The sequence below is a fragment of the Miniopterus schreibersii genome (genome assembly GCF_964146895.1).
Source record: "Miniopterus schreibersii genome assembly, chromosome: 12".
In the NCBI taxonomy this organism is placed as follows: Eukaryota; Metazoa; Chordata; class Mammalia; order Chiroptera; family Miniopteridae; genus Miniopterus; species Miniopterus schreibersii.
In genome coordinates, this window is record NC_138112.1 from 17,018,298 (window position 1) to 17,306,655 (window position 288,358).

The following is a 288,358-nucleotide window of genomic DNA, read 5'->3' on the forward strand; positions in this document are numbered from 1 at the left end:
GTTTTACCATTTATGTCTCCTTTCCTTTCCAGGATCCAATCCAGGGGTCTACATTGCACTTAGGTGTCTGGTCTCCCAAGTCTCCCCTGATCTATGACAGCTCCTTAGTGTTTCCTTATTTTTCATGACCTTGACAGTCTTGAGAAGTACTGGCCTAGTATCTGTCCTGTAGAATGTCCCCCATCAGGGTATGTCTGATGTTCTTACGATTAGGCTGGAGTTATGAGTTTTGGGAAAGAATACCACAGAGGTGATATGCTCTTCTATCACTATCACGTCATATAATGGATTACAAGATAACCAAAAGATACTGCTAATGTTAATTTTTACCATTGGTTAAAAGTGTCTGCCAGTCTTCTCCTCTGCAAACTTATAATAGTTTTCCACACTCTATTTTTTGAAGTTAGTCGCTAAGTCTAGTCCATCCTCAAATGGAGATGGTGAAACTCTACCCCCTAAGGGGAAGAGTAATGCAATTCCAATTATTATTTGAAATTCTTCTCTAAAGAATATATTTGTCCCTTCTCTCCTATTGTACATTTATATAAACAAAATTTATCATTTATATCAGTGTAGATTCATGGTTATTTTATACTTTGGGTTATAATCCAGTTACCCACTACTACATTGTATTTTTTTTTGCTCAAATCATTCCAGCTTTGGCTATTGGGAGTTAGTTTTTATTTCTAAAACATCATTTTTAAGAGTTTCACCTAGGCAAATTCCTTCTAACTCAACATTCTCAAACAGTATGCTCCATGAAAATCTCTAATACCTATCCTAAATGTCATTTCCCACTTAATGATACTGGAAATTATTCACAGTAATCTTTTTATTTCAACAGGTTTGGTGTCATAATTTTTACTTTATTTTTTATTACTTTTTTAACCCTCACCCCAGGATACGTTTATTGATTTTCAGAGAGAGAGGAAGGGAGAATGGGAGAAAAAGAAAAACATCAATGTGAGAGAGAAACATTAATTGGTTGCCTCCCATATACACCCTGACCAGGAATCAACCATGCAGCTTTTTGGTATATAGGCTGACACTCCAACCAATTGAGCCATCTATCCAAGGCTATTTTTTACTTTAAATATTTTTTTACTTTTCAATTGCAGTTGACATACAATATAAAATTAGTTTTAGGTGTACAACCCAGTGATTGGACATTACATAACTTACTAAGTGATCACCCCAATATTTCCAGTATGCATCTGACACCATAGTTATTACAGTATTATTGACTAAATTCCCTATGCTATCCTTTACATCCCCATGACTATTCTGTAACTATCAGTTTGCACTTCTTCATCTCTTCTTTTTCACCCAATCCCCCAACCCCCTCCCATCTGGCAACCATGAAAGTGTTCTCTGTATCTATGAGTCCGTTTCTGTTTTGCTTGTTTATTTTGTTTTTCAGATCTATTTTGTCTAGTGTAAGTATTGCTACCTCAGCTTTTGTTTGTTTTCATTTTCATGAAATATCTTTTTCTGTTCTTTTACTTTCAGTCTGTGTCTTTTGATCTGAGGTGGTCTCTTATAGACAGCATATGGAAGGGTATTGTTTTGTTATCCATTCAGCCTTCATATGTCCTTTGATTGGAGCATTTAATTCATTTGTACTTAGATTGCTGACAGATATGTGTTTATTGTCATTTTATTATTCATATTTTTTATCTTTTTCTTCTTCTTAAAGAACACCCTTTAACATTTATTGATACTGGTTTGGTGGTGATGAACTCCTTTAGCTTTTTCTTGTCCGGGAAGCTCTTTATCTTTCCTTTGATTCTAAATGATAGCTTTGCTGGCTAGAGTAATCTTGGTTGTAGGTTCTTGCTTTTATTACCTTAAATATTTCTTGGCAGATCCATCTGGCATGCAAAGTTTTTATTGAGAAATCAGCTGACAGTCTTATGGGCACTTCCTTGTAGATAACCAATTTTCTCTTGCTGCTACTGAGATTCTGTCTTCAACCTTTGGCATTTTAATTATATGTCTTAGTTTGGGCCACTTTGAGTTCATCTTGTTTAAGACTGTGCTTTCTGGGCTTGCATGTCTATTCCTTCACCAGGTTAAGGAAGTTTTCCATCATTATTTTTTCACGTAGGTTTTCAATTCCTTGCTCTCTTCTCTTTCTGGCACCCCATGATGCAAATGTTGACACACTTGAAGTTGTCCCAGAGATTCCTTATACTACCTCATTTTTTCGGATTCTTTCTTTTTTGATGTTCTATTGGGAGTTTTCAACTCTTATCTTCTAAATCTCTGATTTAACCCTCTGCTTCATCTGCTCCTCTGTTGACTCCCTCTAACGTATTCTCCATTTTATTTAATGTATTCTTCATTTCTAATTCTTGTTTTCTATCTCCATTTTTATGGTTATCTCTTTATTGAAGTTCTCACTAAGTTCATCTACTCTTTCCCTAAATTCACTGAGCATCCTTATAACCAGTGTTTTTAAATTCTGTATCTAGGAGATTGTCTACATTTTTTTAGTTCTTTTTCTGGAGTTTTGTTCTGCTCCTTTGAGACATGTTTCTGTCTCCTCATTTTGGCAGCTGCCTGGATTTGTTTCTATGTATTAGGTAGAGCTGCTATGTCTCCTGGGCTTGGTGAAATGGCCTTATTAGTGGGTGTCATGTAGGGTCCAGTGGAACAGCCTCCTCAATCACCCAAGTTGGGCATTCCAGGCGCATCCCTATCGTGGGCAGTGTAAACCCTCCTGCTGTAGTCGAGCCTTGATTGCTGTTGGTACCTCAATGGGAAGGATTTACCCCCAGGCCGACTGGCTGTGAGGACTGGCTACGACCACCAGTGGGGATCAACTGTGCAAGGGCGAACCACACAGAGCAACCTTACTGGTACCTGCTGAGTCCACTCCTTGAGTGAGTCTCTTGTGGAGGTAGGGTGGTGCTTTGGTATGTTCTGAAGCTGTCCACCTGGTCGACTGGCTCTGGGGCCTCCTGAGAGGGGCAAATCAAGGTCAGCTGACACTTATGTCCTGCCCAGGCCATCCAGCTTGAGCTACAGAGTGATCTGCAAATGGCTGCTATTTGTGCTGGTCTTGGAGGTGCCCAGGAGAGGCCAAGCTGCAAACCAAGGTCAGCTGCTGCTAGTGTCAGGCCTGGGGCCCCTTAGTGAGAGGTACAAGGCACACCAAGGCCAGATGCTGCTTGTTTGAGAAATTTTAGGAAAGTCCAAAGCAGGAGCTGTTTCCATAAAGACAGCCTGCTTGTATGGAAAAGTCATGGGAATCTGCTCAGTGGGCCCACAAGTTGGGTGGGGTCTCAGGGAATCACCAGGGTGGGGCAAGCAGTGTTAGCCAGGTTGATGGAGACTCACTTGCTCTGTGAGGGGAGGGACCAGAAAAGGAACAGTGACCTCTGTCAGCACTTCTATCTGGGAGAAAGCTGTTCCTCCAGCTTTTGCCCTGGTGCCAGACAACTCAATTCCTCCCCATATGTCCCTGGTGCCCCAGCACTGGAACTCAGAGCAAGTAAGTTCATGCTTGGGCTCTTTAACAGGAAGGCCTGGAGCTCCAGCAGCCCTCTGTCTCACTCTGCCTCAATCCCCACTGGTTTTTAGAGCCAGAAGTTATGGGGACTTCTTATTGCACTGGAACCCTGGGTTAGGGGGCTTTGGCTGAGGGACCTCTGTATCTAAGATATCCCTCCAGATTTTTATCTGCCACATGTGGATGTAGGACCAGCCTGTCTCTCTGCCCTCCTAGCAGTCTTAATGTGGCTTCTTCTTTATATCTTTAGTTGTAGGACTTCTGTTTGGCTATTTCAGACAGTTCTGAATGATAGTTGTTCTGAAGTTTAGTTTTAATTTTGATGTGGTTGTGGGAGGATTCAAGTACCACATTTACCTACGCTACCATCTTGATGAGAACACATCCTTGTGTCATGATTTTATTTCTCCTCTGATAATAAAATCTACAATTCATTTGAGAAAATCAGGTTGTATGCCCAAAAGCCCTGTTACTAACTTGTCAGGCTTAGTTTTTGCTAGGTGATTTGCTGCACTCTTAGCAATCAATTTAGCAACATAAAATACATGTCCCCTTTTTTTTACACAGAAAAGCAAAATTTAGCTAGAAGTAAAATAGTGACCAAGAGTGTCATAAAATTAGTAAAAATCTAACGGGGTATTTGTATGACGATACTTCTTCAATAATACACTTGTAAACTTTTACAAACATATTTTCAGGTCAGCCTGCATATCTATTATACTTGATACTTTGTTTACGGCCTATATACCTCTTTCTCCTGTAGACACCTGCATTATCAATAGGTACCAACATTAACGTCTTCCTGATCTTTCATAATGCCAACTTCTCAGGAAACAGTTCAACTGTCAAGAAAAAGTTATGATTTTCCACTCAGCCACACCCAAAATGACCATTCACAGTACCTGAAACTTTTTTCTCCATATGCATCCAAGACAGCCGCCCTCCAACACAGTAGGTCTTCAAGTACAAAGACTAAGTTTTTAAAATGTGCTTACATCATTTATTTTTAAAGTAATTTAAAATACAGTGTAAACATACATCAAAAATATTGTGGCAATTTAGATTAGGAATAACATAAGGTTATTTACATGTTTATGTATGTATGTGTGTATATATATATACACAAAGTGCAGATAAATACAGAAACACTACAAAATAAACAAAAAATTCAATATGATAATTTACTGTCATTTTCATATTTATTATTTTATTTGTCATGTTAATGGCTGCAAAGAAATTCCTAGTACTGAAATATAATATCTAAATATTCAACTTTTATATAAACTATAGTACCTCTAATTTTAACAGAATATAAATAGAATTCTGAATTTTAAAAAAACAGTCGTCTTCCCTGACAAACTCCCTATTTATTTGTAAAGGTTTCAGCTCAGAGTTCAAGAAGAATCTTGAAATCACAGCTCTCAATATGTGGTGATACCTCTGAATTTAAGCATAAATCACGTGTAGGCAGTGTGCTCTGTAAAAGAGAGGTGACTGAAGATACAGAGGCAGACATAAAACCTCTAACAATGCTGCCATATACAGAAAAATGCACATTTTAATCTAAGAGACTGAGCGGATTCAAGGCAAAGCTGGGTGCTCTCAACCCTGGAAGGGTGAAGACCATGGGAAACACTGCTGAGAAGAAGCAGATAATACGAGAGGAGAAAATGGTCTTCTAATTAAGGTGGTCTTGGCACCTTCAGCCCCCACCCACCTCCGATACTTAAGTTCCTCACGTAGCCTTGTACACAAACATCTATGATGATAGAGGCTATGTCTGTAATAATTTTAAATGGCTCCTGCCTTTTGGGACTCTTCAGTAAGCACACAGACTCCATCTCTCCCTCTAGCACCGAGAAATACTCAGCTCTGAACTCGGCATCTCTCTCATGGGTGCCAGGCGGAGAAGTGAGGACCTATTGGACTCTGTACCTCATACAACTGCTTCTAAACACTGGCCTAGAATAGGTAGATCGGTTTTCTGCCTGGCTTGCTGTGAATGTGGTCAACATTCTATTTGAGATTCCTTATTTAAAACAGTAGGTGCAGCTGCCCTAAAAAAAAAATCCTATTTATTGATCTGATCCTCTAAGAGTCCATGTCACTCATAAGCCTGGGTTTGTATAAGGTTACTCCCAAGGGAACTGGCACATCTGAGCAGGAAGATACTGGTGACAATGGGTGGATTCAAGGAATGTGTTCAAGAGATGTGAGACTAGTTGATAAACAACTGATATTAAGTCTGTGGATCAACAGGAGACAGCCGGGATATATTCTACTCAGAAAGGTTAAATTAACCTCATTTGTAAAATGTGCTTTGATTCTGGAAGGTAACCAAAAAGGGTAGGAGGCAAAATTAAACAGCAATTTCCAGTCTAAGTGAAAAACTTGTAGTCAAGAGCAAAATAACTTCTGGACAACTGTAAAGTCTCTGGTTTTGTTTGTTTTTTTTTTCCTTTACCAGGAGATATGTTTTGTGGGTCCCACCCAGTGTTTTTAGGTCAGAGTAACAGCTGCAACTTATATTTTAAAACCAAAGAACAAAATCTGTTCCTAAATTGCTCTGCCTCTAACTTCAGTCAATAAAGTGTAAATCAAATTGGGGTTTTAGGTGCTAATTCAGGGGGTTCGCTACAAAGTGAAGTTGTTGAAGACAGGCTCTATGGGACTCCTCTGCGCCAGCATCAGTGTGGATGGTACTCTTTCTCACATCAGACACAGCCTGAAGAATGAGACTGGGAGGAGCTCAGCAAGTGTTCCCGTCACGGGATTAAGGTGCCAGGTTTATTTTCCTTACAACGCAGTGGAATTTTAGAAAGCATGCCACAAGATTTAAACCAAATATCCAGAATAGGAATGAAATAAAAGTCATTATGTATCTTTATTTTTCCTAGTTGGGAACCTGGATCGTTCAGGATTGGAAGGTACTCTGTTTTCCTGCACCATCCCTGAAAGACGCAGCAGTCAAGCCACTGCTGAGAAACCTGGTTACTCTCATTCGTGCTGCAAAGCACAGTTAGGAGACCACTCGCATCACTCAGGGAGAAATGGTACTTCCTCACACTTCGTGGACTTCACAGGAATACAAACATTATTTTACTGTTCAGACATACATATTCACAGAACAGAAAGAGCCTTCAATTGACAGACTAGTTTCTTTAAACTTGGTAGAGTTACGGCACAAGAGTCACCTGTTAAATACATAAATGTTTTGCACTTGGGGCTGCTTTCACGTAACGCACACGATGACTTAGGCTCATCCATCTCATCTTCATATTGCAACCAGTGCTTAGGGTGTCCGCATTGTGTGCTTGGAGCTGTGGATGTAGCAATTCTAACTAAACTTCACATGGTCTCTGAAAAGTTAAGGTTTCATTGTTGAAATGCTGTTACAATTTTGAATGTGATCTTCCAATGACTGGCATTATCTTCTTGTGCGATTAATATTGTGATTTAGAGCACAGGTTTTCACTTTCTCTATGCTCATAAATATCTTATCTGCAGGAAATGTACTTCTTGAGAAAAGCAGCTGTAGTCTATCTCCAACGTATGGCCATGACTTGCTTATACATGTAATTGGTATGAAGAAAAAAGAACCATCCTCACAAATCTGTAAGATTAAAACTTCAAACAAAAACACAATTTGAGGAAGCACTTTTGTGCTTCCACAGCAAGTACTGCCACAAGACAGGCCTCACCAGGAGGAGGAGAGCTTCACGCCCACATCCTAGACAGCAAAAGCTTAATTTCTGACCGAGCATCGGACGAATTAGCTCACAGACAACTCAGAGGCAGGAACACTCTGGTCTGTGTTAAAATAAAATGAAGGGTGAGCTTTCCTTATGCAGCAGTAAGTGAAGTAGAATTCTGAATCTCTTTTTGGAGTCAAGTTGGTCTTTGAAAGAAAATCAATTTGCTTTAAGAGGTTCTAATTTGGTAGGCTGCCAGATGATGGCAAGGTACTTACACTGCGAGTGTTGTAAGGACTAAGGGACTGGTGGGTACACTGGAAAGAAGACCTTCTGTTCCAGCAGAGGGCAGTCAAGGGTGTCAGCAATGCTATTATTACTAGTAAGGGCCACCCAGGATCCAGAGATCAAGAAGCTCCAGCAACACTCAATTACTGTGTCCAAAAAATGAACAGCAAAGGAAAGATAAACCCCATTTATCAGATTTTTTCATTATATTACTAATTTTTATAACGTTAAATATTTTTTATTCCAATGCACTGATATTTACTTCTGGTTGTGACTCCACCTACTGTTATTCTCTTTACTTTTAAATTCTACTCTATGTTTCCATTTTTATTTGAAAAGCATAAATGCTCCAAGGCATAGTTGTGTAAGTGTGTGTGAGCGTATACTCTATTAACTCTAGAAACATTAATTTAAAGTAGAAGAGATTGAGATTACAGATTATAATATCACATAAAGAGAGTTTTATACAGTCAATACCTGAGCATCTACAGTGGAGAACTCTGAAGTAAGAAGGAAAATAGAGCCTAATGGGCCAGCACGGTGACGGTTAAATGGCAGGTAACCAGCTTTTTGAAACCTTGAGAAGAAAGGCTCTTTGCCACATGCAAATATTTGTAGAAATAATATGCCAGAATTACTGAAATAGAATTGTTGAAATAATAGAAATGTGTGGCCAGATGTTGATGGTATATATAAATGGGTAGTTAATTTCTATACTCTATAAATTCAGTGCAATTCCTAATGAAGACTGTAAATTGAATGGCATTTAAGAAAAATCATGTACACATTTTATTCCTGCTAAAAATGATAAAACCATTTTAAAATTTTGTGGTCCGAAAATCAGTCAAGAATCCTGTACCTTTAAGTTTAAATTCTGTTTTAACTAAGCACAGACTTTTGAAGGCAAAGCTTCTCTACTAGTGTCTTAAAAATTTCTTTATCATGTGTAGAGAATTTCTCATTAGCCAAAATTAGGTATCAGCAAAATTCTTTGACACTTGAGTGTTACAAGTAGAACTTAAGTTGTAAGCCTACACTTTCACATTGTTTTCCTCTTATGGAAATTATACTTTTGTGATGCCGTTATGATTCTTCTACTAGCAGAGTATATGTGCATATGATTTATCAGTATTTATATCTTAATGTGGTAACACTGCATAGAAATCCCTAAGTTATAAAGGTAGTTTTATGCATCCTCTAAATCAGGACTCAGCAAACCATGATCCATGAGTCACGTTTGACCTGCTGCCTATTTTTGTTTGACCCAGCAGCTGAAAACGGCTTTTGCATTTTAAAGTGGATTTTTAAAAGTCAAAGAGGACTATTCCATGTCTTGTGATAATATGTGATCTTCAAGTCTCAGGGTCTGTATATAAAGCTGTGCTGGCACACAGCCATGCTCATCTATTTATTGTCTATGGCTGCTTTCTGCTAATGGCAGAGTTAAATATTGTGATGGAGACTATGGGCTTGCAAAGGACAAAGTATTTACTGTCAGGCCTTTATAGAAATAGTTTGCTGATCCCTGCTCAAAGCCTTCGGAAGGTGTCCAGAATGCTGCATGGAGTGTTTACAGTGGACTCAGTGTATGACTTAATTTGGCTTCATTTACAGACATCATATACATCATTGCTTTTTAGTATTATCACCTTACTTGGTAAACAAAAATAAAGTTACATTAAAAAAAACCTTATTTTCTTGAAATGTTTAGGACCAGCAAAACAATAATATATAAAAGCAGTATATTTTTAAGAAAAAATAATAAATGAACAATTTAAATTACATTTTTAAGTAATGATTTCAAGGTTCCTAAGAGAATGCGAGACAGTTAAGGGCAGATCCCAAAATCCTTATATCAGATTTCTAGTTTTCAGATTTCTGGGATATAGTAATTACACAGTATTTGAGATTCTCAATGGCTATGGAGGAGACATTGTGGAGACTTAAAGAAAGATATTTTTAAATAAGAAACTAGCCAAATAATAAAAAGAATGACAAACAATTTAAACTTTTTTTTCTTTTCCATTAATAGGGAGCTACGTAGTCTGCTGGTACAGGACTTGATAGAAATTGTCTGTTTTCATTTAGTGGGCTGATCCCCATATCTGTGTCAGATAAAATCATAGCACTTATTATTTGTTACCATGGATACCATGAAGATACTGCCATCCGCTAAATAGTATTAGAGGAAGACAACATAATTTTCTGGAACTAGTCCTGTTTTGCCTTCATAAGTTGCCTTCAACCATCCTGGTTCCACTGATGGGTACACTGGCAAAAAAGTAAAAAGTTAACGTCACTCAATCAACATTAGCTTCAAATAATTATATACGCAAATGGGCAAGAATCCACATGACTGCATGCATACACTAGTCAAAACAATGTCATAGCTCCTTTAAAGCGAGAAATGTCCTTTGCATTCATGTAATCAATCAACCAGCCAATTTCTCCCACTCTCCCTGCACCCTCGATCCCCTCCTGCCCCGTCCCCACCACACACACTCGAGCACACACAGGGGAGGCAACTGGGATCCCGAGGCACTTGATGTGTTCATTGGTGCAGGTCATGAGAGGCAGGGCCTGGACTAGATTCTGAGTCCCTGGCTTCTACTTTAGACTCTTATCTCTACACTATTCCTCAAGGGGAGGTAATGGGCACACTTACCGTTAGAAAATATTGCCCCCTGTGGGAAGGAGAGCTCGTGGCTGTGTTCTGCTTTACAGGAGTACATGGCTTTGGCTTGGCTGAAAGGACAAAAGACGATTTGTAAAAACCACAACACTCAAAATAAATACATTTAAACTTCAAATTATTCTTAAAAATGATAATATTTTTAGTTGTGATTGGAGGAATATATATACAAAGTGCACATGGAAGTGTGCAAAGTGCCTTTTTCACAAACTGAACCCTCATGTGTAATCAGAAAACACTGAGAGCAAACCCAAAGCCCTTATGTTTGCAGGCAATGCGTCCAAGGGTTACCACCTGGCTTATAACAAACAGCCTACGGTTGTTTTGAAAAATATTATTATTCAATTATTGGTAAATAAGCTGTTTTTGCAGCTATACAGAGGGTCACAGGTACCCTAAAGCTTTTTTTTGCCACTTTTATTTCAGCTTACCAGAGGTGAGATCCCCAAATTAAAAGGTCTACAAAGTGTAGTAAAAGAGTTAGGTAGGCATGGTGGATAAGTTCTTCATAAATGGCCACCAAGAGTAGCCTCACTGCCAGGGCACTGATGGGGACAGACAGGGAGTATGCCCATCTCTTAGAAAGGGAAGCCAGCACTCAGCTCCCAATATCTGTACCACGTGGGAATTCAGGTTCCATATAACCAGACACTCTGCTTTTCTCAGAGAAGTCAGAATTTCAGAGTTTTATAGGAGTTCCACTTAAAAACATTTGAGCCAACACTAAAAGACCGTCATCTGAGGCCACTAATCAAGTCATCAGTCGAGTCACGTTGACTCTGCAACGTCCCTTTACCTTGGGAAGACGTGGAACTCCTCCTGACTCCACCTACCTCTCACCCTCTCTACCGTCACTAGAGTCCAAGCCCAAATCATGTCTGGTGTGACCTACTGCTGGCTTCCCACCACCCTGGATCCTCTCGGCTTCCCATTCCGTCGCCTTGCGATCCATTCTCTACAGAGCAGCCGGACGGCCGTTTGGAGAAGGTTCCGAGGGCTGTGCTGCGTCCCTGACATCAGCCCTGCAGCAGGTGTCCACCGCCGGCCGCATGCCGCACACAGGCAGGCGCCCGTCAGCTCTCCGCCTCCGCTCCCGCGCTCGCCTTCCTCACCCTCAGGCAGGCCAAACCCACCCCCGCCTCGGGCGGCTGGGCCCGGGCGCCGCCAGGGCCTCCTCCTGCCCCTGCGTGCTATGTATGCGCCTTACACTCCCTGAGCTCGGCTGAAGGTCGTGTCTCCCCTGACCACACTCTAAGGTAGCTGCCTGGGCCAGAACCACCCCCTCCTAAGTCCGCACGGCAGGGCAGCCGTTACTCTGCTGCTCTTGTTGATATTCTGCTATCCTGTCTCCTCACCGGACTGCAGCCTCCATGAACAATGCCTGCTGCCCAGTAGTAACTCAGGAAATATTTCCCGAATAAATGAGAAGGGGAGGGAGGGGGAGGAAAACTGTTCTGGGCTCTTTTTCTATGTGATGAGCCCTTTTAAACATTCAAGGGGCCTTGTCTTTCCTCCCTTTGGTCCCAGCACTGAATCAGCAAACACGCATCGCTGCATTGGCCACGCAGATCTCTCAAAGCACCTGGGGCACGCTGTTTCACTTCCCTGTTGGAGCGAGGTCAGGGATCCACCTCTGCACTCCCAGAGGAAGCCAGGTCACTGAGACCGGGTTCGCAGGTGGCTATCTGAAGGCTGGAAAGCTTATGGAGGGAAACCCTGGCCCTGCCCCCCGAGTCGGCTTCACAGGAGGTGAGTCTCAGGTTGTACCTTCAGGCAGTTTGCTAGGGGAGCCTGCAGCAGTCAGGTTTGGGGACGACCACCAGCCCCCATTCCAAGGAAACATGGTTTAAGAACTGAGGAAACAGAGGCACCCAGAGAAAGACAGGGCCTTACAGTCAAGGGCTGCATGTGTGTGTGCGTGGGCCCACGCGTTCACATGGGTGTGCTGGTTGACATGGATGGGAGGTTGGGAGAGGAGCTACCAAGTTCTGAAGACTTCTAAGAATCAGACAACAGTAATCTTAAGTAGAAAAAAATATTAGTTTTTTTCCTTATAAATCTTCTAGTCAAATATAATCACTTGATCCAATATCTGATATAACTGAGGGTTACAGAGTCATTTCTTTAAAAATATGTAAATATTTTTCAAGAATTCAAATTTCCTAACAGCAATAATTTCTTTTAATAAACATTAAGTCTTAGTGCTTTGCATCCTTAAAATAAATTAAGAGATGCATAATTTCCAGTTACAGAAATGATTAAGATACAATAATCCTTACAATGATATAATTTTTGAAATTGCACTTTAAGAGGCAACTAAACTATTATTAATTTTGCAGACATGAAAGTTCTCTTTTTAGCATTTTATAATGGCAGGAGGAGGCAAGCAGAAGAATTATATCACTAAATAAATGGATATTGTTAAATGTGTCAAAAATACACAGCAAAAAAAAAAATCTGTCATGACTTTTCAATTATCTGTGCATGTGTCTAGACAGGTGTAATTTTCTTCTGCTGAGCTCCGTAACTACAGGTGTTAACTCGGCAGAGGGCTTGGTGATTTAATGCAGACTTCTGTGACAGTGAAGTTTTCTCTCCAGGTGCTAATGCTTCCTCTTTGACTGCCTTGGTGTATTGAAGATGTGAAAATAACACTGTCACCTACTCACTCTCCAGAAGATTCTAATATCCTTTGAAAAGGATTTTGAAAATCCTGCTTCTTATTGCATGGGAGAGTAAGGTAATAACATTTCCTGTCCTGAAAGCCACTTCTTCCCTTATCCTATGGAAGGCGATCTGATCACAAGCCCCATTCCAATGCTAAATGCTTCCCAATGCTGATGAGCAGATTTACAAAGGTTTGATACGGTCAGTGGGCAAAATTTGCAATGCGTACTTAATCATAAGGAAAATAAAAAAATCCACCAAATCAAAATTGATACCGTGTTTTCTGGAGAGCCGCTTAACAATGATAAGCACACACATATACTCTCTCACACTTTCTGGGTGCTGAGAGTTTCACTGCTGAAGGGAGTAGACATGTGCACAGATAATATTTTTTTAAATCCTAAAGAAACAACATATGTCTCAGATGTTAAAAACCAGCGTCCTCCTCTAACGGTCTCCTTGACTTTTTTGCAGCTTCTACCATGTTGATGAAGCTGCTCCTTCTGTTCATTCCTTCACATTGTTCTTGGCTGGACCCTTAAGTGAAACCATTCCCCAAAGAGCAATCGATGCTTAACTATTTTTCCTTTTCACTCAATAAGCCCCACCTTCATCTACACAGAGTAACTGCCGTGTAGAAGTTCCTCAAACGACAAACTCCGCGCTGTCTCCTGGTCCCAGCTGCACATTTCTAACTGCCTCTCAATGCTCAGGCTCCTCAAACATTATGGCCAAAAGTTTCCTTTCCCCCATGTACTCACGAGCTGAGATCAGAAACCGAATGGCTATTCTTTCTGACACTCTGCCTCAAACTCTTGGAATCTTCTTCACCTGCCTTTCGCTCCCAGTATCAAAGCAGTTGCCCAATCCTGATCCTATCCATAAAGTCCTCCTTATTGCTTCCCATGCTTATGTTACTGCCCTAATTAAGGCCTTTAAATTTCACCACTTCCATCGTAAACGGTTGACTGTACTCTCTTCACAATTCCCTAGAAAAGCCACTTAAAATGATCTACACCCATCCCTGATTAGATCCCCCTTTGCTCAATGGCTCCCAAAGCCTGCAGTGATTCCCAGAGATGTTCCTTTTCTGTGGCTCAAAGCCACCCGCTAGAATCTCCTAACTGGTCTCTTTCACAAACATAGCTAGTCTCCCTTCTAGGCACTACTGGTTCTAGCATTCTTCAAGGTCCAGTTCAAGGGTGACCCTCAGTTCCACAGAAAGAACACGAAATAAACACTGTAGAGATTAGTAAGGAAAATGCTTTCAACTTCTTTCTATTGTTCCACTGTACTGAATGATAAGAAAAAGTATCAGATGACTGTTAAGAGTTAATGTTTAAATATTATTAATGTATTAATTAGAAGCTTGAATACCTTAAGAAAGTAGTTTTAATAAAAATTATCATAACAATAATAGTTGTGACTGTAAAGACCATCTGTGGAGAACTTACCAAATAGATTGCTGTGTATTTGAAATTTACAACAATTAGGCAAAAACAGAATTATGACTTTCATTTTATAGAGAAAACAGATTTCTTAAATATGTAATTCCAAGGTTATCCACATAGGAAGTGGTGGACCAAGAATTCGAATATGAGGTCCGCTGTGTTCCTCGGTCCCTGTCTCTTGGTGAAAAGTTACAACATGGTCCACAGTGCTGTGCACTAGTTGACAAAGCCTGTAATTTTCAATGTTCCATTGAGTGAGCTCTAGGTTTATGCTGACAGCCATTAGAAGTTGATTTAGAGTAGTATGTAGAATGTAAAAGCATATTAAAAATGCAGAGACTGACTGTTGAACATCTGAGTATATCTTTATGATGTGACGGCATCCTGACTGACTTCAATAGCTTGCCTTTTTAAAGCTCTGTGGGAACAACTCTGATTACAGTACTTGAGATCTTAATAGATTGTTTGGAGCTTCCTAATAAGAGGGCTCCATCTAGTGGAGCAACTCAGCCATATGGCTGGACAGACAAGTAGCAAGGCCTGAAAATGATGTTTCAGAGGTAAATGGTGTTGGCTTTGACATGCACGGTGCCTAGTTTTCACTAAGTCTTGGTAAAGTAGGAAAAAGGTAAAAATGCCACAGCAAAGGTAAGATCCACGTAGGTTCTCTAGAATCGACTATATGAACGCAATGCACCGACCAACGTCCTAGAAAGATGCCAACTCTGTGAACTTAAAAACACTAACACCACATGAGGGCCCTCCTAGGCTTTGGGGGGAAAACACACACACACACACACACACACAAAACCCCAAAAACAAAAACCCAGCTTCTTCCAGAAAAAGTTCTATAGGTTTCAAAGTCAAGATTATACTTTTGAAAAATTTTCACAAACTGTTATCAAAGGAGTCTGGTATGCAAAGGGTTATGGCAACGTGTGTCTTCTAGAAAACCAGTTTGTTTAGAACCCTTCCTTTGTGAAGATGTTGGCAGGTGCAGCATCACCCTAACAGTCTAAGACACTAAGTACTTTTTACGGACATGACCTGTTCCCCACGAAGAGAGAGTGAATGTGGATTTGACCACCTGCAGAATGCGGGCAGAGCTGTCAAAGATGACCCACCCTGACAACACAAGGCAACAACGTCACCCTGGTTTTATTTATGTTTTACTTTGTTTTGAAAACTTACCGCCCAGAAGAAACTGGCTTCACTGAACCAACACTTTCAAACAGTTGGGCTTTTGCTGCCACACTGAAAAATAATTTTACAATGCAAGTTTCATTAAAGAAATTTGTGGATTCAAATCCTGTTTCAAATCATGGGGGGGGGGGGGGAACAGTCTGTAAACAGGTGATAAAATGAGGTAGAGAGTAAAAAGAATGAAAACAAGACACCCTCTAGAATTAGAAAAGTTTCTCTACTTACTAGAAGAGCTATCTCATTCCTTGATATTCTAAACTAGATTTTTAAAATCTATTTTCTCTCTTTGACCAACTTCTCCCAGAACTAAACCATCTGATGATCTCAAGGACCCTTGACGCCTGACTCAGAACATGTGCTCTCTCATTAACTTCTTTTACTATCAGTACAATCACAAAACAGAAGCTCTTCTCTTTCCCTCGTGAAGGACGGCGCTTATATTCTCCCATCTCCCTTGACATATTGGCTTAAAATTTAATTTCCTTAGTGGCTGAGTAGACAGGTTTACAAATCTATTTCTCTATATTATGGTAGCTGAATTTCTGACCAAAAGAGATAATGTATGTTAAACACACTCTGAAACCAAAAGGTTTGTATCAGAGAAAGGGAGGAATGGATGAATTTAAGATGCTCTGTATGGAACTAAGCTTAGTAAAATATCTTACTGGGCTTTTGAGGAAAAAATTAAATGTCAGGAATACCATGATATTAAAAATAGGCGTAGTATGCATAAGTGTAATAGTTGTTCCTGTAACTCTGAACAGTTTAACTATTTATTGTATTGTATTGTTTTGTATTACATTATATTGTAGTGAGCCCTGAAGGCAGAGGATACGAAGAGACAAATGAAGCATCTTAGTGGGAAATAAACAAACAAATAAAACAAATGATGTTTTAAATATAAAAAAAATAAAAATAAAAATGGGCATAGTATAATAGAGCACAGAGTCAAGCTAGGAACCCTGGGTTAGAATCCCAGCTCTACCATTAACTAGTTGAGGGTCTGTGGACTGGTGCCTTAAACTCCCTTTTTAAATTTTATTATTACTTTTAATTGATTTAATTTGACATACAACATTGTGTAACCCTTAAATTTTCTGAGTATCAATTCCCATCATCTCTAAACTGAGGTTTATATGACCTGCTGCACAAGGAGGTAACCCATGTAAGGCTGCCCGGTGACAGCCAACGCAGCATTTGGAACCGCTCAGCAGAAGTCAGTAATATAAACGGAGCGGAGCGGAGCTTTTCCTCTTTGGATTTCGCTTAGTTGTCTACGCAGGCTCCCATTTCCTCTTCGACCCCCCTTCTGTTCAAGCCTATGCCCCTTCCTCATCAGCCTCTACACTTCTGGTCGTTTCTCCTGATGAGAAGGACTGACTCCCTTTTGCCTATCACACCCCTTGTTCTCTGTGAGCTTGTTTAAACCAGCGAGTTCTCAGATGGGGAGACACAGGACGATGCGAGGAAGCCAAGCTTCGCAGCTAGGGAGCAGCGGGACTCTGAGAGGGGTGGGTGGTGGGGGCAGCTGGGATCTGGGCCTCGCACAGCGGTCCCCTCAGCTCAGAAGCTGATGTGTAGCTTTTATAGGAAGGTTTCTAGCTACAAAGCCCATAACTACTGTATTATTCATCTATTTTCATGTCCTTAAATTAGGCCATAGTTCTCCTTGTAGGGAAAGTGCCTGACGTGCCTGCCCGCTGGATTGTTTATATATATCCTAAGCCTGCTGTAGCTCCCACATCACTTTAGAAGACAAAAGGGTCCTACAGAACTTGACTATATCCACTCTCCCGATGAGGCATTCAGCTGCGAAGTCCCAAGGGCTCCTTTGGACTTCTCGGACCCCATGCGTCCCTGGCAGACACAGCAAATTCAAACTCTCACTCACATGGAGCCAGGCCGCTGGTAGCCATTGCTCGAGGCAGTGTCTGGCCTTAACCTCCTGCACATTTTTGGAGGCAGGTCTGGGTTTGGTGGGGCTTTAGGCGTCTCTTTGGAACCTATGGAAGTTAAGCTTTGAGTGGAGCCACTGTAGCTCTTGTTTCCTAAAAAAAGAAAGCCCAAGAAAACAGGCAAGGCGTTATTAGACAAAATAATAGCAATAACACAGTACACATGCATAACAAAAGCAAGCATTCTTCTCTGAGCCCAAATGAGAAGATACAGAATGTTCTTTTAGCAAGGCAGCCCATCACTCAGGGAGACCAGAATCGACAGCAATTACAGACATCACCTCACAGAGGCAGAGCCAGGAAGAAAGTCACAGCCCAGAGTCTGAAAAATCCTAGCTCAGGGACAAACTAGATCAGCAGCGTCAGTCCCTTCACCATTACCGTTTCCCTTGATTCACAGTGCGGGATAATCGGCGAGTGACATCTTGCATGAGCTCCCCTCGGGCTTACCTTCAGCTGTAGAGATGGATCTGAGAAAGGTAGCCGAGGCTCTTTTCTGTCCTGAAGTCCCGTGAGGCCCTTTCTTGGCCAGGTCAATGGCAGGGGAAAAGTCGCCTGGGCTAGTGACGGAGGCGACGCTCTGGCAATCTGATTCTGCATCCGTTTTGGTTGCATCTTCTCTAGAACTGGATTCAGGACTAGTTGTCCAGAGACCAAGACTTTTCTGTCCATTGGAAGGTGAAGGGGATGCAATCCAAGGGATGCCCCCCGATTTCTCCCTGGGCTGGCAGGAAGCAGACTTTGTCGTGTGGTTTTGTTCAGAGGAGTGAGAGGACAGGGACTCGATGCTCCCCATGGGTGTGCTGGCTGGGCTGCTGCTATAGGAGTCGCCTGAGCAGGAGGGGGAGAGAGAAGAACAGTGGCTCTCTGCTGAGAACTGCGCCACCAAAACCCCTTCCCCTTTCTATTCACACAGGTTTTGTGGCCACCTGATCCCAATGAAGTGGTGGGCCTTTACCTGGCAGGGAGAACTGTACTTAGTACGGGAGAAAGGCTTTAAAAATATGCATTTGAACTTGGTGAATGCATTTTTCAATACCATTCAAGGCAGATTTTATATGTGCCCTGCCCTATGAAATAATGTTACTTCTTGAAGCATGAGTGGGCTGACTTGAATTCAGACAAAATTCTGGAACAGGAATCACAAGGAAGAGAAACGATTCCATGATGATATTACCAAAAACCCCCCACAAAAACCAACCAAACAGAAGAAAAAAATCAATGAAACAGATATCGAAGATTTATTCCTGCCCCCCCCTTTATTACTTGTCTGATCTTAGGTGATTCTGACTTACAGTGCATCTGATTCTCCTCCGTGCAAAGGCACCATTAAATGTCAGCCGCAAGTTACAAGCTGCCCTCTATTTTTAAAGAAAGGAACTTTTCCTTTTCCTGCTAAGAATATAGCAACGTAAGAAAGTGGCTGTTTAACTGGGTGTGTTTTTTAATGTTTCTATAAGTAAGGTATAAGAAAAAAAAAAATCAGAGAAACTGCAATCGAGTGTTTAAATACGTATAAGTTAAAAAAACAGTGTTTTTTTATTAAATATTGATTGTGAAAAAATCGGGGGGGGACTTCGTGACATGAAATAAAACGAAAACAGCCACAGTTTAACACATGCTATGGGCTCAAGCTGCTACTCATCTCATCGTGGGGCCCGGCTCAGGGCAGTAAGATAGTGATAATGCGCAGTGTAGCTTCTCTGATTTCTTTTCTTAATCTCGTTGAGATACTTTGATACCCAAGAGATGATGCTTTAAGAACATAATGTGAGAGGAAGAAAGAAAACGGCTGCTTCAGCCAGACTTTCTCCTGCTTTCTTTTCTACCACTTTGACAATAGGACAAAACCTTCTACGAAGTAGCACCTCATGTACTCAATCACAGTTGCAGGGAGAAAAGGGGGGGGGAGGCTTGAGCAAACTAATTATTTCCTTTGTAGCAGTAATGAATTTGCGTGCCCAAGGTACCTTGCAACTATGCTGACAGAGAACATATAAAACGTTAGGGGTGGGGGAGGGACTGGCGTGATAGCATCAGTGAAAACAACTTCTATTTCTACCTAATGAGAGGTAGAAAGGCTGAATTAAAGAATGAAGAAAGCCTCTCCCTAAGGCCGGCACTTACTATCGGGCTCTGCCAAGCACGGAGTGTACCTGCCTCTGGGCTTCCGGGAGCCTGTCGAGAGGCAGATGGCTCGAGTCCTCCGGGATCCAGACCGAGACTGAGGCTGGGGAAGAGGGATGCTGGGGTCCGGGGCAGTATGAAAGATCTGCACGGGACAGCGGACCACAGTCAACAAAGGGGTGAAAATGCCATTTTCATCACAGAAGCAGCTTTGAGAGTTATTAAGTAATCTTAGAATTATATGCTACTTAATGAGTTGTATGCAAGAGATGCTTGATACCAAAAATAAACAAACAAATAAAATCAAATCCCAGAATGATTACAACTTTCTTTTCCATTTACACTGAGTAATGTTTCTTCTCTGGTTTTTCCTTTTTACGCTCCCTCATTCCCCAACAGTGACATTCAGATTTCCCACTGCTTTTAAGACACCTTTCAAATAGGAACAAATGTTGGTGCTGAGACACACTGATCCTTTATATGGTGATATTCTTTCTCCCTTCATGCTGAACACAGCCTCTGGGAAGAGGTTCATCCTGTATCATTTCCCCAGCAGAATGGGCCCCTTGTTTCTTAGGAGAAGGTGCTGCTGTGCTGTTGGTTCTGAACTGTCAAGAAATGTGAGGAGCTGCAGGGCGAGGTCTGAGCACGGCTACAGGATGCAGCCCCGTGCTCTTCGGGCGCGAGGAAGCTTTCGCCTTGGTGGGCATTAGGACATTCCTCCACAGGCGCAGGGAGGGGACCCAGGAAGAAGACAGGCGCAGTCACCCTCTCACCAGGACTAGATCAGATGAAAAGGCATCACAGAATGTTTAGACCTGCAGTGGTCGACCTGGGTAATAAGCCAATCAATCTGGCTTTCCCAACTTCCAATTTCCATAGTTATTCTAAGAGCTCACTCTTATAAAGTAACCTCCTGAGGGACTGGATATAGAGAGTACTTCAAGACTCTGTTCCTGAATTTTTGCTTTTGATTTTATTTAGAATATCGCCTCTGCTGTATAATTAAGAGTCTGATTCCAGAGAGATTAAAAGATTAAAATAGACTTAACCACAAAGTCATTCTAAAGTATTCTCTGAATGTGAGCAAAAAACTGATTATAATAAATGCTACAAAAGAAAATCTTGAAAGGTAAATGATGGAGAAGGAAAGGAAACCATCTGCCCAGAGGGTTTTTGGGGAGGATTTGGAAACTGAACAAGAAAAAAGAAAATCAAAGTCCTCACAAGAACTGATTTATATAAAATTTATAAGACTGCCCCTCTAGGAATCTGAGATCACAGTGTGAAGTTCACAGATGGTACAAATGGAAAATCAAGATGATACGAATGCAAGATACAAAATCTGACACTTCCACATGAAAAGTCAGCCTACCTTTTCATAGTGCTCTATCAGGATCTCGACCACAATATTCTGAAACTTAATATTCATCATAGCAGCCACAGTTTCTTCCTGTGCTCTCATAAGAGTCGGGCCAAATATGACACCAAGGTTTGAGACAGTCATGAGATTTTGTTGGCTATGTAGTGATACTCTGCAAATAAGACCAACAAAAATATCTTAAGTTAAATGTTCAGTAATTATAAAATGTTCTCATCTACCAAATTTCTGACATAAGTAAAATGTAAAACATTCCATTAGAGGCTAATTTTTCCAAATAATCAGGTTCAGTCACTCCAGATTGGCATTAATGAGTATAGCCTAAAATGATATAAAAAGTTAACAGCAAAAGTAAAACATAATTACAAAGGTTCATATATTGAAGAAAAATGAAATCCTAATTTCCTAAAATGAGTGCAATCACCCTAGAGAGACAGATTATGTATCAGTTCTTCGGTATTTTCTACAATACCATACTTCTTCTAGAACAGATGGTTTAGAGTAGACTGGTTGTAATTTTCTTTCGATTCAGCAAACATATTATTGAAAACCTACTGCAAGGCACTTTGAGTTATTATTGCATTTAATCCTTGGAGGAATTCAATTTTCCTATTTACAGGTGAAAAAAACCAAGGCTCCTAAAGTAAAAATGATGTGCTCCAGGTCACAGCAAATTAGGGACAGAGATGCTATTTCAACTCAGGTCTCCTGAATGCAAGTCAAAGGTTTCTTTGAGCTCCCCACATAAGACAACTGGCCAATGCATCTCCCTCCCTCCCTCCCTCCCTCCCTCCCTCCCTCCCTCCCTCCCTCCCTCCCTCCCTCCCTCCCTCCTTCCTTCCCTCCCTCCCGAAGCTTCTCTGAGTGCTTCCCTAGTGCTGGGCCCCGTGCTAAGCAGAGTAAGAAGAGAAAATGGGAAAGCATCCATGCTGGCTTGAAAATGGAAATGAAACAGAAAACCTGACATTATTGACCTTATCAAAGTAATCTCGGTAACTATGAAAAAATGACTATGACCAATTAACTAATTTGAAAACTGGATATATTCTTAAGAGGAAACCTCACCCATTTGACCAATCTCCTAGGTTAACCACTACCTTTTCTTTGTTACTCCCAGCCAGGTTTTTAGGAGGTAAAGTTCTAGGAAGGAGCACAACACAAGATTATGTTTATATCTGAGTATGCATCACTAACTACATCCTAAAACCAAATGTAAAATTTTATGAGGAATGTAAGATGTTGGGTTACCCATGCAATTCCCAGCACAGTAACTGTCCCATTGACTGAAATTTCCCCAGGACCCAAGAGAGCACTATTTAAGTAGACTCTTGGTTAGAGTAAGAAGAGTTCATTCCAAGCTTCCTTCTTAATATAACTAAATATTATCTATTGGTTGTTTAATGTATTAGAGAATATACTAAGAGAGTAGGTATGGAAAGGCAGAGTGTCTGTCTGGAATGAAAGCTTGGATCCATCCAACTTGTTAGTGGGTGTAGTTAGCCAAGTTATTTAATGCCTTTAGGCTTCAGTTTCCTCATCTACTAAGTATAACAACCCTTATAGGGTTGGGGAAATTAAATAATGAGTTAAATTAAGTAAAATATAATCTCAAAATAATATTCTTCCTGTAATTGAATTGGTTTTAGGCACTATTGCTAAAATGTAAAAGTTGATGGTAGTGTAAGTAAACTGGACAATGATTAATATTAAATTAACTGGGAATAAATTTAGAAACCCTAAAAAATGGCTCTATTTTGAAAAGGAGAGTTGGTGACTTTATTGCTCAAGAGATGGAATATTCTGATGACCAATTTACTCTTCACTGAATTTTCCTTCTACTGGCAAACAGTAAGACGAGGAAATGGGAAAGCATCCGTGCTGGCCTACAGTGAGTTAATAGAGGCCATTATCACCTACATTTCACCCATTTCTGCCCCTCATTCTCTCAACTCCTGTAAGTAACAGACATCATTTTGTACTTTTGAATATTTAAAAGTCAAAGAAGAGACCACAGATGACCTTGTTTTAAGACAAAGAAAAGGATTCTCAGAAAGGAAGCAATGATTTGTACTATGTCTCAGAGCTAATTAATGGAGATTTGGCATTAGTCAATAAGTTGTTTCTTTAGGCCAGTGACTAACCCAGGTCACAGGTCTTAAATTCTCTCTTTTTTTTAGCTACATAAGGTTGCCAGGGACCAAGAGTGTTATTAGTTGTTTACAGTTTACTTAAGTCATTATTGTTATTAGTTGCTTTTAGTGTACCTAAGTCATTAGGGCACATATTCCACCATGCAAAAAAAAACACTAACTGGAAAAGATACATGCACTCCTATATTCATTGTACACTACCTACAATAGCCAAGACATGAAAACAACCTGTGTCCATTGATGGATGAATGAAAAAAGAAACTGTGATATGTATAAACAATGGAATACTATTGAGACATAAAAGAAGAATGAAATTTTGCCATCTGTGACAATATGGAGGGGCCTCAAGGACATTATGCTAAAAAATGAAACAAGTCAGACAGAGAAAGACAAATGCCATATGATCTCCCTCATCTGTGTGATCTTAAAGAACGAATGAAAAAAAAGATCACAGATATAGAGAACAGACTGGTGGTTGTAAGAGGATTCGGGGTCATGGGTGGGGAAAATGGGTTGACTGTTGTTGATTTTTAATAGAATAAATTTAAAAAAAAAATAAAGACTTTACAAAAGTAGTTTCAAAAAGTCGGTAAACAAACAACAGAGAAAAAAAAAAGAGCCAGGAATGGTGGTGATGGATGAGCAAGAGAATTTTAAGCACCCTTCCATGGCCAGCTCTGCCCTGCTAGTCCCTGTATCAAAACAACACACATTCAAATTAAGGGTGAAGCTTGTGTTCATCTAATATTCCGGATAATTAAGCAAGAACATTTTTATGGAACATTCATGTCACTTTTAAAAGCACATTTAATAAGTCTTTACTACAAAAATAGCCTGACTACAACAAGAGAATGCTCAATAAATGCAGTGTGGTTAAATTTCATAAGGCAGTTACACACAATTCAAAAACATAATTCAAGACTAATTCAGACCAAGGATGGGTCCTTGTTCATTAGCTAAAAAAGGTATTGCCACGGGTAGTAGTTAACGAACTTGAAATGAGGCCATTTGGAGTGGATTCCTATGGGGGAAATTCATATTATCTCAAAGCCTGCATGTTGAGAGTTATTAATATGTTATGTAATGTTATTTCAAATGTGCATGGCTAAAATGAGCATAAATTGGGTTACTACTTCAGCAAACAAGGAAAGGATTAATCATCTGATTGTGAATCATGGTATTTATTAACATAGAAAATGTCTATTTAAAAGAAACGGTCTCTGCAGCAACATGGAGAACATTATACTAAGTGAAATAAGCCAGTCAGAGAAAGACAAGTACCATATGATTTCACTCATATGTGGAATCTAATGAACAAACTGAACTGAAAAGAAAAAGAGAGACAGACTCATAGAGAGCATGTAGACAGATCTGGTGGGGGGCGGGTAAGGAGACTGAGCAAAAAAAAAGAGAAAGAACTCATGGGCACAGACTACAGTGTGGTGACTGTGGTGGCGGGGGCAGGAGGTGGGAGAGGGTATATTGGGGACAAATGGTGGTGGGGGAAAAATAATAAAAATAAATAAGAAAATGAAATAAAATAAAATAAACAGTAAGGGAATTCTGAAGTAAGTTTAAAATCTGAATTTAGACTTCTGTTTCCAGCAGCATGGCAAATAAGCTTCTGGCTTAAGAGAGTGTGTGTGTGTCTCAATTTCTAGATAGATATGTCATGGTTAATTTGTTAATTTTACGGTCAAATTTTTTGCTACACCACAGTACCCACATATTTGGTCAAATATAATTCTGGATGTTTCTGTGGAGGCTTTTTTTTTTTTTTAATATAAGATTAACATTTAAATCAGCAGATTTTGAATAAAGCAGATTACCTTCCATAATTTGGGTGGGCCTCATCTAATCAGTTGAAGGTCTTAAGAGAAAAAGACTAGCGTCCCCTGAGAAAGAGGAAATTCTGTCTCTGGGCTGCCTTCGATTCCAGCTGCAACATCCACTCTTCCCCGAGTCTCCAGCCTGCAAGCCCACCCTGCAGATTTCAGGATTACCAGCCTCCCAATCATGTAAGCCAATTCCTTGCATTCGATCAATTACTCTCATATACATATATGCATATACATACATGTATATATGTGTATATGTATATGGCATATACATACACCAAATATCCTATTCATTCTGTTTCTCTGGAGAACCTTGACTACTATAACATCTATCTATGGAGACTTTTAAATACATCAATGAACTAACAACAGAGTCAGGAAAATCTTCAGAGACCAAGAGATACTATGAATCCAAAGAAGAAACTAATATTAAAATGGGAGTTTGACTTGGCAGAACCTGTTGACCCTGGTAATATGGAGAACTAGTCTTCAAACTTAGGGCTTACAATGTATCTAAAAGAATTGCGGGGGGGGGGGGGGAACTATATACTTCTACATATATTTCTAAGTTGATATTTAAGTTTTCCATCATTAGCTTCACAGTTGCAAAGGATATAATTATTTTCACATTGTAAATATACACAGATACATATACATGTACCTATAGCTATATCTTAAAAATAAATTGGCACTCATTTTTAAAGCACACCCTGTGGACTCTCATTACAGCACCATCATACACTTTAAGAAGAACAAGGTTAACTTTAACAGTTGAATAGTAGTTAAGTGAACAATATTAAGTCAGAGAATTACTTGACCAGGTGCTTTATTAAGATGTCCAGCATCTCTCTGTTTTTCTCCGGCAATTTGTGCACCAATGCGTGTACAGCCTCCACCCGGTAGTTTTGGTCATCAGATTCTGTAACGTAAAAAAGGTTGCAGATCTCAAGTTTTAATTACATTCAAGTGTGTACATAAAAGTTATTAGCTCTGGCTGGTGTTTCTCAGTGGTTAGAGCATCGGCTCACATACCAAAGGGTCATGAGTTCAATTCCCAGTCAAGGGCACATACCTGGGTTGCAGGTTTGATCTCTGGCCCCCATCGGGGGGAGTGTGGGAGGCAACCAATCCATGTGTCTCTCTAATGTCCATGTTTCTCCCTCTTTCTCTCCCCCCTCCACTCTCTCTAAAAATCAATGGAAAAAATATTCTCGCATGAGGATCAATAACAAAAAATCATCATCATAACCACACCCACCCCTTCATGTCTTAAAAGCAATGCTCCACATGGTATTATCACCTATCATTCCCTAAGGCTGAGACAGGCTCAGCAACTTGTCCATGGCCATGAAGTTAGCGAGGAAAGAAGTTAATCAACCCAGGTCTCTCTAATCCAGGCCTGTGCTCTTAGCCACAAACTGTACACAACCATATGACTGGAACTCATCACTTGCTTTGGTTTTGCTACACAAGGACAGAATCAAACCTTTAGTGATGTTAGTGATCACAGCGATTGTTACAGACTGCCTAACGTGTCAGGCACTATGACACACTATCAATCTGAGACCTCCAGTGACTCCATCAGACAGAGGAAGCAAGCATCCCTTTCCAAATTTTACAGATTCAAAAATAACCAGTTCTTTTTCTGAGGGGTCAGAATTATTGTGCAAACAGAGCCCTAGTCCATTTTGAGCCCACGCTAACAATAGTAAATCTGAAAAGTGAAAAATCATCCACAGCAAATCTTGTCTGCCAGGCCAAAGCAACGATGAAAACCTGTCTGCTAGAAAAACGCTTAACCCTTCAGAATAAGGAATCTATTTAACATTCGTTTACAGCAATAAACAAATTCGGGGGTGACTGCCTACCCTACCAAGCCCTTTCTCTGGAAAGTGCCCAACCAATAGGGCTTCTAGGATAGGACCACTGTTTCTTCCAGGGACACATATTTGGAGTGAGAAAAGGCTGGGCCAAACACGAGCTCTCTCCCAGGAGTTGAAATGAAGTCACCAAAGCTGATCTGACTGCTGGATATGTGGAAAGGCAGGCCATGTAAAACCAGGGCTGCCATGAACAAATGTGCTCTCGCCCAAGAAAATCTGACTGACAAGGGAGACAGGAATGAGGCAGGTCTGCAGCCAAGAACAGAGATGAGCAACCTTCCAAATAGGGTGGGAGAGAAACGTCAATTCCCAACGCTGTGATTCCTGACTGCAGACCCACGGAAGGCCTGACCCCTCGTCTGCTAAGGAATTCTGTGAGACACCTCTTCTTTCTAAATAGCGTCCCCTTTTTTCTGAGCTGGATTTCTGTGGCTTGAAACCAAAGAACACCTAATTTTATTAGCTTAACATCTAGAAAATAGGATTATCCTTGACCCAGACAAAAGATGAAGTCTTACTGATAAGAGCGCATATTAATGATCACGGTAGTGAGTAATATGATCATTATTTGTCAGAGAAGAAGTGTAGAAAAAAAGTCTTGCAATGAGATGTTTGTATCAAGATCACCAGCTCATTGAATCATTTTAGCTAAGTGGTTCAAATGCCATTTGTTATAAAACAAAATTTTTATAAGAAAAAGTTTGGGATTAAGAGTGTAACAAACTGGCTTGTAACCCTGGTATTGCCATGACTTTACTAGTGTCCTTAGACAATGCCTTTTTGCCCAGTCTGGATCCTGACTTCTTAATCAATAAAATGAGAGTTCGTATTCTGTATTTGCTAAGATCTTATATATCCTGCAAAGACAGATTTTTATGATGACAGTGTTGAGTAGAGAGTTTTCAGGAGAAAGCTCGGGAGCACATTAGTATCTATCTATTCAGAAGGTCATGTGGTCAGTCAGGTAGGCTGGACTAAAAACCAAGGTTACTCAACTTTATCTGACACTTTTATCAGCAGACGTTTCCTGTAGCATTACAATGTGTGGCAATAAAATAATGCAGCTGATTTCTTTCTTGGATTGTGAAAAATAACTGTTACAGTCACACCTCATACGTTTTAACAATGAAATGCCAACTCCTAATTGTTATAGCGTGTTGTGATGGGCTCAGATGGCGCCCTGGCACTCAGATCCCAGTGTTTTCAAAGTACATCTTTCTAACTTCTCAGGTTACGTGCTTCTCACAGACACCCCCACTCCCTACCTCCTCTCAAATTCTGGATTAATCCTATGTATTCACATCACATTTTAACACTCACAGATCTAAAGATATGTGATCATCAATGCTGTAAATATAATATGGGGGAAAGGGTTAATGGAAATGACTGTTACCTACCAAAAATATCTGACTTTTTTCTCCAGATTCAGAAATCCAGTCTGTGAGCATGTGTATGGTAGTGACATAACTGACTGTACATATTTGTAGTCTTACCTATTTAACCACAAAGTTACTCTTGTAACGAACTGACACCCATCCATCAAGTAAAATATAATTGGAATAATTCCTCACAGCTCTTTCTAATCACACCAGAATGTCACCCCAATGGGGTCTTCTATTAAATGACAGAATATTTTAGTTCGTCCTGCAATTTATTTGTTAATAAACCATGTTGTAAGCTATTAAGTATCACATTGACAATTTCTTAAGCCATATGTAGGGACATCTTAACTAGCTGGTTTAAACTTATCCCTCTAAGTAATAGAGCATAAAACTGCATCAGTGGAAGCATACTTACTAACAGCAACAATAAAATCTTTGTGTAACTTGTAAGTCATCAGTGGTTCTGCAAGGCACCTACAAGAGAAGCAAGCATGCTTTAGAATGGCAGAACCTTTTCATGTCCCTGAACTTTCGGTGCTTCTTAAGAACTGGGTGCTGAGGCTGCATGATCAAGTCCTAGTCGGGAGGGCTCCAGGCGGTGCTAAAATGCAGACCTCAGGGACCCCAATGCCCCTTAGCACTTCTTGCCACAATTAATTCAAAAGGGAGGCCGCGAGACAATTTTTTCCCTTTGTGAGCAAAACTCCGCTCAGACAAGGGGATAACAGTTTAAGAAGAATCACTTTCAATTTCAACTTATTTTTTTAAAAATACATGTGAACCCCATTTGAAATTATTATCAGCCCAGCCGGCATGGCTCAGCAGTTGAGCATCAACCTAGGACCCATGAGATCGAGGCTCGATTTTTTGGTCAGAGCACATGCTGGAGTTGTGGGCTCAACCCCCAGCGAGGGGCGTGCAGGGGGTGGCCGATCAATGACACTCTCTCATCATTGATGTTTCTCTCTCTCCCTCTCCCTTCCTCTCTGAAATCAATACAGAAATATATACATATTTTTAAAAAGGTCAAATTGAACATGAAACAGAAATCAGTATTCATAAAATACTGCAGCCTGTTAAATCTATATTTGAGAAATCAAGGATAAGTTCCCGAACAGTAAATACACACATTCCCCCTGCGCTCTCACCTTCAGCGAAGGGCCGAGCTGGGGAGTGGGGCTCACACGCGGGGCCCCAGGGAGACACCAGGTGACTTTTTGCCAGAACAGCGAGAGGTGACGGGCACAGTGCCCGGGCTCAAAGCCCACTCACCTGAGGTAGTTTTTCAGTCCGCTTGTGATTGTTTTATTATCCCACAGTTCAATATCGATATCCATATCAGGAGGGGACTTGGGAGCTAAAAAGAATAAAAATAAAAGGCTTCAATCGTTCAATCCAAAATACCACTCGCACCACTAAGAGAACAGGTACTAAAGTGAGTAGGTCAAAGAAAGAGTCACTAAACCTCAAAGGCTTCTTGTGGAATCAGTTTCCCAAAGCAAATTACCGCTCACTGCTCACATCACAGAGCCTGCGCCGCGGGCTGGCCATGCTTCTAAGCATTTCACATGGATGGAAATGTCCAGTCCTCGCAATGCTTAGTGAAGCAGGCACTGCTATCATCCGCATTTTATAAGCCAGGGGGCTGAGGCACCGCAAGGTTAAGCAGATCACCCAAGATCACAAAGCTTTTAAGTGGAGGAGCTAGGATTCCACGCAGGCAATCTGAACCCAGCGTCCATACTCTCACTGTGCCTCCAGCTGATCAAAGGACACTGGAGAAAAGGTCCAGCGCTACTAAAAGGTCCCCTCTCAAATTCTGATTGTTCATCTATTATAAATGAACACCGAAAACTAAATACAAATATTAATTTTAAATATGACATGAAAATACTCAAGGATAAGCAATAGGCTACACCTCAAACAAACAACAACAAGAAAAACCACACAAGCCCATGGTTTGGATTATCTACAAGAATACAAAAATTAATTAAGTAACCGCTTCATCCAAAACTTACAAAATGTGGTGTTCATGAGCTTCTGAACTTTGGAGTTCACTCCTCCGATTCGGTAGAGGCCTAAAATTGTGATGCCTGACGGGAAGGAAAAAAAATTACAAGAAAACAGCTTGAGACACAGCTTCCCAAGTACAGGATGTTAAAAGCTCAGGGACATGCCTGCACGGAATTTGAAAGCTACTTATCCAATTGTGTAGCCTCACTTTAGCCAGCCTACCCTGGAAATGCCCACCAGACATCTATTTCTCAGAGCAGACACTGAACAGCGATTTGACTGTCTCTGAAGATCTTCACAGCAGCAAAGCACACCCACCTATTCATATCTGAATATGACTATGCAGTCGCATTGCTCATCTATTTCTTCAGTCATGGACTTTTCTGCATGTAGAACAGGTTTGTGCCATTTAAATCTTCTCTTTTATGGAGAGGAAACAGATTCGGAGAATTTAAGAAACCTACTTAACTTCTCAAAACTTCTAAGTGGCAGCACCAAAATTTGAATCTAAGTTCAGAGAACTCCAAAGCTTAATACGAGTTTTGCTTTAGACAAGTTTTCCTGGAAGTGTGATTGTGTAACGGACCACTAGAAGGAGACCTCAGGACAGAGGTCACGGCTAGAGTGAGGAAAGGGGGTGAAATCGAGACAGTGACAACTCACTGAAGGAAGTCATGTAGGGCAGGAAGGGCTGAAGACAAGCTACTTAGGAATCTTTCTGACCTCCAGGGTCCACCAAGAAGAAATGGAGGCTATTTTGGGAAATGTCACTAAGAGCAAGCATGTTTGGTAAACCAGAGTTCAAAGTATAACTATTTATGTATGCATGTAATTTATATACTCATATAGCTCTTAAAATTAATCCCATGCTAACGGTTACATATATTCTCCTTTTCCAAGCATTTTTATGTAAGAATGGACCACACTACATTAGCCATACAGTCGTCAGGTGCACTGACCTCTTGTTTCCACAGCTTGAATGCATTTTCTCACAAAGTTGAACCCTGCTTCATTTAAGTACACTGAAAATAAAAGAAAATCATATTAAGTGTTCATGCTGAACTTACATCCCCCCTTCATTGGGCTCTGTTGTTTTATGATTTAATGGTAGTTCTGATGGAATCTGAATTTTTATATGTGGTAGAAGTTGAGGAGGGTGGTTCACACTCACCAATGTTATTACAGGAACTTGATTCATTAGAAACACATATCCTTCCAGAAAGTAAATATGTTACATGGATCCCTTCCATTTTTCCTAAGATTAGCAATATCCTTTGCTACGTTTTTATAGTTGATAAAAGCAAATGCAATAAGAATAAACTTTTATTGCGTATTAATAACTATATTACAAAGCTAGTCACATACGCTTTCCCATGGGATTCCCAAACAACATTATGAGGTAGAGAGAAAGCTTTAATCTTAAAATGATTCCTTGGGTTGCTGGTAACTTCATTTTCTTTGTTCTAAGCTCTAGAGCCAGGATTCTAACTTAAGTCTCTTGATTCCAAGTCCCATGATCTTTCTATTGCATTTTGTAGCATATTCAAAATAACTCAAAATAACCTCAGTCCACTAAAAATCTCCCAAAGATGATTATTACATTGTGAAATAGCAATTTATTTTCATTGCTTTATGCCAGATTTTCTTTAAATTAGTTTATTTTTTTTAAAGGTTTTGGGGCCTGATCAAATTAGATTACTTGTTTAAACAGAAATAATTTAATAATACTAAGTAACAGAAGGAAAACTCAAAATTTTTTGTACTACAATGAAAATTTTCATCATATGTGGCAGAGATAGGGTATTTCTTAGTGTTACCAAATAACATATGAAAGCAAGTCGAACTAATAAAAAATTAAAACTGGCTTCTACTTAAAGATGACAGATTAAACACATTCATGTAATTCAACACGGATCCAAAACAACAAAAGTATATGTTAAAAAATTATGCTAAAAAAAATCAAGAAGGGGTGCCAGCTATAGACAAAAAACTTGAAGAAATCCGACACACAATCCAACACTTTGAAAACCACTGAAACCGAATTAACTGAAAGGTTTGAGAAAAGCGTGGCCCCCAAAAAACCAGAGGTACTGACCCAAAAGGATGTTTCCTATGTGTTGTTAGGTGAAAAAAGTAATCTACAGGATGATATGACCTAATTTCTGTTTTAGTTTTCTACTTTTTATTTATTTTTTATTTTTTTCCCCATCACAATTTATCACTCCTATACCCTGTCCCACCTCCACACTACCCCCTGCAATCACCAGGCTGTAGTCTGTGTCTGGAAATTCTTTTTTTTCCCCTTTTTTGCTCAATCCTTCCACACCCTCCTCACCCCCACCCCCACCCCCACCCCCCAGAGCTGTCTGCCTGAACTCTGTCTATGAGCCTGTCTCTATTTTGCTTGTTAGCTCAGTTTGTTACCCTTTGTGACAGCATGAGTGGATCGGAGAACATTATGCTAAGTGAAATAAGCCAGTCAGAGAAAGACAAGTACCATATGATTTGACCCAATTTCTTAAAATGTAGTAATTCGAGGGTATTTTTTTTCCCTAGGAAAGAGCTCTTAACTTTGTTACATGCAAACTGCAAGTAAAAGGGGACAATGATAAAAATGATGATTTTTATTCAGTGGGCTTTGGAACTATCTAATACTTTTAAAAATAAAGTTACTTCTTTCAAAATTAAAAAAAAAAAAAATCAACAATTAAAAAAATGTAAAAATGCCAAAACTAAAATACGTGTTGTCACCAACAGGAATCGGCTCATTTATTTGTGCCCTCAGTGCCCACAGGGGTCAAGTGAACAGAGCTCAGTGAATGCTTCGGGTGAATGCAACACACAAGAATGAATGGCTGTGAAACGAGCATCTTGTCAGAGTTGACGACCTACATGAGTGTGGAGCTCCTTTGGACATCAAGAAGTGATTGCTTCTTTCCAACCCAAAATGCTCAGCATTTTATATATTCAAAAAAATTTTAAGTAGTTATTGGACACAGGAAAACAAGTGAATGGAGAGGTGAGGAGCCAATATAAAATGAATAAAGAAATGAGGGCTCAATTATTAATTCTCATTTTTAACAATAAACGCTTAGCCCAAAAATATAATCTTAGGTAAAAACAATACACTAGCATTTTTGTATCAATTAAAACTTCAAGTTCCTGACATTTATATTTTTGGTTCTTGAGGTCACATTTTTCAACTTTTCAATAAAATAAGTTTAAAAGAGAAAAAAAATTTTTTTAAAAAATTTCAATGAAACGTGCCCATGGCACAATGAGTGAAGATAACTGTGATATATAAAAATAGAATCTGAATATCCATTTTGAGAAAAATAAGCAATAACAAGGCTGTATCTTGAAGGTACACTGGGCTTTTCAGCAGTAGTCCCCCCGGCGTGGTCTAACATACAAATATGACAGGCTTATTATGAAGAACACAATCTTACATTCGGTCTGGCTGCCAGGTCGTTCCATGGGTGCTGCCATCCTGATGTGTCCCATGGGTTTTGTGCTTAAGCTCTACTCACTTGAGTCAAGGAAACGCTACTCATCAACTTAGAGACGTGGAAGAATATCATATGTTGGCCAAAATAACCATGCATTTCTTTTTTGTTTCTTTCGAATGACTTTTGCTATTGCCTGGGAGAGTATAGGGAGGTTCTATGATATAGAGATAGGACCCCGCTTTTTCTGTTTGGAAACCAGCAAACCTGGTTTACTGGTTTAGTGTACGAATGGGAGTGTGCCTACTAACTTTTATGGACTCTAGCTCTTTCCTTCATAAAATTAGGGAAATAATAAGATACGTTAAATGTTTGTAGTAAGATAAAGATAAAACCACATGAAGCACCTTCAGCGCTACTACCAATGGAACTAATCTAAGTAAACGCTAGTCTCCTTCTCCATGTTCACCTGTCCACACATCAGGGCTGTATGAATGAAAACAGAAGAAATGATGAAAGATGTCAGTCATTAGTTCTAACCAGATGAAAGAGACAGTAGCTACTCTCCCACTTAGTTGTGTTAGTAGGCATAGTTCTAATTTCTGTGCCTCAGTTTCCTCTTCTATACAGTAAGGATAACAGCAGTATCTTCTTCAGAGGACAATTCACAAATGAAATACATTAACATCTGCACAACTCCTAGAGCAGTGCTTGGAATACAGTAAATGCTATAAAAGTATTGGCTATGGGAGAATAGAAACACCTACATATGTAAATTACATGAGCAAGGTATTTTCTGGGCACAGCTGCAGTCACTGGGGCTTGGGGACCTGTCTGCGAGGAGTGTTATTTTTCAAAGAGGCATATATATTACTTATTTTAAAAATATTTGGGGCTAGAGCAAATGAGTTTGTTTTTTTTTAAATGTCTTTATTGACTTCAAAGAAAGGAAGGGAGAGGGAGGGAGAGAGATAGAAACATCAATGATGAGAGAGTCATTGATCAGCTGCCTCCTGCACACCCCCGACTGGGGATCAAGCCCACAACCCGGGCATGTGCCCTGACCAGGAATCCAACCCAATCTCCTGGATCCTAAGTTGATGCTCAACTGTTGAGCCATGCTAGCCAGGTGCAATGATCTGTTTCTTCAAACAAACACAGGTCAGGCATAACCCATTTGGGCCCTGTGAATCTAGCTGGCCACTGACAAAGTAAGTTGTATGTTAAGAAATGTCCCTATACTCCGATTTTACTTCAACAAATCACAATGAACAAACACATCCTCTCACTGAAACTAAACCCACTGAAGTTGTAATTACTGTCCACCCATATATGTTGTCCCTTCCTACAGGAGGATTACATTTTTCAGCTCCCTCAAAGACAGCTTGCCTATGTGCTATGCACTAGCCAACAAAATATGAATGGAAGTGACAAACATCATTATCCAGCAGACACTAAGAAGCAGTATGCAGCTTGCCAGGTTCTCTTTCCCTCTGGCACAAGATCAACCATGATACACAGAGAGGCCATGAGCTTGGGTTCCAGAGTGAACACCACGTGTAAAATCTGGAGCCACTGCTGACCTGAATGGACATTCATCACGGCGAGGAAATGAACCTTCCCTGTGGTAAGTGTCTGAGATTTGAGGATCATCTGTTACCAGAGCATAGGCTGTCCTGTTCCGATTTAATAATGTAATAACATAGTTTTCTGGGACAAAAAGGACTGAATTAAATAAAGGCAATGCCACACAATTAACTTTTCCTTGCTTAACTGGAATGCATTCACTTTTTTCAGCTACTGACTTATCAATTCATATAAAAAGGCAGCAAAGGGCAGTAGTGGCCCTGCCCATTCATGGTTGCCTTGCAAACTACCATCCACCAGCAGCGCCTTCACTCTCACTCACTCACCCAGAACTTTCTGCGAAGGTCTGAGAAGAGGGCAACAGGGCTTAAGCAGGCTATTGCACATTCCATCGCCCAGTGACAGACATAAGGACAGTCACACAGGGTGGTGTTCCTGAGGGATGCCAGGGGCAAATGCAAGTTGATCAAGGAAAACGAGCAACCTTCCAAAGCCACAAAGGGGTTACCAGACTCACCATCAGTGCTAATGAGAATTTAATGCAAATACATTCTCTAGAGCCTAAAAAAGAAAAACTAGCCCTGGCCGGGCTGGCTCAGTGGTTACAGCGCAGGCCTTCCGACCGAAGGGTCTTGGGTTTGATTCTCAGCCCCGGGAGGGGCGCATGCGGGAGGCAGCCAACTGATGTGTCTCTCTCACATCCATGTTTCTCTCTCTCTCTCTTCCCCCACCCCCAATCCCTCCCCTCCATTCTCTCTAGAAGAAAAATCAATGGGAAAAATGTCCTCCAGTGAGGATTAAAAAAACAACTAGGAACTCCTTAGTGTTCAGATGAAATGTCAATGGAAAGTGTTCTTAATAAATCAAATCACACCTCACACAATTAAAGAGTTACAATTGACCACAATTCTCATTTAGTGGAAGGCAAGGCACTCCAGCTGCAACAGCAGAGGAAGGAGAAGTGCGGGCTGCTGACTCAGGGCTCAATGCCCGGCCGGAGCACACAGCCAAAAATGCTTGGTAGCTGCTGGTTTGCACCTGGCTTGCTCAAGGACCCTCTCCGATGGCTTCCATGAGGGTTAGAGCTGATCAGCTAACAGGAGCTACTTTAATCAACTCCTTACCAGGGCCTCTGCCCCAGCCCTGGATGTCCCCGTTACAGAGAGGACCAGAGGGATACGCAGAATACAACTACCACCAAATCCCCAGGAACTATAATCCTATGACAGTAACGATACTTGGCCTTCAGGGGTAGAAGCAGAAGGCAGGCTAAGTGTAAACATTGCGTGTGTCCCCCCCTCTTCCCCCGGAAACTGTTCAGGGCTAAAGCTTTTATTGAAACCAAATAAAGTTTCTATAGGCAGCTTGGCAGCACAAAAGCTATTAATTTCAACAGAATTCAAACAGCCATGAGGAAGAAAAAAAAAAGAAAAAAAAAAGAATGGTCTTCCATACAACTAACAAAGCAAATGTCCTTGTACCTTCCCCAGTAATTAAAACCCCAGCATGTCCTTCCAGATATAATCTCCTTGGCCTTACAGTACATTCTCAGGGCTCACAAAACAAAGCAACACTTGTCTTTAATTTCTACTTCACTTTTGTAATCTGCCACTTCAGATTAAAAGGCCCTCGTCACAGACAACCAGACCACAATGTGGCTCAAAAGAAACAGGAGAGAGAAGTGAGTGCATTTACTAGAGTCTGTGATAACCACAGGACCCCTTCTCTTCTGCCTGACGGACGAGCAGGGACCTCTCCCCGGCCCTCGCCCAGGCTGCTCCCCCTTCCTGGCTCTGCTCCTGAAGAGCCCCTGTGCTCTGACCCCCTTCCCGGGTCTCTGGTGATGTATGTGACCAGGGGCCTGGGGGAGAACCAACGGACGTCTGAGAACTTCCAGAACTAAACTATCCAATCAGCAGTATGAAGCTCTAAAGCATTCCTGAGGGACGTCCATTGCCTAGGGCATGAAGAACACGCTGAATCTTTCTGTTTTTTTGCTGGGGGGATACACTCCCTAGGCGCACACGGACAGTCACCCAAACACACAGTGACAGACGTTTAGAGCTGTTGGGAAATTCTCAAAGTGTCTTCTGGTCCAATCCCTTCGATTTTGTACATGAGGGCTGAATGTTAGGTGACTGTCATTACACTTTTATTATGACTTTTATTGGCAGACACTCCATTTGAAAGGACTTCTTTTTTTCCTATTTGCAATACCATGAAAAAAATAGGCACACAATGGAATATTGTTGAACTGACTTGCTGAGACAATGAGAACCTTTTCTTTCACAATTCTCACTTTCTCCAAACCTAGCGTAGAAAGACCAGCCAAAAAGCCAACACATTGAACTTATGTTCGAGGGGGGACAAGGCTCAGGGCACCCTCCAACGCAGAAAGCCAAGGAGAGAAAGACTACAAAAAAATGACAACTGCTCCAGTCCCTGTTAACAATTAGTCCCAAGATGGAAGTATTGGGACAGAAAGGTGTGTCAACAATGCTTATTTGTTTTTTTGAAAGAATAATCTCAAATACAGAATAATGAACTATTAGTAAGCTGTCCTTTAACACAATATCCCCAATGGCATGGACTGAGGAACAGTTTAGCTCTCACCGTAATCGAGTATCATCTGTTTAATATTGATGACAGGCATTACTATTCTCAAAATGAATCAATCCTCAAAGTCTTACAATTCCAAGACAAGGACACGGTGACATATTTTACAACCAGAAGTGTCTGTGGATTCGATATCCTATAACTGACCAATATTCATTTTTGTTACTTCATGCATTTTTCATTAAGATGAGTCCAACTTTCCTTCTCTATTAAATTACACACGTTTTTTATGGCATCTTTACTCTGAAAACAGTAAATTAAGAGTAACCACAAAGTAGAGAGGTTTTTCCATGTTAGGCCTGTAAAGAGAGACTCATTCCTCTAGGGTCACAGCATAGTTTTATTCTTCATTTCATGGTATATGTTCTCTGGATAATCACAGTATGGCCCTATTTCAGGACACTAGACAGTTCTTACTCTGTTGCTTTTAGGGTTTTCAGCACAGACATTTGGCAACTTTTAATGGCTGACACGCAAAACAAATTTTTACCTGAGTTTTATATTTTACCATTTTAAGCTTCATTATTGTCTCCAGCAGTTCAAAACATACATTCCATGCCAAACTGAGTCTCCAAAGGAAAAACAAGATTATTTTAAGATGAACAGAATCCATCTGAATGACAAGGCTACAGAAAAGCACTTCTCAAGGTGGCAAATGAATCAAAGCCGGTCTGGTTATAAATATCAATTGCAAGAGAAGTTACATACTGAACTTGACATGATGCCACTTCTGAGGGGAGTCAAAGGTGAAAAAGGGAAAGGGAGATCTCAATAAGCAGGATGAGTGTGTGCGAAATGGTGTGTGGAAGGGGCGGGCAGAAAGATATAAGCTGCTCTGAACTCACGGCATGATGACCTTGCATGATTTATTCAAGACTTAAGAAAGAGGTCTGAGAACCTCACCATCACCAGAATATAATTTTGAACTGAAACAAATACAATTCTGGACATGTTGCTAGGAAGAAAACATGATGCTGCTCTTAATTTAACAGGACCATGTGCTTGAATCTGGGATATTGCCGAGTGTTCAGATATATCCTATGAGTCATTACAACCCTAGAAAAATAGTAACCATGGTAAGACACACGATAAAAGAGAAAAGGAGTGAAATTGCAGTCTGAGCAAGAGGTTCACAGCGCCAGTAATAACTGTTAGGCCTTCATGTAGCAGACTGTTCACAATTACCTGCAAAAGCAATTAAATTCTTAGGACCTGGAAAGCCCTTTAAGCAGTCTGAGAGGCAGGTCATCTTAGGGAAAGGTTCTTCATTGCTTGCTGGATTGAGAAATGCTTAGAAAGCCTTGCTCATAAAAGCTGGCAATCCCCGAAAGTCCATTCCAGCTACAGGAACTTGGCTCTAGAAGGCACATTCAATCCTGTGCCTCCATTAGTCTGAGTGTCTTTAATTGGTGGCATATGCCATAGTCCTGACTTTTCAAATGAGTGCTGGTGATTTTGTCTGGGTGAGGAAATTTGAATCTCTAAAAATGTGTAAGAACAACTAAAAACAAGTGCAATTTTGAATAAGTTGGCTTTCTGTCATGTAGTAAAACATTTTAAAATCACTACATAATTCTGTGTGTGATTTACTTAGAGTGTTTAAAAGAATATTAATCTCTGCATTTATCAACCAATTTACTAGATTACAAAAGTTGCCAGGTGTTTAGGAAGATTAACCAGAATCACAAATTTGTCTTATTAGTCTTGCATTCAGAGAATGAAATTTACTTGTTTTGTAATTATAGCTTGAGCTAAAGAAACTTGGTTGACCACATTTGAATTCTATTAAATTTTTTAAAAAATAAACTAAAAATGACTTATTTTTTAAAGCTAGTATGTTTAAAAATAAACTAAGATCTGTATGTTGATTAAAAACAGGCTTAAAGAAAAAATATAGCTTAAGATAAAATAATAAAAATAAAGCTTATGATTAGGGTTAAGATTTATAACTTTGAGCTGTACATATTAATAAAGCAAAGGGAACTGTAATATTCCTTTCTATAATCAAAATCTCCGCTTGGCAGTAAAAGTCTACTGGCACCAAGAGGAAGAATAACAGCAATTATGTGCTGAGCACACATCCCACTGATGGCCTATATTGAGTACACTAAGGAGAAGAGGGTTCTGCCACAATAAGCTCAGAGCACTGGGTAGGAAACTAATACATCATACCAAAAGCCAGAATGTAGGAAATAATACAACACATGGACTCCAGGACACACAGTTTTATAATTACAAATGCTGGCATAGTGATGTTTCAGGTGGCTGAGACTACAGAAAAGCTGATTTCCAGAAGGGAAAGCTTTCATGGCATGAAGAGGTACCTTCTCCCTCCATAAGAGCATGAATATGTTTAATAATTTTGGGGGGGGGGTTAATCCTCACTGGAGGATATCTTTTCCATTGATTTTTAGAGAGACTGAAAAGGAGGGAGGAGAGGGGAGAGAGACAGAGAGAAACATCAATGTGAGAGAGACACATCAATTGGTTGCCTCCTGCATGCATCCAACCTGGCCTCAGCTGGGCATGGAACCTGCAACCCAGGTATGTGCCCTTGACCTTAACCCTATGCTCTAACCACTAAGCCATACCAGCAGGGCTGATAACTTTCTTATTTAAATTTCCTAGTTATGATAGAAACCCTAGTTCCAGAGCTGCCTTAAGCATCAAATACTGTCCATGTCCCATTCCAAGGCCTTATTCAATACCATATATAGGTTCAGTTGTTTTCTAAGGATTCATCCTTGAGTAGGTCAACTGAATTTGAAAGGACTGTCTTTATAATGAATATGCAATGAAAGGGATGTCAGAAAACACATTTCAAACTCCACTAAAATGCCAAGTATAACAAGAGATTACTTTTTAGGTAATTGTTTAGAATTAACATTCAGTACTTACAAAACTCTTAATCCACTGGTTAATGTTTCTGTGATCAGATACAAATGGGTCATGAAAGATTCTATACTAATCACTTTCCTTGATTAGCAATAAAGAAAGAAATGTAAGAATATACACTGGAAGTATTTTTTTAAATCTTTAATATTAAAGGTATTTTAAACCATGTACTTTCTTTTGATAAATTTTTTTTGAAATTGATTAGTAGCAAGAATTTCATTCAGTTAAAATGATATGCTTTTTCATACACTCAATATTTATGACTTCCAAATGAATGCTTTCCCTGTTTTGATCTATACTCCACTCTAACTTGAATTTTAACAGCAATTTCAAGTCAAGGTTATTAAGTCTGTTTTAAAAATAAATTTAGACATACTGAGAGAAAGTCAATTGAATTAAATAAAACTTGAAATTGCTTTAAAATATATAAGCACAACCTTAGAAATAAATATACAAACTAGTTTTAAATGTCAAATAATCTAATGACATAAACTACATATGAAAATATACTAAAACAACCAAGGGTAAAGGGTAGCAAGAGGTGGAATATAATAAAAGAATAGTTAGAATGTAATAAAAAACACATACAATGTATTTATTAAGAATGGTCTGATGCTAAGGATTCAGTAATAATACAGTGATAACATGTGTTCCTACATATCCCATGTGTTATGACAATGTCCTTACATTTCCCATTCTTGGGCACAACCTCCTAAAACCAGCGCAAAGTATTCAAGTCATCAGTCTTGTAAATTGGAGCAAGGAAAATAAGATAAAGAAGCCCTCTACTGCCATTTAAAAACAACAAAAATAAACAAACTAAATATCAACTGCCTCAAACCTCTTTCAGGGATAAAGTAAGGTATATACCTATAAGTAAACACCAAAGAAAGAAAACTTAATTTTGTTCACTCTATATAACATCAGTAATTAGTGGTTTTAACATGAGACACTTCTTTGAATAAAAATTTCACATTTTATGCACTATCCGGTCAATGGTGTGTTATCATTTTCCTAGAGTTAACTCTTAATATCACGTAATAGCCTGGTGATTAAAAATAACTGTGTGATACAATTTTAAATACTTATTAAAACAACTTACTTTCTTCTTTCTTGCTCATAATGGCAGGCAGGGTATAAATCTAAAAAACAAGGGAAGTCAATCAGTTAGCAGTGAATGACCCAGTACAGACGATTAGCAGGGTGATACTGGTACAATGATACACAGAGGGAGTTTCTTGATTTCAAGGTCCTACAACTGCTGCATCCACAGCGCCCTCTCCCCACCCTGTGACCCTGTTCCTTTCCATCCCTGGCTGTCCTGCCCTGGGTAGAATTCTACCTCTTTCCATCTGATTTATGCATAATAGCCCTTCTTGAAAAAGCATCTCACAATGGATTTCACCTGATTGCTCCTGACTCAAATGACCTGCTTAGTGTATTCTCAGCGTGTACAATCTTAACTTGCACTTGCTGAGATACCACACTGTCTTCTAAATCTACTCTTGGTCAGGCCTTACCTCTCAATTAGTGGTGAAAAGTCCAGTTCTTTTGTTTAATTTTCAGTCTGTCATTGACAGCTACTTTTGTAAATTACAATAAAATTAAAATATCATAAACGTAATAAAGAATACATGCAAAATCCAAGTTTTGTAGTAAGTTGAACAAATATAAAATGACTTCTTCAAATTGCTACAAAATTTTCCAGATGCTTAATCATAATTTCTTCACTCCTCTTATCGTGGACCAGAAACCATATGAGGGATGGTCTCGAAGTCTGCAGACCGCACTTTGTAGCTCAGTTGTTACACAGGTGACTGGCACAAGGTTGTTCCCAGGTTCTTTGCCATCTACAGGACAGTTCTCAAGGGACAGAATGTGGCCTCATATTTGCTGTGTGCTCATCCCCCTAACCATCTAATGCCATGTTCTTCATAAAAAAGATTAATAATTTATTCCCTTTTACATACGCTTCCCTAATAATTGTAAGTTATCAGGCCAACATCAAAATAACTATTAGAAAATTAAGGATATGAATGAGAGGAAAATGTCAACTCACAGGCAGTTTTATCAAATAAGAATTAGATCTTACCCTGATCCTTGTCTGTCACACTGATTACAAACCTAGCACGTGTCTTGCAAAGACTGGGCATTCAATAAGTATTAACTGAGCAGAATAATCCAATCAGTGCAGCCAAATTAATGTGATTGTAAGTAATTAAAAAATAATTTTAGGGTTTTAAATTAGTCCCAAAAGTCCTCCTGACAAACAAGTTACGAAGTAGGTGTTATGTGTCAGCGATAGAGACAACAAGGGAAATATTAAGTTTCTACTCCTCTGATTTGCTATTTAAATATTTGCAAATACACTACAGATAATTAAAAATTCAGATGTACTTTTTTTTTCTCCCAGATATACTTTTTGTAATTACTAGAACAATAAAATCTAAATAAAATGTATTATATTCTTACTGGTTCTTTGCCATCCATGGCTTCAAGCCAGAGTTTCCGATTAGCTTCTGAGAAGGCCTGCAATGTGATGATCCCATGCCTAATAAAAACAAACAGTATATATATCCAATTTACTCCTGTTACACATTTACACATTTTTAATTTTTAAAATTCTCATTTAGCTATAAAGGTAAAATTTTAAGAAAAACAGGGAAAGAGAAAAAAAGAAACAGAAAAGAGAGAAAAGAAAAAGATAGGAAAGAGAAGAAAAAAACAAAAAAAAAAAAAAGAAAAAATATTGACCTACAGGTATCTTTCAGAAAAATCACTGTAGATGCCAACACCCAACACACACACAACTCTTTTTAATTCTGATGATCACAGGTAGTGAAATCACTTAGTGTTCTAGGTACAAGACTGACTGAAGGAGGTAGTTTCAAATTATTTCCCCCAAAATGACCAAAAAGGATGCTAGCTACATTCACCCAATCACAACATTAAAATTATTCCATTTAAAAATGATGATCCCCCACGCACTCATTCTGAAAAAGTTACTCGAGGATGTACTTCAAGAGAGAAAGAGCAAGCAAAGGGGGGGGAACCAACATAACAGAGAAAAGGGTATGAAATCCAAACAAGAGTGGAATTAACCTAGCTAACAGTGCAGGCTGTTCAGAAAATAAATTCAAACGGGAAATTAGAGGGCTCTGTGAGGAGGTACATGAAGAAGGAAATTTCATTTAAATATTGTGTTTATGAACCTGGAATGACTTAAAACTGTGAAAAAGGCATGCATCTCTTCTATAGAAAGGAAAACAGATCCTTACACAGATAGGAAAAGGAAATACACATATAAAAATCAAGGTAATTTTATCTTTGAGCCAGTGTAACAACAAAACCCCAATAATAAAGTAACAACAATCAATATTTGCTGCCTGTTTGTTATGTGCCAGGCACTGTGCTGTTTCCTTTGAGGTGGGTACTTACTATCCTTATTTGACAAACAAGACCACTAAAGAATAGTTTGACAAATGAGACCACTAAATAAAAAGCTTCTGCACAGCAAAATAAACTATCAACAGAACAAAAAGGGAGCCCACTGTATGGGAGAACATATTTGCCAACGACACATCGGATAAAGGATTAATATCCAAAATATATAAGGAACTCATACAACTCAACAAGAGGAAGACAAACAATCCAATTAAAAAATAGACAAAGGACCTAAATAGACACTTGTCCAAACAGGACATACGGATGGCCAAGAGACATATGAAAAAATGCTCAACGTCGCTAATCATCAGAGAGATGCAAATTAAAACCACAATGAGGTGTCACTTCACACCTGTCAGAATGGCACCATCAACAAGTCAACAAACAACACGTGCTGGCGAGGGTGTGGAGAAAGGGGACCCTAGTGCACTGCTGGTGGGAATGCAGACTGGGGCAGCCACTACGGAAAGCAGTATAGAGGTTCCTCAAACAATTAAAAATGAATCTGCCTTATGACCCAGTGATCCCACTTCTAGGAATATAACCTAAGAAACCTGAAACACCAGTCACAAAGAACTTATGCCCCCCTATGTTCACAGCAGCACAATTTACAACAGCTAAGATCTGGAAACAGCCCAAGTGCCCATCAGTAGATGAGTGGATGAAAAAGCTGTGGCACATTTACACCATGGAGTACTATGCAGCTGTAAAGATGAAGGATCTTTTATCCTTTGGCACAGCATGGAGGGAACTAGAGAGTATTATGCTAAGTGAAATAAGCCAGTCGGAGAAAGACAATACCACATGATCTCACTCATATGTGGAATCTAATAAACAAAATAAAGTGATGAACAAAATGGATCCAGAGACATAGAAGCATGGAACAGGCTGAGGGATCTCAGAGGGAAGGTGAGGAGGGGGAGTGGGGCCGGGAGAGATTAATCAAAGAACTTATATGTTTATAAGCATAACCCATGGACACAGACACTGGTCTGGGGAAAGCCTGGGGGTGGGGTGGATACAGGGTGGAGGGGATCAATGGGGATAAAAAGAGGACATCTGGAATATTTTCAACAATAAAGACAAAGAAACTTAAAAAAAAATGTATACAGGAGGAAAAACACAATATTAAAAATATATATGGTTATTAAAAAAAAAAGAATAGTTTAGCAATGTGTCCCAAGGTCATATAACTAGAAAAGGCAGAAATAAAAATAAATGAATGAAAGAGAAATCACTAACATGTTGGTGCTTGTCTACATTGGAAATCAAGAAATTCCGACCACAAAACTATTAAAACCAATAAGAAGTTCAACAACTGTGCTGGATGTGTGTGCGCGTGCGTGCGTGTGTGTGTGTGTGTGTGTGTGTGTGTAAATAATAGCCTTTCTATATAGTAGTCTCAACCATTTAGAAAAAAAGTTTCTACTAATGAAAAGAATTCTATTCAAAACTGTAATAAAAAAAATACCCAAGAATAAATCTTAAAAAAAAAAAGATATGTACTCTTCAAGGGGAATTCAATTATCCATCAGTTATTTAATAAATTTAATTCCAGTCAAAATTCTCAAGGGATTTTTTTAAGAGGAAGAGAAACTTAATAAGCAGATCCATAACATATAAGGATACAGGGCCAAAATAGGTAACACAATCTTAAAGAAGCATAAGAATGGGGGCCTTCCCCTATTAGATAGTTAAAAGCCATAGTATATATATAGAGCCCCCACACAAAGCTAGAGTACTGAGAAAATATGGTAGTAATGGGGGGGGGAGAAAAATAGATTATGGAATAGACAAAAAATCAAGAAGCACACGCCTTCTCATTTTGTTTCTGCTCTGCTTATATTGATATGAGGAGCAGAGCTAAGTATCCCCACTAGATCATAAACTTAGATGCACAACATTTATGTCTCTCCCAATAAATATCCTGTGGCTAAGAATGTCCAAGGCAGTGCTTTGCACAGGGTACACACTGCATTTCACTGGTTGAAGGAGCTTAGGAATTCCCAGCTGTGTCTTACTATTCCTTGGAAGCAAGGTCCCCAGGCTTCACAGAAGTCCACAAACGGGCTGACCCAGGAGCCACGAGCAAGCTGTCAGGCCCCTTCACTGTGATGTGGACCCCAAGTCCACAGCATGCACTTTCCCTAATGCTGTCACTTATACTGATTTTCCAGATTCTTCTTTGAGTGATGTCACCTTTTGCTAGCATTCTGTGCCTGATTTATTTTTTTAAAGCATCATGCAATATGTACTTGTCGAATGAATATGTAAAAGAATGAACTAAACAAGCACACAATTTTCAAAAAGAGATTGTAAAACAAGCACTTGGGTGCTGCTTCATATTTATATTTAAACACAGAAACAACTAAATATAAAATAAAAAGAAAAGCGCACACCTTTCGACGACTTCTATGTCAAAGCAGAATCGCTTGTCAATTGAATCTGTCTTTCTTCGGATACAAGATTTTAATTTAAACATTTCTGGTGAGCTGGTGACAAGGCCGTTCTGAAACAAGAAGGGGATGACATGTTGACATGATGACAAGGTGAACTGGAAAAAACCAAATCTTCCATCGGAAAGTGCGGCACTGGAAGTATAAACTTAAGAGTACAGGTTACGTATCAAGGTCATAGTCACACCCTGTCCCATAAACAACACTTTTTGCCCAATGTTAATTGCCCAATTATAATATACCAAAATGTTCATTAATAAATTCATTGCGTGTATGTGTTTCATTCAAAGGATTCTGTGACATGCCTTTCTACTCCACGTCAACATGTTTATTTATAATGTCAGCTTATACTCTAATATATATGCCTTAGGACTTCAGATTTAGCAAAGGTATGAAATAAGAGTTATAGTAATGTCCCAGCTAGATATCCAGAATGTTTGTCAGGATACCACACTGTTGCTCTGAATCAAAATTTTCTAGATTGCTAAGATATTAGTAGTGTGTGTGTGTGTGTGTGTGTTTGTATCAGAGCCTTCCAGTATTAAATGAAAGCTGTCTGAAGCCTCAAAAGAGCTACCAAAATAAAAAAGTTCTAATATACAGTTGCTATGATGCTACTGCTATCATACATTGATTGGTAACCAACTCTTTGGACAGGATCCAACATAGGCTCAATAAATAAGAATTTTCTTCTGTATCTGAAGGGAATGTTTGCCTAATGTTTGATTAATTCTTTTGTCTATTGAAAATATCATAGATTTATTAGCAGAACTTTGGCTGGGTCTGTCTGATATCAGCTCACTGACTGTCACATAAGCTGACTTTCTGGCAATATATTTTCTTATGAAACCTTCCAAGTAGAAACTAGGCGTGATTATAGCATTTAATGCCTTCTCACGATGGTAGCAATCTTAGGTTTCTTTTTCTCTGGTATGCTGTCTTTTAGTTTATGTCACTCCATTTGAATTATTAGACTCTAATGAATGCCCAAGCACAATAAGTTTCAACTGATGTATTTGAGTATGTGTCAAGGATCAATATTTACCTGCTGTGATCTATACCACAAATTAACTGGGTGAGTCACTTACTTTCTACCATTTGGATTTTCTAATCTGTTAAAATAAGGCGAGACTAAACAATCTTTAAAGTACACTATGTTCCATAATGTTCACTAGCCATGCGAGACATTCAGTGGCCAATTTACTTTGGGGGAGAAATGAGCATTGATCAACTTCTTCTGAGAAACTGTGTTGGCCAGCATTTCCATAAACAGCATACAGCGCAGAAGATGAAAGGCTTGTGGGGGCAAAGGGCAGCTCCCCCAGAGATCACCTGGGGGAAAGATGCAAAATCCCTGGGCCTGGGCCAGCCATGCACAGTCCCTCCTGGGCTACTGGCCAAGCTACAGCACTGTAACAAATCTGATCCCAAGGTTATGAGATGACACCTCAGGGTCCCTATCTTTAATTCAACTGCTTATAAACACACATGGCCACAGTAAAAGAAAATCCGGGCCGCTCTTTTTAAGTCATCGAGGCCACGAAAGTGAGAGAAACTTTTTTGGCTTTTCAATTTTTAAAACTTGTGTACAACACACTTATTAGAAAAGCAACTGATATTTTCGTTTTGTTTTGTTTTACTTCCATTTCTTAAATAACCTCAGTTAAAAATAAAAATAAAAATAAAACTCACCATTTTCCCACTGGATTTCATTTCTGAAACACTCATTGTGAATGTTTTACTTCCCTTATCATATGTACAATAATGTTTAATCCATGTAAAACCAAGTGGTCCTAATGGAAGGAAACAAACAGTACAGATTATTAATAAATGACTGGTATCTGAGTTTGCACAGTGTTTGATGTTATGATACACAACTGAATATTTCCACAGACTATATAAATGTGAAACATTTACTGAATGAGAGTGCGAAGGGCAAGTATGGAGGGAGAGTGGTACAGGGTGGAGTCTCGGAATCGAACAGCATGGCTTTACTTGCAGGTCTGACACTGTAAACTGAAGAGTTACCTTAGATCTGAGCTTCAGTAATCTCAGCTGTAAAAGTGGTACTTATATTCCATAGAAGTAGGAAGGAGAAATAACAGTCTAAATTGCTCTCACTGATCTCCTTCTTGCCCTTTGCTCTTGAAACTGCCAGAAATACCTGCTAAAAGTGTAGCCAGGTCATTTCACCCTTGTGTGCAAAACCCTCCAGTGGTTTCCTGTATCATCCAGATAAACAGCAAAGAGCCTGTGACTATCCACAAGGCCCCCCCACGATGGCTCTCACCTCACGTCTTACTACCTTTTGCTTCATACATTTCGCCGGCCCCCTTGCTGATCCTTGAACACAGCGAAGGCATTTCTACCCCAGGGCGTTTAAACTTGCCGTTCCTCCAGCCTGCACTACTTTTCCTTCAAATACCTTCATGAGGTGAACTGTCACTCCTTCAGGTCTTTTCCTAAACATCACCTTCCCAATACTGCCTTTCCTGTAGAGATAGCTTACCTATCAGCACCCTCACCTGATATTTCTTGCTTTACTTTCTTGCTCTATTTTCTTCTTAGCAGTTATCACTGTCTAAAATATGATAAACTTTACTAGTTTATCCTATTTATTGTCTCTGCCACTAGACTAATTCTCTAAGAGCAAGAAAGCATGATGTTCAGTTGACTGGTACATTCCTAATCCTTAGAACAGGGCCAGATATATAGCTGTCACTCAATAAATATCTGACAAATAAATGAAGGAATGAATTGTTCATCTTTCTCTAAGACTATTGACTTTGGAGTTATTTCCTTTTACCACTAATCTGAAAAAAAAAAGTGAATTCAGCCCGGCCAGCGTGGCTCAGCGGTTCAGCATCAACCTAGGATCCAGGAGGCTGTGGCTCGATTCCCGGTCAGGGCACATGCCCGGGGTGCGGGCTCGATCCCCAGTCGGGGGCATGCAGGAGGCAGCCGATCAATGACTCTCATCACTGATGTTTCTATTTCTCTCTCCTTCTCCCTTCCTTGCTCTGAAAGCAATAAAGAAATATTTTTTAAAAAGTGAATTCAAATAACTTCTTAAAATTAAAATATTTCACTTTTATAGTACAAGAAAGTTTTATGTGTGTAATGATCTCTTTTCCCTCCATAAATACTGTGCGACCCTTTTCCGAAGCACATGACGTTACTGTCCTATATTCCCCTTAAGGAATGGGATGTTGCTGCCTCCCCAGGGTGCAGGGATGCATCATGAGTTCAATTTTTCCATGACCAAGGTGGGTGACCTGCAGTTTTCACAGTGGGAAGCCAATTATCCTATATCCAAATGTCACAGTGGCCAAGTGGGTTGAAAATGAAGCCTGTTTTCAATGTAGCTTCTCTCCTGAGGGTCCCATCCTGCTTAACATCTGGATCTTTCTAGCAACAATTGCGTACATTATTGCTGCCTTGGTTTTCATAACTATACTTAAAAAGCAAGAAATGTAAATGTAAAAGTGTACCTCCTAAGAAGTGTTTCATGAGCCATTTGAATTTTTTTTCCTGTGGTAACAGCCCTTGGTGTCGTGGTGTTAATACTTAAACCACTCCAGATTTTTAAATTATGGGGGTCAGCTGTACACTTTGTAATCACAAAGAATTATTGCAATTAACTTCAGTTCTGTTTGGGGAACATCTTACACTATAATACTTAATACTTGTTGGTAATTCTGTTACATGTGGTGTAAAATACTTAAAGGCTTAGAGCTGATTAGCAGGAAGTAGCCGGATGGAAATCCTTATAGTGACTTTACTACTTAGCAATTTATGAAGCAATAGTAGCCATAATTTTGAAGGCTGAGCAATGCTCTGATGACATTTCAGATCTCAGTTGTTTTTTCCTGTCTCCACCATAAATTCGGAATCTCAAGCATTTAATCTTCAAGTCTGCTGCACTCACGTGCTGCTTTCTTTAAGGTCTGCCTGGCACTGGGCCAGGGCAGATGTTCCTAGACCAGCAGTTCTGAAGTCCTTAAAAAACAGTCTTGGAAAATAAAAATTTATTATAGCTCCAAGGCTGCAAAATAAAACAAGTTTAATTATCTTACCCAGTAATCATCTGAGGTTGTTAAAAATAGATGTTTACAAAATGGGAGGAAATGAACATTCATGGAATATCTACTAAGTGCCAAAATTTTACCTAAGAACTTTTCAAGTCAGACATGATAGGTATCATTTTACATGTAAGAAAACAAAGCATGAGATCTGCAGATGGGCCTGGCCAGCGTGGCTCAGTGGCTGAGCACTGACTTATGAACCAGGAGGTCAATGTTCAATTCCCAGTCAGGGCACATGCCTCGGTTGTGGGTTCGATCCAGGATCGTGCAGGAGGCAGTCGATCAATGACTCTCTTTCATCATTGGTGTTTCTGTCTCTCCCTCTCCCTCCCTCCCCTCTGAAATCAATAAAAACATATTTAAAAAAAAAAAAAAAGATTTGCAGATGGTACTACTTCATCAATAAGGCATGTGATTGGGGTTGTTCTTTTTAGGCAATAAGATTTCCCAAGAATTGCTTTAAGAATTAAATGAAATAAATGTAAATTGCACATAGTAAGAGCTCATGGGAAGCAGAATAGCATTACTATGCACCACTACTGATAATAGAGGCATTTTATATACATGCCTCTCCAATTCTTCCACCATCATTACAAATAGGTACAAATCTCCTTCTTCTATAAATGAGGAGACTGAGCTCAGAAAGTTGTCTGCCCAGAATCACCAAGTTGACAGGTGGGAGGCATGAAATTCCAGCATAGCTCTGTCTGACTTTGGAACCCGTGCTCTCCCTGGTTACACTCCATCCTATCAGGATGTGATTTAATGTGTGCCTAGAGGTGGGTAATGTAGAAACCGCGTCTCCAGATAAAGGGGAGCTCTGTGTCCAAACTGCAATGATCTGCCACTGCCCCACCACGGCCATCCCCGCGGGTCACCCCACTTACAGCTCTGACAGTTACTACTGATTGGTTGCTGGCTGAGAGTTTGCCTCCTGCCTTCCAAGACAGAATAAGCACCCTGAGGCTGTTTCTTCATCTCTTTTTCTGTTCCCCACGGAACTTATTTTCAGTGATAGCAACAGCACAATCAAGATGTCTTGGTGGGCTGGTCAAATTTTTGTATTAGAAATGCTTTCAAAGATTCCCAGGGGAAAGGGGCTTTGAATAGTTGCCCCTCATGTAAAAATAATTCCAAAGGCATATAAATCCATGAAGTTTTGTTTTTAAATCCCTAGGTGGGGGGAATGAGGGAGGATGGTCAGTGGGAAAAGAAAGGAGGGGGGATTCTATCGGGGCTTGGGAACACTTTTGAAGGTTGATGGTGGTGATGGTATCACTGGTGCACGTTTATGGGACAACTTTTCAAACTACATTTTAAATATGCACAATTTATTACGTCAATTGTAACTCACTAAAGCTATAAAAATAACGCAGGGGGTACAGAGAAAGTCGACATAGAAAGTGCTTTGGGAGCAAGGCGATGATGTAAAAACAGGGGATGCTAAAAAGAGACGTAGAGTCTGTGAGAGCCTCGAATGCCACACACTGCTGCGGGATCATCACGGGAGGGGCACTAGAGTTAGCACTGTGACATCTGGAAAGACTTGTCAAGGCAGAAAGTGGCGAGGGCAAACCCCCGAACACCGATCTCCTGAGCCAGCAGCCCTCTGCCATCTAGTCCATGTAGCAATAAACATCTGCCGAGTCTGTTGGATCGCATCGGTCTTTGCTTGTCCACTACCAACCAACAACTGAGCATCACCCGAGCACGTCAAATATAAACTGGTTTGCATTTTAGTGACCATGTTGCTCTATGTCAAAAACTTTTCCAGCCGGCCTGATTATCTCCAGCTTCCCCATCCCAAACCCTTTAACCATGATCTCTTACTAACCCAAACAGTTTCATTACTCTCTTGTCTGCTGACAGGGAGACCTGAGAGCAACGTCATTTCATGGTGTTGGTGAGTCCCAACAAATGCGAAAAGTACAGAGAGTGTAAATAAGCATTTCAAATATTTTACAGCTATTTGACATCACTGCAAAATCCAAGTGCATGCTTTGGTGTTTTACAAAGACAATGGTCTATGACAGGTTGGAAACAAACAAAAAAATCGTTCCTTCACCACAAAGAGTATGAGAATGGTGCTTTAGGGCATATGTGGACTGAAATAGAGAGTTAATTTAGTCAGACTGGTTCCACTTAGATACAAGTATCATACAGAAAGGACCCTAGCTAAACCATTTTGAATGGCTTTTTCTTTACTTTTGTGAGATAAACTTTCTGAGTGTGAGGCAATTATATTAGTGCTCTGTTGGGTCTGATGCTTATTTTCTAACCTCAAGAAGCAAAGGGTGCCAATTTGACATTACACAATTGCCAATTTTACTCCTGAAAACTGACAAAACACAGAAGTCAATGGAATAATGCTGCTGGAATGGAACACTATTATCACAGTCACCAGGATGATCCATCCTGATAAAGGCTTTGATTTTTAATTACCAACTAAACTTTAAATTGAGATTAGATATTACAATTAAATTCTAAAACTAAACTCATGTTACCATATCATCAGTAAAAAGTTGTAAGTCCCAAGATCAACTTAGAGATCCCAATGGTGAAATGTGGGAAAACTTCCACACTTTGGTAGTGATAGTGGCCGAGCAGACTAAATACCATAAACTGTATAGGATTTCAGTTTTCCTACTTGAAAAAAAATACAACCAAGTCACATCTCATGGAAACAGGACATTAACCAACATTAACCGTAAGAAACAGTAAGTTGTGCCTCTGTGACTCACGTTTCTCCTGGACGTAAAGGTAGCCTTCCATCGCCCACTGGCTGGGTGGCCTGTAATCCTGGTTGGCCGACTTCATTCTCTGCATCAGCCGCTCTACCTCTTGTCGAGTACTTTCAAAATTATTCCTTGTCTTGAGTAAATAAAAATAACAATTTCATTCATTCTTTCCAACCTGTTTTGAGAAACTTAGAACCTAAAGTTTCAAAACTGCGAATTATGCAAAGGATAACTTCAATTTTTTCAGCACTACTCACCCACATGCTGAGCCCTCCAGCTGATTTAAAATGGCTTTAGTGAAACTATTGTGTGTTTTTCTTCGAATCTCTCAGTCTCAATCACTGTATGTGTGTGTGTTATATATTTCTTCCCATTTCCTACTCTAACATTATTACTTAGTGGCCAACTTTAACATTTAAAAATATGTAATATTTATTAAACAGAATTTTATAATGACTAATACCTAAGGTAAAAAAGCAGATACACAGGGACTTATATTTCTTTTGGAAGATAAAAATAAACTGAATTCACATATTTTTATATATGTAGTACTTATTTTAAAAAAAGTTCATTGCCCTTATTCCAAACACTTTTAAAGAAACATCGCCGCTTAGCTTGATTTCCAGAAGTCCTAACATAGTTATCAAGAGGTCAGCATATAAATTAACTCATAAAAATGAATAGGTTTCCAAGTTCTAACTTCTACTGCAAGAAATAGTTTACTCACGTTACAGCAAGTTTGAACTGAATTTTCTTAACTGCCATTTTTGCTACTTTTCTCTTTCAATGTAAGGATCAGAAACTTTTCTTATTCCTTACCTGTTGTCAAATCCTAGGAATCTTAAGATAATCACATTTAATATAGAGATTAATCATAAAAATACTTTAACTGTAATAATTTTCTCTTTTAATATTTACTGAAAAAGCCCAAATGCATTCCATATTGAAAAACAATGGATTGAATTGCATATGAAATCGATTTTGCAAGAAAATCTAGGTTAAATAAAAAGCTAAAACTCAAAGCACAAGTAAAATAAACCTAATCCAATTAGATATCGCTCATGGGACCCTACAACTCCATAGCTCTATTTATTGGACATCTTCGCAATGGCACAAATCAGATAAACAGTGAAAGCCAAACTTTTTATTGAAAATTAAGTGAGATCATTCCAAATTATTTTGGCTACAGAGTACTAGACTGGGTTTTAGAAATATGTTCAAATTTATTTCTTGAAAATAATAAATATCAGATATATTCTATGCAAGCACCAAAGTGCAACCTTTACTTCATAAATACAGAAATCCTGCCCTCTCAGAGAATAAAACTTACCTAAGGTCACCCAGTTAAGTAGCGAGAACACTGGGTAAAGGCAAAAGTTTACAAACTTCCAGGTGTCTATATCTCAGCGGTATTTATTTTTGTGACATTTTCTAGTATACATTTTTCTTACATTAAGATTGGCACCTTCCTGGTGTACTTTCAACCAGCAGTAAAAAAGCAAAACACTTTAAAATAAATGAATAATGTGGCTTTTCTAAATTAGTGAGGTTTTACTGTACTTAGATGGGTTTTGGAAAGACTGCACGGTTTGGCCTGGTTATAACTTAGTTGCACTATGATCGTCTGCTTCCCTAAGGAGGCGGTGAGAACAGGTACACAGTCTTACATTCTGCAAGTTGAACTGCAGCTGTTGTTTATATGGTGCAAATTCCTGGGCGAGTTCATATCCCTCGTGGTAAAAAGTAAACAAGCCCTGAAGGAACGACAAAAGCTGCAAAAATAAAAGAGATAAAAAAGAAACTATGAAAATGTGTTTTAAAAACACAATCATCAAATATAATGAACTGGGGAAATGACATTTCATTCTAATTGCTCATCTAATGAATTTTCAGTCTCTTTGGCAAAGCTGGCACCGAAATTATGGATATGAAACAGAAACCACAAAAGTGAATTTTTAATTCCTTTTCAGTAGACAGTGATTTAATTTTTGAGTCTTGTCATGGACAGCTGCCATGTTACCTACTCAAATATTCACATATATTGACTATGGAGGAGAGACCGTTAATGAGATAAAGACCAGAGAGATGCAGGTCCTACTCTGAAAGAGCCTCTGACCCAAACAAGGAGATAAAGCCTGCAGCTGTGAGGAAGACTAAACCAGTAAGTTACAGACAAGAGGTGCCCAACCGAAGGAATTTGGGTTTGGCCGGATGAAATTAAGGAAAATATCACAAGGTGGCAGTGCTGACTTAGATATCAAACAGACATTTTCACAAGGAATGGGATGACAGCAAACCTGCAAGAGCTGAGCAAAATACAGGGAGACAGAGATCTTTCATATAAAAGTTAAAGTAAAATCCTCTTTAGAAAACCACCATGTCTAATGATCCTCGGCGTCTCATGCACTTATTTACTATGTTCCTATTCATGCAGTAAGAGTGGCTCTCCAAGCAGGTACAGGACGACAACTGCTGATAGGTTATAACTGGGGAAAAAAATTTTTTTTTCATTTAATTCACTGCGATTTTCCCCCACAGACTTTGTCCACCAATTCAATATCTTCTTCAACCTCTTCGAACAATAAAATTAAAAATATTTTTGAAGCACTGGCCAGGTAGCTCAGTTGGTTAGATCATCCTGATGCTCCCAGGTTTTGGGTTTGACCCTCTTTGGTCAGGGCACATGCAAGACGCAACCAATGAATGCATAAATATGTGAGACAACGAGTCGATATTCCTCTCTCTCTCTCACAAGTAAATACATAAATTTTAAAAATATTTTTGAGAAGTGGCTAATGATTTTCTGATTCAAATAGTGTAATAATGTCTGTAAACTATTCTTTTAAATTACGGAAGAAACCATTTGAAACCATTTACATCTGGGGAAGCAAGGGCATCGACTGGTATGTGTGTTCTGATTTCTGACAGATAAGTATTGGCTCTATCTGAAAACTATCTAATACTTGCTTCTTGTAACAAGTCAACTTACAACATTATGTTCATTTCAAAAAGCATTCAAATTGGTTTAAAGTTGTTATATTTTAAAAACTGTGCATCTCTTGTTTAATAGTTCCTGACAATGTGTCAAAATATATCATATGTCAATTTTAGAATTATTTTACACTGTCAATTTTTACATCAACTGAAAATTAACAAAACTAAACAGTTAATAGATTATCCTTTACTAGAGATGCTATGATATTTCTCAAATTAACCAGTAACTTAAAATATATAATCTGTACATATTGTGGCCCAATTAAAGAGAACTGTAGCTTATAAAATGAGATTAGAAAATACCTTTTATCAGTTGGGGCTTGGGTATGTAGATTTAGAGGTTTTCAGAGACAAAATAAGAAAATACTTTTTAAGTATAAAGAAAACATTGGTGTTTGAAATATTGGAATAATAGGTCATGAAGTTGTTAAAAGGAGCACTGTTTCATGTTTTAGAATTAGTCCAGATTTAAACTGTCTTATGAACTGAATGCAATACAAGGAAGATACAATTATAATATTATCCTAAGGACAAAGAATTCAATTAAACTTATAAAAAAAGACACTTTAAGAATATTTGCAATAAATCTTCTTATAGAGCACCCAATTCCCTGAGATCCACCTAAATAAATAACTCTTTTGGCATCTTCTAACAGAATTCAGATGCACTGAAGTAGCAGACAAATATGTTTTCATCTCACAATACAGGCAGAGCACCCACTAGGGAATGTACAATTCCTAGGAAGGTACAGAAAAATTATATTCCTTCTGTTTCACATCTACTTTGGAAACAGGTTTTGGGAAAGTATAATAAAGACAGCATGCATGAAATAACTGCCTCTGGATGGAAGCAAAATGAAACTTCTTTTATGTCTGAACATATACTAGTTCATTTTATCCACAACAAATTCCATGATGCTAAATTAAGGGAGCTTAACAAGATGGCCTGAATTTTTAAGAACTGCATTTCCCACATGTCATTTTCTTTGTTCAATCTGCCTGAGCAGGTAGAGTGGTGTGGAAAAAGACTACTATGTCTCAGCTTACCTTAAATTAATGCTGACCTTTAATATAATAACAACTACAAACTACTAGATAGATTAGGTTTTAATATTAAGAAAGCAGGCCACTTACCATCAGGAAAGTCATAGAGCACTTATTATTCCCAAGGATTTTAGAATCAAATTACATTTTGTCACTCCAATAACCTGACCAAATGTGCAAATTGATACTGCATTACATAGATAAGTAATCATTTTTAAAAAAACCATTACAACTCAGCAAAGGAACAAATATTCACAATTTCCCAGCCCATTAATCACCAGGTTTCAAGCCTTAAGGAATCACAGTTCCCAGAGATACTGTGAATGGCAGAGAAAAGTGAGAAAAGTGAGAAAAGGGGTTGGGCTAGCATGGGAGCCAGAGGAAGAAACCCCAAAGCGGTTGATGCAGTAATTCCAGATGACTGTTGCCCAAACAGAGCAGAATAAGTGGGATGTAAAGGCTCTTATACTGATGTGATTCATTCCCCATCTCCTAAGAAATTAATCACTGAAAATCCTAACAAATCCACTAAAAAAAAAAATTAAAAAATACTAGAACTAATAAAAAAGCTCAGCAAGGTTGCAGGATACAAAATCAATATATACAAAAATCAATTGTATTTCTATACACTTGCAATGAGCAACCTGAAAATGCAATTTAAACACAATTCCATTCACAATAGCTTCAAAAAGAAAAAAAAAACTTAGGAATAAATTCTTTAAAAAGTACAAAATTTATAATCTGAAAAGTACAAAACATGAGAAATTAAAGAAGGTCTATATAAAAGGAAACTATGTCCTGTTCATAGATTGGAAGACAATACTGTTAAGAAGGCAGCACTCCCCGAACTGATGTGCGGACGCGATGAAATCCCTGTAAGAAGCCCAGCTGACTTCTTTAAAATGATGGACAAGCTGAGTCTAAAATTCATATGGAATAGCAATTGGAGTCAAAATAATCTTGAAAAAGATGACAAAGTAGCCCCACACGTCTTGATTTCAGAACTTAATACAATGCAATAGTAATCAACAGTGTGATGCTAGCTCAATGACAGTCCTATAAAACAATGAAAGAGAATTGAAAGAGTCTAGCAATAAACCCATATATCTATGGTCAACTCATTTTCAATGAGGGTTCCAAGACAATAAAATAAATAAAGAATAATCTTTTCAACCACTGAATAGATTCATGTAAAAGAATGAAGTTGGACGCCTACTTCACACCACTGACAAAAATTAACTAAAAATGGGTGCATTGTGTGACATGAGAATTACATACCAATAAGATTGTTTTTAAATAAAATAGAAATAAACACTTCCCATACACAGAGCATCAGAATGCACTAAAAGAAATAAAAATCTTATGGAGCCCTCTACCTTTGGCCGCTGAAACCCCTAAGAAAGGAAAGTAGGGCAAAGGCAAGGCATCAATTCTCACAAGTGTCGGGCCTGTGAGTTAAGCCTGTTAGTCTGTGCTGTTCTTTACTCTGGAGAAAACTTAAGAGATAAATATCTTAGAGGATAGCCTCAAAATGACTATGAAGCACTTTAACTCTAATACACAGATGTTCTGAGAAGTTTATTGAGTGGAAATGTGTGTGTATCAAAACCTAATAAAAAAAACTTCATGCACCATAATACACTTCTGATAGATGAAGGCTCAACGCTCTTATGGAAGCTGCTCATGTTGAGGTAACTTCTCAAGCTTTCTTCCCTGATTCCTCAAAATTCTCATAAACTCCAGGCAACTCTGAGAAGTAACAGGATGGTACAATGAAGTCAGGAGGTGATGTTTTTCCTCTCTGATCTCTCTGCCCCCGCTACAGGCCTGAATTCATATATCCTGTTGGCAAATCTGCGCATAGGAGGTCTAGCATTGTTCAACAGAAACGTCACGTGAACCTCAAATGGGAAATTTAAAATGTCCCAGTGGCCACATTTTAAAAAAATTTAAACCACATGAAATTAATTTTATTTAATACGAGATGTCCAAAATACTATTATTTCAACATGTAATCAATATAAAAGAGGCCTTAATGAGATAACTTCTTCTTGTACTAAACCTTTGCAATCTAACAGTATTCACACTTAACAGTGCATCTTAATCTAGACAAGCCTCACTTCTTTTTTTTCCTTTTTAAAAACTCTATTGACTCGCAGTGGGGAGGGAGAAACATCAATCTGTTGTTCCATTTATTTATGTATTCACTGGTTGATTCTTGTAGTAGGTGCCCTGACCAGAGATCCAATCCACAACCTTGGCATATTAGGTTGACTCTCTAACCGACTGAGCTACTTGGCCAGGGCCCAGCCTCATTTCAAATGCTCTATAACATACATGGATAGTTGCTACCATACTTCATAGTGCAGGTCTAGAGATTACCAGACAGCTACAACTACTTTCTATATAAAATGTGATAAACTGGAAGAAAAGATTGTCATTAAAATTATATAGTTAAATTGAGTTTCAAAAGCTAATTTACTGTATACTTTAAAAATAATACAGCTTATTATTTAAAAATATGTACCTGTACCCTTTTCCCCATGTTTTAGCATTTTCCCCAAGCTTTTTCTTGAAATAATGACCCTGTAGGAATATTTATTTCTAATACCACCTAAATATTCTGTACATGTTTTATCATAAGTAGTGGGATCTTGATATTAATTGAAACAATGTAAAATATCTCAAAAAATCATCATAAAGAATGTGTTTAACACGAATCACCAGGACTATTTATATTATCTACTTCACATCTTACCATCTCGAGATAAGTCACATCCCTAGGGTATTTTGCTTTACTCTAATACTTGTTAAATAAATCTGGGCTAAACTAGAATAGACTGCTAGATTTCTGCAATATGAAACAGTGGTGCAACAGGAATTGGATTTCTGCAGAATAAAAACTGCAAAAGTATTACAGTATCCTCATATGTTTTTATATTCATCGCTCCTGGGAGCTTTGTTTTTGAAATTTTAAAAACTTTTTTCCTCCCAATTAATTTGTAAATGCATAACCTAAAGAGCAAATGCCCAGGTTTCACTGCTCCCATTCTACTCTACTCATTATTGAAATGGAAATTAAGTAAAACCCCACAGAAGAGACTCCGTGGCTAGAAATAAAAATGAGACTAAACTGACAGTACTATTTGGTTTGGCCAGACATTCTAATAGGAAAAATACAGCAGCCAAGAAAATAGTTTGGAAGAAAGACAGATTTAAACATCGATTATAACTGTGGTGTCACAAGAAAGGCATGTGTTACAAAGACTTTTCAAACCATTCCAGTTTGGGATTCGGTAGAGAGAAGAAACACATTTCAACTGAAGGACAGTTTCCACTTTGCTACATGTATTATCCCAGAAATTTATAAATTCTTATCATTCCTTCTGTCACCTGTGAGCAAATGATTTTACAGTCCTCTCCTTATAGACCTGATGTCATATGACAGAATGGTCTAGCTAACTGTCCCCAGACAGGATGGGCCATGAAAAGAGGCTTGGGAAAATGGGCTCTCTGCGTGCCCCTCAGAAGCGGGAGAGGTATTCCAGATGTTCAAGGATTATTACAGGTGTAAAAGTATCATTCCAGGTGTGAGGGAGAACAGTGCAGGAATGGGAACAGGGAAGGAAGAAGTAGGAAGGCAAACTGTCAGAACTAATGGGGGTACTTGAACAGCTGACTGTCAAGAAGAGCTAAAATTCAGAAATCCCAAGAGGTTTGCCCTCAGGAGGAAGTCTCCCAGTGAGGAGAGAAGCTTCCAAAACCCTGGTGGGATTTGGAGGCAGAACCTGGTCCATGAGAAGGGGAGTAGTAATGCTAAGTACTGGTTATCTCCCCAGATTAGGGGTTAGTAGGCTGACCAGCTTAACCATGAACCCTGGATGAGCTTCAGAAGGCCAACTAAAAAAAGTTTCATCAGGTCCTCATCACATCTCCTAAACAGAGGTCACCAATTCACTGCAAGGGGTTTAAGGACTGAGCTGTTTGACAAACAGAGATTGAAGTGAAAGCTGCTATCCCCAAAAAAAGGTAAAAGTTAATTCCCTGAGCCTGCGTGTGTGGCTTCAGTCCCTTGAATCCCTCTGGCTGAAGGGCTGGTCCGAGAAACCTGCCCCGGGCCCAGTTATAGGAGGGAGTCGGGTGGCTCCCGCTGAAGGGGGCAGTGAAGCGGAGGTGCTGAGCCAGGCAAGGGCCCAAGACCCTGCCCGGCCTCCGCTCTGTCTCAGTTTCCATCATCTTTAGGGAATCACAGAAGGGACTCCATCAGGAAATAAATTTTGGCAAAAATATTATAAAATGTGTTTTTCTTTCCCTTTACCATCATCACTTCCACCAAAATAGGAAGAGGGTATTTTCTTATTATAAATAGATTTTTTACAAACTAATATAGGCAGAAAAGTACGGCTTAAATTACATATCTGATTACTTACATATTTCACTATCAGCATCCTCCCATCTCACGGGACTGAGCACCATATTCTAGCAGAAGACTCTTTTGACCACAGAACTTACCTGTATTCAGCACAGGTGATGCCCCATGAATATGCCTATGTAGCCAATACTGTAACATATCAGGGACTCACTTGGGAAGAAAATGCCAAGAAAATGAAGTAAGCCTATAAAGACCAGCCACCTGTTCTTTTCTGTAATGCGGTTTACACTGGGGAATCCATTACTTTTTACACCGAGTTAGGAAAATAAATGACTTCATTGGAAAGTCAGACAGGTCCCAGCCTTGCAAGGAAGTGGGGTGGAACAAAGGGAGAAATGCAGCCTCGTTTCCTCGCTTCCCCTGAAGCTTTGGGAAATGGGTCACTGTCGTGGTGACGTGTGCTTGCTTAGGTATGTGTCATATACACCCTTTTATTTTTAATTTTTCAAATCAGTAGCGTATTTTTAGAGTAGTTTCAGATTTACAGAAAAATGGAGTAGAAATTAGAGTTCCCAGATACTCCCTTAGCCCCACCCACACGCAGGTTTCCCTGTTATTGCCCTCCTGTGTTAGTGAGGAACATGTTACAAATGATAATCCAGCACCGATACATCATTATTCATGGAAGTCCACAGTTTACATTAGGATTCACTCTGTGTTGTACAGTCTATGGGGTTTCACAATGAATGACATGTGTCCAACATGTCAGTATCATACACAACAGTTTTACTGCCCTAGAAGTGCCCTGTGCTCCACCTATTTGCCCCCCAACTCCTCCCTCCCTTTTTATTTTTAAAAATCATAATTTTCAACAGAAAAACACTTTTTTTTTCCCCCATGGGATATACCAGACTCACTATTTTATGGGGAAATTAAAACTTACCGGTTCAACAAACTCAAACTTCTTTTTTTCTTGAACTTCTTGAATTTTAAAGACATATTCTAGTGACGCTTCGTAGAAGTTCTGATGTTCTCGGTCAAGTTGTGTATCTGCCTAAAGAGCATAAAAAGGCAAATCGTGACACAGGGAGTAATAACTGACGGTTCTATGTCAGAGAGGGGCTCAAACCCTGTTCTATTCTGAAATCTTTGTTAAAAATTAAGCCCTGCCAAGAGTTTTAATATAGCAATTATTATTATGTCCCAGGAATACAGAGAATAGCAAAACAGTCCTTGCCCAAAAGAGCTTATAGTATATGGGGTAGGAGGGAAAAAAGACACAGAATAAGCATACAACAGAGGTATATAAATGTATTTGAAAAATCTACGGGATTACAGAAAAAGACACAAGTTCTAGGAGAAAATGGTTATGGTTTCAGTTGAATTTTTTAAAATGTTTTTATTGATTTCAGAGAGAGGAAGAGAGAGAGAGAAACATCAACTGGCTGCTCCTGCACGCCCCCTACCGGGGACTGAGCCAGCAGCCCGGGCATGTGCCCTGACCGGGAATGGAACCTGCAACCTCCTGGTGCATGGGTCGACGCTCAACCGACTGAGCCACACCAGATAGGCTGAGTTGAATTTTAAAATGAACAACCGGCAGTGAGTTGTCAAAGATTAAAAAAAAAAGAGTTACTCCCATAAAAAAGCAAAGAGGCATGAAAGAGTTTGTCAAAAGGGTAAATAAGTGGAGGGAAGGAGGGAGAAGTCAGGTCAACATCACACTGTAAAAGATCTTGAGCACTGCATAGCAAATTTGGATTTTTCCTACAGAAGAATTATCTTGGAATATCAACCAGAGAGCCACATCATTAGGCAACGCCCTAGAAAGATAATACTGGTAGCAGAGCCAAAAAATGTCCATGGTTCTAACCTAATGATTTCATGCTCCATCAATGCTATGCGCATTTATTCCACACGACCACAGGAAGGTTCTATTGATAAAGTGTGGGAAAAGTGCTAGTGAGATAATTTCATTTTCTTTTTGACATTGCCTCTCTCCCCTCTTCTGTGCCCACTACCATGCTCGGATGCCCTCTTTTAAACAGATTTCAATTTAACAGAGAGGCATGTGCTGGCCGGTGTGGCTCAGTTGGTTGGAGTGTCGTCACGTGTACAGGAAGGCCATGGGTTCGATTCCCAGTCAGGCCACATATCTAGGTTTTAGATTCAATCCCTGGTCAGGGCACATAGAGGAGGCAAGTGATTGACGTATTTCTCTCACACTGATCTCTCTCTCTCTCTCTCTTTCTCTCTCCCCGCTCTCTTTCCCCCTCTCTAAAAAAATCAATTCAAAAAACAACAGAGGCATGATTTTACTTTTCTTGCCCAGTTACACACTCCTCGCTGCCAGCTAAGATTACTAAAAGAAGATGAAAAAAAAAAGGGGGGGGCCTCTCTGGAATACAGAGTTATCTGCCAACAACAATTTGGGAATAGAATATGGCTTTGAGCCATTTTACAATGATAATTTCACAAACAGAAGCTTGAAAAAAAGATAAAATTAGGGTTTGCTGGCTTGGACATCACAGCATCTTAAAACTGCATTTGAAATGCCTTTAAAAATGATTCTATATACTTACTATGCATTTATTCATGTAATTAAAAATAACCCAATATTATAAGCAACTCAATAGGGACTTTTTAAAGTTGAGAGTTCCAAGTTTGTAAACTAATACATGAAAAGAACGTATAAATCAGGTAGGAAATGCAAACCAGAAGCTTCCAAGCTCCCAAAGATAATTTCTAAACAAGAGAAAATAATCATGTCAACACAAAGGCCATCAGCATTCTACACAAATCATGCATTTTCTTCCCACTGCTTGCAAGGCTACACTATTTATAGAAGGAATGGTAAGGAGGTATAGTTAGTGGTATGCTAATAAATGTTTAGCAGCTGGCTCTTGAGGGGGGAAGCCGGATTTGCAGAATTGGCTGGTTTCTGTGGTGTAAATATTCCCCAAACAGCCAGTTCCAAACCACAAGCCCACATCAGTGAATGAAGGAGTTAGAAAGAGATGAGAGAGCTTTCTTTCTGAGAGAGAGCTCGGAGATAATATTTTATTCCACAAGTTACTTCTGGTTTTATTTACTTTAAAAGATAACGTCATTGATTGTGTTGACTAGAGCATGGGAACAAGCTAAAATGTTGAGCCATCTTTATAACGTACACGATTACTTCTGGTCAACAAAGCTGTGCAGAAAAGAGCACAGCAGGCTATCCACTGAGAGGCCTGCTTACGAGGCGTTTGGTTGCATCTGGGAATGTTGATTTTGGGAGAGTTCCCACCACTCTAATTGATAAGAGCAGTTCACTACGCCAAAACTATTTGTGCAAACAATATGGTTTATTTTGAACACCTGCTTTCCTTCTGGGATTCTGGAATTTGGGCACATGACAAGCAGAAGGTGCCTATGTGACCACCTCCCAGTAAAAACCATGGACATTCAGTCTATAATGAGTTTCTAATAGACATTCCACATTCCACCCACCCTACACCCCCCCCCCAATAACTTATTGGGAGAATTAGTTGCGTACTGTGTGTCTTCACTGGGAAAAGACTCTTGGAAGCTTATGCCTTGCTTACCCAAGACTTCACCCTAAGCATCCTTTGCTGATTTTTCTTTATACCTTTTCACTACAATAAACCACCAAATCTGGGAGTGTTAAGTGATTTCCTCAGAAACTTATTTGCCATGCCCAATCCCTTCTCATCAATGGGGTGCAGGGACACACAGAAGAATAAAAGAGAAACGATGATTCTTACCATTGCCAGTGATAGATATTTCCCATCACCTCCAATCTGAAAGAATTCACTAGACTAAATCTGCTTTAAATTCCCATCGCCTCTAATCTAGATGAATTCGATATACCAAGCCTGCTTTGAAAAGCCATCTATAACGTACAGTGCTTTAAAAATACAACAGTTTAGTTTCTTTTTAGTACAAGATTTTTTTTTCTGAAAGACATTCTTTACTTGCGATGAATCCCATTAGTACTTAAACTCCTATAGTGTGGTTCACGGGCAGGGAGTTGCTTATATACCCACTAGCAAGCGTTGCTGTGTATTTTGTACTGCGTAAGTAGGATAACCATGTAATTTAGTCCGAACTTTTTAAACTGAAAGGGAGCACCAGTAACAATTATGCCAGAACAACAGGTATAAACTTTTGTTTACATGACAAAGAGGACTGTAAAGTCATCCTAGTAAAAAACCAAGTTAATTACATAAGAAAAGCATATAGTTCTGCAGAAGCCTAAGTTATTCCCCTCTAACAATAAGCTATCTCAATTCAAAATAGAGAAAAAAACCCTCATTCCCAGAGGGAAAAAAAAGATTTAAGCTGGACTGAAGAATCGGGAGGTTTAGAGCAGGTGGAAATAAAAGAGTCTGAGTTGAGGGAACAGAATCCAGAAAAGTCATGTTTTGGCAGATCAAAAGGTTTTGTCTGAAACAGCCAGAAATGAGAGTTAAGGCAGAAAAGAGAATGGGTACAAACTTCATCCCATCGACACTGCAAAAGCCTGAGGAAGGTGCTGACAAGGTCAAAGCAGAATTTCGAGAAGATTAACGTGAGGGAGGGAGAGAATCAAGGTACTGACTCTGGGGTCGCCGGGGCCCGTGAATGCCAGGCGGCCTCTCCCTCAGGAAGCGGGAAGGTGTTTGGGGCATCTCAGTGAGACACAGAAGCTGAAGGACCTGAGAAACAAGGGTGTGGGTGTCAGAAACAAGGGCAAAGAAGTCAAAGGTAATTTTGATAAGAGAAATGCCAGCATGAACAGAATTAAAGAAGCAGGAGCCAATCTGAGAAAACACTGATGCATGAGATTTGAACGGGCCGCTAAGGAGTGGTTCAGGTCTCGGCAGCGGGCAGGTGTGATGAAACCATGACCTGAGACGCTCGTCGGGCTGGTACAGACAGTATGGAAATAGGAGAGGCATCGGGGACGCAAACTTAAGATAAGAATGAAGCTGTAAGAGTAGGGACTAAGGGATTCCTTCATCGAGGAGGCAGGGATAAGAGAGAGGAACCTGTTCAAAGCGTATTTAGCAATGCGTGCAAACCTAAGAGCTGGGTTTTCAGAAGGATTTCTTTTCTCCTAATTATAAAAATATTATGCATTCACTATATAAGTTTATTTATTACTCATTACCATAACGGAGAAATCTAAAAATAAGAACTGCATTCCCACTGTTAATAATTTGATGTGTGACACACACACACACACACACACACACACACACACACAGTTACTTTAATCAAACCTGATTAATACTGTGCATACATTCCAGTTTAAACTTTGTTTTTCCACTTAACCTAATGAATATTTCCGAATGTCTTTAAACAATTGTTCCCAATAAAATTTTTCACAGTCATATCACATTTCATTTTTCATTAAGCTGTATGTGTATATTTACCCCAATCATTCTTTTATGCCATTTCAGATGTTTCTAAATTTTTGCATTGCAACAGTTACGTTGCATCAACACCACAATTTATTTTTATGCTCATTCCTGACTATTTCTCTTGGGTAAATTCCTGTCAACAGAAATCATTTCAACTATCTTATACATTTCAAATTTGTTGAAGTATGTCATCAAATTTACCCCAAGAATGATTGAAAGATTCTGTTTCTACCAGAGAAGCAAAAATGTGCTCAGTTTCCCATATTATCACTAACAGTGGATATCTTTTCATAAATGAAACTAACATTCTTCTGCTATTATTAAACTGCATTGTATTTGAATACATGTGACACTGAAACTTAACAATATTCACTCCGGTTTATATTTCTTCTTTGATGAAATGACCATTCATATTCTTAGCCCACTGCTTCAACTGAAGACTACCTTTATCACGCTGATTTGCAAACGCATCTTGTGTATAAGTAATGGTAACCCTATGTCATATGCTCTATAAATTCCCTGACACTTTGCCTTTTTATTTGACTTAATGTCTTATGAAATAGACATTTTTATGCATTCTGATCTTTTCACATTTCCTTTATGATCTCTTCCTCTTATTTTATGTTTCAAAATTACCCATTCACATATTAAATATAACTTCTTTTCATGTACTGTAAAGTCTATAATTTTGACAAGTCAGTTTCCAATTCTGTTTATTCCAGTGATCCATCTGATGATGGTCTTGGAGCTTTATCAACACAAGCTGAACCCTGGTTCAGTCCTGGAAATGGGCAGCCACTGATTTTCCATGATCAAAATGAACAAGGAGTCAGATGAGAAGGCACAGAGTGGGTTTTTCTGAGAGCAATGTAATAAGTATGGTGCTGACAGAAGGACAAGAGATGCTCTAGAAAGGAACAGATGACTTTTAGTGCCATGTTACAAAACTAAATACACGTGTGAAGTCTCCCTATAAGAGACTTGATTACTGGAAGTGTCGAGAGAAAAAAAACCCAAGCCACATTTTTCCTTGACTACATTATGTGCTCTGAGTTGCTGCTATGACACAACTGTGTTGTGTTGTGGGGCTGTGCCTCCTGGAAAAGAAATACGTGCATGTGTGTGGGTACATGTGTGGAGTGGGGCAAGTGGAGGTTGTTGTTAACCATGTTACAGGTTTTCCCAGCCTCCAACTAAATAGAGAACCAGAATGGATATTTTATTCTACCACAGCCTAAAGGACTGAGGGCCACTAACAAGCACAGTATTAAATGTTGAGCTAGGTTGTCAGGGAAAATTAAAGCATAGCCTCTAGAGGACATTAAATTGGAATCAAGTTAGCACTTGCTTGATGATTTAAGCAATATCCTGTAAAAGAGTGGCCTTGCATATTCACAAGAACCTGGTGAACCTATAACCCTTTGGAGATGCTAAAAACCATCCTTGATTTCGAGGCAATTTTTAAAATGGCACCTGGCCACGGCACTTGGCACAGCATATGGTATACGGGTGGTAATTACAGAAGCGTTTCTACACATTACTTCACCTAAATACTGCAGTCTTTCTTGGGTTTATTCTAGTGCAATGTTTAGAGAAATGTGAGCACTGAAAAAATTTGAAACAGATGAATATAATATTAAATTTGTATGGAAGTACAAAAAATCCCAGACAGTCAAAGCAATCTTGAGAAAGACCAAAACTGAAGGTATCATGTTCCCAATTTTCAAATTATATTACAAAGCTATAGTATATAAAACAGTATGGTATTGTCATAAAAACAGACAAACAGACCAATGGAACAGAACAGAGATCCCAGAAACAAACCCATGCATAAGTGGTCAATAAATTTATGAAAAAGGAGCCAAGAATATACACTGTGGAAAGAACAATCTCATCAATGAATAGTGTTGGGAAAGTTGGACAGCCAGATGCAAAAGAGTGAAACTCAACCACTATCTTATACCATATCAAAAATTAACTCAAATAAATTAAAGACTTGAACATAAGACCTGGAACCATAAAATGCCTAGAAGAAAATGTAGGTGGTAAGCTTCTTGACATAGGTCTTGGTTGATTTTTTGAATCTCAAACCAAAACCAAAAACAGCAAAAGCAAGATTTTACCAATTCTAGTTAAAACAACTACCAATGAAAAGGACAGGTATTTCAGAAAGAAAGAAGGATTGGACTGCTCATATGCATACATGTTAGTAAAATATTTCTGTTGCCTTGTTCTTTAATAAAATCGATATAAAATAATGGATATTTTTAAATGTGTCATTGCAAATCTTTTTTTCCCCTAATGCAGAGGCAATGCCTTAAAAACATTTTCAACTTAACATAAAAGCTATAACATGAATTTGGTAGGTCCTGCCATTTAAAATATGCCCAACAGAAGAAAATGAAAAAGTTTTGTTTCATTCTTTCTCACTGTTGAAGGAAATACTAATCTGTCATTTGGAACTGTTAATATTAAATGTCATAAGGGATGTAAAATGTTCAGTACAGTGCCCGTCCATTGTAAATACCCAGTTAACTTAACTATTCTTTTGTTTCTTATTAAAGAGTAGCAGATTCTGAGATGCTTCTACCTTTGGAAATTTGGACTTCACATGACTTAATGCTAATGCCCTTTTTTCAATTGGAAAAGCTTACCTCTTGTAAATGAGACTCTTTTTTCTTTGCAGACAAATTTAAGTGTTTGTCAAGAATGGAATAGTATTTTTCACTCTCCTTGTCGAACTTCTTCTTTCCATCCTGGGGATGACAATAACAACAAAACATTCAATTAGAGCCTCAAGAAAACCTTGATGTTCACCATTCTCATCAAACACCAAATAAAAGAAGATTCAGTGAATTCTATGAGCAAAACTGTATGGAGCAGAAAGAAGAACATGAAACGCAAGTCATCTGAACACATATTTCCTCAAAGAAGCTCATGGAACTATCTCCCAGGCAGGGGGCCCGGCTGGCTACAGTGGAATCCCTTTGAGCACTTTACGACTGCTTCTCAGTGAGATGCTGATCTACTATCTAAACCAGGAGAAAATGCCTCTGATAGGCTCTTTGGTGATTCAGATGAGAATCCCTGGCAGAGTCTTTTCAAGAAATCATTATTTCCCAGCCACAAAAAGACACTTGACACTTCAAACGCCTCATTCTTGACAGGGAGGAAAACAGACTTTTAAAAGCCTAAAATAAGCCCTAGACGGTTTGGCTCAGAGGTTACAACATTGGCCCTGGGTTCGATTCCAGCCAAGGGCATGTACCTCGGGTATAGGCTTGATCCCCAGCCCTGGTTGAGGACCATGCGGGAGGCAACCAATCAATGTGTCTCTCTCACATTGATGTTTCTCTCTCTCTCTCTGAAAAGCACTGGAAAAAATACTTTCGGGGAAAGATTAAAAAAAAACCTTAAAATCAGTTTAAAGTCAAATCAAAAGGATTAGCAACATATGTATCATAGATTCGACATAACTAATAACTAACCTTCGCTTACTCCTAAAATGATGTTTTTGTTTTGAAGGGGTAGCTGTAACCAGGATGGCCTTTTGTGCTTCTAGAAATGCAAATGCAATACAATCCTAAAAGGAACAGGACGTGCCTGTGCCTATAATCTTCTACAACCTTAAATATGTAGGTTTCTTCCACTTATGAGTCCATATGAAATGAGTACTAGGTAACCACACTCTCAAATTTCACTGGCCAAAGTAGTACTATGCTTTGCTTTTATTTCAGTGTTACTGGAAGGACAATCTCTGAACCACTTTAATCAGAGTCAAGTATTTTTAAGCCTATTTAATATGCAGACTCCTATTTCTCCCATCCCGAGATTCATGCTTCCTTATTTAACAAGCTTTACTATGATGTACACCTTAAACTAATACAAACTTATATGTTAACTGCAACTGAAAAATAAATTTAAAAAACAATCTCCATGATTGTCATGCATAATGTTTTGCCTCATTATTTGCATACATAAGTATTTGGAAGAGGTTAATTAAAATGATGGATGGATGGATGGATGGATGGATGGATGGATGGATGGATGGATGGGGCACGGAAGGGAAGAAGGGAGAAAAAGACAGGCAGAAATCTGGCCTATCTTTGCCACTATTCTGAGGTTGTCAGAACCAGGTTAATACATCCAGGTAATTCTATCTTGATGACACTGAACTTTTTATATCTCAATTATATTTCCAGGAATTCAGCATGATCTAGTTCCACATAAGGAATTTTTGAAAGTTAATTGGTACAATTGCACTGAATGGAAAGAGCAAGTAGGATTTTGCTATAAAAATTCAAATACTTTTAGACCATTTAAGAAGTGCTGAGACATTTGTACTTTACCGCATTATCCCTGTAAATGGGGGGGGGGGGGGGAGTCAAAGTCCTCAAAGGCTTTTTATTACCTAAGGAGAAAATGTGGTCCTACTAGGAGAAACACAATTGCAAAATAAATCCAAACAAGGTATGTTGAGAAACTCAAAAACAAAATGAGCTGACCCAAAAGGAAGCAAGGAAGCCCAAGGTTTGGGATGGGGGGAGCTTGTCCTCTCCATTGATGGACAGATACCTGGGTTGAACATTCCATCTTTTGCTCAATGATGTTACTCCTAACGTGGCATTTTATGCCCACAACTCACCTGCCAAATCTACCTCTCCAAGAGTCTCTCTCACTAGCTCCTTTTCAGCTTCTTTTCTTCTCTTTTTTTCTCCAGGCCACTTCCCCTTAGACAGAAATGCTCATTTCTTCCAATTTTAACATATTCAAGTTATATCTACTTTTGGCATCCAGCTCAAATAGGAACCATTCACAAGTCCACTCCCACCAACTTACAGTGTTCATGTTCTATACTGTAGCAGAGAAATTTATGTATCCTTCCTTGAAACTAAACTATCCTCCTTAAAACTAAATATCTCAGAGTGTTCAATAAATATTTCATGAAAAAATGAAATTCTTCCTCTTATAACATTGGCCACCATAGGCCCTTATTGATATTCCATTTATTCAAAAAGCCAAAAGCCATGTTACAAGGGACAATTCTGCACACATGGCCTTAACTCAAACCCAACGGTACATACTCATTTGGGGGCAACCAGCTGCACCATGGTATAGTACATAAAACTGATTCACTTCCATCTTACAATGGGGGCTTAACATTTCTCACTGTGTACAGAAGAAGAAACTGGTCACAGGAGAAGAGAACACAGCTGTGGGGACCACACTTGCATCTTTGTTTTCAGTCAGTGTTTGATGGCATTTTTGGAAATGTTAATTCAGGGCCAACACATCAGCATTCCTGGCAATACAAAAATTATTCCCAGAAGCACTTCCTGGACTCTTATTTCAAACCCTGGCCCTTCACACCATTGGGCCAACAAAAAAGATCTACTCAAAGGTTCCAATAATGTAGACAACAAAAACACTCAGCTCTAGCATAAAATTAAAGAGCTGAGCTTGCAGAGTAGGCCACATGAAGGACACCCATAATCCAGGGAAGCCTGTTCCTGAAAACAAAGCACGCTTCTTGCAACTCACACCTCCCCTAAAAAGTCATGATTTACTGCTCCCGGAAGCCAAGCCTATTCGGACTTAGTCACCTAACACCACACAGCTACCTCTTGTCTCTGTTTACTTGTTGTGGATATTAAGCTAAGAATTTTCTGAAACCAGTGCTGCAAAGGAAAGGGAAAAATAACCCATAAATCTTTACTAAATGCTGTACATGACCACTGTCTTATTTTATTTTTTTATTGATCTTAGAGAGAGAGAGAAACATCAATGTGAGAGAGTAACATCAATCAGCAATCAGTTGCCTCCCACAAGTGCCCCGACCGGGGATCTAACCCACACCGACAGAAATGCCCTGACCGGGAACTGAACCCGTCACCTTTCAGTGTACAGGACAATGCTCCAGCTCACTGAGCCACACCTTCCAGGGCCGATCGCTGTCTTCTTATTGTCATGGCATGATTCATAAAATGCTACATTATAATGGTACATTATCTGTAAATTCACAACGAATACATTTGAACTAGGTAATCATTAAAAATGAAGACATATATATGTATGTGTGATAAGTGTGTATATGATACAATATTTAAATATAGATAATCAAAAATAGCAAATTAGTCCCCAAGCCTAATTAGAGTTGGAAAAAGTGTAAGATAAATTGTGCATCTACAATCTGTTTTCCAAACTACACTGCATTTATTCTGAGCAAGTGATCATACTATCCTGGGTTTCTCAGCTTAGCCACTGTGGTGACACCACACCTTCATTTACACACTGACGTGAGGAATGGGAGGAAATCCAGCACGAATTCCAAGTGTCAATTTTCCTCTTAAAGTCATTGTATAACAAAAAATGTCAAATAGTTATAACTATAGCTGTATCATGCAGATAAAAATGCTAATTTATACACAATTGTTAAAAAAAGACCAAACCAATGCCTTCCAGTGACCACAAGAGGGTACCAAAGATAAAGAATAGACTCAAACACGACATTTAGAAAATCACAAATAGAAATTCTCCAAGTGTTACCGAATTGCATTTTTTTCTATAAAATACTACAAAGTTTTGCTTAAACAACTGCCTTAGCAACTCTTATTTTAATGTTACCATGATATATAAATTTTGAAAATAAAGGAAGTAAAAAATGTTTTCTGTATTTCTCTTAAATAACGGAGCACATATTTAGGATTTATGCATCAGAGTTTTAAGACAATCCCAATGTTATGACAGCCACACAGGGTACTGTGAAATTTCCTATGCAAATATGCCATCATGTTAGTGTAATAACCATTAGCTAAATAAGCACTACGTGTATATTTTGAAAAATCCTTCAAGAGACTGTATAGTAGTAGAAAAAGTAACATGAAGAGTAATAAATAACAACAGCTAAATTTCTATTTCAAAAATATGTGGAATTTTTGTAAATTGGCACTGCAGTGGACATTGAAAGGACAGGATATAGTCCTGACTCTACCAATCCTGTCTAGACTTCTTCCTCTTCTGGTGGTGGGATTCACCCGCTGCCTGGAGTGGCAGCCCAGGGTGACATCACCTTCTCTGAGCCTCTGAAGGGCCAGATGCTAGGATATTCCAACCACATACTGTGTGTAGGAGTTTCCTGAGGCCCAAGAGATTGCTGATATCCAGAAACCCAAGTTGAGAATCTAAGTATAGCTTACACAGCAATGTCCCCCTCTGGGTGACTGCATCCAACCATTCCCAGTCACCCCAACCCATTCTCTACCAAGTCCCTCCTCCTCAATCTGCTGAAATATAGATGTTCCAAAAGGGCTCCTTCCAGGCTTAGTTGCACCAGCATAATTCACCACACCTCTCCCATTCCCAATGACCTCACCACTACCATGACCAGGTGATCAGATTCATAAGAACCAAAGGTTTCATATTTGTCTTTATAAGGATCTCCTACAAACTACACAGACAGAAAAACAAAGACAAATATATTTGTGAAGGATATGAAGAAATAACACACCAAAGAGGAAAGCCAAAGGGTAACAAGCATATGAAGAGTTTTTCAAGCTCATAAGTAGTAAGAGAAAAGCAAATTAAAATATTATGATATCACATCATATCTATCAGATACTGGCAAGAGTTAGAAAGTTGAATGACACTACATGTTGAGTGCAAGTGGAGATACAAGAACCCTTAGGTACTATTGGTGGAACTGTAGCGGGTGTGGCCTTTCTAAAGAGAGATGTTACACTACTAAGTAGCAAAATGTGTGCCCTAAGAACCAGCTTCTGTGTGTACATTCCAAAAAGATTTTTAAGGAAGAGTCCATAAGGAAACAGGAATGAGGCTATGCATCTGTGGGAACAAGATAGCCAGGGTGTTCATTAGTGAAACAGGATGAATCAGATATGCTCTATGGAGTGCTAGACAGAAGTTAGAAGAAAATATTACAAGTGGATGGATCTTAAAACACAACTATGAGGGAAAAACCAAAAAGGAAATTATTTATGTAAGTTAAAAAGCCATGCATACAAAATGATACCCATTTTACAAGGATATAAAACAAAAATATAGACATTAAACTCAGAAGAATGTGAGAAAAATGTGAATGAGGTATGAGTACATGAATGAAACACAAGAGAGGGTTATGAACTAAAAATAGATTTTAAAAGATAAGACAATTAGGAGATTTTAACCAGAAAGCCCAACACCTGACTAAAAGAACTAATAGAACTAAGTGCAGGAGTTACCTTAAAAATACATGAGAATTTCCAGAACTGATTAAAAAAAAAGTTCCCATATTAAAATGGCACAATATGTGCAAAGCACAATAAACGAGAAAATACCCAGAAGATATAAAATATTACCAAACCATGGATAAAAACGAAAATTTAAAAGCAGAGGTCAAATAAAAATCATCAGAAATCAGAACAGGAATGAATCTACAACGAATTCACAGGAAGTTATAAACAAAGGCGCAGGGACTTCTCTCTGCTGGGGAATAATTACTTCCAACCTCAGTTTCCACGGCTAGTCAGACTGTCGATCTGCATCGAGGGTGGAATGAAAATATTTACCAACACAGAGGGTCTCAAAAGTTCTATCAGCTACGTATCATTTCTCAGGAAGATAATGGGGGAGGTGGTCCACTAAAGTGAAGACATAAACCAAAAAAGTAAGACACGGGATCTAGGAAAACGTCGTTCAAAGAGGCAAAGGGAACTCCCAGGATATTCTGACCACATACTGTGTAACATAAACTTCCATGAAAACAGATGGACTAATAGGCCTGTGAACTTTAAAGCGACCAGTTCAGATGAGAGTTCCAGGAAGAATGTCTCTAAAAAAATAAAAATAAAATGGAGAAGATGTCTAATGTGTTTGAACATACTCAGATGTGTTTGCAATTACATCCTTGTATTGGGGAACAGAGAATTTTATGCAAACTTTAAAAGTAAGGCAGATATTAACTCTAGGAAATACAAACATGCAAGAAAGAAAATGTAATCACAGAACCTAGCATGGCTCACATATGAACAATAATTACATTATGTGAACACTGGCCACTGATTTTCAAAAATGTGACTTAACAGTATATTTGGAGGATGGCAGGAGGGGGAATATTTACAAAGTGGTGCTGGTTGTGGTATGGTAAGGGTGCTAAATATTCAGGTTCTATAGTAGGTAAGTTAACTTAGTATTACCTAAAACTCTTCTGAAGAAAGAAAAAGGAGAGTGGGCTTATTACTTAGCAAAAAGGAGGAACATTTCTAACAGCTTCAAGAATTACAAGTGGTTGCTGTCGGTGAGCAGGACTTTGTAGGAGAAAGAGGGAGTATAGGGGGCTGATTTATTTTATAATTTTTAAAAATGATATGTCTTCAATAAAAATTAAATTCCGTCAAAAATGGGAGAGGAAAATAGAAATTAAAGAGATGAGCTATGTATGAAGAAAAGAAGAAATACAAAAGTTGGAAGGATACCAAGGAGAGAAGGGAAATTAGGTTACAAGAAAGGACGTTTTCTAAGGGTATACTGACAGCTTACCCACAAATTAGCTTTTTATGAGTCCTTTCATTAATTTCAGCCTTTATTAAATGACCATTTCGTGACTAGTGCTGCTGCCTGGGCTAACCAAGACTGAGAGTAAAACTAAAAGAAGGAACCAAACTTTCTTAAGTGGCTACAGGGGATTTTGCATACCAGATCTCTATATACAAACCCAGAAATGGAAAATAACTATCCTCATTTTACAAACATGAAAGTATTATCAAACAGAAAAGTTACCTGAGTAAGATCATAGAATTTATCATGGACAAAGTGGAGAGCCAAAATCAATGGCCTAGTTTCAAAGGTCTTGCTATTTGGACAGTAAAATACAGCCCGAAGAAGCCTGCACATTAAAACTCCAGCGCTTCATTTTAACTTCCCTCCCCTTCCAAACAAAAGCAGGGAGTGAGGGGTACAGAGGAAATACACAGAAGAGAGGGGACTTCTGGTTTCTGGCTGCCCTGTACTAACAAGAAGTAAAAAGCTGAATAAACTGAAAAATTAACAAAGACCCATCAGAGTAATGAGGTCACAGGGCAAACCGCTGCCCCGAAAATTCGAGAGTCAGCCAGGCTGATGCAGAGAATCCTAATTTCCTGGAGCAGAAATCCCCTGGGGAATCTGTGCTGGGGCAGGAAAACCTGAACTGTAATTGGGAAATTGCAGGAGGCTGAGTGTGGATAAGTCTGAGTGATAAAAAACTCCAGGGGGTCTCTCATACACAGCCCCCTAACAATTTTGTTCGTTTTACCTCCAGGAGCTCTACTAGGTTCTCACAGTGAAGATGAAAGAAAAAGCCCCTCCTGCTTCCTGCAGGTGTAGGAGGAAAAGTAACCATTCTGAAAAGTAACTAGACCAGAGCATTTTGTTTTTCCGTCCTCAGAACAAGTGTGGAAATACAAAAGACTGCGTATGACAAAGACTGCTGATGACAACTACTGTATCTCACCCAAAACAGAGGGTGTTTCCCCCCCCCCCTTAACTCTGAGGGTGAAAGCAATAGCAAGTAAAAATTAATTTTATATATTACATTAAATATAATACTTTTGTCCAAAATTCCTGGAAAACAGCTTGAGGCAAGGCTTGCTGCCGAAGTTTGCTTACAATCCTTGGGGAGTGAGCATGAGTGAAAATGGGCAGACAGACAAGGGAAAAAGGAAAATACAAGTGTTTATTACTGGACTGACCACAGGAGCAGGAGGAAAAACAGCCAGTAGCTCAGACACTATGGCCCATCTCTATTTGGGTCTGACAAAACCAAGGCGCCCCAGGACATGTCACTGGGTAAGCAAGGAGGAAGCACAATTTATCTGCCAACAGTTGGTCAAAATACCCTCCATGGGACAGGAGCGCTTTGGGACTTCAGATTGTCATCTGGCCCCTCCAGCAGTTGCGGGAGAGGGCAGGGCCCAGCTGCTCCATCTAGAGTCCAGTGGTGATGGGAGGAGCCTTCGGGCCTATGACCCAGAGCTGCTGTAAACTCCCAATGCAGTTCCCGGAAAAAAACTTACTACTACAGGTTTCCTAAGTTCTAATTTGCAAATCAGATTGAAGGGTTCCCCAGGACAAAGATGAAAGAGAGCGAGAGCGAGAGCGAGAGAGCGAGAGCGAGAGCGAGAGCGAGAGAGAGAGAGAGAGAGAGAGAGAGAGAGAGAGAGAGAAAGAGGCATTGATTTTGACTGATTCAACCCAACACAGGAATAGTGCAGAGGCTGAGAAATCCTGAACTAAACTAGAGTTAACATGGTGCTTCCTACTTAAAAAAGGCTCAAAGTATAAATGATAAATGAATGAATTATACTTAGCCAATTTTAAAAACATTGTCGAACAGTCATACCCATCCCTCTGGGTTTTACACTAGTTGTATTACCTGGGAAATTAACCACTCTGGGCCAAGGTCACCTTATCTGCCCTCTAACATCTGGATTCAATGACTTCAGCTTAAACATTCTGGAAGCAAGTTGAGTACAAAGAAGTAGCCGATTACTTAAAGCGTAAACAAAGTTATTTCTCTGGCACTGCTCTACCTAAGTGTTTCCCAGGCACACCCACCATGAGAGATACCTCAGGCTGATGACCACTGGTGGCATGGTCCTGACACAACACACCCTGGTAGCGACACCAACAGTTGGGAAGGTGGGGATCATGAGAAACACCTACTCCTGTACTTTCGGCTCCCACTATCTTAGCTGCTCTTTTGCCTTATTTAGCTTGGAGTGTCAGACTCCACTGACAAAACTGAATGCTCAAAGTTTCATATTAACTGAGGATAATTAAGTGCTCAAAGGAAGAAGAGAGAGTGTCAATGGTCACTGGCACTGACAATTGTCATCTTGGCAGTTAAGTGTGGAGGCTGAGTGGCAATGCTGCCACTTGGCTACTTTCAAGTCATATGGCTTAAGCCACAAACTTAGGAACAAATCTTAATTTTCATTCACAAATATACACTTTGGGGGTTAATTTCAGCATTCACTGCTGTTTGTACCAGTTTAAATAGCTCCATATCACTGTTGCTTTGTAATCAAGAAGCCCCTTTGTTGTACCATATAAATGCTGTGAGAATGCTTGTGAAGTGTAGTCTGTGTAGTCTAGAGTCGCTATCTTGCCTCTTGTGAATGTTACCATTCCTGCAGATCACTGAAGTCTAGACTATGTTTATAATTATGCCAACTAAGTGAGGGCTGGTCACACCTAACCCCATTAAACTGAATTACCCTGAAAAACTATTTGGCAGGATACATTTAGACATGTCTTCAGCATGTAAGAGAAGTGTGGACGATTGAGAAAATCTTTATTTTCACTGGAATACAACCATTCTAAAACTCAAAATTGTTACTCTTAAGCAATGCTTCATTTTTCTTATGTTATCAAAGAATGCCAGAGGGAAAAAAAAGTAGACGTTGGTTAGTAAAATGTGGGCCTAAGTTGTAGGCATGGAGTGATTCACTATTTCTCAAGAAACACTTAAAAATATTTTTTTGACAATCTGATCGAGTTTTGAGACTTAAAACAACCAAGTCATGAAAATGAACAATGGAAGGAAGCTAAAATAAAATTTTCCAGCAACTGTGTACACTGCTGAAAAAATAGGGTTATCCTTTACTAGGGAATTTACCAACTAGAATTAGCAAACTAATTCTTTAAAGCTTAGTTCTGTGGTCACAAAAAATTCAAAATTAACTATTACTAATAATTTGTGTTATTATTTCTTCCACCTAGTAACACACCAATCAATATAAATAAATTTTAGGTATATTGTGATTTTCACAATTAATTTCTTTCAGTTAATTAAACTGAATAGAGTAACCATCTACACTGTTTGTCAACTGTTTGTGATTCTAAGTTTTTCCTCACTTTCATTCTTATGAAAGGCCTTTTGATCATTAACTGTGGTCATTTAAATAACTAAAAGGAAAGTTTTGGCCGAACTTAAATCTATTTTGTATATTATCAACAATACTCTAGAGTTAATTAGAAAATTCATTTTAATGCAAAGGCTAATAATAGGGGTTTATTCCTTTTTTACAGTCCAAATTGTCTCTTTTCATATCACCAAGTACAACTTCAATCATAGAATAGGAACATCTGAATAAAATTAATTTACAGTAACAAAGGTGAAATTTAAAACCCTAAGGCTCAACAGCTCTAATTCAACCCCATAAACATACATACACATGCACGCACGCACTGTCTAAATGTTCCTCTAAGAGCCGTGTTGGCTGAATAAGAATTCTGTCATTTCTTATAAAATGACCCCTCAACTTTCCATGGAAATCAGGTTATTTAAATGCTTCTGGCTTTCCGATGAACATATGATAAGCACCAGGAGGGAAATCCATCTGAGGTGAAAGAATTAACTTATTAAGTTCTTTTAGTTGCCTGTAAAACCCAAGCGTGTCACATGGCGACCACCTGTTCTCCATCTCCAGTTGAAGAAATAGCAAAAGGAAATGGACTGAATCTCAGATATTTAGGTTACTCACAGGGAAGAATTTTTAAACTGCTCGGCATACCTGACTATGCTAGTAGACATGAGGTAATAACAGTTAAGGAACATGACCAAGAAAGGTAGGAATCTTTTCTTCTGAGAGCTGGGTCAGAGGGTATATATGGAAAACCGAGAGTAAAATGTGCTTCTGTTTTAAGGGTAGAGAGAAATCAATGGCTAACTTGACAGCGTTTGGGAATTATAGTGACTGACTAGAAACTTGACATTTTAAGACTTTCTAGAAGCATCTATACGGCATTCTTCGTGAATGTCATTTTCTTCTCTGTTTGGTTTCAGACAGATATCCTGTACAATAAGATCCATTTTAAGTTATGGGTATGGCTTCTTTTTATCATAATTTCTAAACACAGGCCTAAAATGCCAGATTTTACAGTGTGAATTAGAGATAAGCCTTCAGTACCACTTTTTTAGAACTTGCATCTATATAATACAACTAATTAATCAGCAAACACAAAGTTCACAGGCACAGAGCACAGGTTAACTCAAGCAGCATTTTAGCCAAATTTTTATTTTAAAAACATCAGTCTGCCTCATTAATGGCAGAAAATAAACTAATGCTTAAATATAGCAAGTTATATCTGTACTATATAATGTAATAGGTTATATATAACTGTCTTTAGTGATAGTAATATAGTCTAATTCCAAACCCTCATCCCACCACATATCAATGGGGTCCTTAACAGGATGTTTTATTTCTCGGTTTTCTTTATTTGTATAATGAGAATAATAATTGTACTACCTAATGAAGCTAGTAAAAGGAATAAGTGAAGTAATCTCTTGTAAATTATTTACTACAGCACAAAATAAATGCTCAATCCTCATGGAACTTATAAAAAAAATAAAAAACTATTAAATTATTAACAATTAAATATTAAACTTTTGTGAAAGGAAACAAACATAACTTTGAAAAGACCAGTGTCTGAAACAACTTGGGGAGGTCAAACTCAAAGAGTCAGGTGCTGCCCTGGGCGGTGTGGCTCAGTTGGTTGAGCGCTGTCCCGCGCACCAAGAGGCCGTCGGTTAGATTCCCCGTCAGGGCCCATGCCTGGGTTGCAGGCACAATCCCCAGTAGGGGGTGTGCAGGAGGCGGCTGATCCATTTCTCTCTCATGGGCGTTTCCCCCTCTCTCCCTCCCCCTTCTTTTCTCTCTAAAAATCAATTAAAAAAAAAAATCAGCTGAGTAAGTTTTAGCCTATGAAGGGACATCGATGGAAGCAGAAACACTGGCCTTCAAAAGATGTGGCTATACCCTGGCCAGTGTGGCGCAGTGGTTAGTGTCTGCCCACAGACCGAAGGGTAAGCAGGTTGGATTCCCAGTCAAAGGCATGTACCTGGGTTGCAGGTTCTTCCCCCACCCCGGCAGGAAGCAACCAATTGATGTGTCTCTCTCACATCAGTGTTTCTCTCTCTCTCCTCTCTCTCCCCTCTCTCCCTTCCACTCACTCTAAAAATCAATGGAAAAAATATCCTTGGGTGAAGATTAACCAAAAGAGAAAAAAAATGTGCCTGCATAAGAGAAATCTGCCCTGATTCCCCAGGATTGCCATCATCTGGATGCTGGCTCCGTTCCTTAGGGCTTGTAAGTCAGCCTTTGACGGTCCCCTGGATTTTGTTCCATTTCTGTGTATTTGCTCCTTGACATCCCATTCCTTTCTTGACCTGACTTCTGACAGAGAACACCACAACTTTAGCCTGGTCAAATCATAAAGAGCTGGCCTTGACTCTCTGCCACTGGACCCGGATCCAAGAAAATGGGCTCTGGAGAATGGTTAGGACAGGGGCAGGTGGACAGGGAACGCCAAGAGTGAAGTCACCTAAGTAGGAGCAGCAGCCGCGGCGCGGGACTGCACCGGGCGACATGCGGCCGGAGAAGAAGAGCACGCTGAGCTGGCAGGGCCGCTCTGACTGCCAGGGGAAGCGCGGTTCCATGTCCCAGCAGCTCTAGGCCGCTGGACAGAGAGCACTGGATGAAATCGGAAAACCAGGCTGTAGCCCAGACCCCTTATTAAATGTGCTAATTAAATGAGGGGCAACCTCTTTGCTGTCCATTTTCCTCATTTGTAACCATGCTGCCCAACACAGTCAACCAGCTCAGTGATTTCTTAAATGTTCACTAAACACTTACTATGCCCTCTAGTTGTGCTATTTAAGAGATGGTTTTTGTTGCAAAGATCTTATCATGAGAGCAGAGAATACAGCACGTAAGTATCCACGATGCTAAGTAGAAATTAGTAAATGCCAGAAGAAAAAGTTCAATAAAGTGCTTTGGAACTCAGAGGATGAACTTGCCTTCTGCTGTGGTGACACTGAAAGTCTTATTAGAAAAAAGCAAAAAGACAAACATTTAAAAACACCACACCCAACAGACTCTAATACAATATACCAGTAAGGTGCTGCTGAAGCCACCGCCGCTGTGTGGAGCCCATTACACTGCTCTCTTACCAGCACCTGCCCACACCCCGGGGAGACGTGCTCTTGCGTCACCTACACTGTGACACATTCCTCAAGAACTACACTGAATCCTCTTCATCTATACATATAAAGTAATTGATATGGAATCAATGACTTTTATGATTCTGGAAGGTAAGTGACCTGGAGTAAGTTATTATTTTAGGCTTCTTTTATGATAAAAACAGGAAATTGGTTACTTTTGGTCAACAGAACCATTTTAAATGCCATGATATGGGTGCTAATTTACTTATTTCTACATGAACTTAGTATATTTTAGTAACTAACCCAAGAATTTTAGAGCTGAAAGGAAAAAGAGCATACACAAATGCGCTGATACACACACGTCTTCACACACATCCCCGCACCCCCCCTTTGGTTTTAAGTCAATTATTTCATTCTTCCATGTAACACTCTACAAAACCACGCTTTCCTCTAAAATACAAGTCTAAATTCTCATTTTGAAGGCACTTTACCAATTATCATTTATTCATAGGCAGTTTTGGGCCTGAGGCTATATGTCAAGTTCGATTATGGGAAAGCATTTTAAAAAGAAAGGCTAATTTTCATGGCAGTCAAGCTCTAAAGGATGCTTGAGGCATTAAGCTCATGGCTACATGTACCTTCTTATCTGAAATGCGTGCATGTCTCATTGTATTTACCCTTTTCACTGTGAGAAAGGTTCTGCTACTCTGAAAATAGCCTTTAAAAAGTACAATTTTTTGTGTTGTTAATCCTCACCTGAGGGTATTTTTTTCCATTGATTTTTAGAGAGGGTAGAAAGTAGAAAGGAGGGAGGGAGAGAGGGAGGGAAGGAGGGATTGGGGGGGAGGGGGGAGAGAGAGAGAGAGAGAGAGAGAGAGACATCGATGTGAGAGAGACACATTAATTGGTTGCCTCCTGCACCTGCCCCAACTGGGGCCAGGCGTTAAGCCTACAAGCCAGGTACATGCCCTTGACTGGGAATCGAACCCTCGACCTTCCAGTGAGTGGGGCTGACTACTAAGTGGAGGGTTCGCAAGGGCTTTACATGTCAGACAGGTAGTTGGACTACAGGGTAATGACCCCCAGGTCTCCTAATCGCTAGTTAGTGCTTTCCTTTTAAATGATCCAATTTAACACAGCACAGAAAGAGATCACTTTCATTTTAAGTCAAGGACAGTCAACATAAAGTCTAAGCCTAATTCAGTGTTCTGCTCACTAACTTTATTTCTTCTCAAAGAAGTTAAACCATCACTGCAATCTTGCAAATACTGACAAGTCCCATTGTTATTTTGGCTTCAGGTGAGTTATCTAGTAAAGAGACATACTGATGAAAAGTCACTTCTTATGGTGAAATTTCACATATAATTATTGCAGTAATATGTAACCTCCAAACAGTAACATGGATTTCATTGTGCTAAGTAAAATTAGTCCAGATACAGAAGGGAATTCTTTGTGATTATCATTTAAAATAAGGAATAAAGAGCTACTTCCAGAAGTCCTCTGATAATTTCTAAACCGAGGATTAAATCTTTCTAAATAATGAAAAATTAAGCAATCAGAGAACCCTAGAGTTTAAGGAAAACTAAGAGGTCATTTGGTCCAACTCTATGAAAAAACATATTGTACATTCCCCACAGATATTAGTCAGCCCCTGCAGGAACATTTTTTTCCTCACTACTTTTCAAGGACGCCTGTTCCCTATAGGGTAGCTATGCTTTTTAGATGAAAACAAATCCAAAAAATTCTTGTTTTGAAAAAAGACAAGCTGGAAATAAGCTCATTATAATTGAAAAAAATAACTACTAACAACTGGATAGCATTTCAGATTACACAAAACATTTCACATTAGAAATTTCATTGGATTCTCTCAAAATACAGAGCTGGCTGACTTGTCCAAGGTTACCCAACTATAAAGTCTTAGAAGGAAAAATGCAGAGCTCAGACTTCTAAGGATCTGAACACATGCAAGAGATGCCACCCACTGAAGAGGCAAATAAAAGTCAAGCTGTCCTCTTGGCTTTAAACTTATTCCACACTGAGGGTAAGTTTAATACACATGTTTTTAGAGAGAAACAGGGCACTTACTTTCCCAAAGCACTGACTTGGCTCTTTTTGTAGAATTGAAAAGTATTTTATAATTCAATCTTTGTCTACAGACATTTGTAATTTAATTTTGGTTCCAGTCACCTTATCTAATTTTAAAATATTTTATTAATTATTTCAGTTGCATTTATGCATGTGCAACACATTATTATTATTTTTTTAATCTATCTAAGGTTGGTAATGACAACAGAAAATGGACAGGCAGGGCCCTGGGGTGGGGTTGGAGATGGGTGGAGAGGGGTAAGGGGGGAAAATGGGGGACATCTATAATACTCTCAACAATAAAAAATAAAGTTGGTAACGACAGTTTTCAAGCAATGAGACTTTTTATTTCTTAAAATTGATCTAAGTATTTATATATAAGTCCAGAACAAAAACATGTTAAAGAAGTTTTCAGAAATGTAGGTATGAAATTTTTTTTTATAAATTGGGCTTCAGGGCCTTCAAATTTAAATAAACACAGGCTCAAAAGCAAATAAAGGGTTTTTCTTAAAAAAAATTTTTTTTAAAGCAATTAAGGTGGGAGAGAGAACAAAGGTACCTGATATTACAGTGAAAATAATAAAATTTATTTTAAACTGATTCCTGCTAAATGGAATTTGACTCTTGCTTTGCACAAGTTTCAGGCAGCAGGACAAGTGCTATATAAATAACCTAAGGAAACTGTTGTCATTAAAGGTTCTGTAAGATTCTATAAGAAATCGACTCAGTACAACATAACCAATATGTTTAGCTCCCTACACTCGCTGGTGGCGATCAAGGTAATGAAATGTGATGACCCAATCTTTGGGCTGTTTGCCTTGATTTGCCCGGTGCCCTGTCAGGCATAAAGGAAAATGGCTTCAGAAGAGCAAAGGCTCCACTATTTGATAAATTCTCCCTCATCTATGACCAAACCCAGCCATCTTTGAGTGCTGCCAGATCTCATATGGCAACTGGGTATGTGCCACATGCTCGATGAGGAAGGAATCGTTTTCCAGGGAAAGCCACTCCTGCACCAACATCTCAGGCTCAGGGTGAGGGAAGAGCAGACAGGAACTTGAATCCTTAATGGCACTTACTCAAATGATACACAATCCCCACATTTCCTATTTTTCACTGTCATGACCACCCATGCTTTCTATCCACTTTGGCATTTTCAAGATTCACTGTTTTTTAGCATTCTTTCTGGGATGGGCCTTGCAGTCAAATCCAGCTCCCTTTGTACCATAAGAAAATTCCACATCTCTCCTGAATCCAGAAATTGCTTTGTCACATTATTACTTCTCTAGAGGAGAATACCCAGGAAGGATTTTGAAATATGCTGATGTGTAAACAATAATTTCACTATATAAAGGCCCAATGGAAAAAAAAAAATTGAGAGAGGTTGGACAGGGGGACAGAACCTGCAAAGTGCGGCAGCTCTGTTTTGTTTCACCAGTGACATTTTCATCTCCATGACTTCATCATCAAGTGATTCCATTCTGGCTTCTATTTAACATTTTTACAACTTGCTAGCTAGCATTAAATTATTCCTTTCAATGTCGTTTGAATTTATTAGGCTTATTGGGTTGTTTATGAAAATGAATTCCTAGCTTCTAAATGTTGATCCCTTGAAAATAAACATGACAGAGTACAAGAAAGAATGCTACACCAAAACCTCAAATTGGGTTTTGGGATATTTAGAGCAAAAGGACTGATGTGGCTTATTTTAAGCGACCACCATTAATAACAAAACCATACTGCTTTAAAAACAAGTTTCAAGTTTTAATTTCTATTGTTAGACATTTTCCTGAAGTGGTAACTTGAACAATGTATAGTAACTAGAGAAAACCGACTAATACCAATCCCTAGCGAGTGGTTTTATGTTATGATCAAGAAACTAAACCTCACCTTATATTCTACAATGAGAACATAATGAAACCACCACATGTGACGGCATGAACACACAGCACTTGAATATAATGAAAGGGGAATGCAGGAATGGAAACATCTACCATCCGAGTTCTCAGTCTAATTATACCTAAAGTAACATTACTCAGAAGATGAATTTTAAGAATGAAAACCATGCAAACTGTTGTCATAGTATTGAATTATTAGCATCAAAATGTTTAGTATTGTCCAGACATGATAAACTGTGGTAGATATTAGCTTCTAAAAACATAACTGTAGTCTGAGAACCACACTCACCTCTGAGCTTATTCAAGCACCTTATGAAGACCCACAGGAGGTCCTACCCTTTCTTCCTATAGGTCCCCATGACTAAGTCTATACCTTTTTCTAGTCTGAATAAGTATTTTTATTAATAATATTTTCTATGCAGTTTCCCAAATCAGGCATCCAACTTTTTCAGTCTTCGGAATCTTGCTATTAATGAGCAAACAGATATGATAAATCAATGCAAGCACTTATATTGTGTTGCTCTGTGCTGGGCGCCGGGGATGGTATCAAAATGACTTTTTTAAAAGTTTGTCTCTCAGGAGCTCAGCTGAGAAATGAAAATGGGCATGCAGAAAGATACATTACAGCCTAGTGCAGACACTGTAAGCTGGGGGAGAAGTGGAGTCGGTGACTGCAATAGCCCACAGATCCTGGGCTAAGAGGCCGTCTTATCATTTGAGCCCAAAGATTTTTGTTTTAGATTTTAATCGTTTTGCCAAATGACCTTCTCATCTGAAAATCATGAGAACAGAGAGGAAATGATAAAAGAGAAAGGAAACAGGAAGGAAGGAGCGAGCAGAGAAACTAGAAGAGAAGAGAGAGAGGGGATTATGGAACAGTTGAAGGCAGGGAGTAAAAGCTCCTGGAGCAGAGCTGCGGCAGGAGGAGAGAAATGAGCACCAGCCAGTGGCACCAGCTCGAGGCCTGCTGAGGATATAAGTGGCAAAGTAGATGATGTGAACTGGGGAACTGAGGGGGGAAGATGGGAATCAGACAAAAAGGAACGGCCATGCCATATTCTGCTCTTCTCTATTCCAGGAAGAAGCCCACAGCAGCACTGATGAGCCCTTACGCAGAGTGGCCTTGTTGACCGTTACAATCCAGTCAGAGAGGACAACAGGATAAGCAGAGAAGTTCTCATCACTGACTGACAGATAAGCACAGAAGAAGAGAGAAATAATTCTTCCCCAGTTCTCTCATGAGTCACCTCTCTGAAGTCATTCACAACCCAAGGAAAAACCCCAACATAAAGAGAACCACAGTCCTCATCAGACCTGCGGCTCCCAAGTCAGTGATACAGAGCAGGGCTTTCAAATTTTATTGTGCAACTGAATTAACTAGAGATCTGATGAAAATGAAGATAGGAATCCAGTACAGCTGGGGTGGGACCAGAGTCTGCATTTCTAATAAGGTCCTAGCTGATGCGGCTGGAGTTCATTTTGGAAATAAGAATATGGAGAACCCTTCTCTCCTGCTACAAGAAAAAATTGATGACAGGGTCAGAGAGGATCAACCAGGCTATATAAATATAATCCAAAAACAAAGTCAAGGAAACACTGGAATTAGTCCACTGTTGGAATAGAATGAATGGAAAATTGACATTTATTACCAATTTTGCACTAGGCACCTTCACACACACATATTAACTCTCACAAATCCTGGGAAGGATACGTGTCACCTTTTACTGTGATGAAAGTTAAGGAACTATCCTGAAGTCATTGAGTTCACACATGGCAGAGCCAGGACTCAAGCCAAAGCCTGTGTGACTCAAAAGCCTGTGCTTTTTCTTCAAAAACAAGTGACTCTCTGAAAAGCCAAACCTGAGACAAGAATAATAAGGAGAAACCATGAGAAGCTACAGTCTTTTCTAAACACTGTGTATGAAAAAGGGGCTACGGCCCGGCCGGGAGTGGCTCTGTGGTTGAGCGTCGACCTAGGATCCAGGCCATCGGGGTTCGATTCCGGGTCAGGGCACATGCCCGGGTTGCGGGCTCGATCAATGACTCTCTCATCATTGATGTTTCTCTCTCTCTCTCTCCCTCTCCTTTCCTCTCTCTGAAATCAATAAAGATATATCTTAAAAAAAAAAAAGAAAAAGAAGAAAAGAAAAAGGGGCTACGCAGTAATCCTGAAAATCTCAGGGGGCTAATAGACAGGCCTGAGAAGCTCAGTAACCACCCAGGATGGTCTGATCACAAATTCCTAACTGGGCAGGTCATGGCGGGCAGTCACATCCCAGGCCTACAGCTTCCTTAGCAAATGTCAATCTTGACTAAGTGAGCTCAGTCTATTCATAGTTCTTACACAGCTAGGATAACGAACCTTTGAAATGTCAGAGTAATTTTCTTTTCCAGACCCTCGGAGGCATAACCCTCAGCACGAGACCACCAGAACGTGAGGCCACAAAGCTCTTCATTGTTACCTTGTTGCCCACATGCCAACTCCGTTTACTGTAAATGCTAACTGTCCCATACCTTTCAATGTAAAAGAAGGGTCTCTCCACTTTGCTTTTATCAGTCCTACAGATTTTCCCTGTTTTCTTTCTCCCACCTCCTAACTCTACCTCAATGGATATCACACACCTTCCTTATGGTTTTTTAAAATTTTATCTTTATTGTTGAAAGTATTACAGATGTCCCCTCCTCCCCCATTGTTTTCTTCTTTGATTCTAAATGTAGAAAATGAACTGCAAAGCTGCCATTCTCTGAAACATTTTCTCAATGCATTTGGCTCAAATAAACCCATAAAATGTTTCTATAGGTTTGGACATTCTTCTATCAACAACACAAAACACTCCTTAGTAATAAAAGGAAATGTAACGAACAGATTCTGTCCTAAAATTCTAATGTACAGAGTAAACTTATAAAAGCATATATTAAAGTATAGTAAAGCCAAAAAGCAAATGTGAATTTCCCTCCCAAAGGAGCCTTGATTTTCAAAGCATATATTAACCCCAAGTTCCTCAAAGTTAACAGAGTAAACAACATAACAGACTAGGAAATAGAAATAGAACATTTTTACAGGGTCAATGCATTTGAACATTAATTTTCAAAATGGAACATTTCATTGTTCTTTCAGGTTTGATTTAGTCCATGACACATCAAGAAAAATCTAAACAGATACCGTTTAACACTAATTCTAATAGATAAAACATAGAAGAATTTGGCTTAAAGAGACAGTACATCTCACAATGAGCTCACCAGCATTACCAGCTGGGACCAGTTAACCACATTTACCAAATAAGGCAAGTTTTTTCAATGCCTGAAATCTTTCTACAATGAGCTCACTTCACATCTCCCTGGGTTTTCTACAGTAATTGTAGAGGTCATCTCTCTAATTCAGAGTCAGTAAATCACCAGGCACTCGGTGCAAACGTGGGCTGCACAGTCTCTGCAGAGCATTGGGTTTGGCGCCATAGTATTACTGAGTATACACAGAAGGGAATGATGCACAATGTATTCTAACAGCCAAACAGTAAGAAGCTATATCAAGCCAAACCTATGAATAAAGTCAATGAGAGATGTTTACTCTTGTGAATGAAAACGGCAGACCTTACCTTATTTCTCTCAACATGTTTCAAACATACTACTCATCTAGCACTGAGTCTGTACAAACATATTCACAAATTTCAATAATGTTGGCCAACAAATGAATCATTTACACATTGCCAAAAAAACAAATTAATTTTTCCACTGTTAAATGACTGCTTTCTTTATAGTGTAGAAATTATGCACACTGACAAAAGAAAGGGAAATGAAATATATGATGGGATTTACCACATTCTTACTTAAAGCAGCACTATTGGCTTGTCCACCACATTTTGGAGTTTATGCTGTAATTTAATTGTAAAGTGGTTTTTACATGGCCTTCTCTTAAATACTTAAATACATTCTATTTAATAGGTAAAAAAAAAAATTATTCATCCTCTTTTTCTTTTAAACTTCTTGCACGCAAACCCACAGCCCTAAACTGAGAATATATGTTCAGCCTCAAAAGTAAAAGATTTCCATGAAGATAAAAGTATTGGAAATAAAAAAATTTGGTGTTTATGTTACAAATATGACTTTCAGCTACTAATCTATTCAAGGTCACAGCAAATTTACTCTTACTATAAATTCTGTGGTTTCCCAATGTGGAAAGGCAAGTCATCAAAAGCACATTACTAAGTCTGTAATATCAGAGAAGGTCCTATTTGCATGAAGACCTAAAAGACTGCAGGAGGGTGAAAAGTGAAATTTGTTCTAGGCCTCAGACCAGGAGTTTGCAAAGTATTTTTTGCAAGGGGCCAGATAGTAAATATTTTATGCTTTGTGGGCTACATGGTATCTAATACAACCAACCAATTCTGCTGTTGTAATGTGAGAGCCACAATAGAAAACACATACAGAGATAAGCGACACTGTGCTCTAATAAAAATTTATTTAAGGGAACTGAAATACGAACTTAACATAATTTTCACGAGTCATGAAACATTAGTCTTTTAATTTTTTAAGACCATTTAAAAATGTAAAAACCATTCATAGTACATGGGCCACTCAAAAGCAGGCAGCTGGCCTGATCTGGCCTGTAGTTTGCCAATTCTGGCCTTAAAACAGAGAAATTAACATTCTCAGCTCAAGAAATAAAGGATACCCTTCCACTCTGCAGGGCAGAAAACCATCCTGAGGTAGAATAGAATGGAATCAGCTGGGTCCTTTACTGAAATGCATGCTCTGAGCTGCTGCTGGTGCTTAGACTGTTAAGAAAGCACACAGGATGGTGAAATCAGTCTTTTCTGTGCTAGCCATCCTTTGGAAACTTGGGAACAGCTGAATTCACAGACGGGTAGATAAGTAAGGCTCTCCTGCCCAAAGGGAAGGACAGAAGTGAATTTTCAAAAAGAAAAGCTGTGTTATACTGGAGAACTCATACTAACTTCATAGAAAAGCATTCCAATGGCAGGTGCTGCTGAATGACAGCAGAGAATGAGAGAACTGTACCTTAAGGAAACTGAAAGGCTAATGACAAGGCTCCTCTTTGAAACCCATGGAAAAGACCAGGTTTGTAATTCGCTCGAGGAAATCAGCGGGTGCTTGGAGTAAAAGACCTCTGTGATCTAACACAGGCCTGAGGTTGTTTCCCCTTGCCCTCCTGCTGGTGGGTTTTTCTAGTTAGCAAGCCTTGTGTGGCCAGCAGGTACACAGAGATAACTGGATATCCTGATGATAGAACAAAATTTACCGTGAGCATTCTAATACAAATATTAATGAATCACTGACTGGTAGCTGGTCTGACTCTAGTTTTCACAATGCTCATAAATTATCTTTTAGAAATACAGGTTCAAGACTCTACTGCCGCATGAGTGTAGTGTTGTGATTAGGAACATGTGCCTCAGAGCCAAACTGCCTGGGTTCAGTTCCTGCTCTGCCATATACTAGCTGCCTAATTCTAGGCAAATTATATTACACTCTCTGTGGCTCAGTGCTCACTGGTTAAGGAGAGAAAATAACCCCTCCTTTACAGGGCTGTTGTAAAGATTTATATATATATGTGGGCAACCTACAGTACTGTCTGACACATATGATTAATATCTATTATATCCTGATCATCATGATTTTGTTAACAAAAAAATAGCAACAAAATAAAACAAAAGACTCCTTGGTATAGCACAAAACTCTCTATTATTCTGCCCCACATGGATATTTCCTGCCTCATTTCTCACTAATCTAACTTACTCTTCCACTTACACACATATGCTAACCTATAACCCAGCATTTATTCATACTATGGGTTATGAAATCCGGGTGGGTTATATGATCAGTTTCATGGGTTATAACCAGCATTTGTTTTAATGATGTGGATTAGAATAGAAAACAACTGAAAACACCAAATGACAGCACATGTAAAAACAGTAGTATATTTGCAAATATAATCACTCAACTATGATGTTAAATGCATCTGATGTGGTTCATGTTTTAAAAAATAGCTCTAATCACACCGGAGTAGATCTGTTGGGAGACTGCTGGTGTGTATGAAAAAGGGGTGTGTAATAAACCTGATCAAAAGTAACCTCATAGGGTGATCTGATCACACATTCCTAACTGGGCAGGTCATGGTGGACAGTCACACCCAAAGCCTATAAAAAGACAATCTTTGCCCTAAACTAGCCCTGTCCATTGTTTCTTTGCATCTACTTTAACAGGCCTTCGAAATGCCTCTTTTTCAGACCCCTCAGAAGTATAACCACCCTCAAAAGAGCACATAATGCTGTTAACTGTCCTATAATCCAATCATAGAGACTTCCCTCTTAGCTTTTACCCACATTTAGTTAATCTGCCTTACATTCCTGCCTTAATTCCACATGTATAAAAGAAACTGCAAACTGTCATTCTGGGAAGATTGAGATCTTGCTTCCGAGCATGTTGTAAGTTTGGCTCAAATAAACTCATAAAAATTCTCTACAGGTTTGAACACTCTTAGGTGGAAACTGGTTTGAAGAATTATGTTCTAGCCCTTGCTGTGCCATCAACTAGATGCCCAGTCTGTTTATATGTGGACCATGAGCACTTGGTCTCCTGAAAGGCAGTTCTATCTCTTAAAATATCTAATAGTCTGGTATGTATGTGTGTTTACACACACACACACTTTCCCATAATGTATTTGTCTTTGATTGGTAAGAGTCAGTTCATGATGAAACAAGTAGAAAATGCAGATGACTTACAATTGATTTTTCTCTGGGGGCAAGGAGGAGATTTCCAATATAATCAATGAACTATAGCTGTTAATTTATACAGAAGGTGTGGAAACAAATTACAATTCATGCTGCTCTATTACAATGCTGCTCTAGATATATTCATATTGTGAAAATTCTAGTTGCTATTAACAGTTCTGAATACCTACTTCTACTTCATTTCTAAACTTTAGATCGGCAGCCGTGTATCAGAAGACAAGTTAAAGACACCAAACATTCAGTTCCACACTCTGATACATGTACTTGCCAGGCCTGCAATACAGTTCCATCCTGCAAATACCATTAGACTAAGAACCTTTAAATAAATACATTCTTGACAGCTGTTCATAGATAATTCTTCTAATCTTTAGCTACTCAAAAAGCAGGACCCAGCTCCTCTGTCCTTGAGCTCCACGATGCCATCAACCTTTTCTAACGCCTCTCACAGACACATGAGGCTTTTTCTCCCTCAACTGGAACTCACTCAGGGCCTCGCTTTCCACAGCCAAGTATCAGGTGTCTCAAAGCTCCATAGTACACACTACAAAGGAAATATCTGTGGCCCATGGATGTTATCCACTCCGGTTAAATAGGATCCTCTGGTTGTGAGGAGAGAGCCACTTTGACTCAGCGTTTTCCTCTTGGACCAAGCTAAGAAGGTTGCTGACTGCAGTGGAAGATTCTCCACTTAACAGACCTTCTTGCCTTCCAGCTGGCTCATGGGCTTGAGCACGCTTCTGGGAAACCTCTGCCTTAAAGACTGTGAAAAGCAGGGGAGTGTCATTTGTAGAAATAACTTTATTTATCAAGTAAGAAAATACCTACGTCAAACAGGGAGTAAAGCAATAGGGGGAAAAAAGAAACACCTTCAAGGATTTCTATTCCCGCCACAATGTTTTCACAATACCGAAAGAAAAGGAAACCGGCTTAAACACCAACCTATATTCAGAAGAAAATGCCTGTTTTTTATTCCCTTTACTATAAAAGGGCTACTTAGCAGCTTAGACACAATTTAGTATTAAGGGCATCCGGCCCGGCCGGGCGTGGCTCAGCGGTTGAGCGTCGACCTGGGATCCAGGCGATCGGGGTTCGATTCCCGGTCAGGGCACATGCCCGGGTTGTGGGCTCAATCAATGACTCTCTCATCATTAATATTTCTATCTCTCTCTCCCTCTCCCTTCCTCTCTCTGAAATCAATAAAGATACATTAAAAAAAAAAAAAAGAGGATCCGGCAGATAAAATTCGCAGAATCACCATCACCAAAGGACCAAGTGCACTATTCTTTATGCTCAACATTTCAGTTGAGCTCACTGAACCACAGGGTTAACCCGGTAATGAGCGGGCAAAGCCATAGTGCACTATTGTGTGCCCTCAGCCGTCTATCCAGCAAGTGAAATGTTTACAAAATAAAGTGGGTGCCATTGCTCACGTTGCTACAACTGTAGCTAATCTAAACCTTCAAATAAGAATAGGCCATACACGAATAAAATTCACTATCTTTTTTTTTTTAATTTACTATTTTAGATGGGCCAGAAAACTGACTATTCTGCACTAGAAAAATAATTTTTCCAAAGCTCTTCGATTTTATAAAAGTTGATGAAGTGAAATATTATAAATCAAGGTTGTGAAGTAAAACAGCTTGATTTTAGCTCCACTGTTTGACTTCCCAGCTCTGTGACCTAGTGCCGCTCACTCATTGTGCTCCTTGTAAAACAGGTGTAACACCTTTATCACATCACAGGTTGCTTTGAGGACTTAATTAGGCCACAGATGTCATAGTTCAGTGAAAACTCCTACAGTACAGATGCCAATAAAGATCAGCTATTTTTACTCTTGAAAAGGCTCTTCCTTGCTCTGGAACACCATATTCTTGTTACTTCCTTCCTTTGCCCTTTCCTTCTCAGCCCTTTTACCTGTCTTGTTTCTCTCTCCCCAAACATCAAAAGTTGAGAGTTTTCAAATGATAAAGAACGTAGGTCCCCTTCTCACTCTATGCTTTCCCAGTGGGATCTAATCTACCCCCAGGATCTCAATTACCACCTAGGGAACAATAATTCCCAAAGGTGTATTTTCTAATTCAAATCTGATTACGCACCTGACAACTCAACATCCCCACTTGGCTGTCTCGGGGGAACCTCAAAGTCATTGTGTCTAAAAGCCAAAATCGCCACCCTGACATCCAAACATAAACGTTGCTCATCTCAGTAAGTAGCTTCAAAGCCACTGACTCACGCACCCCAGGCCCTTGGGAGTCATCTCTGAAGTGTCCCGGGCCTCACTTCTCAATGTGGAACCCGTTTCCTATCCCTTTCCATCTTACCCCTGAAATACACCCCTTCCTCTCCACAGCCACCATCACCTTCTGAATCTAAAGCCACTACCCTGTAACCCCCAAACTGGCTTTCACAACAGCAGTCTTGCCTCCTCCAATCCATGCATGACATGCAGCTGGAGTCGTGCTTGCAAATGCGCACGTCCTCCGTGGCCGCGGTCCTCTATATTCCAAGCGCATCAGATCTTTTTCCTTTAAATGCAAGCCTCTGTCCCCCTTGAAAGTCCCGATTCCCCCCGTCGGTTCCTTCTTCTGGAATGTGCGGGCGGTTCTCCCCTCCCCGCCCCTGCATGCCCCCATCTAGCTACTTCTTCCCCCGTCCTTTCCCTGCTTAACCAATGCCTCCTCCAGAAAGCCCTTCCTGGTTCTCAGGACAAGGTCAGTTCCGCTAATTATACCCTCACGAAGCACCCTGCCCTTCTGCATCCCAACCCTCAGTGCCTCTGCAATTACTCTGGTGTCTGTTTTCCACAAAAGATAATAAGGGGCGCAAGTTGCAGGGAGCGTGTCCGTCTTGTTTACAGTCGGTGTCCCTTCATCTTAACGCCAGGACTGCCACGAGTAGGCCAGCCAGGACACTGATAAATATTTGCTGCATTAATTAACACGAAGATGGTCCTGCCATAGTCCCTGACTTGGTAATTGTTCGTAACTGGGGAAGAAATGCATATAAAACGAATTTGAGGCAGATGGTGATAGCTTTTTACAAGAAATAAGCATAAGGATTACTGGATTCTATGGGGGGGGGGGTCAATTCTGGAAGCGTGAATGAGGAAAGGCCTATATAAAGGACGCCTTCTTTCTGGTGCTGTATAAGCCACGGAGAGGTAGCAAGACTTCAACAAGGGGAGGGTAAGAAGTATTTGGAGGAGAGAGAGAGGTTGGGCAAAGCCATGGACAGAGGCTGGTGAGCAGGCACCTGGGCCTGCTGAGGGAGGTTTCATTGTCAGCATTAAACTGTCTCCCAAGGAGGGCCACTGAAGGCCTCACCACCGAAGAATGACAAAGAGGGGGAAATCGGTCAGCAGATTAGGATGGGAGTGTGGAGACCAACTAGGTGGCTATTTCAGTGTGCCAGACAGAAGAGAAGGTGGGAAGGAGGAAAAGCCCTTCTGTAGTCGGATGGGTGATGCTGTTCGAATGGGGAAGGGGTAGGTCACTGTCTCAACAGAAAACCAGAGAAAGGATGGGGGAGAGGGGAGATGATGGGTTCCGTTTTGGAAACCCCAAACTTTATGTCCTTCCATAATGTTGTGCAGGTAGTTAAAATGTAGATCTAAGAAAAAGCATGCAAGTGAATTTCAGAAAATATTAGGCTTGGGGAAATTTTAATTGGTACACAATCAACTAAACATTAATGCAAAGGTTTGACAAATGTGTCTAAGGTTTTTCCACAAACACGTTTTCGTTCATAATGAAAAAATACAATAGATAATAAAAGTTCTTTTGTGATAACTGCCTGAATTTCCAATATGCCCTGTGCCTAATTTTTATTTTATAGGTGTTAAGAACAAAGCTCATAATTTTACCATAACTTCAGCCCCTTTAATAGAGTTAGTATCCTACAAATGCAGGGATGGAAGAAACTCACTGATGCTGACTTTTTCTCTATTCAGTAGAAGAATATCTTCTATGTTTAAAGAAACCCCAGTCTTTGTAATAGGCTCAGTGCAAAAGTTAAAAATGACGTACAGAATTTTTTAAAAGGTCAACCTAATTTCAAAATGTTAACAGCTGCAATTATGTCATCTTTAATTAGCAGGAGAATATCTGAAGAATAAAATGTAACACTTACTTTTGCTGCACCTATTTGTTCTTTTCGGAATTTCTCAAGGGGCGCAATTAATACATCATTAGCGTTTTGAATCTGAAATTAAAAATGCAAATACATTAAATTCTGTATAACTTCATGCAAATATTGATAAGAGATGGCTCCTTTAGTCACCTTATTTAAATAAACAGCTTATTTCTCTTGCTCACTTCTATAAATGAAATAAAAATACCTTGCATGTTGCAGTCTTTTTCTACTTCATAATTAAATTGTTCTCACAAATTATTTCACTCGATCCTAACATAATGTAAATAATGTGAAAACAAGTACACGCGCTAAGATCTTAGTTAAATATTTAAATTTCTTATTCTAAGACATAAATAAGAAACAGCATATTGGGTATTAAATTTACAAATACCTTTAATTACACTGTTTTAATGCAGTCAGTTCAAGCATCATTTTAAAATTGAACTATATAAAAGCTCTTCCATTTTGCCACTAGAACGTTTTAATTCTACAACTGCACAGTAAAAGAAGGCCCATTTTCCCCCTATTCCATTAGAATCCTTACACTTGGGATTTGCCTGAATGTTCTCATATTTCCAATCCTACTAAAATAGTATCTGATTTCTTTTCAATGAACAGTATTTTAGCCCCAAACTCCAAATTGGAATTTCCCTAAAACTTTAAAACATAAATCTTTTAATGCGTATCTTTAAGAATTTTGTGAGAGGGTTCGAGGTACGGGGACCAGGGGCTGAATGCAAGGAGACAAACATTTCTAAGAGTAGTATATATATATTTTTAAATCCATTGCTTTTCAGAGACAGCAGAAGGGGGAGAGCGAGAGAGGCATTGATTGGTTGCCTCCCACACACAGCTCCCGGTCAGGATGGGGGTCAAGCCTCCACTCAGGTACGTGCCCTTGACAGGAATCAAACCTGAGACCCTGTAGTCGCAGACCGACACACTAACCACTGAGCTAAACCACTGAGCCAAACCGGCCAGGGCTCTAAAAGTACTATTATGCTGGAAGGAAATCTTGATTTAAAAAATCCTTTAGGCCCTGGCTGATGTGGCTCAGTAGCTGGAGTGTCCACCCTCACACCAAAGGGCCATAGGTTTAATTCCTGGTGATGGGCATGTCCTTGGGTTGCAGGTTCAATCCCTGGCCCAGTCGGGGGACACATGGCCAAGGCAACCAAACGATGTGTCCCTCTCACATCGATGTCTCAATCTCTCTCTCTCTTTAAAGATCAATGGGAAAAAATATCCTTGCATGAGGATTAACAACAACAACAACAATTCCTTTAGAAAGCATTAAAATTAAACATAAATTCTTAAATGTCTCACCACAAAAAGAAATGGTAATTATGTGACAGGATGGAGGTGCTAACTAATGTCATGGTGGCGATCATTCTGCAATATGTAAATGTATCAAACCACATGTACACCTCAAGTTTATACAATGTTATATGTGAATTACATCTCAATGAAGCTTGGGGGGTGGGCAGGGGAGCAGGCCCAGTTAACAAATTTTTTTCTACCAGTGTAATAACAACATGATCTGTTATATAATTAGCAAATGCTACGATTTAAAAAAAAAACATTTAAAAAATGTATTACTCTATTTTAAAATAGGTTAAAGGGTATACAGGAGTTCCTTATATTATTCTTATTAATTTTCTGTAAGTCTGAAATTACATCAAAAATTTTAAATTCCAATAAAAGGATTTTACCTTCGTGTATTTTCACTAAACGGGTTATTCTCTAGTCAAGTTTTACTTCTTAAACTCCAGAACCTAAATGCACTGAGACAGTACACACAAAAATAAAAGCTAGAGTGTGATGCTATCTCTCTCCAATTTGCAGAAAAATGGGATGACAGACCTTAAAAAGACAACCTCAAATCCTGTGCTGTGAAAACACACAAAGCAGATCTATGCTGAAGATTCTTTCTAAGACGCCGAGGGGTCTGGCTACCTCTGTGGAGGTATCTGTGGGCACCTCTGCCACCCGTCACCCAATGCCCCTTGGTGAGCTCAGACAGGCACCCTGCAGATACACTGCGCCGGCCTCTGACTGACAGCTCCCTGGAAACAGTAGCAAAGTAGCTCACTTCTCACTCTCACTCTCTAAACCCTCGCTGCCCTCCTGGAAGGCCAAATACATGTACACACACCCATAAATATCCAGAGTTCACAGACAAAATAAATAGCTGATTCTGCCTTTAAAGTGCAGTTTGCATAAGGGGAAATGACAATGTCATGAACACGTCAGTGTAATTTGGAAAAATAGCAAAAATAAAGGCTAACACTTACTGAATGTTTATGCTGGAAACAAGCATGATCTAATGTATTTAAAGTTAGTGAACTTACACAGGGAGAGATTTCTCAAGGGCTGAAAACTCCAACAATGAGGGTGAGTAAGATGATACACAGTATAGCGCTTAAAGACATGCACTTAGAATAAAAAATACCTGGGTTTAAACAGGGTTCTGCTGCTACGTAACCCTTCTGAGCACCAGCTGCATCATCAACCCAACAACTGGGTTCTAAGAACTAAAATAATGCATGTAAAACACTTAGCTCAGCCTGGCCGGCGTGGCTCAGCGGTTGAGTGTTGACCCATGAACCAAGAGGTCACTGGCTCGATTCTCAGTCAGGGCACATGACCGGGTTGTGGGCTCAATTCCTAGTAGGGGGCATGCAGGAGGCAGCCGCTCCATGATGTTTCTCTCTCATGGATGTTTCTATCTCTCTCTCCATCTCCCTTCCTAAGAATCAATAAAAACGTATTTAAAATATATAACACAGCAGCCTGGCCGGGCGTGGCTCAGCGGTTGAGCGTCGACCTGGGATCCAGGCGATCAGGGTTCGATTCCCAGTCAGGGCACATGCCCGGTTGTGGGCTTGATCAATGACTCTCTCCTCATTGATGTTTCTGTCTCTCTCTCTCTCCTCTCCTTTCCTCTCTCTGAAATCAATAAAGATATATTTAAATATATATATATATATATATATATATATATATAAAACAAAACACTTAGCTCAGTGCCTTATATACAGTAAGTGCTCAAAATTTATAGCTTTTAATATGCCAAAGAAGCATAGATAATGAATCTCATTCTGAATGTACCTACTTAACACACTTCTGTCTCTGAATCCTGTTTTGCCCCTTTTGGTGGAAGTGTATCTGAGTGCACAGTATAAGAAAGTATTTTCCCATGAAAGTTCCAAAAGGCAGGCGGCTTGGACTCCCCCACGCCCAATCACTAGGTATTTATATATGTGCCAAGCACATTGCTGAGATCGGAGGGGATGGGAACAAATGAGGGCCTGGGCTAAACCTTTCAGAAAGTTACTGTCTACTAGAGGAGGGGGGAATGCATTCATTCTACAAGTATTTGATGCTCGTAAAGCATTGTTAAAAATTTTGGGAGCCGGGCCAGGCATGGCTCAGTGGTTGAGCGTCGATCTAGGATCCAAGCAATCGGGGTTCGATTCCCGGTCAGGGCACATGCTCAGGTTGTGGGCTCGATCAATGACGCATCATTGATGTTTCTACCTCTCTCTCCCTCCCTCTCCTTTCCTCTCTCTGAAATCAATAAAGATATATTTTAAAAAAATAAAAAATTTTGGGAAAAGTGAAAGGCAAAACTGATTACATTGAAAGGAGTTGCATGGTAAACTATGCCAAACTCATTATAAATAGGATTTTGACAACATGAGAATTAAATGAGCCGATGTAGTATTTGGATACTGGATATAAATTGGATACACCAAAAGGAAAAAATATTCTAGGAAAAGAGGACACCGTGAATAAAGGCAAGAGGGTAGAACTCAGCACGGCATGCGGGATGCAGTGCAGAAAGAGAGCTTTTATTGAGCAGTCGCCAAGAGTCAATAACTGTGAGTGCACTGACCATGCTACAGGCCCTCGCTGAACTTTTTAAATTTGGGAAGAGCACAGTGAATGGGAAGCATGTCGAACAGTTCTGGCACAGGGCGGGCTCCACAGAAGTAATATGTTATTGTTATTAATTAATAAGAACATTCCCTAGCTGGAGGAAAGAGTATAGATTAGTAGTCGTCAACTCCACTGGAATAAGTAAGGAAAGGGTGAATTATACCCGCAATCAGGCAAAGCAGCCTCAATACGGAATGACTGTTGGCTTCTAAACAGAGGATTTTTTTTTTTTTAAATGTTACAAAAACTTGTTCTAGGAAGCCAGTAGGGTGTGGGATACTTTGAGAGTGAAGAGATGAAGGCAATAAGGTGCCAACGGAAAGGCTGGGAGAGGAGCTCCAGCGAGGAGAGGTGAGGAGCCAGGTCAGGTGCCTGGGTGTAGAGAAGAGGAGCCGGGAAACTGCAGACAGTTCTGCTGGGGAACAAAGGGAGAGGAATTCAAAGCGGTGGAAGGTCTCCGCCTCGGGCACTGGACCTTCGGCCTCCCACTGAGAAAGGGGTAACAGAGGTAGGGAGAGGCTGGCAGAGGAGGAATGGGGACAATGAATTGCACTCTGGAGCTATTCGTCTGGTGCCAGGGGAAGACTCAAAGAACTACCTTGGCGGAATGTGGCACCTCGAAAGGGTAGTGCTGCTCGGTGCGAATGCAGCGTTTTTATTGGGGTGAGAAGGGTCAGGGAAGGGGGCGGGCAGGTGCACTAAGTCACGGGCCCACATTCACACATATCCCGGAGTTTAAATCTTCCACAACCCCCTTTCGTTGCTGTTACCGACAGAGGACCTGAGAATACAAGAAAGCCCGAGGAGGCAGGGCAAATTAAATGGGATACGTAACAACCATCCCACGGGCAAGTATCACCTCCTATCTCTATTCCGTATTTCTCCAATTTTTCTCTTTTGTTTTCGGATTTGCTCATATTTTTCCCTCTTTCGTCCCCCTCGTCTCATTCTTTTAATGTGAAACTGAAAAAATTTAAAAAAAAATAAGTTCCAGAGGTAATAAACAGAAAAAAAAATGAGGAAGGGGGAGAAAAACATCCAAGAGTGATAGAAAGCAGTGGATATGACTTATCGAGTGTTTACTGTATACCAAGTACTATGCGAAGCTCTTCACAATATGGAGAGTGAAGTCGATTTTATGCGAGTAATGCGAGTCATCTGGAACGTATCAGGAATGTGAGCGCCCAAGCTAGCCCCAGTTCCATTTGAATCTCTGCACCGAAACCACTCAGACTCAGTGTTTTTGTCCCTATATCTCTTAAGTTTTTAATAAAAATTAAAGGGAATATATATATATATATATATAATAAATCATAAGATAGATTTGGCATATGACAGACTTTCAATAAATGTTCACTTCTTCACAGAATTCAAGTGTCTGCTATGTGTTCAGAACTATCATAAGCAGTCTTAGAACTTCCTGCCCAGGGGGATTTAAAATGTGGTTACTCAAAGGCAGAAAATAAAATCCAAATTAATTTAACAGGACAGTCCTATCCAGAGTACCACTGACAACAGCAGATAACCAGGACCCTAATTCTTCCATAAACCATTATAACCTATGTGTGGCTTGACATCTGAAATATGATGCTTCTTGGGTGTGCAGTCCATGGGCTGCTGTTCACAAGATATGAGTCTAAATTCAAGAGATCGAAATGGAAATGCCAACACTCAAAGGGCACAAAGCGGATTTACAGCCCCATGTGGCTGCACCTGACCCTCGGGCTTGCACACCCCCAGGGAACGCGTGCCTGTCACCCCACACAGGGCTCCGTGGCCTGCACAGGATTCTTCCAGCCCGAAGCAACCCGAGAGGAAAGTAAAGAAGGTGTTTTAAATGTTGGTGGGGTTAAGGGGCTTACTGCTGCTACTGAATAATACAGGGAAACGACACACAAAATGGTGGAAAACCATAATTAAAAATGAGAATCGGGGGGCAACTCTGGTGATTTAACTTTCACAAGGTTGTTGTTTTTTTAAAAAAAAATCTAGAGAAATGCAATTTTGGCTCTCACAGAACTCTTTCTCTCCAGATTTACGCAAGAGGCTTGATGAAACTCCTTCCAGAAGGTACCACTGGGGGGAAAAACCATGTCACAGAGTTCAGGAGATTCAAGATCCCATAACATTTGTGGAATGTGTTACTCTGCATGACCCTGGCTAAGAAAGAAGTTTTAGGAAAAATACAAAAGCAATTTCAGTACTAGTCTCCCTTGATATTGATTGTACAAGTTCTTGAAAAGGTCTTATTTCAGTAACTAAAACACAATTAACGTATTAACTATTTTATAATTTTTAACCATCACCTAAGCCTTGGGTTCAGACAACTTCCTTTTATAGATATTGGTCCATTTTAAAATTCAAAAATAATTACTAGCTATTTCACTTGTTTGCTGTAGCAGAGAAGCAAACCTAACACTGGATAATGGTTTCCAATACTTAGCTACCTGGTGGACACACTTTAACTGTGGGTGCCTTACATTAAGCTGGGCAACTCAGCTTCCCGTCACTTTTCTTTTGCTGTGTCAAGTGATTCTAATAAACAGCCACAAGGGAGTGCTCATAAATCACTCAAAAGTAATGGCTAGAAATGGTTTTATGTGGTTAGATGAACGATTCTCCAAACAAGTTTGGGTGGTTTTTTTTCCTCCAAGTATCCATGAATTATAATTTTCTCTAGACCATGGATTTTCAAGCGCTATCCTATAGGAATTTTCAATGCTTGCTGCTCACTGCTGAGAACCTCAGCACAATGTGCTTGTCCAATGAAGTGAGTGGCGATGCACTAAAAGAAATCTGAAAAGTAACTCTCCTTACACTTTGACTTTCTCGCCCCTTTCCAGGCGTTGGTTCTAGTGTAGGCGCCAGTCACAGCTCATCACTAATCAATGACTACAGTGTCCCAGTAGCAGGGGCTAGACTGACACTCATTTCTGGAAACTGGTCACGTTAACACTCCACAGCTATGCAAGAGATAGTCCATCGCTAGTCAGGATATCCACAGCTCCTCTAAACAAGTACCCAAAAATTATTTTGGATCAGTTAAGATGAGCAAATTACTCTAAAAACACATGTCTTTATCTATATAAGTAAAAAAGTGCTATGTAAGATTATCTGGGTACCACAGTCATCCATTAAATGTCTCCTTTGAGTGCCACTTTCTACTTGCATATTGAATGTTTTGCTTTTACTTACTAAGCCAGTGCTCCACTATGAACCCCACCCCAATGGACCTCATAGGTTTAGATCCAGCTCTCAATTAAGTTTAATATTACTTTCATCTTTTCTTTACCTTCACCAGTTCAGTAATAATTCTTTTCTTATAGCACTATAACAGAAAAAGAAATTTAAGGTTTTGAAGAATGCTGCTATATGAATCCCCTTTCATTTCAGGAGATGAGTATAAGTAGTACTTGCCAGGAGAGAGAACTAGTTTGTAGTTAACTCTTGGTTTATACCCTGACAACTGTGTGACCTTGGTTGGGCTAGTTAAACTCTCCGAGTCTCAGGTTCCCTTTCTATTAAGATGATACTATGCCTTTATCTCATAGCCTATTCACAAAGATTAATTTTATGTTTTAATGATCATAATGATAATTATCTTATGATAATGATCATCAGAGCTTATCAATATAAAGTTGTACTGGCCTCCTATTAAATTCACTCTTTTGAGCAGGCCAATCTGAACGCAAATGTCATTTTTTTAAAATGACCCAGGAAGCTGCTACAGGAGGTGTGCAGTAGGAGAACACGGGCTCTCCCCAGCACATACTGATGCCAAGGCCCCTTCAATGGAACAGAGTGGTCACCAGCGCAAACAGCAAGTGATCCTCTGCTTCCAGAGCTCACAAATGTCCCGAATAAAAAGATGTTTGTTTGTTTTTAAATAAAACCATCTATACTCATAAGATAAGAAAGTAGGAAAGCATTCACCCAAGACGGAATAGACTGTTTTCACAGACTCTATCTGAGAAATAGAGGAGTAGACTGCAAAATGTCATATAATCCACTGTGATCTAATAATGTCATAACTCTATGTGGCAGCCAATGAAATTCTGTGAATACTGTTATTTGCACCGGAAAGGTAAGTTATTTATTTTAGCTTGTTTATTGTTCTAAAACTACTTTTGCTTCATTCGTCCGACCCAGCAATCTCTAATGGGAGGTTAAGCTAAGACTATTGTAAAGTATTCAAGCATTGTGGAAACATAAACACCAGCTGAAACCATAACATATTGTCTCCTCACAAACCTGTGTCTTCTACCTGCCATCCTGACTACTGCTTGTTCATTTATACCATAAAATAATGAAGTCTTTTTAAAAATCAGCAAAAAAGAGGTCAAACTGCTTTTCAGCTATAAATAACAAGATAGATAAAGGGTGAGATTAGAATTGACATCTTAAAAGCTACTGAATTTACTCTCTCCCCAACATCCTGCACAGACATTCCTGTAACAAATACTTTTCTATTGATTTTGACCAAAAAGTTTATATTTAGCAAAACAATTTTATAGAATGTGTGGCTGCATTCCCTCCAAGGCCATACAAGGAAGACGCTGACATTAAATCGACCTTTGAGAATACAGACTCTGAAAGATATAATACATGCCTACAAGCTCAGTTCTTTCAACCGATTAATTAACCACTCCAGAATCTTACAAAGATACTGGTGAGGTTACTTCATCTGGTCCTCTACCTTTGGACATTCTCAGGAAACCCCTGATCTGAACTTGTGTCCCTCTGCGTCACTGCTATTAGGTTCCAATGGTGCTCTCATGTTTGTTAACACTGTAAGAGATGGCCAAAGATTTTCCCATAACACAGCTGTCCCATGTATACCAATGTTCTTGTTCTGATGAAAACATAACTCTCCTCCCTCTTCCCAAACCTCAAAATTCAGAAACACTATGCATCCTGAGCTGAGCCGGTAATGGCCCCAAGAAGATTTTTCCCAAGTGTTATCTCCTAGCTTAGAGGGATCAAAGTGGCTCTTTATGTGTGAGGACAGGTGGAAGGACCTTCAACAAACTGATAATTTATGTCATTCAATGTTTATCTCCCCCTACCTTTTAATGCCATTTCTTCTTGCTAATATTCCTCTCCCCTTCTCGGTATTCGGTACTAAGAATATCTTTGGAGAGAGATTAAAATCACTCATCTGTTTTAAATTCATCATTTGTGAATTTAAGCAAACATCTAATAGTCTTTGCGTGTTTATAAAAGAAATGAAAATTCATTAAATTCCCAGTCAGTCATTTTACAGCCATTAACATTTTAGTAGCTGAACGTTAATGTACTTTAATCATGATTACTCAATATTTATGAAATTCAGATTGTTAAAATCCTAAGAAAGTTTTAAGATATCCCAATGTATATGCAATTTCTTAAATTGCTTATTGCAGTTTTACAATGATGGGGACGGGATGGAAGGAAAGAGGAAAAGCGGGGAAAGGAGAAAAGGGAAGAAGGGATGATGTAGGATAGGTATGCACATAAACAAGTGGAGAGGGACCTAACTAATGCAGGCAGCAAGATGGGTTGGGGTCCAGCGGTGGGCTGGGCAGGCTCATAGTGGCTCCAGAACCACTGTGTGCATCTCTTCCCAACCGCATTCAGTGACCTGGGGTGGAAATCAGCTGAAGTGGGAATATTTACACCATGGCAATCAGCAAGCATTATAAATCAGGGTCTCTCTCTCTCTCTCTCACACACACACACACCTGAGTGCTTGATGGCCATAAACTTTTTACCAGCACATCACTGCTTAGAGAACTAAACATGTATTTGAAAGACACAAATATTAAACTACAAACTACAGTAAAAAGTGCTAACTTTACAAGGTTCCTTTTATCTAGTTATTAAAGCAACTCTTTAAACATGTATTTGTGGGCTTATACCATTTCCAATTTATTATGTCTTTCTTAACACCCAAAGGATGAAACTCATTTCTACTTTTTTACACTGAAACTTACTTTTATACAAAGCAGTGATTTGGGATTTCTGGCCTTCTACAGCAACACCCTGAATAAACTTGTACTGTCACTGATGACAATTTCAGCCTCAGGAGTCTAAGTAACAGCAGGTCTCTGTGCTGCTGGGTTGAGAAGGATTCTGAAGCTGAATCTGGACAGTGAAGGAAAGATCACAAAATGTTGGCTATAACCATCTCTTGCTAACGAGAGTGACAGTACTCATGCTGCATGTTATTTACTTATAGATCTATCTTTCCAGCCCTGTAAAGGTGGAGATAATGTATTTTTGATCTTTTTAATAGTCATTGCCTAGCAAAGAGCCTTGCCATACATACATCAACATACCACTGCTAAATTGATGAATAAAGTCATTTCTAATAGCCATCATTGGTACCTGCAATGAGTTACTGTAATAAATAGTTACTCCTAATATTACTGAGCATGGCAACCTACCTATAGGAAATGAAATATTTTTGAAATTAAGAAAAGTATTTCTATACTATGTACTCTGATACATGTGGTGTAATATAGATAGCAATCTATATCTATATTGGTAGCAATATGAAACTAAGCTCACTGATATTATATTTAGGAAAAAAATCAGTCATCAAAAAACAATAATTTATGACTTCTTATGTTCACACAAGATTCTTTACTTATAAATTGGTTTTGGAAAATATATATATACTATTGCACTTCAAATCCAGTTTTACAGAGGGCTGGCCATATCAGACAAATGGCCATTAAAATGGAAAGAACAGTAACCCCCTCGAAAGTAAGAGATACCAATACCTTCAAATTCTCCCTACTCCTATGTTTTTAAGGTTGAGTTCACCACTGTGATGAACTGCAAATGTGAAATAAATAAATAAATAAATAAATGATATGGCTCTCTTAGATTTTAGATGGAAACCAGGAAAGGGGTTTAGGATAAGAGAGTAAGTTATAGAATAACAGGCCCGAAAGCACTGAGGAGAAAAGAGTAAGCAGGTCACTCCCATCAGGTAAGTGGGGAAATAAATTACCAAGTAGTAGTAGGCATATAATTACTGAACACTTACTATGGACCAAGAGAATTCTCCTTCAATCCTTATAACAGCTCTATGAAAAAGGTACTATTATTATTCATAATTTTCAGATAAGGAGACCCAAAGAGGCTAAGTAATTGGTCCAAGGCCATAAACGTGAACCCATATCCCCAATGTTCTCCTATACCAACTATACCACTCTCAGGTAATAAAGAATATACTGCAGGACCAAAAATAAGGACTGCACCCAAATAAAGTTATATGAAATGTGAGTATGGCTATCATTAAAAAAAAAGTGGAAACAAAAAAACCAGGCTGTAGACTTAGAGTGATGAGATTATGTTTTATTTTCTAATTTCTAAACCTTGAAATGTAGATATTTTCCTATTACAAATATTTTTTGAAAAGTGATATGTACTTTTGATTGCGTCCCCAAACAGTTTCACTATTGTGCTGGTGCCATATTTATGTGTGATAAAGTCACGCTGAGTTGAGTAATAACGCTTTTTCTTGGCTTATGAAATGCTTAGTTGTGACAATGCAGTGGTGAGGTAAGAATCGGCATGGACACAGAGAAGATCCGAAAGAGATTACTGTAATCATTAACTAAAAATAGGAGCATTTCCCGCACATAATTCTACCCAATTCAAGTTTGGGAAATGAAAAAAGAGGGATATTCTTTCTGAAACATAACCAGAGTAGTACTGCTTTTCCTAGTCTACTTTCCCTGGTACAACACTTCCTCGGCTGTTTATGTCACATACTATCTTGATATAAATAAACACAGGAAACATTGTAATTGGAGCTTGTACAGTTAAAAAAAAAACACAGTACCAGAAGCTAATATACACACACAAAGTATATCTTTCCTATAAACTACCCCTGTAGTGACTGCTTAATGGGAATATTTTAAGGACCTCTGGGGGCTAGGGGAAGAGAAAATAATCTTTTGAAATAAATAATCCCTTAATTGAATAAACCAACAAATTGAATCCCAGTGTTGTTAAAAATAAAACCAGGAAAAATTAATTAGAAGAGAAAACTTCAGAGCTTTAATACAGAGTTACAGAAGTCCACGAGTACCCCGGTGTTATCTAAGTCCTACAATTTAGCAAACAAGAGATATGATTTATTTTGCAAAAATTCTCTTTTAAACTTTCCCAGGCATTTGAGCACAGGCTCTTAGTCATAGCTAGGAATTACTTCTCAAATAAGTTCCATATGTTATAACTTTTGTCCTTGGTCTTTTCCAAAGCCAGGTCTGCTCATAAACTACGGGCCACTTTTCCACACTGAACAGCTGTCAAAAACTTCTCTTACCCAGCGAAGCAAAGAACCCCTTTCAGCCCTTTCTGTGAGGTCTTATATCAAGTGAAATGAGTGATGTCAATACTAGAGAAATTCTCTTCACAGCACATGACAAACAACATAAAAAAAAAAGTACAATTTTTCTTATCTATGTAATGTATGTCCCAACAGAAAATACAATCATTTAATAAATCATTAACATCTGACCTCTTTGGTCCTACCCTGGAGCTATGGCTTGAATTACTTTTGGGTCACAGAACTGGCTGAAAGATGTTTCAGATTCTTGCCCAGAAAATAAAGCTTGGAAACTCCTTTCCCCCTGACAGCAGCAGACAGCCTGAGACGCTCAGACGCTGGACATTCGTCATGATGCGCACAGCCTGTGAAAACGCCAAGCGGCACTGCTTTGGTATGCGTCACCCAAGTCATCCTATACGATTATGGAAACGTATGGAGAAGCACTCTCTTTTCTCTTTTTATGCTCCCTCTTTAAAAATGAAGAGATACTATATTCCGTGGAGTAGAAAAGTTAGCTCCTCAGATGCCCAGCTTACAAGCTCAGGGAGACTGGCCGCAGGAAAACCAACTTCTTATCTTGACATTTCCCAGGGGCCTTTTGATCTAATCAGTTTTCAGGAATTCTCTTGAAGAGTAAAAGAGGCAAGGAGAGGCTCAACTAACTTACCTTTCCGCTACATTTCAGATAAGAGAAAACTCTACACCCCATCCACGGGTGACTTAACGTAGTTTCATGCTTCAAATATCAGAAGTGACAGTGTAGAAATATTATCTCCGGCCCAGAGTTTTCTGCTAAGCTCCCTATCTATAAACCAAGTGTTTGTCCCATTCCCACAGGCATCTTATAAACACACCCTCAAGACAGGTCCCGCCTTCTCCAATCTCTCAATTTGTCTCCTCTCAGTGAATGATGCCAAATTCAGCCAACTAGCCCACATCCTAGACTAAGGTCCCTCCACCTTTCACAAATCAACCCACGATCTGCCCACTGCCCAGCCATGCATCCCATCACCTGGCCCCAGGATTATGGCAACACCCACCTTACACATCTCTCAGCACCAAGGTTCACAACCCACCTGGTCTCTATAAAAAAGAATAGGTCACTTCCCAGATTGTATCATCTCTCCACAACCTTCAGTATAAAAAGCCTTTCCTTAGCCCAGTATCCCAAGATCCTTAATGAAGGGGCCCCTCCCTACCTCCCACTAATTTTTCTTGGTGCCATTCCCACGTGGGAAGTCTTCTCTTTAACCATATAACAGGCCTTGTAAACCCTAGACCCACTGTGACCTTTTCTATACTTTTCCTAGCCCGGCTCACTTGTTCCATTCCCCATCTAAATGTCTCTTACTTACCCTTTGAACCTCAGCCCCAGTGTCCCCTCCCTAACATTCCCAGTGCAAGTTTTAAAGGGTCATCTTCAAATCCCCACAGGATTGTGATCAAATAACTATCACAGCAGATCACAGAGCTCTGCAGGCCACACTGTGCCGGTCTGTCTTCCCAACCAAATGATGAGTGTTTCTGAGAAAACACCTATGCCTCCAGCTTTCATTTCTGTATCCCCCAGGGCTCAGAGCAGTAACTGAGGCAAACAGTAAGGGGCCAAAAGGAATTTCTTGACCCAAGCCCATTGACTGGAAGTGGGGGTGGAGGGTGCAAATGGGAAGAAGTTGGAAGAGAGGTTAGAGTATAAAAAAAAATGCAAAAATCAAATTGAAATAAAATGGACAATGCTGGACTTTGCAATCCAGCAAACTAAATGTCATTTTCCTATTCATCTACTGGTTTCAGTCTCAAACAGTAGTCCATTCATTCATGTGCTAGTTGAATGTGGCGTGTTCTAAAATCACTGAGGAAGAAAAAAAAACAAAGTGGATGGATTTAAAGATTAAGACACGCCCCTCCCTTGCCTGTCTTGGGGAAAGTGGGGATTTTTAACAGACAATGAATGTAGACCATCTTCTACTTGGGCACGCCAGGTTACAGATTTCCACTCTCCACGCGTATCAAAGGTTAACACTGTCACTAAGTTTTCAATTCCTATTTTTTAGGAGATGAATGGATGAGATTAACATCTGGAATTTATTAGGATTCTTTATCAACTCTAGTTACAGTTTTGGAAATGAATCTTGAATAAGCACTAGGGATAGGGTAGGAAGAATACGCAAGCTAAGTGCTGTTTGGCAAAACAACTTATCCCTAGATATTTATTAGGGATGAATAAGCAATAGCCTGCTCTCTTATCATTGTAAGATGTCTTGCTACCCTGTGCCAAAACTTCAATTAGGCTTATAAACACTCTTGAAAGAATGAGGAATGAAAAAAAACAGTTTCTCGGGGTCTTTGAGCTCACCAGCCAGGGGACATACTATCTACATTACTAAGGTACTAAATTACATTACTGTGTAACAACGCGAGCACTTGGGCCAAAAGGCAAAAACAAGGGCAAGCCTAGGTCAAGTTAAAAAGCAGATAAAATGTGTTTTCAGAAATGTCTACCTCTTCAGTTACCCTAAGTAGGCTCTGTTTGGTCTTTTTCCTCCCATTATGTTTATTTAGGCCACATACCATCATCCCCCTTCTCTCCCGTTAGAGGCCCTCACCAAGGACTATGTTCCCAGGGGACCTGAATCCTAAACATTTTCAACCATTACCACAGTCTTTGGTCCGCCAATAAAATATTACTTTTATGGTTTATCAAGACCTTTCTCCACGTTTCCTAACAACTGGTCAGTGTGCTTTACTGACAGATACTAAGCCGCTTCTTGCATTCTGGAAGCCATCTGCCCTTGGGACATGTAAGACAGACAGCATGAGAACCCAATGATGGGGTTTCAGAGCCATAGATGTCCCAGTGAGAGAGAGGATCGGGCTGGGGGAAAAACAGTTGCGTAATACATCCACATCTGGGGCAAAATGGGAATAGGCTCTTGTCTGAACGAGTGACAACGCTATTGTCGTCCAGGTTCATATCAAGATAACATGGTGATGTCCAGTTTGGCTCAATGGTTAGAGTGTCAGACTGTGTACTGAAGGGTCCTGGGTTCTATTCCAGCCAAGGACACGTACCTCGGTTGCAGGCTCAGCCCCTATGGGGAATGTGCGGGAGACACCCAATCGATGTGTCTCTTTCACATTGATGTCTCTCTCTCTCTCTCTCTCTCTCCTACTCTCTCTGAAAAGCAGTGGAGAGAATATCCTCGGGTGAGTGTAAAAAAACACACAAAGATAACATGGTGATAATGCTTTCATTCTCTGTGGACATACACAGATGACAGCGAATGCAGGGTCTGTAGGGACACACCCAGTGAAGGTTATTGTCCAACCAGAAGCAACGTAGTCTGTTCTTCATAACTTTTCAGGTGAAAATTTAAAATTAATCACAAAGAAATTGCTTGTAAGCCAAACCTAGAAATTTCCAATGAATTAATTTACAATACTTCAACCATTAGGCTGTAATTAATAATATATTAACTTATTATAACATTAATTACAGCCTAATGGTTTTCAAGCAAATGTGTATTGTGGAATACAAAGGCCCTGCTCTGATGGCACTATTATAATTCAGAAATACTGTCAAATAAGCAAAAAAATAAACAAGATTCAACCAGATAATGATACAGGCCAAGAAGAAAACAAAAGTTGATGCGATTAAATGTATGGCAGAGGGATACTAATTTAAACTGGCAAAGGGATCAATGAAGATGTATCTTGGAACTGAATCATGAATTACAAAGAACTCTCCACCTCCCCCAAATGCCACTCGAAGTTCTAGAAGAGTTTCAGGCAGAGAGAATAGCAAATGCAAACATCCTATGGCAAAAACACGCTTGACATGTGGATGGATGGATGGATGGATGGATGGATGGATGGATGGATGGATGGAAGGAAGGAAGGAAAAGAAGGCCGGCATGACTAAAGCATCGTGAAGGCAGAAGAGAATGGTCTGAGATTAAAGAAGAGTCCGGAGCAATGAAAGCCTTGAAAAGCATGTGTAAAATTTAGATTTTATTCTGTTCACCATCATAGAAATACAGAATGTGATAATGACAAAGGAATGTGGATTATATTATAAACAGATTTCACATTTGCACTACTTGCCATTACTATTTGTGAAAGTGTTGTACCTCCTAAGGTTTTTAAAGCCACTGTCACTGCAAAGAAGACTGAAATCCTCGGAGAGTTGAAGGGAAGTTCTGCCCCTAAGTTGAACTCAACTGCTGCACAAACCAAAAAACAACAAAGAGAACTATGGAAAAACCCTTTGGTATTAATGCCAACAACTTCCAATCAAATAAACCCAAATACTCATAGTTTTTATCTATGACTCTACACAGACAAGAGCTTACAAGGTCAAAGGAACTACTTTCTAGGGTGAAAGAAAGGGGATTTCTGTATCTGAATTAACCTGAGTGGAGACCTCCGTTTATCACATTCAATGTCATCTAATTATATAGTAAATGTATACACATAAGTATGTACATCCTGACTTGTCAAGAGACTATTTTATGGCATATCTACAAATTGAATTTAGATAGAAAATAATCTAGAGCTAACGGGGAGCGCCGAAATAATCATTCCTAATATTGTTCCTTCTCGAAGTAAGGAGATTAAAGCCCAAGAGGTTAAAATTGGCCAAATAAAGTATAGCAGAACCAACACTAACATAGTGTCTTTTATCTAGCTGAAATGGAATAAACTCATGTTTCTCCTCAATTTAATACAAATTTGGGGACAACTTTAAACAGTTTTCCACATCATCAGGAAGAAATTAGGCACCTCATTAGAGATAGATAGCTTTACAAGAATTCTACCACAAAAATATTACACCCTAAAAGATCAATGCCTCAGCTACTCCGATTTAAAATACACTCCCTCTTTTTTTTAAAACCCTTCCAAGTGGCAGTATATGGGGGCTACAGAGTAGGTGTAATCCTAGTCAATTTTTCTCTTCTTCAAATATCCAACTTATATAGTCAAAGAAGTTTAAAAAAATAGTATCAAATACTAAATGTTAAATTCCAAAAAAGGGTTAAAATTTTTATATAATTTCTAATGAAAATATGAGAAACTTAAAACTAAAAACATTTTACTAGAACCAATTACTTAGTCATGATACGTTTGCCTCCAGAGTATAGAAAATAGAAAGCAATTGGTAGGTAACATACAAGTTGTACACAATGAACAGGTTGAAAATAATAGCGAGGTGTTTTAAGTTCCAAAAGTCATACATTTAGTGGAGGTTTTTAATGTATGTATATTTTGATGTCCTTCACTTAGTTTAACTCAAAACAAAATTTGTATGTCTCGATCAGGTTTTATACTTAAAAGAAAACCTAAACCACTCTACAATAATCAATAAAAATACAAACATATAAAAAGTTTTACAAAGCACCATTTACAGCAAAATTTACATGTAATGTAATTTTAAAATACTGGGAAAGGCAGAGTAAAAATGGAAAGTAAATTCCTACTAATTTTAACTTGATATTTTCCAACTATACTTCACATTGCTCCTTTAATTCAGAGTTTTCCTAACGTCAGAAATATTGCACAATGAATTTCAGACCTAAAAACTGACCTAGCAAAGGGCTGATATTCCATGACCAAAAGTTTTGTGTTCTACCTTTAAAAGTCTATGCCCGGCCGGGCGTGGCTCAGCGGTTGAGCGTCGACCTAGGATCCAGGTGATCAGGGTTCGATTCCCGGTCAGGGCACATGCCCCGGTTGCGGCCTGCAGCCGATCAGTGACTCTCTCATCACTGATGTTTCTATCTCTCTCTCTCCCTCTCCTTTCCTCTCTCTAAAATCAATAAAGATATATTTTTAAAAAAATAAAAATAAAAAAATAAAGTCTGCATAATGTAAAACATTAACCTTTTCTCAGGAACCAATAACAAGTTTTAATCCACTGCTTTAGAGTATCTATAAAATTTTATTAGCATAGGAAACTAAAAGGTGATCTGTGAACATTTTAGGAAAAAAATCTGGATTATGAAATCAGAAGATTAAATTCTACTAAGAAGTGGCTGAATGATCTTAGGCAAGTCTCTAGACCTTTCTGAGGTTCAGTGTCTTCATCTGTAAAGAATGAGATTAGACCGATTTTTCACAAGTCATTTCCAAAGATCTAATGACGTGTCACCCTGTAAGTATGCTCTTATCTGCTGCTCTGTCGTGGTTTTCATGAATGACCCAAATCTCAAAATAGATCTCTTCCTCTGACTGCATTCAAAATCACACTATGTAATTACAGGTGTAGAACGAGCCTGGCACTCCATAATTAAATATATGATGAAAAACATTCAGACATGCTGGTGAAATTCAGTAAGATTTAATTTTGGCAAATGCTGGTTTAAACCAAGGAGGAAGACAAAAGCAGGAAAGAGCAATTAGCTCTTGCTGTCCATTGGAAATTCAGTAGAATATATGCAAATAACGTAGAAAATATATAAGTATATCCCATGTTAACTGTAACCAAATAAAAATTAAATATTTAATTGGGATAAAAAAGAAAGTATGGATATAAGCAAATAATTGAGATAAAGAAGATCTAAATCACATCCCTCTGGGATATTCTTTCTCAGATACATGTAATATAATATGTACTACGCTCATGATGGGTACTTTTTACCCTGAGATTCCAGATCAGCACTGTTGTATCTGAGAATCTTATGTTAATCTGTTCAAATCTCTATGAAATAAACCTAGCCATGAAGAAAAGGTAATCTTAAAGAAAGTTACAATGCAAAGCAGCATTTAAGAAAACAAGCACCACCACTGGAAAACTCATGTAAGAATGTGAGGCACAAAATGAAGACCACCTTAGCCTTAGTAAGGTGTGGTAAAAAAGAATCTTTAGGATTGAATTGGATTAGTGTCCACGTATAACTGTGAATAAAGGGAGTGTATATACAGAATAGAAAATGGTGGAAATTCATTTCAGTTCTTTTGAAACTCAACAACAAATGCAAAGCTGGAGGTCCCTTGGGTGATATTAAGCTGGAATGGCATACCATGAAAGAGGAGAGACTTCATGGTTGGACTTCCCTCACTTTTCTGTCCACACACCTTAGAGACAGGGGCTTTCTATGAAAACAGTATAAAATATGTAGATGTAAACGTGAACCTCTGCACTAGTTGAATCATTTCATACTTTTCCTGAAAATGTGCAATGTAATGTAAAATTTCACTCAGATAAAGCATTTTGTTTGTGAAACTGGGTAAATGAAGTCATCCCAAAATAAATTTATAAATCTTTTGGAAGTTAAAAACCAAATTCTTTACTCAGGAAGGCCTACCCAAGAGTCTAAAATAATAACTTCAGTATGGTGGATCCAGCATCCAAAGTACTCAGAAGCTCCCTGTCGGAACAAAGGGGTGACCTCACACCCAGTTAAGGCCCCCTTCCTCTAGTCCTTTGTTCACATCTTAGTCATAGAATTTATTATCTTCTATTTGAGTTTGTTTGGTTACAGTTTGTCTGAATTCCTGCCCACTTCCTTCTACTACTCATGGTGTCTCCAGTACTAATGGGTGTCTCTTCATGCTGTGACCCTGAACTTCTGGTCCCCAACACTGCCTTAGCCTTCAGTACTGAAGTCCTGTTATGTCTTTCCAACCTGCTGTTTGTGGCCCTAGGGTTAGCTTGAGTACCTAAGACTCCTGTTCTCCCGGGTTTGATTTCTATAGCTATTTCATTCTGAAGACACACCCTAGCCCAGACACCAAGATCCTGCTCTGAAGATTTGACATATATAGCCCAATTTACACTGTAGGGATCAAAAGAGCATAGGTAAACTAAGTTGTGATCCACATGAAGAAAAATTTTCTACTAGTCATTGATGACCCATAAAAGAAATACTTTGGCTCTAGGACAGCTTATTCTGGAATATAGACCTGGGTCCAAACCCAACTACTCCCCTGCCTACTTGACTAAGACTGTAATTTAACCTCTCCAAGCCTAAATTTTGTAAGCTGTAGAATGGGAATACTAATATCCTTAATAAAAATTTATTTCACACAGGTGTAAATGATGACTTGAGAGGTTAAAATGAGATTAATACAGTGCCCACCATATAAAAAGCACTGACCTGGTCAACTACCAGAAATTGAACATGTTATTTTATTTTTCCAAACTAAGACCTTATTTTAAGCCCTTGAAACATCATCATATGCAAGAAACTGTCACAACTTCCTAGTGATACTTAATGCAATTTTTTAAATCTACCTACCTTATTTTAAAACATATCTTCAAATTCATTAACACTCCTCCTATCAAAAGGTGGAAACCACAGCCACATGCAAAAGAATGAAACTGGATCCCTATATTACACCATAAACAAACATCAATCAAAATGGATTAAAAGACTTGAACATAAGAACTGAAACGCCTAGAAAAAAACATACAGGGTAAGCAACTTGACATCAGTCTTGCTAATGATTTTTTTAATTTGACACCAAAAGCAAAAATAAACAAGTGAACTACATCAAACTAAAAAAAGCTTCTGCACAGCAAAGGAAGTCATCAACATAAGGAAAAGGCAACCCACCAAATGGGATAAAATATTTGTAAATAATATATCTGACAAGGTGTTAGTATAGAAAATATGTAAAGAACTTACACAACTCAACAGCAGAAAAACAAACAATCCTATTTAAAAAATTGTCCCAGGATCTGAATTTACATTGTTCCAAAGAAAATATATGGGTGGCCAACTGGTGTGTGAAAAGGTGCTCAACATCATAGTCATCAGGAAAATGGAAATCAAAACCACCATGAACTATCACCTCACACCTGTTAAAATGACCATTACAAAAAAAGACAAAAAAATAACAAATGTTGGAGAGAATGTGGAGAAATGGGAACCCTGTGTGCACTCTTGGTAGGAATACAAATTGGTGCAGCCACCACGAAAATCAATGTGAAGGTTTCTCAAAAATTTTTTTTAAATAGAACTACTGTAAGATCCAGCAATCCTACTTCTGGGTATTTACCCAAGGAAATGAAAAGACTAGCTCAAAAAGGTATTTACACCCCTACATTCATTGCAGCATTATTTATAATAGCCAAGATATAGAAACAACCTAACAACCTAAATGCCCATTGGTGGATGAATCAATAAAGAAAATGTGATTATATGTATTTCCATAAAAAGAAGGAAATCCTGCCATTTGCAACAACATGGATGGACTTTGAGGGTACTATGCTAAGTGAAGTGACTGTACAATGTGAACTTATATGTGAAGTCTTAAAAAAATATATATATATATGCAAATATCAAATCATGCTATATACCTCTAATATAATGTTATATGTCAATTATCTCAAATTTAAAAGAAAACCTAAATTAACCAAAAAACACCATCAACAACAAAAATGAAACAGTGGTTGTTCAAAGGATGAAGGATAGAATGTCTGTCTTTCCCTCCACTTTATTTTTTCTTCCTTTCCTGTTTCATCTTTCTTGTGAAAGTGGCCACACACATTCATCGGTTCCCTGAAAATGACAAGAGATACACTTGGCCACAAACCAAATTCATTCACAAACCTGCTCTCATTTGACCCAGAGAATACCTTCAAGGGATAGAGGGGGTCAATGGGGGAAAGAAAGGGGACATCTGTAATACTTTCAACAATAAAGATTAAAAAAACACACATTTATTTCAATGAGAACCTTCATAAGCAAGTGGTGGACATACTTTTTAAAATAGGCATTTTCTTAAAATGTTACATATATTTTTCATACAACCCAGCAGCCTCACACCTAGTTGTCTACCCAACAAAAATGAACACCTATGTCCACATAAAAACTTGTACACAAATGTTTACAACAATGTTATCCGTAATGTCCAAAAAATACAAATTAACTCAAATGTCCAATGGTGAATGGTTAAATATTGGTTTGTCCGTACAATGGAATACTATTCAGCAATAAAAAGGAATGAAGTACTGATATATGCTACAACATGGAGGAACCTCAAAAATGTTATGCTAAGGAAAAAAGCCAAAAACTAAGTATACAGTGTATGATTATTTATATGAAAATTCCGAAAAAGCAAATCTGGAGACACAATGTCAATTAGTTTAGGACTACAGATTAACTGCAGGTGGGCATGAGGTTTTACTGTGGTGATGAGAATGTTCTAAAACTGGACTGTGCTGATGTGCACACGATCCCGTAAATTCGCTAAAATCCATTGAATTATCTATTTAAAATGAGTGAATTTTATATATGTAAATTATACCCCAATACAGCTGCAAGAAAAAGTTTACAATGCAGACTATCTAAACACAAAGTTTATTCCACTCCTACTGCATTCAAAGTCTGACATAGCCCCCATACTCAAACAAACATAAAATATAATAGAAGATTAACATTTAAAATAAAAAACAGAGAAGCTTAAAAAAACAAACAGTGGAACCCAATTCCCCATCTCTTGAAAGTGAGATGGTCTACGTGGCTCACCTCTACCATGTATGAGGTAGTGGTGGTGTGACTTCAGAGACTAGGTCAAACAAGGCAATACAGCTTCTGCCTGGGCTCTCTTTTCACCTGGGACATGACTTCTGGAAGTCTCAATTGTATGTGTAAGAAGTCTGACTAGTTTAAAGGAACATGCTGAAGAGATCACATGGAGAAAAATGCCCAAGGAACCCAATGCCAGCCTCCTATTGTTTGAGCCTTTCTAGCATCAACCAGAAGACGTGTGAATGGGCCTTCAGATGACTGCAGCCCCCGGCCCTCAAGCCATCCCAGGTTACACCAAGTGGAACAGTGACAAGCTGTCCCCGCTGAGCCATGCCCAAATTGCAGGTTCATGGGCAAAGCAAATCGTGTTATTTCAAGCCACTAACATTTGAGTTGATTTGTTACATAGCATTGGAAAACCAGAACATTATCTTATCCATATCTTCTTAAAATATTGGACAACACAGTTATAAAATACTTAGTAGAGTTAACAAGGTAACGTTCTCTAAGAAAGCATTAAAACTCCCTAAGGCTGAGAAATTTTAGCAAAAGGCTTGTCCTGGTCGTTTCTATCAAAATGTACAAACCTCAGTTTCCATTGTGGACAATAACTTGACTTTCAACATTGAATTTTACAGAAGAAATAAAACATTAAGAGTCAAAATGACCTTTGAGGGAAAAAAGAGTAGATATTTAGAGAACTTAGGATATAGAAATATGCAGAAACCACAGAATTCGATGTTTATCAGCAGCCCGCCCTTACAGGATATAAGACCGACATTCTAGCTGGCTGTGATGCCAAGCAGCACACTTCACTTCTGGCTAAATAAAAAGGAACCCAGCTTGCTGCTCAGCACATCAATTCAGAACCCTTCCATGCCACATGTCAGAATCAATTACTTAGATTCAGGGTCAGCTTTTTTTAGTGAAAGAAATTTATTTATAACAGGTTTGCTTCCTTCCAACCCACACCCTGTGCCCCTGCCGGGCACCACATCTGGTCGAGCTAACTTTTTCAGGATAGCAGGGAAGAGGAGAGATAGGAAGTTTACCAGTAAGAGAAAATAACCAATAGTCTGTGAGAAACCAAGCTGGAGTTGGCTGCAATGTTCCATAAAAGTTTGTTGGATTATAGTAACCATAACCTTGAACTGAACTTTCCATTGATAAGACTATTCATGACTCTTACTATGACAAGATCATAAAAGATTTTGTCCACACGTTGTGTTCCATCGACTTTATTAATTCTCTTATCAGGTGGTTTAAATGACAAGGAGTAGAAAACCCAATTTAACGTGATTTAAATGAGACAAAAACATATCGATCCGCATAACAGGAGAATTCGGAGTAGGACAAGCTTCAGGTTTAGCTGATCTAGAAACTCAAAGATATTATCAAAAAATCAGGTTCTTTCAGTCTCCACATCGCTGCCCAGAATGTCAGCTTCATCCCACAGCTCCTGGTAGGAGAGCCATCAGGAGCTTATGTCCTTCCTAGTCTAGTCCTGGCAGAGTAAGGAGAATGCCTCTGCCCACACAATAAACCCCGAATCCCTATTGTTTGCCTAATTATGCCAGCTGAGCCACGTGCCTAATGGGGAGATGCCATATGCTCAGTGGCCTGGACATGGACTCACAAAGCCAGCTGTGGCAAGAGGGCCAGGCTACAACGGGCTTAGGGCTTGAGCTGCAGAAGGGGAAGTGGACCTAATGGAGGCAAGAGACCCATTTCCAAGTCCACTAAAATGCAAATCACCTATGAAGTGGTCTGTGTGGTTAATCAGAAAAAGAAATTCCTCAGTTTCCAAGTGGACTTTGTTCTAAAAGTTCACCCTTCTGTCAGTTTTGATCTTATAGTGTAAAGAGGGCACAGGAGGCAGAGGATGCATTTTCCCATTGAAGGAATATATTTGCCATGTGCCCAAATTAGCTCTTGGTACATTTAAACTATTTATAGTTGAAGTATTTAAGCTGAGAATGCCTCTCCCCGTCCTTTCCCAGTAGACCAGAAAAAGTAAAAACCACCTATAAGCTATCGTGCCCTGGCACCAAGGGGTAGGGACGGAATTCTTCACAGGCAACCGTCAGGAAAAGCAGCACAGACAGGACCAAAATCCTCCACAGTAGCAGAGCTCAGAAGGCAGGAGCGTGAGCTTCCCGGAGGCCATGTGCTTATGAAATACTCATGAGTCACCTACACAAAAATCCTCTGTCTGTTATTTTCTGGACTAAAAAAAAAAAAACCACCCTATTAACTAGTTTTTCTAATACAATGCTATAGTGTCCCAATAACGTGGATGATTCGTTTTAAATTAAGTCAGTCCTGTGTTTTTGTTCATTTTTATGTACACTGTCCTTGAATAGTCAAATTCGTTTCAGGAATTCAGAAATCCATAGCGGCATTAACACCTTCTTTAATAACCTAATGATTTTTAGGAGAACACACTGAAAGTAAACAGAACCACCCCTTCGCGGGTACAGTCTGGTTAAGCCTTGTAACAGCCTTGCAAGGTGTAGGTGTTACTGCCCTCAGGTCACGCACATGGAAACTCAGGCTTCGGGCACTTTGGTAATGGGCCCAAGTTCACGTGATTGGAACATAGTGGAAAAAGGATTCCACTGTAGCAGATGATTCCAAAATGCAAGCACAGAAAATCCCAACTAATAGAACTTAAAAGCCCTTTTTTAAATCACGTCCTCCCACATTTCCCTTGCCCCATACATATTTCCCTTGCCCCATACTTTCATTACTCATGGTATTTTGAGAAGGGGGGAAAAAAAAAATCATGTTCCAAGAAAAATGTTTCCCTCTGCTTTTTCCCTTTGGTTCTGAAATAGTAACCTGTGGTGCCCTCTGAGGTTGCTCTAGGCAGGATGTTGACCTTGCTAGAGCTGACAAATTGTGAGCCTGTGTACCATTTCCCAACAATGCCAGATGACAGTTCCACTGTATGACGTTATTATTATAGTTGGCGCTAAGCCAAGGAGGTAACTAGTTCATTCTCTGCTCACCAAAAGCTGGAATTCTACCCACGCAACAATCTGACAAGAATGCTGGTATCAGAGATGGCTTGGGATGTTATCTCTAGATCAGGGCTTCTCAGGCTTTAAGATGCACAGGGCAGAACTCGGATCTCGTTTAACCGTGAGTTCCCATTTGTGACTGCGCTCAGCCTGCGATTCTGCATTTCTAACAAGTGATCGTTTGGCTCTTACCCTGTTGCTCCACAGTCCACGCTTTCAGCAGCAACCACTCAGTTCACGGCAAAACAAGAAAAACGCGTGTTCTTCACATTACAGCAACAAACAAAACACTCAGATTATAGCCACAGGTTGCCAATATTAGTCTTAAATGTCTGGTGTCCTTTTCTAAACTGCTACTGTCAAATTGGTATTTTTACTTACCACCCTCCTGAATGTGCTGCTGCCTCATGGACACAGTGTTTTGCAGAGACCATTCGGTATAATGCTGGTTAAGCACGCGAAATGTAACATACTACATACTCCCCTTGGTGAGACACAGTGCACATGCATATTTAAAACCGAGATGTACTAGCACAGACTTTATGACAGCAATTTCTCAAACCTGTCCCTGGCTCAGCTTTGCAGGGCCTGAAATAAAGAAAGCTCGAAGTAAAACCTGTAGAAACTCTTCCATTGAATTTTGCAAAGCACTGAAGAAGTAAAATCTCAAAAAATCCTTTGGGATCCTTTTAGAGGGCGTAAGACAAAGGAAGAAAAGTATTACCCTCATGCTTTGCCACTGATTCTATGTCAGCTTTGGTCAAATAAGAAATCTGGGGATCGACACTGTCAAACACAACAGGCACCCTAAATAGTAGGACTCCTGGAATGTCACATTAAGACTCAGTTGACTTTTACCGCCCACTGTCCCTCTAAATCTGCACAATGGGAGCAGTCCTTCACCTGCTCTCAGGATGAGACAGTGGGCTGTCCCCGTGGCTTTTCTGGCCATTCAGGAAAGGAAAGCCCCTAAGTCCCCTACCCACGCACTCCCACCTGGTGTACGGGAGAACCTATGTTCTGTCAAAGGTAGGTTCTAGCTGACTTTTCTTTTCCTCAAACTACATTTCCCGTTCACTTCTTTTTACCACCAAACATTTCCAGGATTACTGCAGGGTATTGTGGAGGCAAGTTCTTGCTCAACACTTAAAAACAAAGTACTCTTGTTCTCTGGCCACGGAGATGACTAATACCCTGTCTTGTGGGTATTTTCACAGGTTCCTTAGAGACTCAGTTCCCTAGAGGGTCCCTCCATCCAGGGCTTCTCTAATGTGGGCAGTGTCCCTCTCCTTTGGCTCGCCACTCCTGGCCAGAGGTATGCCTCGTGGCCTCTTACTCATGGTGTTCCCTTCCCTCTTGGCATGATCCCTTTTTTAAATGGCTCTAGGTAAACATTTCCACCTGGGTTGCCCAACGGGCCCTTGGTATCCATGCACCTTTGACATGCCATCAGTTAGGAATGTGCTCACTCCCCGAGAAGCTCGGCTGTCTGCTCTACATGCCACAGGCTACATCAGCTTCCTAAAGTCCCAGCTGGGAACCATAACACTGTGCCCCATAACTGCAGGAAAATCATACCAAGACTCAGTGGTTCCACATGTAAGGTGGCAAAGCTCACACAAAAAATCCTTCTCATAAAATCACTCCATAGCCACCATTGTTTATCCATGTGGAATACAAGAACTGTGTAACTAGTTTTTGCTAACTTCCTTTGAAAATCTGTAGAATGTTCTGGTACCTCACTTCTGCACAGCCAATGGAAAAATATTTTTCCCAGCTGAGCAGTAAAAAGGATTTCATGCTCCGGAGAGGCAGAGGTGAGAACAGCAGAAGGAATTCCTCTGGGAGGGTATGAGACAGTCCCTGAGCATTTCAGAAAATCACTAGGTAAGTTCAGGGACATTGGGGGCTGGAAATCATGAAATCTGAGGGTTAGGACAATAAACCAGTAAAACATGAGCTATTACTGTTAATACAATTTCATTAATACTCAAGGGCTGGTAAGAGATAAATTCAGTTCAATAAATTCTCAATTATGTACATCAATGAAGGCCACAAATTATTCAAAGTTATACATATTTGGTTCTGAAATGCATTAAGTGATTCAAGGTAATTCTCACTTACTTCCTAATGGTATGGTCCCTAGGAAAACACTGAGGTTACTTTGGATCTCCAGAGTACACACCTCTAAGTGGGAGGCTCATGAGTCCGGAGGGAGGAGATATATTCAGAAGCATCCTGAGTTGCAGGGGTGGTCAGTTTAGGATTTCAAAATCAAACTATAGAAAGGCCACAAAATGAATACCATACATATCTAATAACCATCTGATTCATGTGTTTCCCCAACAGGAAATTATAGGATGTATTCTACCCCAAGCCACAAAATTTACTTAAAATGCTTTGCACAGAATCAGCAAAACCCTGACACAAATGTTAGATGGATTCCTTCAACATCACATCCTCAAGAATACAAAGGAAGAGAGGGGTGGGAAGGAAAGGGAAGGGAAGGAAAAAGGAGAGAGAAAGAAAGAAAAAAAGAGAGAAAAGAAAAACAGCATCTTGTTCACTAGAATAAAAAATAACTCATCCATCGCTTGGACTCCTTAATCCCGAATATAAGCTTCTATGGTAGAGATCAAAGATTCTAGTGAAGTGAAACATTTGACAAAAACAGAATCCCAGTCACAGCGTGGTTTCCCTCATCCTATTATCTGCAGAGATCGCTGGCGATGTTGAGCATTTCAAAACAAATAAATATACACAGAAGACTATGTTTTCAAAAAGAGCTGCCCAAATTGAAGCCACAAAACACATGCACACTGAATGTGGGTAGGTGCCCACACAGGCTGGACTTGTAAAGAATGCAAGGAAAGAATGGAAAACAGAAGAAGAAATCTGGGAGGGACTTCCAGAAGGATTTAAAGACCGTGCTGTATAACAGATACACAGTGTCCCTGTGTCATCCCCGCAGAAAGGACAGCACAGAGCATTCGAGAGGAGGAAGCAGCCATTCATATCTCCGCTGTCCCGAGATCACACAAGCCAGAGGCCAAGATCCAAACATCTTTACATACAACTTAGGCACCAAAGGAATAGTAACAATGCTTTTTCTGATATAATAAAAATTGTGTTGTTTTTACTTGAATAGCTAATATGAACAATACACTTTAATGCTAGAGTTAACATTTCCAAATACTAAATGGGATATTTTCAATTGCCCTATAAAGTTAAAGGACAGCTGTGTTAACCCTTTATATGTTTAAATGGGTATGCCCTCCTCTTCTGATAACATTATCAAAATTAACATCTAACTAGATTACAAACAAGGTATGTGAGAGAGACACAGAATATAATATGAATACAAAGTATTTGAAATCTGTGTTCACATTACTTAGCAATTATTAAATGAGAGTAGCTAGTCTATAGCAGTTGATTAATTACAAATTATTTCAAGTTTCCAGGAGCTATCCATTTTTCATTTTATCAGTAAAAATGATGCTCCAAAATTTCTCCAACAAGCACTTCCATTACTACTATACTCAGAATTACAACATTATTTCTCATGATTAATGTGCAATACCCCCAATCCTAAGAACTGTTTTGCTTTTGTTTCTCTACTAGTTCATGTATACAAACATTCACTCATAATAACGAGTAATCCCAGCTGTGCTAAATACTAAGGCTTCTGAAACAAGCAATACAGCCTCCAGGAGCCTACAGCTTAGAATGGGAAACAAATAAGCAATGACTGCAAAACAGGGCAAAATGTGCAATGCAGGTATAAGTTATTCAAAACTCGTGTTTCAAGTTATTTTCACTGACACTCTTTTAAGTTTATACATAACTCATGGAATAGGGAGATTTATTTAAAATTTAATATTTGGAATCCAAAATTAAATCCATCATCCAAAATTATATAGCTGATTAATGGCAGAGCCTCAGCTAAAATAACGTAAGTTCCTATTCTTTTTCAGCACTAAAGCTGCATTTTACAGTTTCTGAAAATCTGACAAAAAGTCACCATCATACATACAGCTACTTATTGAATCGGTGGGCTTCCTAGATCTACATTCAGGATTCCAGTCTAGCAGCTAGGACAGTATTCTCCATGCACTGATCCTGTGAAATTTTAATGACTCTGTCCTTTTATTCTCATTTCTCAACTGTGTGTCTTAACCTCCCTTGTCATCCCCTTCTGGTAGAAAGGATCTGAGTCATTAGTCTATGAATGAAAAACAATGAGGGCAAGCTTAAAGTAAGCACCATTAAACTTGGGGAAAACGGGCCAAGGGCAGACCGCACAACTATGTAAGCATGTGCAGAAAAGATGTGGCCACCTATCAACTGAATAATAACTGTATGCTATCCTGGGAAACTGCTCACAAACATCCCTGTAGCTCTGTTTCCAAAGGCTCCAGTCTCCCTCTCCCTCCCCCACCGCCCCCATCCCCGCCCAGCGTCAGAAATGCTTAGTGTGTAAAAGCACAAACGTTGTTTTAATCACAACAAACTAACTCTAATAAACTAGTGGTTAATTCTTGGCCAAATTATGCCCTTATGTTTTCCAGCAATGCTTTACTTATTGAAAAGCTTTGTTTTAGAATTTTGCTTTTGAAATCATCATCGGAATAACACATTCTGTTCGAATACCCTCAAAAATAACATTTATAACCTTTAAATGTGGGCTTGGCTCTAGAGGAAAAAGGATTACTAGAGAGGAACCACAGAACTAAATGTAGAGCTTCTAAAAAGAGGGCAGTGCTTAGGAAGACAAATAAATAATGGTGTATATTCTGCAACCTAATGATCTCAATATTTTAAATTGACAGTCTGCAAGATTCATGAGTTAAGGGTTAATAAAACAGAGGCTTTTTCCAGTCAGAAAAATATCTCAGACTTCACTGGCTGTTGCTTAGTTCAAGGGCTCTCAGAACACTCCAAAGAAAATATTCCCTCTAGTAATACTTGGATTAAAATGGTGATTTGGATGTTTTGGCCAATTAAGACACTAGGGAACTGCAGGACTCAACCAGACTCAGCCTCTGTAATCAGAGCTGAACCATATGTGGTGGTAGTTTCTCAATCACATAAATTTGGTGGAGGGAAGCCAACCAAGAAAGAAAGCCTATTGTCACACTGTCTGCACTGACTTTAGCTACTACGACAGTGCTGAAATATCCTTTACCCGAGGAGCCTCTGAAGCTAGAGGTGGTCCCCCAGCATCTCAGAGAAGCCTGGGGTGAAGGGAAAACCAAACAGACAACCCTGCACGTTGTCTCTCGGGGCAAGAGCTTATGTAAGTTTTATAGTAAAACAAACCAAATTAAATGAAGCAAACTGTACTCCTTGACCTAAATGGAATTTTGGCGTCTAACTCTTATTTCAGTGTGAACCTACCCAACAGCCTGGGCTTCCAACCTTAATATCTAAATTTAATTTGCCACAGTATAGTTTGCTGGGAAGAAAAATAAAGCTTTGAGACCATATAGTACAGTGTAGTGGACCATATAGTAGACCATATAGTATAGTACAGTGGGAAGGTAACCAGGCTAAAAGAGCTGGAAAACTGGTGGCTGTAGTCATGGATATAACCCCACCAGCTGTGTCACTGCCCCCTGTGTGGGTGCCAGGCTCCTCCCCTATTGAATGAGAGTACCAGCAAGCACTCCGCTTTTAAATTATTCATTTAACTAATTTTGAGAGAGAGACATCAATTTGTTTTTTCACTTATTTATGCATTATTGGCTGATTCTTATATGTGCCTTGTCCAGGGATCACACCTGCAACCCTGGCATGTTGGGAGGACGCTCTAACCAACTGAGCCACCTGGCCAGGGCCACTTCGAGAATAATTTTTGTTAATACATTCTTAAAGGTTAGTTTCTGTTGCTACTAAATTATCTAAAGATTTCCAACTCTTTGGTCGTAAGTAATTACTTTTGTTAACTGCAAAACTTGCTGCTCTGGAAAAAAGAAAACTGTGTGCCCTGTAGACTAAGACCACACAGTCCACATGGACACAGAGCAAAGTATTTTATAATGATAGATGACTGCTCCTCTCAAAGCATCTGGAAGTCTTTCAGATTAAATCACTAAAGCATACAAATACTGTAGAAACAATTCAATCACTTCCACTATGACTGAGGAAATTGAAGGACTATTTTCAGAAGGAAATTTGGAAGATCCAATTAACTAATGTTTTTTTTAAAGCTATGAATGAGTTGTGGAAAATGACACTGAAATAGAAGTCAGTTTTGTTTATCACTACTATAAAAGGAGAGTAAAACTTCATGCATCTACCCACTACCCAACCTCATAATCCCCCAGTGATTCAACAGAAACTTATCTGGGTAATGAAGATAGAAAAATAAATGACAAAAAACATTGAGAAATACTCAACCATCAGAAATTCTTAGGTTTTCCTAAAGATACAAACTAAAATGTGTAAATGAATTCAGAATGAATTATGATTATACTCTGAGGAAAATCCAAATTTTATTTCAGAGCTATATTACTGAAAAAATGTGTGTTCTGGACAAGTAGTGAATTTTGTAGCATCAACTCAAGAGTACCAAATGCTACCCTTTAGATCAGGGGTGGGGAACGTCTGGCCCGCAGGCTGTATACAGCCCTCGAAATCATTTGGTCTGGCCTTGCCAAGGTAACCGCAGGCAAGACCAGAAGTTCAATAAATCTAGAAGCTTTTTTCATAGCTAATTTTTAAGTTAATAATTTTGTATGGCCCGCAAATGATGTTATAAATATCCAAATGGCCCTTGGCAGAAAAAAGGTTCCCCACCCCTGCTCTCGATAGTATCTAAGTCCTGTGGAAACATGGTCAGCAGGCAGACAGCAGCAGAGCAAGGACAATGAGCCCTGTACAGAGGGTCACCAGGGTAAAAAGCCCCAGGTGCCTAGCAATGGGAAAAACTGAGAAAACAAGGACCTCACCCCCAGGGTAACCTTTCCTCCCCTAGCATATCACTTGGCGAAGGATAACATCTAGGCCTTGGTTGTGTTTCAGCTCCAGGCCCAAAAAAGCAGAAAAGCCAGACAATCAACCCCATGGCTGGCCTCAGGACCAGCTGCATTGACTAATGACCCCCTGCCCTGGCAACGACCAATCAGTGGAGACCCCAAACTTGAAAGGACACACCTGGAAAGCTGATCAATATTCTATCGAAATCTTCCCCTGGGACCTCCCCTAAGATCTTCACCCTTAAAAGCATTTAGGATGGAGAACCCAGTGCCATCTCCCTCCCAGGAGCATGCCCACATCTTTTACCTTCCCCTCTCTCTCATGGCATGTTACCTTGACCCTTCCCTCTCCTAAGCTCCAAGGGCCCCTTCTTTGCTTCTGTATCTTGTTTCCTAAGCCTATTTCTTCTACCACTCACTTCTTCTTCCTCTGACTTTCTAAATAAACTTTCTCCTATAGCTTGAGTCTTGCCTCTGAATTCTTTCCTAGCCAGAACACAAGTACCCAGATGGCTGAACCAAGGTCCGGTCTGACTCCACAGGTCCAAGAGCTGGTGCCATTCTCGCCACCGCCAACAGAACGATTATCTTCTCTAGACAAATGGTAAAACGACTTCACAAAAATGAATGTTTCACTCATTAGTCTCTCTATTGCAAGGACAGTCACTAGGTATTATCACTATCGGTAGCAGCATCTAGCTAGGTGAAGAAATCAAGAGAAAATACAATTCCTGCTCTGAAAACGATTTAAATCTAGAGTCACAGGGAATAAGCCCGTCATTTGCCACTGAAGAATGTGGTACTGATCAAGGTAAATGAGAATGAAACACAAACATTGCTCAAGATGTTTCGGTTGTTATAACGAAGTGTTGCTTCAAACTGCGCTGGAAGGAAAAGAAATGTTAACATACAACAAAAGAATATTAAGTAGAAAAATAATGTAGTAAAAGGATAAGCTGATTTAAAAGAAGTCAATAGAAGGGGAGAAGTCTGCTGCTTCTTTGGTTTTCCTTTACTTTTTGCTATTTTGTCGGGGGAGAGGGAATATAACTTGCCCATCTTGCATACAAACACTATTTTTATGGCTGCATTTTACTCACACTGATCAAACAATGAGATGATTCTTCCGTTTTGAACAGGTTGCCAAAAATCATCCTCCCTCTGCCTCCACCCAACAGTTTACCGGTACTCAAAACATAATAACGTGGAAACTGGGAGATGGTGGCATTTCCAAAATACATAAGCAAGAAGCCTTGCTCTAGTCACACTCCCATTTCTTTCCCTTGGCCACACCTGGCTCTAGGGCGCTAATCTCTTGACCATACATCAAGTTTCCTGTATACTCGGGACTTTGGCTCTCCCACCCGAAAGGGCCTAGAATCTCCCTGCTTTTCCGCAAAGCAAAATCCTACCCTGTCCTAGTCACCACAAGGTCTGGTTACTTCACTCCATACCCATCTCTCTCCACCCCCGAGATCCCCTTTGCACTTCCATCCCATTCAACAAGCCAGTGTTTTGTACATGTTTCATGTTTATATTAGGCTTTTCTATGTAACTAGAGAGCAGGCCTTCCTCCAAGGCTAGGTCAGGCCCTTTTGTCACATTTCCCCAGATTGCTGAAAAGGGAAGCAATGAATAATAATGATTTTTTTTTAAACCCAATGACTGACAGTTAATCAAAAATAGTTCTCTTCTAAAACACCATGCAGTTGTTACAGCATATTCCTGGCAATCATAAAGTAAATTTTTATGCACTAGATCAACATGGAAAGTTACATTCATATTTAAAGACTGAAGCTATAACCAACAATCCATTACAAAAGTAGTAAGTAACCACTCTAACCTTCTATGTTACTAAAAAAAAAAAAGTCAAACTCTGATCTAAATCCCAAGTATTTTTTTATATATACACTCAGGATCTTGGTGTACTGTTAGGAAGCATGGACGGATTAAAATAATACCAAAACACTACTCTGCAATATCATAAATTTGACTTAGCACAGGCTAATCTCTTAGCTATAATAATCACTGAACAACTTGTTTTCCTCCTTAAAATGGAGATTCTTTTTAAAGAATGGTGTGAGTTCAAGTTTCCTTCATCTTTTTAAAGCCTCTTTAAAACTTCCCCGGGAAATCTGAACAAATGCCGCCTTTTTCTCTCAGTATCATTCCAAAAGGCAGCAAAGAATATCCAGGAGTCCTTATACAGATGGAAGCAATGTTCTCCAAGTGGCACCACTTAGCAAACGGGCCACTATGACCCCAGCAGCCTTGAAACACCTTAAGGACATCATACTGTGAAGACAGCATACTGGGACTTCAGTCTTCCTCTATTGGAATTCTGCCCGCTTCAGAACTACCAAAGAACCTCAGTGGTAGCCCAGAAGTAGGGGTGAAAGTGGCGTCTTTAAAAATTAAGAGCTATCTGTAACATTAGAGAAAAGTAGTTATAATCACAATCCTTTAGTAAATAGCAGTTGTAGCCTCGGGACCACCAATGTGAACATCAAAATCAAGATTTTATTGTGGCTTTTTGTACTTTTTAGTATCTACTGCCAGCAAAAATTATGGCAGTACTAGCAGGTTGAAATCCTGCACCAAAAATTACCAATGAAAATCTGAGAAATCATATCCAAATATCAATATGCAAAAACAAATGGGAAATGCCAAGAATGGAAAAGCAGTCCTGTGCAACTAAACTAAAAAGGAACAACGTTTTTAAATCAAGAATCTCTGAGTATCAGGGGAAAAAGTAGTTCAGTGGCTTAAAAATCAAGTCATTCGTGATCTAATCTTAATTCCCTTCATTATTCTGTATTTGGATACAGATTTGAAAAGCTCTGTAGTAATTTGATGTTATCTAACAAGTAGTTATACAGACTTAATGTTTATTTAATAAGTAATTGAGAAAAGAATGAAGAAACAAAATGGAGCCACCATAGCCAAGCTAACAAGACCACTTAAATCAAAATGGTCTGAAACACGAGGAACAGATTTTATTTTACTTTAACGAGCCTAAGGACTTATACTTTTGAATGTTTCTGTTGTGCATTACGGCCTGGAAATATATAATATGTAAGTCCTACAGATAACCCTCTGAAGAACTAAGAAAAGAATATTCGTATGTCCTGACCACCAGACATCTGGGAAATTTCCATTTCAGACCAATTCAGAAGCTAAGAATGCAGAACCAATTCTCCTCAAGAATGAACTTCTTACTTCAAGGATTCCCAAGTGTTCTGCTTTTCTCGGAACATTCTGGGTGTTACCTGGTAGTGCTCCCCAATATCCGAATCTTCAGACCCTTGAGTACAACTTGGTCATTTAATTCTAGCAAAGATTCATTGCTGCTGGGTTGACATAATTATATAGCCTTAATTCTGTGGGTAGAGGACAGAGATGCTGCTGCACATCCTACGAGGCACGAGACAATAAGGAATCATTCTGCCTAATATGTCAGTGGTGCCAAGTCAAGAAGCCCTGCTCTCCTCCAACTGTGAGTGACTCTGCTCTGGAAAGCCAGGCCCATGTCTCTCCCCACCGTCTGACTCACTTCTGATGAGACAGACCTCCCGAGGCTTCGGCAGTGTGGAGCTCTGCCAGGGCTGTGGAATGGCCTTTCTCCTCACTTTGTCCTAGGCCCATCCTTCCACATGTCACCACATGCCAACCAGGCCACGATCAGACCCTAAGAAACTGCCTGAGCCCTGGGGCTTTATCACCTTCCACCGTGGCTCATCTCACCCCCCATTCAAGCTCCCGTTGCAACACAAAGAGAGGTTTGAATGAAAATATTAATCTATTCTCAATATAGTCTGCTTCTCTGGAGCTGGCAGTAAAACTTTGTCCGAAAAGACTAAAAGGTGAAGGGAATTACTGTTACCTAACTGTTGCCAATTAAAATAATGATGCTTCATATGGCTGAATCATCCATTGTATAAACATACTTTAGATTAGACTGTTGTTTCCACAATGATCATCCTTCTTAGTGATTTAACAACTTAAAATGCATGGTAAAAAAGTTTTGGGTTTTTTTGATGTTTTGACATTGTCTGCCTTTACAACAAAGCATGCTCTGCATCGGTGTCTTCTAGAACAGTCAGCATTTCCTGTTGCATTAAAACATCCACTGTCTGGCCAACCCGGGTGTGGCTCAGAGGTTGAGCATCGGCCTAGGATCCAGGAGATCGCAGTGCGATTCCCGGTCAGGGCACATGCCCAGTTGGCAGGCTCAATCCTCCAGGTGTGGGCTCAATTCCCAGTCATGGGCATGCAGGAGGCAGCTGATCAATGACTCTCTCATCATTGATGTTTCTATCTCTCTCTCTCTCCTCTCCCTTCCTCTCTCTGAAATCAATAAAGATATATTAAAAACAAAAAACAGTCACTGTTTACCCTATAAATTCATAGGTATAAAGACTATATCTTCACTCACTCCAACCACATCAGAAAGCAAACTTAAACACCAAAGTTGTCACCCATGAGGATGGCTACTGTCAAAAACAGAAAACAGCAAGAGTTACAGTGGATGTTACATAGGATACAGAGAAACTGATGGAACCCCTCTGCACCTTTGATGGAAAACTTTGTAAAATGGTGCAGCCACTATGGAAAACCATATGGCGGTCCATCAAAAACCTGAAAGGGATTGAAACCACGGTCTCAAAGAGATATTTACACACCTGTAGCAGCATTATTCACATTAGCCAAAAGGTGGAAGCAACCCACGTGTCCATCAACAAAATGTGGTATATACATACAATGAAATAGTATTCAGCACTAAAAAGGAAAGAAATTATTCTGATACATGCTACAACATGGACAAACATTGAGGACATTATGCAAAATGAAAAAGCCGGTCACAAAAGACAAATACTGTATGATTCCACTGTATGAAGTATCTAGAGTACTTAAACCCATAGAAACAGAAAGTAACATGATGGTTGCCAGGGGCTGTTGGAGGGGAAATAGGGAGTTGTTTAATGGGTATAAAGTTTCAGTTTACAAGATGATAAAGTTCTGAAGACTGGTTACACAACAATGTGACTATATTTACTACTAAACTATACACTTAAAAATGGGTTAAATAGTAAATTGTATGTGTATTTTAGCACAAAATTGATAATATTTAGTATCACTTACAGGTCTCCTCTTCTTGGAATTCTCTTCAAAATTCTCTATATAGTTACAATTTTGTCAATTATATCTCATTGCTTTATTTACTCTCACTCCTGCACAGTCTCATCTAACCTCAAGATTGGATTTAAATATCATCTACACATCGATGGTTTCCAAATTTCCCGACTCCCACTCAACAGTTCTAACGGACTAATACTTAACACCTCTGAAATGAAATTCTTGAGAACACCCACCACACCTGTTGCCCCCATGATCACTTCATCTCAGAATTCCAACAGGCCAAAATCTTAGACACGTGATTTTCAACAGGTCAACGTTGCCTCTCGGGACAAAAGTCTGAGGACATTTTTTGTCGTCAAAATATGGGGGGAGGGGAGGGAGAGCTCAAGAGTACAGAGGCCAAGGATGTCAGGGGACATCCTGCAATGCACAGGACAGACATCCAGAACAAAAAGTGATCTGGCCCAAAATGTCTGAGGTGGAAAAACCCTGCCTATGGAGCATGGCTGCCTCCTCTCTCTCACAATCTGTATTTGATCAATCAGCAAACCCTCGTAGTATCACCCACAAAATAAGCCCAGAATCTGATCAACTTCCACGGCTTTAATCCTGGTGCAAATCACCACGGTCTTTTATGTAATAAAATAACTTAAATAGCCTCCTAAGTGGTATTCCCAGTTAAGATGCAAGCATCCAGCCCTGTAACCCTTTAAAATTCTAAGTCAATCATGTCACTCCTCTACTGAAAGACCCTTCCACAGGGCAGGTTCCTTACAAGGCCCTACATACTCCTCACGTTCCCCACCCGTCCCCAGTTCGCTCCTTCCCTCTTTCCCATTTGCTCCTGTGCCTTCCCCACACTGGCCTCTTTCCTCTTCCTTAAACACCCCAAACACTCTTCAGCCTCAAGGCCCAGTCCTCTGAGCTCCCTTAAAAGCACTTCCACCAGAGATGCTCAGACTAATGCTCTTTCTTTCGTCTGGTCTCTGCTTAAATGGCACCGAACAGTGAGACCTACTCTGACTACTCAACATTAAAACACATCCACACCTACACTGCCCTTCACGACTTCCCCTTTATCTTCCTTTGTCTATATGATAATATACATTATTACCAGGTAACATAATATATATTGATCACCATGTGGTAATATATATTGATTACCATATGATAATATATATCATTCTGACTTGGTACGTCTCTCTCTCCCCCAACTAGAAGACAAATACGTTTTGCCCGTAGCTTTAGTCTCGGCTTCTGGAAAAAAGATCAATAAATATTTGTTGACTAATGATTTCTATCTTTCCAACTATTTCAATGTAGAAAATAACATAAGTTTTTCTTTGTAAATAAAAATGAAACCATACTATGCATACCGGTCTACTGTCTGCTTTGCTATATAAAGGTACCCAAATTCTACAATTTGTCAGTCTTTCAGCATAAGATATAAGCAGAATCTGGCTTAACCTACCTTTTTTTAAATTGAATTTTAGAGAGAGGGGATGAGCAAAAGAGAAAAAGAGAGAGAGAGAGGAGAAACAGCAATGTGAGAGAGAAACCCCAATCTGCTGCCTCCCTATGCACCCCGAACTGAACCTGCCACATTTTGGTGTATGGGGTGATGCTCCAACCAACTGAGCCACCCAGCCAGGGTTAATTTTTATTGTTTTTACTACATGAAGGTTTATTCTTACATAAGAAACTGAAGCAAAATCAGGTAGCTTCATGGGAATAGTTTGTTTTTAACATGAGGTCCATGAGTGAAGCAGTAAACCTGGATGCTAGTCACTGGTGATGTCACATCTGAAGCATACGTATCACCTACCCCACAGGTCCCCAAATTCCAGTCACTCACATGACACTTCCAGGATTTGGGCCATAGCCTCCCTACATTTTTCCTTATAAATTCATCCACTTCTTTCACTGAGCTTCTTACAAAGCAACAATTTCTGTTAAACCCGGAGCTGTTCCTTACCCAATATGCATTAAAATAAATATGAAATTACTAAAATGTAAGCTGTTCATTCATATAGTACTTAATATCTAACACACTGCTGGTGGTTTCCACTTTATAGTCTGAGAAACACAGAACATTCATTTATAAAAAAGAAAACAAAATCCCAAGGAGCTTAGTGCTTCACTTGATGTCAACAATTAATTGGAATCAAGACTTTCCCAACTTTGTGTTCTGGTTTCATGCTGACTATGGAAAATAACATTTTTTTTGCATCCCTTAAATAGTGCTCTGTTATGTGTGACGAGCAGAAATTATACTGTGGGTGAAATATGAAAGGAACAGAATTAAAAGTCTCAGATCAGTGAGGATAATTTATTTTGCCATGAGAGACTTAAATAGAAATACAGTAATTACTATGGAGAGCACTTTTCTGCCACCAAAGTTGTTAGATATGGTTATACAAATGAAAAGTACATCAGTTTTTCAAACAGCAGTGTTTCTGTTGAAAGTATCTTAAAGATCCAAAGGTTTGGTAAGAAGTGTGGAAATATGCTTCACAAACGTCTTCATAGGGTGACCATATTTTCCACCCTGAAAAGGGGAAATACACTATCTTCAGGACCAGCCCTTGATTTACCACTACATTAGTAAAAAGTTAATCGAATTGCTGTAAGTTAGATTGTTGTAGTAAATCCTCTAGTCTAGTGTAGGTGGGGAAAAAGAAGAATGTTGGTTAAAATCATTCTTTTTCACTGACTCACTGTATTGTTTCTCTATCTAGGTCTCCTTTCATATTGTAAAATAAGGCACTGTAATTTCACACATAAAAGTCCTGTGCATACTCTGCTGAGTTATTCTTAAATATCTTATTTTTTTGTAGCACATTTTTGTGGTGGTGTACATAAATTTATTTATATCTATCAACCTGGCAAGGCTCTCAGTATTTCAAGTAAGTTCTCTGTAGATTATTTAGGATTTTATACGGGGGAAACAAAATTAAGTGTTACATCTTTTATGCCTTTGATTTTATTTTACTCCACAGACCAGGGACCCTTCAAAGCAATACTGAATTCAAGCAGTAATGGTACACATCCTTGTCTGATTCCTGTTTTTCAAAGTGAATGTTTCTAATGTTTGGATGAATGAATATAATGTTTCCTAACTCCTGCAAAATTTCAGACAATTCACTATCATAATATTCTGTTCAAAGGACAATGTTAACTGGAAACTCTTACAGCCATTACCATGCTGTAATAGACAACAGTTGGCTGATTATCCAAATCACAATAATTCCCTTGTTTTCGAAAAAAGTGCTGATATTCAGAGAAACATATGCAGCATACTTTGTTCCCTTGACCTTGGGTAATAGGTCAAAGGTCTTTAGTGACTTTGGCTGGGCCAATCAGAATGCTTCAAAAAGTTGTTTTTAAGTTTACCATGGGAAACTAGACAGTCCCCCACGCCACCCTGCCCCCGAACAATTTCTCTCAAGCACTGGTGGCAATGTTTATGACTTATCAAGTAGAAGAAGCCAACTAAGAAAATGAAGCTGATAAGCAAATGAGAAGGCAGAGACAAAAAGCCTCTCAGAGACCTCCGAGTTCATGATTTTGGCTGTTCCTGAATCCACACACACAGTATGACCCTTTCCACAGATGGATGAGATGCCTCAGTGATCTCCCAACCAATTTTCTGTTTGCCTTGCAAGTGAATGTCTTGGGTGACAGACAAATAGCAAATCTTATCGAGAAATAACATAAGGCATCTTGATAAGAATCCACTCAGAGTCAGACTTTTACCTTCCAAGAATTCTGATTCTAAGACAAATAGCAAGTTTATGAATAATTTGTTATTTTAATTAGTATTATAACGAAGGTAAAATGTTAATAAGCAATTATACTATAATTTTACAAAATGTTACCATTGGGAGAAATTGGGCAAATAATACACAGGATTCCTTAAAACTATACGTGAATTTATAATTATCTCAAGATTTAAAAGTTTAATTAAGAAAGCTTTAATTCTCTTATGCTAGTAATTAAATTTGCAATTCCTTTGGTCGTGCATGAGCATTATGACTATGGTTTAATTATAAACAAAGACAAAGATCTTTTACTCAGTGAATACCTCAACCTTTTATTTTTGAATGTCTGGTTGATGAGCTGATATTTCCCAACCACCCATCGCTTTGTCACATTACTTAAAATTTCCCTTCATAATATCTTTACTGCTGTTTTCTAGTCTACTTAGGTTTATTTTCTCCACCCTTTAAAATTAAGTGCCCTATCTAGGTCTTAAAAAGCTTTTGGGGGATGGTTACACAATGACTTTATATATATTTACCTTATATATCATATGTAAGCATCTCTTTGCTTACTATCAACACACACACACCATCAAAGCATGGTTTATAAGTGTAGTAAAGACCACCACGCCCCCAACTGTAACAATGAAAAATGATGGCTGACACCGTAGTATAAACGTATTTTTGAAAGTTCAGAGGTAAAAATGGAAAGATTTCAATATGATGTACAATTTTGACTCCAAAGTAAAGCCTGTACACCTGGGATAAATGGCAAAGGCAGAAAGGCAAAACAACTAGAGATGGGGAAAGAGATGGAAAGCCCAGGAGCTGAGTCCAGTAGGGGACTACTGCTGCTCATGTGAATATCACAGCCATTAAATGACAAAAACCTTAACACCCAAAGATTTATGCCAAAGTAACACAATGAAAAAGGCATTTTCCATTCAGTTTATATCCTGACAGGGAGAAAAAAATTAAAAGAATGCAAAAGTTCTTTATTCAAGTATCCTATTTTAAATTGATTGCTTTTAAAATAGCACTATCTGGTGGAAAAGTTCCTTTTAAAGCTTTCCACACAGTCAAGGTTAAAGTTAAAAAAATAAAGGGGTCTTGGGAAACAGGAAAATATAAAGATTTAGATGCTTATTGTCACGTACTTATTTACACATCTTTAAATCTAGCAATTTGATATACACCCATAAAATACTGGCTGCGAGAATGGCACCAGTCACAAGGAAAAAAATCATGTCCAAATGTTAAGGAAAATAGTATATGAAAATACAAACACTTAAAAATGAGCGCTCACTCCGTTCCCTTGGCTGATAGCTACGACCACAGCACTGCCAATAGCATACAAACCTTAACTTTACTGGGAAAAGTGCAGGCTCCTTTCCAAGTATTCTTTTGCAAGAGCCTATAAGAAGCATGAAAATCTAGTCTCGGTTTTATCTCTTTTATTCCCCTTTCTTATACTCTGGGGTAAAAGTGTTAACGAGCAGCAAAATGACTCGAAGGCAAGCTTCCAGGGCCGGCTCCATGTCTTACCGCTATGTCAGGCCTATCCTGAGGTATTTTTAGAATTTTGACAGACATTTCTAGTTCCTTATCAAGGGTCCTTTTTCAGAGACTCAGAAGGCAAAAATCCACAAACATGAACAATGAAGTATTTTCTGAAATCTTATCAATTTACCCTACTGAAGTCCTTCATACTGAACTAATGAATTTTCACTTAAAGAAAGTTTGTTCTGAGAAATGGTAACTAGGAAACTGTGGTAACTCTCAATCACCACCTTTGCACTACTACATACTATATTAAATTTTGGAAAACCCAGATGGTTTTCTGGACACCTAATATATACAAGGCGGGGGGAAAGCAACACAAAAGAGATCAAGTCTCTACCCTGCTTGTGTTTAAAATTTAAATAAAAAGGGAAGACACAGAATATGATAAAACAGAGCTGAAAGTCCAGTCCAAAGACCTACATCTTCTGCTGTCACTTATTAGTAATATCTCTTATCTTGAGTCACTCATTTATAGTCTGAGCTCAGTTTCAGATTGTTGTAAGGATTTTTTTTTTAAAGGTATAGAAAAGCACTTTGCAAACTTTAAAAAATACGAATAACTGCTAAGACAATTACTGATAAAAAGGAAATCCATTATAGTGGCAGTGTGATCTGCTATCTCAGTATTTCACCAGGTAACTGAAAATCAGAGAAATCAGGAAAAACCCCTTCCAGTCAGTAAATGTGAAAATTGGAACCTTGTACATGGAGAACATTGAGATATTTTTAAAATAAATTTCAGGTGAAATTACTGTATAAAAAAAAGTGGTATGTAGGCCAGCATACCTAAAGTTTGTATCTAATAAAAGTTAACCTAAGACATACCAGAAATATAACCCATACTCACGCATGTGGAATGTTAACAGATTGTGCTTCGTTATCTGAGACAATAATTACTTCACAGATAATTGGACTTAAGTTTACAACAACATCAATGCTAGAAGCACAAATTAATCAATAGCACTTACAGATGGTATATGTGCAATGCAAAAATGTATGGCAAAGACTAAACAAACAAAAAATCATCAAGGGAAATAGGAACATGCAATTTTTTCAACATTTAAAATATTCTTCAATTTCATGAATCCTTGGTTCAAACAGGGAATAAGAAAAACTTACAACAGGTTTACTGAACATTTTTGGCTCTCTTATGCCAAAATTTGATATGGGAATTGTCAATGGATTAATGGATTAACTTTTTGCTAAAATGTGTGCCTGTTTAAATATGATAATGAATTTGAAAGTTAATCTGATTTCAACACTTATGATGCCTGTGTTCTTCCTTAATTTTTGTAAGATATTGAAATAAATACACATAAAGCACTTAATAGAGCCTCTCGCACACTATACTAACAATATGTTTGCTATTATTTCTTATTATGCAATTTTGAATTAAAACAGTCTTAGTTTGGAACATTATGGATACGTGAAGGCTCTGAGGCCCAAAACCTGGGTGTAAACCCCTGCATACCACCTATTAGCTATATGCCTTTGAGTTTGCTCTTCTTAAAAATGGGTATACTAATAGCATACATCTCAGAGAGTTGCTGTGTGGGTCAAGTTATTTACAAATCTAAAGCAATTACTGTGGCAGTGCCTGGTACCTTGAAAACGCTCAGGATCGGCTATTGTCATCTACAGCAGTAACTTCCCAATAGTTATTACTTGGCTTGATATATTTCTAACACATTTCAGGTGCTCACAGCCTCATATGACTAGCATTTAATGTATGGGGAATCACAGGTATATTTTTTTAAATCTCTTGAGAATCATAAGAGCTCAAAATCTTGTTATCAATAACCAAGTAACTTACGTTTCTGAAACTTTTCCTTTTTTCAATAAAGATCTAAAACTACATTGATTCTGCTCCCTACTAACCTTTACCTCGTGCTGCTAATGCTTTTTAAAAAGTGGAAAACAGAAGTTTTAATACACTTATAAAGAAAGAGAATGTTAACATTATAAGTTTCCCTTCCCAGTCTCTCATAATTTGTTTCAACATAATACCCAGACACCTACCCTGTTTCAGGAAAGTACTTTCATTACCCAAGGATTGAAAAAAACAAGAAAGAGTAATCTGGGCACTGAAGAGAAAGAATATAAATCCTGGGAAACCTAAAGCAAATTTTTAGTTACATCTCAAAGGGCAAATGTGAATGTTAAATGTCAGAAGTGATTATGGTTAAAAAAAAAAAAAAAAAAAAGTTTCTTATATTAACAAAATGCAAACTTGAAAAATGACTAAAAGAAATAAATCCACCTGTATAAATTCTTCAAGATAACATAAGCTAAAACATTCTGAAGATTGGTCACAAAAGTATAGCTTAAAAAAAACACCTACACTGCCACACACACACACACACACACACACACACACACACACACACACTTGTCAAGATTAGAGACTCAGAGTACCCAGAAAGTAAAGGGCCCCCAGGCAGGGGCAGAGGAGTGGCACAGGGTGGATCAGATCATCTGGACCCTCTATCCTGAAGAACAGCTACAGTCACCGAGTCCAATCCACATCCTGTACATTTCTATTTAATATCGTCCTACAACCCTGCTACAGCCAAGTGAATAAATGGGACTTAAGCAAACTGTTAAACAGCTTTGTCCTGATTCTCCAACTGATCTAAATCTCCTTTGCTGATTTTACCTCATCGGACCAAGCTCAGGACTCAATGCACCTCAGGGCTCAGTCCTCCCACCTTCTCTCTTCCGTCTGCCCCCTCACAGGCTGGGTGATCTCATACATCCCCATGGCTTTAAATACCCTCTACATGTTGTCAACTTCTAAATTTGTATCTCTGGTCCCATCTGCTACCCCTGAACTCTCGGGACTCATACCCAGCTGCTCCCTAGGCTAGGCTACTTAGATATCCAGTAGGCATCTAAATAGATTCAAATTTTTAACTACTTCTTCCTCATTTCCTTCTTCATCTCAGTAAATGGCAAGATTTACCAGCTGGATTAGTTTTTTCTTTTTAGCACTTACCACCATCAGACATAATTTAATGTCTATTTCTCCCCAGCAGAATGCATGCTGCAGGAACAGGTATTTCTGTCATAACATATAAGGACTACAGGGGATTAATTCAGGCTGTATGGAAAATGAAGGCCCCCAGAGGTGATCTACGGGGTAAAGTCTGAATGGCAAGATGAAGCCAATGGGAGCCTATGGATCAGGATGTTCAAGGCAGAGGTTATGACAAATGCAAAGGTCTAAGTCCAAAAGAAGCCCCTGAGGCTGGAGAACAGGGACAAGGGGGAGAATATTGAGAAGGGATGGTTGGGGGGAAGAGTATTGGTTCCAGGAATGAGGGAGAGGAAATGTCAAGTTCAAAGGCCTAGAGGCAAGAGAGTCAAACTCAGTATTTCAATACAAATAACAAGAGGTGACCAAGATCTCTTCCAGAAAGCCTCAAGTAAGCATTTACTGCTTCCTTAGGTGGTTCTGTTAATATGTTAGTATTTGTTAGTATGTGAAACAAATATTTCCTATTACTTTCTCTGAGTCACTTTTTTGTTGCATTAAAACTATGCATTTTCAGTTGGCTTTAGCAGAAATGTGTGTTTTTTTAAAAATATATCTTTATTGAATTCAGAGAGAGGAACGGAGAGGGAGAGAGAGACAGAAACATCAATGATGAGAGAGTCATTGATCAGCTGCCTCCTGTATGCCCCCGACTGGGGATTGAGCCCGCAACCCAGGCATGTACCCCGATCGGAAATCAAACAGCAATCTCCTTGGTCCTAGGTCGATGCTCAACCACTGAGCCATGCTCAGCTGGGCTATCAGAAATGCTTATTAAACTCAATGTTAGTAAAAAGCTAAAAGGAGGTTCCATTTCTAAAAAATAAAAATAAAAATGTTTAAAGTCAATGTTTCTTTGGGCTCTTTTTCTGCAAATAGACTTTAGGTCACCCAGATGATATATTCATCTTATTAATTATGGTAAATCATTGGAGACATGAGAATTTGTTTAAACTGTTAAGTGTCCTTTCAGCTTCAGGAGCTTTTATTTTTGTTTAGTCACTGTTCTGACATATTTAGGCTTTGGTCAAATTCAATAATGTAAGTCATGATTTACCACTGAAAAAAACAGAATGATTAAATGGCTTTAAAATCAATTACAGAACCTCTTTATACTTTCCTAGTACATACACTTAAAATATTCTACTTCCAAAATGAAGCACTAATTTTCAAAACACAAATTCTTTACACATCTTTGTACAAAATCTGCTACCAGCTATACCTTCAGTTGTAGTAACATCACGTGACTAGGAGTGTTGATTAATCACTCCAATATTTAGATTTGTGTATTTATTGATTGCTTTTATAGGTTCTTTGTGGAAATGCAATCTATTAGGCTTTTATCTGTAGAGATTCTTCATTACTTTGCATTCTTTATTTCAGACCTTCTCTGAAACAGGAAAAGCAAGAAAAACCACAATAGGACTTCAGTCATCAATGCAGAATTTCACCCTGCCCCAACATGAAAAACTTGGCTGAAGGCAAAAACGATGAACTTTGAAACACTAAGAGTTGGAGGTCGTCTAATCCCCATCTCCACTGCTTATAAGACACTCTGCCCCATTCCTTAGTCATTTCTTCTCCTTGGTTTTTGTCTTTTAACTTATCATCATATTGGATGTCTCAAGATTTTGCTCACAAAACATCCAAACCTCTGAGCTCAGCTTTCTTGATTTCTAAGGTTTGCCTTCCCGCTCAGCCCCCTCTTAACTTCATTATCTAGACCAGCTCCATTGCCAAGCTCAGTATGTTTCGACTCCCACTTCTGATAACTTCTGAGTCTTCTCTTAGGATCTTCCCTTCTGTCCCTAGTGAACGTTCAACATAACTAACTAGTCATGTTTGCCCTCTCTGCTTTCTAAGGCTATCAGTACCTCCTCCTGCCTCAATTATTGTTATAGTCAACCAGGGCCCACTGTCATATTATACATATCCATGTCCCTGCTATCGCCATGTATTTGTGCCAACCACCAACTTGAATCTGACCTCCCAACTGCTCTTACTGCTCATAGTCCAAGGCTCTGGGTGTTGCTAGAAAAATCTATGAAAGCATAGTAATTAGTCTTTACTTAACATATTTGTAACACCTAACTTCAAGGACCATTGTTGACCAGTAGTCTTTTCTCTTGTGTAACATGTTCCAGACTGTTCTAAACAATTTCTACAAACTCCTCTCACAGCAAACACCTTCCTAATACAATTATCCACCTGCCCAACCAACTGTCCAAATTTCTATGTTTTAACCAATCCTCTCTTCCTTTTCTCCCAGGTCAGAGGAGAGCTTTTCCTCTGGTGCCTATAGGGTCTCCTCGGTGCTATAAGAACATTCCCTTGGCTCTTTTTTCCCCATGCAAACTACAACATACTTTCTCATATTCTTCAAACCAAGACATTTTCTAAAATTATAGCTCATGCTAGTTGGTTTATAGTTCTTCTGAATTATTTGCAGAGGATTTGAATCACCACCTCACTCAACCCAGAACTGTATATTCCCCCGGTTTCCATGCCATTTCCAACTCTTTACTTACACGTATTTCTAGCCATTCTTTCGCTGTTTCTGTCAGCATCTCCTCTTCAGGGCCATAGTGCCCACACTACCCACATCTCCCCACAGAACTTGGACTTCTATTGTGTAACCTCAGAAAACTGGAGTGGGGACTGTGTATGAAGCACTTGAAAGTGTCCTAGTTAGCCTCAAGACTCCAAACAAAGTCACCTCCACTTCTAGGACAGATCGCACTGCATGGCTCTTTCTCTGATACTGGGACCAGACCCAGGGCAGGCTGATGTTTCCTAAGAAAATACGGTTACCCCCTCTCCCCGATATGTCTTTCACACCTTATCTCTTTGTCAACATGGCCAACAAATTAATCTCTCCTAAATCCCATTTTTATCCCTCGTTTCCTAGTCAAAAGCTTCCAGCAATTTTCCCGCTGCCTGTAATAAACACCAAAACATCTTAGACCAACTCTTAAACTGTGCATGCGGCCAAAACTACCAATCATTCGTCTACTAATACCTTCTAAGAACTATCTGCCTTATCCCACAAGTATACACAGTACTTTCTTCCACCTTGCAGCTCATCTATATGACCGCCACAGCTTAGTTGTGTGATTCCAGCCTGTCTTAGGAAATGCTGTCTATGAATCAAGGCCCCCTTAAAAGTAACACCTTCCTCCCATTGCTCTCCCTTATCCAATCAGCATCTTCATCACTATTAACATTATGTGCCAGGTGTGGCCAGAAATGCTTTACAACCATCCCTGGGGTATATCATACTATTTTTTCCATATACATATGGAAAGACTGGGCCATAGACAGGGGCCTTACAGAAATTTGAACACAATGGGTATGGAATTATATTTGTAAATGGATAAATGTGTTAAAATAACCAAGCATTGATACTGTCACATAAACCAATCCTTCAGCCTTGAGTGCTTTCCCCTTTCTTCCCAGCCCAGCAAAATCCTCCCAACCTTCAAGACCCAATTTGTGAATTGCCTTCCATGAATCGCCTTTAATACCTGTAATGTGTCTTTACTGTAACACTAGGGTTATTTAGAAGTTTGTTCAATTAGAATGGGTTTCATAATGGCAGTCTGTTCAAGAATTTAGTTTTCAGCCCAGCCGGGCGTGGCTCAGCGGTTGAGCATTGACCTAGGATCCAGGTGATCGGGGTTCGATTCCTGGTCGGGGCACATGCCCAGTTGCGGGCCTGATCAATGACTCTCTCATCATTGATGTTTCTATCTCTCTCTCTCTCTCTCTCTGCCCTTCCTTTCCTCTCTCTGAAATCAATAAAGATATATTTAAAAAAAAAAACAAAAAACCTTTAAAAAAAAAAAAAAAGAATTTAATTTTCAGAAAATTTAGCTAGAAAACAAAATGGATGTAATTTACATCTGTTGAAAAAATGAAAGAAATAGAAATGGTGTATCTTATTAGCAATATTTAATAATCATACAATTTTTTCCTGTAACATTCAGTACATGCATCACTTTATTAGGTCTTGTATGGCTAGCCTAATTCAAAAGATCTATTCTTTCTTTTCTTATTTTATTTTTTTTAAGTCCAAACAAAGTATTCTTCTTAAGGATGAGTAACACACTTACCAGTCGTCTCCTCTCTTCTTCTACTGTGATGAGTAGTCTTGCAAATTCTTTCAGCGACTGAGCTATTTAGAAGACAAATTTTAAAAAGAAGCATTAACCTTTTTTCATTGCTAATATCTAATTGCACAGGAACAAACATTACAATGAAGCTAGTTATAAGTTGGTATATATGCTACGGTTTTATGTTTTTATAAGCATAAAACAGTATATACAATAGAATCTCAATGACTAATGGCTACAGATGAGATGTCTGTGTGCCACAAATTACAGTTAAGCAGCTAGCAAGTATAATATGTTTTTCTTTACAGACACTAGGGGAATATAGTTTATATACTTAATATGTAAAACTCTCACACTAAAAAATAAAAGTATAGAACTAGAATCACTTCTAAACACAATATTACAAATAATGAAAAAACCTACTAAATCTATAAGATGCAATAAATCCAGTACTATGTAGATGTACTTAGCAGCAGCCAGTAATGCAAGGTCTCCCACTGACTTCTTTCTAGAGATTCAGGAGATCCTGTATTCCTCCTACACCCACAATATTTTACACCGTTGCTGTAGAATGACCACCAGCATCAGCATTTTGGGAACTGGTTAGAATTACAGACTCTCAGGCCCCACTCCAGAATCTGCATTTTAACAAAGTCCCCAGGTGACCCGTGTGCATAGAAGTTGATAAGCACTGCTTTGGAAAACTATCTGAACCTGTACTGCTGTCGCTTGGGGAAAGGATCAAGTATTCAGAAACTTTAAAAGAATAAACCAGAAGTAAACAGGGAGTGACAGTAGCCTTTTCTTTAAAAATGCATAGTCCCAGATGGCAGCTATGAAGCATAATTCACCCACATCAATTTTTATACCTTAAGCTTAATATGAATTATTAACCGAAATAAAAACGTTTTGTTACAGCACTAAGGAAACAAATAAGATGAATGCGAAATTTGTTTTCATTTAAGCTTTGAACCTTCCAGTATGCCCCTCTTCTTTAGGCTCCCCCATTCCCTTCCTTCACTCATGCTAATATTGAAAACATACTGCGAGACCAGAAGTCTACTAAGTCTGGCACGAAGCCGACAAGGGAAACAAATCAAGACTCACATCAGCAGGACTTATTAAGGAAGAGAAAGAATGTGTTCCATTCAAGAATTTCAAATTTCAACCTAGGATTTATTTTCTTCCTCTTCAGAACTGCTAGGTTTACAGTAAACTAAGCTGGTCTGAAATGCTATCCCTAACCACTACTTCACACTGGGTTTTAGTCACAGTTACCAAAACAGAAATCAAAGGATTACCTGGGAGACTCAGATTAATCTTTTAAACACATTAATGGCCTTAGAGTAAGGATAACTTTTTTTAAAGTTAAAAGGTTTTAATTTCTGCAAAAATAACTCTATCGATGTTACAACGCAACCCAGTTTTGACAACAGTCAGCTGAACAGAAAACACTTTTCAAATATATGGGTTTTAACTGGAGTGCATAATAACATATTCTGTTTGTACTTTCGGCAAAGAAAGCAATTCCATCATTGTTCTGGCAGCTGTCTACTGTCACTGAAGATCTCTGTTGGTGAGTCTGAAAAAAAAAGGTCGACCAAACTTTGGGTGCTGGAAGGCAACATGAACATGCCTACAGAGAAAGAAACCAAGAGATACGGCAGTTTGGGCTACAGGAATTGGAGGCAGCCAGTGCTCCTAAAGGCGAGGAAACAAGAGGAGATATAAACAGAGAGATAGTTGAAAGTAAAGAAACACTTTAACCCCAGATTTCTAACTCAATGTCTCCCAAACTATTTAATAAATATAAAAAACGAAAAGAAAACCTTACCAGCACAGGCTTCTTTTTATTGGCATCTACTGGATGACCCACTCTAACCAAACATGGGAATAAACAGAGAGAAGAGGGTATGAAATATAGAGACAGGAGATCCAATATAAGAAAAAAACAGCAAATGGAGTTCTCAAGGCAGCACAGCTACATATTCCCAGGCAACAGTCGTGCAGAAGGTTGGAAGTGGATCTTATCTAGACAGGAGCAAGAGGTCAGAGGCTCAAGGAGATGTCTCCTAAGAAAGAAAAACAGAACTGAACAATATCCTGATGTGTCTGAATGTAATGAGAGGATATTTATAATCTTTATTTAACTCCTAGGAAAATAAAGTTATATACAAGTACCAAAGCTAATGAAATAGCTGAATGGGAATTATAGGTATGAAGTCACTGTAATATAAACATTAAAAACTGATTTTGCCAGAATTAAGTTTTCACTTTATTGAGAGAATAAGGGAAATGAGCATGTACGATAATATGAATTCAAGACATAATGTGACAAGAGTATGAAGTAAAAAGATATCTAAAACTTCAAAAGAGCCCTGGCCAGGTAGCTCAGATGGTTAGAGCATGGTCCCTATACGCCAGACGACCAATAAATGTATAAATAAGTGGAACAACAAGTCAGTGTAACTCTCTCCCTCCCTCCCTCCCTCCCTTGCTCTCCCTAAAAAAATAAAATTAAAATTAAAATCAATAAAAAAAACTGTGGAAAAAAACAAGAAGTAGCAAAATATTTATTATCTTTACAGAAATGGAAGAAATGGCTAAAAGTTCAAAGTGGTCTTTCTGGGGAATTAAGTGGTGGAGAGTGGTAAGATAGGAGACTGCTCATTTTTAAGCTTAATTAAAATCTATAAATTTCTAAATAAATAATAAAAATAAAACAAGTTATTAATGCTTTCTTTTCCTACTGGCCTAAATTCTAGCAGGGCACAGATCACATATTATTAATTTTCCCCAAGAGTTAAATAAATAAATATGGAGCACACAGAAGCCTTTCAACAGGTATTTTTGGAATAAATAAAAATACAGCTCCATCTTAGAGTGGCAGGAGTACACTAGAACCTCCCACTTGGCCAATCCAGAAAATGATCACTGGCCCACTCAGTGGTGCCCTAAAAGTCTCAGGCAGTATGTTACTATGATGACTGGGTAAGTCCACAGGCTTCCCCAAGGTAGCTAATACTCTGAGTAAACTGTGCAGTTGCCTTAAATCCGATTTTGATTACAAGTAAGGAAACTCCGGTTCTCACTGTGCTATTGTATCTATCTGTCCACAAAAGGATAATTCTGATTTCTCCTTTACTTGATTTTCTGGTCTGTTTCCAATATAAATACTATTTACAGACTCAGTACCTAATAGTTGATTATAATGAGAATGTCAAAGGAGAAAAAGTTTGACACACAAAAGCAGTCACCTGTCTGCTTCCTCACAACATAAACTAATCTCTTGCCAGCAGTTTTCTGAGTCTGCCCCGATTTAATAAGCTTTGTTCCCTCTTTCTTTTGTTGATTTTTCAGGAAAATGACTTTGAAGAAAATTGTTTTCTTTAAATATTATAGTCTCAGTTCCACAAGAGTTTATGTTTCTTGGTCCAAATGAACACACTCATGTTTGTCATTTGTTCTATTTAAAAAAAAAAAAAAAAAAAAAGGAACAGTAAATATTTCATCAATTAGTGACAGTGGCCTACCAACTCTTTAAACTCATATCTGTTTTCCCCTGTTCATTTTACTTATAATATCAAAGTATTGCATTAATAGTCTACTAAGCACAAGGTAACATAAAGAAAACAGTAATTATCTGCTTCAATCCTGTGAAGCAGATATAAAATAATTCAATGTCTTAACCTTGTACACTGGGGCTGAAGAATAGCTGGTCCCCTCCCTGCCTGCCCCACCCTCAATGGAGCAGGAGCCTCGAACACTAGCCAGACAGATCCAAGCTGCATCGAGCACCCCAGCAGCTCTCCAACAATGAGAAGCCAATATTAGAATCTCTGGTGCAAGGGGCCCACCAATGCCTTAAAGAGACTATGAAAACTGGAGGAAGCTTATTCTCCACCAGACCTTGGGCAGAAAGTACATACAAAATGACTCTCCCAGCACCCATCACAGTGCTTTACACAAAACAGCGATTGATGATGTGACGGCTTGAGCCATTTCTTCCAAAACTTTACTTCAGCAAAATCATAAAATATTTATTACATGCAAATTTCTAATCTCCAAATACTTTGTTATAAGCAACTATTTGTGATGCTCCATGTTTTATTTATCAATATTAATATTTACATAAATAACCATTTCATTATCTGATTCTGGAGGTCAAAACTACCTTCAAATATAACAGCTGGTCGTGCAATTACAGGTGGTATGACAGGAGTTTGATTTAGTGAGAACAATATCCCGAAAACAGTACTTAACAGACAATGGGCTTTCAATAGATGATCGTTAAATGAATTAATGAGTTTAACAATACATTTCCACAGTCTATTTGCTCTATAAGGAGAAACACACAACATTTATTCTAGGCTTCATTAAATATTGTGAAAAGAAACAGCCAGATAGTTTGGAAAATTATGTTGGCTATCCAAATTCTTGCCACCTGCATGAAACTTTCCTGGCTGCATTCACCAGTAATAATCTTTTCCCTTCCTGGCCATCTGGACCATGAGATTACTGGAGAGCAACCAAAATATAGTTTCACATATAAATGTTAACTTCCCAACAAATTACTGAGGTCAAGAATATTGCCATAGGCTTTCCTTTTTATCTCCACAATGGGATATTGGAAAAACACTTTTGGAAAAATGAAATCAATTATTCAGATGTATTTATAATAGGTCCTGAGACTATAAACATTCACAAAGCCAAGAGCTGGGTGATACCTAGAGGGTGAGAAGTATGATAATGGTTTCCCCATTAACCAATATCATAAATTCTAAAACATTACTGAACTTATATATGCGCATAGCCCATGGACACGTAAAACAGTGAGGTGAAGGACAGGGGATGGGGAGCTGGTGGAGGTGGAAAGAGAGGGAAAACAGGGGACATCTGTAATAGTGTCAGCAATAAAAAAATTAAAAATGTATATTAAAAAAGAAATGGATCAGGGGAAAAAAAATTAAATAAATAAAATAACCTATTTCCTAACTTAATCTTTTCAGCAGACTTAAATTCACCCTACTATTTTTGACTGTGGAAAACCTGTTTAGGGTCTGGAAGTAAGAATGAGAGAGAAGGGAAAAAACAACTCCCTGTTCATTGTTGACATGACTCCACAAACCTTACATACTAAGCATTATACTATTAAATGTTTCAACAATTGATCAGCTTGGGCTTTACAGATTTTACAACTAGAAGAACTGAGAAGTCATTTCCTGCTTGCATCCAACTAGCATATATATTGTAATCAGACAATGATGTGTTAAATATTTCTCCCAGGAGTCCTTCCTCAGACCTAAACAGCACCTATACATACTCAAACCAAAGTACAGATCACGAATTCATATATATACAAAGTTATGTCAATAACCCATGTTTTCACTTTACTAGAGCAAACAAATATCACTTTTGACGTTCAGCTGTGCTGATAAATAAGGGAGAACTGGGTTAGCGGGACTTAGACTTCGTTAAATCTCAAAGAAAACATGAAAACCTATAAAAGTCAATTTAAACCAATGCAATCACATTTTATAAATCCAGATGATGGCCCAACAGTGGCTTTACTTTTCTATTTGGTTGTGAAATGAGGCTCTGCCAAGCTGTTCTGTAGCACCCTTCTGGCACTGACTTTTTATGAAGAGAAGAGGCAATATACAGGGGGTTGGCAGAAGGAGATTTCCAGTTGTGAGTACTCAAAACAGTTTATTCTTGTATTATTATTTATTAGTTATTGTATCATCTATTTGTATTATTTGTCTTATTATTATTGCTATTATTTCATATCCTTACTTATGATTTATCTTTTTTTAGGTCATGAAGGCTGGTAACTTAACCTACTTTGCTCACCCCTATAATAAAACATCAACACTTAAACAAGAATATGAACCAGAGAAGGTGAATCTTTCATATCTTTCTAGAGCTGGACATATAGAGAATAAAAGTAGAATCAACGTACATAGCCAAGTGACATCAGCATTACACTAAAAAGCATACAATGATCTAGCAGGTGTCACATCAACAGTTCATGCCTGGAACTCCGAAGGAAAGAGTTTTCTCTGTGCATTTAAAAGATCAAAGGTTGCATATTGACTGCATACTGGCTGAATTATCCAAGAGAAAGTTTTGGCTCAGGAACAGTTTATAACCCATAAACAAAGCAAAAAGCACAATCAGCTTGTGGAATGCCAGAATAGTTAATACTATATCTGCAAATCAGGCAAAGTGATATAAAAACTGATACCAAATCTCTCACCAGACATTGTGTCACTGGTAACAACACCCTGACTAATGGTCTGTCCACTGTGTCTGCAATACCAGCATCATTTGCAACCACAAACTCTAGTTAATATTTTCTGGGAATCACAACATCAAATAAGATTTTCCACTCCATTTGTGGCTTCAAGCTCCATAGAAGCCTAGTTGCAAAACCAATAAATTGCTTCCTAAACCAACCAAAAAAAAGTCACACGGCACTGTCAAATGCTGGCAGATCACAGAAATACATCCCAGTACGTAGAGGCACTCATCTTTCCAACACTTCAGAGCCCCTTGGAATCCAGGGTCACAAGAAAAACACATGAAAATTTACTTCTTTGAGGTAATTAAACTAGATTCAACACAATGTCCTCCTGGTTGTTAGATTTTTTTTAAATCGCCAAACACAAATCAAGAAGAGATAATCTTAGTAAATGATTATCTAACCACTATGCTGTACACCTGAAACTAATACAAAATAATACTTAATGCAAACTATAATTGAAAAATGAAAATTTTAAAATATATGATCTTGAAAACAAGTCCCTGAATATTTGCATTTAAATTCTTCTATAGCCTACCAATGCAACCTTGTGTTGGACTGCACTGCATTCAGGTGAAATAGGTTCTGGCAATAACGAGATATGCCACATTGGAAGAGAGTATTAGATATTATTTTAGTAATAAAAAGTTACTTAGCTTCCGGTCACGATGGCAGCTTAGGTAAATGCAGTACTTGCATCCTCACACAACTACATCAAAGTTACAATTAAACTACAGAACAACCATCATTCAGAACTTCCTGAAATCGAATTGAATGGAAGTCCTACAACTAAAGATATAAAGAAAAGGCCACACGAAGACTGGTAGGAGGGGTGGAGATACAGAATGGGGCAGTCCCACACCCACATGTGGTAGATAAAAACTGGGAGGGATATCTTGGCTGCTGAGGTCTCACCTGAGGATTGAGGGGTCCCAGCCCCACACAAGGATCCCAGCCCAGGGTTCCAGTGCCAGGGAGAAAAATTCCTATAACTTCTAGCTGTAAAAACCAGATAGGATTGTGGCCGAGTGAGATGGAGGACTGTTAGGAGTCCCAGGCAGTTCCTCTTAAAGGGCCCACACATGGACTTACTCAGTTCCAGAGCTGAAGCAGCAGCTTGAAAGGCACCAGGGATATACTGGGAGGAGATGAACTGTCTAGCATGAGGAGTAGAACTGAAGGGGCAGCTTTCTACCAGACAGAAGTGCTGGTAGAGGCCATTATTGTTTCTCTGAGCCCTCCCCATAGAGAGCCAGCAGGTAGGTGCCATATCTGAGTCTCCATCAGCCTGGCTATCACTGTTCACCCAGCCCAGGTGATTCCCTGAGACCAGCCCCACCCAACTTGCAGGCCCACCCAAGTTCTTTCCAGTGGCTTTTCCATAAGAATGGCCTATCTTGGCTTATGCTTCAGACTTACCTAAAATCTCTCAAAACAGCAGCATCTGGCCACAGCATGCCCCGTACCTCCCACTAAGTGGCCACAGGTCCAGCACTAACAGCAGCTGGCTTTGGTTCACAGCTTGGCCTCTACTGGGCACCTCCAAGCCCAGCACAAGTAGCAGTCATCTGCAGATCACTTTGTAGCTCATACCGGGTTACCCCGAGCAGAACACAGGCGGTGGCTGACCTTGGCCTGCACCTCTCAGGAAGACCCAGAGCCAGTGCACCTCGTAGAGAGCTTCAGATGACACTGAAGCACCACCCAACCATCTCCACAAGTGACATGCTCAAGGGGTGGAATCAGCAGGCACCAGAGTCTCACTAAAGTAAGTTCTACTCCATGGGGTCAGCTGCTGCACAGCTGATTCTTCATGGTGATAGCAGCCAGTCCTTGCAACCCAGTGGCTTGGGGGTAAATTCCTCCCATTGACATGCCAACAACAATCAAGGCTCAAATACAACAGGAGGGTGTATAAAGTCCATATGGGTGGGGGTGGGGGCACACCTGGACTGCCCATCTTGGGTGAACGTGGAGGCTGTGCCACTGGATCCTACAGGACACCTGCTTTATTAGGCCATTCTACCAAGGCCAGGAGATGTAGCAACTCTACCTAATACATAGAAACAAAAACAGGGAAGCTGCCAAAATGAAGAGACAAAGAAATATATCCCAAATGAAATAACAGAACAAAATTCCAGAAAATGAACTAAACAAAATGGTGACAAGCAATCTACTAGATGCAAAGTTCAAATCAGTGGTTATAAGGATGCTCAATGAACTTAGGGAAAGAGCAGATGAACTTGGAGAGAACATCAACAACATCAGAAAGGACATGGAAAAGAACCAGTCAGAAGTGAAAGCTACACGAACTGAAATGAAGCAGAGCTCACAGGGAATCAACAACAGGGTAGATGAAGCTGAGAAATGAAACAGCAATTTGAAATATAAGGAAGCAAAAAACACCCAATCAGAACAGTAAAAAGAAAAAATATTTAAAAAAAAAATAAGGATAAGGAGCCTCTGGGAAAACTTCAAGTGTACCAACATTCGCATCATGGGAATGCCAGACAGAGAGCAAGAAACTAAAAACCTATTTGAAAAACTAATGACAGAAAACTTTCCTAAATTGGTAAAGGAAACAGACATCCAAGTGCAGGAAACACAGAGGTTCCCAAACAAGATGAACCCAAAGAGGCCCACACCAAGACACATCATAATTAAAATGACAAAGGTTAAAGACAAAAAAAGAATCCTAAAAGCAGCAAAAGAAAAGCAGTCAATTACCTACAAGGGAGGAACCATAAGACTATTGGCTGATTTCTGAACAGAAACTTTGCAGGCCACACAGGATTATCAAGAAATAGTCAAAGTGATGAAAAGCAAAGACCTACAACCACGATTACACTACCCAGCAAAGCTATCATTTAGAAGAATTAAAGGATAGATTAAGAGCTTCCCAGACAAAAAAAAAGCTAAAGGAGCTTATCACCACCAAACCAGTATTACAAGAAATGTTAAAGGATCTTCTTTAAGAAGAAGAAAAAAACAAAGGATCAAAAATATGAAAAATAAAATGTCAATAAATACGTACCTATCAACAATTGAATCTAAAAGCCAAAATAAATGAAGCAGCAGAACACAGACTCATAGATACAGAGAACATTTTAACAGTTGTCAGAAGGGAGGGGAGTTGGGAGAATGTGTTAAAAGGGTGAGGGATTAATAAGTACACATTGGTAGTTATAGAACAGTCATGGGGACATAAAGTACAGCACAGGGAGTATAGTCGATAATATTCTAATACTATGTATGGTGTCAGATGGGTACAAGATTTATTGGGATGATCACTTACTAAGTCATATAATGTCTAATCACTGGATGTACACCTGAAACTAATATAATATTGTATGCCAAGTGTAACTGAAAAGTAAAAACATTATTTTTAAAAAGTTATTTAACATTATAACAAAATTCACTAATTAAGCATTAAAGAATAAGAAGTGCACAGCCTATAACTGAAAAGTCATAAAAATGAACTTTTATCAAGTTGACCAGGTACTCTGCATAGAGTTAGGAACTGCCTCATCTCTTCATCACTTGTCTAACGCCATCAATTGTGCCATATTTGGTCTGTCCAGGACTCGGGTGCCAATGGAGACTCTAACAAGACACGTGAACAGAATCTTCACTTTGGAATAGATTGGTTTAATACCAAGCAATTTCTTCTGCTTTCTCTTATTCCTATTCATCTTTAACCATACAACACAGACTCTCTGTAGGGATTACGGCCAGTAATCCAGTGTTCTTTTAAATTCCCTACCCCTATTCCTAGAGCCTCCCTCCACACCTGGGTCCTAACATTCCATGGTACCCCAGCCCTAACTGGTGCTATAGTTTAATCCGGTATATCAACATGGGTCCCAACATTGCTCAACACTGTACATTTGGGCTGAGATTCAGAAAGTGTGGTCAAATTGTCAATCTTTCCCTCTTTTCTGGTTTAACTGGATACTCAGTCTGGTTTCTCTTATCCTCACTGGAATAACAACTGGACTGAACTAAAAAAGAGACAACTTCTGTAAGCCAGGGACTTCTCCTATAAAAGAGAGCTACTACTGCTGCTACAGATTGATTAGGATTACCTATTAAAATTGAGAATTATGACTCCAAGATGAAAATCACAATAGATGCACAGATAAAATTCTAGACTATGTATCTAATGGTTTTTCCTTTATATACTGTCTCTGAACTGAGACAGGACCTTTCAGTAATATCAGCTTTGAAACTGACAAACTACAAGGTAGTTTGAGAGTTCTAGTATACTCATTTTACACACACATACACACACACACACACACACATATTGGGCTTATATATGTTAAATAATATATATGTATGTTATATAATATATGTGTGTGTACACACACACACACACACACACACACACATATATGTAACTCAAATAAGGCCAAATTTTGGCAAATATAGAAAGCCTATCAATTTCACAATTCTAAAACTTGATCCCACCTAGTCTTTCCCCATACTTCATCACACTATTGCATTACTTCAAATAAATTTTGTCTAAATTCTAATAAAAGATCTTTTATTATGAGATTTTATATTAGGACAATAAGTATTGTGCATAACATAGTCTCTAAGTCATATATATTTATTTTGTTTTCTTTCTAAGCATACATGTTAGAAAATAAAGAACTGTTCTATTATAATGTTGCCTTGTTTTAATTTTTTGTTTTGTTTTAGCGGTATTTGACCTGTCTCCCAAAGCCAAAACAACTCTCAATTCAGAAACCATTTTCCCAAGGTGTAGACCACTCACACTTTGGAGCACATGTACCAAGAGGTAGAGATGTTACGTATACTGTCTCATTTAATACCCACACAATTGTATGAGGTACTGAAGTAGGTGTTTCCTTCATTCTGCAGCTGAGAAAAGGAGGGTCAATCAGCTGGAGTAGCTTACCCCATGATCTCACAGCTGGTAAGTAGAGAAGCAGGTATTTAACTTTGATTGTTCGATACCAAAGTCTGTTTTCTTCCAGCAAGCCATTATTGCGGGGGTGGGGAAGGGTGGGGAGGAGAGTAACGCCAGCCTACCCTGCTACATTACAGGAAAGAATAGGCTTATCTTTAAAGGCAACCAGTGGCAGAGCTATTTGTGCTCCAAGGGCAATCAGATGCCAAGTATCCTGATTTGAAGGAAACAATCTGTTGCTAACAAACAACCACTGACACCAAGTAGGGCCTTCCCCTCCCCGTTCTCACTACCATCAGGAATTGACTCCCCAGCACTCCTTCCTTCACATTCCACAAAGACTGAAGCACCCGTTCACACTCCTCCTCTGCACCCAATCCTCCTGCCATCACCCTCCTGAAACTTCAACATCCGCTTCCAGCTTCTCTTTTCCACAACCTCTTAACCTCCAATGACCTTCTCCTCTGTAATTTCATACACCCACAAGGACACTAAGAGTTCAAGCTATCTAACCCCTCTCGGCTTTTGCTTTTTGGCAATCCTTTCATTCAACTCTAGTTTACTCCTAATCTTATTTCCCACAGTGGTTATCTCAAAAGAATTTTCTTCTTTCTCAAGAACCCAGCCCTGCACCTCCCCTCCTCGTACCAGATGGCCTAGCCTGCTGCCTCTCTGAGAGAAGTTCAAGACCCTCTGATCAACACTACCTTCATTTATTCTCTCCAATCTTGCCTGTCTCAGGAAAGGGGCCCTCTTCCTCTTAAAAGCTAAAAATGTGCCATGAAGCTTCTGCTCTCACCCTCTCCGTTTTTCGGTTTCTCTCCCTCTCACTTCTATCATAACTCTTCTCTCCTCACAAGCTATTTCTCCTTCCCCTGGGTCTACAAACTTATTCCAGTGCACCCCTTTGCTCATAAAGACATGGGCGGGGGAAGGAGGAGGTTTATTGGATACAGGTAACGCTGTGCACAGCTCTTTAATCCTCACAATACCCCACAAGGAGGTCACAAGTCGAACACCCAAATCTTCTCTCCTATTTTTTTTAAATAATGACACTGAAATGCAAGAGGATAAACAAGATTCAAGGTCATAGGGCTAATGAGTTGCAGAGCTAAACTTCGAAACCAAATTAGCTCACCTGAAATTTATACACTTTCCCACTACTCCAGGCATAGTCCCATAGCCCCAACTCACAATTCTAAATTTAACAAATCCAGTTGCCTCCTGGGAATTTCTACTAGGGATCTTATCTGCATCTTGAACCTTAATGTGTATCAAATCTTAATGCCTAATTCTGCTTCAGTACTCTGGCCACACAGAAACTGGTAAATGGGCTCATAAGACCATGCTCCTAGTAACTCAAGTGATGGATTATCCTTCCTTCCATGCATCCACTCATCAAATGCAGCGGATCTCTCTCCTCTACCCTTCTATATCTATGGAAGGATATCACTTCATCTTGGCTGTACTATTACAGGAGCCTAGTTATTGGTTTCCCAGCCTCTATGACTCTAACTCATCGTATGTACTAGTGGTAAAAATAAAAAAGGGCACCTTTGATTATGTTATTATCCAACTCAAAACCTTAAATCAGTTAATAAAATCCAAACTCCATATTACAAGCAATTTGGAGTCTCCATGGTAGGGCCATGGGTACCTTTCTAAGTAACTTAGTGTTAGATGCTCCTATTTTTCTAATCTCTAACTTAGCACTTGGGAACTAATAGACATTTCTATAACTTACCGTTTCCATGCCTTTCCTTTACTACATCTCCTAAGCTGTATCTTATCTAACCATTAGGAACCAGCACAAATAACCCCCTCTATTTGAGTATCTTCTGACATCCCCAGCCAGAAGTCCCTTCTCCAGCATTTTTGTTACTATAGCTGAAGCACTAAGCACATCCTCCTAGTATTATAGTAATTGTATCATAAGGCTATTTTTTTAATCCCTTCTATTTTCTAAGCCTAATAAGGCTACAAGAAGACTTTACTCATGTTTGCATGTTCTAAATTACCCACAAGGTTCTTTGGACTCAGATGATACTCATTATTGGTAGAGAATTCTAGAGAACCCAAACTCCACATCAACATGAACTAAGTCACACCTTGCATGTGACTTTAATTTGAAAAGCTGATTTTTTTCATCCTTGGGAAATATGCACAGCATCTATACTGGTTCATTATCAGGGTATGTATCAGTTCGTTCTGCATGAACCAAAACCTTTTTGCAGGCTGTGAAAAATAATTTGGAAATAAATGGCCAGGTTTCCCTGCAAACACACTGCGACTACAGCTTTAATGGTCCAGCTGGCAAAACACTGGGCATCAGTGAACTGGTGATGAAAGAAAAAAAAAGTCATGCTTCTGGAAAAAATCTTTCCCTGCTTGAGTACCCTCCTCAATTGTGTCTACCTCAGTATAAATCACAAGTATACTGTTTAGAGTGGTGGTTTCCCACAAGCTGCATTGGACACCAATAATATCCATAAAATTAAAGGCTCCTAAGGTCTCAACCCAGGAACCCAGGCGATTCCACCTTAGTTCATGTCTGGCAGTGGGGCCCAGGAATCACATTTTTAAGGTTCCCCAGACTTGATTCTGATGGTAGACAGTTTGGTGAGGGGGAGGGATGCATGCTTTGTGTAAGGAATTAAGAATTCAAACTACAGTTAAATAGAAAACAGTATGAAGTTCAATAAAATTTGAAAGGATCATCTTTACTACCTTGCTCGAAACTCATGTGTACTTTCAATGGCAGAAGTAGTACACTTGAAACATATTATGAGTCCCAAGAATCAAGCATAATCCTAAATTCTTCTCTGCACATCCCTCAGAATCATGACTGAACAACTATCCTGAATTTTATCTACAACAAAGAAATTACTTATAATTAGCCTCCCCACTCCCCACCTATTCCTGGATAACTACCTAAGACAAGCTTCTCTTTTTCTTTTTTCGGCCTATTATTCAGCTCTTTTGTTTCTTTCCAACTTCTCCCTTTATATTCTAGCCTCTCACTCCCAAGTCTCTCTTTATTGCTCATATGCTAGTCCCTGCCTTTTGCCGATGAGTTTTCCATTAATCCCCAGGTGTCCATGTCCTGCCTCCTAACTCACTTATTTCAGACACAGTTTCCAGAACTATTGCCTTTCTGGTCCAAACATTTTATGTCAAAATTGAAACTGTACTTTTATTATTTCATTCACATTTAGACATGTTCTCTCTTGGCTCATAAAAGATGTGGTGATGAAGGCAATCTTTAAGTCACTCTGAGCTGGCAAAGATTTCCATGCTATAATTCGTCACACGTACTGACGCCAGAATAAACCTCCTAAAGAGCAACTTCAATCAAAAGCCTGGAGCGTCTCCTGAGATCATGCTAAACTTTACACTATATGGCAACGCCCCCTGTGCTTATGCTCTGGATCTCAACCTTGGTGCTCCTGCTAAGAGGATATTACATCTTAATTTTCTCCAATATTGCACATATCAAGACGATGAATGTTCAAGTGCACAGTCAGATAAATATGCCCAAGCAAGGGGAGAAGTGCGACGGTTTGGAACAGAGCGATGCAGCAAACAGAGAACTGGAGAAATGCTTCAACATTTTAAAGGCTTCAGAAAAAAATCTAGGGCTGTTACAGACAGCAGGCGTCAGAAGAACTGACGACCTTTATGCCTTTTGTACCAAACGGTTTCAATACAGAAATAGGGTCCATGTTTACATAGTCAGGTAAATTTGCTTAATTACACAAGGAATAAAGTGTGAATTAAGGTGGTTCAGTATATAAGCAGTTTGCAGTAATACCACTATCTTAAAATTAGATATCTGTACATTAAAAAAAAAATACTGAAGAAAAATTTTTTTAATCTCCCTTCTTTTTATATCTCTATAAATACTTATCCCAACCTAACTTATATATAATGAACTTAAGTGTTTTATCATCTAACTCCTTGAACAAATGCAAACCCATCAGGGTGTAGATGTTTTTCCTGTTTTGCACACTGATGTATCAGCATCCAAAAGGGTGTCTGGCAAATCACAGGTACCTATTACGGCTTTATTGAATGAATGAACAAGTAAACTCCAAGCCCATCCCTGAGGAGCCAGGCAAACAAGGCTCTCCTACTGGTGTGACTTTAGAAAATCCTTTCATCTGTGTCTAAAGCAAAATGACTATGAGCTCCCATGTTCTCCAAGGTCTTAAGATACTCTTAAGGTACCAAGCTTGGGATTCTAAGAAACCCAGACAATATTTCTGAGTCAGAAGTAGTACTTTCTAATAATTCAAAAGAAACAAAACAGAAACAATAACCTGAGCAGCTCCTCATCCCCACATGTACATCAAGTATTAGCATTATCTTAGAAGATATGCAGCTCCCAGACAGAAAGATATAAACTCCATGCCAACTGTGGAAACACTTCCACTGTGACACAATACCATCTTCAAAAGCTACTGTCAAAGTAGATGCAGCATTTACCTTATCTTCAACGTGAGTGGCAAAACTCCACTAAGCAAACTAGGAAATTATCAACAAAACTATGCACCTAACACCACACAGGCCACCACTTCAACTTGCTGGTGTCTGCTGTTGACCAACAGGCAATAAGACATGTTTCTGTTACTACGCCAAAAATTATAACAAAAATGTTAAGAGTATGTCACGGTTCAGGCCTGAAATTATAAGCCAATCACAAGACTCCAGGTTTACTAAGGCCATTCTATTCCTACATAAAATAAAAGATGTACTCTAACTGTGGTTATGTTGGTCAATGCAAGTGCATTAAAAAAAAATACACAGACAGGTATCCATAAGTTACGTTATAAAGTCAGGCTATCCATGCCCCATTTTCCCGAGCACAAACCCAAAGAAATGGGCAAGTGAAACATTTTAAGAAAAAGTTTCATCTAGGGGAGCCTTCTCAAGTCTTCCATAAAACATTCAGATTAACTTTTTGAAAATGCAAATACAATGTCGCTTCTGTGATAAATGCCCTGCAATGTCTTCTCATTGCCTTTAGGTTAAAACTCCACATCCCTAACTTGGCCTATTAGGTCTTGTCATACATGCCATTTTCCCCTTGCTATCTTCTTTTCCCCTCAGAGCCTTCATTCATCCCTTCCCTATATCTGGAATGTTCTCCCTGCTCCCTCTTAACCAACCTCTTCTCCACGACCGATTTAAACATCCCTTCCTCAGAGCGGCCTTCCCTCATCTCCCCACTCACCTAGGCCTGGCCTATCTTGAATACTTATGTACCTTAAAGTATTTGTTTCTATATCAAGGTTCCCTAGGTTTTGCAGGGGGACTATTTATGCAACAAATATTTACTAAGCCTCTGCTACAGATAAAGCTCTGAAGTATGATTCAGGAATAGAAATAGGAGTAAAATTTCTAACCTCAAAGAGCATAAAATTTGCTGCAGGAGTTAAGAGACTGAGTTCTCGATCAAAAAGATGGTACTACTTTTTTCCCCCCATAATTGTTTATTTCTTTATTAATTTTTTTTAATTTTATTTGTGTTTAAAATATTACAGATGTCCCTTTTTCACCCCAATGACCCATACTACCCCGTCCTCTCCCCAGGCCCTCTCCCCACCATTGTCCATGTCCTTGGGTTGTGCATATATGCAGATAAATTCTTTGGTTACTCTCTCCCCCGCCACCCACCCGCCCTCCTCCATCCCTCTGACATTCGTCAGTGGGAACTACTTTTTGTTTACCAGAACAAATCACAAAAGAAATAAATGGTTTTCAGGGGATTATTGTATGTTAATAAATTAAGGAAATTTTTTTTCTTTGTGACATGTGACTAGGGGCATAAGTTTCATATTGTTTTTCAGAGCCTGAAATGAAAAAAATCTAAGCCTTTGGATTTCAAATTAAATCAAGTTATGTTCTTCAAAATACAAAGCTAATATGATGAAAACATCTCATAAGTGGCATGTTTTTTTATCGGAGAACTCCACCTGAAACCCGCAACTTTCCCAGCTGTTCCGATCCTTAGTTGTGGGTGGTTTCTGTGTGGGTGCAAAAATAAGGGTGGTAAAAAAATGTAAAACAATACTTCAATTGTCCAACTGAGAGTCATTAAGAAGTAAAATATGCTTCCTTTACAGAGTTCAAAAGAAAATGTTATTTATATAAACAACTTAGGCATCTGGGAAGGTTTCACTTTAAGAGGACTTCCTGATTTATATAACCACATTTAAGTGGGCTGTAATGAGTATCTGTAATAACTGATATACTTTCTTTTGATTCAGTCAATGAGAAGGTAATACGTTCCCTAGAATTAATAAAAATCACAGGTCTCGCCCCGGCCAGTGTGGCCTGCGCACCGAAGGGTCTCAGGTTTGATTCCTGGTCAAGGGCACATACCCGGGTTCCAGGTTCAACCCCTGGCCCGGGTTGGGGCCTGAGCGGTAAGCAACCAAATGATGTGTCTCTCTCACAATGATATTTCTCCCCTCTCCCCCCAGTCCCTCCCTTCCACTCTCTCTAAAAATCAATAGGAAAAAATATCCTTGGGTGAGGACTGACAAAACAATAAGAGAATCACAGGTCTCTTTGAAGACTTCAGTTGTGGTTGGTAATGGTATTGTCTCTGGTTTGCAAACTTTTCCCAAACAAATGCCCAAGAAGAGCTCCGTGGCCACACTCTGCTTAGTACATCCCAACAGCATGAGACGATGATTAGCAGGAATCTGTACGGTGACTATTTGCAGCTCATAACTAAATTCTAAAGAAAACCTTTACGGAAGCTTTTAATAACTTCATAGCTTAGCAGCTGAGAGTTGAATTTTTTTAAAGTTGAAGAAAATAGGTTCTTTTTTAGCTAAATTCATTTATGGTCTTTTAAGTGTTATTTCCTGGGTTTATAAATATACCAGTTATTTTTTTAACCTGAAACACAGATTACTATCTCTCAAAGTGTTTTTATACTATATAGGAATCTCTTCAAAACACACAAAGCAAATTGTCATACCTCCCTCCCATCCTAGACGATATTCCTGATTTATCACTTGGAAAACTAGAGCAAACAGTACCTTTCCAATGCACCTGACAGATGCATCCTCAAGGTGAATGGATTTATGTGGCATAAAATTTATGCATTTTCCCATAGTAACTTCTCTAGCAAGGAAAATGAAGGAAATTTTTCCAACTACTCCCTTAAAAAAAATGTCTCCTCCTTCACACCCTCTGAGCAAGCATCCCTGATCACTTGCAGGCTGCTGTTAATACACCACGATGATTTCCGGCTCAGGGGGAAGTCACCTGACTCCTGTATCACACTAACGCACAACCAGCTGCGGAGAGGTGATCAAACAACAAATATTTTGCATCTGGGCAAAGCTCTGCTCACTCAGGACAAACAATAAAGCCCCTGTGATTTGAAATGTGACTATTTTAGATTAGTCTCCTGCAGGCTCACCTTTCAACATATTCTCCTACAGACAGAGCAGAAAAGAATCCAAAATGTAGGGCACATTCCAGATAATGCCTTAGTATTCAAAACTTGGATTGGCTTTGCCTTACTATCTATCTATCTGCATACATACAATCTGTACGTAGATTTCCTTATAAAAGTGGGGTTTGGGTTTTTTTCTGTTAATCTTCAGCCAAGGATATTTTTGCCATTGATTTTTAGAGAGAATGGAGGGAGGGGGGAAGAGAGAGAAAGAGAAATATCGATGTGAGAGAGACACATTGATTGGTTGCCTCCAGCACACACCCCGACTGGGATGGAACTCAGGAACACGACCTTCAAAGGGGGCTGACACTTTAACCACTGAACCACACAGGCCAGGGCCTAAAAGTGTTTTTTAGGATGTAACATGCTCTTCATTTTAAGAACTCTTAAGCACCAATCATCAGTATTGCTATGTCTACATATCTGCATTCAAACAGAGCAAATACCTAAACAGGAATATATCAGTTATGTCAAAAATATCTGGGCAATTATTACAAAACATATTTTGATCTGAATTACCTAAATGATGGCCTCATTTCTCCACTCACTGCTGGGAGCCATAACCTTAGTTGACAAGTGCTTGTGTGTTGTCTGTCTCTACCACAGGAATTTTCTGTTTAGGTGTGTCTAAAGGAATGATGTCCCCACCTAAATTATTTACTAGCAAACTGACTCTCCTTCTTGGTAAATGTTTAATCTCTTGAGTGCAAGGTTCACACTGTCCAAGACTTTCATGGGAGTTAACATGGGCCACCACACAAGCTGTTTACACACAACTGCATCTGGACTTTCCAATGGTTTCCAAGCCTACATGGAAGGAACAAGCTTTGCCTCTTATCAAGGACTAATATTCTTATTGGCACTAGTTCAGCTAGACTAATAATATCTGATGTTTTTCAAAAACCTAGACTTCTAAGACTTTCGTTAAAAGTTATTTCAAATTATAGGCACTAAATACAGGAACAAAACACAGTAACTTGCATACCTCAGTTTTGGTGTGGACATAAATTCTGAAGTAATACACTAAGATTCACACCCTTTTATTATACTATACTCTCATGTGCTAAGTTAACCTGTCTCATAGCCAGAGTCATAGTAATATATTTTAGCTTCAACTTGTTTAAATGAACCAGGGCAAACTATTTTCAAAGGAATAGTATTTTAGTTTTTGTGGAGATAGCCTTTTATTTCTTACTCGTAAGGTTTTAAGGTTAGACACTGACTCGCTTTGGCAACTGATTTCCATGCATGTACATGTACCAGGAGTACTGTCTTTTTGCATTTACATACATATTACTGTGCAACTATAGTTAAATAATGGTGCATTTTGTATCTAGTCTACCCATGTAATTATCTGAGCAGGGTTGAATCTTATACTAGTTTACAATCCCTCCCATCCCCTGCACCACAAAATTTCCAAGCCCCACGTGTCCAGCTGCTAAACTCCTAACCTACTCCTAACTCAACGTCTTTCTTCAGTTCAAAAAACGATAGTAGTACAAAAAGTGGGCAGTTAGAGCAGCTGTGGGAAGTGAAGTTGGCTGGACTCAATAAGCTGCTTCCCACTAGGCCAGTGCTGCAGTGGGCAGATAAAAGGGAGCCATCAAAAGCTCACCTGCAGCTCATTCATCTTCAGAAAGGGGAGGAGCAATGACCTCTTGCTGCTCTTGAACGGAAAGGAAGGTGCTAAAAGGGAGTGTGGGATGCTGCCCTGCTAGGGACTACAATTCTGGAAACAACTATCCTGCTCTCTGAGCCACAGGAATTCCCCACTGCGTCCCAGACCACACTTCCCATTTTGCTTCCTTCCACGCCAGCAACGTCTCATACCAAACCAACCAACCAGCCAGCACAGGCCAAAGAGGTGGGCGCAGAAGGGGGCGGCTGAAGAATGGGGCCACTTTACAGGCCAGACACAGGCCTACGAGTCTAAAAGAATCCCTGGAACTGCTTCTGCTAATTATATTGATATAGAAACAGCACCTTCTTTCCCTTACGTTGTTCAGGATCTGCTTCCCACCCTGAAAGCACATTCAAAGCAGGCATCTTACCCATTTCCTAATGCCCTCCCACCCATTCCCACCACAACTTACAGAAAGTCTGCAAACGTCTTGATTTTTACGAGCTATTGTGCACTGACATTGCTCACTTATGAAAAATGAGCCTTTCTGGTAAGTCATCATATTTAGCGGTTACATCCTTGGTTAAGTCTCAAGACTACTCTGGCAAACAGGGTTGCAGCTATTGCACGAAGCTAAGAGTCACAGCTGTCCCTGCTGCATTCTTCTTATTAAATCAGAGGAATAAAGGAGAAACTGAACCCGGGGCTTCAACAAGCTATTTTAAAGATGACTGAAGCTTTGTACTTCCCCATGTAGAACTGAACATGACAAAGGTGGGTAAGTGGTGCTTGCACTCCACCCGAGCCAGCCCTACCCTAGTCTCAGGGATACATTCCTGGGTGCCTGTCCTCGGTACAACAGCTTGCCATATCCTCACAAGCCCTCACGCTGGGAAGGATTATTGAAAGTATACTATTTCTTTATTATATACATCATTAATTTTAACAATTTAGGCTGCACTTGGGGCTTCAGTAAAAGAATAAAAAGTGTTAGATGGTGAGGAGGTGGGAACATATCTATATTTTTAAATTAGTTGTTTCAGAAGTAATTTATGTTTTGAAATATTTGTTAGGTTTTCCTAACAAAGCACTGCTGTTTAAGTCAGATTCCTTGTAATAGGAGCTAAATAAGTCTTCTGATATAAAAGTAGCAAACCTACTTCTATATAGTACTCACCTTGATCTAATTCCTCAAAACCCTAAGCATTAGAATTTAATATTCATTGCATATAATAAGCCTTTACCTACTGATCAATTCACACCTTTCAAATCTAATCTGTAAGAGCCACAACATTCCGTTAGCCAAAGTAGAAAGAGACAGAGAGACCAATGTTGAGATATCAAGGCCACCACGACCTGGGGAAATCACCCAACATCTGCCTGGAAGGCCACACGACATAGTGATTGAAAACCCTACATCCGCAGTTACCAGTGTGACTTCAAGAAGCTATGTTAAGAAGTAGAACAAAATAAAGAGAAATATATTTACGATACTGCTAATAAAAGTAAAAGACAAACTAGAAGCAACCTGAATGTACTACAGAGATTTCATAAATTTGTGTAAATGACTCTGACAGAATATTTTAAAGTGATAAGTTATTTAAAAGTATATCTATAAAAACCCAGAAGAATTTGCAATTTGCTATAATCCTCTTTATAAAGAAAAAACATATATATACACATATATATATATATGTTTTCACTTATGTGTGTATATATAATTCTATTAGAAAAACGTACACATAAGTGAAAAAAATAAATGTTATAAGGAAGATTGTCATTTATTCAACAGTTTAGCACAGGGGCTACCATGAATTAGGCCCTGGGTCAGACACTAAAGCTAAAATGTTGTGTGTGTTTTTTAAAGAGATCTGCCTCTGCCTTCTTGGAAGTTACAGGTTTCATTAGTCAGAATAATTGCAGTTATGTGAGTATGGAGTATTTTTTTTCTAAACAATAATTCTAATATATTAATATTTTAGTAATATAATCTAGGCTTTTATCTGGCTAGGTTTGTGTTATAAAGCCTGCACTGGGGGCTAGACATATACGACAAATGTCAAGAAGTAGCACACAAAATGACAACTACTGTTCCAAACGTCAATGGTGCATGATCACTGATGTCCTTTCCCTTCCAGCCTGTAAAGAGGAAGAAGGGGTGCTGCTTCGGGCCCCCGTGACGATCCTCTGCCCTCTTCCTAGAGGTTCCCTGCCCTTCAGCCAAACCACAGGCATGGCTCAGCCACCTTTCATTAGAGAACTGAGAGCAGAACAAGCCGTTTCTGATTCCAAGGGCCCAACCACCTCCACAACACCTCGGAGTAACTAACACTCAGCTAATAAAGTGAGCACCTGGCCCAGCTCCTCTGAAAGACTGCTAATGTGACACATGCATAATGCAAGCCCACATGCAGAGACGGCTTGTCTAAGGACTCTGCACTCTGCCCAATGATTTCTCTAGGAGAAACTCTCATGAATGTGACCAAGTTAATGTCACACAATGAATCAGATACCCATGCAGCTTATCTTCTCCTGAAAGCCTCTTTTATGAAGATGACACTGCCCTTTCCTTGCACAGCTAGGTTTACAAAAATAATAAAAATATATTATTTTAAAATGCATATAACTGAGAAAACTACAGAAGAAATGGTAGGGGAAAGAGAGGAATGGGATTGCGGAGAGGCATTTCAGGGATAATAAATCTCTACTACTCAACCTGTGGTCCATGACCAGTGGCGTCGACATCACTTTCAAGTCTTATGTAAATGCAGAGCTACATGCTCCACCTGAGACCTTCTCAATCAGAATCTGCATTTAATAAGATCTCCCGGTGTTTCATAGACACATAAAAGCTCCGGAGTCGCTGTTCCAGATACTTATAATATTCTATTTTTATATCTGGAAGGTGAGTACACTTAGTATTAGTCTCTAAAATGTACACACATTTCATACAGTCTTCTGATTATGTGACATGTCTCTAACCTAGCCTACAAATGAACCCCCTGTCTACAAACTGGCAAGTAGCGATTGTCAAAATGTGGGAGAAAAAATGCTACGTGTGTCTGATCTTCAAACAGTAAACTGAGATACAGATAAAACCTCAGAGATCGCATAACCCAACCTATTCACTTCATGGGAAGTGACACCATGTGAGTCAGGAAGGGACACACCTTCCCAAGGGTCAGATTGCTAAGTTACTATGGCAAAGTTAAATTAAAGTTCAAGTCTCCTGATCCCCCATAATGTTCTGTGTCCTATAACAACACTCGTTTAATACATGAGGAATGATTTTTCCCCCCTATCTAAACAAATACTCATGTTAAAAGAGAAATCAGTATTAAGTTAAAAAAGAATTCTTTAAACCAGTACCCTGTATATTAAATAATAGATGCCCAATATATATTAGTTTGAATGAATGAATGACTTTGAGGCAGAGACAAACATCATTATCCACATCTTCTCAAAGGGCTGAGCTGAATTATAGAATGACTAAATAATTTCCTTATGGAAGAAACCACAGAGCTCAATTTTAAAACAATTTATAATACTCTCTTCCACAGTAACCAAAAATAGCCCTTTACCTTTATCAAAGTCAAAATATTTTACATGTTCAATATTTGAGTGTGTGAATCTGTTTGATATCAATTAAATTAGTATCTTAAGTAGGCCTTTTAAAATTATTACTTAGGCCCAGCTGGCATGGCTCAGCAGCTGAACATCAACTTATGACCCAGGAGATTGTGGTTCCAATTCCTGGTCAGGGCACATGCCCGTGTTGCGGGCTCGATCCCCAGTCGGGGGCGTGCAGGAGGCAGCCACTCGATCAATGACTCTCGCATCATTGATGTTCCTATCTCTCTCCCTCACTCTCCCTTCCTCTCTCTGAAATCAATAAAGACATATATTTTTTTAAAAATTATTACATAGGATAATGAAAAACAGTACTACTCACCAATGCTAATTTCATCATCTGTTTCCGCATCACCAATACATTCAAATTGGAAATCTTGCAGTGACTGAGAAAATTTCTGTACTGCCATAGACAGATCTGTAATTAAAAGTTGAAAAGTCGTAAGTTGAAGGACTTATACTTACACGTGGAATACTTGAGTTTCCACATGTAATCTTATATATATACATATATATATATATATATATATGTATATATATATCACTTTGATGTTAAGACTGTATTAACCAGAACCTTTTAAAATACCAGCTTGATAAATATAAGCAGATTTAAAGAGACTACTAAAGAAATATTTTAGGAAAGGGATGTGCTCTGCTCAAAGGGGATCTGCCCTTTTAAGAAAGTTTTGTTGCCAGTTGCATATTATCTATAAGCCAACTTCCCAAAGCCTTTATCAAAGAATTACCACTCATTCCCTATAAATGGAGCATTTATTTAAATAGAAAAGAAAAAAAAAAAAGAGTGCTACTGAGGTTGCTGGTGAGAAAAAAAAAAGGCAGCCAACCTTTGATTAGAAAGGGTCACTGGTGTTATTCTCCATAGGCTGTGAAGCAGGTAGGGAACATATTTTACCAATAAACTACTGGTTTTTAATCTTCTTCTAAGGTGAAAGGACACCAGAAAGGTTGTTTACAAATAATCTTGTGATTTACAAATCTCCAACTAAACATACTCTTTAATCCTGACTTCAACCTGAACAAAGTCCCGAGAGTGGCTAAACCCAGATGAATTCTTCTTTATTCCTTAAGAGAATAAAGAAAAGTCCAGAATAATGAGAAGTAAATCCCTGGGAGGCAAAAGCCTGCGATGCAACCTAACAGACTAAGAAGCAGACTCTGGAGCCAGGCTGCCAGGGCTGAAATGCAAGTTCCACCACATGGCCTTGGACAAGTTATTTAACTCCTAAGGGCCTGTTTCCTCATCTATAAAAAGTTAGTGGCGCCCGGCCAGTGCCGCTCAGTGGTTGAGCATCAACCCATGAACCAAGAGGTCCCAGGTTCAATTCCTGACATGTCCAGGTTGCGGGCTCGATCCCCAATAGGGGACGTGCAGGAGGCAGCCGATAGAGGTCTCTCTTTCTCATGGATCTTTCTATTTCTCTATACCTCTCCCTTCCTCTCTCTCTAAAATCAATAAAAACATTAAAAAATAAAAAAGTGAGAGTGCCCTAGCTGGTCTGGCTCAGTGGTTACAGCGTCGGCCTGTGGACTGAAGGTTCCTGGGTTCGATTCCAGCCAAGGGCACGTATTGTGGTTGCAGGTTCGATCCCCGGCCCCAGTCTGAGCGTGTGCAGGAGGCAACCAATCCACGTGTCTCTTTCACATTGATGTCTCTCTCTCTCTCTCCCCCTTCCATTCTCTCTGAAAAGCAATGGAAAAAATATCCTTGGGTAAGGATTTAAAATAAAAAAAATTTTTAAAAAGGTGAGTGGCAATGGTATAACCACCTCATAGAGCTGTTTCAAGGATTAAGTTAATATTTGCAAAAGGTTTAGAATAGAGCCTAGCACTTAAGCGCTATTTAAGTTTGTTAAATAAAAAATAAATCAATCTGACAGTGCAGCCTCACAGTAGCCTTAAAGGTCCCACCTCTAAGAGCCACTCTGATCATCTGTGCCAACCCTTTTACAGAAGCTTGCGCCAATAGGAAAACACTTTTCGGGAATTCACTCTACACTTCACTGAATGGTATCTCCCATGGGTTCAAGTCCAATATCTGAACCCCCACATTTAATTGAAACAACAAGACCTGACAAAGACTATCTTTGCTCAATCTTTAGTCAGGCTCCTCTGAGCCCTCTTCTTGACTAGGCCTCTACCTTGGCTCCCCTTCCTCACTGGGCCTACATAGCCCTGTTTTAGCAAGAATCTTGCCAAGTCAATTTAGAGAAAATCCCCAGGCTGGATATCTGATCAAAATCCTTGTCCCCCACCTTTGATGAGTAAGTTCCCTGCATGCCTTCACCAAGACTCCTCCTACCCTTGACATCTCTTTGTAGTAATTTTCCATCCACAACACCTGCAACCTGCTCCTTGGCTATAAATCTCACATGTTCTTGCTGCATTCTTGTTACCTGACCTCTCTCCCCTACTGTGACACTCTTAGCATCTAAAACAACAGTCCTGAATAGTCTTCCTTACCCTTTTAACAAGTATCAGAATGTTTTTTTCTTTAAGAGAACAAGTGTGGCTCTATGCCTAGACATAGCCCCATGACTTATCATGATAACCCACCATTCATGAAACTCCAAGCCCAACTACCTATCAACATAAGCACTCACAAGTGAATAAGTCTCCAAGTATGAAGGTGACTTTCAGCATCACTGTGATCCAAGAACCCAACAGGCCTTGGGCCTCAGAGAGGCTTTTAAAAAACAACAAATATAAATACACACACAAGAGACTAAATTTGTGTGTGTGTGTGTTTTTACCTTGTTTGAAAAAATAAATCATGCTCTGGAAAGGGGATGCTACTTGTAGATTAACACCTCTTTCCACAAGAGGGGTAAAATTTGGGAACCAGCTCACTTTCTACTTGAGAGGTACTTTCAATTTAAGAAAGTGGAAAAGTCTACTAGCTTAAGAATAGCTCTGCTTTCGACTTTCAGAAAGAAAGATGAAGAGAGAGCCTCCTCAGTGAATTATCAGTCAATAAGAAAAACAAAGGCTTCATCAGAACTAGACTTCGCCAATTAGCTGTGAAGCCTTGAACAATGTCATCCTTCTTGAGACCCATTTTTCTTATCTATACAACAGAGAATTAATACTTATCGCACAGGGTTGTTTTAAAGACTAAATGAGGATGTGCCTGCTACACACAACTCAACTCAATACATGGCTTCAGTTATTATCATTCAAATCCAGCTCATAAAAGTGGAAAAATTAACTGGCCTTCCAGACAGAAGGGCACTGTGCAAACGTATGCACTTATCTGACAGTGCACAACTCTGGTTAAGGGTAGAGAAATCATAACACCTATACCAAATGTTATGAAAAGACAAAGAAAGAAAGCAGACTTGTAGGATGACTTTAAGCTGAGCTGTGAGTACTCTCCCCAAGACTTGGGAAAGGCATTCTACTTAACGTCCCTTTATTTTTCTATGTACAATATAAAAGCCTTATGCTAAACTGGATTTGAAGTCACAGATGGCAATTCCTACACAGCAGACTTGAGAAGGGGGAAGGGGTTATATGAGTAGATCAGGATGCTTAGGAATTCTGCAACAGATATCCTTCCTCCTCTCCCCTCCTCACCACAAGCTCCTCTGAGTTTCTCCTCAGACTCAATGAGTTATCTGGAAGCTTTGTCCCAGGGAACTCCTTACAACCCCCAATGACTGACCACTTCTTCCTAGACTATTCTTTGCTTCCCGTGGCCTTGCTCCTTGACTAAGAAATGGCTTCTTCCTAGACTATTCTTTGCTTCCCGTGGCCTTGCTCCTTGACTTGCTTTGTACTTTCACAGACATCACAGTGAACGCACTATAATAATTCCCATCCCCAAACAAGAGAACGCAGTAGCCCACCTTGCAACCTATCCTTGTCAATACAGAGAAATGACTGAGAATATGAGCTCCAGTGGCAGGTAACCCAGATTAGCTTCCTGCTTCTACCAACCAGTGGCATGATTGTGGGCAAGTTCCACAGCCTCTCTGTTCTTCAGTGTCCTCACTTATTCAGTGGAACAGAACGTATGTCTCAGGGTTATTGTGAGAGATGAATTAATGAGGTAATAGATGAAGCACTTAGAACTGACACACAGTTAAGCACTTAAAACATGTTGGTTATTTCCATGTTGAACAACTCAGAAAATAAAGGAAAAGGTAAAATTTCAGGGATGAAAATGGCAGCTGTTAGACCTTGGATATCCTTGGAAAGTGCTCAAGAAAAGTTTATTGGTAGCAGTTTCAAATTCTCTCTTAGTGCACTGCAATCACACTGTAACAGAGACAATCTGATTAGTCAATATTTCTGTGTAAGAGCTGGGTGTCTATTTCAACCCTGGGTGGAATGGAGAATGCATGAATGACCTTCACAGTCCTTTCAGAAGCGTATCGAGAAAGGATTATACAAAAAAATATGGTTCTAAATTGGTTCAGGTGATAATTTCAAAAATAAAGGGAAAGTTCAAAATGTAACTTATTTTCAACTTCAAGTATCTTGTTTCTTGACTTTCCTTTTATTTTATTCATTCCCCACCCCCACCCCCCAAAAAAGAAAAACTACAAAATACTGATGAGATCAAAAATATTATCAATATAAAGAACTTTTGGTATTTTTTGGCAGTGATATTAACCAAGGTGCAAAATGAGGAATCCAGCTCATGTTTTTAATCTTGGCTCCATCTCTTACTGTGTGCCATTTTGAACTGGAAAATTCAACACTTTCCATTGACTTAAAACCACATGAAACAACTATTCCCTAAATCTAAAGTTTCTAAGCAATTATCAGATGCACAAAACCAATGTACTGGTTCTAAAACCTTTTACATAAAATTGATGTACATGTGATTACACAGACCTTGAATTTAAAACCTAAGTTTTTAAAGATTATTGTTAAATATTAACATATCAAGTTGTGTAATGATACGATCAACATTTTATCTTAAATGCAAAAAGATCAAGTCAAGAAAACATTACAAGCAGGAAATCTAGTTTAGGGAAGTGTGTCTCTTTCTCCCTATTTCTACCCAATTATTAGAAATTGAAGACAAACAAGAAAAATATCCCAGTCAGAGCCACCATGGCCACATTCTTTGGTGAAGGTAAAGGAATAACATGGACTAGTGAGCAAGATTGTACACAGTAAAGATGCTACAAATGCCACTCACATTATATCCTTTCCACTTGCCTAATCTGCAAAGTAAGCATAACATGTCTTCACATGTATTCACATTATAACCTGGAAGAAATTACACTGGGCTTTAATCCTCAATGTTTTTGTATCAAAGAGTTAACCTGTAGCACCCATGATTATATGAAGCTAATGAAACACTAAAACTTCATTTCATTAAAGAACTACAAAACAGTAAATGTTTAATTACAACTCTCCTTACACACAGAATTAAGAGCTGGTGTCTACCTGTTACTTTAGAAGTGTTAATAGAGTTACTTTTACTGTGTGAGCTATGGAGCTGAGCTATATTTATGTCAGAACAAGCACAACCAGCCAGTCCACTAGTATAAGGCAGTCCTTCCTGAAATCCAGTTGCTTGGGAATTAGATTTAAGCAAGGCTCACAGACATAGTGTTGTAGAATTATCGTCTTCACACTACTATGCAGAAGGCAGACAGGACAAAGCAATGGGCATTCAAAGTAAAAACAGGATATAACCTTCCCTCCAAAAAGAGAGAGCCCAATAGGGGCAAGAGCCATGTAAATAAATCCTATCAGAGGTCAACAGATAAAGTCTCCAGCAGAGGTTAATAACACCATCACCACAGATGGTACTGACCATGTGTCTGACACTTTTCCATGCACTTAATGTAATGTAATGCACTTAATGGTTTAATGTAAATTAAACCATTAATATCCACAACAGCCACACAAATTAGATATCACTCCCATTTTACAGATGAAGAAATTGAGGCACTGATGAGGTTAAATGACTTCACCAAGGCTGAACAAGCTAGTGAATAATAAAGCCAGAGTTTCAACCCAGGGAACCTGGCTCCAGAATCCTCACTTAACCACACTGCCATACTGCTCTACACATAGAGATAGCAAATAAAAAGATACAATCAGACCCATCTGAGTGCACGGGGGAAGGCTTCTCAGAGGAATTAATGAAAATGGGACTTGAAAGATGTGACAATGAGATAGGCAAGGTTGAATTTTAAAAATGTCCAGAACCTTCCAAAAGGCATATCCTACATATCTAACCACATCTATCAAGACTCACACCAAGCTAAGATAATGGTTATTGCCACAAACAAACCACCCAGTCTTCTGTACCTTTGTTTATATTGTCATTCCACCTCCTTGAGCCATACTCTTCTCCCAGGCTCTCTCTCAACATCTCTCTGAAGCCTCCATTTCCTCCAAAAGCCTTCCTAATCTCCTTTACACTTCCCACTATACATTGTGACTTTCTTGCTATGCTTTCTCTATTTTACCTTTTATCCAGTTATCCATAAATATCATTTATCCACCTTATTCTAAATAGTGTATTAAAGGTAGGAGACTGTACCATCTATGAATATTGCCAAGTATTCAGTACCATATCTTATATACAACAAGAACTCAATTGTTGAATCTATGAATTTCTGAAATGTGGGCAAATACTCCAACCTTCCGTATGCCTTTCACTTTTCCTTCCTATCGTTCACACTCTTACAAGCCCCTAATGTGGCTTTTTCAGCCCCTTGTAGAATATGGATTATCCACTTTCCAAAACAATAATAATAATAATAGAGATGTCCTACCATTTACAAGAGCTTTGATATACATTTACAATGACAGCAATAGCGTTGGTAAGATGTTTACTATTTCAAAGTTCTTAAATATTTTAATTCTCACACAAAGCTATAAGGGCTGAAGCTCTAAAAAGTTAAATAATAACTTACTTTGCCCAGAATCTAAGAGCTGGGTTCCAACCTGAGCAGGTCTTACACTTGCAAAATTCAATGCTTTTTCTAATGCATACCATAGCTAATTCCCCAAAAACAACTGGGCACTAAAACCAGGGAAGGTGTGGCCTTTAGACAGCATCTACCTTATCTTTTACCTGCTGTATAAATTCTAAGACAGGAAGACTCCATCACTGGACTACATGGGAGAGGGCTTGCTATACTGATTAGCATGGAACATGTGTTAAATGGTAATTATGAAACACCATGCAAAAAGTCAAAGGAAATGCTTTCTAACCCCACATAATAGCTGAATACTGTTTTTAGGTGTTAAGCTTCCTGAAGGCAGGTATGTATTCTTCATCTCTCTTTGCCCTCAGTGTCCAATAGAAAGCAAACACATGAGAAAGGAGGAAAGACAGGAAACATAAAAGAGTCATTTTAACCAAACTGCTAAAATGATTAACATTATGAAGCATGCGGAAAGACTCCATTCTTGTTCTATCTTGGGAACTTCAAGTTTCTGACCTTTCCAGTCCTGCACGAATGCCTGGATGTACATCTGGACCTCCAGGTAACCTTCCAGTTATCCCCTGAGGGACTCACGTGTCCATCTATCTGACATCCGTTATTCAGGTCACCGGGACGTGCCCAGACCTCCTGGTACCCATCATCCTGACTGCCTGACGTCTGACTGATAGCCATCTCGGACCAATCTAGGGCTAAGAATGCAGAAACGATAATTCTCGACAATGTGCTGTTTACTATAAGAACTTTTAACTTTACTTTCTTCTTTGGAACATTTCTGGAGATTTGCCTAGCTGTGTTTTCCAGTTTGCAAACTACAAGGCCCTTGAAAAAAAATCTCTTATTATTTATCTCTGGCAAAGCCTGCAGACTCTTTCTGAGTTCGTTTGACACACAAGAGAGACCAGAGGGACCAGAGAGAAAGAGACAAGTGTACATCAACTACCAACACGTTCATAATGTAAGACTCCACTCTAGATAAATTAGCGCAAAGCTTATGGTCCCTGGGAATACACGTGAGTGTAACTGCAAACCTTAACAATAAAAAAACGATATATACTGTACACAGCATAATATGCCAATGGAATTACTAAATAAGCCTTGGTTTTTAATACCTACAGTTAGATTTTAGTGTTCTCTCAGGGAATTACAACTGCCAGGTAGCTAGATGGAGAAAAGTGAGTCCAAAAGAACACTGGGTGTGGCAAAATCCAAGAAAAACACAATGAGAACTGCTTGTCAATAAAAATCATTGCTATGGCTATGACCTGAACAAAGTTTTTAAATGTGCACTTTGTTATTTCCTATTTTACATAAATGTCTACAAAATAATGGTTGTCCAATATTAACGATTTAAAGAAACATCTTCATAAAGAAAGCCCAGGACAAAGCTTGGTACTAACATTCACTCAATAAATGTAGGTTGAGCTGAAGTGAAATTGAGTGACTTATAGTAATGAAATCAAGGAATTCTCTTTCCTGGAAGGCTTTGAGAAACACTGCTATGAAGCAATAGCTGTGTCCACAGGAGGTCACAAGGGACAATCACCAGAGGCCAATGGTAATAATGTCATCCTTCATGCCCCTGGAAATACAAAAAGCACAGACTACTCTAGGCCACTAAATTAACTTGCTGTATTCTAGGATGTGACGACATGGTTACATGGTTTTTTGTCACTGTGAAGTTGGTAAAACAAATTAGCCTAGCTTTAGATGGCCTCATTAAGTTCTATACCAGATACTTATGCAGGGTCTTATTTCTGCATCCCGTTGGGTAGTGGATACATCTACCCTTCTAGCAGGCACTGTAAGTCAAAGCATCTGTTTTCGATGATGAACTAAAGTCTGACATGACGAATGTGCCCAGATCTGGAAAGTCCTTCTCTGGAATGAATCTTTATTTCATGTCATGGACTAAGTGTGCACAAAAGTCAGACAAGCATGTACATCAATCCAGGGACCACCACTTAATTGCAATGTCTTCAAGCAAGCACTTAGCTTCTCTGAATCTCAGGTTCCTCTTGCACAAAAGGAAAATACTAATTCCTTGCAAGAATGTCATGAATATTACACATGAAATGAGCTTAGCATGGTGTCTGGTACATAAAAGAAACTTGAAATACTGGTTCTCAACAAATGTTAACTATTAAACCACTATTTATTATGATGGCGAATGCGGAATATGAAATATTTTGATTGTGAGCATAGCATATTTATTCTGTGTATTAAATTACTATCTTCAGCCCGGCCGGGCATGGCTCAGCGGTTGAGCGTCAGCCTAGGATCCAGGTGATCGGGGTTCGATTCCCGGTCAGGGCACATGCCTGGGTTGCGGGCTCGATCCCCAGTCAGGGGCGTGCAGGAGGCAGCCGATCAATGACTCTCTCATCATTGATGTTTCTCTCTCTCTCTCCCCCTCGCCCTTCTTCTCTCTGAAATCAATAAAAACATATTTTTTTTTAAAAAAGGAAACATTTCCTTTCCTTAAAAAAGAAAAAGAAAAAATTACTATCTTCAGGAGAGCTTCAGTGAAAATAGTGCGCTGGCTTCTAATGAGGACCAAACAGTTGGTAATCCTATAAATGATATGTATCTGGCAAGCAGTTCCAGAAGAGTCTGTCCTAAAAACAACAAACAGGAACCAACACTTAGACAGATTTTATCCACAGTTTCTATAAAGCTACAAATTCCATGAAAATTAAAAACAAAAAACCCCACAAAGACTTCACTATTGCTACAACCCAAGTTAAAAATAGAAAGTTCAAAGAATGAAATAAACTGCCCATCTTCCTACCCTGGGGGAAAAACTTGGGGAGGGGGGGGAGGCAGGGGCAGTCAGGAAACAACAGCACACTACAGCTCTCAGGATTCTCATCTTCCTGCTTCAATAAGCATTCATTCCTCTGCTGCTTCCTCTGAGATTTCTCTTCCTCAGACTCTTTCCCTCAGCAGAGTTTGTCTTTAGCCTCCTTGCTGTACCTCAATACTTGCTCTCTTTTAAATAGCATTATCTATATCTATAAGTAGGCAACTCCTAAGAGGTGGTTTCATTCTAGATGCTAAAATTCCAAACAAAATGTCCTAAAATATCTTTTTTTTTTTTAATTTACCTAGAAAATACTGAGTTCCCCAACATAAAGGAGGACTTTCCTTTATGTTGGGGAACTCAATAAGTTTCCTGGCAACACAGGGATGGCCTGCCATGTTTTCCTGGGCCTCCTAGTCTACCCTCCTACCCAAGACCTCTTCCCTAGTCTAACCACTCATTTCCCACTGTTTGCTGGGAATCTACAACTTAGACTCTTACTGACAGATTCAGTAATGCAAAGTGTTCTAGTGCCCTAGTCTCACTTCCAGCCCATTTTCCTCCTGACTACGTGAAGTGTACCCATGATGACAAGTCTGGAAGAGTACTTACTAGTCCCTGATCTTTCATATCAGCCTATTGCCAACTCTTCAAACTTGCTTCCTTTTTTCCTTCATCAGCCTCTTCCTGGTATCATACACCAAATACATTTGCAGTTAAACCATGATTTGACTAGTCTAGTTTCCTCTGTAAAGCACCACACTAAGTTGCCACCTCGTAGGCAGGATAAGCATATCATCTTTCCCCTATGTTTTCTGGGCCATCTTTTTTCTCAAGCTGTTCTTTGTACCCTCAATATTCCAGCCAAACAAATCAAGCTAAATTTTAATTCTCTCAACATCCAACTAGTCACTCTCCATGTTGTCTCTGCTGTGACCTTTAACTTCCTTTTGTGTTTTTGAAGAACCTTTAAGATTTGCCTCCCTAGATTAGCTGATCTGAAAGCCACCCTAAAAACCTCCACCAGGGTATGGGCTGATTTTCAGATACCAAATAGTGACATGCAAGGGGTTCAGAGAAGCCACGGGTACTTTAGTGTATCTTCCAGGTGCCAAAACTTTTATTAGAAAACTGGGGGAAAGGAAACTAAGTAATTTTATACTGTTTTACATATTTTAAAATGTACATATTGTGTGTAAAGCAGAATCCATATGAATTAACTTATATCTTGTTCCTTCCATTGAGGCAGCCAGTTGGGCCAAGCCATGTCCATTTTCCCCCCACTGATAGAAAATTTTGAGAGGTACTACATTACTGTAATCTACCTCCTTTTTGAATGTCTATTGATATGCCCTACAATTTTTCTATATTATTTTACTTATTTGTATCTAAGTCCCATAACACTCACCAAACATTAAACCCCGTGGAGAATCTCTCCAGTCTTGATTGCATCCATAAGGCCTTGAAAATAGGGCACTTTCCATCAACAGAACAGAATGCAGGGATTCAGAGGTTGTATTTAGGAAGGGTAAACTAAGGCCTTTCCAGGACTGGCAAAGAGCAATTATAGATAAGAAGCCAGATGGTTAGAGACAGACTTGCCTCCAGCTATGAGATGCTATGAGGAACTAAGGAAAACCAGAGCCCCAGCCAATAAACACACCTAAACCATCTGGTCATGAAATCAAGTAGATGAGATCCGAGGAGCCAGAGAAGTTTCTTTCAAGATCTTTTTGCAAGGTGGGCAAAAAGGAAAGCAGTGGAAGCTAACAAAAGCAGTCCTGATATTTGAGGCGCTCACCTAAAATCTCAGCATTGCTTTAGATCAGCGGTGGGGAACGTCCGGCCTTTGAGCCGTATACAGCCCACAAAATCATTTGATCTGGCCTGGCCAAGGCCTCACCAAAGAGAAGCAGGTCTGGCCCTCACATTAGGAGTGAGTTAATTAAATGTTTGACCAAATAAAGCAGGCTAATCATTAAGTTGATAATTTTGTATGGCCAGTGAAAGAGGTTTTAAATATCCAAATGGCCCTTGGCAGAAAAAAAGGGTTCTCCCTCCTGCTTTAGAAGAAACTAAACTCTAAAAAATTATTCTGGTGGTCTAATCAATTTTGATGGGTAGAGCGCTGAGTTAACAATTTTATTTTTTTTAACTCTGCAAACTTAAATTATTAGAGAAGAGAGCAAGCATCGATTTTTACTTCCTTGCATCATTTTCTAATACAAAGAAGTTCCTTTAAAAAAATGATAAGAACAAGGGTTTTGGTGTCAGACTATTAGTTAAACTATCAGTTTTACTATGTGGACAAGTTAAGTTCCTTAAGCTCTTCAAGTTTCAATTTACTATCTATAAAATGAAGATAATATTAATATGCCTACTTCATACAATTGTTGTGATGACCACATGAAATCAGTGTAGCACATTGAGAGCTGGGTAAACTATCATAATTGTAACTACTCTTATTTTTCAGAAGGAAATCATTGACTAGAAAGACATGTCATTCTTGGCTCTCAGTTACTAGACCTACTTTAACCTTCCCTCTCCATGCCTGCCAACCGACACAAAGTGCCAACAAATATCATTACCATCCAATTGTCTCTATTACAAAACGTAAGTTTACCATTTACTTAAGTGCATTTTCCCATTAAGCAACATGCAACATTCAAGTGCTACAACACTCATATTGCCTCCGATGATTAAGATATTAAAACTCTAAAGCATCATCTCAGTGGTTAGATGTCTGTATTCCAGCATTCCTGAAACATTCCTAGACCCCATAATGAAATCTTTAACCAGGCAAAGAAACAAGCTTAACAGGCTCCCATACGTGAACCTCCAAAAATTTTCTAAGCACAGTTTCAACGAAATGACACGTTTAGAATACGAGTACAGCTTAGGTGGCTGGTTGCGTCTACTGTGATAGCAATATTTGGGTTTTCACTATTGTATTCTTCCTGATTTTTCTTTAGCCAAATAAAAATGTATAGCGTCATGTAATATCATGGCTAAACACGACCACTACGGTTATGGCAAAAGAATTATTTCATATAGCAGCATGACTAACATCCTCTTAAAGACTGGAAATATTTTATAATGAATAGTAATTGAAAAGCGAATACACAAGCCTCTGTCTTGGACGACATGTGAAGTATGCTGGCATCATGCCTGGTCCCTCCAAAAAGAAACAGAAAAGGACACAGTAAACGGTCGAGCCTGGGCAGCCAGGGAGGGAGGGGCACAAAGACCATTATCCTCCATTTACACAATGTTTTCTGTAAGTTGTTGTCAATAAACTTGTTATCCTACATGGTGACAGGCTTCCTTTTTCTGCTGTCCTACCTCATTTTGAAACACTAAAGCAGTTTTTCAGATTATTACAGGAAAACTGCATTTTAACATTGTAGATGTCATTTATGTATCTTTAGAGACAACCGCTCACCCCATCTTTAAATTATCACAGTAGAGAAGATGATTTTGGTGGGATGCACTTTATTACTTTTTTGTTCTGATTTAAATTCCAAGTGTTCTGCTTTTCAATAAATTGCCATCTCACTAGCTTAAATACATAAGAGATTTTTCAAATCATATTTATAGCCTTACCTCCCTGGAACCCCACAGGGGAACAGTCTGAGTAGATAATGATCTCCATATTACAGATGAAGAAACTAAGGTCAAGGGGTTTGTCCAAGCAACAGAACCAGAGCTGGAATCCCAATCTCCCATGTCACCTCAACCTTCTTTCTACACCACTTTAAATAAATATTCGTCTTATACCTACAATGCTACCATACTAGGCTTAGCTCAGTAAATAAAATTGTTTTTACCAGATCATTTATAATCTTCCTTTTCTTATTTATCATTTTCTCACTTTAAAAAAAAAAAAAATCCCTCCTTCTTATGGATCTTTTATCTCCATCACGTAATTATTTTCACTTCCTGTATATTATATATTTACACGAATGGTCACTATAAAAATGCAGAAGTGGCTTTGAAGAAGATACACATATGTTCAAAGGATTATTTTTATTTGGGGGTGATTAATTATATTCATCAGAAAACAAAAATAAATCTCAATCTTTTATTCCAAAAACTAAAACTCCTTTGCGTAAACGCCATGCTGCTTGAGGTTGCCAACGTGCATACACTTCAGTGATGTGTACAGTCAGCAACTGCCCACTGCGGTTATGAACAGCTAAGATTCTTATTTAACAACCAGAACTGAGGAACTCCAACTGTGTCACCTCGTGCAACTAAGTCTGGCTCTAGAGCTTCCCACACTCTGGAAGGCATATTGTCTCTAATTATTTTATAGCTGCAAATAAAGGGACTTTTCATACAAATGATATACACAATTGATGCCAGGCTTTTATTAGATAGCACATAGTCAGCCCATGATTAAGTCACCATTCAATTCAAAACCCTAGTTCATATGATTTTCAGTTCTTCTTACCTGGTATTTTTGGCTTACTTCAAAACTTACTAATATCAGTTCTTCAACTAATAAAATTTTAAGGTGCTGCAATTTTCACTTACCATAGCTCATACATTCTAAAATGCTGAACTGTAAGAAATACCCCCTACCCAATTTTAAAGATATTAAAATATAAATACTGTATAACTTTGGCTCTATGAAATTCCTTACATTTTATACTTCGCTTGTATTGAACAATGGCATCTTTTGGAACACCTGACATTGTCAAGGAAAAAAGTATTACTAATCTCAAGGAGCTAGTAACCTAATTAAACAAATAGCACACAGTACAGTTCCTCAATCACCTTTTCCTATCTTTGACTGACACAGAAACCTAACTCCATGAAAAGCCTGTTTAGAAAATATTCCATCTCAGAGTGTGAAATAAGAAATTAGTTCCCTCTAAATTAGTTTCTCATTCTTGGGCATCTAAATGGCCTGAAGCCTTCAAGCCACCCAGTCTCTTGGGCTAGTTTCTGGCAGAGGCTCGAAGCATAAAACTAGAGCCAAAGGGAGCTACCCACAGCTGTGTGCTTATGTAAGCCACTTGAGTCCCCTAGAAATGCTGCAACAGTGGGATTATGAATAATATTTTAACAAGGGTCCTCCAGATAATGAACAAAACAAGTCTTCTGTATTTTCAGGATGAAGATTCATGAGAAGAGATACACAACTGAGAAATGAAACTGCATACTGTTTGCTCTACATGCTCCCCAATCATAACTTTTTAAGTATAGAAAGTTTACCATAATCCAAGATTCACATTCAGTTTTGATCTTGTGCAGTGTAGGGAGCCAGCCATTGTGGTTAAAGGTGACTTTTATGATAAATGAAGTACAGTTTGTACACTAGTTGACAAAGGTTTGTGTTCTAGGTGGGGGCTAAGTACTGTCTGAAGCTCATTAATTTATTCACTTATGTTACATCAGAATAGTGAAGGGTATAACCTAAACATCTCTGCGTGAATCCCTAGAAATCATGCCTATTGAGTGACTAATATCTACTACAATAGCAACATTAAACAAAGTTACACTGCACATCAGATTTGTTTAACATCTAAATTATTAGATCTTTTCAGTGAAATGAAATGGTGCATTTCTTTAAACACAGCCCCTCAAACCAAGGGAGTAAACAAGTATTGACCAAATAAAGGTCCTTGGGCTTTAGCTTTACTGGGTAGTAAACCTGATATAGAATCAGCATACCGCTTACATGGAAACGGTACTTTCTAAAAGACTTGAGAGATTTTTTTCTAAATACCTTGACTGTTAACCTGCAACAAATCTTTGCGCTACGAATTTGTACTTCCTGTAGAGAAATAATTTGCTTAAGGAAGGTAAATTTTAATTCTGCATCAGTTTCAACTGCAATAAAGACTAAAACAGTTAAGTACAAATTAATGTTTATTGAAAAATTAACATTAAATAGTTCATTTTATCCAACTTTCCCACATAAGGTTCAGTTCATCAACCAAAAGGTATGCATTAACTTTCCTATCTATACAATCTCTACATGGCTCTGTCTACAAAGATCCCACTTCCTATCAGCCAGATACTTGAGTAAGAACCGGAGTGAATTTGGAATGTCAGACTACTCAACTGTTAACGTGAAAAACAAGCTTTATTAAAGACATTGAACATAGTACCTTCTCTAAACACAATCAATTAGATGTGAGGAGAGTTTGTCAATTTGTCAAACCACTTAATTCAGAATCACCTCCAGATTACTCAAAGGCAGTGCAAGATGAGTGATAATACACCCACTAGTTAAAAAGCACTGAAGTGAGAATTTATTCCAAATGAAATGCTTTTCCCTCAAGCTAAGAAGAAATTGGTACTTGAACTATCTAAATCATAGCCTCACTCCCTCAATCCCTTCAGGTCTTCAAATGTCACCATCTCAGTAAGGTCTTCCCAACAACTCTTCAAAACCTTAGCAGCCGCTATAGAACACAGGCATGCTCTCACACGCACACACACTCTTATGCATAACCTCCCGCATTCATTCTTCTCAGTAGCATGCATAATCATCTGAGCCTATGACATATCTTATCCATTAATTTGTTTCTGCCAATTAAAATATAATTTCTATGAGAAAACAAATTTTTGTCTATTTTGTTCACTGTTCAACAAACAGATCTGGACCTGGTACATGAAAGGCATTTAGTTAGTTTGCATAAATAGATGAATGCAACTAAAAGCATACAAGATCCTCTAATAGTGGCCTTCTTAGAATGGGGTATGTGTGTCCTCCAGTGGAATCGCAGCTTAAGCACAGCACTTTTTTATTACTATTTTTATATGAAAACCAAAACTATTCTAGAGTTATTTATTATGGAATAAATTTTTAAATAACTTAAAAGAAATTTTAGCTCGCAATGGGCAGAATGAGTACAGAGGGATAGTTTTTTAGAATGTGATGTGTTTCCTCTCCTTCCTTTAAGGGTAATTTTGTAGAAATGTATGGAGTGTAATATGCTGGGACTAAAACATCATCAACAGAAACAATCACATTTTTTAATGCACCTGAAAATAAATCAATGTTCCCAGTCATGCATTTCACTGTTAAGCAATAAGAAGCTAACCTGAATCAAGTAATCAAAGACTAGAGCTTTCACAGTTAATTGCCTACAAGTATGGAACAGAACTTAGCCAAGGAGAAGGGAGCTAGTGAGAAACTGACAGAAAGGTGGACATGGCCTGAACTCAGAGTTCCTTAAACTACCTGTTTCTTTCTCGGATGATTGCACCTTTTTAAAATCATACAGTTAGCACTTGTTACATGAAAGATCTTTTATTTAGCTCTTTCTTTCCCCATTAAAGATCTTAAACATGTCTGATTACTAGGTTAGTGCCCTGATATTTCAATTCCAAATTGAGGAATAGTTCTTTCATGCTCCTTCACAATCCACTAGTGCCCTTGTTTACAATGACTGGCAAAAACATATATTTATACATGTGGTTAAGTGTTCCAGGAATCTTACCAATTCGGTGAGAAAAAATTTTTTACAAGTCTCCCAAATTAACCAGTTTAAACTTTATTTATACTCATTTTATCACATAGTTACAAGTAGTTCTAAAAGGAATTAACTTAGAGTTAAAGATTTACAATTGAAATGCTCATCTAACATACACGTGTGCTTCACTGGTCTTAAAAATATGTATACTTTGGACTATTACTCACACAAACTGGACAAAGTCAAAAGTGAAGGGCTGCAGTCCCAGCTCCACAAGCATTAATTTACTACATGACCCTATGTGACAAGTTACTAGGTGATGACTTCTTTGGGCCATAGGAGCTAGACCACAGGTGATATCTACAGCCCCTTCAAAATGGCCATCACCAGCAGTGCCCGGCATGGCACGTAACAAGTGCTCAGTAATTCAACTGAGAAAGCTTTTTAATTAATAGGATCGTCTGCTTCAAAGTATAAAACCATTTTCTTCCTAAGGAACCTCAAAGTACTTCAAATGTACGTGTATTACCATCACCAACCACAGATTACAGCCCTGAAACCTCAGGTATTCAGGCACCTGAAAGGTAAAAGCTCAGAATCTCAGACGCACTCACTGCTCCTGCACTGTGTTCCTGCAGGACAATCGACTGGGAGCTGGGTCCCTGCAAGAGCTCGGCCACTTCAGTCCTCGGGCTAGCCGCCTTTCAAAGTCACAGAGAAAACAAAGGGAAGCAATGCTTCTAATCAGTTTAACATTATAACACGAAGTCCTACCTATTTGTAATACAAGAAACAAGGTTTTCTCACTCACCCAGGAGTTAATGGCCTGGTAGGAATAAACAGCTTATTTGCATCAAACAGTATCAGAGTGGTGACGGTATTTGACCAACACGGAGAAAGAGGCAGAAGATGGTTTGAAGAATGAGTAAGAGCTTAGAGCAAGGAAAGGGGAGAAGACTGGTTATAATTTCGTTCAGAACAGTTGACCTTCGCTTTTTGCTTCCTGAAGAGATCACTAAGATTTCCTCTGAACTTTATGTTTTCATCCAAAAAACCTAAAATAGGCAGAATGTAAGTCTCAGGTAAAGCAGACCCCCTTATGGGTTGCCCTCTAGCCTGGCCGTGCCAGAGCTGCATTGCAGCCACTGGCGCCAACGCAAAGGGACGCTTGCTCTAAACTCAGGGAAGGGCACAACAGCAACTTTCAGGTTCGAGTAAGTACTTCTCCTAAGTTATTTTACCAAATTAATCACTTTTACAACGGAACACCACGGAGAAAAAGTCTTCCACACAGAGAAATGTGCTTTCCAGACAACATTTCCCTCTGGAAATGGTCCCTCTTCTAACACGTGGGCCCTCTTCTAACACGTGGGCCCTCTTCTGACACTTTCATAATTCAGATTCCTACCAAGGGACAGGGCAAAGCAGCTGGCCTTCGCTTCGAGGTTCTTCAGCCTGGGCTAGGGCCTGCACAGAGAAGCCAAGGGACGAGTACAGGTCCCTTCCACGGTGCACATGTCGTAACAAGAAACGGTCCACAGTGGAACTTCCTTTACCCCACACCCCTCAAGTCACACACTTAACCTTCATGCCTGCGGCTTTACAGGAGGCTTGACATCTCACTGACTATAAGAATAAGGTTCCTTTACATCCCCACGACTGTTTTGTATCTACCAATCTGTACTTCTTAATCTCTCCACCTTTTTCACCCAAGCCCCCTCCCCCTGGCAACCATAGGATATACAGTCAATAATATTGTGATAATTATGTAGGGTGCCATCTGGGTACTGGAAATATCAGGGGGAATACTTTGTAAAGTATATGACTGTCTTATCACTATGCTATATACCTGAAGCTAATACAAAATAATACCAAGTATAGTCTATAATTGAAAAAAATTAAAAATGAAATAAAAAATTAAAATTAAAAAGAATAGGTTTTGTCTTTCTCTCGTAACATATACTCTGCAAAGTGGCCTTGCAGTAAGTCAAATAAATCTTTTTTTTAAAAAATTTTATTGATTGATTTTAGGGAGATTGGGGGGGGGAGGGAAAGAGAGAAACATCGATTTGTTGCTCCACTTACTTATGCATCATTGGCTGGTTCTTGCATGTGCCCTGACCGGGGATGGAACCCACAACGTACGGAAAGTGCACTCTGAGCAGCTGAGCTGCCCGGCCAGGGCTCTTCTGCTTTTCTACCCAAGCCCATGGACCAGAACGAGGCCCCATCCTCACTCCAGGAATAACTACACTTCACAGGTGACCCTGTCAGCTCCTGTCTCCTTAGGACAGGGAAAGCCGAGTACGACCACGACTACCCTATGTACTCTATATACATTTTTTAATCATCCAGTAAGTAAAGTTTCCCGCAAAGCTTCCCCGACCCTGTGTGAAACTACAGCAGCGGCAAAACCTTCCCTGGAGCAGCACAGTGGACACTGGAACACAGGACGAAGGGGCAGGGCTGCTCCCGGGAGCGGCGTAAGCACCCGGCCCTTTACCTCCACTTTCTGGCCCTGGCCTCCACCTTCAGGAAGCATCCATAGAAAACTCCACCTTCTTGCATTTTTCCTCCCCAGCCACCATCCTCTCCCCGCTAGGACTTACAGCTCAGGACAATGTTCACCACACGAAGACAATTATCATCAAGCAGCAAAGAAGAGCTGGGCTTAAATCCTAGCGCCATGACTGACTGAGAAGCGTTTTGGTACCTTGAGCAAAGTACTTTAACTCTTTCTCAGTCTGTTTTTCTGTATATAAAAGAATGTTACTGCTTACTTCACAAGATTGGTGGGAAGATTAGAGAAATTCAGAGCCCTGGTGTTTATTAAGTAAATATGTTTCCCGCTCTGTTCCAAAGGAAAATATGGGTGCGTCATATAAGAATGGGGGATGGTGACCAGCACAACCTGGTCTTCTAAAAAAATTATATTCAAGATAAATGTCACGGAACAAGGGAATCTAAAGAATGTTTTATAATTTTAGATTCCACCGTCACAGGAAAAGTTCCAAAAATCATACAAAAAGAATGAACACACATACATACATACTAGCTTTAGCAAGTCCAAAATTAGAAGAAAAAATAATATTTTTTTTAAAAATGCACCAATCAACTGTTAGCTTTCAGGATGACACCAAGTAACTGAATCTTAAAAAAAAAAATTTGAAAATTCTATATACATGCAACACATCACACACAAAATCTAGTCACTGCTCTAGGTAAAAGCCTTCACCACCACTGTTTTCAAAAGCTGCAGCTGGACTAGGGGTCAGATGCACTGAGCAGCTGTGTGTCTGCTGGGGGTGGGGTATGTCAGGAATGAATGTGGTTATCAAGGCATTTCTAAGTAGGGAACCCTTGGAACAACATTAGAGTGAGGGTCATGGGAAAAGAAGGCTTGCTCACCCTACTTCCTGGCAGCATTTTTAGTGCACAAGCCATAAGCAACTCGTGTTTACAAAATGGAACAAGAAAAGAGGGGCTTTTAGATGAGGGGATACAAGGGAAGTCAACATATACACACTCAGACTATACACTACTCACTTTTAAAATCTTTACTTAACTCTAGAAATAGTTTAAAAGACTTGGATAGCATACTTCAGTGTGCAAAATATTTAATCCTTACAGGCTGAATACTGAATTAGGTTAGAGTATTTTTATTGAAGTCCACCACACAAATGAAACTCAATTAGGAAAGAAAACAATCATCATATATCTACTTTATCTTTCTCAGGGGAGAAAAAATGCAATTTAAAGTTAGTTTTCAGTCATAAAAAAATATTTCTCAGGATCCCAAACTTTCAGATCTAGAGTTCATATTAAAACACCATTGTTGAAGTAGTTGAATGTATCCTGGACTTGACATAAAATCCAAGAGCATTTTAGTTACCAAAGGTCAATAGTTCCTCATTTTTGAATAGCTTTGCTAAAATTCACAGACTAAACATAACTAGTTACCAGATCTGGAATTATGCAAGTAATAATAACTGCCTCTTTTTTTGTTATTTTGATTGTTCATATCCAATTTTATGGGTGCATTAGTCTGCTAGGAAGCTATCTCTTTTTTAAAAAGAGGACTCTAAGATAACGCAACTTAAGGGAGAAAAAAAGTTATTGCCATTTTTATTTTGTGTTTCTTTGTCTTAATCCGGGCATTCTAGAAAATTATAAACACTTTTCTAGAAGATCTCAAACTAGGTCTGGGCTTAACAAACAGCTTTTTCTTAAGTTCAGAAGTACATACTTCCTTTAAAACTATAGCTTTACCAATGACAGTGGCCTCCTGACGGCCTCCATGCTTATTACTCAATTCAAGAGTCAGACAAAATTTGGAGAACTGACCTTGGCATTGAATACAACAGGCAGGGTTTCCACCCCCGCCCTCAACCTCTCCTTCTTCTTAAACAAAAGGAAAACCAAACATTCAAATCTGAAATGTAATAATAAACATATTTCCACGTGTTCACTCTGTTTGTAACATAACATTTCTCTCTTATCATTAGTAGTTAGTGGTCAGCAGTAGTAATTCTGCAACATACTTTACCACTTTCCAGAGGGAATATATTGTTTACCAGCTCCACACATATTACTCTCACTGATAAAAATCATAACCTCTCCTTACGCCACAACAGGTAAAAAACCAACAATGAGGGGAAAAATTCACACTCGTTAGAATCACTGTTATATTTAAGTCTTTCATCTAAAGTCAGATCCTTTACACAGACAGTCTTTTAAACCTAAAACAAAGCTACCTTCCCGGGCTGCAAGCTGTCTCTACAATCCAGTCCCAGTTTATTACATTTAATAAGACGGTAGCAACTCCATGACCTGTCTACCAGGCATTCCCTGTGTGCCCAGAGCCCCAGGATTTCTCAACGCAGGTTTATTCCAGGAAGGCAGCTCCAGGGGATTTCCACCAAGTTTTCCCTCTCTCCAGAGCCATCCACAAGTGACAATCGGGAAGCCCCCGGCATGGGGCCACAGGAGGAAATCATAAGGCAACTGTGGAAAATGGAGACATAGAAGGAGGAACAAAAGCTCAGAAAGGTCCACAAAATGGGGAGAGTTCTCTATCCCTACTCCCTTCTCAAGCCCACCGAGGCCTCAGGTTTCAAAGAACCGTCGGTGGGCTGACTCCAGTATGTCATCTCCCACCGCCCCACTCTAGATGGTGCGCAGTAAAAACACTAGGGCCATGACTTTTCAGAAAAATATGTCGCAGGTCTGAAAACTAGCCCTGCCTTCCTACTGTTTTCCTTTCCTTTTTTGATTTCTGAGCACTGTATTATGGCCTTTCCACGTTACCTATGTAAATAAAGGCAGCTTATACTCAATAGTATTTCAAGCATTACTTAAATAGTGTAAGTAAAATATTGTCTTATCACTGACCTTTACCAATTCCTGACTCTTTAAAAACCCCTGTAGGCCTGGAATTTGTGCAGATCACTCCCCACATAAGCAATAAAAGAAAATGATGTAGAGTGACTCTGCTAGTAGAGTCAGTTTGGGAATTACCTCTTCCAGAGTTGAGCAAGCCTCTTAGGAAAGAGGCCACAGAAAGGGAGATTCCACTCACCAAGAGAAACTGAAGCAGAAGGGGCAGAAATTCCTTTGACCCGACATTGGCTTAGTATTAAACACCAAACACATCAAATGAAAGGACCATTAAAAAAAATACTTACAAGAGAAAATCAGAGCAAGATGGGGAATGAGAGATTGTTTTGCAGGTCTAACTCTTCACCTCACAGTGAGGATACGGAGCCCGAAGACGTCAAGAGGAAAGTTTCGCATCCAGTGGCTTTTTTTAAAAAGCTATTTCACACTGTCCTCAATATGCATTCCCATTTCAATTCTGCATCTTTCATCACTGTGAGCCAACTACCTCTTCATCTTTATACTCATGAACTCAATGCGTCAAGTGAAGTTTCTACCTCTGATTTCATAGCATACTTAGAAACATGCAAAAATTAGAAAACTGAAAACCTCACAGTCTATTCTCCAAAACTGTCTTTCTGGGATGTGAATTAAGTCATTCATTAGTAGACATGAAAGTCACTTTGGTTCAAGTGAGATTTTTTTTCTCCAACACACTGACATTTTGAAGCCATCGGGGACAAGCTTTTTCACAATTCAAAAATGTCTTACCTATAATATAAGGACTTTTGGAGACAGGCTAAAAACCTTAAAGAGCATTCCTTTACTATAAGAAGTGGCTGATTTAATGGACTCAACACCCACTACACTTCCCATAGCTTTAAGCTTTTTGGTATAGCTGTATGTGCAGACTCTGAGTATTTATATTAAAACCAAGTAAGTCAATATCGTGAAGCAGATTTTTGTGAAGGATGCAAGAGCCCTGGATTTTAAGGCTGCATGGGATCTACTGGTGCTACGTACAAATGAATTTTAACATTTTGGACAGTAGAATTTTAACTCTTCATATTTTAATCAAAACTATTCTTTGGATTTTTTTTTGATACTCTAAAGTTGCAGAAGTTTTAAATTATCTGCCCTTAACCCTACTTATTCCCAGTAAGTTCTGATATTTGTGTGTGTGTGCAATACCTGAAGATAACCTTTTCCAGAAATACATGTCTCATTATGAAAGAAACACCCGTGTGTGAGAAAAAGCAAAAATAATGGAAATATCCATGTTTCACAGACCCATCAATAGTAAGCAAAATCAAACTATACCCTATTGTACTGTGCAGCTATTTGAGAGCCATTTGCTGTCCTCACCATGCTCTCATATAGTCTAAGTGCTTCTCAAACTTGAAATGTGCATCAGAATCACCTGGGGGATCTTGCTAACTACAGCTTCTGATTCTGTAGGCCTGCAACAGATCCTCATGAGTTCACAACATTAAATGGAAGCTACCAGATGCTGCTGGTCCATGGACCACACTGAATAGCAAGATTCTACCTTTCACTGGCACCAAGTTGACACTGTGTTGTGTGATCTTCCTTTTTTGAGGAAGTTAGAGCCAACCACTTGGTGAACATTTCTTCCAAAACACACCACCAGGAGAGAGAGACAGAGGGAAAGAATGAAAGCAAAAGTATATTTTGCCCACTGATCCAATTTTAGCAACATATCTAAGAACTTACTGAATCAAGGAAACATTTTAGTAGACAATTTTATGTCTATACTATTAAAAAAAAAATCTATTTTATCTTCTTTAAACAATTTATATACTATTTGATAAATACCTTTCTGAAATTTAAGGTTTCTTGTTTAGAATACACCAAATTCTATAGGATACTCCAATCGTGATCAAACTTCTTGCAAAATTAAACAGGTAATAATATGTAATATTGTTTTTCAAAATAGACCTTACTTGAGTACTAATGCTAGACTCTTAAAATTGATCCCACAGGCCCCACTAATTTTCCATGAGCTCACAGTTCATGAAATTGGCCTCAGTGATCATTTTAAATATTGAAAAGAGAGGTGTCGTCTTATAATTTCATTCTTCACATGCATTATCCTATTGAATAAAACTTTACCGAATACAGCTAATATTTACAGAATAGTCATTATACTTGTATAATAGTGCAAATAACTCATGGAATTTTATATGTTTTAAAAATAAATGCTGCCTTGATTACATGTGTGTAAGGCAGACAGAGAAGGAAGAGGCAGACAGCCAGACATAAAGAGAGAGAGGAGACAGAGAGAGAAATTATATCTACCTTTTTATGACCTTCAAATGTATTCAGGCCTGCTACTTTAAATCAGAAAATGAGAGAGCGAGAGAGAGAGAGAGAGAGGGAGAGAAGAGAGGAGAGACAGGAAGAAACTATTAGTTAAGCAGCCCACTTCAAGGAAAAAATGCAATTCAAACTTTTCAGTTTATTTGACCTGGCCTACATCATTTGCATGAGGCTTAATCAAAGACACATGCCATTCTGACAGTCCTTGATAGCAGACGAACTCAAGCTTTGATGTTCATCTTCAGTGTTTCTGAAAATTTCATTGTGAGAAAGCAGCACTGGCCTTCCAGCTGTAATTAAATTCCAGCCTAAAGAGGCCATCCTTGGTCAGCGGCTATCTCTGCACTCATCCCCATGCCACCCCGCATTAACACGCAAGGTTTAACTGGCAGGCGTACCGCTGAGGTCAAACGCAGGACAGCTGCTGATGCTGACCAGAGAACAGAAAGATGACCTGGTAAGAGAGCAAACATGGTCTGAGTTCCTTGTGTGCCTGAGGAAGGAAATCATGGTGCCCTAATGGAAAATGTAGCTACACAATCCACAGTACCACAAACCTTCCCCAAGCACAAAACTACCACCGTGTGTATTGAGTCAAATTAATCTAATTACAAATTTAGATGACAAACTTACTAGTAGGGGACTTTATAGTCTTTATAAGCCCCAAGTCTTGATATTTAACAAATGTTAATGATTAATACAATTTTCATAAAAGTAACAGCTACCTCCATCATTGTATAATGAGAGGAAGGGAAAAATGAACTTCAGTAAAATGCCAATGGAAAAACTCCTGTGAATTATCAGTCAAGAAAAGCAAAACCTGCACTTTTTTCTGCAGTAGGAGAGAGTCAGCTCAAGGGAAGAGAGTTGACTCGAAACAGAAAGAAAAGGAAAGAATAAGCAATGGGATGGAAGGACTAGCGTGCGCTCCGAAGCTCAGGCCAAGAGTCTCCTGTCATGTGCTTCCTGAGATCTTTGTTGCCCATCAGTGTAAAACGGTGTCATGTAAGGTTCATGATGCTGGCACCTGGCAAGGAGAAAAGAGACTCCACACACATCCAGTGCACCCAGCTTTAAATAACATGAACGTAAGTAATTCATTCAAGAAGTGTTTTTAAAATTACTATTTTTTTAAAGTTAGCTTCATTTATCTATAAAATTTGGGTACATGGACACTTTGTTTCCTATCAGTGATGAATAAACTAACCTGAAGAATACAGAATAGCTTCTTAGACTAAAAATGTAACCTCTTCTGTCTGATCCTTCCTCTTACATGAGCATCTAGCACATTCTCTAAAACCAGGCCAAATTCACCACAGGGGCACAATATCCTAAACCGCTAATAGTCATGATTTTCTAATCCTTTAATTTTCAGCCTTATGAATAAAGGTTTCCTTTTGCCACATGAAATCTAAATATGTTAATGAATACATAATAAATACTAACACTTATTGAATGCCAAGACTCAGGGTTTATACTTACTTAGTAAGTTTGTCATGTCATCTAAAAGTTACCAGACATCCTATGGCCACTATATTAAGTATAGGTCCATATTTTATGAAGTACAATTAAATGGTTTAACTAAGATTAACCCCAAGACTTTATTTTCTGACTCTGGAGGTAGAAAAAATATATAAAGCAAGGAAATATAATTTCACTTATTCAAAATTTATTAAGACCTACTATGTGCAGACACCGCTTCACGCTAAAGATAATTGTCTACTCCTATGGAGTGGACAGCAAGGAAAACAGAAAAGTAAACGACTGCAATGCACAGACAACTACTCCTATAGAGGGGGAAGAGAAGAGCAAGCATACCTAAGAGAGTGAACCAGAGGCCTCAGAAATCCTGAACATGACATGGCAACTCTATATTCTTCAGTGTTGCTCTCTCTCTTCTCAGTCATCCTGAACCCATGGCTAAGCCTGAAGACTCTGGAACTTTTATCCATGAGCCTTGAGTTCTCTGCCCAACCACCACCTACTAAGGGTTGCTCCACCCCACCCCTAGTGCAGGTAGGAGTGCAGGTGGTCGCTCAACAGCAAACTGCATGATTAAGGAGCTTCAATCCTAGCAGGCTTGTTGAGAGAGGTATCAATACATGCTGTGTTTCTCCTTAGGAGGGAACAAAACTGATCGGTTAAGCCAGTGTCTATCTTAGCAATTACTAGCATATACCAACCTGTGCAATAAATGTTAATGATGATTTTCCAGGCCTGCTGCACAAAACTGTTTCAAATGACACTATTTATTAGAAAAACAGAACGAAAACCTTTTCAGAGTAAAACAGTAATCATTTCCTCAGAGCTCTCCTTTCTTTCATCTATGGCTCTTCAAACATATGACAGCAGGCAGGGACTCATTCTCACTGATCCCTGTGAGGAGCAGAAGAATTACAACCAGCATACTCTTAAATCATTCCCCTAAATCAACAAAACAAATCTGCAGCATTCCTCAATTTCAGGTCCCTAGGATCGCCTCACCTCCCAGTTAGAATGATGATTTCAAGTCGGGCAAGGTCAGATGAAGCCAAATGAAGCCCAGCCGGCACAGATATAATCCTAATCAAAAGTACCAGAGAAGTTTAGCCAGTTAAGAGAAAGTACTTTCAGTCATCTCCACAACAATGAAGAAGGCACCAGTTCAATCATCTCCTGAAGGCGCTGAAATACATAGGGCTTCCCTTGTGAGGTTCCATAATGGCTTTTTGGTAGAGTTCCATGTGTTACAGATACAGAAACGCAGCTCCCCAGGAACACTCTGTAAAGCATATGTTTGTCTAACTGCTGTGCTGTAAGCCTGATACCAATTCAAAATAATGTTTAATGAAACTCTAATTGAAAAATAAAATAAATAATAGAAAACTGAATATCTACCATGATTTAATAAATTATCTGTATAACGTGATTAAAGAAAAAAGAAATACAGCACCCCAAATAATATTTCTTCCTTTTGCAAATAAACTCCATTTCCCTTAATAATAAAAAATAAGTTTTGGTCTTTTCTCATTTGCATTACATAATAATTCTAAACAAAATAATAGCTGCCATTGTACTTATTAGTTTATATTTATTAAAAAATGCACAAAAATATCTTTTATCTGGAACAATTACGTGGCACACAGCTGAAATAGGGTTTTATTACTATTATTGAATAGTAGTGACCATTTAATGAGCACTTACTACATGACAAACTCTGACTTGATTACTTCTCACTTAATCATCCTAACCCATCAGCATCATCAACTTCTCTACATTTACCAGAGGGCAGAGCTAGGACCCAAACTGTATTCCAATTCCCTTCCCTGAACCATAAGGTTTGGGGGATAGTTTCTCAAGTGAGCAGAACCAAAAAGCCTTCACTGCTCTATGATCTCTTCTTTCCCCCAAAGTACATCACTTTAATCTATAATGTAAGAACCTTTCATTTTTATCCCTTAACTCAACCTGCGGTTAAATCTCAGTTATATTAAATCATCAATATTTATTCAATCTTTTGGTCAACGACTTGGACAAGTTGTTTAGAAAATTTGGAATGGGAAATCAGTTAGTTATTAGGACTTTGGGTTTTAATTTTAGCACTTTCATGCTGTGGTGAGTTTCCCTGGTTTAGGGCCTCTCAGATTTGTCTATAGGGACCAGCTCTGCTTCCTGCCTTCAAAGTCCACTCCAGGACCCCAAAGTGAACTATCCACCTCCTCAATTCATAGCTCCCACACTACTTCTCTAGCCCAGCAGTTAACCCTGGACAATATGCCTTATTTTTTTCTATTTATGCTTACTCAACTTGTCTATTGTGCCTAAACTTTTCATTTTTACTTCGGTTAATCTCACATCAATGAATGTAATCCATCACATCAACACTCTAAAAAGAAAAATCATATGATCATATCAACAGATGCAGAAAAGGAATGTGACAAAGTCCAATACACATTCATAATAAAAACTCTTGGGATACTTCCTCAACTGAATAAAGAACACTTACTAAAAAAACCACAGCTAACATCATACTTAATGGTGAAAAAGTAGAGGCTTTCCCTATAAGACTGGGAAAAAGGCAAAAATGTCCCCTCTCACCACTCTTCAATACCACGCTGGAAATCCTAGCTAATGCAATAAGACAAGGAAAGGAAATAAAAGGCATGCAGATTGAGAAGGAAGAAAAAACAACTGTCTAAAACAGATGGCATGATTATCTATGTAGAATTTCCCAAAGTATCAATACTTAGAACTAATAAGAGATTATAGAAAGATTTCAGGATACAAGGTTAACATATAAAAAATCAACTGTTTTCCCATATACCAGCAATGAACAATTGGAATTTGAAATTAAAGACATTTCACTTACATTAGCACCAAAAAAAGAAAAAGAAACATTGAGCTTTAAATCTAACAAAATATGTACAAGATCTAAATGAAGAAAACCACAAAACTCTGATGAAAGACATTAACGATCTTAAAAATAAGATGATCATAATGGAGATATTCCATGTTCATGGATAGGAAGTCTCAACATTGTCAAAATGTCAGTTCTTCACAACTTGATCATAGATTCAATACAGTCCTAATTAAAATCTCACCAAGTTATTTTGTGTATATTGGCAAACTTATTCTAAAGTTTATATGGAAAGGCAACAGACCCAGAATAACCAACAGAATATAGAAAGAGAAGAACAAAGTCAGAGGATTGACACTACCTAACTTCAAGACTCTGTATAAAGCTGTAATAATCAAGTCAGTGAGGTATTGGCAAAAAAAACACATATTAATGAAACAGAATACAGAGCCAAGAATAGACCCACATAACTAAACGTAAATGATATTTCAACAAAGAGCAAAGAAAATTCAATTCAACAAATGATACTCAAAGAGCTAGACAACTCTCTGCAAAAAAAGTCAATCTAGACACAGATCTTAACATTTTTCACAAAAATTAACTCAAAATGCATCATAGGCCTATATGTAAACTGTAAAACTCCTAGAAGATAACAAAGAGGAGAAAATGTAGATGACCTTGACTTTGGCAATGATGCAGATCTAGCGCCAAAAGCCAGAACCATACAAAAACATTGATAAGTTGAACTTCATTAAAATTAAAAACTCGGCTCTGTGAAAGACAGCGTTAGGAGAATAAAAAGATAAGCCACAGACTGGGAGAAAATATCTGCAAGGGCCATACCTGATAAGGGTCTTGTATCTAAAATACACAAAGAACTCTCTTTTTTTAAAAAAAAAAAAATATATCTTTATTGATTTAAGAGAGGGGAAGGGAGAGGGAGAGAGAGATATCAATGATGAGTGAGTCATTGATTGGCTGCCTCTTGCACACCCCTGACTGGGGATCGAGCCCGCCACCCGGGAATGTGCCCTGACTGGGAATGTGCCCTGACCAGGAATCAAATCCGGATCTCCTAGATCCTAGGTCAATGCTCAACCGCTGAGCCATGCCCGGCGGGCTAAAATACACAAAGAACTCTTAAAATAAAGAAAACAAACAACCCAGTTCAAAATGGGCCAGGCCTTAACAGACACCTCATCAAGGAAGATATTCTAATGGCAAATAAGCACATGAAAAGAAGTCCACATTGTTTCACAGGAAACTGCAAATTACAACAATGAGATATTACGGCAGACCTATTAGAATGGCCAAACTCCAAAACATTGACAATACCAGATGATGTAGAAGATGTGAAGCAACAGAAACACTCATTCATGAGTCATGGGAATGCAAAATTGTACAGCCACTTTGGAAGACAGCTTGGCAGTTTCTTATATAACTAAACATACTCTTACCATATAATTCAACAATTCCAACCCCAAAGGGGTGGAAAACTTATGTCCATACAAAAACCTGCACACACATTTATAGGAGATTTATTCAGAATTGCCGAAACTCAGAAGCATCCAAGATGTCCTTAGGTAGGTGAATGGATAAACAATCTGTGTGCATTCATATTATAGTATATTATATTCAGCAATTAAAAAAAAAAAGAGCTATCAAGCCACATACAAAAACATAAAAGAACCTTAAATGCATATTGGTAAGTGAAAGAAGCCAATCTGAAAAACTACATATATATACATGTGTGAGTGAGAGTGTGTGTGTGTGTGTACAACATTCTGGAAAGGCAAAACTATAGAGGCAGTGAAAAAATCAGTGGTTAGCAGAGGTCTGGAAGAAAAGGAGAGAGGTTATTAGGTGATGCATAGGGTATATTTTAGGGCTGTGGACCTATTCTGCCTGATATCATAATGGTGGATAAATGACATTATGCATTTGAAAAACCCTTAGAACCATATAACGTAAAGATTGAAAGCTAATGTAAAATTGTGGACTTTCAGTAATAAAAATGTCAATATTGGTTCATTCATCCTAACAAATGTACCACCCTAATGCAAGATATTAATAATAGGGGAAACTGCATATATGTGTATATGTTGAGGAAGGGGGAATAACATGGGAACTGTGTTCTATATACTCAATTTTTAAAAATAACTTTTAAAAAATCTGACTAGCACCTGAATGATAAGTATATGGTGGCTGATTATATCTTCTCTATTTATGAGTAAATTTGAAATATTTATGGTAAAATTACTAAAAATTTATAATAAAATAAAATCCTAGTTAAACAACTATTCATATTTATATTTTAAACTGTTAAAAGCAAAATGTGCTCAATGAATATTAGATGTCAATATTAGGCTTTTCACAAAATAAACAATGTTACCTTAAACAATATAGTCAAATAAAATTAACACAAAATGTCTAAGTTTTGGGGAGTTTTGTTGTTGTTTGTTTTTAGAAAAATTCCTCACAATCAAGAATCTAGGCATGTTTTTACTGTTATATATCTGGAATTTTCATCTTGGGTGTTTTTCCCCATGAGAACAAAGCTAGTTGTGTTATTATTAAAAACTATTACTATTATTACATAACACTGAAACATTAGAGAAAAGATGAGGGGAAAACAAAAATCACTAAATTCCCACCATCAGAAGAGTCATTTGTATGGATTATCTTCCAATATTTTTGTAACATTATTAACAATTGTTACACAGAAACAATTTAAACATGGAATCCCTAAATAAATTGCCATTCATTTCAGGAGTTAAGCAAAATAATCCATTTAATTCTGCAGATCATCTAGTTTCTGAGCACTCAGTAAAAAGCTGGTGAACTGAATGAAGTGATTTGTCTGGATTTCCCAGTCTCACATATACCAGGTCATCTTACCACGTGGGCAGCAATCATGGTGTGACCTCTGGGGTGGGTTCCCAGCACCAGCAGACTCCCAGTATAGGAAAACTATGCCGTGGAGCCCATCACAACCAGAGTACGGCGGCTACTCCACCCCAGAAAGATTAGAAACAACAATCTTGCTCCAAAGGAACAATGGTGCCAAGGCTATAAATGTTGACTACCTCGCCAGGCCAACTGGGGCACGGTGACTCAGCCACCAGCAGGAACCAGCCAGTTCATCGTGAGGGGCAAGACCGTGGGTCAAACTCCAGCCTGGAGAAGTGCCTGGGATCATGAAGTAATAAACAGCTTTGCTGATACGCTTTCGCTGCTTCTCTCTCTCTCTTTTCAAGGGCTTGTCTCTGTGACTTTGAGAGCTTCATTTTTCTTCTTTGTAAAATAACATAGTCAGGATGTGCGATACCTGAATGACAGGCAGAGCTGGTATAAGGCTCAAACACACGCATGCACATGCACAGAGTAAAACGAGGAGCGAGGGAGGCAGAGACACAGGTGAGGCTCCCTGTGAGTGGATGCTGGAACCTGGACGCAAATGGCTCTGCAGCACAAGTCTGACCTCCAGCCTGCTCCTGAGTGCAGGCAGACACACAAGCTAAGGGAATGCTATTATGCCTCCCAGAGAAGGCCAGCTGCTCACCCCTACAACTTGATAATGACTTAAATTCTGAATCCATCTGTTTGTTTGCTTAGGTTTTTTCTACTTGTTGCCAAGGAGACTGATGTTAAATAATTATCATGGCCAAAAGTCCCGACTGAGCTCAAAGTGGATCCATCCTGCAATAAAATCCATACCTGACTAACACAAAACTAACATTGAATATTCAACTGTTTTCTGGTAATAGTCAATATGGCCAGTATTTCAGCAAAAAGAAAAAGGCAATATTGAGTGGCAGATAGAAAACTCGTTTGGAAAGCAAGAAATCTGAATTCATCCAGCAGTGCTCGGACATTTTTTAAGTTTATCCAGCACCAAGTACTTATTCTTAGTTTTTTGACTAGTCCACACAGGTCTTTCCAATCATTTCAGTTTTCTTTGAAAGATATACATATAGTCCTCTTGATCTATTAAGGAATCAATGTATTCAGTAAATCACATAAATAAAAAATGTGTAGTGAAGCACCACAACTTCCATCTTTCCCCATCACAAACACCATTCATTACATAATTATTTAAAGCTTTAATCAAGTAGCATAAGGTCCATCGAATGCAAGGCACATTGAAATAAGTTTTATGTTAAATAAAATACTAAACCACTGCTTGCCTAAGAAACTAATTTATATGATAGTTTATCCAATGTAGGATTCAGTATTAGTTCACATTTTTTTGGATAATCTGTTGCATTCAATATTCAGGGTGAGCAAAAGTAGGTTTACAGTTGTAATACAAATAAATAATACAATTAATAAGTAATAATACAAGAATAAACTCTGTTTTGTGTACTCGTAATTGTAAACCTACTTTTGCCCACCCGTGTACAAGCATATCCCTAGGTGAGAAATTTATTAATTATCATCTGCAAACCTTAGAGGATGACCTTTTGCTTTGCCCTGTTTCAAACCTGCTCACTTAAGGCAAATCCTTTTTCTAACAACCAATGCTCCTCCAAAACTCTGAGATATTCTCAGTAGAACAAACTAAAAAGATATGGTTTCCTTCAGAAGCACAGGAGCTGGCAGAGAAAACAATCTGCTTTCTAGAGCTAGGTAAATTCTCTTTCTTGACCTTAACGTCAGTTGCTAGACACAGTGGCTATGACCGCTTTCAAGAGCTAAGTACAGTGGAGTTGACCAGGATCTGCTTTGAAGAGCTTCACAGGACCCATGCAATGTGCCACTTGCCAAGAACTCTGTGACCTCAAAATGTCTCTGTGACACCAGAGAACTGCTCCTCCCCAATGCACCTGCCCACTCACCTTTCCAAAGAAAACACAACCAGGCTTCACCACATACATGTTAGACAGACACAACTTAACTCATGAAACAGGGTAGCTCGTTCTTTTTGTTTCTTTTTTTTAAAATATGTCTTTATTGATTTCAGAGAGAGGAAGGGAGAGGAGAGAGAGATGGAAACATCAATGATGCGAGAGTCATTGATCGGCTGCCTCCGGCATGCCCCCGACTGGGGATCAAGCCCGCAACCTGGGCATGTGCCCTGACAGGGAATCGAACTGTGATCTTCTGGATCCTAGGTCGATGCTCAACCGCTGAGCCATGCCCGGCTGGGCTTTTTTTTTCTTTTTTTATAGAAATGTTGTGATTTTTTCTACATTTGTGACCATGACTCACAGTAAGAGCATTTTACAATCCAATATTATCTACTTATTCATGTGTACTAATAACACAGAAACAAGTTTCATTAAACAATATTTCCCTTAATATATTCACTATGCTATCTTTTTTATTCTATTTTTTCCTAATACTAACTAGTTCAGCTCACTAAAAAGATTTCAAAAACCCTCTAGGATCACAACCCACAGTTTGAAAACCACTGGAACATTTGAATATATAATATCCTGCATGAGTGATCTTGAGTGCCAAGATAACACATGTAAAGAATAAATACTAAATCCACATCAAATTCAAATTAGTTTTCCTTCCCTACTTGCATGAGACAAAACCAGGACTGCCTCTCCATGGTTTCTGTTTTTGAACTTGTCCTCTACATAACCCAAAATCATTCTCAGATGATAAATGTCTATTGATATTTGTTATTCAACAGATGTCTAAGATGCTAAAATCCCCTATGAATACTTAATTCTGTAGCATTAAATACCTCAGAATCTCATCCTGAAATTTTTCTCTCCAGCCCTCCTTCAGTTCAGGGGCTCTGCACGAATACCGACTGTCTTTCTCTCTTTGATTACTTAATATTTATTTTTGCTCCACTCAACACATTCATTCTCAAAGTAATCTTGAGATAGTCAAGTTAAAAAGGGGGTGAGGCACTTTCTTATCCTTCCTGAAATTTCTCACAAGGATTATCTTAGAAAAAAAAATTTTTTTTTAGCAACTTCCTTCTACCAACAAAATAAAACTGTTTGCTAGATTTCTATTTTTTGGTGCATTTTTATGAAGAAATTCAGGTCACTTTTCTAATAATATATCTTCCTCTGTAACAAAAGCATGCTTTAACCCTAAAAGATATAAAACCACCAAAATACAGTTCTAGTTCATGTAACAGACATGCGGGTAAATCCAAAGAGGAAAAAAACGGATGCTTCAGACATCAACAATTAGTAAACTCACTAACTAGAAAACTTCTATTGGTTTATTTCTTGAGTTAAGTATTCAATTTCATTATCTTCATTAATTGCATATAGCACTCCATTGACCCAGGACCCACTAACGCTTTTCACTTACTAATATGTAATTAAATTCTGGTGTCTTAATCATCTAAACTTAAAAACACACCTTGCAATGAACCATAAACAGGTTTTAACTAAAATGCACACACTGAAAAAATTAGTTTAATAAAATAAAATGCACACACTGCTCTATGCTGCATTCCTGGTCATGACCCATATTCAACACATAATGACTCCACACTGCCCATGGACCCTGCACAATTCAAGAGACAGAAACCATGTTGAATCAAAATACAGAATCCGCAGAGGCCCCCATGAAGCCTGCATCTCAAGAACTGTTAGTTTAGGCTAACTTTCAAAGATATTCATAAGTGCCCATTTCCCAGGTCTCTTCTCATTTCTCACTTGTTAGCTGCTTTAGTTAATTATAAGAAATCAATTCATCCTGTTACAGGATAATTCATTTCGGCTTGAATGTTTTTGCCCACGCTGTCCTGGGCTGCTAGGCTCTTCCCAACACACTAGTCCCACTGCGGACATGACCCTCCAAGATACACTAACTGCAATTCCTCTCGTGACCTCTCACCCACCTAAAACCATCGCTTTAGTTCTGTGCACATATTTGTGTTCTGTTTAGTTTGTAAGCTTTTCAAGAACGGAACCACTACTTCCTGCCTCTTACGAGGCCCTTAACAGCCTGTGTAGTTGTAGTTTTCCTGGGAGATATTAGGCAAGTCCTGTTCCCATTTAGCTTTCTTTGTGTCGACATTCTGTTACCCGTTTCCATCATGGTTTTAATAAAAAAGGAAACATTTTAATGCGGCCAGTAGTAGTGAAAATGAGGCGATGAATTCATCAGGATGCACATACTCTACAGCCATCAGGAATGGCACTGCTTATTCTTTCTCGTTACCATCTTTGGAGAAACACGTTCCCAAGAAGCAAGTTAAGTACAACAGGAAATGGCATGGGGAGGGGGAGTCCCCTCAGAGGCAGACTATTGCTGCCACTGTGCAAGTCTTGTCCTAGGCCTACCCATGTAAAGACAGAAAGAGGAAATTAGTTTCCCTTTTCCTCCAACTGGAGACAAGAGTTAGCAAGATTGCACAAGGGTATAATTAATTTGGAATCCAAAGTAAAAGTTAAATAAGAATTCTTTAGATCCATCTGCTGTAGTTCAACCTGACCTGGAAAAAAAAAAAAATCTGAGAGACTTAGGTATCTCTTCTCTTCTCTGACTGATGTTTACCACCTCTTCATCGGGCCTTCCAAGAACCATAGCCAGATGCTAAAAGCTGTCACATCTGCTTAACAAAATTCCTTTCACACTAAAATTTTGGAATTCCCTTTCCCCCTGGTGCTAGAAGAAAGATAAAGGACCCCGTAAACTCTGGAAATAGGGGTTAGTGGGAATGAATTATCTCAAATGTCACACACACGCACGCACAAAAAAAACACATACAAGGGAATATAAAATTCAATTCACTGTTCATCCTTGGAAGGGTTTGTATATTGTTTAGCAGAGTTAGGAATATGACATGCCATTAACAGAATCCTGTTCACAACTGCACCTTTAAAGAACTGACTTCACAGGTAAATACAATTTAATGCTCTTTGAGCAAATCATTTCATGGTCTCTAGGTCATTTAAAACCTCTGCTAAAATGATTGCGCCTATTTCCACAAAAACAGGATTTCAGAAATCTTTGCATCAGTCTGCCCACTGTGGTTACTCATGATTTAAATAGCAGAAAGTGCAGGATACTGATACCGTATTACAAAACCATACCTGGTCGGAGTGGCCAAAATTCTTACCTTAGATTATTCTTTCTTTTTCATTAACAAAAGAGTAGATAAGACAATTGGGGCATAAAATTTTCTTAGAAAGGATGAATGATAAGTACAATAAAATATTACAAACCACATTAAAAATACAAACCCATGGGTTATCAAAGTAAACAGAACACAACATACTTTGCTCACACTTAAGCTTGGCAATGGAAACGCAATGAATACAGCAGGCCACTAACAGTAACACATCAAAAGGAACAAATTTTTTCAGATTCCCTAAAGAAATCCCTGAAGTATAGCAAAAAAATAGCTGATACTTCCTAACATACCAAATTCCTCTCGACTAAATGCTTTAAAAGTTGCAACTGTTTTGAGCAGAAATTAAAGAGAAGCCAAGTTATCTCTCTAATTTAATCTTTTCCTTTAGAATACTATGTTCCTAGCACAATGCTTCATCCTCAGTAGGTGATTAATAATTATCTGACTTATGAATGGATTTAATTATCATAATAAATCTATGTGGCAGACAGCTATCCTAAATTTAAAGTAGAGGAAAAGGCTCAGAGACAGCTAAGGAGTCGCCCAAGATTGTGTATTGCATCATATGGTCAGGACCAATGCCCAGGTTGGTCTAACTGATGCCGAATCTTACCAGCTGGTAGAACTCCCATTTCACCATCTCTGAGTCTCAAGCTTTCTCCTTGTAACCCTGACCCATCTGTTTCAGTATCCGTTACCACAAAGATAATGTCCTATTTTCCAATGACGAATTTTCACAGGAACTAGATTTGCTTCTGATAGTTTATAAAACATTACAAAGGAAATAGAACTCCCCATTGGTTCTGTGTCTTAACCCTTGCCAGAAATCTATTCTCAACATCCTTAAAACATAAATCTGTTTTCCAGGAGAACCCTTATGGTCATTAATACTAGTTATATTTTAACAAAACACCAGGTATAATGAATTTGTCCATGAAAATGGTGTGCTTAACACAACCAAACAAAACAGCCCAGGCCTGATATGTATATTTTGATAGCGCCAATGTGCCATTTCTAAAGGACTGAGGAGAGAAACTGCTCAAAGAGAACCAGATAAAAAAAGAGAAAGCAAATTAAATAGCCAGAAATTGGAGGGTGGGAAAGTAGATAAAGGATGTGAAGACTATAAATGAAGTCGCTAGCAAATTATTTACAGAGAATTGTTAATGGATTGGAAAGAAATGTAGTTAAAGAGTAAAGACTAGAAATACTATCTCAGCTTCTACCTCGACTTTCAGGAACTGGCTAGAAATTGAGAGCTATTGGCCTCCCACTCCATCCCCCCACCCCACCCCCATGTAGAAGAACAGTGAGCACACCTGGAGGGAGACAACCAGCAGGACTTTCTCCCCAACACCTCCCACTAGGGTCTCACTAAAGTCCTTAACCCCACTACTTGGAGGGTAGGGGGTATCTTTCTGATATTGCCACCCTAGTGCATTTATACAGCCTTTCTTTTTGGTAGATTTCACTAACTTTTTTCACAGGCATATTTTTTTCTCATATAATGACAAAAGCACGTACACAATTCTGTACCTTGCTTTTTCTTAGATTTGGATCATACGAGTTATATTTAATTGATTAGATAAGTAACTACTGTTAAAGTTTACTGAATCAGTTGTCATTTCTAATTATTTTCTACTGTAAGTAAATTTTAATTATTTATATAGGTTGGGAACAAAAATCACAGGGACGCTGTTGGTTACTTAAAATTGAAACAGTGGACATCCCTCATACCTCCTTGGTTAGAACTGAGACACCAGCCCGAGGAAGTGGGTTACCTTCAGTGACTCAACTAATCAGGATTTACCCCTGATTTGGGGGAGGGCTGTATTCCTGGACAAACTCGGGGTTCTTACAGAAAGGATGAGAGGACATAGGTGCTGGGTAGGAAATTAGTATTACCTGCTGCAGAAGAAGCACCACAATTGGAATTACTGTTCAGTACCTATAAACCCATTAAAGTTTTTGAAACGTATTACTAATATACAATGCTATCAGTGGCATAATGAAAGTAAGAGGCTTAGTACAACCTAATTAGCAAAAGGCATTTAAAAAATATTTTAGCTAATTTAACAGGCAAAAAAATGGATAACTTACTCTTGTATTTATTTGCATTTCTCTGACTCCCGGTAAGGGTTAACAGCTGTATTTATCCTTTGACTAATCAATTGCCCTGTGTCTAGTGCTCACTTACCTACTTTTCATCTTCCCCCTTTATGTTACAGATGCCGCCTGTTGGTTGTGTGTAAATATCACCACCACCTTACATCTGTTGAGAAAATGTTCTCCTTGGGCAAGACGAACACCTACATTCAAGAGGAAGGAAGAGGTAAAGGCATTCTGAAAGACTGTGAAGAAAAAGTGGAAATGTTGATGAAAAGACTGGTAAGAGACTATGGCTCCAAGAAAGTCAAAGGACAAGAAACTTCAGGAAGCAAGGAGTGGCTAATAGAGTCAAATACACAGCAGTCCAGTAAAATGATGACCATGGTGTCCTCTGGATTTGATAAGTGGTCACTAGAGTCCCAAGCTTTAGAATATCTCTGTGCTCAATTCTAACAAATTCAGCATAACCACGTATTCAACAGCCACCTGGCAATAAATACAGACCTGGCAGAGTACTAGACAAAAGAAGAGACCCAGACCATAGATAAGACAGGGGAAGCTGGGTTAGGGGTGTGTACACATGTATAATTTGAGGGGGCTGGAGCAGCAGGGGCAAAGAGAACAACTGAGAGCCTAAAGCCAAAAGATGCCGTAAGGAACAAGTTTCTCCTCTCTGCCTAATTTGATAAGTAACTTCTTTTAAAAAGTACAGTGTTTGTAATATATCTTTTGATGAAGTGACTTTTAATTCCTAAAAACTAATAATTTAGGGTCTGAAAAGAAACATGCAAGAATTGACTAAATTGTCCATGTTCGTGTTATGAAAATGAAGCTACCTAAATGTGCGAGCCTGAAGAAGCTTAAAATCTTTGTTTCTGATTTCCAGTTAAGTTCAGCAGCTGCGCAGCTGCACTCTAATAGCAGGACGTGTTGGGGCTCCCCAAACTCCATGTCACAATGCATGTACCACAAGCTTCACTTCAGAATAACGGATGGATGTAGATTTTAAGCGGGAAAAATTCTTTAAAAGATGAAAGTCTTATTCAATCACATAGCTGATATATGATCCAATTTCCTTTTGGTGAACTGTAGCAAACTGCAGATGTTTCTTTACTCAGAATGCAACCCTCGCAGACTTCACTTACATTTCATATGTAGACTGCTTTAAATTACTTACACATAAGTGTCATCGTCAACCTGAGAACTTCTAGCTGTAAATATGCTAATAATAAAAAGTATGCCAAAGCAAGGGAGGTATTTGATATAATGGTATAAATTTTTATATAAATGGTATACATTATTGTTTTTCTATTTTAAGTGTGTTCATGTGGACATGGAAGATAAAATTAAAAAATAAAATAAAGTTGATCATCACAGGAAGGCATAGAAAATGTTTTCCATTTTAAACATTTTTAATATTGAGGTTACTTCATTTTTGTTGTTAAAAGATATAGTGTGATTATAATATTGACCATTTGCTGGCTTCTATGTATCAGGCACACTGCTAGGTATATCTCACAAGACTTAATCCTTAAGAAAATAGTTGGTATTATTATTATCCCCTTTGTAAAAATGAGAAAACCAGGGCTTAAAGAAAGTGACTTAAGGGGGAAACATTTCCATGGTGTTCCATAGGGCCACTCGGCCACACGCACGCTCAGTACCCAGTATAGGCCTGAAGTGCACTAGGTGATCCCTAATTTCCTGAATAGATGTGAGTGGATGAAAAACAGATATTCACACTCTCATATGAGATGCCTAGGCCGTGTTGACCGCTATAATGGAGGTATGTACAAGTTACCCTGTGAAACAGAGAAAGGCTGTCTAGGAGATAAAGGGTAAGCATGGTACCTACTAAGTCATACCACCAAGCAGTATCAGCAGCATGCCCTCAGCAAATGTAAACCCAGAAGAGCTAGGCCTCTGTTTGTTCTATATTTTCAAGGCCTGGAACAATATCTGACATACAGCAAACTAAGTATGCCGAACGAATAGGCGAGGAACTGTTCCATGCTCTTTCTTCACATCTCTCCTGAACATACTTTTTTCCTTGCATTAACTCCTGTTTTCTTCCTCTCTACGCCTCTTGGCACTCTCTGCACATATGTAAAATTGCTATTGTCCTATATTTATACTACGAAATTTTTAACTCATCTATCTCTAAGGAAAATGAAGAAGAAAAAAAACACCATGGAAATGTTTCCTCCTTAAATATCCACCAAGTGATTCTGTTTTCTCCAACAAATATAAAGGCCATATCTGAATTTGTTATGGGAAGTTATAACTTTGCTTTAAACATACATTTAGCTCTCAAACTGCTTCCCATCATAAAGAATGTAATATAAATGCTTATAAAACCTATTAAGTTTCTGTTTATAATGTTGAGTTCCAACACAGAGTTACCATATGATCCAGTAATTCCATTCCTAGGGAAATATCCAAGAGAATGAAAACATATGGCCACACAAAACCAGGTACACGAATGTTTGTAGCATTATTCATAATAGCAAATAACAAAGGAAATAACCAAAATGTCCATCAACTCATAAATGGATAACAAAATGTGGTGATGTTTCCACATAATTTAATATTTGGCAATAAAAAGGAATTTAGTGCCAATACATGCTAAAATATAGATGAATCTTGAAAATATGCTAAGTAAAAGAAGTCAACCTCAAAGTACCACAAATTGTATAATTCCATTTATCCAAAAATTCCAGAACAAGCAAATCTATAGAAACAAAAGTATATTATTAACAGTTGCCAGGGGTTAAAGAGAAAGAATGAGGAGTGACTGCTATTGGGTATGGAATTTCATTTAGGGCAATGAGACTATTCTAAAATTAGATACTGATTCCAAAATATATAAAGAACTCATACAGCTCAATAGCAAAAAAACAAACAATCTGATTTAAAAATGGGCAGAAGACCTGAACAGACATTTTTCTTAAGAAAACATACAAATGGCCAACAGGTGCAAGGAAAAATGCTCAACAACACTAATCATCAGATAAATGCAAAATGAAATCACAATGAGATATCTCCTCACATCTGTTAGAATGACTCTCATCAAAAAGACAAGAGATTGCCTGGCCGAGCATGGCTCAGCAGTTGAGCATCCACCCAGGATCCAGGAGATCACGGTTAGATTCCTGGTCAGGGCACAGGAATCTAACATTGATCAATGACTCTCTCATCATTGATCGGCTGTCTCTCCCTTCCTCTTTCTGAAATCAATAAAAGATACATCTAAAAAAAAAAAAAGGCAAGAGATAACAAGTATAGGCATAGATGTGGAGAAAAGGAACCCCTTGTGCACTGTTGGTGGGAATTAGTTCAACCACTATGGAAAACAGTATGGAGATTCCTCAAAAAATTTGAATATATACCTTCAGGGTATATATTCAAAGGAAATGAAAACAGGATATTGAAGAGATCTGCACTCCCAAGTCCATTGCAGCATTATTCACAATAGCAAAGATATGGAAACAATCGAAGTGTCCATCAACAGATAAATAGATGAAGAAAATGTGGTATGTATATGTATGTATAAAATTTTATTCATCGATAAGAAAGAAGGAAATCCTGCGATTTGTGACAATATGGATGGAACATGAGGACCTTATGCTAAGTGGAATAAGCCAGACAGAGAAAGACAAATACTGGGTGATGTCACTCATACATGAAATCTTAAAAAAAAAAAAAAAAAAAGCCCAAAGGTAAAACTCATAGAAATAGAGAATAGATTGATGGTTGCCAGGGGTTGGGGGTAAGAGAAATAGGGAAAGGTTGTAAAAGGTACAAACTTTCAGCTATAAGACAAATGAGGTATAAGGATCTAACATAAAACATAGTGACTGTAGTTGATAACACTGTATTACATAATTTAAATTTGCTAAGAGTTGAACTTAAATGTTCTCACACATACACAAGAGAAAGATAAAATGTGAGGTGATGGATGTGTTAATTAACTAGCTGGTGGGAATCCTTTCACAATGTGTTTGTATATCAAATCATGTTGATGTATGCTTTAAATATCAGACAATTTTATTTGTCAATTATACCTCAATAAAGCTAAAAAAAAAAATTTTTCAATAAAATTAGATGGTCATGGTTGCACAACCCTGTAAACATATGAAAAACCACTGAATTGTACACTTAAAAAAAAAAGGTAAATTTTATGGCAGTGAACTATACCTCAATAATGCTGTTTTAAAAATGAATGGCATTTTAATAGAATGCATTCCCATACAATGAAAACTAGCGCTCTGCAATGGCATCTTCAAAATAACACATATAATACTTTTTTACAAATAATAAATAAGTCACTTGTAAAGTTTCACTTTCTTGGCACTATCTCTTGGATTTGAATTAATACATATTATTGTCACTGCTGAAGAGAAAATTCATCCTTTAATACAAATACCAATTCCTTGAATAAGCACGCTCTAATTAATCTCATTCTGGTAAATATATTTAATACGCAACCATCTTTTTCACTAAGATATTTGTCTTTGTATACAAAGTTTCAAAATTGGTTCCAACATTAAGTAGATAGTGACAACCTGTGGACTTCTGCATCTCCAAATATTAGTTTGACACAACTTCGTTAAGTCCAGTCATTTAATGGACATGTATGAAAAATGTTTCATGTCTCCAGCTCCAGAGTCCCAAAGACTTAGTGCCAACTCTTATGGAGCTAACTTGCCAGGGAGAAAAACGGGCAAATTTTTAAGGGTGAGTGGCACAAGAATGTTAGACCATGATGCTTGAGTTCTCGCTAAGAAAGAATTCAGAGTCAAGACTCAAATACAAGTGAAAGTTTATTAAGAAAGTCACAGAAGTAAAGGAAGTGAGCTGTAGAAGAAGGGAGCCAGCTAGGCTGTGTGGACTCAAGAAACAAGTTACAGAAGCAAAAGACGGGCCCTTGGAGCACAGGAGAAAGAAAGGCAAAGAGAACATGCCTGGGAGAAGGAGAGGTGGAAAGGTACCAGCGTGCTCCGGAGAGTGAGCGTCCACTGGGTCCTTCGTCTTAAGGGCTTTTATATGAGGCCTCAGGAGAGGATCTTAGAATATTCATCAGCTTTTCTGGGTGTGTCTCCTCTGGGTCCTGGCCTGAACTGATTGATCAGTGCCAAGGCGGGGGGTCATTAGTCATCAAAGCTGGTCCTGATGTCAGTGATGGCATCGCGCCAGTTGGTCTTGCTGTCTTTCTGAGCCTGTAGCTGAAACAGAACTGAGGCCTAGATGTTATCTCTGGTTTGACCAAAACTCTGTCTCTGTGGTCAACAGACCTGAGGCTTTGTTCCTAATAGTATTCGATGTGGGCCAGAACCTCATTGTCCTGAAAGCTTAATGTTTAATGAAGAGGTCATGCAAGGGCTTGTATGAGAGTCATATGAGATTATTCTCTAGCCCCCTTGTTCCCCCTCTAAGGGGGTCTACCACATGACTAGCAACATGCTAGCAGAGGAAAGGTCAGGGAAGGGTCTAAACTGCATGACCAGTGATATGAAAGGTCAGGGTGTCTAAACAGTATGACCAGTGATATGCTACAGGAGGAAAGGTCTCCCTGGAGGTGAGGTCCCACACTATAATATTTGTGTTCCCAGTTTTGCTATTGCTACGCACTCAGGGCTTTCTGCCCTGGTGACCTGTACCTGGCCTTTCGTTCCTACTCTATTCATGTCTATCTAACTGACTATTATATCAAAATAATCAAATCATCAAAATAAAATATGATGAACACCTTGTTTTTTACAAAATCGTAAAATCTCAGAGGTGGGAAGGTCCTTACAAAGATAGCTAAAATATTCCACAGAAACAATGGCTTAGTTTCATGATATCAAGCAATGATACATGGTCAGCAATTATATCAAGATTAAATGTACTGCTCTCTGTATACAGTACATTTGTCCAGGTAAGGTAAAGGTTGTGCTGAGGAAAGCCACCTCGCATTCTTTTTTGAATAAAATATGGTGGTGGTGGTTGTTTTTAACTCTGATCTGATTTTGCTTCCTAGTCTTAACAACTAGCTAGAAATGAGATAGGTGAGAAAATTAATATTTAATACCAAGTACCCTACATTGTTCTAAATACTTTAAATGTTACCTTATTTAATCCTTCAAATATGCAAATGAAATAACTATTACTCCCAGGTTATAGACAAAGAAAACCCACAATAAAAGCCAAGTGACTTGCTCACAGCCATATAGCTAATAAGGGGCAGAACTAAAATGAACTGCTCTGATTCTAAAGCCTAGGCTCTTTCTACTATTAGGCTGACTGCTGTTAATGTTAAATCTTCAATGAACCTATTAACATTAAGCGTTCTAATGACTAAAGATTAAACGCTATTAGCACTGCACATGTGTGAGTGATAATGCTAAACTTGCCTAAAAAGCACTTCCTCTCTGTTTCTTCTAGGCAGATTTAATGTTCAGATTATTTGAATAAATTGGGATTAGCTTAAATTAATATATGTTCTGACCAAAGTGCAAAACAAAAATCTCAAAAATTAAAAAAGTCTAAGCCATAGCCTAAGGACTTAAAGTAGGAAGAGTGTCTTGCAACTGACATGGTGTTTCTGAATCCCTGTCTCATCCTCTCTCACCCCATCAGTGGGTGTGCCCAAGCATCACACTCAGCCAGCTATGAATATCCATAGCATTCTAATTTCCTTAGAGCAGTCAGAGAAACCAAGGCAATAATGGGAAGAAAAAGACATGCACCCAACAGAATTTAAATCTGACAACCTGGCCTGGCCAGTGTGGCTTAGTGGTTGAGTGTCATGTCATGCACCAAGAGGTCACTGGTTGGGTTCCCTGTCAGGGCACACACCAGGGTTGTGGGCTCCATCCCCAGTAGGGGGCGTGCAGGAGGCAGCCAATCAATGTTTCTCTCTCATCAATGTTTCTCTCCCTCCCCCCCCCCTCTCTCGGTTCTCCCTCTCCCTTCCTCTCTCTCTCTAAAAATCAATAAAGACACTGGAAGTGTTCATTCACTTGCTGGGATTCCATGCTCAGGATTACTGAGGATTGGTATTTTTTTTCTTTAACCCATAAGGCTGGCCTTTTCCTTGCCTCACTTCCCAAGCTGTCCCAAAGGCCAGACTTCCTCCTGTTCATTGTACCCTACTTCCCCCAGCCCCAGGGCAGAACTCCCCTTAAGTTCACAGATTCCTTAAGAAATATCTTTTTTTTTTTTTTAAATCATCTGTTTTGTCTTTAGAGTATCATCCAAATGTCTTCTCTCGGTGAGTCTGACGCCAATTCAATCACACCACCTTTCCTGGATCAACTAGCTAACGGGCTCAATTCAATTTTCTCACTGAGCCAAATGAATCTTCCTCTTCAATTCTTAATTAAATGTTCCTTTTTCCCCAAATCCCCCTACTCCAGCCCTACCAATGTCATCGTTTTCTTTTCTCACTAATAACCACTGGGATGATCTCACCTCAAACATAATTTACATTCACCAAACATCTGTGCAGCACAAGGAACACCTAGGGCAGCACTTTTTTCTAAGCCACTTTCAATGCAGAAACTAATGTGGAAAAGAGATCTCTCATCTGTAGTTTGGCCTGTTATATTTTGTGAAACTTTCTACTTCTGACAAGTGCAAGCTGTAACCATCATTTTTAATAACCTTTATAGACCACTGACCTGAAGCAGAACTGAAGCACCGGCAGATATGTCCACAAAGTCTTAAAGTCTATGCTGCCTGGTCCTAATTCTTAAATGCCAGCCTAATGCTTTCTTCATTCCCAGAACATAGTAGATTACTATTCATTGTTTAACAGAAAAAAGCTAAATCAAAACCATGCACATTTTATAACCATTTCCTACCAAACTGATTTAATTTGGGGGACAAACAAGCCCATGCTTTAATGTTCAATTAAAGCATTTCCATTTCAATAATCTTATTTCCACAGAATGATAACAATATTGACAAGAACCTGATAAAGTCTTGAAAAAAGCTGAAATTATTAGGATTACAATGATCCTGCCTAAAGCAAATGGAAATGTTACATTTTTATATAATGCTATTATGCATTTTTTCCATTGGCCTACACGAGAACCGTACAAAAAATATAAGGCAAATGCTATTCCCATTTTTGAGGAAAACAGGGTCTAGGACAAATCACTTGTGCCCATGCCACTACTTAGTGGCAGCACCAGGACTAAATTCTAGTCCTGGTGCCCACTGTTGTCCCCTGGGTTACCCAGCCCTAACCAGGCCAGAGCAGTTACATATGAAGCCTGGCGGGAGGATTATTAAAGAGCAAGCTTGTAGTCCCCACTCCCTGGCTTATTCACTCCACAGATATTCAAAACCCTCCTCCATATCATGCACTTCTTAGTAAAATGCAAATTGATTCATGTTTAGCAATTACTAAGCATCCACAATGTGGTCAGAGCTGATCAGAATCCAGATATCCGTGCACCTAGAAGCTTATATTCAAAAGACTAAGTAAAATTTAATAGACAGAGACACACTGGGAGTATCCCGTGTGACTACAGAGGCATAGATTGGAGCGATTATGGACAACAGCAGAAGCCAGAAGCAAGGAGAGACCCTCCCCTGGCGCCCTCAGAGAGCATGGCCCTACCGACACTTTGATTTTGGACTTCTGGCCTCCAGAACTGTGAGAGAGTATATTTCTGTTGTTTTAAGCTAGGGAAAACAATTATTTCTCTCTCTCTCCCTCCCTCCCTTCCTCTCTTCCTCCCTCCCCCCCCCCCCTCACACACACACACACACACACACACACACACACACACACACACACACACACACGGAGTATTATGCAGGCAGATAAAACCAAATTTAATATATTGTGGGCATAGAATTGCAGGACTAACCAAATATTAGAATCTGAGTGGAGTGAAAAAATTCCAATTTAAAACTGGAATAGACAGCCCTGGCTGGGTAGCTCCCCAATGGTTAGAGCATTGTCCCGATACACCAAGGTTGTGGGTTTGATACCCGATCAGGGCACATACAAAAATCAACCAATGATGCATAAATAAATGTAACAACAAATCGATCTCTCTCTCTCTAAAAACAACAAGAAAAACTGGAGGAGATGGGAAAAGCTAGGAGGACTGAGATGTCTCTCTGAGATGACAGGTGGATGAGCATATAACTGAACAAACGAGAACACAAAGAGGGGAAGGAAACGCTTCGCTTTCACACAGAGTCTGAGGTGCCTGAGTCCGTCCAGGTGGTGGCAGGTGGTGAAAAGCAGCCTGGAAGCCGGGAGCAGATGTTATCACACAAGGAAAGCACAGTAAAGGGGGTAAGAAGGAATCCCTGCCCACCACCATTCAGAGGGTAGGGGAAATAAGTGAAAATGGAACAGGAATTCAGCAAGATCACAATACTGAGAAAAAGGTGCGATTATGGAGCTGGGATCCTAAGGAAGTAATAATAATGTTAGAAATGGTCACTTAAGGGAAACCAGGATTGACAAATAGTCAGTGTAAGCCTTTAAAGGTCCCTGCCTGTTACCGCCTATGTTCAAATTATTTTTTCATGAGTACACGGCTTTCCAAAATCTTCCCAAATAGTGCACCCCTTAAAAAGTCACCCTTATTGTCTCCTATGGTGACATTTTTTCATTGTCCCTCAATTTTTCCACCACCAACTTTTAAAACGGCTGGAAGGCTAATCTCTTATTCCTTTGATTCTCCGGTGTCATATAATCACTTCTTTCATAGAAGGCACACAATGTTAAATCCAAGTTTCAGAATGATAATACTTAAATTGTTTTCTCAAGTAATTTTAATTTGCTTCCCCTTGCTAATCTCTCCCACCAGCACCACAGCTCCTTTTATTTGAGGGCAGGGGGTGGGAGGGACCTATCTTTCATTCAGACATTTTAAGGAATAAGAAAATTACGTAAATGAAAAAGAGAAAATTCTCACCATGGCAAAGTAAATCAATTGACATAGCTTCCATTTGCACAAAGATAATACACTATGCACTTCTATTAGCTGCTTATCACTCCCCTCCACACAGGAGCACGTACCAGTGTTCTGAAAGAAACCATTACTTCTCTGGTGTACTGAAGAGAGAACTGAAGCTGGGTCTTTCATTTGGATGAGCTCCAGTATATGTTTACTCACAAGGGAATACTATTTGGCTTGTCTTTCATAAACTCGCAAGCTGTACTGCTTTTTAGATTTGTGTGAGGAAATACCATAGAAATTCCACTACTGAGAAATGTGTCTGACTTCCAAATGAAAAGGGTCATTTAGTGTCCACCCACTTTTTCCCAGAGTAAAGCCAAGGGTCAGGAGAGTGTTATTAGCGTAGCAAAGTCACATGGTGTATTTTTCCCAGTCTTTTTCATACCACCTGAGACTGAGAACTATGACAGGGTGGTTCTCTGTCCTTCACAAAATATTCTCCATTATACCGATGATCACCCTAATCAGATAAACCAATGACACAGAAAAAAGTCATGATTGGGCATTTTTAAAATACCATCAGGAATGAAGACTTTTACCATAGAATCTAAAAAATAAAAAAACTACAATAACATAAAATAATCTACCAAGAGTTATTAGTCGTATCCTACCTTTCCCTACCACGTTCCATGTAAAAAATACAATTAGATAAATTATTCTCCAATGAAAGTTTCAAAACCCTAGGAAATTAGAGGTGTTTTTTTTCTCCTGTTATGCATACACGCCTCTGCAACAAAGGACAAAGGTTGGGAAGCATGAAGATTATCGGCTACTATAAAGTACCTTACTATTCCACAACTCACTTTTCCTGAAACAAGCCACATTCCTTACACAGAGCGCTGCACACGCGTGATTTGCCATAACACTCTCTTCAGCATTACAACTGCATTCTTGATAATAAGATCATCTTGCTGTAGATCTGACCAACGGTGTATGCCGATTAACCAAAACCTTCCAATTAGATGCAGTCCCATAGAAGAGGGTCCCAATTACCAGAAATATCCAGACCAAAGTTTAAAGTCACCCGACCAAAGACAAAACTGTTAAAATAACCACATTTCTATTGACTTGTCCTGTTAGCAACCTGGCCCTTTTCCTTTGCTCCGAGGGCAGTTAAAGATCAACAAATATTATGGAACTTGCTACATTTATACAAAACCCAGCCATTAAACCCAGAATATGGCAGCGACAAAGATGAAGCACAGATTCCATGCACCTAAGAGCCAGATGCTCAGCAACTGGTTTTAATTTTCGGGATGAAAGTCAACAAGAAGCAGGTAGCAAGTCCTTGGTTGATGAGGCCAGATCCACTGAGGATACACTATCAGGATTAATAGATGCTGGGCAGATGTTCAGCTGGATGGTGGGAAAAGGAAGCCGCGGGGCAGAGCTGCAAGCTGAGACTGGTGGGTGGCAGGTGGGAGTAGGGGAGGCTGGCACCTGCCTAGAAGGCTGAAATGAGTGGAAGTTACCATCCAGACGGCAGGGATGGCTGGGGCCAGAACAGGTGGCAATCAACTCTGACAAGAAACAATATTCATGAGATTCAAGACTACATAACTCCCCTTTCCTTCACCCTGTCTCATCTGTTCATAGTAAACATCTGACTGTTGCATAACATTTACTGAATGTGGCTTAATACTCTAAAATTTCTTATCTAATCTTTCTCTTTATAAATCTAGATAAGAGTTGTTACTCTCTATGTATGTATTACTCGAATAAAATTACACTTGACATCAAAACCACACTGAATTAAGCTTCATTATTATTTTTCTTATATAATCTGAGTACCACTTACGCATCAACACACTTAACACTGTGCCCTAAGAAATTGAAAGGATATTTGTTAAAGCAGCTTCTCACTGACTTACAAGTTTAATAATTACCTGAGTTTTTGCACTTTCAGAGAACCTTGCTCTTAACTCACAGGAGGCCGTGTAAAAGGTGGCTCTTGGTGAGCCATTCTTCTGCACTAGGCAGGAAACATTTTCTGTCTCTCAGCAACCCATTCCCTGGCCTTCTCACAGGACAGCCCCTCAATTACTACCTTCTGACAAAGGAAATCCAATGGAAATAAAGATACATGCTGTTAAAGGGCCCCTATTAAGCTCATGTAGAGAATCAGAAGAGGGCAGAGGGAAGTACTCAGCCAGCCCTATTTAATTCCCCTTCGGTGAGCGCCAAGGCTCCCATTTTAAAAACTTGAGTATAACCGCTTTTACTTGTACGTGTCTCTGAAGCAGAACCTTAAAGCACCACATTCTTAATCTAGCAGTTCCTAAAATTAATTAGCTCATTTGAAGAATGCAGTAATTTCTGCTCACTTAACTCAAATTCCAATGGCTGTCAGAACCAAACGAGTGGTTGCAGTAATTCCACATCCACACCTCTGATTAAGCTGCCCGGCTAAACAAGCAAAAGGGCCCTCGTGGAATAAGCAGCAGTGAAGGAGGTCTCGCAGGGTGAAGAAGAGTTCCACCTGAGCTAAACAAAACCGAGGTGCAGATTCAAATACCAAAGCGAGCCTAAAACAGCAGCAGTTCTCCCTGAAAGCTGAAGGAGGGCTAAGTAAGTAGCATAGTAACTACAGGAAGTCCTTCAAATTTCTTAAACTTCTTTTTTCTTACCTTTTCTTTAACTCCTTCCCTGTGCCACCAAAAACTGGTAGCAAAGTGGAACCTGAACATACACAAAATAGAGTCTGGCTGAGAGTGAAGCTTGGCTAAAGGCGAGTTTGTGAAACACAGCAAATGGAAGGCAGGAGTACCTACCTCACCCTTTCTAAGATATTTCAATGTCGCCTTTACATTTAGGGTCTTTTTTACTATAAACAACTATTTAACCGGCAGATCACAAGGGCACCATAGCAGTGTGCTTTAAACTGAGGTCTGTGGACACTGAGGCTAGATACCTTTATTTTATTTATTTTCTATTTTTTTAAATATATTTTTATTGAATTCAGAGAGAGGAAAGAAGAGGTAGAGAGAGAGAGAGAAACATGAATGATGAGAGTCATTAATCAGCTGCCTCCTGCACGCCCCCCTACCGGGGATCAAGCCCGCAACCCGGGCATGTGCCCTGACCGGGAATCGAACCCCGATCGCCTGGATCCTAGGTCAATGCTCAACCACTGAGCCACGACCAGCCGGGCAAGGGTAGACGCCTTTAAGAAATTGTGTGCTTACCTCTTACTAGTGTATCAATTAACCGCACATTCTACATCAACTTATAAGCAACCAACTTCTACCACTCAAATCAGGTGCCCTTCTTATTGTGTCATGGATCACTAGTGCCAGGAACTAGGCTTTCAGGACAGAGGCAATATGACCAATAAATAAATAAAGTTTGTAATAAAGAGAAGGCCATCATAAGGGCAGGAAGATTTTAAAGAACAACAGTTTCAATTGAGAAAAACAGTGAGAAAATGAATCATCAAAACACAAGATATTATCAGCAGTCTTTACATGAGAGGAAATTTTGTTTCAGCAAAACATCACCCATTCCATTAATTAAATGTAGTTGAAAAGTTTTTTATTGATTTCACAGTACTGTTTACATTTAATTTGTAAACTGATTTGCTTTGAATAAGATTGTATGAATAAGCATAAGAATTATAGTTTCATGCTTGTATATACTTATTTATCATACTAAATAATTAAATCTATAGTAGAACCCACTAATTTTTTTTTCCTTTCAAAGAAGCAAGGACACGTACACCTGAGAAACAGTATCCTAAAGGCAGAGGAAAAGGCTGGCTGATTCTACCTTATAAGGCACTAATAGGAAGGAGACAGAGATAAGAAAGGAGAGCTGGCCCTGAAGCTGTGGGGCAGGGTGGAGTCAAGAAAGCTGATACATTCTCCCCACCCAGTCAATTCAATTCAGTTCAATTTCTGGTCTCTTTTTTTTTTCTCTTTTCTCTGTATCTTCTTTTTTTTGGAGGGGGAAGGGAGAGGAGTGTGTCTATTTTTGCAATAACAAAGCTCTACTTAAAGAGGGTTCTTTGAATTCAAAAGTATAAAGAAAGAGAAAATAAAAGGGAAAATACTGGGCGTCCCAAAAAAATGTATACAGCCAAGCTGGCATGGCTCAGCGGTCGAGCATCAGCCTAGGATCCAGGAGATCACGGTTCTATTCCAGGTCAGGGCACATGCCTGGGTTGTGGGCCCGACCCCCCAGTGGGGGGCGTGCAGGAGGTGGCTGGTCAATGACTCTCTCATCATTGATGTTTCTCTCTCTCCCTCTCCTTTCCTCTCTCTGAAATCAACAAAGATATACACACTTTAACAGCTAATAGCTCAATTTTGAAAATGAAAAGTATTTTTAAAACACTGCCTTTATAATTACTCAAAGTGTGTGTATACATTTTTGGGGGGCATCCTATATATGAGAAACATTTTGCAATGTTTCTTTGAAACATGAAAGGAGAAAATTAATAAGGAAAATTAGCCTATGACTTCACAACTCAAATTTCAAGACTAGCACCTGTTAAAGAACAAAGTTTGTGGAATAACGTTTAAGGAAAAGGGTGGAGATTTTGAGTCCTACAGCATGAACTAAAACCCAATTCATCAGTATCAAATATTCTCAAATACCACTCACCAAACATCCATGTGGCCTGTAACAAAATGAACAAATAATCCTAGTGGTAAGATTTTTATAGATATTCTCTCATTTTACAGAAAAGGCAGGACCCAGAGAGGTTAAGTTACTTACCAATTATCACACAGCATTTGACAGGTCTGGAACTTAAACTCAAGTCTATGTCAATCCACTTAATAAACTGTCATCCATTTTCTCAGAGTGGATGTGAATTCGAAATGCAATAATTTATTTTAAAAATATGTTAAGTATCTTACATATAGTTGAAATTGAAATCATCTTGTTAAGGTCTTCATTTATAAGGATCCTTCCAAATACTCTTACTAAAGACATCTACATCCTAAACCAGAGATCAAGGAGCATATGTAACTCCTACTGGAATAGTCATGCATGAATTAACCAAAAGTGCATGCCAAAATTCTCACCAGAAAAGTTATTAACTAAGATGAAAACATTAGAAGATGCTTAGAAATGTATTGATTATACTGGAAAGTATAAACCATTAATTGTATTGATTATACTGGAAGGTAAGAAGCCATTAACTATTAATGAAAATAACATCAAAGTTCTAAAAATAAAGCTGAAATGGATAATGGCTACACTATTGAAACAGTCGGTAGAGAGAAGGAAAGGCGTAGTTTCAAGATAGGGAAGGTGAGGACTTTCTCAGGCAGAAAAATAAAAGTGAGAAGGGGCAAGATGGGGGGGGGGGCTCCTTGCTGAATCTAAGATAGAACTAAGCAGGCTTCGTGTCCTTTAGTCACACTCCTATCTTACTACCCCGGCAGCTTCAGACAGCAGGCATTTAGCAGCTGCAGCCCAGCCTGAGAGCATCCTCTCCAAGGGACAGAAGGTGGCTTGGTGAGAAAAAACTAGTGCCGTCATGTGACTTTAAGGGTCCCTCTGCTTCAAATCCTTCGTATTTGGCAGGTGATGCTGGGAATTCTATTAACAAGGAATAAAACGCTTTCCTTCCACAATGAGAAGAGTAATTATCAAATGTTAAAGTACAGTCATGCTTCGCTTAAAGACGGAGATACATTCTGAGACACGCGTCATTAGGCGACTGTGCTTTCGATGTTGTGCAAACATCACAGGGTGGACTCACACAAGCCTAGATGGCATAACCTACTACACCCCTAGGCTACAGAGGAGGACCGGCTGCTCCTAGGCTAAAGCCTGTCCAGCATGCCACTGCACTGAAGGCGACGGGCAATCGTAACACTATAGTATTTATTTATCGAAACATATCTAAACACAGAAAGGGTACAGGAAAAATACGGTATAAAGGATAAAATATGGGCTCTGGCTAGTGTGGCTCAGGTGGCCGGAGTATTGTCCCGTGCGCTGAAGGGTCAAGGGTTCAATTCCCAGTCAGGGCACTACCCACATTGCAAGTTCCACCTGTCAGCCGAATGCAGGAGGCAACTGATGGGTGTTTCTCTCTCTCCCTTCCTCTCTCTAAAATCAGTAAAAACAGCCCTAGCTGGTCTTGCTCAGTGGTTAGAGCATCAACCCACGAAATGAAGGGTCTCAGATTCAATTCCGGCCAAGGGCACGTACCTCGGTCGCAGGCTCCATCCCTGGCCCCCGTAGGGGCTCGTGCAGGAGGCAACCAATCGATGTGTCTCTCTCACATCAAAGTTTCTCTCTCTCTCCCCCTTCTACTCTCTCTGAAAAGCAATGGTAAAAACATCCTCAGCTGAGGATTAAAAATAAACAAATGAATAAATAAAGTCAATAAAAACATATCCTCAAGTGAGGATTAAAAAAAACATTAAAAGATAAAATATGCTACACATGCATAGGGCACTTACCATGAATGGAGCCTACGGGACTGAAAGTCACTTTGGATGGGTTGGAGAGCGAGTGGTGAGTGACTGTGAAGGCCCAGAACATTACTGTACACTACCGTAAACTTTATAAACACTGGACACCGAAGCTACACTAAATTTATAAAACAACATGAGGTTAAATCAAGTACAAGACAAAATATACAATCAAGAGACACGATAAACAGGAGATACATGAGGCTGCTGCTGGTGTTACATGGCATGCTATTTTACAGCAAACTTTAAGTAGAAAGTACACTCAAAAATACAATAAAAACTATTGTAGTGTAAATACATAAACCAGTAATACAGTCGTTCATTATCAAGTACTATGTACTGTACATAATTGTATGTTCTATACTTTTATACAACTAGCAGCACAGTAGGTTTGTTTACACCAGTGTGACCACAAACACGTAAGGAATGTATTGCACTACAACTTTAGGACAGCTACTACGTCACTAGCAATAGGAATTTTTCAGCTCCATTATAATCTCATGGCCCCACCGCTATTGACCAAAATGTTGTTGTATAGCACATGACCGTAATATACTCTCATCACAAACCTAAGAATCTTAGAAAGACAGCAGGTTGTATATTTAAGTGCGTAAGGCCAAAGTAACAAGGCAGGGTCTATACATTCAAGAAACTTACACTCTCAAGATTTCTTCACTTAGGAAGGGAAAAACAGATCTAAGAACAAAAATCACCTGATACTCACAAGGCTAGATTCAAAAATCATAATAAAGTGCACCACGTTACTAGTAAAATGATGTACATTTCAGAGCTTTCATCACAGCTATGTAAGTATTTTCAACTTTTGAAACACTGAAACTGTTCTCCAGCAGTGAAGAGAAATGTCATTTGTAGACCATTTGGCCCCACCAGCAAGAGTTGGCTCAGCATTTAGCACTCTGAGGTGGGGAAACTTTGTGAAGAGGCATCATGCTCACTAAGAGGCCAAGAGGAGGCATCATGCTCTTTAAGAGGACAAGAGGCTAAGTCCCAAGACCTCAAGCTGGATTTGCAAACCCAAAGGAAAGAGAGTTCACATTTGTCTATACACAGGATGGAAAGAAGTTCAGATAAATTATATTTTCACAAATCAGTAAATACTGTTATCAGTAGTAGCCTCAAATTCAGAAATTAAGTGAATGTGGGCATCAAACATATTTTCTTTACCCAGTTAAGTAACATAAGTGATAAGTAAATGTTCTAGCATTCTGGGATGGTTAAAATAAAAAAGGATTTGGAAGCACACTGATTTCAATACATTTTGCTAAAGCTCCATCCCTACGATTACTAACACATGCTTCACAGTACTGGTCAGATGCTAATGTTGTCTTTTTCCAGCACCATGTGGTTACTGACCTTGCACTCGACATATACAATGACGCTTCCCCTACAACACCTGTCCTGGGGATTGCTAGATCACCGAAAGGCCTCTCCACCTTATGAAAATACTACACTTACCAGCCCTCAGAGGCCAGAGGTACAAGGTTTCTTTTCAGTGGCTAAAGCATTGAGAAGTCTCTATTAAGATGTAAATATGTCATGGGAAGAGTAACAAGCCTCTCGTTTAGTCACTCAGTTATCTATAAGAGAAACTCTGGAGTTTCTTTTCCTAAGACTTCCTAAGGTCTTAGTAATTACAGTGAAGATCCCGATCCCGGGGGGTGTGGGGCAGGAGGTGGGAGAAATCCCTAAGGGCAGTCTTTACTTCCTATAGATGATCAGAAGTTCTGAATGGCCTTCAGCCACTGAACTCACATCCTCGGTGACTCCACCAACACCAGATTTGCAATGCAAACCAAAAATTAAGATGAACGATAACCCGTATAGAGATAAAATGGTCCATGCCATCTTCCATCACCTTACTAAATGGCAAAACTACAAAGGCATATTTTTTTAAAAGCCAACTCAGTGATTAACTATGCCCAATGATGAGCCACTGATAGACATAAGAAATTAATCATATTATTTGAATATCACTAAACAAAGCAGCTTCGTTCTACCTTAAGGCAAACTCTTGAATACTTCCTTAAGGATTTAAAAAAAAAAAAAAAGAAAGAAAGAAAGAAAGAAAGAAAGAAACAATAGTCCCCAGCATTTTTTTCCAGGAACGTTATACAAAAAGATGGTTTTTGTACAACTTTACTCAGGATACATTCCAGGGTCCAGTGGAGAACTTTCCCTTCTCTGTAGGCATGGAAGTAACATGCCTAAGAACACCTAAGAACAAACTTTGTTGGCCACCAGCAGGGGACCTCTTCAGCTTTTGTCCCCAAACCCATTCAAACAAAAGAAGCTGCGTCTGCTCCATGCCCACTCCGCAGACGCGCGCCCCGGGCACAGCCCGACCCCGCGCCCTCTCCGCCCCCACCGCCGGCTCCACTTACTCCTCAGCGCCCCAATGAGCAGGGAGCCGTCCTTGATCAGCTCTTTGATGAACTTGTTGGTTCTCTCCAGCTCAATCTCGTGGCACTGCAGGCGCTCCCTGAAATCCGGGCTGTCCAAGTAGGAATCGCTGAACTCCAGCGTAGGCAGCCCCATGGCACAGGCACTGCCGGCGGCCGCCGGGGACACGTCCGGGCCGGCGGTCAGGGCGGGGACAGTCGGAGACCGTGGCCTGCGCTGCGACGCGCGGTCGCGGGGAACGCGCCGGGACGCGAGGGGACTGCGCAGAGGAAACGGGCCCCGCGCGCCCCGCCGCCTGCGCCGGGCTCCCGTGGTGCGCGGGCGCCTCCGGGCTCAGTCCTCCCGGGAGGCGAGGCGGGCGCAGACGCCGGGGCTGGGCCGGGGCGCGGGTCGGCTCAGGCTGCGGGCGTCGCGGCGCATGGTCGCTGCGAGCACCGGGGCGGCGGCGGCGGCGGCGGCGGGCCGCGGCGGGAGCAGGAAAGTTGCCTCCGGCTCGCGGGCACTTCCGGCAGCTCCGCTCCGCGGTCCTGACAGTGGTTTGTGCGCTGAGCCAGAAGCGCCCAGTCGCCGCTCCGGCCCGGCCGGGGAAACCCTCCCCCTCCGCGGACGCAGGCTCAGAGAGCTGGCAAATAGGACCCGGGCTCGGAGACCCTCCTCCCGCCTCGGCGCGCCCACCCGCGCCACCCCGCCCCTCTCCCGCTTACCCTCTGCCCCCACCCGCCCACCCCGCCCCTCTCCCGCTTACCCTCTGCCCCCACCCCGCGCCCCGCTCGCCGCGCCTCCCCGCCCTTCTCCCTCTTACCCTCTGCCCCCCCCGCGCCCACCCGCGCCACCCCGCCCCTTCTCCCGCTGACCCTCTGCCCGCCCCCCGCGCCCCCCGCCCCTTCTCCCGCTTACCCTCTGCCCCCCCCGCGCCCCCCACGCGCCCACCCCGCCCCTTCTCCCGCTGACCCTCTGCCCCCCCCGCGCCCACCCCACCCCTTCTCCCGCTTACCCTCTGCCCCCCCCGCGCCCCCCACGCGCCCACCCCGCCCCTTCTCCCGCTTACCCTCTGCCCCCCCCCCCGCGCCCCCCGCGCCGCGCCTCCCCGCCCCTTCTCCCGCTTACCCTCTGCCCCCCCCCCCGCGCCCCCCGCGCCGCGCCTCCCCGCTCTTCTCCCGCTTACCCTCCGCCCCCACCCGCCCCCCGCGGGCTGCGCTCCCGGGCTCCGCGCCCCTGCCGCCCAACAGCGAGGCGCGCTCTGGCCGGACCCGGCGCTAACCCTGTCCCCTTTCCTGGCGCCCTGTGGCCTATGGTGACAACTTGGGGTCCTGCACTCCACAGACGGCTCTCAAACTCCCAACACAGCTCTTCTACCCCCCGTTTCTCACCACACCCACTCCCCAGAATCATCTGGGGGAGAAACCAGCGTTCACTTTCCCTGAAGTTTGCGAGAACATTTTGAAGCCTGGTTGGAAGATGCTACTTTCAAGCATTAGTTTAGATTTTACTTCACTCGTCTCCACTGAATGCCTATAAAGTCCAGATTGCAAAGTTTTCTTGTGTCTTTCCCGCCGCTCACTTCATTGATCCGAGAAAGTGGGGGTTTTTATGTTCAAAATGAAACCTTCGTAGGCCTGGGGCTGTTTATTGTTTTTCCAAGTTGTTGGGAAGGTGGGCGGATTTTAGGTCTTCCCCATCCCGCAAATAGCCACCTCGGACTTAGGTGAGCCCACTTGTAGAAGAAAACCTATTTGCCTCACAATATTATATCTTTTATGGGCACCTGGATGGAACTGCCCTACAGCCATGGAGATTCCCAAATTGTTGAAGTTGGCTAGAGTCCTAAATGAATAGTTAATTCCCACCAAGGGGCAGTTACCCCTCCTCTGGTAGAGGATCACCTAATAAATTTCTGTTCTCTCCAGAGCTTGACAGCAAGAGAAACTGCTGTGTTACAGCTAGTCGTGCCATCGTCTCTAGGATTTCTGAGAACCGATATTTTTCTTATGGATCTGCTTTTAATTTCTGTCTTCACTGCTTTGTCCATTTGAACCATCTGTTAAAAAAACAAAAAACCTCTTCTACAGATCATGGGAAAAATTCCATTAAAGTGCTTGACATTTTTCCCAGTTAAGTTTCAGACTGTCAAGACTTTTAGTTTCAAATAGTTTTTTTTAAGTACACATAAACATTAAAAGTAGCACATAAACCTTAAACTAAGACAGATAAGAGATGTAAACAGTGTATTTGATAGCTTTGATTTAAATTCTTCTGAGCCAGGAAAATTAGACTTAAAGACCTTCCTGGATGGTTAGACCTCAAAACATTAGAAGAATGGCCAATCACCATTACGGTCATTTTAACTCCAAGTGTCTAACTTGTACCTGTCACTTAAATACCCCTCATTTGGGTAGGAGGGGTGGGGGCGGGGGGCAATAATGCTGTTGTCAGTTAACAGAGCTACAGAAGCAGCAGCGGGGCTGTTTTCCACCTGAGTTGATTTTACATCTATTCATCACATAGCCAAAAGACAAAAAACCAGTCAGACCAAACAGTTTCCTTTCAACTTTTGCCATGTTGCCGTTCCAAGAAACTAAATCCAATGCCAGTGGCTGAGATATGAAACAGGATAAAATATAATAATCCCTTCCTGTTTTTCATTAAATAAAAGTCCTGCGATTAATTCTTTAAAAAATCCATCAGCAGTCTTTGATAAGTACCATTTACGATGCTGGATGTCAATTTTCATTTTTCTTTAAAAGTGCAGGACAGATTTATTCTAGGTTCTAAGAAATGGGTAATCATTTACCCATTCATGAGTATAATTGCAATGTTTTATACCTACTGTTTACATAATAAGGACCTGGGCAGAGAAGTGATTTACATGGAAAAATAAATAAAATAAAGCATAGTACCTGACCTCCAGCAGTTCTCAGAAGAGAAAACATAGAGAATGTGTATCTGTATCACACGAGGCAGAATATTCTCTATACCAATAATGTACCAAGAGTGCACTGATGCTATCATCAATATGTTTCCACTCAGGCCCATCACTGCATTCATGTGGAATAAGGATTTTTCCCCCTACCTTTCATCTCTAGCCTCTAAAGTTCAGTATATTACAATGGACTCTTTCCCTGTAGGCGCTTTCGGAGTAACTCATGACTTAGCCCTGTGATTCATCCTTTAATTATACCTGCTAGTCGGGCTTAGTCGTATGCCACATTAACTCAGCTACTTGAGAGACACCAGAAATGGTTTTGCTTTGAGGTAGATTTACGGTCAGTTTTCGACTGTTGTTTTCATGTATTATTTTCCCACCATAATAACTAAACCAGATTCTGAGAACAGGCTTTCTAAATAAAAGAGTGTCTATACCGGCAAGCTTTTTGGATTGAAATGTAGCCTCTCCAAAAATTTCGACTTCACAATATGTGGCCCTGTCAACTGCATGGTGAGTTTCACAAATATTATTGGCTGACACACTCTTTGGCATGGTTACTGGCACAGAGAAATGTCTCTGTTTGTTTTCTTAATTCTAAAATGGGATGTGTGGGGCTTTGTTTCTTTCTTTTAAAGAACAAAATAGTGAGTTGGGAAGAGTAAACTAATACATGATATTTGTAAATCTGCCTCAAACTTTTTTCTTGACCTAAATCAGATCTAGCACCTAAGCCTGGTGCTTAATACACAATAGTTGTTACTGTTGGTTATTATTATTTTTTTAGTTATATAGATTTAGGCCTCCCAGATTCAGATTCTGAGACCAAGTTCAGGCCTGGTAAGAAATGCCTAAACGGAAGGAGACTGCGTCTCGGAAGACTGAATGTCTCTGCAGTCCTTCCTCCAGTGAGGAGGCAATGAGTGCGTGGTCACTGCTTGCATTTCTACCTATGCTTTATCTTTTCTCAAAGCATGTTCTTTGGAGGTAGTTTTTGCATCATTCTAGTTCAACCTTACATCATGTCTAGAAAAACAATATTGAGCCCACATGAACAAAATACATGATTTAATATTTTTAAACATTTTTATTGTGGTAAACACATAACATGCAGCTTATCACTTTAATAATTTTTAAGTGTACAATTCAGTGGCATTAAGTATATTCACACTTGAGCAACCATCACCACCATTCATTTCTAGAACATGTTTATCTTCTCCAACTGAAACTCTGTGCCCATTAAACAACAACTTCCTTCCCCCCCCCTCCCCCCGGCCCCTGGTAACCACTATTCTACTTTGTCTCTATGAATTTGACTACTTTCTGTACCTCATCTAAATAGAATCATACAATATTTGTCCTTTGCGTCTGACTTATTTCACTTAGGTGATTTAATTATTAATAAGAGAAGCAAAGAAAACATAAGAGTCAGATTTGTTTTTAAAACCATTTGAACCTACATAAATTTTTGAATCAAGAGAGTTTCTAAGCTACTCTTCTGCTCACAGAAAAAGGAAGTTCAGATCAAGCCCACTCATAGCAGGTATTGTTTATTCTGCTTTATTAAAAACATTCTTTTTTTTCCCCACACACACAATTCTTGTCAGATTGGTTAATGTAGGACATTGCATTCTCTAAAGGGCAAGTGTCTATGTCATATCACTAGTGACAGCAGCCTATATGACTTACTAACATTGTTTATTGCAGCTAAAAGTGAATTAATTGCAGAGCTTCTCTCAAATGGATACAACTCTCCCCATCTTCCTAGGAAAGACTCCCATTTCATACCCCTGGAAAAAATGAAGTTTCTTTCTCAACCCAGACTACATTATCATCCAATAAATGGGCTAAAGAGCAGTGGTTGTGAGATAAGAATGAGAAATGAATTTATGTAATTTAGAATACTTATTTTGATTTGGGTGTTTTTGACTGTTGATTTGTTTTGCTTTGTTTTTAAACATAGATTTCTATTTCCATTTAGTATTGCCCTCTTGTGGCAAGTCAGAATGTTTGCTAACAGAAAACCTTAAAGCAAACAGAAAAAACAGAGACGGAAATGTACTGAGCACCTCCATGTGCTGGGGATGACACACAGAGTGCTTATGTATGTCACCTCATCTAAGCTTCTCCACAATCCTGGGAATAAGTATGAAATACTGTCAGACCCTCTTTCAACAGGTGGGGAAATTAGGATTCAAAATGGTTAACTTGCCTGAGTTTATATAGCTAGACAGTACTGGAGCTAGGATTTCAATCCAGGTTTTTCTAGCCAAAAAGGCCATGGTTTAAAAAAATCAAAATCAAATGCATTCAACAAAAATATATAGGTATTTAATATATGCCTATACCAGGGTAGATGCTGAGAATATTAATCATTCCTGTTCTAATTAAATTTTTGGTCCAATGAGTCAGAGTGGAGACATGTAATCAAGTGGTCACTCAAAGGCCATTTATTTATTTTATTTTTTTTTAAATATGTTTTTATTGATTTCAGAGAGAGGAAGGAAGAGGGAGAGAGAGATAGAAACATCAATGATGAGAGCGAGTCATTGATCGGCTGCCTCCTGCACGCCCCTTACTGGGGATCAAGCCCACAAACTCGGGCATGTGCCCTGACAGAATCAAACCGTGACCTCCGGGTTCATGGGTTAATGTTCAACCACTGAGCAACACCAGCCAGGCCAAAGGCCACTTATTAGCGGTGTGATTTGGGGAGGTTTACCTTCCAGGCTTTCTGGCTTCCCTAAGTGTAAAATTAGGGGTGACAGCGATAATGGCTATTATCTACTAAGTGCTTGCTGTGTGCCAGATAAGGTCCTAAGCTCTTTACATTCATGATTTTACTTAGGTCCCTTCTAAATTATACATGACACGCCGCTGTGCCCCTGACTCAGGAGGACACTCCTCCACACTAACAATGAGAATCGCTTACGGTGTTTTTGCCACTTTAACCACGTGTGCTCAGAGACATGCGGCTGTGTTCAAAGAGGAGGTTTTGTACCTCTCATCTCTTGCTGGAATCCTTTGGGGGGTGGCCTCTGCTGGATTTCATAGCAACCACTGGGCACGTGGGAGGGAGGCAAGCTTCTGCCGGATCCCTCTTGCCTTCACTCTGATTCTGGACATAGGAATTTTATGAGGATGAAGACACAAAAGACCCCCCAACAAACAAAACCTCCAGGATGGTCCAGCCAGGCGTGGCTCAGGGGTTGAGCATCGAGCTAAGATCCAGGAGATCAGGGTTCGATTCCCGGTCAGGGCACATGCCCGGGTTGCGGGCTAGATCTCCAGTAGGAGGGCATGCAGGAGGCAGCTGATCAATGACTCTCTCATCATTGATGTTTCTCTCTCTCCCCCCACTTCCTCTCTCTGAAGTCAATAAAGATATATATTAAAATAAACAGACAAAAAAAACCCCCTCCAGAATAAACAGTGCTGACTCTGACTCTAATTACTATGTTCAGATATGAAAGCTGGATAGTGAAGAAGGCTGATAAGGGAAGAAAATGATTCTTTTGAAATATGGTGTTGGAGGAGATCTCTACAGATGTCCTAGGCCACTGGAAAGATGAGCGACTAGGTCCTAGGGCAAACTAAGCCTGAAACATTGCTGGAGGCAAAAATGACAAAAATGAAGCTGTCCTAATTCAGGCACAGAATGAGGACGATGGGTTCTTTGGAAAAGATAATTATACTGGGAAAAATAGAAGGCAGCAGGCAGAGAAAAAGACCAAATATGAAATGATTGGCTCCATAAAAGAAGCCGTAGGCACGAGTCTACAGGAGCTGAGCAGGACTGTTGAGGACAGGACATTGTGGACATGACTCATTCATAAGGTTGTCAGAAGTCAGCCGATTTAATGGCACATAAGGCACCCACTCTGACCCCAAGACCACCGTGCAAGGGATATCTCTGTTGGGACACTTATACAAATGTGTGATCTATTTTTGCACAGCTCTTTTTCTACATTTATACCCTTTGCTTTTAGACTCCAAGTTTTTAGACCCTGTCTTATTCTCTGTAACTTTTCCACCTTCTCTTTATCGCTCATGCACCATCAGCACACAGAAGATACCTGGTAAATGTGTCAATGCATGAATGCCTTACAGTCTTCTAAAAATTGTTTCTCGGCCTCTCTGGTAGAGGTACTAGAGCAGATGTGTAGAGGAGAAGAGGGAGGGTTCTCCAGGGTTCTCCCCTTTGGCATGGAGCTCTCTACCTGTTTCTTGAGCTCCAATGAACATGAAAGGCGGAGTGGAGCTCATCACCTGTGCCCCCAGGCCGTGAGTCTGTCTGCCCTGGAACTGCTGCGGTTGGGCCCCCTGTAGCTGGCCCTGGTGGAAGCCGGGAGAGATGTGATAGGAAAATAACAAGCCCAGAAGGAGCTTAAGGAAACGAACTCAAATAAATGACCCCACACCCGGCGAGGAGAAGTCGTAGCTGGTGAGAGCGCAGCACACTCGGGAATGTGATTAGGAGGAGAAGTGAAACAGACGGACCCACAGCCTCTAGGCCTGAGCGTTTCAGATGGAAGAACAGAGCAAATTGGAAAGAATCTGCGGCCGACAGACACGGCAGCGATTTCTTCTATGAGAAATGAAGGAAAACGCACATGATCCTTTAAAATGTGTTAACTAGATTCTGTCAGTGCCAACTGATTCTGAAAATGGAATGAGAAAACTTTACAAAATTGTATATGATAATGACAAAGTTATTTTTTCAGAAAAGGTATAGTTCTTATTTTTACATTTCTTAGCGAATTCTTTTTTTTCTCTCCAGTGACCATTTTATTAAATGTTATCGTGAGATAAGGTAGATTACTGAGATCATAATTTACTAGGTAAGTAAAAGTAGTATAAATAGTCTCAATTTCACTTATTGCACATCTCACTCTTCTAATCCTTTCCCCTGTGATCTTTCAAAAGATGCTTCAAAGATTTGTGAAGCTCTCTGAACTCTGTTACATTATGGTGTCAAGTAGAATAACGTTTATCATATATGAAAATCTTGTTGGTATGGAAGATGAATATTTGATAAATTATTGTAAGGCTTCCAAACTTATTTTTCCCACAAACTCTGTATTATAAAAATTTTCAAACATAGAAAAGTTGAAAGAAATATGCTATCCACCTGAATTCAACAAATGTTAATGTGTTGCCCTATATGTCTCTTTTCATCTCTTTCTCTCTCTCTCATATATATATAATTTATATATATATGTATATATATATATATATTTTTTTCTGGAACATTTAAAGTAAATATTAGATATTTTGGCACATAATTCCTAAATAGTTCAACATACATCACTAATGAATAAGGAAGTTTTCCAGCATAACTAAAACTTAAAGCAAATTAATATGTGATAAGAATATCACCAAATGTCAAATTGTTTAAAAAATGTTTTCTATACCTTAACTTTAGAAAAGGGGGGGAGTGGAATGTAACCAAAGTTCCAAACTCAGTTTTAATCAGTGTCCTATATAATTTGCAAAATACTATTTTGGAAGGCAAGAATAAAAGCTCATTAATCATCACTTCACTAATTCAGATTTTGAAATAATTGAGCCTAGATTGCGTGAGATTTTCTTGGTACTGTCCTGAAAAAAATGCTTTCGAATCAAATTAGTGGAAGGAGACTGTGTTGAGTAGAACCATTACAAAGCCCCTAAGCACCAGAATTTGTCATTGGTGGCTTCTAGGAAAGGACTGCTCTAAGGGGACAAAAATGCTATGCAAATGCACGTCTGACATATATAGTGCGTGGTCAATAAATATTTTTTGACTAAATTAATGAATGAAATACTGGGGACATGAAGACAAACAACATCAGCATCACCTGGGAACTAAATAGAAATGCAAATTCTTGGACCCCACCCTCCAGATGAGGCCTAATAAGCCATCCAGGTAATCCTGAGGCTGGCTACGGTTTGGGAACAGCTGATCTAGAACAATTCCTGAAAGGTGTCAAGATGGAAGAGGGGTCTTAGAAAAAGGCAGTGGAAGATATAGATTTAAGAACTGGCAAGGGGAGAAAAGGTGAGTGGAATGATGAACAGATGCTTAGCTAGATGCCAGTGCTGAGGGAGGCAATCTGCAGTCAGGGCCCAATGGGAGCTGATAAATAAAGAAGCCACCCTTCAGTTACATTGTTTGTAATTATTTTTATGGAATGGTTTTGCTTTTACTCTCATTATTGATGTGAGTTTTTTGGTGCATTTAAGAATAGCTTTTATTCACAGAAAAGACTATCAGAATGTTTATTTTTAAATTTTAATAACTGATGCTATTAAAATTACAATTTTAAAAAATGGTTTACCATAGGCTTCTGGATTCAACTCATAAATAATATTGTTATATCTATAAGTATAGCATATATTAGCAATCATTCTTAAAGAAACTTTCAATAATGTTTAGTCTCATTTACAAATTTAAAACCCTTTCCAATTAACATCAATTTAGTTGGCCAACATTTAAACATCTAATATTTACTTTTTACTTTTTAGGTCTTACCTAAGCAAAATCTTTCTGAATGATAAATACTCTTACAAATTTAGTAGCAAACTTATAAAATGGCCAATTATAAGTTCTCTTAAACATTTTCACACATTTTTAAAAATTTCAACTTAATGCTGCAAGTCAAACAATTAAAGCTTTTTAATGGAGTTATTTTAAAAACCTCTCATAATCATTATAAGAACATAAAATATTAAAAAAATCACTTTTTACCAAAAAATTTAACACTATAGTTTTGATTCTTTTAAATTTTTTCCATGTACTGCATTCTAAATCTCCCTAGGGTTAAGAGATAAATTTACCACTTAAGGAACATTGTTATTATGTCAGTTGCCTAAGGTTATTTAGACCAGATAGCTCAGCCATGATGCTATTTCTTGTTTATAACTAGAGAAAACTCATTGAATGATCTTGAGAAAACTCATTGAATGATCTTTTTCATAGTTACTCTGTTTTTGTTTCAGTACTCAAGTAGGTGGTCATGAGCCATGAATCTAAATTCATATTATACATACTATTTGACTCAACCCATATAGAAAGAAATAAATACATTTCTTACAGTGCAGATCTACCTATCTATCTATCATCTGTCTATCTATATCTATCTATCATCTATCTATCTATCTATCTATCTATCTATCTATCTATCTATCTATCTATCTATCTATCTATCTATATCTATCTATCTATCATCTATCATCTATCTATCTATCTATCTATCTATCTATCTATCTATCTATCTATCTATCTATCTATCTATCAATCATCTGTCTATCTATCTATCTTAACAATTCCTGGTTCCAACCCACAAAACAGATTCCATGATACATTAATAAGAAGCAATTACCATTTGTGAAGTTTCACAATACTTCATTTTTTTAAATGCATTCAAAGAAGACTTCCAGAGTGATCAGTTAAATGAAATTTGCATTTTAGGACTCTGTTATAGACTGAATTTTTTCACCTCAAAATCCACTTATCAAAGCCCTAACCTCCCCTGTGACTGTATTGAAGATAGGGCCTTCAAGGAGGTGATGAAGGTTAAATGAGGCCATAATGGTGGAACCTCGATCCCATAGGACTGGTCTCTTTATAAAAGAGGAAGAGACATCCCAGAGTTTTTTCTTTTCCACCATGTGAGGACACAGCAAGGCTCTGTGTGCAAGCTGGAAAGAGAACTCTCACCAGAAACCTAACTCTGTAGGAACTTTAATCTTGTATGTTTCAGTTTCCAGACTGCAAGAAAACACATTTCTCTTGTTAAGCCACCTAATCTATGGTATTTTGTTATGGCAGCCTAAGCTTTAATGGATAGACTCTATTAAAGACATGTAAATGCAAAAATTAATACAATCTTGAATTTTCCTATTATTTGGGGCTCTACAACTCTAAGGAATATTGTTTTTAAAAAATATCTAATTGAATTGTGGATACCTCATGTAGGCTAGTCTGACTTGCACTGATAATTGAAAAGACTATTTTACTAGTATTACTAGTGTTCATCTGTATCTAATCTTTTATCATGTCATTGTGCATAGTTTTAAAGCCACAGAGAGTTCAGTTTTGGAGAATGTGCTTAGTGTGAGCACCCATTCTGGTAGAGTAACTAGCTCATCAAAAAAACCCACCAGTTTGGATGAGTCAGGTAATCAGGAGTCAGGTGAAATCCTGGGAAATGGAACAGGCAGGACTGATGTGGCTTATCCAGTTTCCTCAATGAAGGGCAGTTCTCTAATTGAGGGGAAAGGCTGGAGGCAAGGTGAGGAATTATTCCAGGTCAGGAGCAGACTCACCATTGGGATCCAAAGTATCACTTAAGTTGCTCCTTAAACACAGACAGGGCCACCCGTCAGGTGCTCACAGGCTACTGTGTGGGGTGACAGGAGACCACTCACTGATATATCTGCCATGCTGTCCAGCTGAGTTCCACTTGTTCTGGTGGAGAGGCCAGCAAGGCACAGAGAGGATGGGACTGGGACTACATACGAATCACACATGTAGATGGGTAATAGAACATATTTTTTTCCCATATCTATTTCCTTCCTTTGAGAGGGAAACTTGAGTAAGACAGGGAAGAGAAAATCTTTGTTATAACAATGACTTCTGGTGTCAGGTTTTACCGTCAGTATCAGCATGAAACAGTTATGTTGGGGGTCTGGTCTATTAGACGCTCCCCTCCAACAATGAGGTTCTGAAGAGCATCACATAATCTTAGGAACAAAGCCTCAGGCCTGTTGTCCGCAGACTGAGTTTTGGTAAAACTAGAGGTGATATCCAGGCCTCAGTTGTGTTTCAGCTTCAGGCCCAGGAAAGCAGCAAGGCCAGGTGGGATACCACTATGGCTGACATCAAGACCAGCTATGATGACTAATGACCCTCTACCCTAGCAACGACCTTGACCCTGAAAGGGTACACCTGGAAAGCTGATGTATATTCTATTGAGATCCTCCCCTGAGACCTCCCTAAAAGTCCCTATCTTTAGGAACTTTTAGGAGTTTATGCAGCCCAGCCGGCTCACTTCTTCTACCTCTGTGACTTTCTAAATAAACTTTTGCTAGTATTTGCGTTCTTGGCTCCAAATTCTTTCTTAGCCGAACTCAGTGACTGAGGTCTAACTTCATCAGTAACATTTGATGCTGTTCACCAGGAACAGTTTTGGTCAAGAGTGTAAAACTGAAGTAGGTATTTCATAAACATAAAGAATCCATGTTAATTATATGGCAAAGTAAGGCATTAATTTAAAATTCTGTATCTTATCCCTAAGTCATTCCCTGATGATTCTTCTTGCAATTGCTTTCACTACTCCCAAATCGACATCTCCAAGCAAACCCTTGTAGTTGCTGCCCACTGGACATCTCCACAGTGGCTATTCCAAAGGTACTACAAGTTCAACATGTATACTTTGCTACACTTCATTCTTTTTCCTAAACCCACTCTTCATATTGCAGTTTCTGCCTTAGTTGGCTGAGAAAGATACTTAATGTGCAATCAGTCACCAAGACATTTCCCTGATATCTCTGGTGTCCACCCTCTCCTGTCCAGCCCCAGATTTAGCAATAAGTCAGCTCTTATTGCCTAGCAATTAAAATAAGCCCTTAACTTGTCTCCATGGCTCCAGTCAGCCATTCTCTAAGCCATGATTGTGGCCAGAGTAATCTTTCTGAAAAAGCAAGTCTCATCATTCTCTCCAGGGCTTAAAATCCTTCAGTTATTCCTCATTGATTAATGGATAGAGTCCAAACCCCTTAGTTTGCCAAACCAGTCTTTGTTATCTCTCCAACCTTATTGATTGTCAGATCTTTTGCTCCTGGGATTATGCTTCAGTCAAGCTCAATTTTTTTAAAATTCCCTTAATGGGCTAGAGAGAGGGATCATCAGAAGTTCAAGAGGTCTCTATGAGAAGTTTTTTTTTAAATTTTGATGATTTTAAAAAAATACTATAAGCATATTTTGAACCATCTAGATCAGTGGTTTCTAAACTTTTGTACATATAAGAATCATCTAGAGATCTTATTAAGGGGCTGACTCTGTTCAGTAAATCCTATGTGGCCCAAGCATTTCTTTTCTTTTCTTCTCTTTTCTTCTCTTTTCTTTTCTTCTCTTTTCTTTTCTTTTTTTCTTTTCTTTTCTTTTCTTTTCTTTTCTTTTCTTTTCTTTTCTTTTCTTTTCTTTTCTTTTCTTCTCTTCTCTTCTCTTCTCTTCTCTTCTCTTCTCTTCTCTTCTCTTCTCTTCTCTTCTCTTTTCTTTCTTATTTTTTTTATTTTTTGGGGGGGGGAGGGAGCATTTCTAATAAGCTCCTAGGCGATGGCAATGCTACTGTTCTTTAGACCACATTTTGTGCAATAAAGGAATAGAATGATCACTTTCTAATAAAGTTCTATCACAAAATTGTCTCATTGTTCTGGACTAACAAAGAAAAGAGGCAGACTTAATATTTTAAATAATACATTCATTACAAATTAAGGCCAAGTGATGTCACAGCTTGCTATGTGAATAAAGATCTAGCAATGGTTTTAGTGGAAAAAAAAAAAAAAGGTGATGAAGGAATTGAATCACCTGGCCGAGTAGCTCAGTTGGTTGGCGCACTGTCCCATGCACCAAAAGGTTGTGGGTTCGATTCTTGTCAGGGCACATACCTGAGTTGCAGATTCAATACCCAGTCAGGATGTGTACATGGGGTAGTTGATCAATATTTCTCCTTCATATTGGTATTTCTCTCTCTCTCTCCCCCTTCCCTTCCCTCTAAAAATCAATAAAAACATATCCTCAGTGAGAAATAAATAAATTGAATCATCATTTAGCACAAAATAGTAGAGGCATGATAAGCTCAAAAGAGTCATAGCAATCATGACAATATATCAGCGAGAAATATTATTCATACCATTAAATTGATATTGTTATTTGGAATGATATTAGTTTTGTATATATTTTATAATTAATTTGTCCATCTGTTTTGGTTTTTATATTATATAATAGCTATACACATTAGGACTTATCCTTAGCGTTACATCTCCACGTTGTTAAGAAAACAATTTTATGAACCCTATGGTATAAGAGAAATTTATTCCTTTATAATAGGTCTAAATATGACAATTTTGAGAAACACTGGAATGAGCCAAGTTATGTCTCTTTGCTTTTGCTCTCGTTGTCACCTCTGCCTGGGGTACCCTTCCTTAATGCCTCGTCAACCTTGCCACCCTGCCATGTTCACTTAGCAAACAACTACTTCTCCCTATGGCTCCTTTTCAGAGACCCATGGTCAACTTTATACTAAAATTGTATATTATACTAATTTCTTTCATAAGATCTGTAACACCTTGCTGACACTTGCTGTGTGTTTGCTTACTTTGCTGGCTGTCTTTTGTATTCTAAGGACAAAGGTCTTGTCTTCTTTGTACTTGATCAATGCTTGGCATACAGACTTGCTCAATAAATGTTTCTGAATGTATGAATGATGTAAAACTTGGCTTGCTCCTTCTTAGACAGAAAGAGTGTATCAACACACCACATATTCATATTTGTGGGTGAAAAAAAGTTCAGAGTATAAAAAAATCATAACATTCTTCTATTAGTAATTTTATTTCAATATGATAACTCAAAAGCCTTACTTGTCTCTTAGAGAATCTGCTGAAAAGTTCATATTTTCACTAATTTTCCAGAGATCTGATTGTTGAGGTCAAAGCTTAGAGTGTTTTTCAATAATGAGGAAAGAACATCGTGATTACGTTTTGGTTGATGTATCATCAGGAGTAAAAATAGAATGGAAAGACTGAAAAATCTTTACTCAAACCTCTAGCCAAAGTATGGTTAAACATTATGGGTGAGTTGGCACTTCAGCTAACCTTCAACTCTGAGTTATGCAGAATAAATTCTGTAGCCCATAGAGTCTTTGTGTTTTGGTTTTGCCATTCGGTTTTGGTTAGCACCTTCACTGGAGCTGGAAGACAGGGTAAAGCTGTTTGTCTTTAAAAACAGGACAAAGCCTAAAGTACATTTGTCTTTATTTGATAATGAGATTGACTTTCTGGCCTATGTATAGAAGAGGCCTACTTCCTAATAAGACCCTCTCTGAATTAACCGGGATGATGGACAGTGTGGGGTTGGGGTTGGAATGAGGAGCTGGGGTCTGAATGAGTTCCATCCAGTTGGTCCCTGATATACAAATATGATTGTAGTACTATACAAATACTATATGAGAGAATAGCTTTGATGGGACAAAGATGAGCTGGCAAAGTACAGAACTAGATTTTTATTTCGTGTGTATAGTTGCCGCCACTTAATTATCAGGACAAGATTCTTTTGACCCTAGAAGCCATAAAATCTTGTATAGCTCAGTGGTTTTGGAGGGAAATTAATTCATTTATGACTTCAACTGAGCATTTCTCTACTTAGAATAAACTATCTAAGAAGGCGATTTCTCCTTTAACTCTTTTAGAGTCACTTATCCTGCTCTCTAGCAGTATGAAACTATATGCCAAACTCATGATTTCATTACTCTTCTTAGACCCTTCTTCCTGGAATGCCCATCCCTGTCTGTGAAATTTAATTTTATGTCAATGATGTGGGGCTAAGATGCTCAGAGAGCTGGTAAAATATATTTCTGGGTGTGCCTATGAGAGTGTTTCTGGAAGAAATTGGCATTTGAATTGGTGAACTGAGAAAAGCAGATGGCCCTTTCCAATGTGGGTGGATGTCATCTAATCCATTGAGGACTCAAATAGAAAAAAAGTTGGAGGAAGGATGGACTTGCTCTCTCTGTGTGAGTTGGGACATTCGTCTTCTCCTGTCCTTGGACTCTGCTGAGACTTACACCATTGCCCCCTTTCTAACCCTCCCCCCTCCCCCCTTTTCAGGCCTTGGACTCAGACTGAATTACATCATAGGCTCTACTGGCTTCCCAGCTTGCAGACTGAAAATTGTGGGACTTCCCAGCCTCCTAATCACATGAGCCAATTCCTATAATAAATCTCCATATATATCTTATTGGTACTGTTTCTCTGGAGAATCTTAATACACCACCCAAGAAAAAAATCATTTTTTAAAACCTTACCCAGATATTACTTCCTTCAGAATGTTTCCCAGCCATCCCCAGGGAGTAACCCATTTTACTCTAAGCAAGCTTTATGTCTTGTATGGGCCTCATGGAGGTACATAATATGCAACATACTATTTGTTGACCTGATCTCATCAGGGAAGGAACAGATAAATGTAGACATGTGCAATATTAAATCCATGGTTCAATGGAAAGAGCACTTGATTAGGAGTCAAAAGATGTATAAAACCCTCCTTTTCTGTAGGGCCAAGTAGAGAAACTTCTCTTCTGTCTATGTGAAAGATTAGGTTTCCACAGCTGATTTTTCTCTTTGTATGCCTGCGTACTCTTTCACCCAGTGCCTGACACAATGAATGTGTGTTCAAATATTCATTCTATGGAGCTAAATGAAACATGACATTCTTGTTGCACTAATACTGTCTTCTGTGTTTCACACACAGGACCTTGGTACAAAATCGCAGGTCCTTTTCCCTTTGGTAAAGAGGAAGACGCACAGACTAAAAACAGATTTGCCCTATTTATTTTCTGATGTGTCAGAAAATTGGCCAACCCGCATGTCAGAAGAGGGTTATTTAACATCACCATGTATTTACCGCCTAGCATTGTACTCAAAAAGGAATTGAGCTGCCTTCCAGACTAATTTTCCTTGATGTCTTCACTCTACCTGTAAACTGTGTCCATTTCTAAATGGCTTCCTCTCCCGGGGACCCATTTTTGAGATAGATATCTAAACCACAAGCTGCATTCTGAACATCTTAAGTGCCTACGCACTAACCACAGCTGTTTGTTTATTGCCTGTTTCAACAGGGACAAATATAGTCACCAATTTTTGCCTTTTAAGGTAGCAACCCAATTTAATACTTGGGGGGGGGGGGCGGAGGAAAGCCATCGTAGTCATAGAAAAGACAAAAATACAAAATATCAGAGCAGTCTGTGTTCTTTCAGCACTCACACTGAAGACTAAAACAATGTTTACGCAACATTATTTAAGGAAATAGGAGCGATTTTGTGGTAGATGGTATATCTGAATGATCGCTTTTTCAGGCAGCTTTTGAAATTTATTGTGTGGCATGGTTCATCAGAGCTCAGCTTGGATTGTCTTTACCCATATGTTATTGCCAGAAACTCAAGCGTATTCTCTAGGACAAAACTAACTTTTGGTTCTGGGATCTGATTGGAGGTCATGGAATTAGTATGTTCGCATTTATCAAGTGACTCCACAGGGTGCAGTCTTGACTATACTTCTCCGATACCGATTTTACTCATAATTTTGAGAGATAGTTAACTCTTAATGTTTGTACAGCTCTTTATACTTTGTATATTTTGTCTCACTTGATCCTCTGTATTAGTCAGAATCCTTTCAGTTGCAAGTGACAAAACCCAGCTTGAACTAGTGTAAGCTTTAGAGGGGGATCTTTTTTGGAGGGTAAGGGCTTAACTGAAAACTTCAGGGGTACATATGACTTTAAACATGGCAGGATTAAGGTGTTTTCTATGTCTGTCTCTAACTCTGTAACTCTCAGCTCAGCTTTTCTCTCTGATAACTCAAAGTGAGTTAGCTTTGGCTTCACAAGTTTCAGTGATTGCTACCTTATGGGAGAGATTCTCTGTGCGTCATAGAGCAAAGCTCAAGAAGGACACCAGTTGGCCCTTTGTGGATCGTGTGCCCCTCTCTGGGACCACTCACAGTCGAGAGAGTGTTGTGATACTCTGATTGGCCGGGTAATTGTCATTTGCTAAACGTTGTGGTCTAGAGACTGGTGAAGCTCTCAGAAAAACCGTGTTTCAGAACTATATGGGGTGGGGAGGTTCAGTTCCCTGAAGGAAAATGGACTGTGAGGAATTGACAATAGATGCCCACACAACACTACAAGAAGTATTGTTTTTCCTACTTTGGAGGCTCAGAGACATTGATTTGCCAAAATTCATACTGCTAGTAAATAGCTAAACTGAATCTTCTCATTTTTTTGTTCCCTTTGCTGATCTTCAGATAAGAGAAACATTAACCACTTAAAAAAATTCTTCCTTCTCTTTGGAAGGGACACATAAATCGGCATATAAAATTACCATCTGAAAGTAAAAAAGTAATTTGGCTCACTTTATGACCTAGGAAGAAATCTGTAATATTTTCAAGCAGTTAAAATGACAACAAATGTCATTTTAAATGTAGAACGACACTGTAGAAAAGAAACACCAAAATGTACAACTATTTTGTTGTAACTTTTCTAGTTACTTTAAATAGTCTGTAAAAAAAAATTGTTATAATTTCAAGTTTTACTGTTGGTATCATTTTAAAATAAATTTGAAAAATAACCACCAGGAAAAAAAATAACCCCCTAAAAAGTAGTAGAATGCTTTTAAAAGTACAATTGCATTGATCTCACTTTCCCATTAATATTCTTCTGGTATATCTAGGTGGGGTGGCAGAGAATTGGGTCAACAGTGACACAGGGGAAAGGGCAGGTCCAGGTTAAGAAAGCAGCCTTTTGTTAAAAAGATAGCTTCACACAGGTCTGGTCACAGGGGAAGCTCGGCTCCAGAACACAGGCAAGAGGTCAAGCAGTGTCTCAAAAACCTAAGTGTCTACACCTGACTTGTATTCTCTGTTCAGAGAGACAAGAAATAACACAGTGGATTGCTCTTCCCCAAATCCTAGAATCTCCAGAGTCTAATTATCGAGGAATATTTAAATATTCAAATTTAACATACAGATCATTATATAATTTCATTATTAACTTTTTTTGCTTTGTAAAGTTTCTTAACAAGTTTCAGAAGCATCAAGATACCACCTGAAGAAATGTAAAATGCAGTTGAATGAAAACTGAGGAAGTCACTAATAGAAGTTTTGTCAAGAAAATAATAGACAAGAACAACATTATTAGATCGGACTGGGAGGGAAAAAATGCAACTCCCTGAAGTGGGCTTACAATGTTGACTGTAAAAAAAATGAGGTAGGCTTTATGGAAAGCGTTGTTAAATAATCAAACCAAGAGAAATTCTAAGTGTATAGTTTTAGTGAAGCAAATTCATGTATCATATCTCTTGAGGTCTGAGGAAAAAAAGACTATGTTTAGAAATATTCCATAAGCAATAAAAGCTTTTTAACCACATAATTAAGAGGCTTCTTACAAAGAAAGCCTAGTTCTTAAAATAGTCTTGTGGCTTTTCACTGTGAAGATGGAACGAAGATTTTGGTGTTAAGAAAAACAGGCACATGAGAATTTTAAACCGTTATGGGTGTTGAAAGTAAACACTATTTTCACAATCTGTTGGGGGTGGGATGGGAGAAATACACAGATCCCATGCTGTCTATAGAGATTTCACAATGTCTGTAAATTTATATTCAACAATAAGTAACAGACACGTTGGTTTAAATGTTTTCAAAATCCCCATGAATATAACATAACTTTACATAAGGAGTGGGGTTTTTATACTAATCTTGGTTATTCATCTTTTATCAGTCTTTCCAAAATACTCCTAAACTATCTTACTTTTTAGTAGCTGATGGTAGCCTGTGCCAACTCTTCTTGTGTAAATCAGGTCAATTTTTGTTTTCAATATTAAAAGGGAGAAAAACCAGCAGGGCCAAAGGTTAAAAAGTTGATCACCTGAATCTCATTGATGAATTCTCACTTACATTCTTATATTCTTCCATCCAGAAAGTTACTCACTTACATTCTTATAACCAGAGTTGTTAACCGGCTGACAAATCCAGCAAGTGGCTCACCTGGGGAGGCTGAAGGGAAAGGCACTGGCAGGGGGTCGAGGATACACGCATCTGTTGCTCAACGCTTCCCTCTATTTACAAACTTTCAATTCACAAGTTTTCAGGTAGTAAAAGAAGGCTCCTGATCCCTACTGGAACACAGTGTTAGCCACCATTTGTACAACTTGCTGTGGACTAACAAAAAATAAACTCTCGCGGGCTTCTTGGTATTTCACCTCTTTGAAAATAGAGAAGTTCCTGTATTTCCTAAGGGAGGCAGGGAGAAGAGCTGGTGTGCAACGAGGATTGTTGGAGGAACTGGACAGTTGTGTGACAGTCATGCCGTCCTGATTCATTCTACAAACCCTCCTAGAGCTACACGGAGAAGACTGCATTCAATTTTTACGAAATTGGAAAACCTATCAAGCTCATGGCTCCAACAAACATGTTGACACTGGCATTTGTTTCTAACTTAGGTGAAAACAAAGGGACTGACTTCTTTCCCAGTAGAAGCAGCGATTTTAGGAACAAGAGCCTGCTAGTTTTTGCAAACAAAAGGCGTGCTTATTGCTCTCATCTAGAGCTTTCAGCAGTGACAAACTTGTTTCTTTATTGTCTTGTTTGGTAGGTGGCTCTTGCCTCAACTATGATTCTGTAGCCTGCTCCAGATGAACAGAACGATTGGCATCAAGGGAAATGATGCTTTATTTCTAGCTGTCCTCTGTCTCTCTTTGTGCTTCTAGTTCACCATCCCTAAAAAATATTTCAACTTTTCTTGGCAGTTAACCAATTTCAATCCCCTTTCGGGGCTCAGAGTGAAGACGCTATACACATTGTAAAATGATTTTTTTGGGCTTTGCCATTTGCCCCTGCCCCTCCCCCCCATTTTAGCAATTTCCATGAGAGTTTACATGTGTTAATGCATTTTATGTAATAACGCTTAATTATTATTATCTACTATTTATCCAATGATCTCATGCTAGCTTATAAACACTAATTAATTGAGATTTACAAAACTTTGTAAAGTGCCAAGCACAATGGCCATGTTGTGTTTAACCACTTATTTCTCTAAATGCTGCTTTGAAGTCTTTGACTATTTAACTAGTAATTATAACTCACGTTGCTCTCTCGGAAACTTGAGTAGTCTCATTTCTGTCTTGTTCCCATGGTATTCAAATAAAGTTTTTATTCATATTTCTGGAAAGAACCACAGGCAATTTGACTAAGAAATTTTGACTTCGAGTTGACACTACGTCTTTCAGACTGCTCAGATGAGCGAGAAAGCGCTGCGGACGTTTCGGCCTGCTGCAGCTGCGGCGGGGGTCACCGCACTGTCACCGCCACGGCGTCTTCCACAGCACTCAGCCCACAGGACTTCGAGCTCCGGCCCCCAGAGGACACTGAGCTCACAAGGGTTTATCATGAGCCTCTCCCCTCCTTTTCACGCTGTCTCTGGTTCTCTCTTTTGACCTTCTGTCCCAAATGAAAAGCACAGAATAGACCTGCGGGCTGATAATCCCGAGTCCGGGTATATGACTTTATGAATTAATTTCCCCTCTTTAAAATTGTTTTCTGTACCAAATGCAGGCGAAATAATACCTACCCTACCATGTCTCAACATTGTGGCCATTATAAAGTGAGGTAATATGTACAGTTGTTCCATTTTGGGGTCCCCGCTTGGTTCATACCCACTCAACAAATATTTATTCAATGCTTATTATGTGCTATGCTTTGTTCAAAGGGCTGGAAAGTAGCAGTGAACAAACTAACAAATAAACAAACAAATGAATAGTCATTCTCTTGGAGCATATATCCTAGTGGTCAGGGGGAGATAAATAGTAAAAATATATAATGTACTATATGGTGATGTGTTATCGAGGATCCTGAATCAAAACAAGTTCTACCACTCATGAGCTGTGTAGCTTTAGGAAAATTATTAGACCTCACTATACCTCAGTTTTCTAATCTGTGAAATGGGGAAAAGAATACTACTTACATTTTAGGGTTGTTTTGAGAATTTATAGCCATCTTAGCATAAATATTCCAGTTTGATATTCTAGTAGGATTTAGCAAATTACAATAAATTTTACAGTCATTATGACAATAAGAAAGCAAAGAGACTTCCTATGACAGCTACTAATTCTTAGAAATGAGATTTGAACCCAGGCAGTCGGATTTAACTACTGGCCTACATTACCTCCCACCAATAGTAATAACTGAAAGCTTCATATGTGTAATATTATTTAATCCACATAAGAACCATATAAAAATTTTAAAAAAATAGTATTTCCCCTTCACAGGCCCCTTCTTTGAGCTCCTGAGTTACCATCACCAGCTGGGTAGCATTCCCTTCTCAGAGACCTGTCACAGCTTAGTGGGATTCAATTGCTCCAACCTTTTCTCTTTGCCTTCCTGAAATTGCTAGCTATATGTAACTTCAGTTTTCAATTCTCAAGGAACTATTTAATCAATTCCAACAGAGAGATTAATTAAAATTCTGTTGAAATACCTACTGTGGTTTTAATTTTCTTACTTCAACTCAGAATGATTCTGTGCTTAGTTACAAAAGTGGTCTCCTTCCCAAACCTCATAAAGATGGAATTTGGGATTGGCTAAGTCATGTCCTTAATCTTGAATGCAATGTTAAGTTCATTGCCAATGATAAAGGGAATAGCAGTAATCCATGGCATGCAATGCCAAGTGCGATCACAATGAAGTTATCCCCTCCAGTTGATTGTGATGAAGTTCTAACTCAAGGAAATATCCTACGCTTTCTAACATAATGGTCCCTTACATGGATGGCACATGATTTATTTAATCAGTCCCCTAGATATGGGGTAGTTTTCAATTTTTTACTATGATGATGCCATAAAAAACATCTATATATTATATCCAAATATGTCTTATATATACATACCTTTTTGCATTGGTATTAATATTTCTTTAGAATAAATCATTAAAAACTAATGTCTAGTAATGCTGAAAGGTTATTTCTGGCAGTGGAATTGTGGTTGATTTTTATTTTCTCCTTTGTAATAGTCTGCATTTCTGATTTCTTTTCCAATAAGACATTTTTACTTTTGTGATAAAAAAATGAAGTTATCTCCTGTCCCCCAATTAATGCTATTCATATTGCCATTATCACAGCACAGTGTACTTGGTTGTAACTGAATGAGATTTATAGCAGCTGTCAACTGTGCAATAATCAGGATAAGTCACTAAGTCATAATTTTGGTCTTCTGACTCCGTATGCTTTCTTTTGATCTCAGCTCAAACATCGCCTCCTCCAGGAAGCCTCCCCCGGCCTTCCAAAAACAGCTCAGGTCCCTAACTTTACATTCTCATAGAATTGTGAGCCTTTCCTTCATAGGACTTACTACTGTGCATAATTTTGGATAAGCATTTATTCCTCTGATAAATGGCAAATTCTATGGCAGCAAAAATTGTTTCCTGTCTTTGTGTCAGTATAAAGGGTTTGGCTCATAGCATTCATAAATAAGAGTCTAATAAGAGGTCTAATAATGAAAGCAGTAATGTTGAATATTTGCTATTTGCTAGTAACTGTGAAGTTCTCATCATCTCAATATTATCTCAGAAAAGCAAATGTGAATGAAATATAGTTAATGAACACAAATCCTTGAAATGTTATTGAATTTTCCATTTATACAATCTTTTATAAATTATATAATTGTGTATCTTCTGTTGGTAATTTATTAAATAAGTAAAATATATGTATTATGAACTGCAATAAGGAATCTACGATTTAAAAAAGATATAATTCCTTTGAAGGATGGAGAAGGTCCACGTGACAGATTACCTTCCTATACTGACCAGAAAATTCCAGACAAACAGATTATGATTACATTCCTGGAGAAGAAAGAAACTGCAGTTAGGTCAAGTATTAAGTCTATATTCAGCATCAGGGGGTTTGCACAAGTGACTCCATTTTAGGCCTGTGGTTTTCTCTTCAACATCATTTTTCCGCTTTAGAATTTGTTCACAGTAGCTGTCATTAACCTGCAATTTAATTAATGGTGTGCATTGCCTAAGTTGAGATGTACAGGGTTAATTTTTCAGTGTATGTTGTACTGAAGAATAATAAAAAGTTGCTCATTTACTGATAATTTATAATAGAAAAAAGAGGTGAGTCTGGAGTTCAAATATCCAACATTGAGATACTTGTTAAGTCCAGCTGATTGAGTGAATATTTCCTTACTGAAGAAAAAAAAAAGGGTGTTCCTTGTTTTTATACATACAGAGAGTAGTCTGGCTACCAATATCAACTAAGAGCGGCCTGAATTTGGATTGTTGGGCATGATTTTGGAATCTGTTCTAACCCTTTTTTTTAAGAGATTAGAAAATCTTTGGCAACGTTGAGGCACAGACCTGGGTTCTGGGGACCAAAGTTCCCTTTAGGTTGTGTGTACAAACTATTTTATGGACTAGCGAGAAAAACTTCTTTTATCTATGAAGTACAGCCAGTTGATTCAAAATAGAAGTGATGCTGTAGCTTAGTTCCTGAAAGCGATAAACTAAGGAGCTTCTTTGTAGTGGACAAAGAAGCAGACATTCCAAAAAAAAAAAAGAAGCATAGTGTGCTATATGTTTGAATAACAGAGTGAAGAAAAAGTTGAATTATTTCTTAACATATTTGTCATGTATCTTTATACACACACATGCACATACATTTTTATTACAGAAAATGGAATCCAACCATACATAGTGTGTATTTAACTGTTTTTGTCACTCAGTGTTATATCACTAACCTTTCTATAATTTTAAATATTCATCTATAAAATTTGTTTTAAAACTAACTTTTTAAAAGCAGCATAATCCTTTTACCTAGTTAAGTAGTCAGGTTTTACATTAAATTTTGAAAAAAGCATAACCGAGCTGATTTAGTTAGAAAAGGACCTGTGCACAAGATGGCAAGGCCAGGGCTGCAGGCCGCGCACGTTCCAACAGCAGCTTCCCAGCGTCGTTGCAGGTGTCTGCAGAGCGTCCCTTAGTGTCGCCAGGTCGTGATCTGTGAAAATCCAGCATTTCTTCAGCCAGAACCGCGCTGCAGACAACACCCCTGGGGCAGATCTGGGAGCACGTCCGCCGTTATTTCTTTGGAGTGATTTTGTGAAAGCGGAATTCCTGGGTGAAAAGTTATGTATTTTTTTAAAGTTTTTTTTTAACATGGTTGCCCTATTGCCCCCCAAGAAAGGACTTTAAAAAATCAATATATTGTCCCAATAATAATGTTGGCGAGTTTAATTTCACCAGAACATTGTGAAAACTTAATGAAAAGGATGAAGTATAGATACACGCTACAACACGGATGAAGCATTGGTACATGCTACAACATGGATGAAGCATTGGCACATGCTACAACATGGATGAAGTATTGACACACTACAGCATGGATGGAGTATTGATACATGCCACAGCATGGATGAAGTATTGATACACACCACAACACGGAGTATTGATACATGCTACAACATGGATGGAGCATTGACACACGCCACAACGTGGATGAAGTACAGATACACGCCACAACATGGATGAAGTATAGATACATGCCACGATGTGGATGAAGTATCGATACACGCCACAGTGTGGATGGAGTATTGATACATCTAGGATGGAGTATTGATACACGCGACAGCGTGGGTGGGTGGAGTATTGATACACGCTACAACATGGATGGGCCTAGAAAACACCGTGCTTAGTGAAACAGTCCCAAAAGATCACACCTTGTATTGTGGCAGGAGCGTAAGCTGGGAAAATTCACGGGCAAGCGGAATGGAGAAACTGAGACAAGAAAATTAAACAAGGTCAGATAATTTGAACAACTCGCAGCCAGCTGGTGAATCGCAAGACCTTATCTTCCCCAACCAAGGACACTTGAGAGCAAATGGCTTACACCTCCCCTCCCTAACCAGAGAACACATAGCTTAAATCACCCTGGTTGAGAGAGACGGAGAACAGAGACCCAATTACTGCCGTTTGTGCCAGCGAAACCCAAGGACAGATGAGGTCAGGGCAACAAATAACAAAACCCCACTAGAGTCAGACAGGCCCAAGATAACAGTAAAACAGACCAAAGAATAACCCCAGACTCCCCGATATGCTCATTTTGATGCACCGGCATAGTAAAAATGCTCCTGGAAAGCTGATGAATATTCTGCTGAAACCCCCCCCCAAGACTCTTACCCACAGAAAAAAAAGATAAAAAGCCCTGGGGAGAGAGACTCCGTGCTGCTCGCTCTAGAGCATGTCCACTCCCCTTGCAGGGCCTGAAAATTTTACTTCCTCCTAAACTCTAAGGGTCCCCACAAGACTTGCAATCAGGGGAGCAGCAGCTCATCTGGGCTTAACCCTTGACCCTGTCTCCAAAGCCCCCCTTTCTCTGACTTCCCAGCGAGCTAACGGCAGCCCCGCCTGGTCTCACTTCTATCACCGTGACCTTCACTTCCCAGTGATACTGTTGTAATTAGCTTGCTATTAACAGAAAAGGAGCAAAGGGGGAAGCCAGACATTGTAGACATGTCATTTGGGCAGCTTCAGGGGGAAGCTGCAACTTTGCACTCCTCAGGGAACCTCTGGTCCCTTCCCTGCAGGTCACTAGGGGAAGGGACTGGACAAAAGGGAAGATGGGCACATGCACAGTAAAGGTGGGGTGCTTGCCGCCAGTCAAACCTGGGAACAGAAATCATTGGCCAGAGTGGGCAGGGCCACCGCAAGCCCACAAAAATTTAGAAACACATAATCCCCTAGACAAAGGAGCTCTCGTTCTCAACTCTCTCGGCTCATGGGGCTCTCTTGTTCCTGTTTCTTTGTTCCTCCAAGCCCTGTGGCCCTGAAGACCCCACACCGAATGGACCGCTGAACTGCAACTGGGAACACAAACAAAGCTAATCTGCTGCTGGACTGGACCTGTGCTCCAACGTGAGCAGAAACTCTGGCCGCTGGCTTTGATCTTAGCTCTGCTGAAACCACAGGTACACTTCTTCTAAGGCAGCACAGAGAGAAATGGGCCCTGGGAAACTCAGGGGTGTAATTACACAGAAGAAAGCTTTCTACAGCATCTCATCTGCCCTTGAGGGCCTCTGGGAATTCTTATTCTAGTGGCACCCCAAGAAACTCACTTTCCCCAGCAGCCTGTTGGGACAGGGAGCGCTCCCCCCTATAACGCCAGTGAGCACCAGCAGCCCGGCCCTGGCTCACTGCTTTTCTGTAATGGTTCTAGAGAGCCACGCGGAGCACTGCCTGGTCCCTCTCCTGTGGCTTCATCTACCCTAGGTCCTCCCTTTCTTTCACTGTCCCCAGCTTTAATAAACCTACTCTCTACATCACCTGCACTCTTATTGTAAAATCCTTCCTACACAAAGTCCAGAACCCACATGCTGTAGGCCGGCCTGAAGCAGACCCACCCCAGGCCAGTCCCTGTCTGGTAACAGTGTGATTCCATCTCTATGAAATGTCCAAAATAGGCAGATCCCTGGAGACAGAAAGTAGAGTAGTGACTGCCTGGGGCTGGGGGGCAGAATAAGGAATGAAGTGACTGCTAATGGGCACGTGGTTTCTTTAGGGACAGTGGAAATGTCCTAAAATGAGATATGGTGCTGGTTGTACAACTCTGTGAACATACTGAAACTAATGAATTGTGCACTTCAAAATGGTGACCTTTGTCTCAATAAAGCTATTATTTAAAAAAAATTATTGGAAAACTTGACCAAGGAAAGAACAATGGTAGTTGTGGTAAGTGGCTGTCGATTAATAGTGATATTGTACTTTTCTGTTTTCCACATGACTTGGTCTTTTATATTTCTCTGGTGAGTTACTTGTCATTTCTCTCATTCTTTTCTTTGAAAAAATATTCATAATTTTCTTAATTTGCATATTTCCTTATTAAGTAAGATAATAATATCTATCTTTGAATACATGCCTTTCTAAATACAAAAAACCCTTTAAAACGTCCTTATACTGTTTTTAAATTTAATATTCTAGGTACCACGATACTTATTTCATATCAGTAAGAGGCTAAAACAGGGTCTTAAACCTTAGTTTACTTCTAGAATCCTTATAATTTTGACAATTCTCTGGGAAATGAAAAGCCAGAGATACTGATTCCAGCTAAATTAGTTTCAGTGTTACAGGTAGTCACAGCCTGCAGCTGCTGGCATTTGCTCAACCCCCTAAATTAAATAAGATGTTAAATGTAGCTCTGGGAGGAGCTCGACTTGGCAAGTGCCCTAACCATATATATCAGTTCACAACACACTTCAGAAAAACAGAAAATGCAGAAAACAGTTGTTGGCACTAAATGGTCAATGTGTCATTGGTTATTTTATGATGCAGTAACATTTAATTTCATACTTGAGGGTAAATTAATCAAGGACTAAAAAGCATAATCTTATTGCTGACATAAATATTCACTGGGTAGAACGAAAAATGAAAAAAGGAACATTCTTTCAAAAATACCATTTTGAAGCACTGAAATCCAAATATTACACTGCATTTGTTGATTCTAAAACTTTATTGATTTTCTGAAACACCACTATTGCTTGAAGAGAAAATTCAGCACTACCTCAATAAATGCATCACTTATAAAATTTATCACAATTTTAGAAATGCTAAATTGTGGAAGGTATGTTTCAGTATTGTGGATATGTGTTGATTCTATGCTTGTTAATGTTTAAGAACTTGTGAGCATCCAATGGGCAGAAAATTTTGGCTCCCTAAATGAGAATTAAATCCTTTCATCTCTTCTTGTGTAAAAGTCTGTTTTCAGAAATGGAGCCCAGAAAATGGTGCATTCTGTGCAAATGACGGTTATAACTAAGGAAAGAGTAAAACTATAGAGTCCAGATTATAATCTGTACTGTGATGTTTATTGTGAACTTTATTATTTGGCCAAAGTAATGCCTCCAGATTCAATCAAAGAGCTAATTAAACGTAAGTTACTACTTGCAAGTCATTGTGCTAAGAGCTTCTGGGATGTAAAGCTAAATGAGGTCTTATCCATTGTTTCTGCCCTGGAGGAGCTTTACACATTTGTTTTTGCTTTTTGTTTGGGGGGTTGGAAAAGCCTGAGGAAATAAGACAAGTACAAGAACCTGGGGAGACTTCATTTTTGCTCCTTTTAACTGTGAGAAGTGGGGTGGTCTCTTGATAGCATGATTGAAGTTGGATAAAGCGGAGAGAAGTGGTAGAGATGTTTGGGACTGAAGAAAGAGAAATCACAAGGGGAGAAGGCAAGATGGGAAGTCAAAGAAAAAAACCACAAAAGAACAAATGCTCTCTGAAGGACGTGTTGGGGAGGGGGCACTGTGTGGACTGGTAGGTCAGGGGCAGTTCAACAATCTCTCCGATTCACATGAGAGCAGGGGCAGCCTTTGCAGTGGGAAAATTGATGATACATCCCAGCATAAACAAACAGCCTCTCAGAGAGTGGGTCACATGTTGAGAGAGCTGAAAAACAAGACCAGGCAGGCTCCTGAGAAGGCCCTGTGGTGATGAAGGGAGCCTGCTTCCTGGAAAGCAGTCAGAATTGTATAGAAAGTTTCTAAGTAAACACATTTTTCAGGCTCAGCTAAAAACATGTTTACTTAACACCTCTCATCTAAGGGCTTAGGAATGTTTCACTGACATTTACATTCAGAGCTTCCCTTTATTCCATGAGACAGGAATAAAATTGGAATGTTTTTGTGATCTGTTCCCTGTCCTGCAGTTCTTACGAATTTATTACCCTCAAGAGAGAGATAATATAGACTCAGGGTTATGTTAACAATAGAGAGAGAAAAGAATTTTAGATTCTTTCTAATCCCAAATTGCACAAAAGGTTAGGGCCCAAACAGGTTTGGTGACTTTTAGCTTAGTGACACTCCTCTAAAGCGTAGAGAACAGCACTTGCAAACAGGGAATGGAATTGTATCCGTACTGTACTGTGCCTTTCGTGGAAGCGGTACAGAGTATTCATGCATAATTACTCCACAGTTTAAATTTTTTACAAGGCTAAAATGAACATGGAATAAAGCGAGGAATGTTTCTAAGGCCAACATTTCACCCGTTCCCTTTCAAAATAATTTTATCCCATATTTTGTGCATTTCTTTTGCCTGTCTGCTTTTTCTTTTTAACTCTTGTAACTTCATAGAAGCAACTCTGCTTACAATTAATACAGGAGTTTTAGCAAATTTCTCAGGAATTAGGATTTGAAAATTAAAGATAGTTCATGTATAAGAGTCTAGAAAGGTGTATGCATTTTTTTTGGCTTGTTTAATTTATAACCTTTCTATGATAAAGACATATATTTATTTCTAATACCATAAGCACCATAAAGAAGAAAAAATTGAGATTGGAGGAAAAAAATACCATGATGGAAGAATACATTTATAATTTTTTTATTAATAGAATATCTTTCCTGTGAAGAGCCTAACCCCATACAGGAGAAGGTTCCCATGTACAAACACATTCTTGAGCTATCAGGACATTTGAAAACAACAGATGGTGCAAGAACAGTGGGAGATTGCAGATGGGGTAAAGCAGAGGGAGAGGAGGGAGAGGAAGGAACAAACATGGGAGATGTGGGCAGCGGGCAGTGGGCAAGGGGAGAGGTCCAAGAGCAAGCTGGTGGGAGACATCACAGATGTGGAACCTGACGGGATTTCAGAGACCACGGAGTTCCAACCTGACAAGAAAAACATTTCTGAGATGTTCTCAATTAAATGACAGCGGGCTGGAGAGCAAGAGAAAGAACAGTTAGGTGGTTAATAGCTGGGGGCCAGCTACAAATACCACTCACATTCCTGAGTATATGTTGGAACTTTGAATTAACTTCCAGGTGGCTCTTTCCTCTCTTATCTAAAAGAGAGAATAGCCGGGGCCCAGCAAACCCCAGGAGCCTCCCCTTTTTGTTTATATGAGAACTTGCCTCCCACCAATCCAAAGGAGCAGAGAACGCTTCTCCCTGCGGACTCTGCACCTAACCCAGCACTTCCCCCACCCCCTTATCTGTAGCCACTGTTAATTTTTTCATGGCAACTAACCCCCCGGCCAAACTTGATGTATAAAAAACTTTGGCCAACTCCACAGGGTGGATATGTTGTCTTTTCTATCTGGTGTTGCTGGTGGTGGTTTAGACTTCATACCCCAGGACCTTGCTGTTTTGTTTTGTTTTGTTCTGTTTTGTTGTTAATGTTTTTATTAATTTCTGAGAGAGGAAGGGACAGAGAGAAAGAGAGAAACATCAATGAGAGAGAGTCATTGATCAGCTGTCTTCTGCATGCCCCCAACTGGGGATCAAGTCCACAACCCAGGCATGTGCCCTGACTGGGAATCGAACCATGACCTCCAGGTTCATGGGTCGATGCTCAACCACTGAACCAGGCCAGCCTGGCTCAGCACTGAGTCTTATAACTCCTGTCTAGCAATCATTCTTCTACATCATGACAGTCTTGGCCTGGTCTCAGCTTGTGACAGTAACCCTTTTTCCATGCTAGCATTGAGTAACAATCCTGGGCTGTGCTCTTTTCTTTTTCTAAAATAATTGAGAAGAATCACAAGGAAAAAATCTAGGAAGCCTATAAATGACAAAATTCCAAAGATGGAAGAAAAACCTATACAGCTTCACCCTGCCTCTGTTACTTCTCTGTGCTTGATTCTCCAGGCCCTTAGTGAACCCTCTTTTATTTTGTTGCTCTAGGAGGAAGAGTTAAATTGTGATTCAATGGACTCTCATTGCCAGGGTTTGAATCCTGGACTCTAGAAATGACGTATGTGACCTTGAGCTAGTTGCAAAATACCTTTGTCCCTCAATTTCCCAATCTGTTAAATGAGGAGGAGAGGATAGTACTGACGTCCTCCAGTGGTTCAGAGGATTAAGTAGTTTTAACTCAATGAAAATGCTTAGTACAGGGCTGACACTTGGAGTGCTCAAGGAGTATTAGAGATGATGATGATTATTTCAGCCTCTAATCCCTTGACTGCTCTTGCCTCTGCTGTAAATGGCCAATTCACTTTCCTCATCTCAGCTCCTCTGGAAGCTTTTCCAGATTTGCACAAGCCAACTTGTCCTAACTTCTTCTATGCTCCTTTGAGCATGCACGCACATCCATTAGAACAATTATATCGGGCAGTATAACAGAAAAAATATCAGATTCATAACTTGAAGTTTAAATGATTTGTAGCCACTTCTGCTGAATTAGTTAGATCTGAATAGGAAAATAAATATCCATGCTATTTTTTCCCCATGTAAGGAAGCTGAGGATGGAAATTTCAAGGCGCCTGACAGATTATCTGGGCTGCGAAAGGGTTGAGGTCAGTTGTTTGGCAAGGCTCTTAATAGAAAGCTCTCTGGATTCGCAAAGGCAGACCCTGAGACTGATGACAATGGTTGTGGTGGCAGGGAGCAGTTCGAGAGTTACATTGCTTTGCTTTCGGTAGTCAAATTGAGTGTGAGAGAAGAAGCTTGTCCATGAGAGTAAGTGTGAAATCAAAGGCTTTTGAAGTAGGTGAGATCTGAACAGCATTATGACATAGAGCTCAAACCTAACGATGTCAGCTCTTTACACAAATGCCACATATGAGTGATGTATGCATGTAAATAAAGAAAAGGTCTGAGTTATATGGCTGTGTTAGTGTGATCAAATTCTGGGTCCCTGATATCACTAACACAACCTGCCGATAAGACAAAGCTAAGTTTATTGCTTAGCACAGTAAGGAACCACGCCACCTCAACAGAGCTTTGGGAATGTCTTGCCAGGGACTAAGCCAGATTAGAATTTATTGAGAGTGGAAGTTTGGTTCAGTGTGAAAGTATGCACGGAATGCTGCAAAGATCTATAAATTGAACTAATTCAGTCCAAGAAGGTACTCAGAGCTAAAGGTAACTAGGAAACATGTAAGTTACTCCCAGATTTCTTAAAAGAGTAGAAGAGATCCGAGGTTGAATATATGGTATGAGCCTTGAGCCACTTAATCTTCGGCCTTCAGCATTATGACTTCCACCTCACCGCTGGCCAATGTGAAAAATGACTTTGCAATTACCAGACTTGGTGCACTCCATTCTCGGGTCCTTTGATTTCTGTTTCTCTGGCCGTAACATAAGTTTCTCACTCTCACCTGAGCTCCTGCGGCAGTCCCTAGTTGGCCTCCTTTTTCATCAGATGTTCGTTCCATAACTTTCAGTCAAAGGCTTCTGAGGCTTCCCTGCACTTTCTAGGAAAATAGTCAGTTCTTGGCGTATGAAGTAGTTCATAATGGATCCTTGGCCTTAAGCTCCCCGTTGGATGAGCCTTGTTCCTGGACCCTGTGCTCAGCTGCATAGAACACCAACACCTTCCTCTTGGCAAGTAGTCTCCCAAACTTTCCCCCTGTCTGGCTAATGACACTGATCTTTCAACACTCTGCTCACATGTTCCTTCTCTGATATCTTTCTCAATAATATTCTGGTGAAATCAGTGGTATTCAAAATACGGAACTTAACATGTAGAGCATGGGCACTAACCCACCAGAGAAGACACTGGATAGAAACAACTTGATGTTCACTGTAATGTATGTCAGCCCTGAGTAGATCTGACCATCCTTGTGTGATGTGTCCACTGACATGCATAGTCTTGTACTTAACTTTGCCCAAGGCCGTCGTTCCCCCAGAGAGTTAGCCTCTGAAAATCATAAGCTATGTTTATCCATTTCTTTATCTCTAGAACCCAGACAACAGAGTTTCTTAATGTTTGTTGATATTAAAAGTAACATATCAGAGAGGGTTGAATGCAGAGCTGGTAAAAAAAAAAAAGAAAAAAAAGAAAAAAGAAAAGATATTTAAACATTTTGCCAGATAAGGAAAGTGACTATGATAAAGGTTAAGTAATTTTCCTGGATTCCTATTTGCCTGGATTCAGAAGCAAGACATCGTATCTCACTCTTGGTGTCAGCGACTTAGTCTGGGCGTTGTTGAGGGGCTGTGTCTGTGAGGAGTGTGAGTCACCATTGCCGCCTCTGGTCAGCACACTGGCCTTCTGACCTGGTAACCTGGGTGCTTCACTTAAAGGTTCAGCCCGTTTACTTCTTTCTTTATAATTTTATTTCTTTATTCCTTAGTTCCTTCCTCCTTTCCTTAACTATTCTTTGGGGGGAAAAATCTAATGAAGGAAAGTTTATACAAGTGTAAAAATAATGAAAGCAGGGGCTCAGACAGATACTCATACAGCAACAGCATTTATTCACACTGGCCAAGAGGTGGAAGCAATTCAAGTGTCCATCAGCACAGGAATAAACACAGTGTGTGCTTGCTATGGAATATTACTTAGCTGTGAAAAGGAACGAAATTCTGACGTATGCGGCAGCAGGGACGAGCTTTGAGAGCACGATGCCGGGATGGTGAACTTGTGGAGGTAGGGGAGAGGGTGCTCTGCGAGGACACGAAAGCTTCATGCCCTTTCCACATACCCTGTCCGATATACCTCTTCCTCCGGCAGTTTCCGAGTGCTATCCTTTCACAATAAGCTGGTGATCTAGAGGATGCAACCAGGAAGGCCATCTGCTGCCTGGAAGAGGCCTTGCCTGAACCCACTGGGCCAGCACCCTGATCTCTGACCTGAAGCTTCTAGAACCAACAGTTTTCCTAGGAGAGACTTACTTTGTTCATAGAGCAAATTAACCTGCCCTTACCACCAAGTGCATTCTTTTTTTTTTTTACTTCTTACCCAAGGATATGTGTTTTATTGATTTTAGAAAGAGGGAAAGAGAGAGAAAGAGACAGATCGATGTGAGAGAGAAACATCAATGGGTTACCTCCCATGTGCACTCCAACCAGATCGAACCTGCAACCTAGGTATGTGCCCTGACCGGGAATTGAACCCCCAATCTTTCGATGTATTAATGGGAAGACGCTCCAACCAACAGAGCCACACAGGCCAGGTCCCGGCAAGTACATTCTTAAAAGCCAGCACAGCTCAGCAGCTTGGTGTTTACGTCAGACATCACCCACACAGGCTGGGCTGCTTGACCTCTTCTGCAAACCTGCTTTGTGTTCTCAGAGAGGCTCTGAGTCAGTCAGTGCTGCCGTCAGATAAGAAAGATTGTCCTCCGGAAAGTAAGAAAGAATGCGCAGTGTCGTGTTGAAGGAATTGCCGTCTCAGCCCCATCTGTCGTGGGGGTGTGGCGACATCCTCTCTGCAATCTCACTGCCCCAAGTGTGCACACCAACAGGACCTGGCTGCTCTGGGGCCTGGGGAACCTTCTGGGGCTCCCTCCAGACCACAGGCTGTGGCCTGCACTGCACGTGGCCCTCCGCTGACTGGGCGCTTGGCCAGTGCCTCTTGGAGAGCAGCCGCCTGCAGGATCCAGGCTGTATCTTAGTGGGTTCTTATTACTTTTAGCATTTCCCTTTCTATAAGCATTTATACTTTTTTGCTGCTCAGCTCAGCCGACCCCACCGGAGGGTGCCAGTCCTGTCCCTGCCGTCATATCTCGATAACTGGCCTTCAGGGTACTGTCCACGTGAATCAGTGCTGTGGACGCTGGCAGCTGCTCAAAGGCACGTCGTCTTCGAGCTGCCAACTCGAACACCAAACAGGACCTATCTCTAGCCCTAGCCCACAGCTGGGACAATGATTAATAGTCGGCTTGGCTCTAGACCTACCTATTAGGTAAATTCTTTTCTGATTACATCCGCCTCCAGTGTCCGTTCCCTTTTTTGAATGCTACAGTGTATCCTTCACTTTGCAGTTAGGCACATGGTACATACCAAGACGAATTCTTTAATTTAATCAAATTATTATTTGTTTTGACATTGTTATCAAACTGCTCACTGTACAACCTATCTTTCTATTTAAATGAAAAGTTCCCTGGTGGGTAAAGAACATGTTACTTCTTTGTATCTTTTAAAAAGCTTTTATCTAATATGTTTAATAAAATAGATGCTGAAAAAATTAAGATAACTTATACTAAGTAAATAATCCAGATACAAAGGGACAACTATTGCCCAACTCCATTGACACTCAGAATACGCAAATTCATAGAGACACAAAGTAGACTAGTGGTTCCCAGGAGCTAGAGGGAAGCTGGCGTGGAGAGTTATTATTTAATAGGTACAGAGCTTCTGTTTGGGACAGGAAAGACATTCTGGAAATGGATAACGGTGATGGTTGCACAGCTTTGTGAATAAACTTAATGCCACTGAACTGTACATTTTAAAATGGTAATTGTATTGTAAGGTGCATAATAAAAACCAGCAGTTTCTTTCCCTTTACCTCCCATATTCCAGTTCCATACCCTGGGGTAACCATTTTCACTGTTTTGTTAGTTTCTGGCATTCACCTCTGTATTTATAAATACAGTATACAGGTTTCTAAGTCTTGATTCATCACTTTTGACAATATCTAATTACTGGTTGCTATAATCTTCCCACTTTTGAGCCCCATCTTCTCAGTAGTGTTTTCCTGTGTTTCTTTTGTCTGCTTTGGCCATCTTTTGCATTTTGTAACTTGAATTCTGCTGTCAAAAGGCCAGTGTCACATGTCAAGAACAGTGTGTGGATGCCGTCCAGGCTACTTTACTCCCTCCCTACTGAGTAACCTTGTATTTCCTTAGACTGCAGCGCTGTCCTGAATATATCAACTCACTTGTCTGGGGCCTGGCAGGGTGCTAAGCTTGGAGCAGTTGTCTTGTTTTCATGGCCGGACCTTAATCTCTATATTTCCACCTGCTGGTTCTGGCTGGGGTCCTGTTTCCAACAGACAGGTCTCTTAAACTCTGATGTTGCAGCCTGTAGGACTTCACTTGGTCCCACTGCCCTGAGATGTCTGCTTCTGTGGTCTGCTCTCCAGAAGGAATCCCCGAGGATATGGATGGTAGGTAGGATCAAGGACACGTCCACCATGCCTCCCTGTACCCTGTAATTAGTTTTATTGCGGATCCAGCCCTGAATTTCCTGGTGCTTTCTCCCTCCCCTTCAGGCCATGACACTTATGTTCCAAAATGTCTCATTGCTAATCCTTCCTACTTATGACAGGGCAAACTTTGGAGCCAAGCCAAGGCAAAACAGTGCAAAACAAAACAAAACACTTTTCTCTTTCAGAGATCCTGGGGGTGAAACTGAGACCTTGGGGTAGGTTGGGGAGAGAAAAACATTCTCAAGAGAAAACTGTGCCCTGAAGGTTGGGGTCCTGGAGGAAGTAGATGACAAAAACAGGCAAGAGCTAGAAGAAAACAAGGGCTCAGGTTCTGGTTTTGAATCCGTGAACTTCCTTTTTTTTCTTCTGTAGTAATAACATGTCACACTTTCCTCACAGGGTTACTGTGAAGAACAAATGAAATGCTATATGAGAAAATGTTGTAGCAGATGTGACTCTCAGTCCCAAACGTCAGGGGGCAAGAAATTCAACTTTATTTTTTCATTGCAAGCTCAATTCCCTCCAATAGCAGAAACCTAATTTCGGTCAGTTTGGGGATCTTGTATCTCCTTTCTTTTGCTCGCACTTGAGTTCCTTGGGGCTTGTGTAATGAAATGCATTCGGTATATGGCTTCTTTGGTTTATTTAACCAATATCTGAAGACCTACCACATGCAAAGCACTTAAGAAAATAAAACAAAAGCTGATCTCTTTCACTGAAAAGTACCGAGTCCAGTACTCAGCTTCTTTCTTTTGAGTTTACCTTGAATCCTTTGTGGTTCATCAAGATATCCAGCTTCCTCTTACAGACACTTTTTCATGGTTTGTTTTGCAGACTGTGTACTTCCTGACACTGTCACATAGAATAATGTGATATGAATGGGATTGTAAATGCTTTTGTTTTATTTATTTGTTTATTTATTTATTTACTTGTTTATTTCTCTCTCTTTCTCTCTTTTTTTTGGGGTGGGCTGAAAACTGAAGCAGTGCCTAACTTCATCACTCTATGTGATCAATCTGTGAGTCACATTTTATTTTTTATTTTATTTTATTGTTTTAAGAACATATCTTTATTGATTTCAGAGAGAGGAAGGGAGAAGGAGAGAGAGATAGAAACATGAATGGTGAGAGACTCATTGATCGGCTGCCTCCTGCACGCTCCCTGCTGGAGACCGAGGCCGAAGCCCAGGCATGTGTCCTGACCGGGAATCGAACTCCAGTCTCCTGGATCCTAGGTCAAGGCTCAACTGCTGAGCCATGCCGGCCGGGCATATTTTATTTCTTAATGTTCATTATACCTTTTAAACATTCCAACCAACAGAGATGCAATCATTTGGTCTATATGAGAGAACTTCACAGATATGTTTGTCATTTATTAAAGCTGCCATTTTAGAGAAAGGCATAGAATTAACAAATAAAGTCATTAGAAGGGCTATTCCAGGCATCTTTTTCATTAGCCATTCCCATGACCAGCTAGTATTCTGTGTTCCGTGGATAACATTCCATATTTAACAAATGCACCCTGAATGTATGACTTAATAAGAGAATAAAGATAAAAAAGAAGGTGATGGGAAATTCATATTAGTTAACTTTGTTCTTTTGTGGTTTAATGGCAATTGCTGGTTTTAAATGATTTCATCCCAAGTCTGGCTTCCCCTACCTCCACCCCCCACCTCCACCTCCACCACTAATGAAAAGTTGGCTCTTTTTCAGAGTATCGCTCAGAGTTTATTGTCTGAGACACAGTAATATCCCTTGCCTTTCTGATCTCTTTTCCAGGCCAGACCACCAGCTTGGAACACCTTCCTGGCTTCTGCTCTCCAGACCGCTTCTTCTAGTCTTCAGAGGGCTCTCAGTATCGCCCTGGCCCAGCAGGTGAAAAGCCTGCTATGCCTGCCAGACAGGGGAGGGCCCTGGAGGATGGCCTGGGGTGGTGCATGCAGTGCCTGAGGGGAGCAGAGAGAGGCACCCTGGAAATTTAAGGGAATTGAAGGGGGAGGGGGCAAAGTGAAGGCCCTTAAACAGAACAAGAGGCTGTAAAATTTAACCCAAAGTGCCTGAGAATTTCCTGTGAGTGCTTCCTGAAAGCGATTAAGTCATGTGGGCTATTGCTTTCCTCACCTCTCACCTGTGCCAAGCACCAGCTTGCTGTCATTTTCTTGTCGTTTATTGTCCCATTGGCCTTTCCATATGAATATATGTCACTGTCTGGGTAAAAACATCCCCAGTAAACATCCATTCCCTAAAAGCTATGTTCTGAGTGCATTCCCGGCTCTGAGCCTGGACATTCCTAAGCAGCGTGTCTTATTTTCCTGCAGGAGCATGTGTGCTGCCGTTTCCACGGCCATCCCCCCGCCCCCCAGGCAGAACCCTCCCTGCCATTGCTCACGTTGCCTCATCTCCTGAAAATGCTCTCTTCCCACTTCTCCAGTTGCTAATCCCCCCCCCCCCGCTCCCCCACCCACCTTCAACATTCCTCTCAAGCCTTGACTACTCCCCAAGTCTTGGTGATTTGTTTTCCAGGCTTGGCCATTTGCTCTGAACACCTTCAGACCAAGCAGTCTTTACGCCTAATGTGCTTCATTACCTGAGTCCTGATTCCTGTCATACTGGCTTCCAAATTTTTTGAGCAAAAAGGTTTTTCCTTGTAACAAATGTGTCACCTGCTTATTTTAGAAAAATTAGAAAATGAAGGTAAGTATAAAGAAAAAAACTGAAATCACCTTTACTTCCATTACTTAATAAATCCCTCCACAAAATAGTTGCATTTTTAGTATCGTGATTTAAAAAATATACAATGGACACAAAACTACTATCACATGAGCAATGCTTTTAAATAAATGTATCCTTCCTTGTCATAATAATGTTACTCATACTTTTGCAAAACAGTAGCTTGTATATGAGAGAGTGTTTTTTTCTGGGCTGCATTTTGAGTTTGTTAACACCTATTTTCAGGGTCCTCTGTGTATTCTGGGTGGACAAGCTTTCATTTTTAAAGAATTGTATGCCATTGAGCCGAAGATTTGTAAACTCTAAAAAAACTAGGTAAGCATTTAAATATATATCTACCTATATAACATTTGCAGAGTCATGCATATATTTATAAATATTTTGTTATATGTAATGTATATTATGTCATGTTTGTATAATATGTATAAAAATAATGTGACTGAACTACCAGTGAAGGTCAGTGTTTCTCAGCCAGCTAATGAATGAATCAGAACTACGGTTATTGATACTCTGTGAATGCTTTTGAACGCCTGGCAAGAGTAGCAGAAGATTCTTTAAAAAAAATTAGTATTGTTGTGCAAGGAATATCTTGCATGCTAAAAAGCTTCCCTTCTGAAAGCTGTGCAATCCCGCCCTAAAAGTCCCTTTTGGTGAGGTTGGGCCTATCCCAGCACACTCTCTCCATGGCAACCCTCTGGGGACAGAGTGGGTGAGCGGCCCCTGCACCACGTGGCAGGTCACTCTGAGGCAACAGTGGAGCTGTGGTCTAAGGGACACAGGCGCTATGGCTCTGACCCTTCTCCCTGGAGTAAAGGGAGACCCAGTGGAATAACAGAGCTGGGTTTCAGTGAAAGTTCAACCCCAACTTTGGCTATGGGAACATTGTGACCACTCTACCAAACCAGTGAACCTATGCTGCCCTAGGCTTGCCATGTTTAACCACTTTTTAAGGAGTTGTGTCGATTAATTTGAATGCTGGTAGGATAATAGAATTGTTCTGTTATGGGTGGAAGTGGAGTTCTTGGGGTGCCGCAAGGAAAAGAATTTCCTGAGGCTCCCACAGGAAGATGAGGTATTGTGGAAGGCTTTATTGATGATGTAAAATTATGGGGGTTCCCTTCCAAGGCCCCATCTCCTTCAGTCTCGCCATGGAGAAAGTCCAATCTTGTCTTCAGCAGAGCCAGGATGAAGGCCACTGCCCGGAGTTTCTGTTCCATATTAAAATCCAATCCAGTCCAGCATCTGGCTAGCTTAGCCTGTGTTCCCAGCTGCGGTCCATTGTGTGTGGGGTCCACATGGCCAAGGGCCATGAGGCTGCTTAAGGCCACACGACTATGGAGAGAGGACATGTGAACATACGGGCAAGTGCGGGTTACAGAGCAAGAGAGAGAAAGGGAGCAAGAGAGAGGAACCTCTTTGTCTGAGGATTTTTACCCTTCCAAGATTTCGTGTTCTTCTGATGAGGTCCACCCGCCCAGCCAATCCATTGTTTTTCGGGCTAGACTGACAGACAGGCCCCTTCCCTGCAATACCCAGACATCACTGTGCAAATGCCCATCTCCCCCTTTGTTGGATCCCTCCCCCCAGTGATCTGTAGGGAATGGACCAGTGGTTTCCTGCTGTGTGTGGAGCTGTAGCTTCCTGGTGAAGCCGCCCAGATGACCATGCTTATAATGTTGGGTCTCCCCTTTGCTCTCTTCCTGTTATTAATATTAGCTGGCTAATTATGACAACAGTTCCATAAAAACCTCCCATGATAGCAACTTACTCCCCATTCTCTGCCCCCCCCCCCCTTTTTAGTGCCTACTGAATTGTGAATACCAGTAAGAAAAAGCAAGTGAGAAAGTCAGAGAAGATAAATGCAAAACAGTGATCCTGGCTCCAGGAAGGAGTAATCCATAGAGGAGATAATAGAGAGTCTAGTCTAATCCCTTACAGAGCTGCCTTCTTTCAGATTTTCCCATTGCATAAATTGCTCTGCAGGATTACACTAAGCACTTTCAAAGTTGAATTAACATATTCAATCTGTGAGGTTACTATTAATGCTCTAAGGAATAACTCACTAAATTGTTAAGTTCTTGTGGCAATGATGAAGGTAGTGAAAGCCCTTAACGTTGTAATAAGTAGCATATACATATAATGGAGAATCTGTCTAATTAATGCCAGTTTACCTTTTCTAACAGAAATGATTAAATAATTCTGGTTTTGCAGACAAAGACCACTGTGAACAAGCTGTTCTTTCCCTCTGGAAAAGTCTACCCTATTGTCTCTGTGGTAGTATATTTTATTGGTTCTCCTGAGTAACTCACTGTCTCAAAAAAATTGCTCCATAAAATATTAATTCCACAAGGTGATATTTAACAAAAATGTCCTTAATTAAAATAGTCAGGGAGATGCTACATACTATGTACCCCTGTCTTGAAAATTCTCAATGCACATGAGTGTACTAACCACCCTAAATTTTTGTCTGTTAAAAAAAAATCTCTTTAACTTTGTTTAGTAGCTCATTTCCAAAACATATTTAATGGGACCACATTAAAAATATTTCCAGATGTTTTCCCACATTTCACTGCTTCTAGGTCCCCCACCTTTTGAAGCAATAAGTTTCAGTGCTTCAGGAGAAGGGGAGTACGAACTAGAAGGGTAAAGCCATGCTTTGACTGGCAAATAACATTTGCTTTTGCCCCCTAAGAAGGAATAGTTTTGAGCAGCAGGCTTTGTTGAAAGTTGAGATTATACTGTGCCATGCTTAGAGAACTCTAAAGAGATGATGTAAGGTTGCCCTTGCCTTAGGGAAGAAAGCCTGAGCCCTTTGGGTGGAGGAGTGTGGAAAGAAGGGAGTCAATGAAAGAGGAACATGTGGTCAGACATGTGTCCAGTGACTTCACCTTTAAGCTAAGGTCCTGTGGTAGAGCATTGCTAGTAGACCTGGGGTGAGGAAAAGTCAGAGCAGAGGGCCTTTTGCACCATTTCTGGGTCAGAAGTCTGGGAGAATTATCACTTTACTAACTGTACCATCGGGAGGGATGGCATTAAGGTATGAATGGTGATGTGGAGTGTTTGGGTAGACATTGAGTCTAAACTAACAATTTTGAACCTCTTTTAGTTCTCAAATGGTGTATAAATGCCCCAGGAGTTTTTACAAGACCTATGGGAGTGGAAGAAAATAGTTGATTAGAAAGAGCCCGTAGGCCTAACTGCTCAAGATGACTGCACAAGATGACCCATTTCAGAGGCCAGGGGAGGAGACTGGCCAGCAAGAGACACAACTGAGGGCACGGTGGGCGCTTCAGAGTGAAGTGAGGCTGGGTCAGCAAGGGAAGACCCCTGGGTCCTGACTAAGGCCAAGAAAACAGGTCTTGTGCTGACCAACTGCAGACATCCTCAGAGGCTATCAGCAAGATGAGCAGGGCCCAGGCAGACAAAAGACATCTCTGAGGAGATCGGAGAACCTGAAAAACAAGAAAAAAAGCCTCTTGTTGTCCACTGTCATAAGGAATGTAAAGGGTCATGTGACTTACTGCATATGACAATTTCTGTGGTGTAAATACACCATACTTGACCTCAAGCCACCCACACGGCATCACTGAACTCAGAGTTGGGAAGAGATGTGTTTAATTGTCTCAGACTTTATGTAAACCCACTCTCAAATATACCTTATACTTAGATGCCAAATTAAGAAGGGAAAGGGAGAGGAAATGAAAGTCTGAGAGAGTATTTATCTAAAGAGGTTCAGGTATATACTACTAATAGGCAAGTTAATGTTTCCCACTCCTCCCAAGGTATCAGCTGAGTGGAAGATTATCAACAGAATAATATTGGGAGGAATCTACATTGTTGTTTGCACACTCAAGTGTTAATTTTTTTAATCCATTCCATTATTTGAGCACAAAACTCCCCCCCCTCCTCTGGGTTACCATTGTGCATTACGTTTTCTTTACCCTTCATTGATTTAACAGCTTTCTATAGGTGGGCTTGGGCTCAGCTTTTGGACTCAAGGCTCAGGTTTTCATTCCTTTTTCTGTTTTCCCTTATGTCTCTACTGGGAGTATTCAAATGTATATGCATATTTTTTAGTCCATTTGTGAGTCTATATCTCCAGTGTGACACCACTCCCAATGCTCAGCCCAGTCATCTCATACATTTCCTCCTGGTTCTCTGTCATTCAGTCAGACCAAATATGCAGTATTCATAACCAACTCTAGTACTTTCACCACTCTCAAATCAGCCTCCACTTTCCCAAATTAACTTTTCCACTATTCTTGGAATCATCTTTATTCCTTCCTTTCACACTCAGTTACTTCTAAGCAATGTATCTTTCACATTTTACCTTCATTTTCCATTCCCATTGCCACAGCCTCAGTTCAGACATTCATGACCCCATGTCTAAATAACCATAGTCCTTGTGTATGATGATTTTTACTCTATTTAAAAACATATCTCTTGTAAATAACCAAAATAGTTTATCATTAAGTTTTTTTAAAAAAATATTTTAAGCAAAAAACAAACAAAAATTCAAAATAACCTCGAAGTCCTACTGCCAAGAGATAACATGTTCTTTGTTAACATCTTAATCAATCTTATTTCAGGTATGTATGTGTATGTGTGTGTGTGTGAGAGAGAGAGAGAGAGAGAATATCAAATAAAATATAATCAGATTCATATATGAAATATAATCCACATACAATAATATTATCATTCATTGATCTTCCAGGCACTACGCTAGGCAGCCTACATATATCATCTCCTTAACTATTCAGAAAATCTATGAAGTCAATAGGATTACCCTCATTTTACAGGTGAGTAAACTAGGACTCAGAGAGTCCCATATAGATAAAAGTAAGTGGAAGAACCAAGGAAGTCTGAAGAATCCCAAAGCCTGTGCCTTTATCACTACACCATAACACAGCCATGGGATCACGTTTTGCATACTACAGTTAACCAGCTTTCTAATTTAACAAGATACTGTGACTGTTTTTAATGTTAAATATACATTTTACAAACATGGGATTATGGGGGAGAAACAAACTTTCCTCTACCCCCAAGGTTTTTTGGCTGGTCTAATTACCAAATACACATGAGACAGATTAGCAAGACAAAATAACCAAATCTAACATATACATATGGATGGGAGCCCCACATACATGAGAGAGCCAGAGACCCCACATACATGAGAGGTTCAGAGACAGAAAGGGAACATGGGTATAGCAGATATTCTGAGCTACGGACTGCTAAGGTGCCTTGGGGGCTTCAAAGGATCATTTCAGGATGATAAGAGTAGATATTTAGTAAATAAAAGTTTGTCCTGCCTTATAGCTGTGTCCAAAAGGTTATCTTAGATCATCTTTTATGGGCAAGTCCTCTAATTATTCAAATTCTAAGAAGTTAAGGGTGAGTTGCACAAGTTTCTCTGGAGCCTGTGGCTAAAGTTGCCTTTATCTGAAAATAATCTGCACACCACACAGGCCCATCTCTGGGTAACTCGCTCTGGAACCCTACAGGATCATAGTATGTATATTGTATCTAACCAAAAACATTTTTTTAAAATATATTTTTATTGATTTCAGAGAGAAGAAGGGGGAGAGAGAGAGAGAGAAACATCAGTGACGGGAGAGTCATTGATCGGCTGCCTCCTGCTGGGGATCGACCCCGAAACCTGGGTATGTGCCCTGACTGGGAATCGAATCTCTATCTCCTGTATCATAGGTTGATGCCCAACCACTGAGCCATGCCAGACGGGCTCTAACCAAAATTTTAATTTAATATATCATGTGGACATTTTAATATCAAATATACATTTAAAATTGTATTGCATTGGATGGTTATAACATACTTCCTTTAATTATCCATTAATAGATATTTACTTGTTTCTAATTTTGTACTATGAGAAACAAACTTAAATATTTGTTTATATGCATCTTTACAAATGATGGAATTATAAGTATTTTTTATGCCTAGGTGAAAATTTCAATATCCAACCCATATCTGCAGAGTACATCAATAATGTGAGATGGAGCCAAGAGTGAAAAGAAAATAGGGGCAAGCCACAGCCACGGGCCTGGGAGCTAGGCCCTGGTCCCCACTGCTGGATTCCAGCACGGCCCCCAGGGGAGTGTGAGAATTCTAAATTCCACCCTGGCTCCTCATGTCCCCATGAAGTTATATTTGAAGAAGTTTGAAGGAAGAAGAGGAAAGAGAACAATCCAGCTTAGTGGTTGTCTAATCTGTGCTTGAACACTTGCAGAAGCAGGGAGCTTACTGTTTTTTCAAAACTCCCAATTCTGTTTTTGCCTGCCCTTAACACTTTGGGGGCCCAGAGCAAGAGGCCATGTGCCTAAATATTTAAAATAAACCCTTCAAGCTAAGAAAAAGAGTTATGTTTTCTTTCCACACCTGGATCCATCCCATGCTATGAGGTACCTCACATGTACGTGTGTGGACATCTCAGCCCACAAGCCTGAGGCCTACATGTTCTCCCTCTGGGCTCCCCAGACTTGGATGCACATACTGGTGTATTTTAGAAAGGAGAGTGTCATCTAAGAAATTCTAAGACCTTAGAAATGATTTTGGAGTATGCGTAAGGATAAGATTACTTCCAAATGGTGGGATAGTTCGTGGAAGAAGATGACGCCTACAGGTGAGAATGGAAGAGAGATAGTGCCCGTGAGGTGTGGACAGAACCAAGGAGGCTGTGAGTGATGCTGTGAGTGAGAGAGTAGTGAGTGTGGTGAGATCACTGGTAGGGATTTTGTGAGGCAAGAGCTCATGTTAGGCTAGCAGGACCTAAAATGATGTATAAGGAGGTGGAACTTCATCCTGTAAGTAGCGGGGAGTTATTGAGAGGTTTTGATCGTGGAAATGACATAGTTCATTAGATTTGTCGCAGTCATCGCTGGCTATCAAATACTCACAGTCACATCCTGCGAAGGAATGTCTTGGTATTTTTAGGGTGAAGTTCAGATATTGTATACAAAGCTTTTCAGTTTACAAAAGGCATATCATTTGGGTTTGCTGTCTTCTCCATTTACTTTGTGAAATTGAATGCAGACCTGTCGATGACTTAGGTATTGCCCTCACTCAAATTATATTCTTATACTTGACCTAAGCAACACCATTTCCTTTCTTCCTTGCTCTCAGTGTCCAGTCCTTCACTCGGCCTCACAGCTTGTCCTGCTGACCCCTCCCTCATGCCTCTCTGTCCTCTAAAGTTTGTTGTGTTTCCTGCCTGCTCAAGAAGGACAAGCAATGAAGCAGAAGGTGGACAGTCAAGAGACTTGGGTTTTTAAAATCTCAGCGCTGTCACTAACTAGCTGCCTTACTTGGGGCAAGTCCTTTGCCTTCTGAACCCTAAGTTTCCTTCATCAAAACAGTGGGGTTGGAAATAGATGACCTCCAAGCACTCTTCCACTCTAACATTTGCGACTTTAAGAAACACGGAATGTAATTATTATAATAACAGCAGCGAGAGGTAATTAAAGGAAAGCCATCCAAAATGTGAAGTGCTTTTGCGGTAATGCTACAGTGATGTCATGAATGCTGCAAAACACTCCACATGAATACGTTTTCTTATATTTTTATGAGATTCTTTTCTCTCTATCACCCCAAACAACTCTTCATCAATGAAGGAGTTTACTCTGTTTTTTTTTTCTTTTTTTCTTTTAATCACCAAGCACTAGGCTGCTCTATTAAAGGTATGAATGGGCCCCAATCCAATCTGACTGTGTCCTTATGAGAAGAGATTAGGGCACAGCAAGCACAGAAGGAAGACCATCTGGAGACAGAGGGAGAAGACAGCCATCTACAAGCCAAGAAGAGAGGCCCCAGAAGAAAATAACCCTGCCAACGCCTTGATGTCAGACTCCCAGCCTCCAGAATTGTGAGAAAACAAATTTCTGCTGTTTAAGCTACTCAGTCTGTGCTGCTTTGTTATCACAGCCCGAGCAACCTAGCGCAGCATCTTGGCTTTCTTCCCCAGCCCAGTCACTTTCCCTGCCACCCTTGAAAGCCAGGCTGCCAAAAGACTGGCTCTAGATGAGAAAGAAGGCAGGGCTCAGCAGTTTCTGTACCACGAGCATGTTTCAGTTTTCTTAGAGTAAGGAGAGATCTACTCTGCTCAAAATTGCTAGAAGGTGCCTTAAAAAGTTAAGCATAAAATTACCATTTAACCCATCAATTCCACTCTTAGGTATATCCCAAAAGCATTGAAAACAGGTATTTAAACAAATACTTGTACACAAATGTTCATAGTGGCACTGTTCACAATAGTCAAAAGATGAAAGCAACCCAAATAAATGCCCACCAACAGATGACTGGATAAGCAAAATGTGGTATCTCCATACAGTGGAATATTATTCAGCCATGAAAAGGTATGAAGCATAGACACATGCTATAGCATGGATGAACTTTGAAAACATTATGCTAAGTGAAAGAAACCAGACACAGGCCACATATTGCATGATTCTATTTATATGAAATGTCCAGAATAGACAAACCTATAAGAGACAGAAAGCAGATTAGTGGTTTCCAGAGACTGGGGAGACTGGGGAGGAGTGATAGCTTAATGGGTACAACGTTTCCTTTTCTTTTTAGTTTCCTTCTAGAGCTAGATCAAGGTGATGGTTGAACAACATTGAGAATGTTCTAAATGCCACCAAATAGTACACATTCAAATGTACACATTAATTAAAAAAAAGGTTGCTCTAGCCACTAATAATACATGCTAACATTTCATGTGTAAGAATATTCTGAGATCTAGTTGGTATTGCAGTTACTGAATCTGCTTGGGTGGGGTCCAAGACGGATTTGTTTTATACCAGATTCTGTTCTGCATCAAATAATAAAAGAGCAGCCATCCAAAAATAAGACATGTAGCAGGACATGGCTTACTGCAGAGAAACTAGGATTTGGAAGCTGAGATCTGGGCTTCAGTCCTAGAGTGAACAGTTCATAATGTATACCCAAGTTCAGTTGACTCAGGACACAAAATATTAGCATTATGTTTACTGTTTTTCTAGAAAATATTCTCAACAGGAAGTGTGATATAATTTCTAGCCAAGAAATAAAGTAATAGGAGTATCCTTAAAAAGCAAAAGATATTTTAGAAAGGTTATTAATCAAATATCAGTAGTAACACTTAAATTTGTGATCAAAGGAGGAATTATATTTGATAAAGAGAATGCCTGGTTAATGAGGTTTAGGCCTGTATGACTGAGAAAAGAAATGAAAAGTCACAAGTCATTTGAAGGGAAGACAAGAGAAGTAATGATCATACTATTTTACTTTGAGGTGGTAGCAAAATTTTTGTGGACATGCCTAATAGGGAATTGAAAATAAAGCCTGGATCTTTAGGGATCATTTGTGCAGAAATGATAACTGAAGCCCTACTACTAGAGAGAGAGGGTATAGAGCACAAATTTTCAGACTTTAGTGGGAATGAGAACAGCTTGGAGTTACTGGCCCTGACCTCAGAGATTTCTGACTCAGTGGGTTTAGTTTAGGGCCAAGAAATCCATATATTCCACTAGCACCCCAGTGATTTTGATGCAGGCAGCCTGTGCCCCATTCTTCAGGACAGTGGTTCTCAAACTTTAACATGCATCAAAGTCACCTGGAGGGTTTGTTAAGCCACAGATGGCTGGGCCTCACTCCCACTGTTTCTAAAGCAATAGGTCTGGCATGGGGCCAGGTAATTTGCCAATCTTAGGAGGAAAATGCTGATGCTCTGGTCTGGGGACCACACTTTGAGAAGCCCTGCCTAAGACTACACTGAAAAAAGATAAAGCTGGAAACATCACACTTCCTGATTTCAGACTATATTACAGAGCTATCATAATCAAAACGGTATAGTACTATCATAAAAACAGACACTCAGACCAACGGAACATAATAGAAAACCCAGAGATAAGTCCATGAATATGAAGTGAGCTTCTTGTGAACAACAAGTTGGATCATGCTTGTTTTTCCCCCTCTTAAATCCACTCTCCCAACCTCTTTTAATTGGTGTATTTAGACAATTGATGTTTAATGTAATTATTGATATGTTCAGAGTAAGTCTGCCACTTTATTTATATTTTGTTTTTGTATGGTTTCATTTCTCCATTTACTTTTTTCCTGTATTCCTGGGGGCTACTTGAACATTTTTAGAATTCTATTTTGATTTATCTATAGTGTTTTGATTGTATCTTATTGCATACTTTTTTTAGTTATTGCTCTAGGTATTATATTATATATACATAATATATCCAAGTTTACTGATGGTGACAATTTACCAATTTAAGTGAGATGTGCAAACATTGCCTCCCTCTATGTTCCACCCTTTTAATGTAATTACACTAATATTTTCTCTATATAAATTTTGAATCATATTAGACCATCTTATAATTTTGCTTCAACTGTTGAACATAATTGAGAAAACTCAAGAGGAGAAAGAAGGTCTATTACATTTATCCATGTTTTTGCTCTTCATGTGTTTTTCCTTCTTTCCTGATATTCCAAGATTCTTACTTTTATAATTTTCTTTCTGTTTAGAGAATTCCCTTAGGATATTCTTTTAAGGTAGTTCTCTGGTGACAAATTCTCTTAGTTTTCCTTCTTCTGAGAATGTCTTGATTTCCCTTTTATTCTAAAAAGATGGTTGCATTGGATTTAGAATTCTGGGTTGACAGTTCTTTTCTGTCAGTGCTTGAAAAATGCTGTGACATATTCTGGTCCCCATGATTTCTAATGAAAAATCTCCTGTCATTACACTGGCTTTATCCCTATAGATAATGCAGTGCTTTTATTTTTCTGCTTTCAAGATTTTTTTTTTACTTTAATTTTTAAGAGTTTAAAATTTAGTAGTCTAATATATCTCAGTGTGAATTCCTTTAGGGTGGTCCTTTTTGGGATTTACTCTGTTTCTAGAATCGGTAGGTTTAAGTTTCTTGCCAAATTTGGGGAAATTTCAGCCATTATTTCTTTGAATACTTTTCCAGCCCCACCCTCTTTTTTCTCTCTTTCAGGGACTCAATGACACAAATATTAAATCTTTTGTTATAGTCCCACCAGTTGCTGAGGTTCCATTCATTTTTTTTGTTTCTAGCTTATTTTCCCTCTGTTGTTTGAATTGTTCTATTTTCAAATTTTTATTTCCTCTCCATTCTGCTGTTGACCAGTCCTTGAGTTTTTGGTTTTGTTTCATTTTGTTTTTTTACTTTATTTTCATATTTTTTAGCTTTAAAATGTCTACTTTGTTATTTCAAATATTTTTATTTTTTAAAGCCTTTTGAGCCTTTACTAAGACTCTTCAAGTTTTTGCTGATCTATTTATTTTTTAAAATTTATTTCAACTATGTAATTTGTTGTCGAAGCCTTTCTCTAATGTCTGCTTTAAGTGCTGCTGAGGTAATTCTAACATTTGAGCCATAATGGTGTTTGTGTCTTTTATTGTCTTTCCTTATTTACTTTGAGATATTCCTGACTCATGGTACGACAAGTGATTTTTAATTGAAATCTGGATATTTTGAGAATTATGTTATATGGCCCTGGGTACTATTTTAAATCTTGTGTTTTAGCAGGTCTTTTCTGACCCCTGTCTGGTGGGTGACGGGGGTGCCATCTCTTTCTGCCCGGTGGGGGTAGAAGTCTAGGTCTTCACTGATGCCGGGGGAGGGGAGGCTTTTCTTACTGCTGGTGGATGTGGCAGTTTAAGAATCCCCCTAGGCCGCTGTTGATTCCACCTTGCTTGAAGGGAGAGAGACACCTCATTGCTGCTCCCCATAAGTCTTCCATTGACACAATGGGGGGGTGATGACAGGCACTGCCTGTCACACTCATTGATGGTGAGAGTCTTGACTCTCCATGAGCCCTCCTCTGACACCACCCCTGGGAGAGGGAAGCGGAGCCTTGTTTCCACTGGGTGGGTGTAGGAGTCCAGGCTCCTCACATACTCTCTACCTAATTGGTGTGCTTTCCTGTCTCCATCTTTCAGGGGCTTCTTATATTTATTTTATATATAATATCCACAGTTTTCCGTTGTACTTAGTGGGAGGAATAGGAAGATATACAAATGCTCCATTTTTGCAGAATCTGAAGTCTGAATATTTTCTAATTCATTTTTTGCATAGATAGTCCACTTACATGATACAAACCACATAAAGTGTGCCAGACTATATAGTGAAGTCTCTCTTTTGTGTTCACCTTCTGCCCTATTTTTACTATGCCTCTACCCATAGATTTTTTTTATTATTAAAAAAATAATTTATTTTTCAGAATTTATTTATGCATATATAGGGAAATGGCAAACACATATTGTTTTGTACCCCCCACCTTTATTTTACATAAAAGGTGGCCTAATATATACACCATACAGATCCTTTTCTCTCTCCATTTAGCTATATATTTTAGAGACTTTTTCATATCCAGGACATAAAGAGCTTTCTTGATCTTTTTGACAGTTAAGTAGATTTCCACTGCATGAACTGAAGACAGCATTTGAATGGTATTTTCCAAATTGTTTTCGTAAATTGTAAATTGCCTCAGAAGTATTAATATCTTTTCATAATATATTACCTATCAGTGTTTATTCTCAGTTAAACTGTCAGATATTTGGGGAAACTTGGAGCCAGCTTGTGTGTTTTCCCCTCTAGAATTGTTTACATGTAATATGTTTATTTTGAAGATAAAGAACATTTTTCATATTCTTTTTTTGTATGTTGTGTTTTCCTGATGAGCTCAGAGATTCCATGATTCTGACATCGTAAGAGAAAAAGAAACATCCCAAGTCTAATTATGGGAGTTACAGAAGTGTTTTTAATTGCAAGAAAGAGCTACACAAGAAGCTTGGGATGTTCTCTCTCCACTTGCAGAAGGATCCCAGTGACCACAGGCTTTCCCTAGATTCCTGCCCTTATAGAGTACTCCTCTCTCCCCTGCTCCAAGAGCAGGCCTCATGGAGCCTGTAGTCAAGCACAGTCCCTCTAAACCAATGCTGTGATTTGTCTGAGGTTTTAGGCAAAAATGTTTTATAAGATTCACCAGCCCACATGAACTGGTCCAACTTAACCACCTGAAAAGAAATTGGAAACTTTGGGTCGAAACATAAGGCACTTCACTTACCACAGGTAGGGAAACCGCGAACAAAGAAACAAAGAGATGTTTCAACAGTTGTTTTTTTTTAGAGACGAAGAGCTCTGTTTCTAGATTTCTTGGCATCCTGCTCACAACCTTTATTGTGATTTCTGCACGTGAGGCTTACACCTGTTGTGAGAAAAGACTGAATCAGATATAACTTTTCTTCTTACTTCTACGTGTAACCATAGGAGTTAATGGTATAATTGCAGGTCAGAGAATAATGATTTGGTTTATTTTAATGCAGTCATATTGTTAGGTCCAATGGCTAGTAGAGGGTATGGCACAAAGTAGCCGTTCAATAAGTATTATTAAATAAATAATGTCAAGGAAATAAATCAAGCTGCTTTGAGAGTCTCAGCTTGTTAGATCTTTTGATTGGCTCACTTGATGTGTCGAGACACATTTTTCAATTTTTGTTTTTATTAATGAAATCAAGATTTTGCTAGGGGAAGGTGAACCTATCCCCAATTCAGGGAAATATCCTAATTAGTCTACGCAGGTTTGCTACTCTATTTCCCTTGCAAGTATTTGTCTTAGGAATGGGCATGTGATATAATTGTGACCAGTTAAATATAAAGGGAGTATTACTGGGTTTTATTTTTGCAAAAGACTTCCCCACTCCTGAAAATGTGGCAGCTATTTTGCTGGAGCTTGACTGAGGACAAAGCCAATTCTCTGAGGTTGGCACAGTAGAAAACAGGAAGAACTTAAGTCCTTGATGTCGTTATGAAGCCCAGAATTTACTAGCTCTGGAGCCTTGTTAGGTAATGTTCAAATGACATAATAAATTTTCTATATTGTTTAAGCTGTGACTTGGTTGCCTTTATTTGCAACCCAAAGCATCCTGATACGATATCTTAATATGCTGCATTTGAGAAACAAACAGCACTGATAATTCACTTGTGAAAGTGCCTATATTCAGGCCCACGTTGGTCACACAGATTTGGAGAATGGCAGTTGGGGACTATACTTAGTTTCTATTTGGTAAGGCCTCTGAAGAAACATGGATTTTGTACCAATGTAGAATTATTTGACAAATATAATGTTACAATTTGGGAAGTTATTTACAGATTTTGAATAACAGATACACTATTAGCTTATTTTTCAGTCCCCTGGATGTTCCTGAATCACCGTGCAGCTTTCCCAACAGCATAACTTACTTTAAAGAAAATGTGAGAGATCTGAAGGAGAACTCTGTTCATCAAGAAGAGAGAGTTTTCATGACATTTAGGGACCAACTTTATGAATCCTTGGGTTAAACTAGAGTTTCTGACTAGGTGATAAAACCCTGAGATATGTTTGAACCAATTTGCCCTGTGAGAGTATTATTTCCTTAGGGGTTTACAGAACTCAACACTGAGTTATTTTTATTGATGTAAATCTAACATCAGAAATGAGTTCTGACCCATAAACATTTCTATGGTTCCCCAGGAAAGCTCAGGTCAATCTGTTAAATATCAGCATTCTTGTTGATCAATCATGGTTGATCAATGACTAGCACTAGTCATCCAAAGGTGGCAACAATCTTTTCTTGGCTGGGAATTTCACATTTATTGGGATCGATTTATAATTTGCTTTTATAGGGGATTACTTAGAAAAGCTAATGTTGAGGAAGTAGCAGTCAACAAGTCCACAGTTTTAGACAGGAAATAGACATCTGCATGGAGGGCCAGAGAGAGGAAAAATGCCTTTTACTCATATTATTTGTTATAAAATGCAATGAACTTACAAGTATCTTAATGACATTGTGGAGGGAAAGCTTATAAAATATCTGGTGACAATGGAATGATAAATAATAAATTAATTTTACTGTTTCTATTGTTAGTAATTGGTTATATCTAAAATGTCATTGATATTTCCTTTATTTAATGTGTTGTCTGCTTTAATTTATTTGAATAAATGTTATCATATTTGTATGTTTATAAATCACTTCAACAAACTCTGTTGTGATTTCAGTTCTTTAACCCTGTTTTCCATCAATTTTTGTCTTCAAAACTGAGGTTTTCAGGGATCTAACTTTTCTGATTGGGAATGTCTGTTGCATATTGTCTTTGGGAGGGGTACAGTTTTTGTATTACTGCTAAAATTCCATGTTTTTGAACAGCTTTAAACAAAAATTTTCTTGAAGTATGTACATATACATATGTTCCACTTTTGAGAAATTTGGAATCTTCCTCTATATTTTTCTTTCTAGATCTCATACATGCCCATGACCTTGCATACAATCTCTTAGCAAATGCTACATATGCTATTGTGATGTAATAAAATATACATATTTTGTCTCTGTTCCTAGTTCCTGGTACAGGACTCCTAAAACCCTTAAAATTTCCTGAATGATAAGGGTGAGAGGAGTATCTTCTGTTATTCATTATAAGCTCCTTTTAGCTATACCTGAGTTTATGCTAATAAAGTGACAGAGGTTGGAGGTTGGTAACCCTGTGATTAGGTTAGAACTTTAGGCCCGATTCCCTTAGTTAATCACCAATAGCGACTGACAGTCCATCATGCCTATGTAATGGAAACTCCAAAACACGAAGTTTGAGGTGCTCCCACTTGCGAAGAGGGTGGCACACTCTATACTCCAAGGGGACAGAAGCTCAGGTCCCTTCTGGGCCTTGGCCTGTGTATCTTTTTGTTTGGCTGTTCACTTGTATCTTTTATAATAAACTGGTAGTAGTAAATTAACTGGCAATAAATAAAGCATTTCCCTGACTTCTGTGAGCTGTTATAGGAAATCATTACACCTAAGGATGGGGTCATTGGAACCTTTAATTTGTAGCCAAGTGGGACAGAAATGAAGCTAATATGAGGGGCCCAGGACTTGTGATTGGCATCTGAAGTCAGGGGGCAGTCTTGTGAGAGCGAGCCCTTCACTTGTCTGCACTAACTCTGGGTAGTTGGTGTCAGAATGAATTAAATTGTATGACAGCTGGTGGGCATCCAAAGAGAGCTGGAGAATTGCTGGGTGTTGAAACCCCATGCATTTGGTGTCAGCAATGTTGTGAGTAGAAAAAATTTTCTTTTACCATATATAAATTTAATCTGATACCTTTACCACAGCACCACAAATATAATATTTCTATAGCCAAAACCCATTCCTGCATTTGCATTCTTGAAAACTACTCCTCTATCTGATATTTCCATTTTTTTCTACATCTTTTATGGTGACTCAGGTTTGAAATTTCAGAGCCTTTTTTAATGTCATCTCCAGTTTATATAATCTGCTGCCAAAGTGCATTTTCTGCTGCAGGTGGTATTTGAAATCAATCAAATACCAAACATGTATTAAGCCCCTCCATATGCTCACTGCTGTGCTAGCTATACTGGGGACACACAGGAGACATTAAATTGATGCAACAAAAGCACAGAAGATCACGCCCAGGTGGTCTCACCGATTTCCTTGTCTGCCTGAATAAAAGGTACCAGCATTGACTTGTTCAGCAAATAGTCACTGTATGCCCAGATGTGACACCATTTCTATTCCTTAGAGATAATGAACTTGACATCTAATTTGTGGGAGGAATCTGTTGCAAGAATCTCAGTGCTTTGGAAATGAGCACAAAGTATAACAACAAGAAATCATAGATCAAATAACCCACAGGGGATGGGGCATTATTACCTGAAGTGTGTACTCATTTCACAGTAGAATCTAGAGCTTAGGTTGGGACCCTTAGCCTTCTGTGACCCTCCTGCGAAGATAACCGTGAGCATGGTAATGTCTCCTCTTGCCCGGCCACCCCGCTGAGGGAGCTTAGAGTGGCCAATGGAATGCCTTAATTTTGGCATCTAGTACCTCTTACAGACCATTATATCAAGGCCATTGTTCACCAAATCTCTTCTGAAATTAATTTGTGGTATTCTTACTAGTTACGCACAGCATTTACTACCAGCCTTCACAGATGTTCAGGATTCGGGGTGCTGGTTACTAGCATAGAGACAGATATCCAGTGAGGTCCGTGGCATTCCGTAGGACTGCCACCTCCCTTTTGACGCTCTGGGACAGAGTGAAGAGGGCAGTCGACATGGATGTTTTAGCGGAGCTAACATCTGAATGGACTCGTACAGCGTGAGCCATCCAGTTGAGATTAGGGAGAGCAATTTAGGCAGAGAACATGGAACGTGCACAGGCCTGGAGAGATGAGAGAGCATGGCCCTTGCAGAGATAAATTCAGGTATGGAAGACAATGTACAAAGGAGCAGGGGGTGGGGGGAAATGGGTGTCACAGGCCAGAATATAATGCTTCTGATATGCCAGGCTCAGGAGTTCCTGAAGGCTATGAGCAATCTATAAAGAATGTAATGAAGGAATGTGACATGATCCTATATAGACACATTCCAAAGACCACTGAAGCAGCCTTTAAAATAAAGGAATATAGGAGGGCAAGACTAAAAAGCAGAGAGTGCAATTAAGAGGCTATTGCAGTAATTTAAGCAAGAAATAATGAGTGTTAAACAACAGCGGTGTCACTGAGAGTGGAGAGAAGGGAGAATTCGAAGGGGTTTCTGTCTTAGGCAACTGAGAAAATAGCGCTGGAACTGAGAGTACAAGTGACTGATGGAAGGGCCTTGCCCGGTTTAGCATGGCCAGGTCTTCAGAGGGGCACTTAAGAAAAATGATGAGAATTTCAAGAGTGACCTCAGTAAAGTGAGGGGGGAATGTCAACCAAATCATAAGGGCTTCAAGGACTGAGGAAGGGGAATTAGGCTTAGACCAGCTTCATCTTTAGGCTTTTGGCAGAGAGGGGAAGGTGGAGCATGAGGGCTGATGGACGGAATACTAAGGTACAGGAAAGTGTTATCATTAATTAAAAAAATTATGAATGAGATCTAAGCATGTTTGTAGACTGAGAGGAAACAGGGAGAGATTGGAGACAAAAGAGGAATTAATACGATTAAAGAATAGATCTCTCTCATTTCTGAATGTCTCTGGTACTACGCACAACTTTTATGGACTTTGTCATATTTTATATTCCCTTATTAGTTATTGGCATGTTTACCAACCTCACTTAATTTGTGTGGTTCTTGGGCATCACAACCATATTTTACATTTATTTGTACCTTAGACTATAGGCTATCATATAGTAAATACTCAATAATATTTTATTTAAAAACATACAGCCTGGCCGGCATGGCTCAGTGGTTGGGCATCGACCTATGAACCAGGAGGTCAGGGTTCGATTCTTATCAGGGCACATGCCTGGGTTGTGGGCTTGATCCCCAGTAGGGGGCATGCA

The 288,358-nt window shown here is 39.4% G+C and overlaps 1 protein-coding gene and 1 long non-coding RNA gene across 2 annotated transcripts; one reads left to right on the top strand and one right to left on the bottom strand.

Annotated features, from left to right (window-relative positions):
- Positions 1–9,220: 9,220 nt before the first annotated feature.
- On the bottom strand, positions 9,221–231,003 carry ARHGAP42 (Rho GTPase activating protein 42). Its single transcript, XM_081155734.1, has 24 exons — positions 230,681–231,003; positions 172,805–172,900; positions 148,515–148,576; positions 98,160–98,231; positions 69,975–70,076; positions 62,856–62,966; positions 55,171–55,275; positions 53,507–53,636; positions 48,373–48,473; positions 46,624–46,733; positions 43,253–43,331; positions 41,883–41,922; positions 31,196–31,258; positions 30,242–30,316; positions 29,496–29,580; positions 28,639–28,697; positions 25,772–25,877; positions 20,965–21,124; positions 19,590–19,734; positions 17,913–18,293; positions 17,399–17,555; positions 15,496–15,558; positions 10,160–10,239; positions 9,221–9,765 (listed from the first exon to the last, which is right to left on the bottom strand). The coding sequence occupies exons 1-24, from the start codon at positions 230,832–230,834 to the stop codon at positions 9,677–9,679; spliced, it is 2,625 nt and encodes an 874-aa protein (XP_081011860.1). The 5' UTR covers positions 230,835–231,003; the 3' UTR covers positions 9,221–9,676.
- A 26,161-nt stretch (positions 231,004–257,164) lies between these two features.
- LOC308565390 lies at positions 257,165–276,377 on the top strand. Its single transcript, XR_014000036.1, has 6 exons — positions 257,165–257,390; positions 269,064–269,159; positions 269,808–269,978; positions 270,240–270,329; positions 274,729–274,813; positions 275,973–276,377. It is a non-coding gene; the product is annotated as an uncharacterized lncRNA (long non-coding RNA).
- The last annotated feature ends 11,981 nt before the right edge of the window (positions 276,378–288,358 follow it).

Coding starts and splice junctions, on each gene's coding strand:
- ARHGAP42 (XM_081155734.1), bottom strand. CDS start 230,834: ATGGGGCTGCCTACGCTGGAGTTCAGCGATTCCTACTTGGACAGCCCG. Junction 18,294..19,589: donor GTGCTTGGCAGAGCCCGATA/GTAAGTGCCGGC, acceptor CCTCCTGCTCAG/GCGACTCCTATAGCAGCAGC. Junction 9,766..10,159: donor GGGGGCAATATTTTCTAACG/GTAAGTGTGCCC, acceptor CTTTTTTGCCAG/TGTACCCATCAGTGGAACCA.